Here is a 278,276-nt window from a genome sequence, read left to right as displayed (position 1 = left end):
AGAAGTCAATACAAGAGCACCACAATTAGAAATACTTTCTTCTTTCTCCACTGATACTGGAGAAGAATTCAGCCTCAGAATGTTCAGCCTACATGCAATGAAAGTTACCTAATCATCACCTTTCAGGCTACATTGGACAGCATTCCTTCTCTGCTTCATGATGAAACAGTTACTTACATAGGGAAAACAAACAAACAGCCACAAACAAACACCACGATGAGAGGTTTATGTTCCAGTCCCTAAAAATTAAACCCTTCTATGTGTTCCAGGGACTGGAATTCCAGTATTCATGTGCAAGCTATGAGCACCAGACTTTCTAATGATTTTCTATTTTCTGAAAGAGTAGATCTCTGCTCTTTTTTCCTTCACAGGTTAGATTTTCTTTACAGTAGCCTACTAACTAAAACATATACTACCACATTAACTTCCTCAGACTGAGAAGGAAAATCAAGCTCTGCTTTCCACATCCTGCAAACATGATGTAATACCAGTTTAACCATTTTCTCTTTGTCTAGTCATGTTCTAAAAAAATGCAAGGAAAACCCCACCAGTGTCTTTGGTACAGAATCTGAATATACAGCCTTGTATGAGGCATTCTGTGAGACCATGTAGGTAATGAAACTTCTTTTGTAGGTTAAGGACCAGAAGTATCTACTCACTTGGTCCCAGATGGGGTAGGATTGTAGATCAATATAAATTTAGGGTGAATGTGCCAGCCCATGAGTGAGGGCAGAACTTGCTGTTGTACCCTTTGAAGTACCATGAGGCAAACAGGAAGTTTCCACCCAAGATGCTTTCAGAGTTCAAGTTGCTCCATAGTTGGGCAGCAGCTGAGCAATAATGTTCTTGGATTGTGAATTTGAATGCAGGCACCTATACTGTGTTTCAGTTGCCTTGTAAGCTTCTGTTCTTTTCCCTCTATGTCACCCATAATGATGATTTTCTATTGTTATTATATAAAACAGTCTTTTTTGGTGACTTGTGTCATGTAAATTTGTTTAGTGCATCATTAAGGGATGTTACTGTTTTGCAGTGGTTTGGCTTAGGGAGCTCTGGATGAAGTACTATGTAATTATCCAATGGCATTTTATCTCCAGATGCTATTCATGTATAGTCTCAATTCATAAACAAAATTTGCATAACTGCTATTACAGCACATTTACCTACTGCATATGCTGTAGGAATACATGACAATGACATTAATTAGTGATTATCTTAATAGACAAGAGACTTTCTATTATTACTGATGAGTAGTCAAGAGGGAGTTGAGCTACTGTTACAGATCCTGTCTGCTGCTGTCTGTATTTTTGAGCATTTCAGATGTCATGATTAATCCCCTTCTCTCTTTCATTCCCATACATACACTTGAAAATTACTTACAAGTGTTTATGTGAGTATTTTAAGCTTTTCCTTTTGTTTGGAAGCTGCTGTTTCAATGCAATCATCTATATTACAGTTCATTTAGGTGGGTGTCATCCCATTATTCACAATGTTCTGATGGTGCATGACCTCATTTCAGTTACCTGGCAATTGCTATACAGCAGAGTGATGTTGGTTTCTACTTGGAAGTTGATCAGAAATACTAACCTTGATGAATGTGTAACTTATATAGTGCAAAAATGTACTGGGAAGGAAAGCAATTCAACATAATTACCTCTGATTAGTTTTGTACTTAGAAAACTTTTATTGGTGATTATTTTTATTTACAATTAATTAGATATACGTATGGCATCCATACATATGGCATCTTCAGCCTCAGAATCCTAAAAATTCCCAAGCTTGTTAAATACTTATGCTGGTGGTTAACTACTGTTAATTTAATATCATTTTAATGTTGCTAATGATTGTTAATCAAGGACATAGGATTTGCTTGTTGGTGGTGCGTGAAAAACCCATGGGTTAAAAGGATTAGCAAGGAGAAAAAATTTACAGAAAATTTGTAGGTGAATCAATTATACATTTAAGCACGCACTTGTACAATATGAAAAATTGCTTAAATATAATAAATCTGATTTTAGAATGAATTCCAGTTATCCTTGTATGATTTGTTGTATACAGCAAAATTATCAAATAAATCCTTCTGCAACTCAGGTACAATACTTGAGTATCATAACAATACTTTTACATAACATGCTGTGGACTAAGTTCATAGCCTATAAGGAAGATGAAATGTATTTACTTCCTTCCAGTCAAACTGTTTCAATCAATCCCTGAATTTTAATTTATTCAGTAAATCTTATGAAACTGGGATTTGTAAAAAACCTTAATAACCTTCAAGTGAAGTCCACTGGTCTACTCTTAAAGCATTTCTGTTTTGGGGCTTTATTTTGGCAGAGTTTTGAATACTATGCTAATTCTTCTCAGTCTTTCCCTCTAGCCCCATAGGCCTGGTCCCCTACTGGATCAATGTTTACAACTGTCACTGGAATTGTGTTTTCATCTGTTATAAAAAGCAGGCTCATTATACATGGTTTTGGTAATATAGGGATGTGTCTTTCTCTAGAAATAGCCAAGAATTCCCTTACACCTGAGTTCAGCCCGGGCTGCGAGCACTCTATATTCCAGTCATGGCAAAGAGTGCTTGCAGCAATTCCCATTTCTGGATAAAATGCTAATGCACCTGCTCCCAGTTCAAGGCTGCTTTTTTACAAATTACATTTGTCTGTGTCTTAATGTCTATCTTGGGATTAATAGGGCCTAAGTAGGCTTCATTATCTTACACAACACTTCAGTGGAAGAATTAGACCAGCTCAGAAGAAAGTGTAGCTTAACACCCATTCTTGCATTCTTAACATCCCACTTGCAATACTAACTTCTCTCTTTGCTATACTGTTGCTGCCTTTGTTTTGATTATTTATTTCAGTTCCAGATCCTCTTTCTCTGATGCAAGACAAGGTTAGTACAGACTTTAGCAATAACAAGTTTTTTCTTGTAATTTTGTAGTTAGTTGTAAATGCTTAAGCAACTTGATAAATCACTGTTGGTTTGGCTTTTTTTTTTTCCTTTTTTTTTTCTTCTTTTCTTTTTTCTTCTTTTTTTTTTCCTGGGCTCCCCCCACTAAATTGTGAACTTCGGTCTCCAACAGAGAAAGGAATGGAGCAAGTAAATTCCTTGACCTTAGGAAGACAGAATGATAAAGATTAGGTCATTACCCTATGTCTGTACTGTTTCTGAGGATGCTCCAAAACCATCCTAAGGATGTTTTAGTATACATGAGTGCATTGCAGGTCTCACTTTCAGAATTTTAACATTAGCAAAATCCAAATCCAGGTTTGGCACATAAAGGCACATGTAAAATATGCTCTCTAGTCTATGGAGATGTTAGGATAAATACAAAAAATAATTCAGGACCTGTAATCCTGTCCTCAGGCCTTCCCCATGAATTCAGTAAAGCATCCTTTATCATATTCTGTACCCAAAGAAATGCAAGCCCTCTCAATAAAAATGAAAGCAAAAGGACTGATGGAATGGTTTTGGTCTGAAGGTCCCCTTTAAAAATCACCTAGTTCAACTTCCCTACATGAAGCAGGGACAGTTTCCACCACATCAGACTGCTCAAAGCTGCAGCCAACCTGGCCTTGAACACTTTCAGGTATCCAACGGCTTTGCTGGGCAACTTGTTCCCGTGTCTCACCCCCCTCAGTATAAAAAAAAAAATCTTTCCTTGTATCCAGTTTAAAACTGTTTCCTCTTGTCCTGTCACTACAGTCTCTGGTAAAAAATTGTGTTTCTTATATGCCCTTTATATATTGAAAAGTCTCAGCCTCTTCTACAGGCTGAGCAACTCCAGCTCTCTCAGCCTTTTTTCCCAGCACAGGTATTCTAACCCTCTGACTGTTTTCATGACCTTCATCTGGACCTACTCTAACGGGTTCATGTCATTCTTCTGCTGGGATGCAGTACTCCACGTGGGGTTTCACAAGAGCAGTGGAGGGAGAGAATCACCCCCCCTGTCAAAGCCCAAGGCTGCAGGCTTGCAGGGACCCACAAAGCTTCTCCAGCCCTGGGTGTAGCTCATCAATGTCCAAACTGAAGGCACTGCCCCAGCCTCCCTCCTGAAGAACCATTCCTCTGTCTGTGCCTTCAAGCAAGGAGGAAGCCACTAAGAAGCAGATCCTGCCTGGTGGGACAGTGCTTTTTATCATGCCACTGTCCCCCCTTACACAACCGGCTCAGGCATGAAAGCTCTTCTCCAGAAAAGGGACATTCACATGGAGGCTTGAAGGTATTCATCCCTTCTGATGGGCCATAACTCACAAAACTAGGCTGACTAGAGAGGCAGCTGTCATGTCTTAGAAGGTGTCATAAACCACCAAGTATCCTTGAAGCACTCCCAGGCTCATTTGTGAGGCCTCTCACCACAGGACTACACATGATCTGCAGTGGTACATCAGACTGTGTAAAACTTCCTCTCCTCCCACTCCCCCCAGGGCTGCCTCCCTGCACCCAGCTGCACAACTGCTGCAATCTTCAAGTTGCACTGAAAATAATAAGCACAGAGGACTTGAATTCTGGGAGGATAATCAAGCTGAGAAGTTTTGCAGTTATAAGAGGTATGTAGCTATGGTTGTGACTATTACGGCTGATATCCAAAGCAAGTACTGAAAATGCAGAAAAGCCCCATATTAAGGTCAACTGGCAACCTCCAAAAAACCCTCTCAGGCTTTGCAAGCACAGACAAGAACACGCAATGAAATGGAAACTTCTGCTCTGAATTAGACATGCAGAGTTATGCACCAAGGCATGGCAGCAAACAGTGTGAGAGGCTCTAAAACAGGGCTATGCATTGAACTAATCATGCTTAGTTGAGTGGGGCAACAAAAAGGTGCTGTATGTAAATATACCATCAGAATGGATTCATGGTGTTCAAAGACAGTTTAGAACATTTTGTATCTCCAGCCCAGAATATGAAACATAGTCCCACAGCAAATAGATATTCAGGAAATTTGCTGTGAGTTTCTTGTTTATTATTTCTTAGGCCAAAATTCCTAAGAAAGATCACTAGTTCTGAATCATCTGCCTCAAGTTTGTCAAAGTCTCACTACAGGCTTTAAATACTTCCTGTTAAGAGAAGAACTTGCTTTGCAAATCAAAACCTAGACAAAATTGCACAGTGTTATCAGATTATATCCACACAAAAGAAATAAGTCACCACAAAACAGGCTGTTTCAGATATCAGAATATTACTTATATTTAATTAAAACAAGTTTTGATTTAAATATATTTGCAGTCAATTTTTGGTTCATAAAGCCTTTAGTTTAGCTGATTGGATTTTTTTGGTTGATTAAGGGTAAAGGTACTTTCCTTCCAAAATAAGATACTAGAGCCAAGAGTACCCAAAATAACTCTTAAAAGCTGAAGTGTTTGTAGTCAGAGTTCTCAGATGTTTGGTCCAAAAAACCTCAACTTTTTAAATAATGCACTTCTAATGCTGCAAAAGCCAATCAAGGTAGTAATTTTGCTATTTTACTCAGTCTTCCGTTGAAGTTTGTTTTTTTCTGGTTGAAAGAAGTGTTTTTCAAGAGCGTTGACCAACTCATCTAGCTCCTTTTTCAGCTGTTCAACATCACTGGAAAACAAAAATCACACAAATACAGAAAACAGTGAAACAATGGAAAAGCTAAAATGTATATTTTTAGTATGAGGAATTTTAAAATCTGTTGCATTGCTTTAGACAAGCATTTTCTATTAATGCTAAAAGTATACATATTTGATTTCTTATCGCAATGCACTGATGTTCACTTTCAACTGGTACACATGAAGACTATGAAGAAACATAACCCCACAATATCATCTGAAGCAGAATGGCCAATCTGAGTTCAGAAGACCTTCTATTACTCAACGTGATTAGAAGTATATTTATACTTGTAACAGTATTCTTAGATGACTTTTCAGCTGTGAAAAAGTTTATTTCATTATATAAGTTAATAATTATTTATCTTTAAGACTGTATGGCTTCCAAAGGTACTACTTAAGGATACAATTACTAAATATAAAAAGTTTGAAATATATTAGAACACTTTATATTTGATTTAATAACTTTAAAGCAACTAAGTATGCAAAAAAAGAGGTGAAAATATTTGCATTTATTTAAGGCAGAATGTTTTTCCTGATATTGTTTACATTGAATGCAAAACTGAGTTTGAAGAAATTTCAGTGACAAGAATGTGTCAACAAATTTTGCAGAGTTGAAGCTTTACACAAATATATTCACTAAAATGACTTCAGTAATATTGACTGTGGAGAGATCTTATTTCACTAAAACAATACCAAAAAGCCACAGAGAGTCTGTTACACCAAATGTACTGCTGTAAGTGACAATACCTCTTTCCAGGGGGTGCACAAAGTTCAGAATAGTATTTGATCTTTGGTTCCGTCCCACTGGTTCTCATTGTGGCCACTCCTCCATTAGCAAAAGTGAACGTTATCATTTGGCTGCTTTTACTAGTAGGAAGTATCTAGAAATATTCAGAATATTAAAAAAAAAAAACAAAACCTGAAAAGAGACTATATATAAACCCATCACTTGATGTTAGATAATATGATAAAAGAATCAGCTAGAATCATAGTTTAGTTCTGTTTTCTTCAACACTGTGGTCTTGAGACCACAAGGACCACCTTGCCCTCAGCCTGGAATCTGGCTGAACTGCATCACTGCTAGGTAGCTCATTTCCAATCTAGACAATTCTTTTACTGCTAGAAGTTGAGTTGTCATGGCATTTCCCAGGAGGAAAGGAAATGGAGATTGTGGAAAAATATAGAATCCAAAGCCACATCTTAACAGAGAGTTGAACTTGCACTCACAAGAAAACAATGCAGATTGCTGCAGCAAGGCTGCAAGATCCTCCTACCACCCTCTACAAACTCTCATCCTGGAGAGAAAAATACACCACAAAACCCAAAAAAACCCCTTGCATCCCCTTGGCTTCCCTTCCTCTCACCAAGGCAAAACAATCATCACCAATCTAACTTATTTTATGAATCAGTACGTAAGTATGTTTGCTGTTTCTCCATAGAACGTTTTATGTATGTGTATATGCATCACACATGATTTACACGTAATTTAGAAAGATACTTACAGCCTTTTGATCTGGCTGGCTGCTGTCATACCCAGTAGTTAGATCCCTTATTCCAGAAACTTTAAATCTACCACAAGACTTTGGGTATGTGTTTTTTCCATCAAAATTTCTAAGGTTGTCAAAAAGCTGTTGAATAACTTTAGGATCATGGCAGATGAAATAGGAAGCTTTGGTAATATGGAAGCCATATCTGTGAAGACACAATATTAGTGAATCCAAGAAGCAATATTCTAAAAGTTGTACACCAGACACATTATACAACCTTCCAAAAAGCAACACTCTGTACTCATGCTCACCCAACTGAAGCATCAGTTCATGCCTTTACAATTTTACAAATGTCTAAACAGCTTAATTATCCCATTTTACATACTTTAAAGCAACTTCTGTGGAGATGCCTTTTATTTTTAATGATGAAAACTGAGAAAGTTTACAGCAAAACCAGAAGAAAAAAAAGATACCATTATTGGCTTGAAGAGCCACCATACGAAGGGAAGAGACTACATCTAATAGCTTCTTCGAGTGGATTCCAGCTGATCTTTTCTAAGTAAAACAAATTCTAAACTGCTCTCTCCAATCACACTTCATAAAGTGTTTCTACTCTCCCAATAAAGTGTTTTTACTAAACCAGTCTGTTCTGAATGTCGTCTCTCTACCTCCCCTGTTTGCCAGGGAATGTGATGCATCAAAGATAAATGACCTGGTAACACTGACTTTTCAAAATAGCATGTTGCTGGAAAGCATACAAGCCTTGACTGGTTGTTCAAGTGAACTCTTGCTATAAATCAAGATTTGACAAATATCCTTGATGGCAGTGAAAATCTGAGGGGCTGAATCTTCATTAGTACGAGGATGTTCACGCTAGAAATCTGAATGTCTTCTTAAATAGGGTCATGTTTATACTTAAATGGACATCTTGAAGGTTAATAGTAGTTTAATTAGTCTTAAGAATTCAGTAAGGGAATTAACAAAACCAATCCTGTGTCTGAAAGAAGTGAAAGCCTATTAGGACCATGTCCTTTTCCTGATCTGCATTTACTTCAAGACAGATTCCACTTCTACATTTCCAAAGTACAAAATAGAGTTTCTTCTGCTTCAAGTGTAACTCACAAGGCAAATCTGACAAAAAAGTGAAGTACTAAGAAGTAGAAAGCAGCAACTCTATATTAGCCACAAACAAAAATCAAACACATACAAACCAGCTCCCCAAAACAAGAACCCTCCTTCCAGCTCGTTATCCAACAATAGGGCAATTTAGTGGGGCAGATTTGTATCCTTCTTTCTAGCTGTAGCTTTGCCACAAAGAGGGACTATGTGCAGTGACATCTTATAGACTGCTTTCATGCTAAAGCAGCTCTGAGTCCTCTGCAGTGGCTATATACACAGCAGCACTGTGGCACAGCTCAATTCCATCCAGTCAAATATTTTCAGGTCAATCTAAAGCAGGTGTTTACTGCATTAGTATTTAAAAAATAATAAAAAACCCTCAAGCCAGAGGTTGAATATTCAATTCTTGAATATGCACTTCCAGCTAGGAGCATTTAAGGGAATTCTCCCATCAGATGCTGTATTTGCCACTCTAGGTATGAATTCCTCTTTCATGCTTTTATATCACACAATTTATCTATGCAGTGTAAGCAAGTCTTTGCCACTTGATTCCTTCCTAAAGAGACAATGCAACAAGCATGGCCAGTGCTGCACACAAATGAGAACTCAGGACTGGCAAAACAAGCAGCACAAAGGCTGGAGTTTACCATGAGTTTCTTTGCACGTTCCCACTCCCTTGTTAGTGTCTATGAGACATGAAGAGCTGGAGAGAATCAAACAGCCAGTGCTGCTCCCTCCCTTAAAACAAACAACCAAAAACCTCCACAAAGACCACTCCCTGCCCCATGAAGTCCAATCTTCATCTTTGCTATTGATTTCTTTGAACACATTAAAAAAGAACAAAAGAAAAAGTAGTGCCTCATATTAAAAGCACTCAGGGGGATACCCAGCTCCATACAGCCAAGAGTAATGGGCAGTCACAGCACTTCTGCATAATCAGCTCAAATCTCATTAATCAGGAGCAGAAAGAGAAAAGGACAACCAAAACTCAACAACAATAATCTATTAAAAAAAAAAAAAAAGAATAATACAATATAAGCCTATCTTTAGAGCCAACTAGAATGAATTTAATCATAAGTAGCTCTGCAAGGACAGAAGCAAGCTGGCTTCTATGCATAACATAAATAAGGCAGAGCTACTTAGACCCATTCTGTCATCAACATTTTTGTGTGTCTGCCTCATTTAAGCAGTAAGATGCACTATAATCTCTACAGCTCAGCAATACAGCTAGACAAAAACCTGCCCAATCTTCTGTAAAAGGATCTGTAAAAGGAGAACTTCCCAAAAGGAAAAAAACCTTTCAGACAAGTGAAGAAAAACATCACAAAGATCTCATTAATTAACAGAGAATTAGTAAGGTAGTTATTACTATATTTAAAATACCTTAAAACAACACAAAGTCATAAATATATTCATGTCTACAAGGCAGGAACACTTTCTGGAAGATTACTATTAGCACAGAATTGTCTTAATAGTACAACAATCCACATTTTATTTCTTTATAAACTATAGGTTGCTATTGAGCCCCTATTAATCCCAATATGTGAAATTGAGAAAATCTGAAAAATAAAAAATTAAAATTGAACTCACTCATCATAGACAGCTTTCAGCTGCTGAGACAAAGACAAATTCCTGGTTGCCAAAAAGCTGGCCATCTCTGCAGTTATAACAGCAGCACTGACACCATCTTTGTCCAGAACAGCAGGACAACACATATATCCTAAACAACGAACATTAGATATAATTTGACACATTTTTAACAGGAAATAGGATGAGGAGGGAAGGTTAGCCAACATCTTTGAAAGGAGAAACGCACACTACCAAAAGTAGAAAAATTGTATCTTTTAATCAGTGTTAATTTTGATAGCAAGGTATTTAACAGGATTTCAAGACAGATTTGCATCATATCAGTGCCATATGCTCCCAGGTCCTTATGAGCTTTCTAGAAAGAGAAATGCCACACAATGCAAGTATAGCATTGTCCCAAACGTGATTACCTTATACGGTTGTGTAAGGTAACACTGATAATCATCTGTGAAATTAGTCACATTTTCTCTGTTTTGCAGGTACTAAGATAATTAAATAGCATTATAGTTTTACAATTTTCTCTGCATTCTTAACTTTCATTTGTGGCTTTCAACCATGGCTTTCCAGTTTACAAATGTAATTTGGAGTAGTTTTTACTTTATTTTATTCCCATTTACACTGACTTTAAACCTGTCAGGTAAAAAACCCTCAACTTCAAGGCTGAAAAATGTGTTTGTTTCCTTTTTTTTTAATAGTTTATGCAGAATTTGCAATCCAAATCTGCATAGCCACGCTACTGTATTTGTCCTAGCTCACACCCTTTGTGCTGAGCAGAGATACAAAGGTTTTAACAACTAGAATCAATTAGCCAAATAGATAATTTTCTGTTACTCACAGGAAATATACCCATTATATTGAGGACACCCTTATGTTGCCATTTTTACATTTTCCTTCATTACTGAGACACTAACAGAGTGCTGGCAGAGGTTGCCCAGAGAAACTGTAGAACTCCTTCCTAGGAGATATTCAAGAACCATCTGGGCCCAGTCCTGTGTGATGTGCCCCAGGATGCCCTGCTTGAGCAGGAAGGTTGGACCAAATAACCTCCAGCAGTCCCTTCCAACCCTACCCATTCTGTGATTCTCTGCAATTCTGTCACTTTTTGCAGTGGTTCTATTTTCACTATTTTGCAAGACATGAAAACATAACATTCTGCCTTTTACCTATAGCTTCTTCAAATGCAAAAAGAACAGCTTTCCCTTGGTCCATGAGCTGCTTGGCACGGTTGCCCATCCACTTGAAACCTGTTAGTGTTTCCTACAGCAGTGAGGAGAAATCAAAGGCATTAAAAAGAAAAGCAGTGTTTTACTAATACAAGAACATAGAATAATGTGTAACATGTTGCTTACCTCAAAGTGAAAACCTTCCTTTAGTGCAATTGCTCTCAGGATTTTGGAAGAAACAGTACTGGATAACATGTAGACATCTTTAATGGCACGCGTATCCCTACTGTTATTTTTCCAGCAAGTGAAGATCCACCAGCCTAAAAGAGCTCCCAGTTCATTTCCAGAAAACACTTTCCATTCACCACTAGAGGCAAAAAAATATTAGAAAATACATGAATTCAAAGAATAATACAGGGGGCAAAAAAAATCTATTGGTTCTTCTATAAATGAATATTAACAAATAAAGTACTGCCAAGTAACAGTAACAAGGTATCATGTGCTCATAATGAACAAACAAAAAAATTCCTCCCCCAAAGCATTCTGAAATTGTTACCTTTCTTCTCCATCATATACTTAAGTTTTTGCAGTTATCTAAAGATGAAACAGTGATATTTCCAACATATTTTAAGTAAAACAAAAATGTTCATCATACAAATTATAAACTCGGTGTTTAAGACAAGCACAAAGACACAAAAATACAGTTCTCAAGTGATCAGTATTTTTAGTTGACCTAGTGACAAATACTTTTAATTTAATCACAAATACATCCATTAGTCATTGGGAAGATTGGAAAAAAAAATCTTAAGTGGGTAAAAAAGATTAATATTGATGTGTTGCTAGAACAGGGAAAAAAAGGAAGAAAAAAGGAAGGACAAATGTCAAAATTGTCAAAAAAATTCCCAGTCACAAAAGGGGACAGAGACACTTCCAAACTGACAAAACCAAGACCTACAGAAACAGTACCTGTTGTGAAAGAGAAGCAGACTCAGTCTCCTGCATTTATTGATGCCAACAGGCACAAAGCAATGCACAGCAGCAACTTAGTGTAAGAGTGCTGAGAGAGTGTGCTCTAGCAGGAGGTTCTGTCAAAGAAGAAGTACAGAGACTGTAGAAGCCTATATTAATAACTGATTAGTTATGAAAAGCTACGGCAGAAGTCTGAGAAGAGGCAGGACTGAAGTTAGGAGACAGCTAAGACTGGCCAAACAACGAGCACAGAGGCAGCAGAATGAGAGCACCATGCTCTCACTGGTAATGGACACAATAAAATAACACCCCTCCTCAAGTTTCTGGTAGCTCAAAGTTTTCAGACAAAAAGCACGAGTGATTTTGCATTCTTGTTTTAACCCATCATAACTAGCATAATCTGAAACTTTTTATACCTTCTCCTCAATGCTGTATTGCCAACTGGCACAGGCTGGCACAGACCAAAACCACTGAAATATGAACCTTCCAACTAACACTGTCCGAGACAGCAGTGTCCACATAAAATCATTTTCTTCCAAAGGCAGAGAAACCTCCTTAGTTCATGCTGTGAGGATAATGAGCCTTTAAAAGCACCCCAAATCCCCACTTTTAAAGCTACTACTTTAGCTTTTTTCGTTATCTGTTGAGCAAAACGGGTATTTGCACTGTCACCTTTTACTGAACTTTTGAAATTTGTCTGACTGATACAGATTCAACTATTTAATTCATCCACAACAGCTGAGGATACCCATCATATCCCCATATCATCCCTTAGGTACCAAAGACTGTTGCCATAAATTTACATCCCTCTTCTGGCTCTCATGCATAGGAAATTCATATATGCTAGCCCAGGAGCAGATTTTTTTTTTCTGCTCTTCTCTAAACTGAAAACCTTGAAGGATTGACAGTTTCTAACTGCTCAGATTAGTTTCTGCTTTATCAAGGTAGATCAAGGAGAAACACTACTCTTTGTAGATATGATACCAAGTGCTTGAACTTCAGCTTTCTTTTATTCATCAGATAAAACCACAATACAGAAATAGAAACAATTGGAGAAGTGCAGAATATCAGAGAGCATGAAATAAGGGGATAGCCATATTGAGTCAGAACTATAGGTTACATTTCACAAATATGAACAATTCATGGTAAGCCCCTGACTGAGCAAGTTTATCTTTTGTGATCCCTTTCTTTGACTGGGTATGCAAAGATAAATAATGCACATATAGGTGGTTCTTGAAGGGGAGAGTACCAATGACTACACCAAGAAGTACCAAACTGTGAAAAACCTTAAAGTGAAATGCAATTATGTAACATTACGTAAATAAGTGGGAAACTGAGCAAGAGAAGCACAAATCATCTAATGATGAGTAAAATGTTTGGTTTAACAGGATTTGAGAAAGAATACACTCATACTAAAAGAGATTATCAGGGAACTATACAGATTCTCCCGAATCCAAGTTATTGTTTAATAAACCTAGAATGAAAAATATTTGTCATTCTTATGTGAAAAAAATCCAACTGAAAACCTACCTTTGAAAAGGTAACAACACAGCAGAGCACAGTAACAACAACTGACATGCTTCTATGCATGCCTAAACGACAAGAAGTGTCAGCTATTTATTCAGGCTTCTGTACACTGTCTAATATTGATCATTATTTTATATCCTACCCCTCCTGTGGTCTGCTTCATACAGTCTTCTCATATTTCTGTGTGTTTTCAATCCAAAAATTACTACTGTGACTATTCTTTCTCTGCAACACAAGTAGCAAGAGTTTCCCAAATGAGCCTAACCTTGGGAGTAAAAGATGTCAATGGTTCTCATTACTTTATTACCATACCTCTCTTGTTTTTCTGCCACTGCCAGTCGATCAGCATCAGGATCATTTGCTAAAATGATTCTTGCCCCATCTTTTTCAGCCAAAGCAAAAGACAATGTCTGGAAAAGTGGCAAGCAGGACCAGATGAGCATTAATATTCCCAAATACTATTTTCACGTTCTTTATAGGTTTCAAGTAATTTTCCCAATTTATTTAACCTCAAACACCCAAAATCATTATGTGTCTCTCAAAAACCCCAAAAATTTCTAGCCTGGCAGCAGAAGAATATAGTCAGGACATTTAACTTTACCTACATCATTCCACTTTTGTAGCCCAACTTAAAATCTACCTAGATTTACTGGAATCCTTCAGTAACAAAGTCTAACAGAAATAGTAGCAGAAACTCTAACTACCTGTCAGGACTTCTGCCCCCTCCTGGTGTTGTGTCGGAACAAAAGAGTAGAAGCCTTCCTAAAACAACTTAGAAGATTTTTATTATTATTTTATTTTTTAAGCTAACTATCACTTTATCCCATGAGCAGATCCTGCCCATTCTGTTAGAGCACAAAGTAGTAAAAAGTTATAGCTAACTCAGTTGAACCTGACTGCTTCAAAGAGGGTTATGTCAATGAAAGGACACCAGCTAACTCTTCACTAAATGTAAGGCTATGAAACAGATTAAAAATAGACCTCCAAACAATATCTGTAGCTGTGACTTCTGGCAAAAAGAACACTGAAAGACATTACAACTATTAAAAAAAAATCTATTTACCAGAACACCTTTGCCTTCTTCAGGATTTGGATACTTCACTGTAGGAAAGTCTGGATCAGGATCTTTCTGCTCCAGAACAGCAAAAGGAGGGCTAAGGTCAAATGCCTTGAATGCCAACTGCACAAATTTATGTCCTACGCCATGCACAGAAGTATGAACAAATTTCAGGTTTGTTTCCTTGTTTATATTCCTGAAATAAAACAGGTTAACAGTAAACTTGGACATGAAAGATGTTCTGCACAAAACTGACTATGTTTGGAAACAGATACAACTCAGTATTCTATATCGCTGTTAAAATTATCAATTAAAGGAGGTCAGATTTTAAAAGCAATGACTTGAAAATCAGCTTAGCCTAATTTTTTAACAATATGAGTCACTCTTGGCATCCAATATCCTGCTATGTGCAAACCACCGGAGTAAGAAAGACAGTACACTCTACACACCCCAAAGAAGGTGAGTGAAAAACAAATACAACTGACTAAAGAGACGACTCATCCCCAACTCTAGCATTTACACCACCCCCAAAGACTCTGAACACAGAGAGTCAACAGCAGTCTGCCCAATTTCAGCACACTCATTTTTAGGAAGTAAAAGGTGTTGGGCATACCTAAAATCATGCAAACTCCTAAGGAGACATTTAATTCCAGTTCTGAAAAAGCAGTTTAATAGCCCCAGCTTTCCAGTAACTCCTGACTGTTTTTAGCAAGAGTAAGAACATGGTTATTGGTGGTTAAATTTTTTACATAAAATAAGCAGATATAAAAGATTGATATTCATTTACTATATAAATCAATTCTAACTGTTAATCACTAAGAGAAACATCTACTTAATTTTGCTGAGTAAAGATTTTACTGAGCAAGTGATAGAAATAGGCTGTTGTAAGGCACTCAAGGCTACCAGGAGCAAAAGCAAGGCTGGAACAACAGAGCAAGAACTTCTTTGTCCAGAATTGACTTAACAACCTGGTTCACTGTCTTTTTCAGAATCTTGTTTTAAGGCTGGTGGTTGTCCAAGCCAGTTCACCTCCAGCAGCCCCAATCTTGCTATGACACTTGGCCGATGCATGGCCATGAAAACACAGGGAAGATGGTATCCCCAGAAATTTGCTCACTTTACTGGGTCAGACTTCTGCCAGGACAGCCTTATGAACTGACTTACTACACCTCCACACAGCTGCCAGTGCTACCACAGAAGGTGACAAAAAGGCACAGGCAGAACTGGGTCATGGCAGGACTGTGGCCACTCACTTCCATCAATTTAAACTGCCCTGCTAACACACTACATGGGATATCCTGTATTCTTAAAGGAATTAACACCAGTCACCTGTAAAAGCACTGTTTCTGTATGTCTTTGAAATACTCCTTATTGACCATGGCATATGGATCATGAAGTAGTGGGCTGCTGTCAATCACTTTGTCATCCCAAGCCTGAGGCCACGGTTCTTGGTTCTCCTCAATTGCCTGAGAAATTCCTTTGTCATGAGGGGAAATGATCTGAGCACCGTTTTCCCAGTAAACCTAAATCAAAATAGGAAAGTGAGTATTTGATCATTAATCTTGTAAGATAGTTTTGGTTTTTGTTGGTTAAAGTGCAGTACATTCACTACAGTATTACAGTAAATTAGGCCTAGGTATACCCAAAATAATCTGTTCATATTCTCAGTGTTTCTTCTCACACCCCATTTTTTATTCTATTAAAAAAAAAAAGCAGTTTAATTTTATCAAAAGATATCAAGATCCATAATGAAACACAAAAAAGGCCCAGTCATTTACTAACAAAATTCCATTTTTGTGTGTTGGAAACAGTCGGTATATGACTGCCCAGCTACTGAATGACCGGTGCACAGGCAGTTCATCTGTGTTTTTTTAAATGGACAGTAGATCACAATGGCATCCTGCTTTCTAGAGCAAAGATTTTAATTATATTATCAGTTTAACATGATACTAGCTTTAAATACATAGAAGAGATAAGAGAGATAGAGACTAGTAATTTAGTCTATACCATGATAGGTATTCGTTTATCTACATGGAAAAAAAAAAGCCAGAAAATAGATTACATTGGAATACCTTGTAACCATTGTCTTGTTTTGGATTATGAGAAGCAGTAACCATAATTCCAGCACAAAGCTTCAGATGAGTTACTGTGTATGGCTGCAACAAGAGAAAGTTACTCAAAGCAGAATGTGCAACATATTATATATTATTTCTTCTCAGGCATACATAATACTTCCATAGTGCTGAATGAAAAGTCAGGATGTGATTCCTACACACCGACTCCCTAAAGCAAAAGCTAAATAGTACTTGCTCCACTAGACTCCATGTGGCACAACTTTAGCCTTGTTTTTTCTCGTGCATTTTTCCATTTATATGTTATTAATGTTGTTCCAGATGCTTTGTGAGTCCCTAGGGCAGGGTATTTCTAGAAGGAAGCCAGATGCACGTGTTGCCTACTGTAGAATGACTTGAGGTACACAAGGCCTTAGAGGGTGCCAAGACTTCTGCAATGACAGAAGTCAGCACGGGGCAGAGAAACGCAGCTCAAGCAGTCTCATCCATTCTGGCTTTTGGGAGCAACCACTCAACTGGGGTTCAGAAGAGAGTTCTTATAAATCAGCTCAAAACAGATGGAATGCATTAAAATAAATTATTCATGAATACAGGTCCTATTTGTGTTTACCCCTGGTTCTTTATTTAATAGTGAAATGCAATCAACTGCAGTTCGTGCAACAACACTTTAAGATGCACTATGAAGAATCTGACCCTAAATCTACAAAAATTGTATAAGAATGCTATGCAGAAAGTCTTTATACCACTGTGTTCTGTTTGCAATGCTCACTGGAGCAACTGGTATAGGAGAAATTACTGCTTTTAGTACAAGGACCAAGAGCAGGGCTTTTCTGCATTGCTCTGGAGACACCTGGTGTTCTGATGGGAGCACAATCCAACATTGTGGACACAATCCAACAACCCTGCTGGCAAAACATCACTGCACTCCAACAGCTTGCTATTTTGGATTCAATACCTGCCCTTGCACCTCCTCCCCTCCAAAAAAACCCAAAACAGAACAAAACAAAAACAAACCAAAAAAACCACCACCACCAACAAAAAAAACCCCAAACAAACCAGGTAAAATTCTTTCGCTATGAATGTTGTAAACTATACATAGCTAAGTAAGTACCCGACTAACTGCAGGAAGAGCTTAATAAGCAAGAACTGGTTTGTGTAGTTATCCTTAATATAAATAATGCAAGATATCTGACAGAAGTTGTGTGTATATAAAGATATAGTACATAAAAAGATATAATAGAAAAACCTACCACAAAGGGAGTTGGTATTATATCAGAGAACAGATAAACCGGAACTCCCTGACTGATGAAGGTATTGGCAGCAAGTCTTGCAAACCTAAACAAGAAGAAAAGATACCTAAGGAATATATTCATTTTCTTACCAATTCTTTCCTAGAAGTCATACCTTTCCCTCCTACCCTAACACAATTACAAAATCCTGACAGCAAACACCACCACTTATCAATATATCTCAATTATTATATACAGACTAAATTTAAATGTGTTCCCTCACTATTCCCAACAAAGCACAGCTCTAACAACTGTCTTGGCATTACCAGTACATAAGAATACTGTAAATCCCACTATTAATTCACTTTACACAAAGAAAATACAGTTGAAGTAGAGACAAATCTATCACAGATCACACAAGGCATCTACAAAATACTAAATACAAAACCTAAGAAGTACCTTTTGCTACTACCTCCACTGGAAAGATCAGCACGAGCATCAAACCCAATCACAACTCCTCTCTTTTTCAGGTCACTGAAATTCTTCTCAAGGTATCTGCAAAATCCCTAAAGACAACAACAATTAACCCAATCTTGATGTTTGATTTATCACAGCATTAAGGTAATTGCTAAGATGCTGATGTCTTAGGAAGCTGAGCACACATAGCATCTCACTGCTGCTCTGGGATTCAGCTTGTCCAGGACCAATAAACACCAAGACATACCAGAAACCTTCAACTCAACATTGCAAACCTGGACAGCATTTAAGTATTTTTTAAAATATCAGAACCAAGTCCAAAAATGAACAGGTAACACAATTAGTCCAAACTGCAGGTTTTGAGAAATGATTCAGCTTATGTGTCACATGAAGAAGAGAACAGCTGGCCAGCATTTCAGGTTTTTAACCAAATCTCCCCCTTAATAATGACATCTCTTTAGCACATGATAGACCACCACTCCAGGCTGCAGTTATTCCAGGTTGTGGATTTTTTCCTCAAGCAGATCTACTTTAGGATCCATGTATTTATACATACCTTCACTGCCTTTATGTAAATCCATGTCCAACACACACCAAGCTTATCCAAACGTTGGCTACCTTTGGGGTCTTTTTGTAGATGTTACAACAGCACTAACTCTAACACTTGAGCTTCACTGCAGCTGTGTATAAATTAAATTGCAAATCAAACACAGAAAGTAACTTCTTTTAATGGTTTATTAGCTTCTCTCTGCTTGTTTTCAGAGATCAGCACTCAGCTAGTAATTATAATTTAAATTACTTCTAAAAACTGGAAGAATAGGAGACAACTTGTACTTCCACAGAATACTCATTTGCTTGCCGTAAATGAGGCCCTTCCATTCATACACACAACTAGTTAAGTGAGATAAAGTGCTGAACACAATACCTGGGTTGTCTGGATAATAGTCAAGTCATTCATGTGGGAAATCCCTGCTCCCATGGCAGCTCTGAGCCCTGCTGTGCCAAACTCCATCCGCGAGCCAAAGTATTTCTGCAGTTCTCCGGCATTTCCTTCCGCAAGCACTTGTTTGACGATTGTGTAAGTTTTTGGATTCTGTTGATACAAAATTCAGATACTCTAAATGAGGTTTTGTTTGTTTTAACAGAACTGACCTTCTGTCTCAATCTCTGGGTTTCAGTAACAAAACATGGCACACAACTTCAAGAACACCAGAACTCCTGCTGTCTTCTTAATTTTAAATCAGTACAACCTCAAGTATTACTTACTTTAGCTTTATCTCCTTAAGTGAACATGCTACCTGGACAGCAATGTGTGTGTATATATATGCATCTCAAAACTTGGGACATTCAATGTTTTCTGTTTTTAAAAACAAAACAAACAAAAAGCAGCACTTCCACAGTTCAGAGATTTTTTCCTTCATCACAACACAAGAACTACACTGAACCTTTAAGCAAGTAAGTTAAGCTAATTATTAACAAATATTTGTTATTTCTATAGCACTATATGTAGAGTTTAAAACAAATTAAATCATAACCTTGTCCCAAGACTGGCTAGCACCAGAGGTAGCAGCAAAACTAAGCAGACTGGGCAAAAGCTAATTTTCAACATATTTGCAGGTAATGCTTGTAAAAATAAGCACAACCTTAGGATGAAAACCTAGAAACTACAGCCAAATTCCTAAATAAAATTATTTGAGAGTGGCAACAAAAAGGCCATGTCAGACCACTTGAAAACAGTGAGGAGTTTCTAACTTTCATTGCTTTTCTTGGTATATTGCTTGCACAGATTCTCTATTGTTAATTACTCTTTTTGTTTCCAGACTTAGAGAATTAGCAAAGTCCTATATGCTGAGCAAAGCCTCAACTTTTCAATACAGTAACATGAGACTTGTGAAGTTCAGTATTTGATTTCTTGAGAACTAATGAGCCAAGAGGACAGGTGGCAGACTCCTGACAACAGCATTCTCTGGAGAGGCAGCAGGTTATTCACTGCACAAGTACACACACTTTACTCTGAGTACAAAGATTATCATTTCCAAAAGGACACAAACTTTGATTTCTAGGCAATCAAATGACCTCATAAAAGTCACAGACTTTACTATTTCCTGGATGACTTAGGTATGCTTATAGCAAGGGAAAGCATATCCTTCTAGGCAAAAAGGAAAACAAAATTTAAATGTAAAGCTAAAGAGCCTTTGGTACTAATGAGCAAACTGCATAATGCAGAATAAACTAAAGAATTAAAAAAAGGAAATCCAGCTTCTTGAGTCAAATATACAATTAGGCACCTCAGAATTACTGATTTCCAGTGCAAAAATTACCAATTTACCAGTCCAAGAATGTTATAACTAACACTTCCTTGTAGGTGGCTTGACAGAATTATCCATTATTATTGAGTAATTACATTCTGTAAGAATACATATAATTCTATGTTGTTGTAGAATATATAGGGCAGCATAACTGAGTTTAGGCTGTTTACAAGTTGACATCAAGTTTTTGCTTTAACATCAGGCCTACATCTCAAAGGTAAAGCCTGAATGACACTGTTTGCATCCAGTTTTGTACACTGCCTAGTCACCTTTTAATTGCTCTGTGTGAGCTTCGTGCACGAGTCATCTCTTAATACTGAAATGAGCATGTTTATAGGCAGATACTACACACATTTCCACAGGTGTTTGACACACTAGAGGCTGTAATGCCAATGCAGAAGGACATCCTGCAGCTCTCACAGCCAAGGAGTTTTTTGTTTGTTGTTGTTGGAGGAATTTCCCAGGTTTGGTACGTGCTGTGAATCTAGAGGGATCCTCCAGTTTTTTAAGGCTGGTTAAATGTACATGTCCAGGTGGCTGCTCACATCTTAAGAGTTTCAGTCCATACAATTTTCTAAAGAAACTTGGTTGCATTAATTTAGTTGTTCCCCACTGCCTGCCTCCACCCCACACCAAGTAATAGTAAAAGCCAGCCCAAGTCTGTTCAATATGGCAGAATGATTTTTCCAGAACTATTGTTATAACTCCTTATGGCTATATTCTCCTAAGAATCTTCCCATTTTTTTTTTGTGGAGAATGTTATGATGCCATTGTACACAGCTAAATAAAAAACTAATCTTGGTTTTGGCTTTTTCTTCTGCTTAAATCAACTCTTCACAGCATCTCTACCAAAGAAGGACCAAATTGTGTCAGGAGGAGGAAGTGCTGGCTTTTGCCTTTCTGACTGGTTCTCTCAGGTTATGCTTTTTCTGCTCTCAAATTAAACCAGATGTGAGTATGGGAGTACCATTTTCTGTGAATACAGTGGCAGCTGATTTAATGCCAACTTAATATCCACTAGCGCAATTAGCTTGAACATCACCTGGTAACACTCGAGTTATTTACTTTAATCTACACTACAGGAAGGCCCAAAGAGTTATCATCAGTAGAGGAGTCCCCACAAGGCTTTAGAGGAGAGGAAAAACTTCTGACTAAGCAGATTTTATTTTTACTAAAACCAGAAGCTACCTTCCATTTTCCATTCATAATTCTATGACTGACAATAGAAAGAATGAAAAATATGTTATTACTGCAATGAGCAGAGTGATGAAAACACCCTGGTAACAAGCTCAAATAATTGTCATGTAGGTAAAGACTTCCAGTTACGTCAGCAGAACCGCCATCAGCCATAAGGGGCTGCTCTTGCAGACAATTATTTTGTAAGAAACATGGGGCTTATCATCATTAAATATTAACCTATCTCTGCATGTCAAAAAGGAACTTTTTTTTTCGTATCAGAGTAAATGGACAAGGGTTATATCTGATTCTTCTGTTGCTCAATAGAAACATGTAACAGCTCCCTGAGAAATTAGAATACCTCATCATTTTTGAGCAATCAGCAATGGGTATTGCACACTAGTCAATTATTACTGAGTCAAAGATGCAAGTGTTAACAGAGGGCTAAACTTTCAAAAGTACAGATGCTATAAATTTCCTGCATTAAATTTCCAGAGGGTTTTACAAAATAATCAGAATAACCAGCTGAAAAGCAAATTATTACACAGAAGACAGGAACATAACTAATGCTGGTCAGGGATGTTATGCAAATAAGAGGCTCTAAAGACAAACTATTTTCTCAAAATTTTTTTTCTTAAACTGTGAAAAAAAGGCACAAAAGCTTATTGTAATTTGACGTGATGCATTAGCATTTCTGAAAAGAGGACTAGTTTGGCACTGCTCTATCATTAATAAAACCAGAACTGGGTAACTGGTCAGTTAAACAGCTGACTGATCTTTAATGAAGAATCACAAGCTCCAGGTACTTCTAATGATGTCCTTTAGAACCCGGAAAGAATATTAAAAACAGAATTATTATTTGTTTCCACTGATATTTTTGAAATAAGCAGAAGATGCCTAACCAAACAGGTATGTGTGCTGCACGAAACTCAGAGGCATTGTTGAGTGCTCAGCCCAGGGGAGTCACGTTAGTGACTGAAGAGGGGTCACAGCCAGTGTGTTCCAATACAGCCAGATGAACAAATTATATGAAGGACAGAAAAAAATGCAAATCAATTGTGCCAAGAGAGGTCTGCATCTCAGTGGGACCTGCAGCAGCAAGCAACTGCATGACTATTTCCAGAACACCATGACTGAAAGATGTTTCTTTTAGGTATGTGGGAAACAGAAACACACAGAAGATTTTACTTCTGCATATAGTGCTGTCAAAACCAATGACAAAGGTAAGTCTCAACAGGAAGGGAAAGAACACCTGAAAAAACCAGGACTGGCAGCTTCTGCCTTCCCAAGTGTTTTTTAAGTGAGCCCACACGTCTTTTGGGATCAATATTTTACTAAGCAAAATTCTGAAGGTACCAGGAGGTTTTTAATACCGAGAGACAAGAAACACGGCAATGTATGCTGGTCTTTAATAATTTAAAGTCCATCAACTGCCCTGCGACTGAAGCGGTTCGGAACAATACAGGCCCTTTTGAAAACGACGTTCAGTGCAGCTGAAAGCCGCACTGAGACACCATCCAAACCTGGGGGTTTCCAAAGGAAAGCGGCGGCTGCTGCTGCAGGTGACCGAGCCGCGGCAGCGAGCGGCAGCGGACCCGCAGCCCACCGCGGGGCGGGAGGGGATGGACGGAGAGGTGGAGGGAGAGCACCCTGTGTCAGAGAGCTCTGAAAGCAGAGCTTTTACCGCACCCCAAACCGGCACAATGCAACAGTCCGGCGCCGCCCCGCGCCTCCTGAGCCGTCTCCAGCCTGCGCCCCCATCGCCGCCCACCCCGCCCTGCCTGGCCCCTCACCTTATCCCAGAGCAGCCACTGCTCGGCCGCCCGGCGGAGCGCGGCATCCCCCGCGGAGCCCCGCGCTGCCATCCCGCCGCCGCTCCCTCCTTCCCTCTTCCGGAGCGCCCGCTGCGCCCCGCCCGCCCGCCGGCCCGCCCCACCTCCGCCCCGCCGCTGCCGGGCCGGGTCAGGGTCGGGGCCGCGGCCGAGGCCACGGCCGGGCAGGGCGGCCCCGCCTCCGTCCTGCTCGCCGGGCCGGGTCGGGGCCCTCGCGTACAGCGGGGTTTTGATAATGTTTCCCCGGGACGCTGAACGCTGTCGGAGCCCCCAGTTCACAGCCCCCGTGGGGCTGCAGCAGCCGGCGCGGGGAGCCCCGGGCAGCCCCCGGCCCCCGCCCCGCGCCCAGCGGAGGAGGAGGAGCGTTCCCAATAACAGCAGGAAAATGAGCTGAACAGCCGCCGCCTCCGCAGCATGGCTGGGCGAGGAAAGGAGCGCTGGCGTTACAAGTCACTTTCCACAGGCATCGGACTAAGACTGAGATTCCTTTGTGTAGTCAAGTTAAATGAGAGATAAGCTCGGGAGCACTCTAATTTGGGATAAAGATGATCTCTAAGGTCCTTTCTGACTGAAAACGTTCTGTGATTCTACGATAAATTTTCATAGAAATAATGACTTGTAGAGATATTTGAAAACCTTTCAAAGTTTATTAGTACATTACATGCATTAGAATGCATGTGAACAAGAGATATGCTACACATCACTTGCAAGATTGTTCATGCACATCCTTCTGATACTCACTACTGATCAGTAAAATAATTGTTATTATACCCTTATGGAAAAACTGTTAAGATGAAACATCAGAGGAACCGAAGAATAAGAAAATCAGACAAAAATATGTTGTTTGGCTGCTTTTCTAGTAATCTGTTTTCTCTGTTTTGGTAATGGTCATTTAACTCAGCTCCTCTGGCCTCTGCACCTCTCTGGTTGAACACAAATCTGACCTCAGCTGCAATATTAAAAAAAAAAAAAAAAAAACAAAAAAAACCAACCAAAAGTAACTGAATTTCCCTCAGGAAAATGGAATGTGTTCCTTCTGCCAGAATTAAAGAAAAGTTTAATGTGGCTTTGATTGAATAATTATTACAGCTTTGAGACAACCCTGAGCTGTTGCTCTGTCTAAACAGTTCTATAACTTAGCCTGCATTTTGACTGGCATCCCCTGAAGATGGCATGATAAGCCCCTCCAGCCAGGTTGATTTCCAATAATTTTTTTGGGGCAAGCATATAGTCCAGAGAACACTGAACTCTCTTTCTTGCCTAACAAGATTTTTGGCATCAACTTCCCAAAGTACTAAGGGGAACAGCAGTCTGAGTGCTCTGGAGCTTCCAGACAAGATGTTCTGGAGGTTTTCCCTACATTTTATCAGTCTCTGTCTTAAGCTCGGCTAGAGAACCATGAGGAGTGACTAGGATTTTCCTGTTTAACTCTGCAATGCAGGCCAAGGTAGGAGAAGATCCCCGAGAGTGGTACAGATGCAGAGCATGTGCTGCAAGTGTTCTGAGGCTGCTGAGAAATCTGAGGTCACTGTGAAAGTGCCATTCAGGAGGAGCAGAGTAATTTGCCAGTGGTGCCAAGTCCTGAATCTGAACTCTCTTCAGGGATATCCTATCCAGGTTCTTTCCAACAGTGCTTCAATGGAACCAATGGGAGCATCCCTTTTTCCCCAAGTTTAGAAGATGGGGCAAAAGAGGCTGGCCTTTCACTGAACTTCTCCATACTGCTCAAAGGCCGGAGAGAAGTAACCACAGGAAAAAAAGCCAGATTTGCTTATGTGAAGAATGATACAACCACTACAACACTGACTTCGTAAAGTACCATAAAAAAGCATTTCCACTGACTCAACTGAAGGAGGTGACAGATTCACAGAACACGTTCTCTCTCTCTTGAATGCCCGAGGTTGGCTATAAATCAAGCAGGTTTTCTTCAGGATGGATCAAAATGGTTATCAGGATCTATTACAGTGGAGACTCTGCTGTGTCACAGAAAAATGCTTTCAAAATTTTTGTCTAATACCTTGTGGGACTGCTCTGAAAAGAGTGGCCAGAACCATGCAACTTGCAAAGTGCCACAGTCCTGAAAACTTCATGATCTAAAAGAGGCTGAGAAGAGGTTGAAAACAAAAGAATAAGCAACTGCTGCAAAGAACACAGTTTTTCATGAAAACAATACAATGTAATTTATTTCAAAATACCACATAACAATTAGATCCTTCATAGTGATTCTTTCAAAATTGAATTTCCAATAAATAATTCAAAACTCAACAGTATTTCATGAGAAGCCCTAGATACTGAGTTGGAGAAAAGCTGGTTGACTACATGTTAAGAATCAGATAAAACTGAAACATAAAAGAATGAAGGGTTTTTCCTTTTTTCTTTTCTCTGTTACCAAACCCAGCTGAAATTGACAAAATAAAACTTAAAAAATCCATTCAATAAACCAAGTAAGTATGCTGACCTTATACTCTTTTTGTGGGAACCTAAAATACTGTGCCTAATTTAATTTAATCTGCTTCAAAGCATGTGGATTCATTACTAAATTTCAATTAATGTAGAATTTCAGAGTGGAGTACTTTGTGGGGTACCTAAAACATCTCTCTCAACCTACCCTTAACTGAAGTGAAAAGTTTCAGATGAATATTGAATGTTATAACTTGGCTCAGTGTGGCTGCAGCTGCACAGGCATTTCACACCAAGTATGAGCTAAATGGCATTTGTCTTTTAACTGAGTTAGACTTTAGCCATAATGCCACAGCATCAAGTTGCTTAAATAAAGATGCAGATAGGAAGAGCAAGGAATGCATCACCAATATCTTCAGTCAAGTTTTGAATTTTATGTTGTCTACAACCATATGTTGTACCAGAGGGATTTTACCAAAGTATATAAATATCTGAAGGGAGGATGCAAACGGGATGGAGCCAGGCTCTTTTCAGTGGTGCTCAGTGACAGGACAAGAGGCACAAACTGAAACAGAGGAGGTTCCAGGTGAACATTAGGAAATACTTTTTCACTGTTACAGTGACTGAGCACTGACACAGGTTGCTTGAGGAGGTTTTAGAGTCTTCATCCTTGGAAATATGTAAAAGCCATTGGACGTGGTTTTGGGCAACAGGGTCTTGAGCAGGGAAGTTTGACCAAATGACCTCCAGAGGTCTTCTTCAACCTCAACCATTCTGTGAATCCGAGATGTGGATATATTCTGTAACATATGAGATGTTGTATGTTCTGGCAAGGAACCTAAATTTTTCTTTGCTGACTTCTGCAGTATTGTGATACAGCTGTAGAGAAAATTTGTGAAATGCTAACAGAAAGTGAATGTCACAACCAGTGATATTTTCTTGTTGTATGTACAGATATTACATTTAAACTCTTCTACCCAGTTCTCCCATTTTCAGTATGCTTTTAGTGCATGATCATTCTCCCTTTGCAGCCAGCTGGGACATAACAATTGCTATTTGTGTCACCTACAGAAATAAAAGGACTAAGGATTATAGGATATTACTTATGACAAGTTAAAGTTAGCTTTAGGTTCTCAGAGTTTAGAGTGCCTACTTGTCTTAGCTCCACTACTTTAAGCAGTCTAAAATTTAAAGCTATTTTATTAGTTTTAGCTTTCATTTCTAGCTTGAAATACTAGTAGGGGACAGGAGAAAAACAAGCTTTGATTCCACAGCACTGATTGACTGGGAAACTGTGGTGCACATTGCACATTTCAAAAAGCACATGTAGCCCTCAGAAGAGGATGTTCTCTTAAATAAAGCACTGTTCCTGTAATATGGTGAGAGGGGAGGGGGAAGCAGGGGAAGAAAAGGAAGGATGTGGTGAGTATTGTATTCCTGGCTTGAATTTTAATACCCAAGGATGTGTCAGATTATTTTACATTTCCTCTAGAAAATTTTTTCTCCATTGTCTATTGTAAGCTTCACAACTGAAAGTCTTCTATAATTTCCACTGTTTGGCATAGACTCATGGTCTCTGATAGTCAGGCAAATCCTGTATCCTGTGGGAGCAGAACTACTAAAACATGCTTTTTCTGTCTTGTTCTAGACTGCATTCAGTTTCTAGGTTCGAGGACAAATTAACTTATGTTTGCTCAACAGACAGGACAAAATCAGAACTAATGCCAGTTCTTTTCTGGACTGCTGCCCTTCTCTTACATGTAAAGACCAAAAATACAAGCAAAAGTGAAAAATAAAATTAGTCTGACTAATGATTACATGATCTTGAACTCACTCCTTGTGGAAATAACTCAAACTATGCTGTGACAAAAAAGAAACATTTGATGTTATGGTTTCATGGAATTCAAAAGTAATATGCACAGTTTATTGTGACCCAATTCCTTTATGAAAGAAGTGAGTAGGGTGCATTATTTTTATATATGTCCTTCAGTTTGATTGTGATTAAACTTTATTCCCTCCCTAGACAATTTTCTGGATAGCCAGGTAGAATTACCAGGCCTACAACTCGATTTGAGTAACACTGTCTGTTACAGAAATTGGGTTGAGAGGGATTCTGACAGTTCTCTCACCCTAAGTTAAGGAAAGCTTTCCTTAACCAGGATGAGTTATCCAGAGCAGAAGTAAAAAAATCTAAACTTGTTACAGCATAGATATACTGCATAGATATTTGTCTTAACAACAATTAAGTTATGAGGATTTTCATAACTTGTTATGAAAACATTACAAGTTTCCCAAAAATGTTAAGCTTCTAAATCCAACTTTAGACTTCTAAGTAAGCTGTTTCTCAAAAGTGCTGAAGCTGCAGCAGTTCCCATTGAATGCTCAGGCTTGTAAATGCACGGCTGAGAGGCACGATGGCAATATCAAAGGGGAAAGGCGCTTGCTTAAAAAAAACTGGCACAGTATGCTTTCATAATATACAGCTACACTCCACAGTTTACACCACTAACTTTGAAATATTTGTTTTACAGACAGCAAAACTGAACTTACATGCAAAGGATTTATCTGATGTCTTCTTGATGAAGGAAATATTATCTAAAATTTGGAAAGTTTGTAGCAGCATATTTCTGTTAAAAAGCTGCTCTAAAAAGGTAACACTAAATGCCCTACCTTGTTTATTCTGAATAATAAAAAAAAAATCTGCAAGTAAGGAACTGACTGAAAAGACAGCATGTTATTAATGCAGATTTTTTCTCTTGGTAGAGGAGATAAGCATATCCTACTGAAACCATACAAGAACTAAATAAAAGGCTGTACTGAGAAATTTGTACACAGTAGATCTTAAAATGGCCTCAAACAACTTGGACATTGCACTACAGTACGCCTATGAAACAGCTTCATTTTCAATCTCCGCAAAGTTTTAACTAAAACGAAGCAGAATAGTTAACCCCCCCCAACCCCAAGTTCTTCCGCAGCCGAGTTCAGGCTTCATGCAGGGATTTAATGGGCACAGGCTGCCCTCCCGCGGTCCTAGCAGGGATAACTCCCGAGGTCACCTGCTGCTCCAAGCTGAGCTGGAGCTGCATCCACGGGTCCCGCCTTACAAAAAAATCATGTTTCTAACAGATAATCATGGTTTGATAATGTAGTGTTAGACTTCCTGTAATTTGAGGCAGGAGCTTCCTCTCCTTGTCTTTAGATTTAAACAATCGAAATGTCAGTGAATAAAAAACATCTGCACTCTTCCTTACACTGCTTCAATATTCCTATTTCCAGAGTGTTCCAGTATCAACAAATGAAAAGAAATACTGGGAACATAACAGGAGTGCCATGCATCGAGAAGAGTAGCATCTTTCCCATATATAATTTTGCATAAAACTTTAAGTTGCATTCAACTACATTTTACTTTCCGAAGTCTTATTGTTAATATACAGAAAATTTAAATAAATTATCATAGTATAGTATATGTTAGTGAAGACTGTGAAACTTCACTACAGGCCTAAGGGGTTTGTTTTCTTTCTATGTTCCCTGACCAAACTGTTGAAAGGAATTAATGTTGCTACCTCTGAGAACAATTTGCTTTTGTAACCATTCCTGTATTAATAAATTTTTCTGGTGTCATGTGCTTGCTTGGTAAATGCAAATATTACTCTAGGCATTTGGCTTGATGCCTTCACTGCTTTAGAAATTGTTTTGAGATTGGCTTTCTGATTAGCATAATTATGCTCATTTTTATTCTTAGTTTACTTGCCAAATACTCAGACTCAAAGTTACTTCCTGCTTGTTCATACTTTGTACTAGGTGATCGTTTAGTCATAGGATGCCGGTTTTTCATGGCAAGATGGCAATGATACATGATTAAAAGAAGTAGAAATGTAATGCCCTGCAATTCTACCCCATCTTCTAGAAACAAAATGCACTGAACTGTTTGAACATGTTTGATTTCAAATAGTTTCTTTCTTACAATAATAACAGCTTCATAACACCACCAGGAGTAATCATCTCTTTGCCAACAAGCAATTAATAATATTTGCCCCCTCCAGCACAATTACCTGATACTCGTACCAGACTTTGTCCAGGGATGTATGAGCACCATATAATTAGAGCTATATTAGGAATTGATAGTTCATAGTGTGTGCTTTGGATCATATGGTAACCAAACCTTAAAAGAAAGATGAGTTAAGAAAAAAAAGTGTACAAAAGCTTTACTCTTGAGGAAGGAAAACACTCAATATACAGAAAGGTTCTTGCAGATGGAGATGGATATCACACACAGTTGATATTTATTTAGAAGTAAAATTTAAAGCTTTCATTAATTCTAGGTGACTCAAGCTGTCTCTACTTGAGAAGGCATTTATTGCCACTTTGGTAGTCAGCTAAGAGGCCAGGATGGCTTGGTGGCACTACAGCCTGTTCATTCAGTGCCACAGCAGAGCCCAGACCTGGTGACTTGTAGCCAGACTACCAGTGCCATTCAAACCCTCTTTGGTGAGTGACCTCTAGGTATTGTGCAGCAATGACAAGAGAAAGAACAAAGTTTCTGTAAGTGCCAGCTAATGAAAGGACTACAGTGAGTGAGAAAGCTGTAAAATACAATCTGAACCCTGGTATTGCAGTACTCTAGTGTTGCTGATGTTGGAGAGAGCCACACAACACAACACACCGAAGGTCATGCGACAACAGCAAAGTTTATTGTTGGGTGCCTCCTTTTACAGGGGCTTCAAATTGCCTGTGCTTACACAGATGATTGGCTGGCTCTTCACTCTGCCCTGCTCACTGGCCAATGAAATGTCTGTGTCCATGATTGAATGGGATTGGCTGGGGTCCCCTGTTTGAGTTTGAATCCAACCAATCATTGCCCCTCCCAGGCACTTGTTTACTGCTAACGAACCAGGCTGGCCCAGTTGGGCTCTGTGATGGCCAATTCATCTGTGCAGCTTACAGACCAGCTGGCGCTGGCACACTCTAGCATTACTTTATTAGTATATACTGCCTCTGTATTGTAATGCAATATCATTGTAGAGGAAACTGTACAATTTCCTCTGTAGACATAAATATTTGCTGGAACAAAGTTTTCCTGAGAAAAACACCATTAAAGAATTCTCAAACAATTCAGTGTCAATAAGACAAGATAATACTTTTCTATAAAGAGTTGCTTTAAAGCAATATCCTATCTTATAAATTAAAAGATTAATAAGTATGAATTTAACGGGAAGAATAAATCCTGTTAAATATAAATATATAGCTAATACATATTGGCTCATTGCCACTTCGGGCAAGCATGCTGTACAGGCACAGACAGTCATTTACATCTTTCTGTAAGATCTCTCTGTACAACTTTATCATACTACTGACACAGTAATGTGTGAGCTCAGCCACGTGCCAGATAAAATGTCAGCAAAAAGATTTATTGAATACACTAACTTACTAGTTTAAAAGATTAAACAGACCATTCAGCTCAAGCTTTATAATGGAAGTACATAAATACACAGACAGACACAAGTCACTCAGTTTCCCATGCTACAAATTTTGAATCATGCCATAGCTGAAGTTTTCATAGCACATCTCCAAATGTGTGGGACATAAATTTTGGGAGCACATATGCTCTTATTTACCTCCTTGCCCCTCGTATTGTATGAGGAACTTTTAATACTGTTAGTAGCATTTTACACAGCAAATAACAGCCAATTTATACAGCATTAGAAGTGTTACTTAGAGCAATCTAACAGCAAAAAGATTGTGTGTTTTGCTATATTTTAAAATTAGGTTTTTAGGTTTTTATAGCAATCTTCTAAACAAGAAGCCTAAGGAACAGAAATTCAGCAAGTGTTCTTGAATATGTAAACATCACTTCTAGCCATGTGTGCAAGGGTACAGATTGTTGAAGGCTGTTCAGAGAGTCAGTTGCCTTGTCCCATAGTCTGTTTGGTCTGGTTGAACACCTATGGGCCTCAGCTGTCAACCACCTCAGCTGTCCATCACTTCATAAACAGAAATGTATTTAATGGCAAACCTTGCTTATTTGTAGAGGAAAGTTCCCCCCCCCCCAAAAATATTAAGTAACATAATTAGACATTGGATAGCAGCAGCTGTTCTAACTACAGCAAGACCAATGCCTCACTTTTCTTCCCAACTATTTCTTCCCTCTCTAGAGAGCTGCATTTTCTGATTTACTGTGCTGCCTGTTATCTCTTAAAGTAAATATATTTAAAAATAGCACTTCAAAAGGGATTCTGATTCTGAGGTAAAGCTCTCCCTCATATTGCTCACTTTCATCCAGGAGCCTAAATATTAGCAGATCTGATGTACATATGTCTCTTTATTATGTCTGAGAATGCTTCTTGCTGAGACTTTCCTCTGTGCTACTCTGCCAAAAGCAGAAATTTACACCTAAGCATTCTTTAGGGCATAGTTTTAGCAAAACCAGATTGTAATTACTAGTATTATCACTTAATTCTTTCCATTTTTTATGTTATTTTATTTTAAACAGCAAACTGCACTCTGCCTCTCCCCTTACCGAAGAAAGATATTTTGGTACAGTGGCAATATGAAGATGCTGCCTTGTTACTGGTAATAAAGATAACACACCATCAGGCTATACACAGGTCTGAAGAGGTAAAATATAATGACAATATGCACTGGTCAGTACCAATGTGTAGCGATTTTTCTCAAGGTGCTGTAGTACAGGACTTTAACAATAAGCATAAAGGAGCATAAGTAAGTTTGCAACACAGCTAACATTTTGTAATAATCTAGATATATAAAGATTCATCACAATGTACAAGTTTCATCCAGTACTCCAGGTCTACAGTTTTGACTTCCAGGACTTCTGAGCCATTTAAAATTTTAGCATAATATTGCAAGTTATCATATTTCTCATTCTCTATGCTTTTATGTGCCGAAGTAGTTTTACGGGTATAAATTCTCTAAAGGTCTTACAACATTTTAGTATCTAAATAGAGTAATTTATTTATACAAAAGCACATATCTGAAGGAACAAGGGTTCTGAGAGCGGCCTTATTCTATGATCAATTATAAACATAAACAAGCAAAGTCCAAATAAAACAATAACCAAAGCATAGAAAACTTAACACACAAAGTTCTAATGAAACAGCAAGCAAAGCATAGAATTCCTAACAAGTAAAACTCTAGTAAGACTATAAGCAAAGCATAAATCTGACATTACAGCCTCTAGGTAAATCAGCCTCCCATCTCCTGACCCCAAGCAGGGTTTTCCAACTGTGGGGTCACAATAACAGAAAGGGAACACAAGATCCCAGATCCCAGACAGGGATCCCGGCCGCAGGGATCACAGTGGCAATGGGGGGGTCCCGAACTTGGCCTTGTTTACTGCTTCCCGAGTTCCCGAACGCAGGGCCGCAGGGACAAGGAGGGGTCCCGGGGTCCCAAACCCTTGCAGTTCCCAGTTGCAGAGACAGGAAGGAGGTCCCGGGGTCCCAAACCCTCGCAGACTCCCCAGCAGCCCCGAACAGAGTTCCGGGGCAAACGCCGCAGGGGGAAAGGGAAGGGACGGGATCGCAGGGACAAGGAGGGGTCCCGGGGTCCCGAACCCTCGCAGGGGGAAGGGACGGGACCCCAGGGCCCAGACCCCAGGCAACAATAGATGGTACCTTTAGAATCCCATCCGGCTCCCTGGCAGAGCTCCTTCCTCAGGCTGCAGGAGGTGGAGGTTGGATCGATTGATCAGATTGATCAATCAATCTACCGACCAACTGACCCAGAGGCTTTTTATGCCAAATTGCAAAAGGCATATTCATATTTTTTATCTACACACTAGCCAATCTAGATACAATTCTAAAGTTCGTAAAACTACGAAAATCAGCGTCAAAACCTATGCACATAGCATATTTATTAACGTAAAACTCTATCTTACTAGCATAAGGTTCTACCTTGTTGTACATAAAATTCATACTAAAAATTATAAACAGTACTCTACTCTATTTTTGTTATGTCTATACTCTATCACTAGGCCTGAAGCTGTGTCCTTCTACACTGACAACTAGGACTTAGGGCATGTAAAACTTAAAGCTAAGGGTTAGATTTCTACTTTATGCATTTAAAGCTTTTATATATTCTAATTTTTCTAAAGGTTTTAATTCAATCTCTGTACTTCTCACTCTCGGTGGAGTCTATGTTTCCATGGACTCCAACATCTATGTACTGAAGAAAAGAATCATGTAACATTTTTTGATCATGTATTTTTGGAGTAAAGGTGGAGATTCTTCTTGATTGGTTAAGATTTACATTGAAGACAGAGTCCAATCTTGTATTACCTGAAAGCCATCACACTTCTGAAGATACATAAATATCTTCATTTTGTTGCCTATTAATGACAGTAAAAGCACAATCGGTGCTCTAGACAAGCCAATTTAAAGTGGCAGCTTTTGGCTTAGAAGCTTATTCTAATGTGAAGGTGATGCAAACACAGAAGATAGCAAAGTACATGTATATCAAGTCCTGTGAGAACTGCAATGAAAATTGACTAAGTTTGCAGGGTAATGGATAAAAGAGAGGCGTCTAAACAAAAAGGTTTTCTTTCCTCTGTGACTCACAAGTTATCTGAAATTAAATCTTGCCTGATGTTGCTTATGCTTCCAGGAAATTAAAGTTTACTAGCTAAATTCTAGAAAAGTAACTAATTTATCTGACAGAGGCTCCCCAGGGAAACAAGAAGCCATGTCTTGCATTTTGCATTTACTGTAAGACTTTGGAGCTCTTTAGGATTCTCCCATATTGCTGTGATGGCTTAGAGGCTCTCAGTAGGTCAGCCAGGCCTGAAGTACCAAATGCAATGTCAACATCATTGTTAAACACATGGAGAACTGTTAACTGTTAAAGAAAAGAGAATATATTGACCATAAAAAAACTAGCAAACAAAGAAACCCTTCTGCATCATTATTTAGAATATTTCCAGTTACAGACATTTGACCAGACAGACTGACCTACAAAAGAGAGAAGATGAAAAAAAAAGGTTGAGAGAAAGTGAGGACTGAAAACCACAAAATCCCAGATGTCAGTAGGGCAGTTCTCCATTGAATTATTTACTCTACATAGGTTTTCTGTTATTGATCCACTGGAAATATTACAGCCCTCAGAAGACAGAAGCAACCAGAAATGTAAGCTTTACTTCTAAAACAGGGGAGGGATAACTCAGCAATGCACAAAGGAGCAGAAGTAACCCCTCTTCCCACCATATCCACCATCCTAAATTAACCTGAAATTAACAGGCAAGGATCACATGCCCATGTTTCCTTCAGAGGATTAAACCACAAGCTCTTAGTGTGACTATGTTTGAGCTGGTAACCTTTGCAGCTGTTAAAATGGATCTGTGCTCCTATTTTAAGGTACAGAGCTGTTTGCCCTGCAATGCTCAGCTGAACTGATCTAGATACCAAACCTTATTTATGTGCTGTTTAACTCCAGAAGCAGCTGTGGACTTTGTGACTAGAAAGTAGATCAGTTAGATGTCCTCTAAAAAAGTCAAAGCTTTGGCTGATCCTTTCAAAAGTCACAAAGCTAAACCAGTTAAGGATTTAATGAAGAGACAAACATGCAATCAGCATGGTCCCTCCTTTGCTGAAGCAGAATATTGTGCTTCAGAAACCCCCTGATTCCACTCAAACACTCCCAAGTTTTGTTCTCATCTATTCTCATGGGTGCCCTCAAACATGCTGTAATGTTGCTTTCACACCAGTTTTTGCAATGATGACACTGACAATGTGCTGGTTAACCAGCTCTTGCTCCTCTTCCTGTTGTTCTCATCACATCTCTGGTTTTCTTCCAGCTCTATCACAGGTCCCACATGATCAGTGAAATGTATAGGTATAATTTATTTCCTAAGAGCAAATTGTTATTCAGACTACTGCTTATTTTTCTGCTAGACTTCTGCTGCTTTTCAATTATAAATTGCATGAAAGGCAGAGTAAAAAGCTGCACTGTCTTTAACCACAAATGTGAATCTGTGGCAAATGCCAAACCACTAGCATCACCTCCTCTGATACAGCAGTTACTCTGAGCTGTCCAAGGGGCTGCTCTTCCTCCTGCATCCTTCTGACAACCATTCTGGCAGAAAGGCAGAAGGAACAGCTGAGAGGGAAGCAGCATGAAGTACCTACACTAAGTGTAGAGACTGTTAGTATGTGATGGATTTTTTTTTCTCAGTAGAACTTTCAATACTATTTGCGTTGGATTTGTATTTTGAAAAAGGATATTTTAAAGGGGAGGAAGATCGTCTTGCCAGAGTTCCTTGCAGTAGAGGATTAACTGAAGGATCTCACTTTATACAGCAGCACTGTTTTGATCTGGGTTGCACTCTGTTGTTAGAGTGGTGCAGAGATAAACACCACTGGAAAAAAAACCTTTGCATTTTTTTCAGTCAAAATATTTTGAACTCAAGGAATGTGAAAATATTCAGCAAGACCTTACTTTTATCAGAGGACTTCAATTGCTGAGACAAGGTTACATTTTATAAATATCAGGTGGAATTCCTGATTATGGCTACTATCTGTACTGTGCTATCATACCAGAAGCAAATATTTGGAGATACAAAGCCTTTTGTTGATTTAACAGTCTGGAGCAATGCTGTGGAATAATTTAGGTGTTTACTTTAGGAGGTTCAATAAAGGTCAAATGAATCCTTAGGAAAAAATCTCTTGACCAGTATATTGCCTATATATTCCCTGTGAAGAGACTGAATTATCTTTTTACCTAGCATCATTCCAGTTGAAAATATCTCTCTATAATATATTATACATTACCCATATGATAGAAATATATACCATACAGATAATATAGGGAGATGTATTATCTCAATCTAGGCTCTAATACAACTTTAGGCAATGACTTTCCTGGGTTACACACTATTCCTGGAATAATGATTATTAAGGTCATGATTATTGCAGGTTAGTGTTTGGTGTACATAGTGACTCATACAAAAATATCTTTCATAAGGCTGTCCTCATCTTAATGTATAATATTATTTGCCTTATTGTGAGATAATGCTTTTAATTTAGGTTGGTTATAATGCAGTTACGTTTGCACATTTTCATTCCTGCCCGCATTTCCATTAGAAAATACTCTGGCAGGAAACAGCTGATTTGTTTATATCCTATATATATATATTGGATTTTTTCCTGAAAATATTAAGCAAAAGCACTTTATAGGAAACATTTAACTTAGCATAAAGTTAAATATTTTATTGAAACTATTAGTAAGGAAAAATGAATGACAAACTACGAAGGAGTTTCTTACCTTCTTTCCCTGTAGTTCGGCATTTGCTACGTTCTCTCAGAACACTGACACTACATATTCTGGCAATGTGTTAAATCATCAAACTACATAATGTTTGGAGACTTAGACACTGTTTGAAGTATTAATAATTTTCAAATATTCATTGTGATAGCAGCAAAAATAAAGATGACTACATCCTAGTGATTAGGACACAAGGTACTATAGTCTCTGTTGCTCTAAAAATTTGTCTGATTGTACAAAACAGGACAGCATCCACAGCTGAGAAATGCTCAGCTTTCACAACCCTTTGATTAAGACTCTGTTTAGTAAAGGAGGACCTATGGACTTATGTCCTTTTAGTTCCAAAAGGAAATCAAACAACTTATGAACATCTGAAAAGAAGGCTAACACTGGGCTTTTTGATTAAAACCTGTCTCCTCCCTCTGCAAACATGGGAGCCTGTTGCCACCTCCTGCAGAATGTTTTTCTGTTATTATACAGCAACAAGTTTGACTGCATTTAATATACTGTTTTGGAATATCTGAAATCATATAATTTAATCAATTTACAATTTACTCTTACCTTCCCTCCCATCACCCTAGGCAAGAAAACCTAACTTGCCAAAACTTGATATGTATGGGCACATCCTAACCAAAATAATCTATTCATCTACAAGATTACTTTCATATTAATTAAATTATCAAACACCTATTAAAATTCTGTGAAAAATATTTGTCTCAAATCCTACAGCAAGAGTAGGTAATACAGCCGGGTAACCAGGACAATTAACCAGACCATATGCTCCACACAAAACATGGAAGATCAGCAGCTCCTTTATCTCCTATTGTTTGAGGACACAACCTGCTTGTTTCTTTTTAAAAAAAGCACACTGCCTTCTGGTAACTAAATTGTTTAAGTGCAGTTTGTATCAAAGCTACCTACTGCAGTTTTGAAAGTATGGCACTAAAGATAGGTGAATTCTAGAATAGTATTAATTTAACCAAGGTAGGACCATATTTGTGAGAGACATTCAGTGAGAATCGCCAGGATTTTTTAATGCCAGAAGATCCTCTTTAAAAAAACCACAGTCCATTCTGGAGTCCATTCTGCTTGTGGAGCCTTCCTCCTCAGAGTGACTCTCAGCATTCCTGCCAGCCTTTGGCATTACTTTGTCTCCTGATTATAGTTTTTTCTATCCTCAGTGAAAACTCTAATCAAGTAAAAATAAACAAAATAGAATATTAATCTAGAGATAATACATTCATTGGAAAACTGGGACTTCTCAGAATTATATATGTTACCTTTTTAAAGCTGTCACAAACACTCACTGTTAATGAGCTGTTAAAGCAAAAAGTATTCTGATTTAGTCATACTTCAGATCTCAGCTTTGTCTTTAAATGAAAAAGAAAAATCTGTCCAAATCTTGTAAGTTCTCACCATTAGGGGTTATTATTTCCTGATCAGCTTTAAGAAGCTTCTCTTTCCATTGACTTTCCCCTAGACTCTCATCCACCTGCCTCTCCTGCTTTCAGCTATTTCTTGATTCTCTCTGAGGCTTCAAAATGGAATCAACTTCAGATCCACATTCCAGGTAGTTTAACCAACAAAGCATGGTCAGTACAATGAAAACACCGTGTGTGAGAAATCAACGATGATTTCACTATCTCTTCAAATTTCAATTCTTGTCAATAAACTGTTTTCTGTCTTTCAGAGGAAAAGAGCTACTGCAAGATGCTACTTTGGTGTGAAGATTACTGTACCATTAGGCTCAGAGCAGGCAATATAAGAAGCAGCAGAAATAACCAATACTCACATTATTTTAGGAAATCCCCAAATAATATTTAGCATGTTACATTTAATAAGCATACATGCAGCCATGTCCACTTTATACCTTACTGAACTCAAGCTTTTATATTTTTCTACATTTATTTGTGTACAACTGCTTTTAAGTATTCTCTGTCTCTAAACAATTGGTGACCTGACCTAACAGGGATTATAGATATAAATAGAAACACTGTTGTGAAAACAGTAAACTGGAATTCAAATCAAACCTCTTCCCTCTCCCTACAGCTTTTCAGTCAGTTTATGGCTTCTTACCTAGAAAATTTCATATCAAAAGCAGTGGAAATAAACAGGTCTAACAAGATTTGAGGTTTATCTTGATAGATCTGTTCTTCACTGAGTTTTAAACCAAACTCCTTGCATGCAAAATTGGTGAGTCATATTTGCATAAAGCAGAGTGTGCTTGTGAAATCTCAGAGGAAATAAAGGCTGTTCTTACCAAGACTTTAAATTGCAATTTAGTGATTATGTACTTGGCTCTGGGCTTTTATCAACATTATGTATTCTTAAGGAGATTAAACCTTTTAAGTAATAGTTTGGTCCACCAGCATGAGAAGTTTAACTGTATCAGGCTAACAGATCACTTTCCTGACCTTCTCTGCAAATGTATGAGGAACTGTTACTGCAGTAGTGTGTCTTTTATTTTACTGTAATAGTTTCAGCCTCAGAATTATTTTCAAGGAATATGATATTCCACCTGCACAGCCAGCATGCTCAAATTAAAGCAAAGCTTGTTATGAGTAAGTGAGCCTCTGACCTAATAACTGAGGCACTTAAGTCCTCTGCTAGAGGTCTCTTGGAGGTATACATCCTTTTTTTCCCCCCAGTTCATAATTCCTAGAAGTAGATTCTAAATTTTCTGGAGAATATTACTTATGAGTGATGAAGAATCAGAAAGTAGCTTCTGAAATGAGGATTGAGAAAGTGGTTAGGCGGTGTAGAGCTAAATGTAAATGCTGCTGACAGACTAGGACCATAAATCTTGAGATGGGAAGGCCAAACAGATGTATTTATGCCATATCTCCTTGCTAGTTTACTGTCATTGCATTCTCCTAGCCAAGTCTTTGTTATAAATACAATCTTCATCAGGTTATTTAATAAAACTGGATGTGGCATAATCTGCACAAGTTACTGCTGTTTGGATACCTTTTTCACTCTCATGTCAGACCCAGTATGAAAAAATAATCAAAATACAATTGGTTTAACATTAGCATTTTATACATTAAAAACCCCACCTCCCAGACAAACAATTTCATGAAATCATAAGGGAGCAAAAGCAGTACAAAGCTAATTTTTAAAGAGTCCATAGTAAGCATATTTGCCATGACTAATCACTTCTTATAATGATTTAACTGCTATCTCTCATATGGCGCTAGAGACAGCTGGAGACAGAGGACTTCTTTATAAGGTTTGATCTATTAAAAAAGCAAGAAAAGGCTGCCAAGCAGTCCATTTTTAGGAAAGAGCAAATGTCTTTGTTGCATTTGGATAGAGTCACTCCAGAATTATTACATGGAAATTTAATTAGTATTTATATTTTACAAACTACTTTGATACTCTTCTTTTCAAATAAATTTACTATCTTCTTGCAGAATAGACAGTTTGTTATTGATGATCAAATTTCAGAAACTAAGAAGATTTACTTCAAATTTTATCTGAAGTTTTGAGCATTAAAAATAATTTAACTTGAAATTCTACTTTCAATTATTCTGTTTTCCTTAATAGGGACCAGGATAGAGGAGGAAAATAGATATCTTCAAACTGGATAGATAAAACAAATCAATAGGATTTGGTTAATTAGAATATCCAAGATTTTTAATTTGTACTGATCTTTTTGCTAGCTCTGGGAAGTGGAAAACGTGTAATGCAACACACACTGCCAGTCTGCCCTGGGCAGAAGATGGGGAGTGACTCCACTCAGAAGTATTTCTACCCAGCTTTACATAGCCACACAAAGTCACTGAAGAACCAAGAAATGGTTCCAGGTTCCCACACGTCTCCATGCATCTCTCCTGCTTCCCTCTTAGCTGAAATACAAAAGCAATCTTCCCCAGTTATTTTCATACTCCCATTTATGAATGTTGCCAAAAATATTAGAGTTGAATCAAAATATTAATAGAATACTTCCAGATTTCCTTTTGTATGTACACTTACTGCTTTAGGCATGCAGAGTTGTGAATGTACTCTTTGTAATGAGGCCACTAATGAAGCCAATCCCTTCATGCTATGTCACTGCACACAATACCCACTGAGCTTCCTTCAGTTTTCCAACCCCATTAATGTCATTGAATTCCTCAGTGAGTGTCCAGCAATGACAAATTTAAACTCCATCAGATTAATTCATAATAATAGGAACCAGTGGATTTTGGTTTCATTATTGTAGACTTTTGCTTCACTTTTAATTTACTTAAGCATCACAATATAAAATATTAATATAGTATTTGCATGCTAATTTTTACTTGCTAACTGTTGTGTGATGAATTTCTTAATAAATGCACCAGGAGAAAGCTGCCCTCTGTAGGGACTAGATCTACTTTGTGCTACTTCAGTTTCTGCCTCTATCCCACCCCAAGCAAGCCATTGTGTACATTGTTTATTCATAATATGGTTCTCCACAAAACCCCTAATCTTCTTTCACAACTCCTTTCAGCCTAGGATGGACTTTGTTGTTTTCTTGTGATCCCCTTGTCAAATTTAGAAGCTGCTCAATATCCTCTGTCTCCTCTATGTTCCAAAGAACTGATCTAATAACATGCAGCTCCTTATATTCCACTAAAGCCCAAAGCTGTAGATTAATTTAGAAAGCACCTGAGTTTCCTAAGAGCCACAGCATAAAGTCTCCCAAGGCATTAAAGACATGTTTGGTTTGAAGCTTAGGACCAGTTAATCACATATCATGCCTAAACCTGGTTGACATCCAGAATATCAAAATTCTTCTTCAGTCCCCTGAGGAAAGCTCTCTCTGCCAGGCGTTCCTGGGGAGCACCTACTGAGTACCAACAGGAACTGGCGTCTCAGGAGATGCAATGGCAACCACAGCAGTTTTAAGAATTAAAATTGCTAATTGCTCCACTTCCCTCTTTCTACCCTTCCACAACTGCTATACCGTTAAGGGCTGGCATCCTAGAGTGGTCTCCAGTTCTGATTTCCAATAGGTTTTTTCAATCCACATGCAAATGATGGTAAAGTATTGGCTCTGTCCTTGGGACAGCATCAATAACCTTACTCTCTTCTTCTCTGGCAAGTAGAACCAAGTCCATATTTTCTATTGTCTGTGGACCAGAGAAACAGATTTTATCCACATCAGTGGAACTCATTACAAACAAAAGGAATGGAGCTTTTGAATCTTATAATTTATGTAGCTTTTTAATTTGTACTTATCTTTTTACTAGCTCTGGGAAGTGGAAAACGTGTAATGCAACACACACTACCAGTCTGCCCTGGGCAGAAGATGGGGAGTGACTCCACTCAGAAGTACTTTCTGCCCTGCTTTACATAGCCACACAAAGTCACTGAAGAAGCAAGAAGTAGTTCCAGGTTTCCACACATCTCCATGCATCTCTCCTGCTTCCTTCTTAGCTGAAATACAAAAGCAATACAAAAGAATGTAGCTTTTTAATCTTACATCCAGGATTCCAACAAGGGAAGGCTGTCCCTCTCAAACCAAAAATCTAGTGTTTAAACTATTTCCCTGAAAGATGGCAGCCACCTGATCCCTGACCTTACACATGTACAGACAGAACTGTAACTGAATTCCTGCTTACAAAGTGCTGTAACAAAACTGATTACTGCATTAGAAGTGTCATGAAAGATACACAGAGTAAGCAGGAGAGAGATTTTTTCTAGAAATATACTACCCTTACAGCTTAGTTTCTCTATTGATATTTTCTCAACCTGGAGGCTGAAGTATTGTACAACTGGGCAATTTTTCAAGTATAAAGTTCAGAATTTCAGTGAAGAACTGTATCTTCTTTACAGCTTTTTTAGATTTAGGGATTTGTTTTTCTGTGTAAGAATCATAGAATCACAAAATGGCTTGGGCTGTAAGGGACCATAAAGATCTTATAGTTATAACCTCCTGTGCCATGGGCAGGGAATACACACCTTCCACTAGACCAGGCTGCCCATTAGCAATACCTTTCAGCAATGCTTTTACTTTCATCATCAAAAACAGCTGCTTGCTGGGAAAAGTGGAAAGAACAAATTAGAAATTAGCTTTTATATTGTTTGCTGTGAGTGTTCCTTACTACTTTTCCATCACTAATGGTTTGATAATGTAGCTACTTTGAGTCAGAGATACCAAGTGTTTCCAAGTGTTGTGGTTTAATTCCACTGGCAGCTAAGCACACACGGCCAAACCTGGAACACCAAGGTGGGTTATACTGTCTGGGTCTGGGAATTCTTACTTTTAATATAGAATTTTCCATAAACAAATACACAAGGTGTAAAGTAACCACTGTCAGGTAGGTTACCACTCCCAAGGAGTGCTTCTGTGATGTATATAAGTGTTTTAAATACTGTTGGCATTTGGATACAGCTTTAAAACATTTTGGAAGTATTTTTGCCTTGAATATATAGATAATACATACCAAGAATGCTTGAAAAAGGATGCATATAAAACAGAGACAGTCTTAACTGCGACTCTAGCAATAAAACTGAGCAATTAAGTTATGTGGGAATATGTATAATATGATTTTCAAAGAGAATTTCAATTATTCATGTTTTACTAGCACTAGCATTGATTAGTTTTACACTGAGGTATTTGTGCATACTTGAAGCAGATGGATTTTAATATGTAATTACATCTATATGTAATTAATTATGAAATTAGCATCCTGCTAGTTCAGTATAAAATATCTCATTAAGTCACATAAAAGGGCTTGATGACATGAGATTTCCAGAGCCACTTTGTTTTGATGTTTAAGGCCACACTACTTAAGATGTGCAAACAATGGTTCCTGTCTTCTACTTACCTCTGCCAATGTTTATTCCTTCTGTAACTTTTATAAATGAGGACAGTTAGTTAGTTGTTCAGGTAATAATGCCTGAACATTACCAATGCCTGAATTATTACCAATAAAAATGAAATCCTGAAAATATTTTCCAATAAAGAAGGCCAACTAGAATTTCATTTGGAAATGAAGTTTCATGAATTAGTAGTGGGTAGAACCAAATACTACTTAAAGAAAATTTCTCAACTACTTTGCATTAAAAAAAACTGCTTGCATTTTTCCCAGCTGATTGCATTTTCTAGTAATAGGAACAAACCAAAGATACATCCTAGAAATCATGAGGAAATAACTGACATAGATTAGGCCAATTAAACCTCTTTGAAACTTAGTTTTTGAGACTGTTAAGGAAACTTAATAATGTTTTGAGTGAGATTTATTATTTTTCATAAAAGCTGACAGGTGGTTTCACAGATCTTCTAGTGGCAAAACTAATTTCCCCATGCCCAGAGGTGTTTGTTCCAGTGGATGAAGAAGGGCAGGAAGGTACTGCCTTAGAAATGGTGCCAATTCCCTGCTTGTAAACTCAGATAAGTTCTCTAATCTTAAAAGGAAAAAATAAATATATAAAAAAATCAACAGTCTTTCTTTTTGAAGTCAGAGGGAGATTGAGTTAAAGCCTACCTCTGGAGAGCTTGTTTCACGGCGGCAGACAGGGTTCAGTAATCACGCTGCATTTTGCCATTTCCTTTGAGCTGGGATCTGCAGTGCTGCACTTTACCCAAAAGAAAAGGAAGATTGTATCTCTCTCCAAGTCTGTCACCTTTGTGACACTGAGAACGGTTGACAGAGAATCACACTGTCAAAAAAAGTGTAAATAAAAATTTAAGACACAGAGCAGAGGCAACTCAGGTGAGCAGCAGTACTTTCTGTAGAAAACCCAAGAGGAAGAAATAATTGTTTTTAAAAGTGCAAAGAACTCTGTGTCCTGCTGCGTGACTTCCTATTCTGTTGAAAAGGGCAGTTCTGCTAGTTCCTCATTGCTTTGGTTAAAAAGATAAGTCTCACACCAAGTATGAAAAAAAATCTGAGTTTTCATGTTCTTGGTTATCTACTGACTGAGAAGAGGTACTTCCAACTATAAACATCTCAGATACTGAACTACCCTAATCTTTTAGTACTTGTATCTCTGCAAAAAATAATTGCATAAAAAATAGTGGCTACAGTTAGTACCATGAATAGAGCTGTCAAACACAGAGGAAAAGAGTTCAAACTTCCATTATTTCCAGAGCACTTCTTTTTTGTCTGCTGCAGAAATGGTACTGATGTACTATTTTTGAGAACATAATTTTATAAATTTTTTTTTTACTAGAAAAGGAGACTGGAAGGTAGTGAGGGGAGGCGAGATCAGTTGAGGTGACTGTCCCAAACAGGAAGCTGGCAGTCTGGTATTCTAAATCTACCTGTGGATGGGTCTAGTTAGGGGCTGATAAGGGTATGCCTGCACACCATGTTGTTACCAGATGAAAAAACCTATTCAAAAAGTCTATCGGTCTTTATAATGATTGCAATATTATACTTTAAATGAGTGGTGTTTACCTTAGGTATTCAAAATCAGTAATGGCACGTAAATAAATTATTTAGATTAGAATAAGTTAGAGTATTGTATTTGAAGTACTGGGAAGCTATAGCTGCCTTTGCCTTGGTACAAGAATAAGTCTTTAGCTTTGTGCCATGTCAAGAGGAAAGTCCAGCTGTGGTTGCTGAAATGCAAAGTGGGCCAAGCTCTAAGCATGGGAGTTGGTTTACCAGAGTATAAAACTCAGCTGGAGTTTAGCAGTGAAGATTTAAGGAATAAAGCATGAATTTGAGGCCTAGTGCATGGGAAGAAGTAACAGAGTGAGCAGAAGCAATGCCCAGCATGCTAAGGGACAGTAAATACAGGGCCACATTTCGTTTCTGAACGTTTGTGTGTCCTGGTGATAAAGCTGCAGTGGTGGCAACCCTTCCACAAGGCCCTGTGGCTCCTCGGGGCAGGAGCACTGCCGTGCCCCTACAGTAATCATCTTCCGCGCAGCTCCGATAACAGGCTCCGAGCTGGTGCACACAATTGCTGCTGACACACCTCCTCAGCCCTTGGGCCATGCTATGCCCTGGCAGCGAAGAAGCTGCCGGCACAGCGAGCACGGCGCCTGGGGCGGCAGTGGCAGAGAAGCCTTTCCTCGCCACAGCTTGAATCCATCGGGAGACACACCCAAACCTGCCTGGGGAGAGCCTCCCCCGTGGGCAACTCCATGACGGTGGCACTGCACCCCAGGCACTCGGGAACCATTGCGGCACACGACCAGTGCCAAGCAAACGAGTCCAGGAGTCACCTCGGACCCTTCAGGAGACGATGCCCCGCGCCCATCTTGCCCCCTCGCCGCACCCCAGCGTTGCAGTTGCGAGGCTCAGGAAACCACATCTGGGAGTTATGATACTAATGTGTGGGTGCCTTCGGGGTAAGCCCCACAGGAGTGTATAAAGATCACCCCCGTTAACGCTGGACACTAGCACCGCGCCTCGCAGCTTCCCCACGGCAACTCCGGCAGGGCGGGCGCTGCGGGGCAGCACCGCCCCGGGCCGGCGGGCCCGCGCAGGCGCTGTGCGGGCAGGGCGCGCCCCGCCGCCGCTGGGCCGGGCCGGGCAGCGCGGCAGCGGCCCCGCTGCCAACGCGGAGCAGCGCGGGCGAGGCGGCGGGAATGGCTCCGGCGGCCACCGGCGGGGTCCCGCCGACTGCGCCATCGCTGGTCCCGGTGACTCACTGGCCACGCAACAGCTCCGCTCTCGGTGGGTCGCTGCGGCCTCGGTCCCTCGCCGCGGTGGGCACTTCAGTCCGCGACTCCCTCGTTCCCCGCCGGCGGCCCTTGTACGGCTCCGCGGCTGTGACCTCGCTGGCAGCACGGCCTCACTCGCCGCTCGGATGCCTAGGCTGACCCCGCTGCCGCTACTTCTGCCGGGGGCCGACGCGGTTTCCTCGGGGTCCCTGGCATTCGAGTCCCTGCGGGGGGCGAGGGAGGAGAGCGGCAGGGCAGGGCGCGTCCCCCTCCGGGGAGCGGGCTGGGAAGCGGTCGAGGCTCCGCAGGGCTGAAGTTTGTCCCGCCTGTCAGCGGAGCGCGGCGGGGCCGCTCGGGCGGGCTGCGAGTGCCCTCGGCGATCACCCGGTGCTCACTGTCGGGACACCCCGGCCTGTGGTGTAGTAGCTGTTGGGCAGGGGTGGCGAGGGGAGCAAAAACCCCAGAACTATAATGAGCTGTACGAGCTCGAGTCTGGAAACTCCCTCGTAGCTGATTAACTGGAATCGGATGGCTCTTAAGATAGAAGTGCATTAAAGAATTGTTTCTATTTTACCCTCACTTGTGAGGTTAAGCTTGGCTTAGCGTTTAGGTTTTGGAAATGAAAAGTTGACTGTGACGCTTGAGAACTCTGAAGAGCCCTTGCACACATACAATATCACCAGAGGAAGTTAGTTTAAAATGACATTTTCTTTGTTTATGTCTAACCACAGCTGTTAGGGTACTAATAATCTCAAAATGAAACTGAATTTGTTGCCTGTGCAGTCTGCAGTGCTCTTTTTTTGTGCATTGTCCGTGATACTCAAACACTTGGAATAAAAATTGATGCTCATTTCCACTTTCACCTTGATCAGCTGTATTAGTTTGGGGGAGGTGTGACATAAGTAGGAGTGTACCAGCTTGTTTGAGAGTAAACTTTCAACTTAGTGGAAACAGTTAAGATGGCCATACTTACTAGCAAAGAATAAATCCAGAAATATTTCTTTTCTGGCGTTCCTTTTGTGTATGTGTATATTACTTGGTGCAGGCAAGCTTAGTCAGAAGAGTTTGACATATCTACTATCTGCTGTTTATTTTCCAAAAAGCAAGACGAATGGAAGACTTGCCATCCAGTGCTTCGGGAGAGTGGAAAGAAATAAGTGTAACTAGGCACCTTGAATTTCAGATTTATGTTGACTGATAGGTGCTATCTGAGGACCTGAGGTTTCCTATGCAAAGGCAGGAGGAGGAGAGAAATTGTGCATTTTTCTTCTCTTCTTGATCATGACCAAATATATATTTTTAAAGTATATATATATATATATATAAAAACAGAGAAATAAAAACCAATTTGTTCTTTGGCTGTTACTTCAGCATATTACTGCATGTTTATACATGCTGTGGTTACTATGCAGATTACGTACTAGTGGTATCTTGAGGAGGCTGTTAACAGATATTTCAGTAAATGAAGGGATGAGTATAGGTAGGTTTATACAGGCTTTTTACAAATATTTATATTCAGGATTGCTTTTATATTCAGGATTGAGCTTGAAGTTGGGTGGAGAACTCTTGGTATGCTATGTGCATTTATAGGATTTAATAACTAAAGCAGCAATTTAGTCGCATACCTATGTGAATAGGACTGTACTTATGCAGGCTAAAAGTTGGGGAGTCTAGCAAGAGATGGAAAAGCTATGAAAGAATTTTCTCATGGGTTTGCAAATGCTTTCTGTCAATGTATGTGCTGTATCTCAAGATTGCAGTATACCTCTTCACACAAGAGATACTTTGGTTTGGGTTAAATTTGATTTTTGACTCCTGTAAACTAGTGAGGATTGTAGTTAGCATGCATAAATTCATTGATGTAATGTGTTTAATGGCACTGATTTAGTGCTACTCACTAGATGCCAGTTGTACTTGTAATTTTAACCAATGATATGCAATAGTACTAAATAACTGATGTGTCCAGGAAGGATTTTATTTCATTGCTTTTTAATGGCCATACTGGTGAAATGTCTATTTAATGTACTGTAGCTGTTTACAGGGTGTGTTTTATTTGAAAACTGAAATTTGAGGAACAATTTTCTGGCAGAAATGCAAATGTAAGGCATCAGCTCTGTGTATTTTTGCCGTAGGAGCTATATGCTGCTCAAGTAGAGACCAAAGGAATTACACCGTCAGCACTGCAATTTAGTACTGGTAAACAGTGAATCATAAGCTTTTTGTCTCTCTATATGTTAATGCAGCATTATCAAACACATTATGTTGCACAAAGAGCATACTAAATCTTCCTTCCCTTTATATTTAATTTTTTCTTTTTCTCAACAGGACAAAACTGCTCCATGTACTGTTAGGTTTTTTTTCTCATTGAATTCTAAATAATGTCAGATGCCTAATGTCAGATCTGGTGTGGTGAGTGATGATGGATTAGGCTCGGTCTTCACTGTTGGTTCTTAACAAGCTCTGTCTGGCTGTGAGGGAATTGCAGTGCTCATTGCAATTATTTCAGCACTCAGAGTTGTTGAGTCTTATATGCATTATACAGTAATACTTCGAGCTATATTTTTTTTGTTGTGAGTAGGACCTGCCTTACATAGCAGATATCTCCTTTCTGAATCCCCACCCTACCCTCAGGCGTTCAGAGAAGCGAGTCTAAAACTTTCTGCAGAAAATCTACTGAATGTATTGATAGGGTGTGTAATTCAGAAAAAAATGATATTAATAACGAACTTGTCAGGGTGGAAACTTACCTCTCAGAGTAGAAAGCTCTCTTTCCAGACCTGCGAAATTCGCCTACAGTCAAAACTTCTGTAGTGACTTCCATGAGCCAGAGATTTTTGTCTCTAATGTAAGGACTCTTAGCAGGCTCCAGCCTGAGTTACTCTGAAAAGCTTGGTGGTTTATGGTTGTGAACACAGTGTTGGGTACCATGGATGCTGTTTGGTGTTAAGTTCAGGTGGGTCCTGCCTAAGACTTGCTGCCTGGGTCCTGCTGTTGCTGTTCACAAAGTAGGTGCAGAAATTCTTAATCTTAACTAAGCCCTGCTTAACCTCTGAGGCAGTTGGCACTGTGTTTAGTTGTCAGTATGTTCCTTCATCATGGGGCTTCCTTTTTGTCGTCTCACTTCCTGCTTATTTCACTTCTGGTTGTAGGTTCTGATTACTACAAGGAAGCTAGAAGAAATTAAGCGGAATTCACAAATGTGTTGAATGTTCTTCTTCGATGATAGATGTTTTTCCTTTGTTATTCACTTCAAGCATATTCCCTGAAGTACAATTTCCTTGAACAATAGACAAAGCAAGTGGTAGGGAATAGGTTTTCTTCACTTAAGAGGTTTTTCCCTTTAAAAAATAAACTTTTTTAAATCGCTTCTTTACTGACTTTTCTGATTTGTTTGCTCTCTTCTGTAGCTACCACTTGACTAGTAAGGCAGAGAAGCCCTAACGTTTCCTAATTATTTTGTGTGTGCTTTGGACAGTGGTATATTTTGTCTTGTGATTGAAATTACTAGTAGTTTAATCTGCTTATTTTTGCAAACGCGATTTGGCTGTAGTGTCCACAATAGATAAATACTATTTGAATCAAATAACTCGTGAAAAGTGTATTTGTTTTGAAGTTGCATCCAACTGTTCTTGTTAATTTTACTATTAGTAAAATAATTAAATATGTGTATTAAATGAATACATGATTACCATCAGAGTAGATGATTTACCTAAATGATTTCCTTGCTAAGAACCTGAATTAAGAATCTAAAAAATATTAATTCAACTTGATTATAGAAACCTCTACTGCAGCTCTCATAGAATGCTTTATCTCTGAGTAAGTTGAAGATACTGAATGAAAATACACAACTGATTTAGAATTTATTTACTTTTGAGGAAATATCCACCACTTCTGAAATGCTAGGAGATACAAACTGGCATTGAATTAACTTCACTACAGCTCAAATTTTTAAAAGTAAATTAGTTTCTTACATTCTTGAGATTGAGGTATTTAGTGTGTATTTAGGAAATTGAGCTAATAAACAAGGAGTTGTTATTTTTATGCCTGAATTTAAAAGCATGTAATTTAATATGAAACAAGTTTTACGCTAAATGGTACTTAAAATGAACGCTATAAATGAAAGAACACATCCAGATTGAGCAATCTGATCTAGTGGAGGTGTCCTAGCCAATGGTGGTGGTGTTGGGATTACACAGTCCTTAAAGCCCTTTCCAGTCCAAATCTCTGTGATCCATCTGCCTTTGCTATCTGGAGGGAGGAAGTGTCGTTAGTGTTTAATGTGGTTCAAAACGCACTTCCTCTAGAGCCAGGAGCGGATGAAGCACAAGCATCATCATCAGGTGTCTTTTCCTTGCAGGGGGAGCTGGAGCCACAGGCTGCCTGGCCATTTCTCCTCGTGGCATTGCCACAGAAAGCTTAAGCAATGCTTTTGACAGCAGTGGTGAATTGAACCACAAGTGATCCTGGTACGAAAGAAAGAAAAAAGCAAAGAACCAGAAAAGCCCCCAAAAGAACCAAAACCCACCCATACAAACAATGTTCTGTCTTATTGTCTTGAACCTTAAGTGATGGCCCTTTTTTCTGCAGATGGGTAGACTGGCACATTAATGGTGAGGAGGGGGAGAAATGCCTGAGCCGATGTTGCTATGAGGCCAGTTTTGCAGCTGTACTTAGCTGAGATGTTTGAGGAGATTGTGTGCCATACCATAATATTTCATTTCTTTTTTACTTAAATAGGTTATATGTGATTGTATTTAATTTGTTTAAATATTAATTAAAATGAAGGCCAACAAATATTAATTAAAATGAAGGCCAATTGTTTCTGTATACTGTGAGATTGATATCTGTTTCATTTTCATGCCTAAAAGCACGGAATATGATTTTGTAACTCCCTAAACTTCACAGACAAGATAGTGAATATATATGTACTTTTTTCTAGCAGGTAGGTTGCTCAAATAATCAAATTCATAACATGTAAATAAACCTTTTTGAAAGGCATGCCATAAAAGCTAACTGGCATGGGCATAATGGGCAAAATCCAAAGTAACTAAATAGGATTCTTTACTAGTAGAGCAGGGAGAAGATTACATTGTTGTTTATGGGCCACTTTCTGTAAATTAAACAATACAAAAATAAGTGGAATGTGCTTGAAGTAATCAGATGGGTGTAGCTCGTACTTAGATTTAGTACAGGAGATTTAGAAAAACAGTGCATTATTTTAATGCTGAGTTGTATATTGCTAATAAAAGAACTAAACTGTTTTGATCTTGGTTATTAAAACAATTTGTTTTTCACAAATCTGAGTTGTACTTTAAGCAAGATAGGATTAAGATTAAATACTTCTAGAAATTTGTCATGTACTTTATGAAAAGTTTGACTATGCCATGTAAAAATTGGAATTTAATGAAGCGTGAAGTATTTTTCCATTTATGTATTAACTTTTTTGTTCTTATATTCTGTTTCCTGAAGGTGCTGTAAATTGCCTTGAGCAATTGCTGAGGTGGAAGAACACTACCTTTGTATCTGAATAGCAGTGATTAGAACCAAAAGACTTGTCTGAGGTTGACTATATTTTAATTCTTAGGTAAGGATTAAGTCAGGGCAGGCAATATTCAACTTTAGTACTTGGCATATATTTTTAAGCCAATGAGTACATGGGATCTGATTTAGTAGCATGAGTGCAATTTATTATTTACAGCTTAAGCGTCACTAAATGTGCTGAATATCACTCGCGAATAATTTCATTTAGATGACATCTTCAAGTAATTTTCATATCTAGACTGGTATACAATGACTGGTTTATAAAAATGCCAGGACAGCAAAGCACTGAAATAAATCAGTTCCTTTATGAACTGACTCAAGTCAAGGAAGGTTGCTCTGGCCTGATTAAAACCATTGAGAAGCAGCATCATACATCACAGGAATGAGGTAAACTGTCAACAGTCTGATATAAGCATAATGTGCCTCTGGGGAGAGGGAATAGGGAATGTGCAGTCGGGGATGATGTAGCTGTGACTTGGGACAGAAAATTTATTGCCCATTTAGCTACTCAAGGCTTGGCTTTGCATTATGTCATAATTGCTCAGGGTTTTGAGGGCAGACTGTGTAGGGTGTTTGATAATGAAAGCTGAGTGCTCTGCTTGTACACAGCACCAAGTATTTGATTCAGCTAAGTTAGTTTCTTCTAGGATATTTTTGCTTTGCTTCTGGTGAATTTTTGTGTCTGAAAAAAAAATGAATGGTATCAAGCAGTTTCTGGACTTTATGTAAATTATGTGTTTTTATAGAAATGTTGTTGATAAAATGTTTTACTAGTTATGTTTGCTTCTTGTTGAATTTTAATGAGAGGATTGAATTTTTAGGTATCTAATTACAACCAAAGTCCCATAGGCCTATGTAAATAAATTAGTATGTTGACGTATACATGTTAATTTAGTGGATTTTTAAATGAAAAAGTACTTCTATGTTTTCCTTCCTAATTCAAGACCTCTATATACCTTAACCCAATTAATGGACTGTATGTTATGGAGTGTTCAGTTGATAAATTATGGTTTTTCAGCATTCTTCTGTCAGTTAAAAAAGTGCCAGTACAGGCACAATTCTCCTTTCCACTTGCCTGGGCTGTGCCTGTTTGAGCATTTGTCTAGGTTATCATTGCCTGTTGACTGCAGATGAGATTTTAGTTAATGAGATTTTTTTCATTGGTGTATCATGTGGCAGTATACAAGCAGAAGGACCAAATCATAAAACTGATTATGTAGGAAGAAAGAGAAACAGAAAACAAAGAAATTGAAACCATGGTTCTTGACATGCAGACTTTTACAGGTGTCACTTGTTAATGAGGCTGGGAATCTCAACCTGAGGGGTTCTTGAGGGTTTACTCTTTTGGAGGGTGATGATTAAATTGTGTTTATGTTTTCAGCAGTTATGTTAAGCTGGTGGGGTTTCAAGTTGATGATTTTAAAATAATTATGCTTGACATTATACTTTTTTTTAATAGAATCATAGAATGCTGAGGATTGGAGGGGACCTTAAAGATTGTTCAGTCCCAATTCTCCTTGCACCACCTCCCACTAGACCAGGTTGCTCAAGGCCTTATCCAACCTGGTCTTGAGCTGCCCGCACAGTTAAAATTTTTTTGCACATAATTAATGCTGCTGCCTTTATTTTTTGAACATACTCTGAGACTGTGGTTCCATGTTACTAACATGACTCTGGGAAACTTTGTTCTAGATGTACTTGGGTATTCCTGCTCATCGTTATTTCCCCACTTCAGCATGCTCAGTCAGTGGATTGTCTTAATAGAGAAGTCTGCCAAACCTCAGGCTATACTGATTCAGTAAAATGACTGCTTAAAAATGAAAGATTTTTTTGTGGCATTTTTTTCTTAAAACCTGGTTATCTCAGTAATCCAGTTTAAACCTGTTTTCAGGGCTACAGTCTGTCAGGAGCACAGCAAGTGGGGTAGCAGAGAACTGAATGGGAGGGTACCTCCTAAAGCCACTTGGCTATTTGGAGGAATTGCAGTGAACCACGACTTGGAAGGCCTGAGGCATGGACCTCTAGCCATGGGATAAGGCCCCCTTGCTCTCTCGGTTTGGTGAGAGTTCCCTGCCATGGTTCTGTGGAACATAGATATGTGTTTGGGTAATGCATGCCACTCTTGCCACAAAGAGAGGCAGAAAACCTAAAAAGTTGAGTTGAAAATTTTGTGACCCTTCCACAAAACAGCGCAACTAGCAAGTGGCTGTTGATAGTAGGGAGGCGTTTCCCATTCTTTCTTAAAATGGATACAGTGCAACAAAATCCAAAGTATCTGCCAGTTGTTGTCTTACATTTGAACATGAAAGGTGCTTATTTATTAATACCCTTAAGAGCTTGTGATGTATACTGTTTCAGTTGGATTTATTAGATTCTGAGATGTTGAGTCATCCAAGTAATACTTCTCTGGTAAGATGGCTTTTCTCCTGCTTCGAAAGTAAATGAAACTACTTTGTTGATCAACTGGCATACTTAGTGGCCACTGCTACCTGATGAGATAGAAAAAAAAAAGAAATTCTATTTTGGTATATTAAAGCATGAATTATAAAATCTTAGAACACAAATAAACTGCATTCAAGATCAGCCTTCTCAGTTACATGATTGTATCCCTTACCCTTTCCTGTCTTTTGTTTCCTTGCAGTATAAAACAGTTGCAATCTTAAAGGGGTTTACATCTGTGAAATTCAGGACTTAAATAAAACAAAAGTGCTTAATTGTGGATATAGTGTGTCACAGTGCTTCAACTTTAATTCTTTGCAAGAAAAAAGAATTCTTTCATGTCCTGTTTCAAGTTTAAATACAAAATGATTTCCATATCTCAGACAAACAAAGAATAAGCCCACCTTATTCTGATGAATAAAGGTTAGATGCTCTTTCTTTTGAGAATTCTCACTGTCAAAAGAAAAATAAAAAACAAATCTATTTCTTTCACACCTGATAGTTTTTCTAAGCAAGGGTCAATATTAAATCCTGTATTTACTCTTGTATTAGGTAAGGATCCACATTTTATTGGTAATTTTACATGAACGAGGAGCAGTGGTGGTGTTACTCAGCTGTGAAATATGTGAGCCCTCTATTTGAGATTTCAGGCCTGTCAGGCTACGATATGGTTGGTTCCTCACTGTTACCTTGAAGAAATATCACACAGGCTTTTTGGATGTTAAATGTTTGTAGTTGTTTGGTGAAGAGGGAATATCTGCTGTTTCTGGTGTAAGTTTTCAGCCAACAGAGTATGTGTTGTCCTCATCGTTGCAGAAGGTACTGTGGGGATTTGGTCATGCTTGCAATTTTCTGAATTCTCTCAAGTGATTTACAGTGTATAGTGATACATGTGTTTATTGATTTACATAGATCAAGAGGTTCCGTGGGTTTTGTCAAGCCATGGCTTACAGACAACTACTTTGACAACTAAAGTGGATGGCAATGATGGCAAGGCTGAACACCTAGAGTATATTGCCTTTGCTTTGGTTCCTGTTTTCTTCATCATGGGTCTCTTGGGGATTCTTATCTGCCATATCCTTAAGAAAAAAGGATATCGTTGTACAACAGAAGCTGAAGAAGTAGAAGAAGAAAAAATTGATGAAAAAATAGGTAATCCAGTCTAATAAACAAACTCCTATTTCTGTACATTGCAACTACTATGAAATAATTTTTTGTGAGACTTCTGTCATTTCTGTGTCTATATTTGACTTCAAAGCAGTATTAAGAATAATATTTTTTTATTGTATGTCATTTGGGGCTTGATCTTTGCCAGTCAAATCTAGTTCCGCTTTCCCATGCAAGTCTGCTAACATCAAGTAAGAGCTTACATAGGGATCAAAGTATCAGTATTATTTGTTTGCAACTCCACAGATGGAGTCACCAGATCATTTTTCTGCATTCTACATACTGTTAACAACAAAGTATTAATGTACTATTAGGTGCTAGTTGAGAAGTGGCAAAAAGCTGCCATTTAAAGCCTAAAAGCTTAGTTTCTGTGTTTTAGAATCTTAATTTTTTCCTGTTGTGCTGTCATTCTCATCTCCCCTCTCTTTATAAAACCAAGCCTTTGGACTGAATATCTTCATTCTATTTTATGTAATGCTACTTATAACTTTACCTGAACGATGCCATTGTTTTTATCCTAAGGTTTGTTCATTTGTGCCCTTGTTTTTATTGTTCCTTATTCCCATCTATTCTTACTTGGGGGAAAAAACAGATGTTACCATGTGGGAAGGGCTATAGTAACATGGTGTATATAGCATTTGTAAAATGTAAGTAAAAACAAAAGTCAAGTCACTTGTAAATGAAGTCAATAAAATGTAAGTAAAGGCAGCAGTTAAGTCACTCCTCTTCCTTCCTTCCAGTTAATTTCTTTCAGTGGGTTCCTAATGAGTGCAAATTGCAGTGGCTCTGTGGTAAGGGTAGACCCATGTGGTGCAGTGATGATGTGTCAGTGTGTTCCTGAGCATGCAGTGCCCGGGGCAGCCGTGCAGGGAGTGAGTGGCACTAGCTGATCGTTCCCCTGAGTGGGACAGGGGACGGGTGATGGAACGGGGACATCCCCCATGTCTCAGTGGCAGGAACTAGCTGCCTTTAAGTTACATTGCAAAGCTGCAGGTGTTAAAATGAAGCCTGGGTACAGAGGTGGGGAAACCCCTAATTTACTCCCTAAGAGAAGAATTTAGAGTCTAGCCTTTCAAACTTACCTCAACCCCATTTTTTAAAAAAATAAAGCATTGTAATAATTATTAGGGGAGGGCACAGTTTTGCATCTTCACTGCTTTAGTTCCCCAACTGATGATCTTCAGTCTTTGCAGGTTATTCTAGGGAAGCTTTTAATATTGTTAATGAGTGCATTCTATTCCAAAAGTTTTCATTTTTTTTTAATTATTCAGTTGTTATGTCCTTGTAGATGTGGTGAAAATCTTAAATTGAATCCACCCCATACTGAAAGCCGATATTACCTGTTTTAGAATAGTCATAGGAGACAGTTTAATGTTTTGGTTTGGGTTGGGTTTTTTCCTCCCTGTTGTTAGGATTCCTCCCTGCTCTCTTGTTTGTCTCCTCCTTACTAACTAGAGAAGGAATTTTGAAGTATGTGCAAATACTGAGCTTAATTGATTCTTAGCTGAATTTGTTTGGGCTGATGTACAGATGACAAACCTGTGTTTATGGTTTTTACTGATTAAGGATAATAAAGTCTTATCTAAGCTTTCCCTCCATAGTGACAGGAGATCTTGCCTCTTTTTTTAAAATGTAGTTTCTTTTGGTGTGTGTTTGGTTTTGGTTGTGACTTTTTTATCATTATTTGTTTTTAAAACAATCCAGTTCTTGATTCATAAGGCCAAGATACTGACAACATATCTATTTCTTTGCACAGAAATGAATGAAACTATACATGAGAATAGTGACACTGTGGGACAAATTGTTAACTACATCATGAAAAATGAAGGTATAGTATTGTGACATTGAAGTTAGCAGCCCTTGTGATGGTGTTCTATAGCAAATATTTTTTTTTGGATAGTCTGATGTATGGTATGTTCATGTGCTTTCATTTAATAACCAATTTGTTCATTCTTAGCTCTTTGAAATTGTCTTTACAAGGCAGTAACTTCAAGGACAATAGGGAATTTTTGTGCTCACTTGAAATTTGTTTTGTATGGTAAATTCTGGTCATGTATATTTCCAGATATTTTAACTGTTTAGGTATTTGGGGTTTTTTGCTTCAGCTTTTTGCTTTGTTTGTGAAGTAAAAGCTCAGTGTTGCTTTCTTAGTGGCAGTGCTTAAAGCCTGTAGAAACTTTTATGTTTTGACTAGATGAAGCTTCTTGTCCTGAAGTGATTCTTGCAGCTTTTGTCTGATGAGAGGCTTGTGCATAACTGAGACAATTGAGTATATAGCACTGGTGTTGAATTTTGTACATGTTGTCTACATGTGTGTGCAAAGTAAAGTATAAAGAGGAGGATGTGACTGAGCAAACAAAATCATAAACAAAATCAAAACCAAAATAAACACCCCCTGGAAGGCTTGGTTAGTTCAGAATGTATTTTCCCAGTAGAAGAAATATTTAGGAGACTGGATTTTTTTATAAGACCAGAGTCTTCAACCTTTTAATTTTTGATTTGTATAAATCAAGAGTTCTAACCATTGAACTGGCTGTGAGTTGCCTCTGAATGAAGATTAGTCCTCTGGAAAAGTGGTGGTTTTGGGTTTGCATGTGGAGATTTTTGGGTTTTGCTGTTTGGGGATTTTTTCTCATGTTTTCTTTTTTTAGACTGTTAGCGCTTTGAGTTTGTGTATTTTTTCTTAAGATTGGGATTAGGTAATTCTTTGATAAGAACTGAGCAATTGAAAGTTCTTGGCTGATAAGGAATTTGCATTTTGTAGGCCTCACTTAAACTGATGTTTTTAATCTGAAGTTGGGTTAAAGGTGTGAGGTGATTCAGAGATCTTATTGGAGAGTTTGTTGTAGGTGGCTGTGTTTCATGGCTTGCAGTGGGGTGGAGCTTTGAGGGCAATATGAACTGAAATTTTAGTAGCTCATGTTAAGACTACTCATAGAATTATTATTTTTTTCTGCAGCTTTCTCTTATGAAGTTTTTGGAGATACATAATGCAGTCATCTTTCTTCTAAATGAAATTTCTTTGAGGAACTTTAATTTTGGTTTTGTTTTTTTCTAAAGTTAGAACCGTTCACTTTTGAAGAGTTCTGTTTATTCTCATTGCAGCAAATGCTGATGTGTTAAAGGCAATGGTAGCAGATAGCAGTGTCTTTGAACCTGAAAGGTAATTACTCCTCATTTTAATGCATGTTTCCTGAGGCAACTAAAAGCATGTGCTTTCAAAGGACTTTGTTTCCTGAACACTTCTAAGACTACATTGCATGCTTGAGTTACCAGCTCAGAGGATAATACTTTGATTTTCTGTTGTGTCTGAGTCCTTCATTTTAACATATACCCTGGATTAGTGACTGACTGTTCTGGTTATGTGTTCTAGGTACATGATGCAGTTTGACTGCATTTTGGGGTAAAGATTTACAGATGCTGCAAATACTGGTTTACTTTGGGGTGACGTTACGTACGAGGTTGTTTAGTCCAAAGCTACTCCGGCTTCAAAGAACAGAACAGCACTCATTTCATTTGTATAGGTGCTAACTTAGAAGAGATATCTTTTTCTGTGCCTCCTTTGGTTTACTTTTTCATTATAGTTGTGGCAGTAGACATTGGTTGACCTACCTCTTAGGATTTTTCACTGCACACCTGTTTAGATGTAGAGAAAGCAGCTTTGCCTTAGATGCATTGTATGCGTAAAAAAACTTGTTGATGCATCATATGTGTAAAAGTGCTTGTATCTGTACGAGTGGTTTTAGCTATATCTAGACTACTCTCAGTACACTTTAAATACAACCCTGTGTTCATATTTAAGGCAGAGGAGATGAAAGTGCAAGTATTATTGTGTTACCTATAAAAGAAGTAGGAGTATATAGTTTCAGCAAAACAAAGAGTTGAGTATGCAACCATTAAACACCTCTTCTAATGGTGAGAGGCTTGATTATTGAAAAAAAACCCTGAATATCCAAAGGGGTTTCTTCTCAAGTATAGATATTTTTAAACTTTTATGGTTGTGTAGAAATATTTATTTGAATTTTGTGCATAGCCATGTGTAATGCTATCTTGAGTGTTTTAGACTATAGTTTCAGTAGTGTATTAAAATATGAATAGTGAGGAAGAGGAAAAATGATTGCTCTTACAGAATCTGACAGATATTCCTGAAGCTTTTGTAATCAAGTAGAAATCCTCTGTATTTCTTTGCAAGTTCAGGGTGCTGTGAAACTTCCTAATTATAGAAATAGTTATGGCTGAGTAAAATCTGCACTTCTCTCAGTTGAATCCATTCATTCTGTCTTTGCTTCAGGTATTGAATAACTTTATTTTCCGTAATAGCATTTTCTTGTTTTTTTGAAGACTATTAAATATTTCTTGTCATTATTTTTATTTTGAAGATAAACATCCAAGTAACTCCCAGTCTTCTCTGGCACATTTTATGTCTTTAATTTGTTCTTTCTGTTCACCTTTGGAGCCTCTGCAGTTTGTTTGTATCTTTCTTGAAATGAGATTTCTAAACCTGCGTGGTAGGATCAGATGTGGCATGATTAATGCTGAGAAATGTAAATTTAGGTTCACTTAGGCTGTACTTCTGTTATTTCTGCTGTTTGTCCTTTTAAAGCAAGAATGTTGTTAATGATTCATGTTCATCTCATGATCCTCTTTTTCTGGTCAAGAATGGTCATCTGTCTTGTTGCTTTTTAATCCTGGTTTGTGTAAAGGCTTTCTGCTAAAACACAGAGAATTTGTGTTGTCCTTATGCAGTACATCCAGTATTTTTGGTATTGTGTATGTGTGTCTTTCCTATGCATGTTCTCCTCTCATCATTCTAATTTCTTATGTTTGGTGTTGCTATGGGTGACCTAAAGTCTGTGGATATTTTAACTATTCTATTCTGTTATCCAGTGACAGATTTAAAGCACTTGATGTCACCAGGACCAAAACCCCCACATTTAGTATGTCTTTGCAGTTTCACAGCAACTACAGATATATTACTTTCTGTATTTGTTTTTAGTATTTTTTACAATGTGTGTTACTCTACAGTTATTTCACTTTTCATGAGCTCTGGCCTGCTGTGTTACCAGACAGTGTTAAAATTGATGCTAAAATCCAAAAAAAGTACATCTGGTTTCTATCTATGCTGTTTGCTTTTCTGTTTTAGAGGAAAATCAGATTGATTTGACTAGATAATCTCAAATGCTTTTTGGAGGTTGTACTGCTTTTTCTTTCTTTCTAGGTGCTTAAAACTTAATTATTTTCCCCTGAAATTGAATGATACTGTTTCTTTTTGTCTTGTGGTACACATTTTAGTTTTGCCTCCTTTCAATATTGTGGGACTGTGCTCTTCTTCTGGGAGTTCCTTGAGATCCTGTAACAATTCTGAAATACTTTGCATAGTTTTTCAAGCTAGTTCTTTTGTGAGTGTAATCAGCTTATTAAATGTCTTCATCAGTATAAGTTCATGTAACCTGTTCTCTTCTACTTTGGCCTGATTCCTCACCCCCCCACACCCCCCCCCCGCCTCCTTATTTCCTTGTCTTTTGTGTTAGTTACCTTAACCACATGACTGCAGCTGAATTAATTTGTGAAAGTGATTCTAACTGCAAAAATACACTATTGGAGGGAGCTGTAATCCAGACAGCCTCGCAAATAAATGTTTCCTGTAAAAACTGGTTATTCACTAGCCATAACTGAACATCATACTTTTTCCTGTTTAAGAAACAGTATTTTATAGTAAGCATGAGATTTTCTTTATTTCTTCTTCCTACAGCCCATTATCTCCTACCTCTCCTGAGAGTCCCGTGAGTCTGGGGACTCCTTTGTCGCCAGGCGTTGTTCCCTTCAGACACAGCTGCAAAGCCCATCACTTCCACACTGTCGGAGGAGTGGTGGAAAAGGATGTTTGTACTCGCTGCAGTCACAAACGATGGCACCTCATAAAGCCAGCTCAGAAATCTAAAGAGAACAGAAGAAGTCGTATCGGAGAAGTTACAGTCCTTTCTGTGGGAAGGTAAGGCTTAGGTCATTTTGTTGTATCCTTCTCTTAGAATGCTACAGTGGCCAGTGTTGGATCAGATATCCTCTGATTCTGCTCTGATTATAAAGTCAGTGATTTTTTTTTAATAACCCTGTTACTGTTAGACTGATGTTATTTCTTGAAGTAGTAAATGTGCTTTTTTTTAAGAACTATATAAAAAGATGGAGATGTACTGTGGGTATAAATCTAAGGCTCTTGCTTGTTTGATACAGGCTAAAAAGAAACGAGAATTGCACACTAATAAATCTCTCTGTTTCTGAATTTGGTATTTCTTAAGTAAGTCTGAGGCTATAGAAACCACTTCATTCTCTTTGTTATTTTTAATTCTTACCTTATATTGTAGTTGTCTTTGAAAATTACTATTCTAAGAAGTGATATGCAATCTGTGGATTCTGCTTCAAAACACAGTTCTCCAAGAAAGTGTGATTCAGCAGTAGTGAGTACTAGAAATACCTGTAGGTGATAGAAGGAAGATGCTCTGAAGTGAAGCAGGGTACATGTAGGTGTGTGCTCTGACATTTTATTCTTGGGACCTGGAAATTTGTTTCTACTCATGCTGTTGCTCCTGAGAATGATCTAAGTCATCTGTGAGGAAATACAAGTGAACTTTCTTTTGCTCCCCTCAGATTTCGAGTCACAAAAGTGGATCACAAATCAAACTCCAAAGAACGGAAAAGCTTGATGTCTGTTACTGGTGTGGAGAGTGTGAATGGTGAGATGCCTGCCACGCCTGTGAAACAGGATGTCAGTGAGGCACCTGCCACACCTGTGAAACAGGAAATGCAGGAGAGGAGAAGCTCAGAGTAAATGCAGGTATCAAACATTTGAACGTTTGGAATTCATGCTGAAGGTGTTATGTTGTGAAATATGTAAAAGTAATCAGTACAGTTGAAAATGCATCAGTTCGGTGTGAAAACTCATCTTTCAGTTTCAAAATTCTCTACACAAGTCTGCAAGAATGACATGTGGTCACTCAGTTAATGTTAAATTTGGAAAGGCTTTTTTATCCACCAAATTCGTATGTAACTGTTTATTCAGACTTTGTAACTAGAGTAGGTGTTGAAATAACTTTTGTGGGTGTGGCATCACTAGTCTAACAGATAAAATGTCTGCATATTAATTTTTTGGCAGTAAACAATGGCTCAGATTTAGTGGCAGTGTGCTTATTGTCCAAAACAAACAAGTGCTGCTGGCAGTTGTATCACTGGAATAACTATAGTTATTCGATAACTACAACTGATTTGTTATGCCTGCTGCTTTGTACTGCATGCTTGTGTCAGATGATTGCTTACCAGATACTTCTCTGATAGATCTGTGGAGCTTTGACTAATAGCAATGGAGTCACATGAAACTGCTGATCTCATGGGGAACTAACTAAGCCAGGAGGTTGGGGTTTTCTTGTGAGTCACTCAACTTCAGTCAATTGCTTGAATTGCTCTGTTAAGCATGTGAAAAACATGCCTGGCATGGTTTTGAAATGCAGTCCTTATTGTGGTGGTTTTTTTTTTAACAGTTTAAAATGTTGGGGGGAAGAAAAACCCTGGAGGTTAATACGGTTTACCTCTATTTGATGACATGCTGATGGATAATGTGAAGGGGAAAGGTGATTTTACACACCTGTGGTTCAAAATTCACACTTGACCCTTGAGGAAGAAAGGTTCTGGGGTGGCACAGTAAAGGTACTGGACTTGAAGAAAGTGAACAAATTGCACAGTGCCAAACTCTGTGTATGCTGAGAGAGAGGATAAAATTATGTTGTGTGAAACTATTGGTAGCCTCAAATGGAAGACGGAAATGCACAAGAGGAAATTGGGTCTGTTTAGAAAAGCAACAAGCCTCAAATGCCTTTGAGTATCTTGAGGTTAGAGAGCTGGTATGCAGTGGGATACTTCCTCCCAACCCTTACTGACAGCAGGGTTTGACTGTTGAACTAAGCAGAGTGTATTTGTCTGGCCTGTGTGCCGCATCACGAAATTATACCAAATAATTACAAATTACTGCTTTTGAGGAAGAGAGAGTTGGAGATGTGGTATGCTTCCAAATAAGAAAAAAGTTATGGAGGGTAATGGAGTATTGACTTTTTTTTTTTTTCTCAGTAAATAAGAAGACAGTGATAGGCCAAATTGTAAGGAGGTGGAGCTCATGTTTCAAAAACTAAGAAATTGGAATAAGTGTCTTTATTGCTGGACATTTATAAGATCAGACTGGATAAATGCTTGTCTATGCCAGTGTTTCACAGTTTTTGATCTGTAGCCCATTTTGGTGAATCACAGGTGCCTAGTGGCTGCTGTTTCACTGCTGCACTGAAATCTGTGTAGGATCTACAGATGTCAGCAAAAGGCAAACAGTACTCTTATTCTCTGATTCAGAATAATGTCCTTGTGCTCAAGGTGTTTTTATGTTGGTGTGGTTTCTATGTCTTCCCTTTTAAAAAAACAATATTAGCTAAATGCAATAGAAGATAACATCTTCCTTCACTAGATTGGCATTTCCATGCCCGGCTAATTGTTTTGTTATTTCTGTGACTATTTTTATTTCTTTTCTGTATCTCTAGTGGGAAATACAGAAATCTCATCAGATTATTCATAAGGATTTTTTTCTACTTAAAGGCCAGCTAGTTATCTTCTCATTAAGCATGAGAAATAGAAAGAATAGAGCATACATAAAAATAAATTACAGTGCAATTTACTTTAAAAAGCCCCATCATTTTGAAATCACTCAAAATATTTTGTAGTCCAGTTTTCTGTCTAATTTGCTCTTTCTGCTCCTAAATAGGAAAGCTATTCCCTGTAATTACCTAAAAGTTCTATGAATTTAAACCATTACTACTTTAATTTAAAAATAAGCTGTTCTCTAGAGAGATATGATAGTAAAGCTATAAAAAAATTGTCCATCTATGGCAGCTTTTTATTGTAGAACCTCCCTTACGATTAAAGTTTTGCCCTTTCTGAAAACAAATGTTCTAATAGCAGAGAAATGGCTCAGCAGAATATTTTAATGGTCTCTTTAGTCCAACAGAGCTATTTTGTAAATCATCTGGGAAACCAGCCAGGTCTGTTTGATTTGCACTACAAAAAATAAACAGCTCTTGCTTGAAAAAGGGTATGATACTGTTTCCTAGCATGGTTCTAGATCAGTTTTTGTGTGCTATCGTGAGAAGCTGTTCACGTGTAAGCAGGTGTTAGTTAGACCTTTTCTTCAGCTACTTATTTCAGCTACTTATTTCTTCTCATAAATTACTGTAGCCCAGTTTACTGAAACTGAATAGATAAAGACCATTTAAGACTTTTGTGCCTCTAGTCAATACATTTCTGATTAAAGCTTATGGTTTGGGGGAATTTCACTCAGATTTTCAGATGCATAAGAAGAAGGCAGACATAAATGTGTGTTTAACTGCTGCTAGAAAAAGGTTTTTCTGTCATTCAGAGGCAGTAGATTTGTGCCTTGTGGCTGACTTTAACCACTGTTAATGGGATTTCCTGTATGAGGTGGAATTCCTGAGTTGGACGGTACCTGAATGAATTAGCATTCCTGATTTCCTGTATTCACTGCTACTCTCAAGTCCAGAGTTTTTTTTCCCCCTCAACTGATATGTTCTGAAGCAACCTCTGCAGTGTTTCATCTTACCTAGTGTCTGGCTGGCTGCATCGTTGGAAGTTGTAGCATGTCTTCTCTATGTCTTCAAGGTCCATGTTCCCAGCAGACTTCATTTCATCAGTTAATTTTATTTTATATATGCTTCATGGCACATAAAAAAAGAATAGGAGATAATTGAAGTCAAAACTTTGAGTTGAGCTCTTGCACATCCATTTTAAGCTACTGGGTAAACAGAAACTGGTACTGGTACACTGAAGCTGTGTAACATTTTCCATTGGTAGTGCTTCTCACTGTGGTGTGATTTGTCACTTTGTCCATGTGTTTGTCCATGCATTTCAAGAGTTCAACTAGCTCAATTTTTAGTTCCTCTTTATGATTTCACATGCTAAACTTGGAATGCATGGCAAGTACTTCATGTAATTGTGGCTTGTTTTTTTCCATTTCGGAGCACCTGATAACTTTTTATTTGGTGTGCCCATCCTAAAACTGATTTTGCTATTTAATTTATTTTTAGAATTGTTTTCTTCTCTTACAGGTGGAACTTTCAGAAGACGATTGTCTGCAAGCACTTTGGAGAAAACTGAAAATTCCCAAGAGATGCATACTATTTAAGGAAATGTATTTATGGCAGTGTAGCATTTTACAAGTTCTGTGATGTCATTCCTGCAAGGTTAAACACTTAATGGTTTTTGAACAGTAAAATAGTAACATTTAGACACTTAAATACTGTTGATCTGTGGGGACATCATAAGGAATGGCTTCATCTTGAAAAGAAAACATTCGTACAAGTTTTTGGACAGGAAAGATAAAAGCTTTATCAAGTCTTAAACTCTTTTTGTACTTAGACAAGCATTTATGAGCTCAATATTAAGAGTAATACAATTACCTCGTGGATAAACTGCATTCACCCCAGTGGCTCATCTGGATTTTTCTTCTCCTGTTCTGCCCACTTCAGAATTGACAAGTGTTTGATGAAGATAAAAGCCAGCCTTTGAAAGTTGAAAATATTCTTTTAATCTAACTGCTTGTAGCCAAGTAAAACATACAGGGAAATAATTGTGCCAGCCAAATCTGCATGTGTGCCTTTATTACATAAGCCCTCAAACTCTGTGCAGGGTACCTCACAGTAAAGACTGGTTCAGTTTTATGTGGATGTTAAATTAAATTGTTGTTCCCCAGACCCATACCCCTCCCTTAACTACTTAACATAGGCTGAAGAACATCTTTTCCTATGCAGTTGGATGAGTTCTTGGTGAGGTCACTTTCCTCAAGGCCTTGTGTTCTCCTGTTTTCTTGTAACTTCTCACTCATATTTCAACTCTTAGATAAGGATATGGAATATTGGGTATTAAAAATTTTATGGAATATATACTAAAGTGCTTCAGAATGTCTTTATTGGACTAAGGGTAGTTGTATTCATTGGCACCAAAATCTTAAGTGCTACTCTATCACCGTGGAGGCCCAACCAGGAAAACAGACTGGGGACACAGATCTGGGTGCAACAACAGCAGCAGGGCAGAAGACCTGCCCTTAGTTTATTTTTCCATTTTATATCTGTGTCAAGGTGACCATGGATTGGAGAAGGGTATCGCCACCTCTCCTGTCACATTGGTCCAGGAGGCTGTCATTCAGCCTCCCCTTCTCTTGGAGAAAGTATTCATAACATTGCCAATATTTACAAAACATGGTCCTGTGTTTACAATTCACCAGCGTGAGAAACTGCACGTTTCTCCTTTAATATGAACGCTCAGCAAACCAGGAAAATTCATGGCAACACTACTCCATTCATATTTTAAGTGTGACTTAATGCTAAAATTACCATGGTATTGTGATGTTAATTCTCTGTATCTATTTATGATCTCAGCTTTGTCCTTTTATTTGTTTTGGGGAGGCAAATCTCTGTAACACTTCAGCAAGCTTTTCTGTGTAATAGAAAATCATATAGTTTGAGTGCCTAAGAATATAAGCTGTAATGTAAGGCATTTTAGTAGAGATCGTACTATATTCTGAGAACTAAAAACTAATCTGCTTTGTGAACTCAGTGAAAATCAGTGTACGTTTTTGAAATGCATTTATTTTAAATTGATACCTTCAATTTTTTAAATACAAATGCTCTAAATTGTGTTTCTCCTTCATATCTGAGAATTGTGTTTCTTCATTGATTCATGTATGCAGTGTTAACAGTCAGTGTGTACAAAATTACTCTTCCTGCTTGTGTATTAGTTACTCTCATGTCTTGTCAGGAAACATCAAGTTTTTTCACTTTTGCTGCAAGTATGTGTTGTTGGTGGTCTTCCTTCTATGTGTATCCACAAGATACTGACTGCTCCTATGATTATGTACTTTTCAGTGATGCTAGAGCTGCCAAAAAAACTCTACCACTACCCACCCAAACTTTGAAAATAATAACTGTTTTATTGTTCTTTTTAAAATTGATATTTTTAGAGATAATTGTCTGTCCTTGAGTATCCAAAATAACTGTTTGGCCAGGACTCTAACTTCAGTGTTTAGCCCTGCTTCCTGCACCCATAAATTTAAAATCAGCTCATGAAATCTCTTCAATATTTAAGTACAGCATAAACACAAAGCACATCTTACAGGCATATATTAAGCTTCACATGATTATTTGTGTGAAGAATATTTCTAGAATATTTAATTAGTATTGGTTGTAGTAATAAGCTTTCAGTTTCCAAGAGCTTGATATCTATGAGTATAAAATGTTACTGGAAAAAGGGAGCATTGGAGAAAACAGCAGTTTTCAAATAGTTTTCAGAAAGAAGATACACAGTTACTGACTGTTCCCAAAGCTTCTCCTAAAAAAAGGGCAGTTTGTCTTGGTATTGCATCTTGATACATGATGGGTTAGTACTGCGAATAAATGGCAAAAGGATGGAAGAAAGTATAAACAGTAATATGTATTTTTTTACTTATTTTAAAAATACTTTGTATTTCGATTCCATTGAAAATGTGTAGAATAAAAGGGATGGAAAGATGTTGGATACGTAAAACATTGTTTACCTGTATAAAGTAATTATGTAAGGTATTATAAGACCTGATATGTGCAAGAATTGAATTTGTGTGTTGCTACCTAAGTAAGAGAGGATTTAGAAACTGTGCCTATTTTATTGCCTTTAACATTTTAACACTACACTGCTGTTTTGTAAGGGTATGGATTTTGCCATATTAGTCTGCTTTTCTTAAATTTGATTAAATGTATTTTTAACAAAATAGTTTATATACAACTTTTATACTACCAAGCAGTAAATAAAAAATATTGATTCTTAAGCTTGCTTCTGACTTCCTTAAGCCGACACCCTTTAAGTGAAACTTAGTTTTTGCACTGTCTAAATGTAAAATGCAATCTTTTTGCCTCTTAAGTTTTTGTTTATGGATGTAGTGAGAAGGTTAGGTTATAGTGTGTTGTACTTCCAAGCAGTTTTATTTTCTTCAGAAAAGACAAAGACTACTTTGGTTTCGTATTTAAATGGGAAAGGCAGAAATCTGTGCTTTAATACACCAAGCTGGTATTTTAGATTAAAAGTATCAAGACTTTTAACTTTTTATTATATTTGATAATGGAGCTTTTAAAAAATGATCAGCATTATTTTTAATTTTTCATAAGGTAGGGAACAAAAAATCACAAATGACAGGACTCTACAGTTATTTTCTCTCAGCCTGTGTCTGTCTGTGATACTACAATGCTTGTTACATCATGTTCTCACAAATGACTGTGATCTGTAAAGGGCACTAAAAATGGGTTTTGCTCTCTGAATAGTGTGAAGGAGTCTTTAAGCAAGTTGTGGCTATCTGAGATGGGATTATAAGTGTACTGTCCTGTTTACAGGTTTGGGTTTTTTTATTTTTTCAGTGATCCTAGCAGCATCATATAGGGTCTGTTTTGAGCTCTGTATTTGAGCTACAACCTATTTCAGAGGTTGATATACAGGTGTGATTTATATTCAGAATGTTAAAAAAAGATTTTTTTTTTTTAAAAAGTCTTTCCAGGTCTTAATCTTCAGACAGAATTGAGACGCTGCTGCTGAAGCTTCTGGAAATTCAACACACTATGTGAGTCTCATTTTCAGCCTTTTTTTTTGTTGTTCCTTTTTTCTTCTACAGACAAATTGTGTACTACATGTAGTACACAGTTTTTATTAAATAATATGTACTTAGATTGAAATACAAGAGGATCGATACATTAAAGTTTGAGAAATTCTATTATAACTGGATTGAAATAGACAAGTCCTCAAAAGAAACACAGAGAATTTTTTTCAAATGGATTTTGGTTTTTTTTACATGGATTAATTCTTGTGTTACTTTTCCTGAATGCAGGCACATAAAGCATTATTCCAAAATTCAAGATCTTACCTTATGCTGCTGTAGCAAAACAGTCCAGGGAGCTACTTCCATGTTTAATAAAACCTGATTTTACAAGTAAAGAACACAGAGCCCATATGTAATGTATTTTTGAAACATTTCTTTTGCTTCTGAATCTCTTTATAAAACAGCCTCAGCTGAAAGCATGCCATAGTGTACCTAGTTTCTCATTGCCATTTTCTTACTGAACTCTATCCCTGTTTTTCACATGTACAGAAACTTTGGCAAAATTGGTACCTTACACAGTCCCTGTACTCCCACGTGTGTTATGTGTCACTTGGTGAAAGTGTTAATTCAGCCAGCTGGTCTCGTTCTGGGGGAATGCTAAAGCACAGCTGTTTTCCTGTGAACTTTGGTCTGCAGATGTTGCAGCTGTGCACTGTCTGCAGAAATGACCCCACTCCAGTATTCCTGCAGAGAGTGTGTGTACAGCTTGCAGTGGGGAGCTCTTTTGAGGCTGCTGGAGTTATGGGGCTGCCAGTAGCAGAGCCAAACTGAAAGACACACAAGAGGGAACTAGGCACTAAAATCATGATAAGAAATTAACAGGAGAAAAGGGTGCCAGATAAATTTGTTGTCTGGTTGTTTTCTTACTGTTTTTTTTCCCCTACAAATGAATTGAGCTTGTACTTAACTGCATACTAATACAAAATCATGTGGGTTAAAAAGATCCTTTTTATGAGATTAGCCCTGTCTGAAAGAGAGGAGACATATGGTCTGTTCTGGCTTGGTAATGCTGAAAGTGCCTACTGGATTGGAATGTGAGACTGTCTCTCCTAAGGAATTACATTTCCTGGCTGTTCAGTGGTTGTTGAGGACTCCCACCTGTGACCTGTAGTTTGAAGTGTGAATCAATTAGTATCTATTAATTTAGGGTTTCTGGGCACTTTAGGCTTTTTCTTTTTTCCCTGCTAAGTGACTAATGCTAATGAGTAAACAAGAAAAGAGTGGTTAAGTCTTGGTTATCTAATATTAATGAACAGTATGTAAGACTTGGACAAATAAAGATGGATTCAGATCTAATTTTTTTCTCAGTGTTTTGTGGAATACTGTCTTTTGGGATTTTGTTTGAGGGAGGTTAGGCTCAAAGTACTGGCATCTGAAATTTCCATTTCTTGCTGATTTCTTTTTTTAATTTTGATATTTTTTTGCAGTGGTAAGGGGCCTGCACTAAGGTGCTGCTGGTCTTTTTACTCAAGCCATGATTTGATGTTGTCTCTTGTTCTGGATGCTCCCTTTTGCATCTCTGAAGGGGCTGGCTGATTCTGGAGCTCCCACTGTGCAGAGCTGGAAGGCACCCTGTAAGCGCTGGAGCTTCCCTCCTGGCAGGTTAAGGTCATCTGCTGAGGCAAAACTAGTAAAAGGATATGTAGGGCTGAAGCAGGATAAGGAAAAGGAAGCTGAACAGTTTGGGAAGGTAGAAGTCTGTTCCTCTAACTTCCATAAAAAAGTTAGGAGAGATGCCAGGCTTGTAATGCTGGAAGCAAGAAGGTGGCAGAAGCCTTCAAACAGGCATTGGTGGCAAGATCTGAAACCTCTGTGCTGTTACAGTAAGCAGCCTCCAAATTATCTGTGGCTCCCAAATTATCTGGAGGAAAAGAGTGGGTTGGTGGTGTATTTTGCTACTAAGTTTAGATAAGTGAAGCCATGTCCCCTGTGCCATGGACTCAGTGCAGAGCCAGTTACATGGGTAACTTGTCCATCTGTTTGTGCATGCCAGGCCTTGTGTGGCACTGTGTCAGTCTAGCTCAGTTCACCTGTTGTAACTGAAACTGCTCTTAAATGATATCTGGGCAGCCTCTAGTGCTGTAGAAGTGCAATGGCATTGAGTGTAGCTGCAGTTGTAACACAAAGAAAGATGTATTAAGCAAATGCATTTTTCTAGCAGTGTAACCCCTCAGTTTTATATGTGTAAACCCTCTGATGCTCCCTTCCCTTGTCTATTTTCAGTCAGTCATCCCAGTCCTCTCTCATCTGGGCTGCAGAGTTGTTAGAAGTGCAGCAGAGGCAGAAGGGAGGCACTTGTGCTGGTATGTCACAATTGTGGTGGTGGTGGTCTTGAAATTGTCCTGGGGAATAGAGAGCATTGTGTTCAGTACACATTTCATAGGTATCAGCATGGAGCAGCAAGACAACAAACAAACCTAGCTGGTACCTGCTGCAGAGGGGCAGGTTTGGAGAGGACTGCTGGGGAGGGCAGGTTCAGAGAAGAGGCAGTAATGGCAGTGTGAAAGGCTTGGGAAGATTGAAAAATAGTAGGGCAGAAGCATTTTGAGATGAACTCTTGTCTCTGAAGTGTTCTGAAAAATTGACTTTTGTTTTGTGGGTGTCATTAGGTATCCAGCTAAATACTGAGGTGATAATATGGTTTGATTTTCATACTGAATGAGAGTATTTTCAAAATGTCATATTAAAGTAGTGTTTAACTATTGGTCTTCAATATTGATTTACAGTAAGAATAATTTTCTAATAAAAACAGCAATCTTTAGGAGAGCCTTAAAATAAAATACCCATAACATTTCTCAAATCTTATTTTCAAAGGAATCTACACACATATATGCATAGAATATATGTATAAACAGGAATGCAATGTTTTCTGTCAGGTACAAGCACATTTTGTGTAAAGTAACTGAATTTCATATTTGCTGGCAGCAGAGGGAGCTATGAAGCTTTTATTGATAATTCAAAAAGGTCAGAGTGGGTCAGTGTAAAAAAAGAATTAAACCAAAAAATTTGAAAAAGTCCTAATTTAAAGGGAGATCTGAGGTGCCTCATGGGGCTGGGGCAGAGCTGTGGCTAGTCAGGACCCAGCAACTCAGCCCCTCTCATGCCCTGAAGTGGCCTGGAAGTAGCTGCTGCAGTTATTAAAAGGAACAATGTAAACTTCTCTCCCAGCCAAACTTTTAATCAAAGCAACGAGGAAGAACAGGATCTGTGTGTCGTATGTCAAAACAATAGCAGCATGCATCGCCTGGTAATTAACACTCATGTGTGAATCTGGAAAAGTAATTCCCAGTCAGGGTGGAGTGTGCGTATTCTTTTGCAAGGCTTTTGATAATTTGTCTTGATTTTGATTAATGCTAGACCTCTATATGGTTGTTTTTTTGCAGATGCTAATTGGATGAGTTTTTTATGTAAGTCTACGTAACTGGCAGATTAATGAGTAAAAGGTAACCAAAATCAGACTGGCGTTATTCTGGCAAAGGATGATGTTAGATACTTGTTAGATAACCCGTGTCACTTTTACCTACCAAACTGAAACTGTGGCATTAAAAATCTGTAATATTTCATCTGTTCTGGAGACCGATTCTGGAGAAGCTCACACCACTTCTGGCCACAGCAAAATCTCTTTCTGCAGTGCATTTTGTGTTGATGCCATGGTTCAACCCCAGCTAGCAGCCACGTCCCAGGCAGCCACATGCTCACCCCTGCACCAATGTGATTGGAGAAAGAATTGCAAGGGTGAACACTGGAAAACTCGTGAGTCAAGATGAGGACAGCTTAGTAGGGAAGGCAGAAGCCATGCACGCAAGCAAAGCAAACCAGAATTATTCACTGCTTCCCCTAGGCACATGGGTGTTCAGCATCCCCAGGTGAGCAGGGCCCCATCATGTATAACAGAGATTTGGGAAGACAAACACCATCATCCCAAATGTCTCTCCAGTGGGCATAATGTTCTGTGGTGTGGAATCTCCCTTTGGTCAGTTCAGGGCACCTGTCCCAGCTCTGCTCCCTCCCAGTTTCTTTTGTGCACCTCCTAACTGGCAGAGCATGAAACAAAACAAAACAAAGTCCTTGATTTCGGATAAACACGACTTCTCAAAAAACCAAAACATCAATGTGTTGTCAATGCCATTCTTATTCTGAATCCAAAACAGCACTATAACAGCTACTGAGAAGGAATTAACTCTATCCCAGCTGAAACCAGGACAATTGAAATTAAGGATATTGGCATGGATCTTTTTTTTTCCCCTGAGGATTTTATGAAAAAGCTAATCTGAGGAATGCCCCTAAATTATTTAATACATTATTTTTGGAGGAGGATCTCAAATAAGAACTAAAGCAGTGTGAGATAGAAACAACCTAAGTTATTTATTCTTGGCCAGATCCCTATGGTTTGTCCTCAGATATCTAAAGTTTTAATTTTGTCCTCAAATACCAGAGTTTTAATCTCTCATACATTTGTTTTGTTCTGTCGTTACCTTGCCTTTGTCACTTACCTTCCTTTCATTTTGCATAAGTGTAGGTAGATTACTTGGTACTGGCTCCAGGTATTAAGAGCAGGGAGGGGATAGAATATGTGATCACAGATTACTGAAAATCTGGTCATGCTCGAGGTTAAGGTGCATAGCTGAGAGTGTTGCCTTTCTCACTGCTTCTGCACCCTCATAATAATCAACCTAATCTCTAGCTCAGAGTAAACAGAAGGGAGCTTAATGAGCAAATAAATGACTTAAACTGCTGACTTCATGTGACATGGTTTTATTGTGGCATAGGTTGAGTACTTAATTTGTCTTCAACCTCAAATAATATTGGGATGCAGTATTTCCTGAAAGACTTCTGAGGTTTTTTGTTTTGTTAATGAATGAAAGGTTTCTTAGTTGTTAGTGTACAGTAATTCAGCCATGAATTAAAGCAAAAACCTGTTAAATCCTGTTTATAATAATTTCAGTCAAGATTCAGAGCATAGAATGATGTAACTTTGATAGCTTTGATCACAGTCTTTGTGAGGTGACTGCTTGGGGTGTGTACTTGAACAATTGGATTAGGAGCAAAATCAAGAGAGGCAATGTTTTTCCTGCTTCTTCGAGAGAATCCTATTTTCCAAACTAAGTTGTACAAGGGAATATTTATTTTCTCTGACTAAAGGAGAAAGAGGTAGGGAGTGGGAGAGTAGCTACATGTAATAAATTCTGTTGTGAAACTGGACTAAACCATTTTTAAAAAGTTAAAATGGCATTTAACAAAAAAAAAAAACCCACTTAAAAAGTTATTACTGCTTATGTTAAGGCATTAGTTTGCTATAATTTATTTAAATTTTTATTATAGAGTCCAAGGTGTACATTTAGATTCTTCAACACTTTCAACAGTTCATAGTTTAAAATGGAAAAAGTCCCAAAGGGACAGAATTTGCAGAAGTGGTCAGCAGTAGTACCATTGTAGGGGCAGGCAGTTTTTCCTGCTTTCTGTTTACTCAACGAGTTCAGTTCAAGGGTTGTGTGACCTGAAGTTTAGGATTGTGAAGGTTCAAGATGAAGGAATACATAAAAACAAACCTCCCTGAAATGCCAAGTAAAATTGGTAATGGAGAGGAGAATCCTAAGACTAATGTCTAGCAGTGTGTGTGAATGCATGAAATTTGAAAAGCTCAACCAAAAGAATAAACGGGAGTTTCTGTTTTGACACCATGATGGTAAGGAAAAAAGTCTCTGCCAAGGGCTTTTCATGTTGAACAGACCAATGAAAATATTTTAATCTGCTTCTAACAATTACTCCTAAACATTTTGTGATATCTGTGTTCTAAAATGTAGGACACATTGTCTGAAAGGAAGTTTTATTAACAGAATTGTTTAAAAATAAATTAGTTTTTAATGTAGAATGACTTTCATAATTTAACTTCCTTGTGTATCCAGCATGTTAAAGAAGTTTTACTACATTTAATTTTGAAGTGATGCTTTTGTGCAATTCAGTGGATTACAATTTCCATCTACATGCAAGGAGAGATACCAAAACTCTAGAGAAATAATCTATTAAGACTCATTGTTTCAATGTAATTAAAATGTATAATAAAGGCATTTGAATAAAAACATGAAATGCCATATACACAGACCTTAATAAATGTTGAGATATTGTATTCTCTTTTAGCAAAATGAGATACATTCGTAAGAATTCATCTTTTGGAAAACTAAACCCCATTTAGGAAATTGAAACTACGAATACAGCGTGAGATCAAGATGAATTTTAAAAATTTTATTTCCAAGCTGGTGTTTCTTGTTTCACCCTTCAAATGATTAAAATGATATTTTACTTAAACAATCAAATCTGGAATATCTTTTAAAAAATGGGATTTTCTATTTCTGAATTTCAGTTTTTAATGGGAAGTCTCCATAGCAACACTGGCCCAAACAATTATCTTTGTTCTTTGAAAGGGAAGGAAAAACCTCCATCTTTGTGGAATTTATCTATTTCCAGGTTCCTGCTTACTTGTTAGAACTTTGTTTGGTGAGCTGAATTCTGCAGTGTCACGTTTTGGGTTCTACACTTGCTGTGTTTTTCTCTAGGAAATAATTAACTTCCTTGAGGGTGGACTGGGCTGTTTTCCACTCCTGTTGTCATATGTGAAATCCCTGCAGTGATCTTAATTTTTTGAATAATCCAGGGTTGATCTACTGCTAAATGCGAAGGTGCTAAACTTAGTCTTCTTCAATGTCGCTTTGCTTATACATGAAAGATTATAAACTCCCTTTAAACTGTTACTGACTTTGAAGAATAACAAATAAATCATGAGCTTCCAAGATGCAAAAGCTTTCACAGAAATACCAACTCTTAGAATAATTTTCCATCCTATTGCCTATTCTTTATTGCTGCATATGTCTTCATACTTACCTGTAAAGGATTACATCAAGTACAGAAATATTACTAATAATAGATACTGGCCAACCAGTGTTGCCATGAATTTTCCTGGTTTGCTAAGCGTTCATATTAAAGGAGAAACGTGCAGTTTCTCACGCTGGTGAATTGTAAACACAGGACCATGTTTTGTAAATATTGGCAATGTTATGAATACTTTCTCCAAGAGAAGGGGAGGCTGAATGACAGCCTCCTGGACCAATGTGACAGGAGAGGTGGCAATACCCTTCTCCAATCCATGGTCACCTTGACACAGATATAAAATGGAAAAATAAACTAAGGGCAGGGCTTCTGCCCTGCTGCTCTGATGCACCCAGATCTGTGTCCCCAGTCTGTGTTCCTGGTTGGGCCTCCACGGTGATAACTGGCGCCTATACGTGGTCAAGTTGCAAGCTAGTGAGGAAAGAAAAAAGAAGAAAAAAAAAAAAAAAAAATTCTGCCTTCTACAGCTGCAAAAAGAAGAAACCCACGATGTTCTCAGAGGAACGATTGATGATGGAACTGCTCCATTCCTTTTTGTTGTCCTGTGACGCTGACTTAACCAGGAAACACGTGAGAGAACTGCTTAGCTGGGGAAAGAAACTTGGAATTTTTTATACTGCTGAAAAGGCACTTTATATTGGCCCATGGAGAACCCTGGGAAAAAGCCTTTTCTCTGCCGTCCTTGACGGAAACTCTAAGGCAGGCACTCTTTTACGGGCATGGACAACAGTCTTCCCACTTTTAAAAGAGGCTGGGGAGGACTTTGAAGTTGATTCTGGGCTTTCGACAGGAAGCAGGACTGGCTCCCCTGTGAGCTCCGTCGCTTCTGACGAGGATTGCTCTGATGCAGGGTTAGAGCCGATGCAGGAGACCCCCACCCCCATGTCGGGGGTTGGGCGCGCCCAGCGGGGTTTTTGGAAGGGCGGGGAAGCTTTTTTCGGTCCGCTCCCCGCGCGGTTTGCCGGGCGGGGAGCTGGGGTGCCGAGGGGGCGGAGCGCTCGGCCTCGGGTCCCACGCCGAGCGCGGGGGATCGCCCGCGCCGCCCCGGGCCGCCGTGCCGCGGCGACCCCCCCGCTGCCCGCCACCGCTGCGGGGTCCGCCCTGCAGCTGCCGCGCGGAGCCGCGCCGCCTCGGGCCCCCTGCGGGGAGCCGGGGGGGCCGCCGTGCACGCCGCCCCCGGCGCTGCCGGCGCCGCCCCCTGCCGCCGCCTCCCCGGCCCGCCCCGCCCCGCCGCGACCTGCTCCGCGCAGGATTCGGCAGGCGAGCCCGGCGGGGACGGCCCCTCCTTGCCCCGTCCCCCCGCCGCGCCAAATGCTGTGCGCGGGGTCGCCGCCGCCGGCGGTCTGTGCGGTGCCCGCAGCGGAGCCGCCGCCGCCGCCCACCGCGCCGCGCCCCGCCCCACGCGTCCGGTGCCGGTCCGGCGCCGCGGGGGGAGGGCTGGGCGCAACGCTGCCCGCTGCTGCGGGGCCACCCGCGATGGACAGCCCCCCCGCGCCGCCGCGCGGCCGCGCCGCATGCCCCCTCCGCTCAGAGGGGACAGGGCCGAGCGCTGGAGCCGCAGAGCTGCTGCCGGCTCTGGCCCCGGCCACTGACCCATCGGCTGATGGAACAGGAGCTGAAAGCTGTGGCCGATCGGCCACGCCTCCCTGCCCAGCGCGACAATCGCCCCCCCGCTCAGAGAGGAGTCTGAGCGAGTCACTGTCCCCCGCCCGCCCCCCCTACGGGGCCGGGTCGGCTGTGGGAGATGATAACGGGGAAAAAGCGTTGTCTGATATGCACGCTTTTCCTGTCATGAAATCGGATGAGAATTTTAGTCCTGTGTCCCAGCCAAACCAGGCTGCTGAGATAACGGAGCTGCTGCCTGAAGATGCAGCTTTGCCCGAGCCAGTTCAGGGACCTGTGGACGTGGGTCCACAGCATCATAGCCATGATGACCCATCATGGGCAGTCCCGCTTCCCTTATCAAGGGACGTGGCAGAAGATAATACAAGCTTCACTGAGGCAATTCAATGGATCAGTGCAGAATTTGAGAATCTGATCTTTCCTTATGTAATAAGAGGTCTTGCAACAATGATGCTTGAACCTCAACAGGTTTTTACCTTTGAAAGAAATTGGAAATTCCTAGCTGGACAGATGGCTGTCAAAAATAGCCACCTGCCTCGAGATGATCCCTTGTTTGGGGTCGGAGTTGACCTACTTATGGGGAGGAGTCAATATGCTTGCCCTGATGTGCAAGCTGGCCTTTCTTTCAGGGTTTTAGATTCGTGCAGATACATAGGGATATCTGCACTGATAAAAACCAAGTTATCCTTCTCCCCAAAGGAAGACTTCTTAGACATAGCACAGAAGCCAGAGGAAGCTTTTAATGAATTTATATCGCGTCTGATGCATTTTTTAAAGACGAGAGTCGAGGATATAACTTTGACAATGATAATTTTGGAGCAATTAGCAAGAAGCCATGCTAATTCTGCTTGCCAGAGGCTCCTGGAAACCATTCCGGAGACTTCTAATATCCTGGAGATGGTCCAGACCTGTGCAGTTCTAAACACCTGTGATTCTATGGTGATGACCCCAACGGCTGCTTCACAGCCGGCAGAAAAGAGGCAGAATGATGGACATGAGACACAGGCAGATATTCAGCCTAGTGGAGAACAGGAAAAGGAGGCACAGAAAGTGACTCCCTTGTTTTTCTGCGCACAAGGTGTGGGTCCAGACCATACTGCAGAAACATGCGAGGCAGTGGGTCATGCTGAGCCCACGCCAAGCCCGAAAATTCGGAGGCGAAGAAAAAGACGAAGACGTCAGGGGGACGAAACAGTTTCCCAAGCTCTAGAACAAGAGCAAAATTCTCTGGCTGGTGTACAGCCAGCATCTCAAGTGTAGGAAGTGTTGATGTTGCCACATAGCTATGGTCAGTTTTCCTTGGACCTTGCAGTGGGTTTCTACGTCCACATCCTATGTTGCATGCATTCTTTGAGAAAAAGTCAATTGCTCAATTTGTGTTTTCTAAGTTCTCTATCCTCAGGTTCTGGGATCTTTGCCATGGAGGTGGCCGCTGAAAGTCTGCTGAGCTGCCTCAGGTGCATTGGACTGATCCTGTTTGATCCTGAAACCTTGTGCATCCTGTGCCACCCTAGTGCCACCCATCACAGAAGCCTCTTCGAGATCCGATTAACATGGACACGGACTGGCATCCTCTCTCTTCCTATATGGCCTCCATAGAGACTTTGGATCCTGTGGAGCTGCTGGACAAGGACTGACTGAAGCAGTGTGATGCTGAGAGCCAGCGGACTGTTAATCATGGACTCAGAGGAATTGTTTGCTATGGCTCAGTTTTATGTATGGTAGCCATTGTGACCTCTGTGGGGAAAGGGCACGTTGTTTGGGGGTTGTGGTTTTGGGACAGAATTTTGAGGTTCAGAATTTTCAATTGAGTAGAAAAATTTTTCTTGGAATGCTCCTGCCTTTTGCACCGTATATTCCCTTGTATCTTATAAAAATTTAAAAATATGAGGGTGTTGGTTGAATTATGTTAGACTATGCTCGAGATATTTTGAGCAGGTTATTGCAAGGGGTTCAGGGTGAAACCCTGGGTAGCAAAGGCAGAATCAGACCAACATGTAGCCCTCACACCGTCACCTAAATGAAGGTCGGTGAACTTTATACAGGTTTTTTTTTTCTTTCTTTTTTTCTGTCATAGAATTGTTCATTTTTCTTTTTTTGTTTTCTTTTTAATATACTTAAAAGGGTGAGATGTTGCCATGAATTTTCCTGGTTTGCTAAGCGTTCATATTAAAGGAGAAACGTGCAGTTTCTCACGCTGGTGAATTGTAAACACAGGACCATGTTTTGTAAATATTGGCAATGTTATGAATACTTTCTCCAAGAGAAGGGGAGGCTGAATGACAGCCTCCTGGACCAATGTGACAGGAGAGGTGGCAATACCCTTCTCCAATCCATGGTCACCTTGACACAGATATAAAATGGAAAAATAAACTAAGGGCAGGGCTTCTGCCCTGCTGCTCTGATGCACCCAGATCTGTGTCCCCAGTCTGTGTTCCTGGTTGGGCCTCCACGGTGATAAACCAGCTCCCATATTAATTTTTTTTGTATCAAAATAAAACTGGAAGATTTAATTTAATACTTCATAAGTGATCCCTCTGAATATAGGAAACATAGTTGATTGGAGGTGAAGTTACAGTGTCTGGGTGTCTTTAAAAAATGTGTCGTTTTTGAGAGAACTCTTTAAATACAGTTTACTCTTGCTTCTATTAGCTTTTTTTTCTCTGTGATTTTCTGTTTTCTCAAGTTACTGAATTTTACTTTCATAATTGCCTGAGCAAAATGGATTCTTCTGGCAATGTTTGTGTTTATTTGAATCAACGTCTGATGGACTGAGTAAGATTTGGTTCTCATATAATTATTTTAAATCCAATTTTTATGGAGAAAATTGTGTGACATTTAAAAATTATTTCTTAAATAAGTGATTCTTTCACATTTATTGTGAAAATTGTACTGTAGTCTGAAAAATGGCTAAGAATTCCTGACACTCAGTGGTGTCACGGTAGAGTTGAAGGTATATAAACACATATGTAAATATAAACTGCATACAAATGTTTTTTGTTTTTATTTAAAAAAAAATTTCAAAACTGTACTTGACTTTTTTATGTAGAGGATAAAAGAAGTCTGAATGTTGACGTTACCTCATAGGTTTATTTTATGGAAGCTTTCCATGTGATGTAGGTTTGAGATATGCAGGTGCCTGACTTTTTTTTCTGTGAGAGAACACTGACCAGTTATTTCCAATGCAGTGAACAGACTTGCTTTAGCCTGGGTTTTGCCTCTGACATTTATGACAATGAGAACTTGGGCTGCAAGACATGCGCTGCCTGTGGCTCAGCTGCTCTCGTGCAGAGGGTTTTGGCCTGGTGGCGCGTGGTTGCAGGCAGTTGCCCATGGAAGACTTGCTTGGTTGGAGTCGTCTGGGCTGTGTCTGACCAATGGCTCTCCTCTAATATGTTTTAGTGCTTGGGGAGCAAGGTGAGAAACTTGCTGTGATTTGCACTTGAAGTTTGAGCTGGAGCTCAGGTTAGAAAAATCGAATTGAGTAGATACTGACAAAATCAGGTCAGTTTTCTGGGGTGTTTGTTGCATTTCTTCCTTTGAGATTTTTTACTTGAATTGTTTTTCATGGTTCATGTCATGGCACAGCAAGAGGCTGCTGGCTCCCTGGGGCTGGGATGTGGGGAGCAGTAGGGCCTCCCTGGGGATAGCAAGGCTGGATCCCACAGCTGGAGTCTGTCCTGCTGCCCCAGCCAACAGCACCAGCACAGCCCCAGCACAGGCATCTCTGGCAGGGCCCCTGGCTGGGCTGGCAGGTTTGCCCCACTGGGGGTGAATGGGGTCCCAGGCAGGGCTGGGGGAGCCCTGGGGAGGCGGACAGGGACAGTCAGGACTGGTGACACTCTCAGCATAGCTCATTACTGGCAATGTGCAGACACCTTCACCGACTTCCAGTATTCTAGTAATCTTCAAAAGACAAATGTCTGTGTAAACCTTGTATGCACTTATGAGAAGGCTTAGAAGGACCTATTAAAATAGAAAAGGGGTAGAGAAATCAACAGTACTACAATTCTTTAAAACCATATAAAGCTTTTTTATTTTACACATACAATGTTGTGACTCTTGCCTGTAGCTGAATATAGTTCTCTAGAAGCTGAGACTTTAGGTTGTTTTAATTGCTCCAGGAGTATCATTAATGTTTTGAGAAATCGAAATCATCATATACATTGTTGGTGTTTGCATACATCTGATGAGAGCTATATCTTATTGAACTTCTTTAATGTAACTTTCATATTCAGAAATTGCATAAAGTACAAAAGTCACCAGATTATTTTTTATATGGTTAAAAAATTTATTAGGAGTTTATAACAAAAACTTGGAAACCACAAAATTTCAGTATAGAATGTCAAGCACTTTCTATTTCAACCATACTTTCATTGAATTTGGCAGCACCAAATTGGTCTCTACCTCCTTTTTTTTTCTCCCATTAAAAATGCAGCCTCTCCAAGAATGCAACTATTTTCAAATCTTACATTTAATCCAGTTTGGAATTTCAGTCCCTTTCCTGATGTAAATTTAGGGACTAGAGCAGAGCTAAGGAGAGGTCTAGTTGACTCTTGCTGTTTTTGTATAAACAAAGCACATCTTGCTGGGGATGTTTGAGACACAACATATTTGAAAACTGTATTGTTAAGACAGGTGACACGTACCTGGAAAATTCAGTGGAGTTCAGACTTTTCAGGTTGTAATTTTACAAGAGTTTTAATCTATCCAAACCAGTAGGGACTGAGTTTTGCTCTCTCTCTCTTGCCTCTCTGATAGTGTGTGTGCAATTCTTACACGAGCTACTTCAGCACATGAAACCAGCAGAAAGTTACCCACTCTCTTGGATTTAGCTGGGCTTCTGTTCTTTTAAGAAACTGAAGCACCAATACTTGGGGTATCAAACACAGTCAAGTGAGAGGTGTGTGGGGAGAAATGATGTTATTCTAATGTCAGGTGCACACGCACAGATTTAGAGTTAATCCATAATGGAACCATAGCCACAGCAAAGTTCAGTCCAAGCTGCCTTCCCTGTTTTATGTTTCAGTAGATTGCAGAACTTTGGCTCACTTATGTAGTTTTTTTCTGCTAATGATGAGAATCTGTGGTTTCTAACTCCATGGCTTCAATAGTCCTGTTTTAAATAATGGGAGTTTTGTGAACCTGGAACACACATTGTGCACAGACCCTCATGAGGAAGAAAAGGAAACACTTGTGTGAGTCCAGACAAAGTGGGTGTACAACTGAATATTCTATATGGAAGAAATGATGCTTTGCCCTCCTGCTTGGGCTCCTAGAGAAGAGTATTACCATTAGTCAAGGGAGCACTTCTGTACCTCAGGCAGTAGAAATTAAAAGCCTGTTTGAAACAGCTCAAGGGACTGACGTTTAGTCCCAACTCCTTTTGTATATGCTGTTCATAACAGCTCTCCATGTGTGCTGTATATCTGTTCATATCAATCCAGAAATAATGTCTGGATCTTATCCAGTGTATTAGAAGCAAACCATCTAGTACTCGTCATCGTCTTCTAGGTCTGCTCCTGCTGTTGCAGCTTCCAGTGCAGCCAGAGCTGCTGCAACTTCTGCATCTTCCTCCTCAATTCCTCCATTGGCATCTTTATGGTTGGTGTATGTGGGTGCCTGTGTGACTTTGGTAACAGCAGTGATACCACCAGTAAGGCTCTCACTCAAACTTGCAGAGTCAGTTTTAAAAGGTTCAGTACCGCTCTCTTTCACTGGTGAAGGTGGGATTGCGCAAAGGTCCTGGTCTTGTATGGCTGAAGCACTAGTGTTTTGGTCTGAATGTGCGGAGTTCACTGAAAAGCTGTCTTTTTCAACATAGTTCCCAGTTTGATCACCATTTTGGGGACAATCAATATCTGGCAGTCTTATGGCATTGTTTTCTGTCTCCAGTATTGAGTTTCCTTTGAGAAAGATGCTGTCTTCTGCAGACTGGGAGTCTGGAATACTGTTAGGCACATTGCTGGCTGCCTTACTCTGACTGCCTGTCTCTAGGTCAAGTTCTTGTCCAGACCTATTTGATTTGGTGTAAAAGTCTGTATTGCTGGCTGAAGAAGCCTGTGACTGGCTGGAGGTTCCCTTTTCACTGGTTTCTTTCACTGGGCTCGTGTTGGGGTTGAGCATGGAGTCCTGAGCACAGGAGTTGCCACCATTGACTTCAACATGAAGCTTTGCACTGCACTTCACAAGGCCATCCTCTTGAGAATCATTGCCTCTGTGATTCCAGAGAGTTTCTGTTGTACTGTTTACTGGATTTTTATTTTCTGTTTTGTTTACCTCATCCTTCTGGAGTTCATTTTTGGGTTCTTCATTTTCACTATTCTCTTTGAATTTGGATTTATTGCTGCCTTGTTCATTGTATTTATAGCTGTTTACTTCATGAATGCATCCAGATGATTGTACTTCTTCTGGATCAAAGATATAGCTGGAGTAAGGAAAATTTATAAAGGAAATGTTACTTATGATGTTAATCAATATAATTCGTAAAAAAGATTAAGCTTCCCTTTTAAGCTGAAGGTCTTGAAGAAGGAGTGTCACTGAACTTTACCTTGGGTCCTGAGAATGAGTTAAATGGAATGGAAACTCTGAATATGCTATCGGCTGCTGTTTCCTGGGACTGATCATAGCTAACCCCTGTAGTGAGATTCACCAGGAGCATAAGGAGGATGTTGGAGAATCACGTGCTAGTCATTGCTTGTTTCCAGCCCTATTTTTTATTTTTTCTGGGGAGCTGATTAGCCAATGAGTAGTCATAACATGGATTGCTAATTAATATGTCCTCATATAGTTGCTAAAATATCTTCAATTTTTTTCCTGGTGTTCTTTCCAGTCTTTTGTCCCTCACCCCGCCTTGATTAATTTCCTTCTTCTTGCTCTATAATTTCCTTGACTTGTTTCTCCCAGGGCAGAAGAATTCTTTTCATTATCTTTCTTTTTTTCTCTCATAGCATCTTTTTGTCCCCAGTTCCTTACCTGTTCTACAGCAGTGGCCAAGGGAAGTACTAACCCTCAAGTGGAGCTGAAATGTGATCTTTATAAAACTACTAGTCCGTCTCTCTAGGGAGGCTTTTAATATGGGAATTCTTCCCCTAACTAACTAGATTTAACAGCTATGATGGAAGCAAGGAACTGTTCATTTCCATTGCTTGGGAGAGAGGGAGGATCTGACAGTGTGTGTGCACCTTGTTCTGCTGAATTGAGGGAAGCTCATGCTACCTAAATTAGAAAAAACTTTACTAATGAAGAGTTTTCAGTGCAACACAATTCCTTTTGTGGGATAGGAAGTATAGAAGTGGACTTTAATTACAGTAAATTAAAAGAGCTTTCATAGGAAGTCTGTATGCCTATGCTTAAAGATGCTGTAAACTTTGAGAAAACTCCAACCTTTTTACAGTGGCTAATTAAAGCAACAGGTGTGGGGGAGCACAGACACATGGTTTAATGCTTTTATTTTGTTCTATTGTACCTTCGTATCATTTTGCAGCATCTGCACCCCATCTGGATTTTCCTTAATCTGAAAAGAGAGAAAGGGAAGGAAAGGAAGAGATAGAGTGAGTGAAGCATTATGAAATTAATATATGAGCAATTGTATTGAAAACTATGCTCATATTTAGATGGGTTTTGTTAGCTAAAAAGAAAGATGTCTATGCAAGAATGGATCAAGGTCTTTGTAGGTTGTTGTCTTGCATTGGCAATGGTCTTTAATTGGGGAAAAATCTGGGGAAGAATTGACCAATTCTTAGATAGTGATGTTCTCTCAGAATAGTTTCCTAAGCAATTTTATGATTTGGAATATTGTAAGTCAGTGTATTGGGTGTGGGTTGTTGGTTTTTTGTTTGGTTGGGCTTTTTTTTCCACTTGACACCTGTTGGTAAAGTTCTCTACCATGAATTTGCCCAGCTGTTTCTTGAAACAGTAAACTGCTAGCATCTATCATATCCTTTACTTAGTACTTTCACAGACCAGCCTTGCCTGTGTGAAGAATCACCTGCTTTTATTTGACTTGAACCTGTTTTTTACTAGTAGTATTTGTTGCCTCATAGTTTCTTGTATTAGAAATAGTGACCATCATGTCCAATTGTCATAGGATAGGTCCTGTACTGTCTTTTCAGTGCTCATCTATTTAAATGTTACCCATAGTGACATTGTTTTGTGCCTATGAACTGTCCTTCTGGCGTTCTCTGAGTCTTCTTGCATTTTAACATCCTATCCAAATGAAGTGTGGAAACTATAAATGCAGAGTTCTCAAGATGTTTGAAACCTGAGAGAAGCAGGTTTATTTTTTTCTAACTTCTTGTTTCCATTTGCTTTACCCCATGACAGCTACTGAGCACTACTGAGGTGACTTTTTTGTGGAACTATCTCTTAGTGAGGCACAGACAAATTCCTGGAATGGGTATTTTGTTATAAGCAGTATGTTGCTCCTCCATTTTACTCCAGTAAAATTCCAGAGTTTCGCTAGAACTAGCAGTCTGTGTTTTGCTACACCATTGCCTGACCCACTAAGTTGACACAGTTTGGTTTTTAGTTAAAGTGGAAACAGTTCCCTGTCAGGACCCTAGAACTGTTTTGAGACAGGCACCTATCAGAGTTCATTTTTAAATATTGACATATTGTTGGACCATTGGGGAAGCTAGATGCGACTTTGAGAAATGCCCGTATAGAATTCTGAGTGAGTCCAAGTCACCCCTTTCACCCTTCTGGCCGCAGAACAGGTAACATGGGCCAGCCCGTTCTGTTAGAACAGCGCAGGCCGCCGGGCCCCTTGGGGGCAGTCGGCTCAGGCCCGGCCCTGCCTCCGGCCCCGGCCGGGCCCTGCCGCTGCCCCTGTCGGGCGGAGCAGGGGAAGTTCCTTATCCCCCTGGAGCCCCAGAGCCAGCCCAGCCTGGAGGGAGCTGGCGGAGCTGAGCCCCTGATAACACCCATGAGCCCGGCTGGGCAGAGCCCACCCCGATTTGCCACTGAGGGGTGGGCAGGGCCCCCTCCTCCCTCTGCTCCAGTGACTCCCCGGCAAAAAGGAAAAGGCGGGGGAAGCCTGGCAGCGGCTGGAGAAGCTACTGCTAGGCAGAGATCACATAAGCACCGCAGGCCTGGGCAGATTTAAGCCTTTCTTGACAACATAAAGCTTCCGAAGCTTTACTGTTCCTTGAGAGAGAGGAGAGATGGGCAGAGTGACCGTAGAGAAGACCCAGCATGAAGTCAGTGAGAGAGTGACAGTGAAAGACTAACTGGAGGAAGGATAGAGGAGTTGCCTGCTGGCTGGACTTCAATTAGAGCCATGGAAATGAACTCTGTATGTAGATTATCTCTTCAGATCATGAGAGAGATATGCATTTAGGGAGATGATTTCTTATTTGTAGATTTTTGAACAAAGGTGTTGTGATAGACTGAGAAATATTGCATTAGAATCTGTGATTCTTGTAGTCCCATGAGATGCTTGAGCAGAGAGAGATGAGAAGCCCTTTGTGCCAGTGAAGAAGTGAAGAGACATCTCTGTTCCCTGTGATGAAGGATCCTTTGCCTCTGGAGTTGTGAATCTTTAAAAGGTGACACCCCAATATGCCTGAGTTCACATGACCCATGAGCAGCCTGGGAAACTGTCAATGGGAGGAAGGGTCAAAGGGGTCACGGAAGCAGGTTCTCCCTGGGCGGAAGTTTCTGTGACAGTTAAAACCCACAAGAGAACTGTTCTGATTCTGAGTGGGATCCATGATTCTAAGAGAGAATCCTTCTCCTAAAGAAGTAATTAAAGACTATTTTTCAAGGAGTAGAACTGACTGAAAATCACAGGTTGTCTCTCTATGTTCCCTGTAGGAAGGTGAACAGTTTGTGAGGAGAAAAGTTTCATTTTTTTCCTTTTTTTCTTCCTTTAGTGTGTGTTAATAAAAAAAACTATCTTTGTAACCTTTAAGTTGAGCCTGTTTTTACTTTTTCCTCCCTAAGTCTGTCTCACAGAAAGAAAAGAGAAGGCACAAAAACCGTCACAAATTTGGTGCGTTGACCAAGAAAGGTTAAACTTGGTGAACGTGAAACTGCGACACCCAGTGAGATGCTAAGAACAATCCATTATATGGTTCTTATGCCAAAGTCTTTTATTATGAGAAGAAATGGTTTGCTAATTTGGACCCTTGAAAACATTCCCGTTCTGAACCTAAACTGAAGTCCCAAATCTGAACATCCACACCCCCTAAATCCCTCAATATTCTTTATGGATAGTGGCTATCTTATTTCAAGTCAATAAGTCAGGGCAAGTTGTTTAATGTGTTTTGTCCATTGTTATTCAGGCTCTTCCTTTTTCTCTTGAGATACTCTACAAACTCACATACTTTTGCCAATGCCTAAGTGGCTCACTTCCCATAAAACAGAAACTGATGAAGCAAAATCAGGGTATTTTTTGGAGTAATTTATTTACAGAACATCCAAGGAAAGTAATATTGATTTATTCTTCTCAGGCATGGCCTGAACTGCACACTGACAATTATGCTAGTAGAAATGTAAGTCAAAACAGTTCCCCTCTAAAATCTGAGCACTTCTGGTGTTAGTACTGAACTAAATACCTGATGTTCAGACGTCTCATTCTTGGTGCCTCTAAGGGCCTACAGTCATTCAGCAGCTGGTTTTACCCTAGGGTATAGCTGCTCCTACCTATGCTTTCTGTTTTTGTGTCCACATGAATTGTTGTGGAGCAGAAATTTCTATCAGGAGTAGCCACCCTGATGTGGCTGAGTGCTTGTTGGAATGGCTTTCAAGCCAGCTGCTTTGCTTCCTTTCTCTTGATTCTGTTTCTCTCCCCGATTGCAGTTTCTCTTCCACATCTCTGCTGACCATGTACTGTGTGTTTTCACCCCACATAACTCAGGAACATCGTAGCAGGAATTCTGATACAGGGTTTTTTGTCTGAAGAGGATTGCCCCCTGAAATGCCCACACAGCGTTTGGCTCGGCTTTAAAGTTTGTAGGTTTGATGAACCCAGTTGTGATTTGTATATAGACCAGCTCTAACAACAGATGTTGCTTCTAGCTGAGAGTGAGCACTTCAAGTCAGGGTGCTTCTGCTTTGAGTTTTATCTGGCAGATTTCCTACTCAGGGATTTTATTTGCAAATTTTGTGATTTTTTTAAAGAGAAAAAAGTACTCCTTATAGGTTTTAAGCATTGCGAAGTCCTAATTGCTGGCCTTTATTCTGTTGTAAAGACATTTGTGATCATCATAGAAGGCAATTATAAATTGAAATTACTGTTGTAGTTTTCAGAAAGCCCTTTCCTGTTTTTTGGTGTGTATTTTTTTTTGTTTGGCGTTTTTTGATTATTTTTTTTTAACTAGAGCTGCTGATGGAATTATCTCTGCAGCTACTGCATTACAGTTTTCCACTGATTAGTTACAACTGGATCTGTCCTGTGCCATGAATAAACTATTACATATGGAAAATAGTGTATATTGTATTATCTTATGAATTATTTCACATCCCTGAAACAGGAATATAGTTTTACAATGTCACTGTCTGAACACTGGCTTTTTTTCCCTTGCCTTCCATTTATGACAATCTTTCAAGTAATGTGGGAAATAATTCTGGGGAACAAATTGCTTTTATGGTATGAAAAAGCATGCTTTGATCCCACTTATCTCGTTTTAGATACTGAGCTCTAAAGACTTGTGAATTGTGTGATGTTCATAGTTGCATTAATGGATAAATAATATTAATAAGCTGCTGTCTGGTGCAGTTTGAGTCAAGCAAGTGCTATGGGCTTGAAACAAAAGAGCATTAGAAACTTCAAGCAATGGATGGTATGTTAACTGATACTGAATTTAGAAACATTGCATCCTTATTAAATATCTGTTCTTTCAGATATGCCGTGCTGCTAAATTGATGACATAATTTCAGATAAACATGACATGATGTGGAATGCTGTCTTGTAGAACACTTTGGGGGCTATTTCCCCCCGAAAAAAGGCTGCCTGTCTAAAGTGGTGCAGTAAAATCCTTGTGAAAAAGGCATATTGTGTGTGTGGCTCTACGCAGATATTTACTATATGTAATATGCTAGGTAAAAAAAAGTTATGCAATATTAACATTTTAAATAATATAGTAAATGTAGTTTTTAACATTGAATCTAAGTAAGAATTGTGTGTAAGGTATTGTCCTTAGCTCAAGAGCCAAGAGAAGATAACCCAGAGGTTTCTACACAGAGAGAACAATTACAACAAGCCTGACTAAAACCCCTCTTGGATGTTTCAGAGGGAAAGATGCATATCTCCTTGAAACCACCCTGGCCAATCCAAACCATGCATATCTCCTTGAATCCACAAAGCTACCTAGTTAAGCCAGACTCCAGGACGCCAGCGGTTTTGCAAAAGGCTCGTGGCAAACGGGCTTTTCTTAGATAAAGTATGCATATTCATTAAAGTTAGTCCTCAAAAATAGAGAGGCTTCTCTCTAACGGGGCCCTTCTCCTTCTCAGCCTTTGTCTGGGAGGGAGGGGGGACGGTAGACCCGGGCTACCTACTTTGCTCTTATTTGCCTCATTATTTGTCCTGTCTCTGAAAACTTTTTAAACTTTTATTATTGTATTATATTTTGTGTAACCAATTTTTATTCTTTATTAAATTTTCATAAATTTCAAGAAGCGAGTTATTGGCATTTATCACAATTTGGTAGCAGAGGGATGGTTTAAAATACCCCCACTGTGAGTACTGTGAGAGGATTGGGAGCGGGGAGACGCGTCCCGCCTGCATTAGGCGGCCTCGGCTCTGTTCCTCGCAGAGTACCCAGAAAGGGGTAAGATCCAAGGACAAAAGGAGGCAATAAGGCAAAGAGAAGGGAAAGAATTCCCTAAAAACCGCGGTAACCAGCTCCTAACATCAAAGTGTACACGAAGAATAAAGACCCAAGGACAACGGAGTGGTCAGAATTGCTGGGATTGGGGGTGGCAGCGTTTGGCGCGGAACGGGGGCTGAAAGTGTGTGTCTGAGAGGCGGGCTGGGGTAACACCCGGACCTTCCAAGCGAGAGCGGAGTCCCCTACGCTGCGGTTCCGTTGTCCCGCGAGGGAGGCGGCCAGTACGGGGACGAAAGTGAATGGTAAAAAGGAGTGAGAGAAACCCCCCAGGGAAAAGGTAAAGTGTGTGAAAAAGGGGACCCTAAAAAAACTTTTGCTGGGATTAAAGAATTATTCCAAGAGCACCCAGGGTTGATAACCAGCTGGATTGGAGGAAGCAATTCTGAGACATCCAGGGTTAAATTCTGCAGAATCTATGAAATAAACCCAAGAGCACCTGGGGTTGGGAAGGGAGAACCCCCAACACTGCCAGATTGAGGGTTTGTGAAGGGCATTGTCTGGCCAGGAAAAACTTTTTGCTGGGATTGAGGAAATTATTCCAAGAGCACCCAGGGTTGATAACCAGCTGGATTGGAGGAAGCAATTCCGAGACATCCAGGGTTATGTTAAATTCTGCAGAATCTATGAAATAAACCCAAGAGCACCTGGGGTTGGGAAGGGAGAACCCCCCAACACTGCCAGATTGAGGGTTTATAAAGGGCATTTTCTGGCCAGGTACTCTTAAAGAGTGTAAAAGTGTGTGGAAAGTAAAAAGTACCTTGTAGTTGTGATTGTTTTGTTGTGTGTGAGATTAAGTGAAAAATAGAGTGGAGTGAATGTGGACGAATGAAAGTATAGAAAGTGTAGATTTTTATTTTATTTTAAGCTTTATTATAGTTCCTCAGAGAAGGTAAATTGTATTAAGAAATAGTGTGGGAGAAAGGAGAAAAGTAGTTTTTGTGGGGGTAAAGGGAAGGTAAACAGAGACAGGGATGGGTAGAAAAGAGAAAATTTTGAAAGAAAAGGGATAGAAGTCCAGTGGGGAGAGACCATCGACAGAGATACCACCCTAAGATCGTCCCTTGGGAGTTGCATTGCCGGCTCCGGTGTTGGTGCCTGTCTCAGTCCCTGTGCTTGCCCCAGGTTCTGACTTGTCGCTTGCTTCTGCCCCAGTTTCTGTCCCAGGCACGAGTCCGCTGTTCGCAGCGGCAGCCCAGCCAGTTTCCCCCCTGTCCCCCCCTCGCTGTTCGCAGCGGCGGCTCAGTCAGGACCGGCACCCCCCCGCTCCCTCCGCCCGCCGCTTCGGGACCGGCTGACGCTTCTCTGCAGCGACGGTACCCGGCCCCCACCCGGTCCCTCTCGCTATTTTCCCGCAATGGCTTTTTCAACCTCATTCCCAGTATTTGTTTGTTAGTTTGTTTTAGCAGCGCTGAGCGTTGCCGCGGCGAGTACAGTCGCCATGAGCCGCGTGGGGGGTGACCGCGTAGTGGCTTAGCCGACCCTGGAAAAGCCCCCCCCAGCAGCAGCAGCAGCGGCAGGGCGGCCAGTTCCCCTCCCCTCCCCCAGCCGTAGTGGCGAGTCCCCCTCCGCTTGCAGAGCGGGGGTGGGGGCGGCTGGTTCCTTCACCCTTCCTCCCAGCGGCGGCGGCGGGTTCCCTCACCCCTCCTCCCGTTCGCGGCGGCGGCGGGGCAGCGGGCTCCCCCTCCCCCCCTTCCCCCCTTCCCGGCGGCAGTTCCTCCGCTGTCGGCGTGTGGCAGGTTGGTCCGGTCCCTAGCTGCCTCAGTAGTGATTCCAGCTTCGGAGGTGCTAGGCGACTGCCGGAGGCAGCTGGAGCTGCCAGCATGGGCCATGCAGAAACGCTGCCGCATAGAGGAGACCGGAAATTACTTCCCCTTCGGGAATTCCGGTGGCAGACCCCGCTCATGCCCCGTCCTTGGAGGACCAAAAGTCAGTGATCAGTCCTCCAAAGCTTCCCACTTCCTGTTGGGAAAGCCGTTCCCTTGGAAACCGCAGTCAATGCAGATCTTCTCAGGAAGAAAGGGAGTGGGCAGAGAAGGACGGTGGGCCGAGCGCCTCTCCTGCCGGGAGTAGAAGGACGAGCGAGGCTCTCGTCCCCAGTGGCAGCGGCGGAGAGGGGCGGCCGCCGCATTCCTGCACAGCCGTGCCATAGCAGAGGGGCTGCCCGGTGGAGGCGGCGGCGCCGAGCCGCGCGTGGGACACGCTGCTCCCTGCCCGCCCCTCCTCCAGCTCACTTATCAGCGCCCACCGCAGCTGCCCTTTTCCTTATGACCGAGTGACTCGAGTCATAGAAGTTTTAAAGATTTTTTCAGTGTTTCTCATGCGCTGGCCTTCAGTTTCTCTCAAATCGGTAGCCTGTAAACTCAGACAGTGTGCACACATGTTCTGGGATGTTTTAGGAAAGACTTGTGGTTTTTTTTGAGAGGAAAGGAGACAGTGTCTGAAGCTGTGCTTTTTAAATAAATGACTGCTGCTTGATGTGCTAACATTTTTCAAGCGTTTTTCACTTGATGAGAGAGAGCTTGGCCATGTGAAGTCAGTGTTTAGTGCTTTTTAAGTGTCTCTTCTACAGTTGATGAATGGATGTGGAAGGAGGAAGAATGAAGAAAGGGAAGTATTAGTGTTCACTAGATTATTTGCTTAGTCTATGTTATAAAATGAGATGTGTAGAAAATATTTTGGAAGATGCAGACAGGAGGAAGAGTTGGAACTTGTAGAAGGTGCAATAGCAAGAAAAATTTGGTAGATATTTCAGGAAGGCATGGTGTAAGTAAAGATGCAGTGGAGTAGTGGGAGCAAGAAAAGAGTTTTGCCTGTCATCAGGGATGCGGTGATATAGAGAGATACCAGAATTTAGATAAGAGATGTTTTGTTAGTCCCAGGAACAAGGAGTAATTTGTTAAGACGAGAATTTCAAGTGAAATTAGGAATAGGAGTGGTTCCAAAAGATGAAATAATTTGGCAGACCAGGAAGCTAAGGTGCAGCAGAGAATGAAGCTAAAAGGGTCATGTTAATATTAACACCAAATAAGGAAAATTGAAAATTCCAGAATTTAGTGAAAGAGAGGAAAGAGAATTGAAAGAGATAGGGGGTGAACCAGATGAATCAAAGAAATGGAAACTTCTTGATAGAAGGCAATTACTTAATAAAGTACTTACTAGAAAAATATTAGAAGACATGCATCAGAAAACTCACTGAGGTACCCAAGCTTTGTGTGATTATTTCTTAAGAAACTATAGGTGCATTGGGATTTATGGGGTAGCAAAAAGAGTAACTGAAAGATGTATAACTTGTCAAAAGATAAAATAAAAAGATAATGAAGAGAACTACACTGGAAGGTAAGGAATTAGCCCTTAGACCATTTCAAAGTATCCAAGCAGATTTTACAGAACTTCCTCAAGTTCAACGATAGAAATATATATTAGTAATAACAGACCATTTAACTCATTGGGTGGAGGCAGTTCCCACTGCCAAGGCTACTGCTAATGTAGTAAGTAAAACCCTTTTGAAAAAAAAAAAAAAAAATTAGTCCAAGATATAGAATAGTTAATAAGAAAGACCTGGGCAGAGGAACACATTTTATGCCAAAAAGTGTTACAACAATTAATTCAAGCTTTGGGGACCCCAGGCCCAGCAGCTCTGGCTCTGTAAGAAAACCCTAGCAGAAGCTGTGAGGCAGCTGCACCAGGACCCCCCTGACCTTGGGCCCCTTTGGGCATTGAGGTCTAGGAAGAGAATGAATGTCTTTGTCCCCAGGAGGGAAATCCCAGAAGTCCCAAGGTGTCCTTAGGGAAGTGTTCCTGAGTTCTGCTTCTGTTTATTATTAATGCTAAGGTTAGTGTTGTTTGTTAACCTGTGTATACACACCAGAAAGCAACTATTATTATAGTCCCATATCTTCACCTGAGAGCTCCCTAATTTTCAAAATTACAATAATTCAGAGGGAGAGAGTTAGAATCCTTCATTCCAAGGGTGGCTCCAGCCTTCCCTGGCAGACACCTGTCTTTCAGACAAAGACAGGACCATTTTTTTGTTATCATTTAGAACTTAGTTATAATATAAAATTTAGGTGTAATACTTATAACCGCATTTTAACATTGTGCAGCTTGTATTCCAAGATTTTGTTAAAACCTATGATCAATTTAATATGCTGCCATTTCTGTCGGCTATATGATGCACACACAGATAGATTATGTTGTGCCAAAATACAATTCAAAGGAATTATAAATTGTACCATATCAAAATTGTTGTGATTAATATCTCTAACTCCAAAATGAGAAAGTCCTTTTGCTGACGACCGAGGCTGCGATCCGGACCAGGGAACGAGGGTGGATCCACGCCAGCAGAATCAAAGGACCTGTGGAAAAGCCTAAGGAGTGGACAATATCATCGGAACCGGGTGATACGAAATTAACCCTAAAACGGGAATGAGAGGTGATGAACTGGGGAGATCCGCATGATCCAGAAAACATACACAGGATCACACCAGACTGGGAAGCTAGACCGAGTTTGCACCATTGGTTTCAAATACCACCTGGGAAAACTTTGAGACACCTCCGGTACCCTCCCTGAGGAGGAATACTTCCACCACAGACAGGAGGATCAGGATTGTTTCGGACAGAAAACCCCTGTGTTTTTGCCTTAGCCTGTGATTTATATAAAGAGGAGGGGGAATGACAACCTCATACATTGCCAAGCCAAATACCCTGTTTGATTCACCCAAATACTGGACATGCTGGTTGGTGTAAATATAAGTGTTTGAGCTGTGAGAAAAATTGGTACTGTAGTTCACACAAACGACGCTCTCGTTGCATGAAGTGTAGAGTGTCACCTGAGCCCCCTATCCAAGAAGAATTTGAAACAACTAAAATAATAACTTTGATGTGTGGATGGGAATTATTAGTGCCTGTTGAACGAGAAGTGGCTGAGGAAAAGTGGGAGACCACGGTTAAAGAGTGTCAAGAACGATTTACCTGGAAATTAGCTACGAGAAAGTGACAATAGAGGAGAGGGCAAGACCAGATTGGCCTCTATAATCGCCACCGAGAAGATCACATACACCTGCTGTGGGCTGCAACCCCATAGGCATGGGAGGTGGGAGTATAAGCCATACTGGACCTCTCCTGGTTCTGTCACTCATTTTCTGGCTCTTCCCTTTTGGGATGCCGACCAGGCCATGCTACAGGTGTTACCAAAAACTGTATATGGAAAAGACACCGAGGCTCCTTCTTTGTTTCTCACACTCATATCAACAGTCACTGTTATAACCCTTCCAGATTAGGAAACTGCATGTACAATTGGAAAAGTATTGGATTACAGAGAATTTAAGGAGAAGTGAATATACAAAAGGGGAGAAATGGATGTGTTTCACCCACATTACTGAGAGTAAAGCAAAGGTTTTAGTAAAGGAGGAACTGATAAGCAAAAAGCTAGGCCTGCACCACCACCAAAGCCTGTACCAATCTCGCTGGATGGTTTGTATAAGAAATTGGAACAACAACTAGAGAAAGAAATAGATATTTCACGGATGGGTAAAAATCTGTTTGTGGAATTAAGAGAAAGAATAAGTAAGGAACTTAACGTAACCAATTGTTGGGTCTGTAGAAGGGCTTTGATGTCAGAAGAATGGCCATGGAAAGGCAGCAGCTTAAGCCCAATCGAGCTCCTTAAGTGGAACCAAACAAGTATAAGGGGAAAAAATCGGCCAGGGGGATGGATTTTAAGTTCAGTAGTCATAGGGGAGGAATGTCTTTGGCATGAAGGAAAAAAGTTCCTCCATGAAGTAAGAAAAACTCCCTGTAAAAGATACAAGGTTAGTAATGGAACCTCTGTATGGTAGATCCCAGAAGAACCTACCATGTACTGGACCCAGAAAAAAAAGAAAAAAATAGAAATTGTGAATATAATAATAAAATCAGACTTTTTCAATGTAATGATACAGGAAAAAATCCTTATGTTGGCATCCCAGAGGTTTCTAAATTTTAGGAGAATATAGATAAGCAAAAATTGGACTATAGGAAAGCTCCAGACGGTTTGTTCTGGATATGTGGGAAAAGAGCATATCCAAAACTTCCCTCTCAGTGGAAAGAGAGCTGTATTCTAAGAATCATACAGCCAAGAATTTTTCTTTTTTTGCCTAGACCTGAAGGGGATCAGTTTATGAATATTTCCCCCTTGTTTGATCCCTTGTTTTATCAGATTAATCACTAGTGTAGTTCAAGGTATGCAATTAGTGACCTTAGATCAAAAGATAGATACAACAAAAACGGTACAAAAGATTATGGTATTAAAGAAACAAAACAGAGTAGAAGACCCCCTCCAGGAAGCTAGACTGATTTATGAAGAAAATGAACATAGAAAGGATGCAAGAGAGCAGTAAATATCGCTCGAGCCAATTTTATTATAAAAAGAAAGAGGAGGGATTGTGAAAAAGGCATATTGTGTGTGTGGCTCTACGCAGATATTTACTATATGTAATATGCTAGGTAAAAAAAAGTTATGCAATATTAACATTTTAAATAATATAGTAAATGTAGTTTTTAACATTGAATCTAAGTAAGAATTGTGTGTAAGGTATTGTCCTTAGCTCAAGAGCCAAGAGAAGATAACCCAGAGGTTTCTACACAGAGAGAACAATTACAACAAGCCTGACTAAAACCCCTCTTGGATGTTTCAGAGGGAAAGATGCATATCTCCTTGAAACCACCCTGGCCAATCCAAACCATGCATATCTCCTTGAATCCACAAAGCTACCTAGTTAAGCCAGACTCCAGGACGCCAGCAGTTTTGCAAAAGGCTCGTGGCAAACAGGCTTTTCTTAGATAAAGTATGCATATTCATTAAAGTTAGTCCTCAAAAATAGAGAGGCTTCTCTCTAACGGGGCCCTTCTCCTTCTCAGCCTTTGTCTGGGAAGGAAGGGGGACGGTAGACCCGGGCTACCTACTTTGCTCTTATTTGCCTCATTATTTGTCCTGTCTCTGAAAACTTTTTAAACTTTTATTATTGTATTATATTTTGTGTAACCAATTTTTATTCTTTATTAAATTTTCATAAATTTCAAGAAGCGAGTTATTGGCATTTATCACATCCTTGGCTTTAACATTCATATTCTCAGAATTCCGATCAAACTGCCATTAATCCTTGATATTATTCTTTCTTGACCATGAAATTTCTGAAGGCCTGTAAAAGTCTGTCACTAGTTATTACTCATTATTTAATCCTGGACACTAATACAGGACCTGGCATTAAAGCTCTGCAAAAATGTTAAGTAGAGATTTTTTTAGAAGTTTTTTAGATGTGGACTGGACCACTTGGAGCATTTGGAGAAATGAGACAGAGCTGCAGAGATAAAAGGAATGAAGGAGACCAAGAATTTTTTTTTTTGTTCTCCCAAATTTTGAACTTGAAATTTCCAGCTTTTAGTAGCTCCTGAATCCCCTAAAGTGTGTCTCTGTGGATGAGCTTGTACCAGTTTCTACAGAATAATCAGATTCTTGCAGTGTGGCAGTGTAGAATAGCCTTGTGGTTTGCATATTCAGTATCAGCACGTGTCATTTAAATTTATGATCCTTTTTTTCAGTGAAAGAGATGAAAGAGGCCCAGCTTTGTGTGTTTACCCCAGCCATCCCAGCAGACCTTTAGCTGACTGTGTCAAAAGATAGTCCAGATATAATGTGCTTGCAATGTGTTAAATAAGTGTTCACAGAGAGACAAGGAAGAGCTGATGATATGAAAGACTGATTTTCTTCCTTTAAAAAGCAAAATGATACAGAAGAGTAACTTCTTTAAAAAAAGTTGGAAAAAAATTGGTAGTAATTAGTCTTAGTTTGAGGAGAGTAGGACACAAATTTCGTCAGTAAAACAAATGTTGAAAAAGGGGATGTGGTTAAAAACTTTTATGGTGGTGCCTGCTAAGAGAATGAGGCAGGACTTCCTTTTCAAGTGTGAGACCTTGGTGAAGATAACAAGAATAATGTCTGACTCCAAACCAACAACCTTGTGTTTCAAGCCACAGTGTGCTTTAAGAGAAGTCTGCTTTTCTTTATCAGATTTGAGAAACACAAGGTATCTGACTTTAAATTATGTAATAACATATCTCATATTGTCTATTTAAGCTGTGGCTGTGTTATGAGTAAATAAAAGGCAAACAAGACATAATGTCATGAAAAGGGAAGAAGAAATAGTTTTGAGTCATAAAATTGGTTTGGCACCTTTCTCAATATTCTTGGAAGTTTACATGGAAACAGAAAAAGGTCAGTGTTATTTTTGTTCATGGTGTATTTATTCTTCTGTCTTGAGTTTTATTTTTAAATTCCTTTTAGACACCTCCAGGAGCAGAGGCAGAAAGCTGAGGGAGACAGTATTAAAATAACTTGTCTAGTAGATCTCAAACAGATAAACTCTGACTTTGGATCATTATTTTTAATCCAGTCTTTTTTTTAGTTTGTTTGGAGTTTTCATCCCACACACCCTCATGCTTCTGTTGTTTGGTGTTTTACTCTCCTCCATCCTTCCCCACTCTAGATTACCTTAGGAAGTAAGGAGGTTTTTCCTGCATGGGTATTATCTGGGCTGATGAGCCTGAACGATGTATCTCCCAGGAGCCTGAGGCACCCCCTTCTGATGACTTTTTCCAGTAGAGGCATCTTTCAGACTCGATCCTGCAATTGTCTTCCCCATCAGTTTGCTGTGCTTTGCACTCCTCAGTGAAATCTGTCCATTCTGAGGATATTGCCCGGAGCCACCAGTCTCTTTGCAATGGGCAGGAATCCTTGTTCATCAAAATTATGTCTGTCTGCCTCACTAGTAACACAAACACAATTTACTTTGTTGGTAATTTTTGGTAACATATATGCCAAATTCTAACCAGCTAGGAGACATATGCACAGAGGCAAGTGTGGGAAGAGAACATGTTTGTGTAGAAATACATGCAGAGGAAATATAGAGAATGTAGGGTGGGAATAACCTTAGAGAGCTCTAGCACTTGACAAGCTTCTCCTAACAGGAGGTTCAATTTGATTTCGGAGCTCAGCAGGCATTCACACCTCTCAGAAGATTTCAGACACTGTCCTCAGCATGTGCTAGGTCTGGCAAAGGCTCAGATGTGCCTAGGCTGGAGGAAGGAAGTGCAGTGTCCATACTCATTGAAGGGCGGGTGGAGGAGATGACCTTTAAAGTCCCTTTGAACACAAACCACTCTATGAGTCTTTGCCTTACTGAGGCATGGAGGCAGAGGAATAATTGATCTAGATGACAGATAATATAAAAGAGGCACAGAAAAACTGTAGGAGGAGTGGTAGAGTTGAGAGGAACTATATTTAGAAATTTAGAAAGCTAGTAAACATACAGTAGAAAACATTACCAGCCTGTGCTTGAGGGGGAGAGAGAATAACAGGGAAAACCATGTAAAGGAAGAAAGATGAGGAACATAACTTAGCCACACACTGTGCAGGATAATCAACACTATTGAATGAATATAGTCTGTAAGAACTCTCTTACTTAAAATACAGAGAACACTTCAAATCCTGTGGGTATTTCCCTGACCTTAGTCACTGTTTTGAGACCAGAGGGCCTCAGAACAAGTGCAGGTTTAGGGAGCAGGAGAACTCAAAACATCCTGGGCCCAGAATTATCTGAACAACCTGATCTACTTGAAGATGTCCCTGCCCATTGCAGAGGGCATGGGCTAGGTGACCTCTTTTAACCCAAACTATTCTATTATTCTATCATGGTTTGTGGAGAGCACAGTCTGTGCTCAAATCTTCACTGAGGCCAATACTTAGAGCTGGACTGAAATCTAATTTCATTTTTCCTGACTGAATCTTAATCTGGAAATTTATTTTAAATGTGCTTCAGGGAATAACTCATTTGACATATATAACTTAAAATAAATGACCTAAACTGAGGAACTGTAATATGATCCCTTATAGAAAGCATGGGCTATTTTGGTTTGGCTGTTTTTTGCTAGCTGAATTGACTTCAGTCTTTTTGTTCACACTTCCTTAAAATGCAGCAGTGAGGTGTTATTCCTGTGCTTCAGCCATCTTTCAGTCCAGCCCTAGTGAGACACCTGGCTGTGCCATCCTGCTGACAGAGTATGACCTGCGGATTGACTTTGAGTCACCCTGCAGTCCTTCCTATCTGTGCTGCTATGCAAGAAAAGAAAACTGTAGAAGTGCTTTTTCTGCTGCAGCTTACTCTCCTGCTTTGAAGGAGGCAGGCTCTATATTTGGGAATAAGGAGTGTCAGTGTCTGTCAGAAAGAGCCTTATGCTATCTAACCAGCACAAGGTTATTGCCAAAATTATTGTTGATTGCCTTTTTTTTTTTTTAGTTTTAGTTTTATGGCACTGAGGAGCTGCACAGGTCTGTCAGCTACTTTTATTCTCCACTGAGAATATTATTTGCCCACTGAACAGCTTGTATGTCTTTCTAATACAGCTACCAGTGAAGACAGGAGAAGTTGACACATCGAGACTCCTCAAAAACTTGTGTAAGACTTCTTGAGGCACAGCCTAACTTCATTGGTGACTTTCAGCTGTCAGTTTTGGATGTTTGGGTCCTATTGCCACCCTCTACTTGCACATTTTCAAATTGAACCTCCTGTTTTTACAGATAAATATGATAATTGCTTGAATGCAAATAATCCATACACTGTCATCAGTTGTTAAGACTGATAAGGTATTTTTAAGGTGATTTTTTTTCCCTTTCTTCCTGGCCTGGGTGAATCAAACCCACAGATTGTACATTGTACAAGGTGGCCTGATACTTTGCATTTTCATGACTAAAGTGCCAACTTCTGGGTGATATTACACACAGATGCTGTGTACAGACAATGGCTATTTATTTCAGTGAGGGAAGAATTTGATGTGTTCTGTATGCTGTTCAAGATATAAAAGTTGATGTTGGTTTTGTGCATGGGATTTAGTGATATAATTTAGGCTTCTTCCCTGTAAAGCCATGAAACTGATTTAGACTTGTGGTTTTTTCAAGGGAGAAAAGTGGTTTTAGTCAGTCCAGTTATCAAAATCTGGCTCTCACTGATCAGAAGCATGTGTTGCTTGTTGTCTGGAAAATTAAAGAAATCTCACAGTTACAGCCTCATAAATTTGGATGCTTTGTATTCTGCCACAGAGTAGTTTTTTCATGACCGAAAATGTAGGTCTGATACCACAAAACGTTTTTGCTTCATCAAGGTAATCCATAGCAGAATAACTGAATCCTTAAATGACAAAGGTATGTGAGCAATCATAGCAAGGGGCAAAAGCAAACCAAGTGACACTTAAATGGAATTGTTTCTAATTAGCAGAATCCCACACTTTTCAGAAGATTAAAAATCAAAGTGATTTAAAGGTTCAGAAGGCTGGAGGACCTCTCCTCTGAAGACACGCTATGAAAGCTGGAGTTGTTCAGCCTGGAAAAGAGAAGGCTCTGGGGAGACCCTGTTGTGGCCTTCCAGTACTTAAAGGAGGCTTATAAAAATGAAGAATAGCAACTTTTGACATGCGTAGATAGTGATGGAACAAGGCAGAATGGTTTAACACTGAAAAAGGAGAAATTTAGATGAGATGTTGGGAAGAAATTCTTTACCCAGAGGGTAAAGGGAGGCACTGGAACAGGTTGCCCACAGAAGCTGTGGATGCCCCATTCCTCAAAGTGCTCAAGGCCAGCCAGGTCGGATGGAGTCCTGAGCAATCTGATCTAGTGGGTGGCATCCCTGCCCATGGCAGGGGAATTTGAACTACATAGTCCTTAAGTCCCTTCCAAAAGAAGCCTTTCTATGAGTCTATGAATATCAAATACTCAAATAACAAATACTAGACTTTTTTGTCTGGATTGTCCTGGGGTGACTTTATGGTGCTTGTATCCCCACTTGTCTGGTGTGTTTACGCTGGATATTAAGTTCTGCACCTTTAAGTCTGGTTCCAAGAGCGAAGGAGGAGAAAAGCGGCGCGCGGTTTGTTTGCAGAAATGCACTTGCTGCCCTGCATCCTTCACACGGACAGTGTTGTCTGCAGTGGACAGCAGGAGAGAACTCTCCTTTGTTTTAGTTAGTTTTTCGGCTAGCTGAGGCAGAGAAGCTCCCCGGGTCTGTGGCTTTCCTTTTTCTTGGAGCTGTTCGAGGCTGCTCTGGACTGAGGGCCCAGAAGAGCCCCGGGAGCTCCGGGCTGCGCCCCCCGGGGCCGGGCCGGGCCGCGGCAGCCAGCGCCGGAGGGGCTGAGGGAGCCGAGCTGCACCTCCTCACCAGGGGGACCTTCGGAGCTTGTCATCTCTTCAGAACGGCAAAAGGGTTTGTTGTTCAATATTGTTCATCTGTGTGCTGGTGAATGCTTTGCCTGTTAAACAGGTTTTTTCCACTTTTCTCCAAGGAAATCTTTCCCCGAATTTGGGGGAGGGGCCGCTTGAATTTGCTTTCTGGAGGGACCCCAGTCGGAGGTTTCTTCCCAAATTTGGCCTAAGCCAGGACACGGATGAACCATCAATATGGCATGGCTAATCACCAAACTATGGCCTACTCACCGAATAACCAGTGGGAATGTGCTACCACGATTTTAACCTTTATTTGTGCTGTGTCATCTGGAAAGGTATACACGTATTAAGTGTTTATCCAGGAAATTTGCAATAGTAATAGTTGACAAAAATGTGCAGTTACTATGATCCTTGTTCCAGGATCACAACAGTAGCAGTCAACCCTAACTACCATGTACGTGAAATAGTACCATAATATAACAAATTTTTTATTATATCTTTGGATTGTTCATAACAGCATCCAAACTACAATAAAATCTCCTAGCTGAGAGGTGTGTCTACTGTGCAGGGGTCAATTATGCCCCCTAATTGTGGGTGCAGGCTGTGACATAGATGAAGAGCATCCTGCTAGCGTGGTGTCTGGCTAGGAGCTGATGAGAAGCTACTTTGGCAGCCGGGATGGTCAGAGTAATGGAAATATCTGCCTACATTTGTTTTCTCAAAATGCAGAGAAAAGATCAGATTTAGTGTGTTCTGCCTATATTGGAAAAATATGTTCTAATCATCTTACATATGTATAATTGTACTGCCAAGAAACTATACCAGTATAATTGGCAATGGCAGTACCTGCTAATTGTTATGTGCCAGTGTAAATACTTCAGCTGGAATGGGGAGAACCTGGATTGATGCAAATGCAACATGAGGAACTGCTCCACTTCTTTACATCTGCTCTCTTCCCATACCCCCGGGCATCTAGCTGTGTTTTTTATCAGATCCTGAGGCGTTTTCTGCTCCCACATTGCCCCTTCGCATTATTGCTTTTTCATGCAGCTGTTTTGCACCAAACTAAGAAGCAGCAGTGGGCAGTCTCAAGGCAGGGAAGTTTGGGTGTTACCCGTACTGCCTGAGCACACCTGCTCTTGTTTGTGGGTGTGTTGGCAGAAGGGAAAGGTAATGAAAAGTAGATGCTATCAGTTTTACAAAAGGTGTTCTATTTTGATTTGTAACTGTTGCTCATTGCCTAAGCTGATAATAATATGCATAGCTATGTTAAGTCCTGCTAGGCTCCTCCTCAAGATGTCCTTCATTTCAAACCAGTAATGTCAGCCAGATCTTCCACTTACTCCTGGTGGCTTCCTGACCGTATTAGTCAGCATATGAAGTACCATGTTTTATTCTCATCATAGATTTCTATTTCCACCTTGACAGTTTCGGGGTTTGTTAGTGTTATTGTTGTTGTTGCTCTTGTTTTGTTTTCGGTTAGTTAGTTTTTTCTTTGTTTTGTTTTTAAGAAGTCGTTCTTGTACTATTTCATTCACTGCTGTCCCTGGTAGCTCTTGACTGTTTCATAAACAGTTGAGAGAGTAAGGCCAGCTCACATGCAAGGTGGACCTTTTTGTGAGGCATTATTGCTGCAGCAGAGTGCCCTAGAGGGCACAAGGGCTACAACTTGGAGGTGATCTGAACATATGATTTTTTTCCTGTTATGCTCTTTGCAATTTATTTTAAATATTTATAAGATACTTTAAAGTAAATACATTCTCTCTGACTAGTTCCTCATCATTCACAGCACTAGGTCACAGAACATTTCCCTACTCACATTATTTACCATACAAAATGACTGTTTTATTTTTAAAGAGTAAAAGGAAGAGTGGGGAAAAGGGTAAAACTCTCACAATCATTAGCCAGTTTGCATAAAGGAAAACCAAATATAGCTGGTAGCATAAACTCATTCATTTCCTCTTCAGCTAAGTTTGTTTTCTACATTTGGTTTTACCAAAATTATATAATGTAGTATTTAAATTATTGAAGTTTACATTTCCTGTCTTTTAAAATTATCAATCCCATAAAATATCATAGCTTGTTTGATAGTGGGGCTGAGTCCTGTTTAGTCCCATATTGTATTAAGGCAAACAGAAATGTCCTCCTTCCCAAGGGATTCATGGTCTAAATGTGTGACAAGGCAAAAACGGGGGAAGCTGATGGTCATGTACATGTGAAGGAAACAATCAGCAGAGAAACTGTATTTGAGTCAGTAATTGTGTTAGGCTGGACCTAAGTGGGGATCTGTTTGGCAACACAAGCAAATTAGTTATAGCCAATTTTTATGTAACAGAGAGACTGGGTCTGGAATGTCATTTCTCTTGAGAGGTTAAAGTGTGTCTGTGTGATCTTGTGCAACTGTACACCATGGAGGATGGATTCTTGAGTTCCAGCCCTTCACCTGAAAATCCGTGGTTGTATCCAATGTCTTTTTTTAAAACATCTAACGTGGAAAGAGCTCTAGAATCTGATCTTGATCATGGTGTTGCTGTGGGGCTTCAATTCACAAAGTTCCCTTGCTTATACTTTGCTCCTTTCCCAGTGGCAGGCTTGAGCAGCCTGCCTCACAGCGTGCCATCAAAGATGTGATTTTGATAGCTGTGAGATATGTCCTAGAGACTGAGGGTCAAACTGAGCTGGGGATCCTAATTCATGATGGAATTCTCTAACTCTTTAAATACTGTGTAAAACAATCACTGCCTCCTCTGTGGTTTTGACTGGGGGTTGATATTGGTGCTGTCTTCTGGCCTAGAAGTCACTTTCTTAGCTTTCCATTTACAGAATCAACTGACTTAAACCTGCTTAAATACAAAAGTACTTGCCAGATGTGGATTGTTTCCCAACTGCATATATATATATATATATATATATATATATATAAAGGCTAATATTTTTAGCCTCCTGGAATAATTCCATTTTTATTGTATCAGTTTTATGGATGCTGTTATCAATGAAAAATCCTACTTGGGACATTGGAAAAATTGAAAATGTCAGGCAGTGAGCATGAAAGCTACAGCAAACTGCTATAGGATTTAGTCTCTGAGAAAAACTTGACAAGCCAGAGTGCTTCCTAAGTATATTCTGAGGTCATCTGTTCTGTTCAGCCTGGAGGAGACTGAGGGGAGACCTTACTGCAGTCTACAACTTCCTCATGAGGGGAAGAAGAGGAGACACTGGTTTTTTTTCTGTGGTGACCAGTTACAGAACCCATGCAAATGATCTGAAGTTGTTTCAGGGGAGGTTTAGGTTGGATGTCAGGAAAAGGTTCTTCACTCAGAGGGTAGTTGGGCACTGGAACAGCTCCCCAGGGAAGTGGTCACAGCACCAAGCCTGACAGAGTTCCAGAAGCATTTGGACAAAGCTCTCAGGCAAATGGTGTGACTCTTGGGGATGGTGCTGTGCAGGGTCAGGAGTTGGACTCGATGGTCCTTGTGGGGCCCTTCCTACTCAGCTTATTCTGTGATTCTGTGGTTGTGCCATGTACATTAGCAGACAGTACCACTCTCTTGCAGCATAGTAGCACTCTGTATACTATGAAAACAAGGCCTTTGTTGGCCCATCTGCTAGAAGCTGTTTGCTCTTGTATTTGCCTGTGAGTTCTGTGCAAAAATAATTTATTAGCCTGCAGAAATTCGGGGCCAAAGATAACAGAACCTTTCAAATATGCTGTTGAAAGGCTTTGAATCTTTAGGTGACCTTGGTGAACAGGAAAGGGAGAGAGGTGGAGATCTCCTGTGTTTCAGATATTGTGAAATTCTTGTAAGTTAAAATAAGAAAATAAAACTTAGGGAATCAGCAATGAAGTCTAAGCAGCTTAACTCTGTAATTCTGTCATTCCAGCTTATCGAAAACTCTTGGTTGCACATCAGTTCTGTGGAAAGGCTCAGTGCTTCTTTGATTGTTTGTTTTTTCCCTGTTGAGTCTTTGGAAGTGGGTATGAAGAGGCACTGCTGGAGTTTAGCAGGCCTTTATCCTTTAAGTATGCCATACATTTTTACTTCAGGGAGCAATATTCTGAAAATAGACTTGGATGTCCATGGAGATTGCTTCAACTACAGGATTGGAGTGTTTTGTGTATATGCTTTTGGGCAGGATTTAGGCCAGGCAGGATATGTGATCTCAGCTCTGGTATTCAACTGTGGCTTAGTGTGCCCAAAAATCATCTTGTCCTGAATATTTCAGATGCTTCTGATTTGTTTGTATTATATGAAATATTGCTAGTGGCAGTTATTGTGGTGGTATTGTAGTGCTCAGAACATCAGCATCTCTTAATACCAAGAAAATTGGATAAAGCCATAAGCAGTTAGAATGAGTCAATGATTCTCTTTTGTAAAAAAAAAAGTAAAAAAAACCTAACCCAGCAAAACCTTGCCCTCCACAACAAAGAAACCAGCACCAGAAAAAAACCCAAACAAAACAAACTCCCCCCCAGTCCAACACAGTGACCAAGGAAATTTCTTAAAATTGTCAGGATGTTGTGCTTTAGTGTTTGACCATTTAATGGTATAACCTGCAGCTTTTTATAGGGAAACTGTTAGAAGTCAGTGTGCTCTCCCTCTCAAATTAATCCTTATGTTTTCCAATTAGTTCTCTTTTCCCAAATCCCCTTATTTCCCCTGCTTGCCTTCCATTGTTCTTGTTCTTTGATTTGCCTGCATTTTCACATTTTCTTGTGCCATTTTTCACCTGTGTTAACTGTCTTAGATTGATTCAGTTTTGTATTCCTGTATTTCTTCTGTACCGTGTCTTTTTCTAAACTTCAGAGCTGAGATTGGAAAGCTTTTATTTGCTACATCAGGGAATTTATGGGCTGGAAAGAAGCACAGTTCTGTTCTGTCACTAGTGCTTATCACAGCTGAGCATTGTCATTAGAAAATATTGTGGAGTACTGTAGAGAGAGGTGGTTTATGGTGTGGAATGCTGAAGTTACAATAGTGAATGGCCAGTAACTTTCAAACTTACACAAGGAGAAAAAAAAATAATCCTACCTTTCCGATTATACTCCATCAACTGCTTGAAAGATTTGTTTTAAATATCTTGGTCCTGCAATAATAAAACACTTTGCAAGTGGTCTCTTCACGCGTACAGATAAATAAGAAGGATACTGTGAGACATTAATTGTCTACAGCAAACAGTGTGGAAATAGAACAACCTCCTCTTGGTACCATTGTGAGTTGTAAATTTAGACAGTGATCAAAGAAATCACTTGAGCAGTATGCTCATCCCCTTGAGCTGAACTGGAATGCTAACCTGCTTAAAGTGAGCATAAGCTTTGCTACAGTGGATTAGGACTCATGTGAAGTGTTTAAACAACAACAGTAAAATTAGAAAACTTTCAAATATGCAGTATTATGGGACTTTTCTTCTTGTGTGTTTTCTTTTTTCTTTTTCTTTCTGGGACCCAGGATATTTATAGTATTATTTAAAACTTCATGTGTGCTTGTCAGAACTTCAGCAACTTTGAAACTTAAGAAATGCCTGTGGCATTGTAATAATATTCTAGATATTGGTAAAGTTGTTGTTCTTTCAGACGTGCTTCAGCTAAATGGAAAGCTCAGCAAAATGTTTTGTATTAAGAATTTCTAAAGAGACAAATAAATTAATAAGATAATTGTAGAATTAGAGTATAACAATACTGCAATGCAAATGTTCTTCCTCCTTTAAAAATACAGATATTTTCAATGTTACTTGAAATGTGGGCCCATGCGGATTTGTGTGTGCATGCAAACCTATAATGACCATTAATCACTAAGTTGAGATGATTTCTGTGAAATGGGCAACATATTTTGCTGTGGGTTTTAGAAATTGAGCCATGTGCTTTCTTTCATTCTCAGCATCTCTCTGTGTGAGTGATAACTTGAAAAATCTCAGTGTAGCTTACATTATAAACCACAAATCCACACAGAGTTCTGCTTGCACCATTCTTGAAACCTGCAAGGCTTTTCTTGTAAGAGAGTGAAGTTTTTATTGTCCTTGAGATCCCTTTCAGCAGAACACTCCTAGGATCTAAGCCAGGGTAGTTCATTCCTGAATTCAGCATCCATAGGTAATGGGGCTGGGGAGGGAATGTGCAAGGCAACAAGGACAGTACAAGCAACATGGTCATGGCTGCTGCTGCTCTTTTTGCTATGCTCTCATAGCATACATATTCTTTGCAGTTATAATTTTCAGAATTTATGGGTAAGCTCTGACAAGTTCTTATAAAATTTCACTATCCAGCTTCCAGGTTTGAAAGTATCCCTGGCCTTGTGCTGTTTGCCTACAAATTCAAGAGGACAGCACTGCATAGTGTCTGACCCATGGGTGACATTTAGAAGACTTTCTATTAAAAGCCTGAAATATGATTGAAAACTAAATGCAAATTTAAGTGGCTTGGATATCTGATGTGACTCATTGCTAAGGAGAACCTGGGATTCATTAAGCCTTAATTCACTGTGTTGCTTTGTTACCCTTAGAGCAAATCACTTAAGTAGTCCTGTATGTCACCATTTCATATCCTTCTCAGAGCTTAATGTTTGTGCTGCACTTTGAAGATTTATAGCCCTATTCAATCTTACTATACTGTTGCAAAGGGCTGAATGTTTTTGTGCATCTGTTAAAGATGTGATCAGTACTTTATGTGAAGTGAATAATTAAATTTATGAAGAATGAGTCATGGTGTGTTCCTGGTTTTATGCAACCTTTTACTGGGGTAATTTTATGTCCTTTTTGCATTCTATTTTTTTAAATATAGCTATCATTATTAATTAGTTAGAAGATTCCTCCTTTTAATTTTTGTTCAGATCTCTAATAATCTTACTTGCAGTATAATTCTGTCTTGTTGTCCTTATTTGTTTTGTGTAAGCCATGGTCTAAACGTTTATGCATACAGTGAAAATAAAATGAAAAATAAAAACCATGGTCCAGTTATGAAAGGATGCAGATTTCATTTAACAAATTCAAAAGAGCTTCTTTAACTAAACTTTCAAATGCATTCTTAACTGGTCTAAATTTCTTTTGTCTGTTTAACAAATTCTGAAATAGTAAGGTAGCTATAGGATTTTTCCTTTAATTTATTATTGAGTTTTGTTTGTTTATTTTTAATCCTCTAGGAAATTCCTGTAATTCTGTAGAAATGTAAAATGAAGATGCGAGGAGGGAGAGCTGCTGGGAGTCACAGCTGTTGGTAAGTTGTCAGCATACTCCTTATATCATATCCAGTGATAACTGGTTTGGTTGTCAACTTCTGTCTGATGGCTTTTGACCCTAAGGTAGACAAACTGTTCTATATTTATTCTTAAACTTGAGTTAAAACTATCCTTTTTTTTATTGTATTTGGAGCTTTTTTCTTTTCTGCTTGCTGGTGATAGTTTGGAGCATGGCTGTTAGTCCTATAAATTGCATTCAGACATCTTAATTAAATATTCTTTTAAACATCATCTTTGCATAGCAACATCCTTTCTAAGATATTCTGGGAAACTTAATACTTGTCTAGGGTGTAAAACAGTGTTCCTAAATCAAGCTATGTGGCCATATCCTGCTTGCTTCTTGCTTATGTTGTTTAATAGTTTTTATATTACTCTCTCTGAGACAGAAACATGAAGCTTTATACACCTAGTCACTCCAGCTTATTGCACAACAGTTACCAGTGAGACTCAGTCTCTGGAATATGGCTTACCATGCTGGTGCAGATTGTTAAAGAGAGTAGTGTCTACATGGTTGTCATGGATCCAAGCAGCAAGTGGCTTTCACATTCCAAAATAACCTGGAATTTAAACAAAATCTTTAGGCTCTCAGAAGCTCGTATTAACATTTTCCATTTCATTTAGTTGCTGAAAACATTATATCTCAAAGTCATGAAACCAAAATGAAAATGAAATTATCTAAACCTGTGTTGGCATAGACCATAGTAATGTTTCAGATCCTGGGTGTGTTTCCTGCTGAGCAAAATTAACCTTTTTTCTGCTTCAAAGTCTGTTGTCCAATAGCTTTTTGGGGGGGTCCTTTTGATGAGTTCAATTCTTCATTGCAATTTAATTTTCAGTGGAACAAACCTCTGATTTCCATGCATTCTTTGTGATTGTGCCCATGTGTTTCACTATTATTTTTTACATATGCTTGTATTAATGGGCTCTCACAGCATTTTGATGGTAAAACTCTGATTAACCTTGCTGGGAGTGTATTCAAAGCCTTTAAGGTTCTGTTCTAAGTTGAAGAAAAGGAGCAGTTTTTTGAAATCAAAGCTGAATTTGAAATTCCTGAATTGTTTCTATGAATGCTTGGAGTGAAGAAATAATCTTCCAACTGTCAAATCTTCCAACTCTCTTAGACTCTACAGGGATGAGAAGAAGGAAATGTAGGTAACTATACTTGTCTTGGGTCTTGGTTCACTGAAGGAATTGAGGAGGGAGATAAATGAATAGTCAGTTTTCTTTACAAAAAGTACATAGGAATAATAATCATGTTGAGGTTATTCTAGCAACCTTTCTTGAATTTAATTTGTTTATATATATCAATATGTCAGCTCTTGAATTCTGTCATCACATTGTTCCTTGTAAATAGCAAACTTGTCACCAAAACATGAAGAATGTAAGCAGGTAAGATGCGATGCACCAATTAACATTTAATGAGGATTGTTTAACAGTTCTTTGAAATCTGACCAATCTCCGATTCGTGAAGCACCTCATCAGTAACTGAAAAGGCTCAGGTTATTTCCTGAGTGGTAAAAACAAGCTAAAAAAGGAGAGATCTTGATTCACAGATGAAAATAGGCTTTTTGAAAGAGATGTGTGGTCTTGCCAGTTGTACAAGAGTTTTCTGGAGAAAACTATCTTTCTATTAGCCGGGGCACCTTGTGATAGTGTTGTCTGTTTAGCTGATTCTGCTACCCATTATCATGCCTAGACAGAGGTTCTTAGTCACAGTCACCTGTTAGTGACGCCCCTTCGGGTCACTGGGAGAAAGAGTTTTATATTCTGTTTGCTCCACCACTTTTATAGACCATGCTGGATACTTTTTATTCCTTCCTGGTAACTGGTGATCATGAGCTGTTTTAGATGGCAGTATCTTTGTTCCTGGCAGGCTTTCTGCTGTCTGGACTATGAATCACAACAAAATAAATTTGCCTTCTGTTTTACAAAGTGTTGTACAGAATCATAAGATGATTGATTGGAAGGGAGATCCTTCTGGCCCAGCCTTTCACTCGGTCAGTATAGGTCTACAGCATGGTATGAAACATACAACACCCAGATTTAGCTCCTTAACAAATGGAAAGCTTTGGTCTTTTTGGCTGCAGAAGCAGCATATGGCTCTGCTGGGCAGGTAATGCAATGTCAGTATAATCTGTCTATGTTTATATAGTTCTTTATTAGTAAAAATCTCGCAGGAGCTGAGGGTGAAAGTTCAGTACCCCAAATTTTCCACTTCTGTAACAATTTTCTGTTCCTAGCTTGTGTGTTAAATGCCTTCTGATCGTTTACCTCCAGCTTTCAGCCCGAAATGCTAACAATCTGCCTCCTGTTTAAAGAACCTAGAAGAAGAAATAAACACACTGGTGTATTGCTGTATATTTATATTTGCATATATCATTATCCATGTGCAATATAGACACATTGATATTCCTTCTAGAAGGAAGTGTTTGTGGCAATTTCCCCAGGTCTGTTATTAGAGAAATTTTTTCTTACTGTAGATTACATTGTTCTACAGGTGCCACTTTCTCATTTTAGAGTTTTTGTTGTTAGGACAAGTAAAATAATTACTGGGTAAGAAATGCTTTATGGTTGGGACCTCTTACAGCTTTATCCTACGAGTTGCCTGGGCAGGCACAAAGATGTTGAGGCTCACAATTTCTGTAGACACTATTCAGCCAGCACTGAGAAACCATGACAGATCATTCTCTTCATGGAACAGGTTATTTTTCTTCCTTTGTAGAAACTGAGGTTGTGCAGCCTTTTGTATGTTTAGAAAATGAGAAATCAACCTATCCAGATGCTTCAAAATTAATTAATGAGAGGGACTGAGCAAAACCGGTTCCTGCAGCTGTCAGTGCCCATAAATCATCTCTGTTTTTACTTTTGAAGCAGGACAAGAGCATGAATTTAATTAATGGGTTTGACTTGCTCTGGAAACACACAGTAGAGAAATCACCCTGCCCACACTTTTCACAGATGCTGTAAACATACAAATGTTATTGTATTTACTCCTGAATGCTTTCCCCCGTCATTGTGCTAGATACAGTTGAATGCTTCAGGCAGGTGGCAAAGCAATGACTGCAACAAATCCTTGTTCTTTGGACACCCAGATCAGAGGAGCAGCAGGTTAGCTTCTGGTTTTGTGGTTCCAGCCAACTTCTGCTTAACAAAGGCATTACTAACGACTGCTACAGAAAACTCCAGGGGTAAACAAAAGGAGTGGGTTTGTCTGTTTTCCATGATTGGGAATTTAGTTATAATACGAAAAAAATACCAAGTACATTTTTTTCTGCCACTCTGGTTAAAAAAAAAGGGAAAATCTATTTTTTTTTTTTTAAATGTCTCTGTAATGGATCACCAGGAATGTGTCTGCACTGTCTGATTTTTATTGTATTTTTAGTTCTACCTTATTAAGTGCAAAGAGACACAGAAACTGTCAGGCTAGATCAGACCCCAGTTCGGTGCTGTAGTCAGCACCAGGTACCTCAGAAGGAATTGTGCAAACACCCTTGATATTGTCGGGAGCTGGAATTACACAACATTTACATCACATCAGTCATGGCTTTAAGTCTCTTCTGTCTGAAGACTTACATTCTCCTAGAACATTTAACTCGTTAAAAGTTAAATTTGATTTTGTCATGTTCACAGTTGTGATGCTGGATAATGTTTATATTTTTTCTATGGAAACTCATTATACTCTTTTCTTTGGTAACAAATTTATAGATGGCAATTGCCCAGACTTGTTATGCTGAAGGAGGAATTTTGTTTGCTCCTGGGCTTGTTCTTTTTTTGACCTGACTTAATGTTCCCCCTTACTTACGTTGTTATGTAACAAATGGCTACACTCACCCTTTAGTCTGCAAAGTGTAGGATTGCACTGTCTAGACAGCTAGAGGACTTGAAAAAATGTGTACTAAGAAATGTTGGGTTTTTGGGGTTTTTTAAATTTTTTTTATTTTTTGGGTTTTTTTGTATAAGAAGGAGTTATTCAGAACAACTTTATTTGAGCTCCTCTATATGGATGGGACTTGAGGTTTGTGTGGATGTCTGAGTTGTGGAGATAATCTCCAAGTAAATTGAAAGATAGTGGTTCTTTATTCAAATACTGAAAAATAAACTTGAAAATACTGAAAAAATGGTTGAATGTTGCTTTATATGCCCTATGCCCCATATTGCTTACAAGTGAGAGAGTATTCTGAAAACTGTAGGTGCCCTCCTATAATTGCTTGAATCATGTGACTTTGTAGTAAAACTATCAGTTCTTGCTATTTTCTTGTTTTTGTTGTTGCTTAGAGAGTCTTCTAGGAAAGGATGTTTCTGGGGCTTCAAAGAGAACTGGGCCGTTAAAATTCAGAACAACATTGTCAGACCTGTGGTGAATGCATTTATGAATATTTACCTGGAAGTTAAGATTTGTAGTAAGTGTTAGGAATTCAAGCCATTGAACATTTGAATCCTCAGATCTCTCTTCCTTTCCCTATGATGCTCATATCCTGACAAGATCCATGATCCTTGTTTTTTAAAAATTCATGCCAAAAACATCCATGACAAATTTAGATTAAAAAATGCTTCTTCTTTTCTGCATTTCAGTATTGAAGCACACCTATAGCTGCACTGGCCAGACACTGACACCAGTAATTCCAGGAAATATTCACAAAGAATGCCAGGCGCTGAGCTACTAGCCTTTATGTTTGTTATGAGAGAACATTTCTTCATCTAACTATAGAGTAGATATTTTACCCTTCTCTTCCATATATCACATGGTCAATTGAAGATTCTGATATTTTAAAAAATTATTATTACAGCTATATCTGACAGCATTTTATAGCGTAAAAGATTTATCATCCTGATTTCATCAAACACAACTTTATGTAAAGGCCATTTTGCATATTCTGAGGCCTTATGTAGGGGGGATTGGAAAAATAAATCATCATCCAATCTGTTTTACTGCATAAGGCTGTTTTCAATATAGGGAATATAGAAGGGGCTGCATTTCTTCTACTCCTTTTTACCTAGGTTTGCAGCATGTATTAATAGGAACTGTAATTTACTGCTCTTTAGCCATCATTGCTGAGTGTTCTACTATGCCATCTCTGTGGCAGTGGACCCTCCTTCAAGGGGAAGAAACTTCTTTGGTCCTTAAGCTTGGTGAAGTGGGAGTGTGAATCAATTGTTACTTGAGTGTTAAACTTGGCTCTGTATTGTTTCATTGCTTGATTGCTGAAGCCTCTGACAAATTAAAGGCAAGGCCTTATCCACAATCATATACTGAGTTTAGATGTTCACAGAATCATGGAATATTCTGAGTTGAAAGGGATCCACAAGGTTCATGGAGTCCAACCTTTAAGTGAATGGCCCATATAGGGATTGAACCTGGAACCCGGCAGTATTAGCACCATGCTCCATCTAACTGAGCCCGTCTCACCTGTCTCTACATCGTGCCAGGAGCTTCGTGGGGATGCACTGGGGGAAAGGCATGTTTTCAGCCTTTGTGCTGTAGCGGAAAACACTGAGGATCAGTGCCAGACTGTAATGCTCTGGTGTCACCAAGCAGCACAAGGTGACTTACAGCTGGGCAGATCCAAGGGTGTGCTGTAAGCCTGACCTCGTGTTTCCCTGATGCTCTGCTCCCTGCAGGCCCTCTCAGTAGACCTGCTGTGAATCTTCTCTTTGCTTGCCCTTACTGAGGAGCTTGTGTTGTCTATATTCTTACAACAAATCATGTATTTACTGGTGGAGAGGAAGGGGAGATGTGTGTGCTGTAGATATCTCTTTTCACTGCCTTTTTCATTAAAAGGCAGTCTGATATGGCATGTACTACCTGATGCAAATATAGCCATATGATTAGCTAGTCTTGCCAGCTAATCTGTGTTGCATGTATCTTGCTTAGAGCCTATTTCTTTAAACAGGATCTCCCAGTCTCTGACTTTTCAGTCAGTGGTGCCGAAAAACACCTAATTTAGCTTAAAAAATTAGTATAGTTTCTGAAGAGTATAATGCACTGTCAAAAGCACTTTTGTTGGCAAAGAGCCATAGGGAGCCACCTCTAGAAATAGGGTCTCCCTCCCATGTTTTTGAAGATGTGGAAATGTATGACATTAAATCATGGGCTATGATTTAGACAGTGAGAAGTTTGCAGACTGATTCTGTAAGTGGAAAAATCCCTTGAGGAAATACGTTATGTCTATAATCCTGTCAGTCAGAAGATTAGAGAGTCAGTCAAAAAATAACTTACACAAATGGCTCAATAGTAAAGATTGTGCTAACAGAGGAAAGAAATTTAGCTGAAGTCTTTTGCTTAAGGCTATGAAAATTGGATGACTCTGAAAAATGATATTTTTTTTCCAGAAGATGTAGTAGAAAAATGTTCTGAGCTATAATTAGTTGGACATGATGCTTCTATTGCAACATTAGAAATAATTGTAATTACTTAAATTTGTGGTTGAAAGAATCCCAACGTGCTTAGCATTTGGTTATATGTTTGGATAACATATGTAGCCTTTAGGGCTCAGATTTCAGAGTGAGACTTGTTCATTATAACTTGTAATTGTGTGAATACTATATTGACACAATTAAAAAATGAGCCAATGTGAAACAGAGGTGCTTCAGATGACATTTTGAATCCTCAGAGCATGGAGTTGGGAGCAGGTTCTCCTCATCATTTTTGTTATATGCATATATATATATGTATATAATCCTACTCCCTGTAGTTAGAGTGTGGAAAGTCCTACACTACCAAATTTAGTTTTTAATAATGTACATTCCTCTAGAAAGATAAGTGAATTTCAGTGGCTGATGCTTCTTCCTCCTGCTTTTGGTAGAGTGCATCCTTCTTTTGAGAATGAGTTTTTCTTGAGAGGGTGGAACCATGTTACTCTTGCTCCAGAATTATGATACTGTTCCACTGATGAAGAGTGGAACAAATGGATGGGCCCTTATTCTATAGTTGACATTGTGGTAGCTCATCTTACATCAGTAATCGGTGTAATCAACCCTTGCTAAAAGTGACACCTACATTTGTTTTACTGTTTGTTATGAAATACTTGCACCCACAGTGTGAACACTCCTGTCAAGTCTGTGGGGTGGGGTTTGCAATCCAGGGGACTTTGGCTGACAACTTTCTGGTGTCTGCATCAGAGCAGCAGGAGCACTTAGTCCTGGAGAGCCAGCACTGGAGCAGATGTCAGTGAGGTGAGGTGTTAATAGGAGGCTTACTCCATGCTTACTGCTTTTCCTGAAGTTCCCCAACTTGTGTGTGGGCGGTGTAAAACTGTACCCAAAGGCCAGAAAACCCCATTGCCAAAGTAGTCAATAGCTCTACCCTTTTCTCCTTCTGCTTTCTGTGTGTGCAGAGACCAGACTGTGATGGGGCACCTGCTCTGGCTGAGAAACAGAGGAGTTTTTGTTAAAATTTAATGTTCACATAGGGGCCTAAAAGGCACATAAAATCCTGCTGAAGCTAGCTTATCCTCATCCATTTGAAATTTCTAGCTTTAATGTTGGCATTATTTTCATCCTCCAGACAAATTAAAGCTCAGGAGGAGGCATCAGCAGTGAGTCCTCTAAGCAAAGCAGGAGTAGCAAAGATGAAGATTTTGGAAGTCATTTCAGCAAAGCAGGCAGTAATGAAGAAGATTTTCAAAATGAAAATAGTTCCCTAATGTGGTCTCTAATGCCTTTTCAAAGTGGGTAGCAAAGGTGTTTTTCAGACAAGCTACTGCAATTCAATTAGACTGACCTAATTTTTATTTCTTCTCTTTCTCCTGCAGATTTCCACACTGATACAATTTAGCTTTCTTAAAATCATGTTATGGCTTGGAAGGGATTTGGGTACAGCACTGTTAATTGACAGAGTTTAAATACAGGAAATGTTCCCTAAAGCTTGCCTAGTCTGTATGCTCATTTGAGCTAAAAAAACTTAAAAAGGACTTTTTTGCTTTGGGCAGATGAAACTTTTTAGAAGGAAAATAAGCATTGTTACAGCCCAGGGCAAATGCTGCTGGGTGTGACTTATATTATATATATAGTTTTTCAATTAGGAATAGAGATTATAGGCCCACTCTTCTGTCTTTATATCATTCTCTTTGTGCTGACTGCTCACAGTGACATGTAAGGTGGCACAAACTCTCACTAAACACCTATAAACTCAGTCGTATGCATCACATCCCACAGTTGGCACAATTGGTTATGCATTTAAAGCAGCTTTATCTAGAAATAGAAATTCTTACTGATTTTCTTCAGCAGCTTCTGTTTTCTTTATTTAACCTAATTAAATGCTGATTTAAAATGCACTGACAACATAAAGATTTGAATAAGATTATGGAGTGATGTTTCTAGGATCCAAGCATTTGAAATAAATAAAAGTTCTTTTCAAGGCATGAAATTATTTTTTCTTGCAACCCATTCCTTAATTTAAAATTGCTAATCGTATGAGACTGACAATCCAAGCAACTGTTCAAACCTGAAGCCTAATTTGGCAGCTGTGAAGCAAAAATAAACTAGTAAATAATCTATATTTAAATCAGTGCATCATTCTTTTGTACAGAATTGCTTCAGTTTAATTATGCTAGTGCAACACCACCTTTTTCTTTTAGAGCTGGGAGTAGTACACATTACTGGTCTTTCCACAAGGTGCTTTGGCAATGGTTTTGCAGCTGAAGCAGTGCTACTGTGGCATTTAATACAGGCTGGGTTGTCACATTTCCAGTGCCAAGAGACCCCTGCCATGTCCTGCTGTGAGACTGCCTTCCTTGGCAGGTGTTGGTGTGTACTTGCAATATGCAGATGCAGGAAACCAAAGGGATAGTTTTAAGTGGTGAGAGACATCCTCCCTGTTTGCAGTCTTTGTTCACTTCATATGTAAAGAAGATCTGAAATTCAGGTATTTATGTCTTTGTTGTAGTTTTAACTGACTAACGGGCGTGATTTGTAGGTAGTCCAGGGATTTTTAGCAGATAACGCAAGGCAAAAGTTATTATTACTCAATATTGCTTTTGATTTTACATTCAAAAATGTTATGTATCACATCGTGAATGAGCTTTATTGAAATTTGGAAGTTGCTGAAGATAGATGAGTCTAGAAAAGACTTTCTTTTTCTGCACTGCAGCCACAGATGACTGATACCAGTCCTTCAGTCATGTGATTTCATTCTTTCAATGGATGTTTCCTCAGCTTTGATGAAACCTATTTTTTAATGTTAAGATCAGTTAAAATCCTGGAGTTAAATTATGCATCCCAAAGCAAATCATGTTGTAGTGCTTTTCTTTTACAAATCACATTTAACTGCGGGCCTAAGTGATTTGTAGGAACTAAGAATAAATAATACCTCCAGAAAGAACTTTTTTGCTCTCAGCTATTTAAACTCTTTCTCAGGTTCTATTGACAGGGATGCTTGTGTGGACCAGGGATTAGAGCCTGTAAAGGCCCATGCAGTGTTCTACATCTTTTATTGTGCTGATTCACCATATACGCTTTCCAGGTTTTGACATCTAGAGGCATTCCTATTTATTATATATATTTGTTTCAAATGTCATGGGTTAATAAGGAGTAGGGAAAGGTAAGTCTGATTTACAGAAGCCACAAAGATGTAGCTTTGTTCTGGTTGAGAAAATGTAATTTTCTTGTGGTTTCTTTTAAAAATTCTTTCTGGAAAGACTATTTTGTCTTTAGCTTTATAGCATGATCCTTGTGATGGTCTTCACCTATTTGAGAGAGCCTTGAGGTTCTTGGGCCCCTGGGAAAAATATTAGGGCCTAGTTTTTGTGCTCCTTCCCAGTTTGATATCCAAAGAACTTGGCTGCTGTTCCAGCTTGGATCACAGTGCTGGAAAAGATGAGATGGTGAAGAGACAGGAAAGTGGTTGAGTTACTGATGGAGACCCAGATAGCTGCTAGATTCTATCGAATCCTGCCTTGTTCATGTCAAAAAGACATCAGAATTCATTTCAGCTAGGATGGACAGGCAAATCTGCATAAAAATTTGCTCTCCTAACCCTTCTTCTATCTGATCAAGTTTCAGTCTGCATATCTCATGAGGTGAGGAAGGGGTCTGAAGGAATAAGATATTTTTGTCCTTTATAGGAAAAAAAGACATTTTCACACTGTGCTGTCTGGCATATTACCTTCTGAAATCCTTTAATTGTATCAAGGTGTATGTTTTTATTTTTTCTGTAGCAAAATGTTCATGCAAAAGTGACTTATGAGTGACTTGCTGTGAAGTTTCCTGTCACAATTAAATTTCTCTGATGCTGAACTGCTGTTAAGAGTTGGCCCTCTTTTCATCTATTCCTTGTGCTGTACATATTCAATAGAAAAAAGGGAATTTGAAGCTTTGCAATGAATAAAAGTGCTGAAAAACCCACTAATCTGCTGTGGCTAGAGTTTAACCCAAGTTCATAAGGTGAGAGCCTGTGGTTAGAGGCCTCTACAGCTGCAGAAACCATTGCATTGCCCTAAGGCAGCTGGAGCTGAGGGTGACTGAGGTGTCCCCCTGGCTCTGAGTGCAGCACTGAAGTGTCCCCTGGCAATAGGGAGGAGTGGTGTTCCCCAGAGGTGAGACAGAGAGACAGCTCTCTGCTGATTTCCTCCTTTCTTCCTTTAACAAAATTGTGTTAATCCGTTCCTTATTCAGGCAGTGTTTAATAGCCAAGAACCAACGTGGGAGTTTGAAAACAAGCCTGTGGCTTAATCTGCAATACCTGTGCTTATGACATGATGTTAAACCACCAGCACTGCTAAAGCCTGAGAGGAGAGAGAAAACCCTTCACTGTTGTTACCTCTGGAAAGCAGCACTCTGCATGTGATGCTGTACAAAAGGAACCAAACTTGGCTAGGTCAAGCTGTATTGAAAGATCTGTTTTCTGGTTGGTGGTTGTTTTTTTTGTTTTGTTTTGTTTTGTTTTGTTTTTGTTTTCTTTTTTTACCTTTTCAGATAGTAGAAAGTTTTTCAAATGTGAAAGAAGTGTGGACACTTGAGAAATGATGTCTCCATAGGCAAAGCCTAAGAAGATGGAAGCAGGTGGAAAACATTAATATAAGGGCAATTAGCTGTGTGTTTTGGGTGGAGCAATGATTGGGGAGAACAGCTTTGTGATTAACAGGCCTGACTAACTCCCAGCAGTCTGCTTGTGCTTCCTACTGGCACTGCCTGCCTGTGCTCTCTGTTGTTCTAGATATGGGTGCACTGCAGGAGTGGTCCATGGGACACAGCTCTGGTCCAGCTCCAGCTGCAGTCAAGTGCCATTCCATAGCAGAACAATTCACAATTCCCTGCCTAGCTGTGTGACATGTTAGCTTTTTTATGCACAAGACACTGCCTAGCAAAATCTGTTTAGCTGTCTTAAGTCCTGTTGCTGGGCTTGACAGTGGCATGCTACTGGTAGATCCCTTCTGTCTGAGCAAGGCAGCTTGACAGCTACACTATCCGAAGCAACTTAAAGTTCACAAACCTGGTGTTTCCTTGCTCTGAGTGAGCTCTGAGCCACCTCGTGCCCAGTGTAGACCCTGGAACCCACTGCTGCCAAAGACACATGAGGCAGTGGTCACCGCAGGTTGTGCAGTAACCTCCTGATGATACCCACCATTTGGAATTTCAGGTACTCTGAAATACCAGAGCATTTATTTTTCAGGGATAATGTATTTAATAATAAGCAAGATGGGATTAGGTTCCAATTCTTATTTTCCCTAAAATAAGAATGTTCTGGAAGCCTGGATCCAGTCTGGAACAGTTTAGGTAATCTAGAAATGTTTAAATATGGTATATGTTATTAGGTGTCTCTGGGACAGCCAAAGCAGTGAGACCTTTATCCATTTTGGTGCTTGTAGATGCTGCTGTAACACAAGCAAGGAACTGCTGCAAACCCCTGAGGGTACTCAGAGACAAGGCAACTGTAACCTCCTTGCATGCGGAAATCCTGCAGGAAGGGAGGCGGCAAAACTCTGAAGTTTAATGGGAGCTGGGTAATTGTCACTGTGAGTAACAAACACCTTGGAATCTTCCAAGTGTCTCACCTGGATGCCTCAAAAAGGCCATTCATGGAAAGCTTTGTGGCAATCAATTGCAGTCTTGCTCCCATAAGGAGATTTTCAGGCCTCCTGGAAGTCAAAGGAAGTACCTGGAAAAAGTAGGGTAGAGCTCAGGCTCTGTTTCAGGAAATCCTTTCTCACCAGGTCTTTCAAAAAGATTTATTGACATTGAGGCTAAATCATATTTGTGTTGTATTTTGCTGGGCTAGAAATACATTCTCAGTGGGAGAAAAGCAAATTGGCTCAGTAAGGAGAAGATTTTCTCAAATCAGGCATTTCTAGCTTTTGTTTTCCACATAGGTGTGGTATTTTTCCCATGGGAGGAAAGTACCAAAAGATCTCTCTGTGTAGGAAGGTGGCATGAGAGGAGGGTGAATCTAGTTCTGCAAACATACTTGTTTCAAATACCACCCTAGAGAGAGGCTGCAGATTTTTGGAGACTGGGCTCCATGTGGTAGGTAGGAGGGGGTTTCTGTGCTATTGATTAATTTCAAATTGTGTGGGATTTTCCTGGCATAAATGCATAGGGTCTTTGCCAATTTAAACTTAATTTTCCTTCTGTCAAAGGAGCTGCAAAAGCTGTATGAAGAGGGTATTTTTGGGATGAAGGACTCCAGTATCTGCAGGCCTCGATGGAGTTAACCTTTCCATTTTGTTTGGGAGAAGGAGCATGACTTTTCCTGGGCAGTAGTGTATTTACTCATGTAGTTTCTTTTGTTAGAAACTTTCTTTTCCAGAGCCTTACTCAGGAAACCCTTTACAGAGCACAAAAGGCTTTTTTTTATTGTATCTTTGAATATAATGCTCCTTACTGGGAATGCCATGGAGATGAGAAAAACCAAAACAACCTGAATAAAGAACAAATCCTGCAGGGTTGCAATAGACATGTACAAGTTGGGAAACAGAAGGGAAATCTAGAAAACAGGAGGCTCTTGAGGGACTCAGTCCTTGGGTCAGAGAATTTGTGCCAGTACCTAGGTAAGCTGTTCATCCGTGTTAGCTCTGCACTGTACTCTGAGTTCTGTGGACAGAGCAGTATTGCAGGCTGTAGGAATGTGAGATAAACTAGACTTGCACTGGCCAAAGAAAATGTCTGTTGTACTGAACAAAGAAATCTCAGTCTATGATTAACTTTATTTCATGTCAAGAGCAGAACATACAAATCTAGGCTCTTTGATGGCATGATACGGAACAATACAAGCCCTGTAGCATGAGCATTCCACTGCTGGATTATTTGTCCTAAATGTACTTTAGAGAAATTCAGTCAGGTTTAGTTTATGCTAAAAAATACTCATTTAATGCAGCTGTTACAGCAGTACAAACCACAATTTTGCCATGCTCCTCAGGCTCATCTCAAATACTGGCCTTATGAAGCAATTTTTTTGCACATTTGCCTTTTCTGCATCAAGCTAGAATGATATAGAGAATGGAAAAGAATTCCAGAAAATAAGAGTCAGTGGTTTACAAACATCATAATTGTTTGATAAAGGCAATTTTAACATATGTGGCAGCTTAACAGGCTAAAGAATCAACAGATTTCGGGGGAAATATGAAACTTTAACTTCTTGAAGGGCAGATAGAACCTACAGGGAAAAGGGATGATGTTGGTTTCACTATTTCAAAGAAAATTTATTGAAGAATAGAGGATAGTGGAAAATATTGTATTTTCTGTAAACGTGGCTGTAAGATTTCAAGTATAACTGGATTTTAAAAATGGAATGCAAACAGAAGGAAAGGATACTGAAACCTGTTTATAAATAGCTTTAGTTTGCAGAGCTACACCCTTGGTTTGTTCCTGCTAGCCCAAAGTGAGTCCTACACAAAGGAGTAGGTATGACCTGCAAAGCACATGCTATAAATTCATTGCTCAGACAAAATCTATATTTTCCTGGCAAGACTGAAACAGAAGATGATGAATTAACAGCTTGGCCACGCTTGGCCACCTGTCCAAATTCATAGCTCCTAGAAGGTCTGAGAATCAGTCAGCTGTGCACAGGGCACAATGTTTGGGCTAAGGCATACACAGAAGAATGGATTTTGAGAAGTGAAAGTAAAACCTGGAGAACAGTATACTTGGTGCAGAAGAGTCAGGTTTGAAAGAAAATTTTGATTTTGCTAATTTTAAAAAACAAACCTCACTAAGTTGTCCTGTATGGAAACAGTGATAAAATAATTTTATCACTTTCTTCATTATTTCTTACCCTTATTGCTTTTTAATTGGATCATAACATGAGATAAGTAATACAGCTGGCATTGTGACACCTGGAGAAGATGCTTTTCTCATCAGAAGAATTTTACATGTTGTGGGAGCAAATTTATTTTATTCTGTGAGCAAAGTAATAGTATTGTTAATTATATCAGGTATTGGTGGTCCAGAGTTCACATAAATGCCTGGCATATTAGGGGCACCAATTGTTTATAATCAGGTATTTCAGTGAATGGTAAGGCTGGGGTGTGCCTGGCTCAGGCAGTTATTTCTGAGACAGTCTTGCAGCCTGTAATCTAGAGCTGCTTAGGCCTAGACACCTGTGGGGATGTTTGAGAAGGATCAAATAATATGCACTAAAATTAGGAATCCTTCTAAAACAGTATAAGCCATATAAGTCAGCTTTCTTATCAGATTTTATCTGTGTCTTCTCTCATATCAGACATGATATGAGAGAAGATACTAAAACACCTGAAAGATACTAAAACACCTTATGTGTTTATTTTTCCTTCACCTTATTTGGGGGGTAGTGGTGGAGAGGAGTGTGTCTTTTCCCCCAGTTTCACTGTTCAAGATGCTTTTCCTACACAATGCTGTTTTTACATAAGAAGTGTGGGAAGCATAGCAGGATGCTTTTTTTCACCTTGTTGTTCCTGAACATTTCACATAAAGGTTGGTCAGCAAAGAGTAGAAAAGCATAGTTATAGAAGACTGTGAAAATGGATAACAAACCTTTTAAAACAGAAAAATACTCAAAACTATTATAAATCACAGTCAAAAGTTTTCAAGTAAGGACTCTGATACACAAGTTTATTAAAGGCCCTTTTATGTAATATGACTTTTTCATCTTACATGAGTTCTTTTTGATTCAAAGGGTTTTTCTTTCTTTTAAATACAGCACTTAGATTAAAGTGTAAAGCACAGAGATAATTTAATCTAGAGCTCTTTGGAGTGCAGGTTAAGTTTTCCATTTGGTTATTTTAAATCAATTTCCTTCACCGACATTGAGTGATGATGAGCGGCTAAGGAAATGATTTGGCACAACAATTTCATGAACAAGAGCAAAGAGCTTTTATGTTATAAATACAATAACTATTTCTCAGAACAAGGCAGATCCAAAGTATTGACCACTGGGTCAAAAAGGTCCAAATGTTGCTAAAATGTGATAATGGTGAGATAGCAGTGAAATACAGCTGCATTTCTGTAGTATTATTGAGTTGCTGATCTTGACTGCATTTGCAACCTTTTTTAGTCTTCTCAGTAAAACAATACTTGAAAACTATAGGAAAGGATTCATTGCCTTAAAATACTTAGTTTGTCTGGCATCAAGACAGCTTAGTAATTTTTTTTCTTCCTTTAATCCTGTGCAAAAGAATGGGCTATATTCACCAAAATTATCAATGAAGATTGCACTATCTGGTCTAATTTACTGGAATGTGTTTTGCCTGTGGATTTGTTCATGTTGCTGTAATGCTGTATGCTAACACCAGGGTGACATTTCCAGCAGAACTCCTTGTTCCAGGGACTATAAATGGTGTGCCTCAGGTCACAATGTCATAAAACAAATATCTGCTGCTTGTGTTGGAACTTTATTTATTGGTCAATCTGACATACTGCCCTGTGACGAGAAAGCCACCGGGTTGGATTTCTAAAGAGTGTTAGTCTCTAGAGGCAGATTTGGCTCTTAGGGCATTTGGGAGACTTGGATTCAAATTGTGCCTCCTACCCAGAGACAGGGGCTGATTTACCTCCTTACTTCTCAAACCTGGCTTTCCCCCACATGAAAAATCTGGGTAGCCGTATGCTCTGGGACAAATAATTTCTCTCACTCTCCAGGAGGAAAGTCCAGCCACACTGATTTCTGTGGTGCCACTGTAAAGCTTTATTGTGGAAGGCTGGAAGGGAAATGAAAGAAAGCTGAGGCTGTAGTTTGATGGAGACTGGATGCTGGTAATTGGCTGTGAAAACAGCAAGCTGACCTTTCCTTAGCATCTAGCTTTTTGCCCTTGGCTTTCCTCTGTTTTCTTAAACTGTCTTTGAAGTTTTTTTGATCATCTGTACCCTAGCAAATCCCCATGTTTTTGCTCTATATAAACAAAAAGTGAATGGAAATATCTCTGTAGAAGGTAATTAATGGGATAATTGCACTGAGCATTAGTTTTTAATGTATATTGGTAAATATGACCTAACTTTTTAGCAATCTGTGTGCATTCATCCAAAGCAATGGAAAATGCTCCAAAGTGATTTTAATTTAAAAAGAGATGTTAAAGACAAAAATTGGACAAGGTACATGGTGGTGGCTCCTCAGGCCCCTGGTAGCCTTCCATTCAGGGCTGATGGCTGTATTTTTTGTTTCATTTACACTGAAAATGAAATCTTATTGTATTCTTGTGTTTATCCCTTTATCTACATTTGCCCCTGAAATGGTGCCTGGCAGCTGAATCTGTATTATCTTTTCTGAGCAGACATTGCCTATTCTCTACTGATACTCAGTGGAGACATGCACGTACTCTGACAACAGAATTCAGGGCTGATACCAAGCCATGCAACATCTGCTAAATTCACATGGGGAGAGGGAATATAAAAACAAATACACAAAGGGCACAGCTACTGAGATGGTAAATATTGTTTTTTCCATGCCACACCCAAACTAGAAATAGAGACAGAGGAGGCCTTAACAAAGCTCAATTCAGGTTCCTGACAGCTGACAGTAACTGCTTGTTTTCCACTGAGCTGTAAGTGAACAAGACTGCCAGCTTACTTCAAAGGCATGAATTAACCTGAGACTTAGGCTTCTTTTACTATGAGTAGATCAGAAGATGAGAAGAGCAGCTCCATGGAAATGTGTCGTGTTAAAGTCACGTTAATGCGATTGCTATCAAGCTTGCTTGCCGTAAGAGAGGGAGAGTGGATAACACCTTTTTTGGAGGTAATAAAGTGCTGTACTGTAGTGGGACACCATGGATTCACTGGCTGGGCAAGTGGAGCAGCTGGCAGGGAGCAGTCCCAGGACTGGGAGCTGCCCCTGCACAGTGGGCCTGGGTGCTGGTGGGGGAGGTTCTGCCCCAGCTGGGCTGTGGAAAGGAGCACACAGCCCAGAATGGAGAGGAGGAAATTGTTGGGTGGCTGTGCCAGGGCATAGGTAGTGCTTCTGCGTTGCACAAAGCTCAGGTGTTTAATAAGGTAGATAAAACTGGGCACTCCCAAATCTGCTGCTGATAAAACAGGGTTTCAAAGTGTCTGTGGGTTGAAGGGGGAAGTGAGTGTAAGAAATACAGTTCAGTCAACATGTACAGTCATTGCAATAAACTTCGTGGGGAGGGTAGGTAGTCAGGGGAGGAACAGACCTGCAGTCTGGTGGGCCCTCAGGACTGTGGACATGTGGCCCCACATGGCTCATTTGGGTCACTCCCTGCCTCTCCTCCCTGAAAACTGCTGTCAGATACCCTGCATCATAAGAGTGTATCATAGGAGGACATCAAGGCTAGCCTGCCTGGGAAAGTGCCTTAACATCCAGATGCACCTGCTCTGAGCATGGCAGATTGGGCAGATGTGAAATAATCTGTTTTGTTATGGTCTGGAGAGCTTCTGTCCAGCACAGGCATACCCGTGCTGCTGCCATGCTGTTTCTGCTGGCAGCGCTGTGCTGGGTAGCACCTGCACCGCTTGCATCAGGTAATTTCTGTTCTCCTGTCCTCTGTTGGCTACATGAGGCTTTGATACAGTTGCCACTGGAACCAGTGAGAAGAGTTCCCAGGGTGGGCTTCATACTTGAAAGAGTTTTCAGTCATTTGGGTGTGTGTTACTCTTGACGTGGGGTACACTTGTGCATGTTATTCAGCTCCTTCAGAAAAGCAGATTGCCTCCAATAGTAGGACATTGGACCTCGTACACATAAAATCATACAACTAACTGCTCTTAAATAGAAAAACATAAATAAAAAGCTGGAAGTGATGCAAAGTTGAGCTAGGTCAAGCTGGTAACATTATAAAGAGTAAGCCTCAAGGAAAAGTCTTACTCTTCCTTGCTATCCTAAATGGAAAAGTAACTTGTGTGAATTAGTAATAGAATATTCAACCACAAGTATTTTTCTAACCAGAAAGCATCTGTGCCTTTGCAACAAACATCTGTGATAAAAGTGAAAAAAAGGGAGTTAAATAAACTTGTATAAAAATGGCAGACAGAGAAAAAGTCACACAGGAAAAAAACCAACTTGGGCCTTTTTTCCCCCTGCCTCATGCTGTAAGTGATTAAATGTTTGGTCTCCATGCAACGTATTCGGTTCTTAATAAAATTTTCAAGTTCCTCTGTATGTCTAAGTGAAAGTGACCCAGAGGAGAACTTACAGGAAAATTGCTGCTTTTTTTCCCCCTTTACAGCAATCCCTTTTGACCTTTCTACCATAACTCATTTTTTTGTCCATTTTGATATCAAACTTTCAATAACTAAAACTGCATTGTGTTTTATACCTATTCTCCTTAGCAGTAAATCCTGCTTGCTAGCACTCTTCTGTTGGTCAGCAGAAAACAATTTTTCATTCCCATTGCTTGGGCATGAAGTTTTGATACTGATTCTCCAGCATGATCAGGTACAAAATGAGGTGCTCCTGGTTAAAGAGCAGTGGGATTTGGCCACCTGCTCTGGCTAGCCATGCCCTCCCCGCCATGCCCTCCCCACCATGACTGTTGTGTGGAAGGCATGGGCATACTCTGCTGACAGGTGATCAGATATAATCCTTAGAAAGACAGGGTCTGAAGGAAAAATTACAAGTTCCAAAAAAATATTTATTGCCTGACTACATTTCATCACATTTCAGTGGGTTGAGTGTTTCCCCCACCCCTGTCCTTTGTGAAACATTATCAGTGGAAGATGTAGACAATGCTGAGGCCACGTTTAACTGGATATAGTGCAAACACAGCAAATAGGACCATCCCTTCCTGAAAGATGTGAAGAAGGTTTTTCTTAGCTTTCATTCAGTAAAGTCTGAGAGCAAATACTTTCAGCAAGTTTGTTTCCTTGAGGTCAGGTACAAACAATAATGTGATTAGAGAAGGGCCTCAGCACTCAAAAACGTTTACTTTGCATGGTGAACCACTTTTAACCAGGCTTTCCAAGGAAGGAAGTCACGATTCCCCTCACTTGAAGATTTGGTCTACCCACATAACTAGAGCTGTGCAAAACTCATCAGGTTGACTTTCAGTATTAGCCACAAATGTGGTACAAGTTCCCTGAGATCTGCAAACTGGAAGATCTGGATTGCCTTTTGATCAGTGCTTGTCTTAGCTTTGGGGTAAGAGAAAATTATTCTAAACTTCTGGTAGTATTTTGATTTTTATACTTGCTTGGCTTTCCCAAAAATTCTAGAGAAAAAATCTCCCTTACATTTCCAATTATCTCATTTTCCAAGAACCTCTCTCTTCTTTTGGTTGTGAGCAGGAAATATTTTGTGTGTCTCCCCTGTGAAGCAACACTACATTTGGTTCTATATTGATGTAGTTAAGCAAGAAAATAGGTTAGTTTGTTTCATCAGAAAAAAATACAAGGTAATAATTAGAGTAGTACAAATTTCTGCACTAAGAGTAAAATTGTAAGCATAAAAAATATCTGAACTAGATATGCACTAGAGTGCTTGACAGCAAGTGCCTCATATATATTCCTCTCTTTAGGAAAGGAGTTAAGGAAGGCTCCCTCTCATTCAATGGCCTCTCTGTCTTTTTGGTCACAGAGTTAACTTCAGTGTGCATTGTACCCTCCATCCTACAAAGACACTTTGTGTAATTAATATTCAACAAATTTAACCACTGAGCCACTAATCTGGTTTACCATGACACACGCAACTTGTACAAACATTTCTTAGAAGAGACTGGCCATGGCAGGCTGCTTTTCATGATGCGGGTGCAATGTTCCTCTCTGTGAAACCTGTGGCTGGCAGTTTGTCTGGGAGCTGCGCTGTTCCTCTCACTCCCCTGAGATATAAATGTAGCTTAGCAAATAAGCTCCTTATCTACAACAGTTTCTAAATAGATTTTTGTAAATAAAGTGTAGTGGTTTATTGCTACACTCTCATCGACTCAGTTGGGAGCTACTCTGTCAGGACGTTGGTGCAATGAGTTTGATAACGAGAGACTTCCTGGCTCAGGCTGATCTAGGCTGTGCTTGGGTCTCAGCCCTCCTCAGCATGAGACCTACCATGGTTTCAAGATGGGCACCCTGAAAGTGAATCACAATTTTTGAAGTGCCACTGATAAACTTGTTTGGACTAAAATTTATTTTAAATATTGGTAATGACAACTGCCTTTTCCACCCCCCCCAAAAGCTGAGAGCTTATCTGAAGCAAGTTGCTTCAGGTATTATTGTTATCCACTTCTTTTAGTGCCTCCTAGCATTATGTGGAAACAAGAAAAAGAGGTATTTTGTAGAATGCACTCTGGAAAAATTACACTGCTGGCAATCAACACCCAACCATTGTAGGAGCAAAACAATAAACACTGCTTGCTTCTTTTGAGCAGTGGGAATCCTCAGGATGTGGCAATCCTATGATGCATTAAAGATTTGTTAGTAAATTTGTATTCTGTAATGCTCTAGAATCCTGTAAAGGTATTAAAAACCCGAGTATTTAGAACACTGTCTGAAAATAATTACAGTTTAACAAAAATTGTGATGAGAAAATATCTCTGTGATAAAAATGCTAGCTCTATAGCCTGGAAAACTCCTTCAGTGCAAGTAAAAAAATTAACTCCTGCAATATAGCCAGTAATTGTCAGGGAAACTTTATCGCTTCATGTGATAACTGATATGCTTTAATGCAATTTAAATTCTCAATTTAAAATCAACTGGTTTTAACTGACTTTCCTCTTGGTATTTTGCAATTTTATCCTCCTTTTATGGAACACTGTAGTACGCCTAATCTGTCTTTCATTTGCTTTTGTAAGATTTTATTTTTAAATGTACCAAATTCTAGGAGGGGAATTTAGAAATCATGTAAGTTCATTGTGGAAAGCCAAATCTGTTAAAACACACCTAGATTAGTGCGACTGAAACAATGTTCAATTCACGATGTAAGGAAGTTAGAAGAGTTCTCAATCCCCTCATTTCAGACATCAAAGACATATTAACTCCTCCTTCACCCCACATACTCCAACTCAGCCATTTCAACAACTAAGAGATCTTTAAAAACATTGCTTTTTAAATAGGTTTGGCTTAAAAATTGTTTTCTTAGGATTTCCACTGAGCCAGCTCTGAGTATTTCTAAGTGTAAAAACAATCCTGACTCTACAACAGGTGGAACAAGTGAGATCAGATATTTTCAGGATAATGTGCTTAGACTATTTTGAAAGGTAGAAAAGAGAGTACAAAACATGCCTTGTAAACAGTTTCTCTAGAAAGTACAATGTTACAAGTTTAAAAGAACTTTTCCTACCTGTAGCTTTTGTGTGGATCAGGAAGTGCAGCTTTTCCTGATTACAATCTTCCATGGCTTAGCTTGGCTTCTGCATTTGAATGTTAAATATGTAAGAATGCCTTGTTTAGCTTGGGAGTTTGCATGACCTCTTAATGAGACACTGTAGTTAGTGTCATTGGGTATTAAGGCATCATGTGACTGTAGATGAAAATAAAATCCTTTAAAGTTTGCATTTAATACTTCCTAGAATCTGTAACCCTTTACCTGCAAGCTGGATAGAAAACTGACAGAACTCACTGTTTTCTGGCCAGGGTTGAAAAAAGGAGAAGTGGAAGAACACGTGCCAAATAATTCCTCCGGGACAGTCACAACGACCACAACAAAGCCTGAGCCTGCCAGTGTATTCGTACTGCCATTTGCATATCCTTAAAATTAAATCTCCCCATATCACACACCGTGATGGAGGGATTAGGCAGGAAGTTCCTCTGTTGCATGTTGCCTGGCTATGACATTTATTCCCCACTGTTTTGTGTGATTCTCTAAAGAGAAATTCAGTTCTGAGGTGCATTTGCAGGCATCATATCACATTTACCTGTGAAAGCTGCCGACTTTCCTGGAGTCATTTTGGTTCGAGTGGTGTTTCCAAAAGTGATATGACAAATATTCTGTTGCCACAACTAGCGGAGAGAGTTTTCCCTGTGCAGAAGGAGAGGTTTAAGCTAGGCAAGCACCTGGGTCATGTGGTCTTTAACATATGTCGATGTATCTGTAAACTGTAAAACAAGCCTCCTGGAGAGAACTGGCTGGCACTAAGATTGCATCACCTAGCTGCCTGTGTCGCAGCTGGGGAGTGCAAAGCCGAGCTAACAAAGCTTCTCGATAGTACAATTTTTTTTTTTTTTTTTTGTGGTGTTAAGCCTCACGGAAGCACTTACATGAAGTTTGGCTGCTGTATTGAGTAGGTGTGCTGCCCTCACTCTAAATAATGCCGGATTTACAGTTGCCTCGCTGCTTTGCAGGGATTGCATCCGCATCCTCACCTTCCCTGTGGAAGGAGGTAAAATCACCAGGGGCTTGGTTTGCCCTGCTGTACTTCCCCACCTATCCTCTGCAGTGAACTGAAGCCGAGAGTGTCAAACTCATGTCAGCAGTGGGCTGGGGCAGGCAGGTCCCGTGCCCGGGAGCAGGGACTCAGGTGCGCCTCCTGCTGCAGGAGCCAGCACACATTTCAGGCGAAACGTCATGTGCCAGCAGACAAATTAATAAAAGCTGCTTTAGATATTTTAAGATATTTTTAGATATTCATAACGTGACGACCAAGCATCATTTGCAGGCTATGGCTATGAGCTAGCATGCTGCAAAGTTCTGCATCAGGTCTTTGGCACTTATAAATATTTTTCTCCTGCAGATGATTAGTTTTACCTGAAAATGGACTTCAAGAGCCAGGAAGTTTCTTAGTACAAAACCTTCACTAAACTCTCCAAAGGTCAGTAAATAAAGAATTGCCAGCCTAACATATCCCCAAGATGTGAGAATGAGAGGGAGGTGGGAGATGAAGACAGTTTAGAGCATGGATCTGCAGCTATGAGGAGCCCTGTGCACAGAACCGGGCTTATTGCCCTGCCCAGCTGGAGGTCACCCCATGGCCAGTTCTGCGGTATTTTGGCAGTGTAATTGTGGCTGCTGGGCTAATGAGGTGGGCCAACAGGCTAACATGTCCCAGTCCAGAAGCTCCTTCTCTTGATGCTTGGCAGCCTTTTCAGACCCCTTCCATGGCTGCTGTACTTTTTTTTGTTCCACAGACCGTTCATTCTTGAGATTTCTCGAGCCAACACCCAGTATTTCTGGTGTAGCAGAGGAGTTCTGCCCCAGCCCCTGCAATCCCAACCGTGCTGTGCTTCTGAAACCTTTTCTGTGAGTGTGTGTGAACTGCGGGATCTTTTTGGCTTGATTGCCTGACAGGTTTTCACAGATGTGTCCTGCAGGAAATGATCACTTGTCTCACCAATCCACAGTGCTTGTTCAAAAACATGAGTGTGACACTTCTTCAAAGGGAAAGTAGTTGAGACATTCAGCCTTCAGAAATCCTCTTTTCCTTCTAATCTCATTCTTGTACCTTAGTCGACTGTTTTGGCTAAGGTTTTCTGGAGAATGTTCCTGCTGAGATAGAAGGCTGCCTCGATAAATTGCAGCCTAAAAGGCTAAGTTTATGACTTCATATGTGATTCTCAGTGTGATAATTCAGTGGGAAGTGCTGGGCAATTTACTAGCAAGAAGTGGGATAATGTAGACAAATGGCAGCAAACTATCCAGTTGCTTTGGGGATGTTCTGTTTTCATTTGTGCTACAGCATGTCTGGATTTTTGCTTCATCTCTCACCTTGCAATTCTGTGTATTGCATTTTAAATATGCTAAGTAGATCTATTTTAGTCTAGAAGCTTTCTTACATGCACTGAAATGCATGTGTAATCAGAGATGTAGTAGGAGAGCAGGCAGATGATTTTATTTATACAGTATTACGTGGTGCAAGCTCTGACAGTGGGAACATGTGAACATACCTTAAATCCATTTTTGTATATTCCCTGCTGAGGCTGGAGAGGAGACCAGTGAGCTACCACCAAAAGAGCAGGTGCTGCAAATGGGGAGTCTACCACGGCTGGGAACACATCAGGGGAAATGGGAACCCATTTGCTGAGTCAGGATGGGAGCTTCAGCCACCCTGGCAAGCAGGGGCAGCACAGGTCTGGGATGACAGGACAGCAGAGGCAGGGAGAATAGCTTGGTAGGGGCAGATTTTAACAGTCATTTGGGGAAACGTGTGATTTTACAAGCATGTTATATTGGACTGGAAACACTCCCTCACAGTCTTCTGCTTACTGCCCTAAGTCTTCAAGTGAATTGAGCACTGTATAGCTTGTCCTTGATAGTGAAAGACCCTTTTTCACAGAAGGGTGATGGTTCAAACTGCCCCTTCTGGAAAAAGACGTGATAAAATGCCTCATCCTGCCTTGGGAAGGATCATGATGACTATTCCTGCAGTCTTTGACCTCCCTGTTGAAACTGAGATTATGAATTAGACCCACACTAAGAGCATCAGTTCACGTCATAAAAGTCAGGAGACTACCTCCAAAATGCAAGGAATGGTGCTCTGTAACCAGGTGGTAAATCACAGGAAAAAATGTAGCTCACTGGTCTCCCTGCAGCCTTGCGGTGATCTAGGAAGAAATACTGAGTAATGTCTATAACAGGTTACAAGAACCTGAAGTAGGTTATATTTGTAGCATAACTACTTTATAATGATTCTTAGTAACAAACCATTGTTAATGAAACCTATCCAGAGGCCCATCCACGCTTGGATGACTACATAATTAGTTTTATGACTATATTAAACAAGTGCATTAAAAAAAGTATGAAGAAGAAATAAAAATAGATCAGAAATAGAAAAATTAGAAGAAATAGATTTCAGAAGTCTGTCCTTTTGCAGTGCAGTAGTAATATTTATATTAAAATAGCTATTTTTAAATCTTTAATCAACACAATGAAACAATGCAGACTGTTGTTAAAAGCTCCATGGAGGTGCCCCAAGAGGACCCATTTTATGATGTATCATAAAGACAAATGTACAGTTTTTGTCAAAGAGCAAACTCTCAGGATTTTAAACTGAAACAGTGCCCTCTGCATACAAACACCATTTCAGCAATGAATATTTGCTTTAAATTCTCATTGCAAAATGGCTAAAACTTCTGTTTCTGCAGGTAAAGGGCTTGAGTGTGCATCGTGGAGAAATCAAGGCTGGGGAGCCACTGAAACCTGAATGCCTTTTTGAGTGCAAACTTTTCCAGGCTACACGTTAACCCACATTGTGATGTTATCTGATAATAATGTGAAAAAAAGTCAAATGGCCACAGGCTGTTTGAAATGAAGTCACGGGCCTTGCATTCCCCAGCTGTGGTGCAAAGGAAATGACTGATAAAAATATTTTTTCTAGCTGACCTCTGGCTTACCTTTGTCTGCCAAAGAATTTCCGGCTAATTCCCTGTTAAAGCTTTCTTGCAGCTACAAGAAGCTATTCCTAGAATCTTCTGTGTCAGAAAATACAGACCCCATCTGAGTTTGTTTATAGATGCACTTCATCTAAAAGATAAATGAAAGCTTTGTTCTAGAGATGCAAATAGTGCTTCTTAACAAAAAGTAAATTGCACTATTCCTATGTAGGAGTAGAAAGCACTTGGTATTTGATGGCTCATTATTGGAGAAAATACTTTGTCTCATTACCACTGGGTACACATACTTGGGGACAGATTCGTGAAGGGGTGTGGAGTAAGTCACTCTGTACAGGGCTGTATCAGCAGTCTGAAGCCATTCAGAACCCTGGGTCTGCTGTATTGGCTCAACATGAGGAGTCTGACCCCTAAGAAATTGATTCAGAAAGCTGGCAAGCTGAATGAGATAGGTTAGGCACAAGGTGTGACTCTTAGGGGTGTTTTGTGCAAGGCTAAGGGTTGCACTTGATGATCCATGGGGTCCCTTCCAACTCAGAATATTCTGTGGTTCTGTGATTACATTATACACCATTACTACCCAAAAACAGCCACTCTCCTGGCAGACAGAGGATGTATTCTACTCTTCCAAGATAATGAAAGTACTAACTTTCCAATATTACACATGTTATGGACAGGGAGTTCAAAGCCAAAATGCACAAGTCATGCACTGTGTTTGAAAGAAGGTGGAAGTTGCCTACCTTAGGGACAGGATCCTGGGAACTGTGGTTCCCACAGCCTTTCTACCATAACTATGGCAAGCCCCATAGCTTCACAGGTCTGAATGGGAATGGGGTTTCAAGTCCTCTCTTTTTGTGCTTTTTCCTGGGTTGGTTACAACAGCCGTCATGTCTGTTGATTTGCACAGTCAGTATGAAATCTAGTCATAAACATTGTCTAAGCATGGTGGAGTGATTTTTTTTTTCAAATCTCATTGTGTTTTGAATGCTTGATTTATTGTTAGCTGCAATGGGAAAAAAATACTGGAATTTTTCCTTATCAATACTGTCCTTAAAAATTATTTATGTGCAGGCCAAAGGAAGGCCACATGTCCCTCTGCCAGAGTGGAATTTCCATGAAATTAAGGGATAAAGGGATACACACAAGTCTGCTTCCATAGTTTATTAGTACAAACAATGCATACACAAGACTGTATATTTGTTTGAAGACTGCAATAGATTTCTAATTTAACAACTCTGTAACAAAATTTAACTAAATTTGACATTTATGAAAATATAAATCTCTGATTGGGTAGGTTTTCCCAACAATACAAAGTTTACATAAAAACATTCAATATGATCTATTGTTGCAAACCAGTTAGGAAAAAATCATTCAAGTCACTTAATATACTATATTGGCTTGTACATTGAACATTCACACACTACATTAAGTTCTAGCTTAGCATCCATTTCTTGGAAATTTGTGACATGGAATTCTGATTTTAAAAATAAGATTATTCTGTTTAAATAATTTGAAAATATTTCCATGGGTGTGCCATCTTTAAGATACACAGGTAGGGGAAAATTTTCATATCTTTTCAGATGTTGTCCGGTATATATTTTTACTTAGGAAAATGTAATTTTTTTTTTACAGCATATTTCATTTTTTCAACAATTTCTGCCTTGAAACTGGTAAAACTGTACAAAAGGCTCATAACAGTTTCTAAAGCAGAAAGTGAAGCTTGTATGTATGTGAAAGTAAGAAAAACCTGTTACAAACTTGACTAGGAAAGGACCTCTGGACGGCCTTTAAATTTAGGGAAATATTTCAGCAGATACACAAACAGTCCCAGAGTGGTCATTTGATCTGTATTTATAATGGGAAAGAACAGAAACAATACTAAGGCAAATGTTATAAGGACTAATACATGGCATGTCTGAAAACTACCAGGATTACTTTGGAGACATAGGAGATACTTTAGACTTTCTTACAACAAAATGGACAGCAACCTTTTAACATAAATAAATGAATGTCTTTAAGTGTTCATCAGTAACGCCCCTTCTCTTTCAAAAATTCTCATTACGATCTGTACTAATACACACTATGCAGACGAAACATTTCCCCAAACTAAAAATAAAACCCCAATCCCTATACTTCCTTTAAAACTCAGGAGTTTTATATTTTTTATCACAATACAGAAACCTGAAATCCCTGCATGCAATTTAAAAAAAAAGCTTTCATTCTGTTCATTAAGGCGAACAAATACTTGTTGCCTCACATGATGACATGTTAGCAGCTGACTGGCACCTACTCTTTCAGCCCAAAGATTAATCCAAATTAAAAAGAAAAATAAAAGTAGGTATTTTTAAAATTATGATGGAATGTATCAAGTGTTCCAGGTTGGCAGGTGACATCTTGTCATTGCACCATCAAGCAGAAAAACACATTTTTGCAAGTGGGTATAAAGTTGACTGCTAGCTATAGACCCATCTGGGTGATATGGAATATAAAATAGTGGTCTGACTTCTCACCAATCACTTAGAGCTTTAGTTGTAGTTAAAACAGTCTGTCAACCACAGATACGATTACCTAACTTCTGTAATAGCATAACAATTTTGATAGTATTGCTAGAAAATTTTAATCAAGGCCCTGGTGAAATTCTGGACTAAACCTTGTATTCCGAAATTAAAAAAACCCCTGCAGCCCATTTGCTTTATGTTTGCTTTTACGTTTACAGAAATGTAAGACAGGAAAAAACAGCTGGTCTGCCCTCTGCTGTTTTTATCTGTCTTCCAAGAAACTCACTGATTTTTACGTGAATTCAGAAGACATACCTAAGCAAGTATACTATTCAGATAAGCTTGCCCAGATGGTTAGTCAGTTGTCAGACGCAAAACTGTGTCCTCTGCAATCTATGGCTGAGCACACTTTCTCATAGCAGTAGCTGTGTCTTTTGGTTGGTGTTGATTCACTCACCTCAGCCTCTGTAACTGTAATGGGGCTATCCCTTGCAAATACTTCTGTTGATTCCCTCCAAATGCAGTCTGCAGTCACTTTGAAACTGTAATTGTGACACTTTGGCCTAATCACTTGTGTCGTGTTGTTGAAAATCTGACGGCTGTTTGAAGTAGCAATTTTGATTTTCAGTGCAGCATCAACTCGATCCACTACAGTGTAAGTACCTATACTTCCGTCATCAAATCCAATAATAATGTTTAAATGTCTCTGTGAGAGTGTAAGAAAAGTGGGAGTTTTATAAAGAGAACAGGCACCGATGTTTTTGCCATCTGCTAGTCTCATTACAATTAAACTAGAGACTGCACCATTGTCATCGTCTTCTTCCCCGCGACAACAAATGTACACCAGGTAGCGGCCATCACGGGACAGTCTCTGCCGCCAGATGACACCCGGAGCGTGAACCACACGAAGTTTTCCGCTGTATAAATCAAGCACATTGATGTTCTCATCACCACGGGTTATAATTCCTAGCTTCCCATTTGGAGATATTTCAAAGTCTTCCAATTTTTTTAAGAAATTGGTAGGCAATTGTACACGTCTGCAGATGACTTCCTCTGTTAGGCTCCAGATGTTCACAGTTTCAGTAGAAGTTATAAATACTATAATATCTGGGCAGTCTGGTATCAACTTAATATCCACAATGCTTGCACCATCATCACAGCAAAACTTCTTTGTTATACTGCCTGTCCAGAGACTCACTGCCAACACTTTGTTCTTTGCCATTCCAACTACAAACGTATTTGCAGTTGTTATAAATGCATTCTCTAAGGCAACTAAAATATTGCAAACTCTATGTCCTGTAGCCAGTCGCCAAACTCTGGATGCATTCTGCTCGCAGAGGGAGACTACAAACTGGTCATTATGAGTAATCATTAGCTCTGAGATTTTTTGTCCGTTAATGCGAAAGATATTTTCACCGCTAACTGTGTGCCATACATACTGGCTGCATTTATCATCTGATGTAACCATTATCTCTCCAGAAGAGGTCAGCACACAGTTTTCAACAATACCTTCATGCTTGAACACAGCTTCAATAAATCCAGTGCTGAAGTTCCACTTATGGACAGAATCTGATCCATCCAATGTGTATATTAATTCACCTCTGGCTGGCAACACCAGTCTTTGGATGGGTTTGCCAGATTTGTCAATATTTGACATAGCAGTTATGATGTCTATATCCCAGATAGAAAGGACACCACTGGTGGATAAGGATAGCAGCATGTTGTGATGATTTGATTTAATTAGCCTGACGATAGTTCCTGAGATTTCTTGTAAGCTTGCCATACACTGTCCAGTATCTCTTCTCCAAACAAAAATGGCTGAGGTATTTTCCATTGAAGCAATTATACAGTTGCCATTTTTGGACAACACGGCAGATATAAAGCGCTCATTGTGTTTAGCTCTAAACTTTTCAGCCACCTTCCACACACGAGTGTCCAGAAGTTCAATGCTGAGAGCCTTACAAATTAAAATTGCACTTTGGTCTTCGGAAAGCTCTATGCTGACAACTTCGCTGTCTTCTCTTCTGCAGTCAAAGTCATCTGTAAGCTGGGGTTTTGCAATTTCCTCTGTGTTCCAAACAGAGAGGCTACCCTCACTGTCCACCATCACCATTTCTTGGGCTGTGTCCAAAATGAGAAGGAATTTCACAAATCCACTTGAAAATTCAGAGGTCACAGTGGTCAGCTTCTCTCCACTGCCCAAGTGGAAAATGGTCGCAGTGTTCAAATACTGCCCGCAGAATGCATAAACTCCATCTGGAGAACACTGCACACAGGTCACTTCGTACCAGCAGTGGAAGTGATAGAGAGGCCAGCCGTAAATCAGATCTATTACAGTAACATCTTTACTGGCCTCCAGCCAAGCAAGTGCATGGTTGACTGATAATGTAAATCCATTGATAAAACTGGAGTCCCCTACAATTCCACAGTGTTTTGACCCCTTAATTTCCACTTCAGAGAGAAGACAGGAATTTATGTTATCATATATCAAAAGAGTGTTGTTTGTTGTAGCTACTACAAGATACTTTTCATCACTAGAAAGCTTCATCCCTAAGATAACAGATGGAGCTGTTGTAATTTGCCTTAGTAACTGGCGGGTTTCTACATCCCAAGTGCTAATGGAGCCATTTTCTAAAGCAGCAATAATTGTGCTGGGATTAAACGTAGGCAAAATCTCAGTGACATGCATGCAGCTAGATGACAGTGGCAGGCGCTCAGGGCTGTAAGTCACATCCATGGAGGAATGCAAAGGGACGATAGAGCAGTACTTGGGTCCATCCTTGTCACATTCTAGGAGGAGATGTCTGAGTTTGGGCAATGAACTTACTACTGGGAGAAGTCTCTGCTGCAACTCAGCGGAGAGTGAACCTGGGTATTTTACTACTTTGCACTTTATGCTGCGAAGGGTACTGGCCAGAAATTTCAGCTCCTTTTCTTGAGAGTAAGTATAAGCCAGTTCTATGTCAGAAAGTGCTTTATCAAACTGCCCTATTCTAATCATGGTGTACAGCCAGCTGAAGTTCATGATGACTCCATACAGAAGATCATCAGTTCTTCCACATCTTGTTAAGTGATGAATAAGCTCTGTCATTTTTCTGTGATTAATAAAAAAGATATCAGGTTCCAATGGGTTACACTGAAAGACCCATGGCTGATCTGGCGCCTGCCTGTCAAAAGCAGCCTGATCCATGCAGTGCTTTTCCTCCTGGTTCAAGCCTCTACTGTCACGGTCAGGACAACCACTCAGATACTGGTCATTGCTGTAAAAAGGTTTTCTTCGTCCACCTGACCAAACACCAAGGAAATATTCTGCCATGACTGTGTGCATTTCACGCAAGTCTTCTTCATTGTGCAGGTACAATTTCTGGGCAATTAGTTGCAAGTGCCTGTTTGCCCAAAGAAGCAGCGTTACATTTTTCACCTGTCGCTCTATTAAATACCCGTGTAAGCCCTCCTTAAGTCTTGCAATGTATATATATGGAATTCTCAGTGGGTTACTCTCTCTGACTCTCTCATTCAGTTCATACATAACACTGTTGTCAAGGGCTAAAATATCCTCCAGTTCCATTTCACTCAGGCCAGATTTGGACATAGTGATGTAACCAAGTGCCCTTGACAATAGTCTTGACCCACACTTGTTTTCTAGTGACCAAAACAACTGCTCTATGCTTTCATGAACAGTAACACAGAGGGAGGACTCATCCACATCCTTATGAGATCTCCAGTGCCTGACCTCTCTGAAGGTTAAGTTCACAAACATAGGCAGTGTGCACTTGGAGAATGCCTCATTGACATAGATTTGTTGCCCTGATGTTACTTTCCTTTTAACTCGCAGCAGCTGATGTTTCAGTACTTGACTACACATCTTTCTATCCCTTGCAGTCAATTCAATATAGTTGCTTTCTTCATGAATAAGGCACCTCAATTTTTGCAGGATCCCATGCTTGTTTGGCAGTGTTGACAAAATTATCCGTACTGAACGTGGAAGGTGAATGGGAAGCCACCAGAGCTTCCTACCATCATCACTATCTGTTAGCTGTTCTAAAGCATCGAATATAATCACCAGTGGCCTGTGAAATGAAGACTCATTCAAGAGATTTATGAACAAGTCCCGAAGGTCATGAATCTTTTTTGGGTAATTTTGTACAAGGCAACGATAGTTGACTGCTAGTTGTTCACAAATGCTTTGAAGTATATTCTTCAGATCTGTACTTGTTTCAGTGGATCCCAAAAATCTTATAACCACTACAGGGTCAGAATCTGGTCCCATCTCTTCTTGCAACCAGGAATAGGCCTAGAATGCAGAGCATAATTTAGTTTACATCTCAATTAAGCACAGTAACGAAGTTTATAAATACTGATAATCTATATATGAATAAACATTTAAAAATATTGCTGGCTGAATAGAAATGCTGTCACTGGCAGAGTTCAAAGTGGGTACACTGAATGAAATTCAAATTATATATCATCTTTGTTTAGCACAAAAAAGCTTACATTGGAGGGGACATGACTAGAATGTACTCCATAGATCCCAGGGTACTCTTCGCAAAATCTGAGTCTCACCTCTGCAAGTAAGGAGATAGAGTCGCCTATAAATAAACTTCCTTAGACTCTATACAATGTTGTTCTTGGTCAGCCACACCAGCCTACCACCTAAACTGTTTAGCATTGATTCTGACTAAGTATAAAGACCTGTCTCTAGAGGACATGGGTCAGTGTACAGGTTGCCCTTAACTGGCTGGTTACTTTAATCCCTGGCCCACAGAACTACACTTTGCCTTGGTGTACCCGCGACTTCTACTCTAAAATACTGCCACAAAAAGGAAAAAGTATGTATCTCTTGAAGTTTTCTTGGTTAGAGTACTCCAAGCCAGTGAGGATGTAACTTCTTTAAATCTTCCCAGAGTGTGCAGGCTAACACATCTCTTCACGTCACTTTATGTTATTACAGGATTTCAAAAGAAAAGCAGAATCAGAATGTCTAGGCTGACTTATGTACTCAGATAGGAAATGAGATCTTGGGTTCAAATCCCCATTTCATATATGCAGCTAATATGACTCCACAGGAAGTAGATACAGGGATTTTAAACAGTATTTTTCCCTTCTTCATTTCCTTCTGGCTCATACAGCTGTTTCCCAGCTCACTATGCTAAATTCTCTGACCACCCTGCTGGGAACTCAAAGGTTGTGACTGTCATCTGCAGAATTAGGTGTAGTGATGCCAGCCTGGTCTTTTTATGCATCTTGGCCTGCCTTGTACAAAGTGTTTCATTCATTTCCCTGTAGTACTCAGCTCAATGACTTAAACAGCATATGCCAGATAAGTAAGTATGGGTATTTTTGCAGCTTATTACATATCGATTTGTAGCCAGTGTACTAGAATAATTCTGGAATAATTTCCAATGAGAACATGAGATGGCATGACTTGGAAAGACATACTGCATTTGAGTTTAAGACTAAAACCAGAATAAGATATTTAGGTGGTTGTGGATTCATAGGGCCTCAGAGGAACAAGATGGAAAGAAATCATTCTAAAATATACATTGTTAATTCCAAATATATGGATTCCTATTGGACTTCTAGGAACTTTGATAAACTATATTTGTTTTGGCTAGGCACATGACAGAGATAAGTTATTATTGAAAGGTAATACTTTTCTTCAAATGTGTATAATAATATGCTGAATACACATGTTATTATTTTTATTTTATATATTGAGGGCAGATAGATCTGTTGAGAAAAGAAATAATTAATCTAAGTGGGCCTTTACACACATTAATGCTGTCAACATGACCTCAGTATGTAAGATACTTATTTACCTTCTTCGCTGCTTCAGCTAACAAAAGAGTCTTCCCTGTGCACGGTCCTCCATATATGATAAGAGGGTTAATGTGCCCTATTTTTCTAGGTAAAACATATTTGTGAACTATGCTTAATGCCTCACATCTATATTCATAAAAAGTAGAGTACGTTTTACATAGCGATGAGTGTTGAAGGACTTCATCGTACAGCATGTCTGTCTCTGTATCAAAATTCTGCTGCACTGTAGCTTGGATTATATCAATCATGTCTTCATAGAACTGTTTACCAAGTCCTTCAATGTAATGGCTCTCCACTTCTTGGGAGTAACCAAGTTTCATGTCACAGTGGGTGACAGATGTGTACACTCTCAGATTGGATGATGCAACGATGGTAGGAATGAATTCATCCCTGAGCTTGATCAGTTTCTCATGTGCTTCAGGATCTCGTAGAAACTTCCCAGCTTTGTGTACCACATCCATGTATTTTCCCATCTCTGGAATTTTAACGAAACGCTCAATGTTGGCAATTTTCCGGATGTAGCAAACACACTTCTTTAGGAAAGCTGGTGTTTGTTTACCCAAGGCAAAATCAAGTTCATCTTCAATAGCTGGGGATGAAAAGAGAACACAAGAGTCTCTGTCAACTTTTCTTTATAAACAGTTCAAGAACATGCCCTACCCCCAACAGGCAGACTTGATTGCATTTGTTCTCTGTAAAAAACAGAAAAAAACAAACTCAGAGAATTTTGCTGGGTGCTTTTGTATCGGTTTTAGTCTCAAGCAAGCACAACAAACCCTTTCCCCTCTTTAGTTATATGAGAAATGCAAACAAATATATTTTCATGTTTGTGGAAAGGTTGACAGAAAAGACAATAAATGAATACATAGAAATTGTTAGTGTGAACTTTACCAGAGGAAAGATATCTCTTTGCTTGGCTGTGTTTCATTTTTCCTTTCTCATACAGCAATTTCACAGCAGTCTTAAAAATCTTCTTAATCTCTTCTGATATATCCTGCCATTTGTTCTCATTCATAGAATTTGAAGAAGATTCCATCTTTTAAAAAATATCCATAGTTAAAAAGTAGGTGTAATACATACGTATACAACTTCAGAAAGTAGAAGTCTAATATTCAAGGCCAAAAATAACATGGTAACAGAGAAACACATGCACTAACAAAAATAAATAAACATTTTATACTGCAGATGATCATATTGTATTCCATTTTAGAATTTTAAGTTATCTCCTTGGAGTATTTTCTAAATCGCTAGTGTAGGCAGCTAAGGTAATATTTTTCCAGAATAAGGCCAATAACACCTTTATAAAAAGAGATTTTGAGAAACAAGCCTGAAATAATGATAATAAAGCAGCAGCAATTCTGCTAAAATTATCACTCCTTTAATGAGACGTAATAATGATAATAATTTAAACTTGGATCTCAAAACTGCAAATGAGGTTCCTGGTACCTGTAATTAAGTGCCTTATATTAGCTACCATATTTTAAAAATACAGGATTATATGTGACATTCCATTCATTCATTCATTGCTATAGCAACAATAATCTTAGCTATCATCAGAGAGCAACTCTAACATAAATTCACTAATCCTTTCTGATGGTATCTTGCAAATGCCATGCTGGTGCTTTCTCTAAAGCAGCTAGGTTTTATTTACTGCCCTGAAATACTTCAGGGGTTTCCAGTTTTCTTGGAGTTTATCTCCAGGATAAATTCCCTAGCAGCTCTTTCTTGACAGAGCTGAGTATCTTTTATTACTTTCTATAAGTTTATGAGATGTAACTCTGTGTTACATCTTTAGGTTACGTTACATCTACATTACAGCTTTAAATTATTAACACCTTTCAAAGTTATTTTAAGTTATGAACATTAAGTCATTTAAGTTATGAACATCTTTTACTTAGTTCCATGTTAGCCAGTAGCTTCAGGAAAAGTACAAAGATTTAATAACAAAAAACCCTAGGAATACAATATGCACTCAAAATGAAGCGTAAACTCTTTTAAGGACTTCATTTTTTGTACACTAAAATATGTCCTTAGGTATATATGGGATGTGTGGGAGGGTAGAACTGAGCCCCGAAAAATAAAAACAGTTTTTATCATCATCAACTAAAGAAAAATGCCTGCTTTAAAAATCACGATTAAATGTTACATCAGAATACAGTTAACAAGTTATAAGTATGATATCTGACTCAGCACTTGTTTGACTGTTAGTTTTCTTCTGTGGGGATAGAAAGGAAAATGTGTATTTCCTCTGCAAGTCCTGTTCATTAAAATCTAGCAAATGAACAGTACAAAGCAGAAGAGCCTGAGTTCTCTATGTTCCAACATCAGGGAAGGGAAATCTGTACAACTCTCCCACTAACCCCTAAGCTGGGTTAGGGTTAGACCCGAGTTCACTTGCTCTAGATAGCAGAGAGCGCATCAACACAGGAGTTGTGTTCCTTGGTGTTTTGCAGCTGCCCCTTCACCATGCACAGGAAGGGAGCACCACAGCAGCAGTTGTTCATGTGTGGACAGGGCTGTGGAACTTAATTCAAAGACAACACTAACTGCCTGGTCTTGGGGACTGCCTGCCACTGTAAAGAACAGAGAAAAAAATTTGTGAGCAGGTGACTATGACTTACCGTATTCTGGTAGTTCTTCAGCATTTCTGATTTTGGTCTGAGGTAATATGTTGGCGGCACTGCATTCTCATCCCTGCAGTACCACTCTTCTAAAATCCTTGTCTCTAGCTTGGCCTCTACTGCAGCATCCAGGATCATTTCAAATTCTGCTGACTCAACTTCCCCTGGTATTCGGATGTTCCCATACTTCTCTCCCAACAGGCCCTATGTATTTACAGAAAAGTAGGGATGAAATTTTTCTTTTTCATTATGCATAAACCATCCTCAGGGCATGAATTTCCTAAAAGTAAGTCTGGTAGTAGTGTAATGACTTTGAAATTCCTAGGAAGGGAAACAGATACTGTGTGACAGGAATGACTGTTAAGGGTACTGTACTGAGCTATATTTTACTATCATGACTTAGAAAATTTCAAGTAGATGTATTATCTCTCATAGTACTAACTAGTAGTAAAAATACAAAGGCATTCAAAAGAAATAATTAAAAAATAACCTGCATACTTAGCACAGTATTGACTCATGTATTATTGAGTCCATTAGTCACCGGTTGAGATTATCCTCACATGCAAAAGCAAATTGAAATTGTGGCTTATACCAGCAAGAATCAGTGTTGCAGAACCACAAGCTGCTTTGCTATCTTCTGTTCTTGTTGTCTTAGCCCCAGCAGCTGTCCACTGAATGAACAGTGGGGCAAGGAAGGTACAAATTCAGAGTAGAACCCTATTTTAGTACCTCTGCATAAAGGTAAAGGTTTGTGTAAGTCAGTTCTTAAATTGGGGCACAGGAGACATTTCCCTTTAAAAAATGAGGATTAAAATATTGGCTGTGGTGCTCTAAATATACTCTTTTAAAATAAATTTATTTCTGTAGTTTACTGTATGTAAACATTTTGTAAAAATACGATTTTAATGTCCTACAACTTCATGGACAGTGATATTACAGGAAATTGCTGCAATCTGTTGACAATTTTTTTTCAGATTTGTGATCATCAGATCAATTCTACATTAAATACTTGGTCCACAGAAGTCAGTGAGAATTCTTACTTAATTTAAAATGTGATTTTTAAAAATTCTTTCCTCATTTTAAATGTATTCAGCAAAGATCTTGCGTTAATGAGAAAGAATACTTAACGTGGAGAGGAACCAACAGTATCAGAATCTTGATTTGAATCAAAAAGATCTCTTAGTAATGCTAATGCAAATATAGTAGTGCCCTAGAAATGTAAATGAGCATGTTTGTAAATAATACCTAAATATTCTTTATTTTTAAACCACTCATCATAATGAGAAGCTGTTTTAAACTCTTCTAGCAGAAGAACACCCTGAAAATTATCAACGGATGATGATGAAGCCTGCTTCACCATCAAAAAGCATGAAGCAGCAAGACACTGCTGAACCCAGCTATGTTGGCACATGGTACTCCAGTGGCTCACCATGCCAGGTGCTGCAGCCCCAGAGCACACATGAGAGCAGTGCACAAACACTTACTAATCCTTCCAGGGAAAATTAGTTAGCTCAGACCCCACTTGACATTGTGTAAACTAACCTGGGTGATTTTTGCCAGGAGCAAGCTAGGGAGAACTCATGAACTACCATCCTGGCTCTGATGGCAAGCAGTTGGCATCCTCCACAGAGGTGCACTGACAAAAGAACTGGTGGACAGGAACAAGTCAATGTCTGTCCACTGCTCAGGAGAAGTGAAGGAAGGTAGGAATTGTTGTAGTTCATGTAGCCCAGGATCCAGTTTCTGACAAGTCACAGCATCCAAGTCCTTCAAGAAGCTTCTCCAATAGAGAGGCTTTAGGGGAAAGTTGCCTAGCTGCCCTTTCAGATCCTACCACAGCTCCATTCAGGGTACACATCAGTGAGTCAGGAGAATGCAATGAATGTATTCAGCAACTAGAATTATATAATAATAAATTTAATGGAATAAAATGATCCAGTACTTCTATAATCCAAATTTAGTTTTGATTTGTGATTGCTCCAGCTAGTAGCTCCCCTCAGAGAGGGCTATGTTGCTTCAAATAATGAGATAGCTGGGGAAAATTTTGAAGCTTTTACTGCTCTGATCTATTCATAGAGCCCTGTAATTTTGGAGTTCTGAAGCTGCAGAGGTTAAACAAAATACAGTATTATTTTCCTTCTTCATTCAAGTGAGGTTAATAACTTATATCAATACTGAATTGGAAAGCCTCTTCACATTCAGGTTGACATAGAAATCTCATAAATTTCTCTCAGAGAAACTTCTACCTTGTATAGAAATTAAATTCATTAGGCTACACTTTTTCTGAATGTAAGTCCAGTGGATTCAATAGACAGTTGTCTGAGCAAAGATCAATAGCTGGGCCCTTCATTAACCATACTAAAATGTCAACATTATTATGTCTGATTTTAATGTACTGCATTTAATCAACGAGATTTGTTTTGGGACTATTCTGTGTACTTTTCCGCTTCTCTGGTACAGGTTATGCTGTTCTCTCTCCACTGTATTATAGTTAAATAATGATGGGTTTTACTTTAAAATAAAAAGACATTTTTATACCTCTCATCTCACGTCATTGCAAAAGACATTATGTAAATAATCTTGTATTAGGGATTATCCTCCTGACTACTTGAGCAAAACACAATAAAAAGGAATTCTGACATGATCCAGCAAACCCTAAATACAGTGCTAAGCAGGTGGATCATTTAGAGTAGCACTGCAGCTGTGTTCCTGTTAGAGCCCTAACAGAAGTTACCTGAGGTTCTGGTATTAATACCAGACTCAGTGTAGTCATTTGAAGAATATTCTGGTAGAAAATGTTATAAGGTAGAAAACTCTTCATGGAGTCACTCTTGTGCTTTCTCGTAACTTCAGACAAGCCACAAAATACAGTCCAGTTTTACTGGCCTTTTAATGGAGGCATTGAAACAGAACTCTTCATTTTTCTGGAGAGTACAAAAGTGAATAACACTGGTTTTCTGAAGGACTGGGGTATCACACCCCAAGCTGGGAGGAGGAGGCATGCTGAGTAACTGCAGCTGTTTTCTACTGAGAAACTAATGCTCAAATGCTGGGTTACACCACATAGACACACCAGGTTCCTGGGGAACAGTTCTCTACCCAAATGCACCTTCCTCTAGATGCACTGCATGTTTCCATCAGTAGTGGCACTAGTAAATTAAAAAAAAAAAGACTAAGTGGTATAAACAGACTATATGTATTTGCTGGAATTTTAATACACTGTTTCTAAGGCTGCTTGACAGCCTTAGGATGGGTGCATTTGCAGGCACAGGCTGTGAAAACTGCATCTTCCCACGTTAGAGGTGAGGCTTGAAAGTACCTCCTTCCCTTCACTCTTCTGGTGTTATTCTGGTTAAATTCTGGTTAAATCTGTATAAGGGTAATCCATGATAGTACCACAAAACAACTCAAACCTTAGAGGCTTTAATGAGAAGCTGCGAACTGCACTTTTCCTTCAGGAGCTTCAGTGTTTGAACTGCATCTCTGTCAGAGGCTTGCAGCGTATCTGCAAGCCTCTGGGAATATCTGCTCCCTCTCTGTTTTCCTATACATTCAAGTAAATGTAGATTTCCTCTTAGAAAAATAAAGAAAAATGAAGCAACAGGATTGAAAGTAAATATAATTTCTCATGATCTTCATGTTGTTTCATACTTAGTCTGTAAATAAGAATTACCTTTATTTCAGATCATTTTGAAATATAATACAGTACTCTACAGTGAGAACCTAAAACTTCAGTTTGTGATAACAATATTGCAGCATTTTGACGATTATTATTGGGCATTATTTCTAAAGGGAACAGTAATGTTTACACTGTGTTCATTATCAAGAGACAGTTTCATATGCAGACTCGTGAACCAAAATCTCCTACCTGATGAGTCATTTTCCTTTCATAGTAAAACAACACATTTAACTCTCATTAGATAGAAGGTGATTGAACTAAATAAAACGACCTGGCTGACAAACATATAAAACCCTCAGCAACCGTTTGTGTCTAACAAAACTTTACAGAATTAACACAGAGCAACCTCAGCAGTAGCCTTATTAGCTTTCACAAAATCACAGAAATGGGTTGGGTTGGGAGAGACCTCAGAGATCATTTACTTCCAAGCCCCAGCCTTGGGCAGGGACACTTTCCAACAGACAGAGCTGCTCAGAGCCTCATCCATTGGGGTTTCCATCAGAGATGCTTTGTTCAGCCTGAGGCTGAAATCACTATTAAATGAAGGTTAAAAACTACTGTCTGTAATATTGGAAATATTTTTCATTCTAATATTCTTGGTGTGGAAAGAAATTAAAATTGTAGGTGCAGTCACAGTAATGACCAAGAAGAGGACACAAAGAAGATTTAGATTTGATCTTGAGATATGAGAGATTCATATTGCATGTCATATTAGTTCAGACATCACTAAAATATTCATGAATTCTGATTCCATACATTATATTAAACCAGAACATGCTGAAATTTTAGATACATTTAATTGCAGCTAAGATATTTGGTGGTAATTTTAATAAAAAACAGCTGTCAAATAACAGCAAATTATATTAATTACTGATTGGTTTAATTATTCTTTTTTAAAGAAATTCTCTATTGACATCTGCAAATGAAGCCATTTGAGAAGTCAGATTTGTAATGTTTTATGGAGTAGTTTCAGGTACTTGTCAACTTAAGAGCAACACATTTTTTTTGCCATTTTGCCAGCAGAGATCTGATCCAATGATCTTTGCTGGGCTAATTGGAATCAGTCCTATTTCTTGGTCTTTGTGAAGACGTGTGACACTGAAACGCATACATATGTACTCTCTGCCTCTTCTCAGAGCAGTCCTGGATTGCCAGATTTTTGAAGAATAAGCCTTCAAGAAATCATCTTTGAAGGAATTAAATCTAACCACAGTTATTTTTTTAACTTAATATACTTCATTGTGTACAGGACTAAGCACTCCTTAAACAATTTGGTTTTTACAAGATCCACGAGGAATTAGGAAGCATTACTGTCCCCATATGCCACAGGAATTAAGAGCAGGGCATTAAGCCTGGGCCAGGACTCAGAGCTGGGACAGGCATGCAATGGTTAGTCATAACCACATAGTGGAAGCTGTTTTTCCTAATTCTCAGCTCTGTCCTTCTTACAAAAAAACTGCTCACTACTGAAGGAGGAAAGCCTTGCTTGACCCCTTGTGATGAGGTCCTGAGTGAGTCACATTTCAGCCTGCTAAATTAATATAAACTTAAACTAAGATTGCTTCTTCAAAGTAGAACAGCTCCATCAGGAGAATGAGTATCTCACATTATTGAAGAGGTGCTCAATGCTTCACACTGTGGGCTGGAAATTGGAGGAATTTAGGTGCTTTTAGAACACCGTGGGGTATTAAGTTCCTCTGTTGTCAGGGGTTGGGAAAGGCTGGTGTTACTGATGTCCCAGAGGTGTCCTTCTACCATTCCCATGAGAGCTGTGGATTGCAGTCTGGATCATGCCGTGCCCCTCAGCAGGAGGACTCACACAGAAATCTGGTGTAGCTCATGGGCAACCACCTGGAGTAAAGCACGTAATAACCAAGCACACCCATGGCGCAAAAACCCTCTTCCAAAACCTCCCCTGAACTGGAAGAAGGACAAATCTGTGGTCACCAGGTATAAACCCTACTCATCAGGCTTCACAGTGTGCATGGTGGGGTAACAGTCACACATCAAAGACCCTGCTACTGCAGCTTCTTTCACTGCAGGCAATCTCATAGCATTGTATAAGCAACGGAACATTACTGCAACAGAAACATTAATGTTATCTTCCCACGGCTTGCATAACTAACAAGGGCTACAAAGTCCTCTGGATCCCTCTCTCCCCTATGGTCACTTACTATTCATTGCCTTCTCTTTATCCTGGGGTTAGAGATCTAGCGCCCTGCTTCCACAGCCTTTGTTTGTAGGCTTCCTGCCTTTTGTAGTAAAATCTTTCTTGTGAAATAAAACCTTTTTTCCTCTTTGAAGCCATATGTTTCAGTCAAGTAGCCATTTTTTCTCAAATACATTTTTTTCTCTACTGCTTAATGGGATGTTCACATATGCATCAGCTGAAAAAAACATGTTACTATGTAGAGGATCAGACTTCTATAGACAAGAGAGACACAAAAAGAAAAGTGAAATATTGATTTATAAATTAAAAAAATAAAAATTTTATAAATAAAATTGATATTTAGCAACAGGCTTAAAAGACCTCAGATTTCATCCAAATATTTTTTTCTAGAAAGCATACTTACAGTAATCAGATTCCAATATCCATCAGTTTCTTTCAGTTACCATATTTGTATGTATGGAGACAAAATCACTTCAGTGTAACTACAAGAAATACTCCATTGTTTACAAATCTTATTTTTATGTGCATGCTGGCTACATTCTATGTCTTGTCTTTCATATTGAATTTGGAGGTTGTAAGACAGGGCACATACAAACCTGCCTAGGAAGCCATTCAAGTTAAGGAAGGCACACAATTGTAACATGTCAGCATGTTTGCCTTCCTTGTCTGCAGAAATGCGGGCTTAAATGATATAACCAAATATACAGTAAACCACATCTTGAAAACCTGAAACAAATCGTCAGGATACCACTTTTTAAGGGCCTTTTATTTAACATTCCATCCTAAGAAATTTAGTACAACTATAGATCTTTCTGATTTCTTGCAACTATATGATAACTCTTAACAGTATCCTGTAGAAATCACTTATGTGATATAAAATGTGCAGGTGCAGCCAGACATATTTCCATAGAAAAAAAGAAAACTAAAATAACAGGATTAGGTGGGTCCCTGCCTGCCAGCCCTTGAAACCAAGAATTTACTACCAAAAAACAAACAGAAAAGAATGTCCTATTTTATTATTTTTTCATAACTTAAGGGAACAATAGCCAACTCATTTCAAATTCAAAGCAAAAATGCTAATGGCTAAACAAGAGTGAATCATCAGAACTAAAACCAGAAGACTATGTTCACTTCAATTTATCTCAATGGAATATACATGTTAATTGCTTGTTAGGGCAAACTCCAAGCCATTGTACTGAAATCAAGGTGAAGAAAGATGCAATACTATGCTTAAACTAAGCCATGGTTCAGGAAGCTGGAGTTCCAGAGTAGCTGGTGCCCAGGAGATGTCCTGAAAATAGCTGCCTCTACTTCTTTTTATTGTACTTCTAGCTGCAGTGAGGTACAGTGTAAAGACCTCATGACAGAAACACAGGGAGACTGTCCTCCCAATAAATAAATACATTTGATGACTTTTCTTCCCTATCAAAGGAAAAAAGTTATATTGCATTGTTATTAAGTCTCATAAAAATACTACCATTAGAAAGTAAAAATATGAAAAAAGCACAAAAATGTCATTATCTGTGATTTCTGGGATGTATAGGTCAAAGTGTCTTTTAGAGCAGCATTATTCCTCTGTGCCAAGAGTTTTAAGGGAGTGTAGCTTATCAGACAGAACATTAGAGCTGCTGCAGATCTCTTAAATCTTCTTTCCACTTTTACTACATCTCAGTATGTAAACTTGTATATTCCTGATACTTTTGCCACTGACTCAGAGTGCCTGTCTGTAAAATGAGACTAATGATAGCTTGCAAAATAACCATTTTATTTTGACTATTTCTATTTTGATATACAAAGGATGTGTATTTATGTATCAGCAGGGATGGAACTGTTATTTTACACTGTGTCCTTTTTAATTTTTAAGGGAAAAAGGATAACATAGAGCAGTATCAAACATTTTCACTTACTTTTTCTCCATAAGTTGAAGCTGTAAATAAATAAAATTACTTTTTGAACTTCAGCTGACTGTAGAAAACACAAGAAATACAATTTTTAATTGAAGTTGCTGGAGCGAATAGGAAACTGGAAGCATCATAAAGACATTTCTGTACTGAGAATTGTTTTTCCACCTGCCCGGATATATATTTATGTTCCTTGGCTTGAGAAATATTGCAGGGTGTTGTTTCACAGAGCCATGCCCTAATTTCTCTCTTCCCTGGAGGCACTGCAGAAGTACCCTGGGGGGACTATATGAGTTTCAGAAACTTGAAACTTCAGGTCTTGGTTTCAGTTCCATGAAAAACAAAAAGGACTGTTGAACTACCTTGTAAGAAAACTGACTGCAGTTGGAACTGGAAGGATGAGGTGCAAGTGCTGAAGTGTTTTGCTGTGAGTACAGTTCTTGACATAAAAGGTATAGAAAAGAAGAAAATGATGGTGGAGTTTCTTGATGCTTGACCTGTCTTTCAGAAAATTAAAGAGATCAGCCAAATCTGGTTGTAAATGAGCCAATTCTCTCAACTCTGAACTTCACCCACAGTGTGGTATTTTTAAATCTCAAAGCTTTTCCCTAGTGGTAGGGAGATATGAAACAAGGATGAGTAATTTCTCAGGACACAGTGTGTAGGAGCTACCAGTCTATCATACAGAGTGAACGTGCTTCCTCAGAAGAAATTCATGACCTACTTCCCTGATACAGTTTGCTTCATCAGAACTCTCCTTTCTCCTGGCTGAGAAAGGATCAATGGTCTTCCTCCACAATATCCCTGCCTTCTACATGATCATGCAGCAGCACCAATTTCATTTTGTTGCCTTTTCCTTCATTGCTTATCATTGCTCAGCCCGAGCCCAGGTTTTTGATCATCCCGAGCATAGATGCAGGTGAGAAAATCAGTTGAAAAAGATATAATTAGGGAAGAGGTCAGCGAATAAAGATAGCATAGAGGAAGGACTGGAGATTTTGCCTACCTCTGCCTAAAGATCTGAGGTGCTCACTCACTCTGATTCACCTCCAAACAAATGTGTATTTCTCACTTCTCTATTTTTGAAGTTGCAGGGGAGATTTCTTGACAGGCATGTACATTTTTCATTTCACATAAAGCTTAGGACCTTGCAGGTAATTCCTACTGCAGTCCAGATTTCTGTCAACTCCCTGACAGGTCCTGTAACATTTGACAAGAGTGGAACTGGGTAGAAAAACAAACCAAAAGGGTTAGGTTTAATAGAAGACTGTAGCACATAGCCCAGACTGAAGTCAGTAACCTTGTCTGTGGAAATCACTACCTGTCTTACAGAGAATGAGGAATGCAACTTTCTTGGAAACAGCGAGGAGATCAATATCGTCTTTTAGAGGAAGGCATGGTGGTGTAACCTTCCCTGCTTTGTAGAATAATCAAAACACTCATCCAAGCTGGAAAGAACTGTGATCTGAAACCCTGTCTTGCATCTCACAGGTGAAGTGTGGCTAATGGGGAAAAGCTTCTTCTACTACCGGTGTTTAATGTGCCTTCCTGAGTATCCAGGGACACAGGTATCATGGAGTCAGAAAGGAAGAAGGTACTCTGAGCCTATCAGTGTAGCCAGCTGGGAGGACAGGGCACTCTGACTTCTGGACACCAAACCCTGGAGTTAAAAGCTGGCATTCCACTGTATTCTTACTGTCCTCTGCGGTATACTTTGTATGCAACAAGAGGCCATATCTTTATTTCCAGTGAAATATTCTCTTTCTTATGTTTATCAGAAAGGCAGCTTAGTTTCTATATTCCTATTCTGGGATGGTATTTATGTGTTAAATGGTGAGGCAAAGAGCTTAGATTGAGCTAAATTTGGGCAAGGCAAAAAGGGCTGAATAAGACACTTAAGGGATTGACAGAGGCATCTAGTCTGTAGTAACCTCCAAAGTTGCAGCAGCTGAGAAGGGGTTATTAGAACTGCAAAACCTGTCCAAATCCCACTGTACACACATACACACACCTTACTGGAAACAGACTTATATATTTGTGCCTATAAATATATATATGCTTTTTTTGTAACACAGTTATGCTGTGTGTTCTTAGTAACATACCCAGCCACTATGAAGGTATTAGAAAGTGTTCATTAATGAGTATTATCATAGGCAGAGATAGCTGATGGTGTAATGGAATTTTCAATACCTTTCCTGACTGGAACTAGGGTTACTGAAGCTATTTGTGGTGGTCCTTGGACCATCCACAGAGGACAATTCACTCCCTTGCAGAGTGCACAACCCCTAGGCTGCTTGAGTTAGTAGTGACTTTCCTTTGGGAAGTCCCTTTGAAAGACTTCCTGGTACCTCAAGGTGAGCAAAAGTACTTCAACCCATGAGCCTTTGCAGTTCTGTGTGAATATTTTGTACCCTATTGGTTATTTCCCTTGTTCTTGGTTTTGGATCCTTTCTCTGATTGGTCTTTTTCCCAATTCCTTTCCCCACTGGCCAAATTGTGAAACCACACCCCTGGCTACTCTATATAGTCCCTCTCCCCCAGCACCAACTCATTTTTTCCTCTCTGGACTGTGTGGAATGAAAAAGCTCTCCTGGAGGTTAGAAAGACCCCGTCCCTCTGCTTTTACTGCAGCGTTGCCCAGGGTGGCAAACGTGGCTCTGCTGCTCAGGCAGCTTCACAAGAACAGATGACTCTATATCTGAGAGTGCACCAGAGCTGATCACTCTGCACCTGAGAGTGCACCAGAGCTAAGCTCTCTGCACCTGAGAGTGCCTGTACCTCCGTTGATGTAGGTGTGTTTTTATAGACACTTCTAGCGAGGAAGGTCATGGCACTTTCACCTCTGGACCAGACCACAACAGCTAGTTGTAATGTGACCTGACATTTAACTGCAAATTTCTTTTTTTATTTTTCCCCCCCCTTCTTATTAGAGCTAAACAGATTGGTAATTGTTGAATCTGCAAATGAAAGCCTAATTATGTAATTAAATGTCAAAAAAATGATTTCACAACTTTCATAGAGTAATGCAATCATTACCTGATATGACCCGTAACTGTGTAGTGTGGAATGAAGCCCCAAAAATACTATTAATAAACATGTTTTATATAAAACATAAGTGAACACCCTCAGAAATTTTTTTTAGTATAAGTGACATTAGTTCTAACACATTTTAATGCACCTATAATTTAGACTTCAGCACAGCATGCCAAACAAGTACCAGAACATAAGATCAGTTCTGCTTTGCACGTACATGTGGAATGGCCTATATTATTTATTTTGACTAGTTCCTTGATTTTGATAACTTTAATTTAGGATTTTTGTATCCTTATGTGCTAATTGCAACAAATAATTCTTTTTTTTCCAAGCCAGCTGGCATTGGCTTTTGTTGTTTGGGACAATTGGTGGCTGGTACTCTCTGAGCAGGTATTTTATCAGTCTAGTCCTTCAAAGATGAAAATAAATAATTAGAAAATTTCTTTCAGTATGATGGCCCAGTGAACTCCACACTGATGCAGAGGTGTTGGTCCCTTTTTAATGTTCTTACATGATTAGCATGGATTCCCTGCTTTTCTCATTATTGGAGGGAGAGAATCCTTTTTACCGTTTATTAAATTATAAATTCAGAGGAGGACAGAAAGCACAGTAGCATAGCTGCAGGATGGAAAGAACTATTTCTTATGAAACAAGAGCAGTGATCTAAACAGTTAAGGAGAGAATCCAAAAATGCAAAAAGTATCTTTAAAGAAGCTGAACTGAAGGAAAAAAACACGACAAGCACCAATCCCTTCAGGCACTTGACAAATGTTATGGATTATCAAACCCAGCATCACTTAAGGTGTTCAGAGTGTCAAAAATCTTTACGGCAAATTCACATCACCAAATATCACTATGAGATTGCTCTTTCTGATCATCTAAATAGTATTAAATATAAATCCATCTTTTCATAAAGTCATTTTTACAACTGCCGTATTTCAAACCCTATTCTTCTTCAAAACTACTCAATATTAGTTTTCCATTTATTATACAGATGAAAAAAATCAAGTTTATGAATTTTCTTAGCTTTACCTGCCATGCTTCTTCAAGGATGGGATAAAACAAAATAGTGCCTCTCTATTGGGACATCTTCATGACTTCTCTCACACTAATTTTTACATAATAGGTTATTTGACTTACAATTGATGGTAAGCATACAAACACTGAATGTTAAATACTGCCTGCAGGTAATAGGTCAAATAATTGGCCAAAAGTTTAAAAATTCTGTAAAATTCTGTAGCAGATGTCCATGGAAATCGAAAAAAAATACAGAAAAAAATATATGCCACTTGCCTGAAAACACTATCTTTCTTGCCTGTGCCATGCAATTGTATGTCTGAGAGGCAGAGTACATGGTCTGCCAAAAGCATGTGACCAGCTCATGAACTGTTTTTCTAGCCATGAGTAGCACTAGTATACTAAAGCATTTTAAAAGAGTTTCAAGCATTAATTTCTATAATGTGCAAAAGAGCTAACAAGAAAAGAACATGTAATTTACTCACAACAATTGCAGTCTCCCTCATTTTCTAAGCAAATATTCTATGCTTCATTTTTTCAAGGTGGAATAAAATTAAAAATTACTCTGTGAGGGTCTCAGTTACGGAAGAAAGAAGCTTATTACATTGCATATTAACTGGACACAAACTCCAAAAAAGCACCTTGCAAGGAATGCAAATAAGAGAGAAGAACACATACTTTTTCTCTTTTTACTTCTTAAATTAACATCGGTCATTGAAGAAAGAGGGATCCTGTGAAATTATACACACTGATTATTAAAATAAAGAAAAAAAAAGAAAAAAAGACCCAGCTACTGCTAGCTGGATTTAACAATAATCAGACTGAAAAGTGAACTTGTTATTCTTTGGGTGGATGTTTCTTTCTGATTCTGTTATTGGAGAACCAAAGAATCTCTGAACTGGATGTCTGTATTTGAGAAAAGGGAAGGTATATATGCTAGGTGCAAGCAGCATTATTAATATCCCTCTTTGAACTTACCAGCTGCCTGCTTAATATTGTAAAGTATGCTGCTTCTTTACACAGAAGTAGCATTGCAAGGTTTAGAATCCACTCCATCCCTCTCATTCCTGCAGAATAGCTGATGCTGGATTTTTGATCTACAGATTCATTCATAGGGCAGATCATGACATTTAACTGATTACAGTACTACCTCAGAACATGGTTTGGTAAAGCACTTGAGGGTCATGAGAAAATAAGTTGCATAAATCTCATGCAGCCTATTTCTTCCTCTACACATTACATAGAATGATGGAAATATGACTTCATGTTAATCTTATTCTTGCTAATATGGTCATTCATATTAAATATAATACTTAACCTTTCTGGAACACAGCACCAGAAATTGTATTTCTGTCAAGAAAAAGAAGTACAGTGACATAGCAGAAAATATGGGCAGTCTTCTGACTGAAAATGCAAGTTATTTTTAGACTACATAAAAACCCATGCAGTTTCTGTGTTACATAGAAGAGCTGATGAATCTTATACTCGTTTCCAATGGGCTAAGTATAAAAAAAGCGTAAGTATTTAAGATTTAGAGAATCAGAGATGATTCACAGGAAAATACATTCCCATCCCAAAAGCAGATAAAGTAATTCACTTACAATAGCTTAATCATGTAATATCCCCCCATGCTTGATTTCACTTTCTGTGTATATCTGTTGTTCAGAACCAAACTATATGGAAAGGGACAGATATCCTTTGCCTCTTAGTCTGGAGGCTGTGAAAGAAGACCAAAGCTTGCTGGGGGCAAAGTTGCATATCTTGTCTTGAAGATGGATCACTTTGTTTTGAAGGGTTTTAAAATATACAAAGCTCTGCTTTGATATTTACAGAAGAATCTTCCCTGTTGGCCAAGTCCATCTAAAACAGGATTAATATCTGCAGACATATAATTTAATCCAGATCAATGCCAAGAACTCCTACGGAGCCATTCCTGATATGTCCCACTTATTTTAGAGGGAGTTCTTTTTTGAATGGGTTTTAAATCAGATGCACAGTGAGAATAAAAGAATAATTTGATATTTTGTCTTGGAATTTACTTTACTGCAAGAAGTGGACTGTTCTGCCATGTCTGGCTCCAGGTATTTCTCTTCATTCACGTAAAAACTATAAATAGTAGCTGTGTCCTTGGGGAAAATTAAATATTGAAATACCCAAGCACAGATAACATCTATTGAATTCCCCAAAAGCACTGGGTACTCAGCATTCCTCCTGAACTGGTTGTTTTAGTATAGACACGTTTGACTGACTTTTGCCTCCCTAACTTAAAGCGTATGGCGATTTTCCCAGGAAAGCAAAAACAAAATATAACTCAGGCATTCCAGAACCTGTATTTAGTGTTTACATTAGGAACAAATCTTAAAGTAACACCAGAATTGAAACTGCAGTTGAGGAGATTCAGCAGAGCAGGAATAATATAATTTGGAATTTTCTCTGAGCTGGAATGCAGTCAAAATTAATTATCAACCATTTGTACTATGCAGAGAGAGTGCAGTAATCTACTTCATGGAACAATTAAAGCCTGCATTATACTGAAGAACACAAAGATACAAACAGTAGAAACATTCTGCTCCATAATTTACCCTACTTCCTCTTCAATTTCAGTGTGATTTAAGGACATGCCAAATATTGTAAATTGCTAATACTCTTTTAAAATCCTACTAGAATTCCAAATTTATAATCCTAGGTTCTTTAGGTCTATGGAAGTTGAAAGAGTTTCATGCTTCCCTAGGAACTGTTTAGGAAGTAATGCCTGTGATGCTCCTGAATTAAGGGCTGTCAGTCATTTACTCCTGCCCTTGCCCTGGACTGAAAGTGCAGAAAAGAACTTTTGTACATGCCCAGTAGGTCTGTGGAAAGAGGAGCTTCAGAAATACTCTGTGGGGTACCTCAGCAGACCGATGAAAACACAAGGGATGATGCAAGAGCTCAGGTAACATTTGTTTAGATGTGGCAACTCTTGTTATAATTTGCAGGATGTATGTAAAGGTTCTAGTGATGCACTGAATGCATTTTTTTCTTTGGTATTGTTGTGCAATGTGGAGTTTAAGCAGTTCATAATTTAATAAATATACTGCATTTGAGTCTTCCTGTGTAGATTCCAAAGTCAAAATTTCTGCATAAATTTTGTATTTTCCTCTCATAAATGAGTCTTCATAAGTTATTCTGTAGATCAAAAATAGCATGGTATGTATTTACCTATAGTGAAAGCTGAGAGTATTTAAGTCATTTAAATGATAATAAAATAGGCACTGATTTTATACAGCAGAAAAAACCCCAAACAAAAACCACAACCTAACAAAATACCTAGCCTAACCAAAGTCCAAACAACTTTCCTCTCCTGTAACTGAAACAAGTATTAATAGAGGCAGCAGTTAAGAGAAGAACTGTATGTTCCAAGAGTCAGTGTTCACAGGAAATTAGTTATGCTTTTTTTTTTTTCAGAACTGTCTCCTCCTTTTGCTTGTGAATATGTGTTAATTTTGATTTTGTTGTTTCGTATTTGAAAATAAACCTTGGGACTTCCAACCTATTCACTGCACTAATTTAAGGACTGAATTTAATTTTCTTTCCATCCAATATTACAATGCAGGCAAAAATTGCCATAAAGAATCAATTCTAGAATCAATATGTATCTAGTAGCTAATTCTGAATAGTTCCATTTAATCCCAGATCTGTGTCTCAATTCAAAAAGTGGAAATTGATAACTAGAAAAAAACAAAAAAATCACCCCAAAAAACCCCACAAAAAACCAACAAAAAACCCCACAAAAAACACAAAAGCACCAGCTGAAAAGAAGTAGCACATTTTGTAGAACTTTCTCAAGAAATGGCAAGTTGCCCAAAGCCTGCAGTGCCAAAGTCAATTTTTCATTATTTTACTATAAATTAAAAATAACTATGCTTGTCGGAGTAGAATCATCTTCAGTTTCTGTTGTAAATGAAATAAACCCCATCTCACTATGGTACAGCACAGCAAAAACCAAATATGCATAAACAGATTTTGTGGTTTTGCCAGTCTAGTCACTGGGAGAGCTACTACTTTAGCCCATACATGGAAAACCTGAAATAAATATTGAAGTAATTGGCTCACTGCAACCTCTTTGCTAACTGTTTCATTCTGTTTTAAAATCCTGATTTGGCTTGATTTCTTTAGTAACAATATCAGGCAGTTCTTAAAGCTTCAAGATTCTGAGCTGCTAAAATATGCAGCAATAGTACTGACAAGGTTTTCTTCACTATCAGAGACTTTACAAATCCATGTCTAAGGACACTGGTTGTTGCTACATGAAAAACTCCATGCCTTTCTGTTCCAGCTCTGGTTTTTCCACCAAAGGGAAGATAGAAAGTAGAAAAATAAACCCAGAAAACTAAATATAGTCACACAAGATGAAAGCTACCCAAACTCTCTAGAGATCTGGGCCAGTGTGTGCTTGTGAAAAACAGTGTCATGACAGCATCAAACCCAGCCCAGACTCTGTACTCCAGCTGCTGGGTTCTTATGGTAAAGTTTTTATTCTCCAGGGCTCTGAAGCTAAATAAGAAAGTGAAGGAAACAGGTGAATGAATAACAGCCAGAAAGATGGTTGTAAGTGTGTCATAGAAGTACAGAATCACACATGCTACACATTGCTCCTTGTATAATCTTTGGCATGGAGAGACATGACCTCCAGCCTTCACAGCAGGCAGTGTTCTGTAGCCCTTCCATCCCACTGGATTCTGTGGTTTCAGTTCACAAAACCTTTTGCATTCTTCCCTTAAAAAAAAAATCAAGGATTTGCAGTTTTTTCTGTCTTATTATGACAAGACTAAGAATTAGAGTTGACTTAGCTATGTTTAGGTACAAAGGAGAAAAACTTAGTACCTTTTGTAAAATGTTTTCCTGGCAAATATATTACAGAAAAGAAAATTTGGGATAGTGAAGGTGTAGTCTTAAGACCAGTCTTTTCACTCCCTAATGCCTGGTGTCCTAAACTGTCCTGGGTTTATGACACAAAACAGCAAATGCTGATCAGAGCAGGTAGTTCTTTGCTGCTGCTTTTTTTTTAAGTCTTTCTAGGCGAGATGATAATGCATGTGTGAGAAGTATCACAAATTAATTAACCGTGGCCTCCTTAAACAAGTTGTCAATAATTCTGTTGCGATAGTAGTACAGTCATACCTATCTTGCTATGAGGACTGATCACTAGAGATCCTTCTTTCCTCTCCACTAATACTAAGTAATCACTGTTAACCTACAGAGCTGCATAGGGAAACATTTGTATAGCAAATGCAGAGCAATGAATATAAAATATTTTAGAAATAAGAAAATCATACATTTGTTACTGAATCATGCATGTTAGGATAAATAACAATAATCTTTTCTTGTAAAGTAAAACATTATTTTTATACCCACAACAAAACATGGACCTGCAGAACTTTTCAAGCAATCTTCAAGCAGCTTCATGCGAGTCTTTTGCAGCTCAGGACTGTCCCATTCATCTGCTTCAACTCCCCAGTATAAGTCTATAACCTGGAAAACAGTATACAATATAGTGACTTATCATAAGCCTTTTCTACTAATCAAATTAAAAATTAGTTTTGCCAACATCCTGTGCACTAAGCTTTGCTCTTCAGCGCGGTAAAAAGCAATGAGGTCTACATTCAGTCCTTACACAGACTGACAGGGTTTCCTCATACAAATGAGATTTCCAGCCTCTTACTTTCCGTCCCAGATAGTCCCTCCTGGGACAGTCTCTCATTTCATAGTCATATGGAGATTAGCATGATGAGATCTTGATTTGATGTAATCTTTCATTTGCTACTAGATTGCATATAATGGATTGTTGCAGCAGCCCTCTTGTTAGAGGTTAGAAATGAGCTGAGACACAGATTTCTTGTTTATCACAGCATGAAAAAGATCCTAGCTTATTCCTCTCTACAGCTCAGCCATCCTGACCCCAACTATTCACTGACTCTGGCTGCAGCAAGCTCCTGCAGTAGGCTTCCCTTGCAGCCTCTGACTGCTGGTTATTTCCTGCTAGACTCTGACTGCAGGCTTTTACCCAGCTAGACTGTGACTGCAGGTTCCAACAACAGGCTCTGACTGCACACCCAGACTGACCTCACAGAAGTGATTCTCTCTCTCTCTCTCCCCAGGATCCTTCTTCTTCATGATTCCTCCTCACTAGCTAACCCACTCCCTTTTATCACACTTATCTTTATTGGCTATAGCTGTGAGTAATCAGGGGCGAGGCTGTATTGGGTAATTAACGCAGCTGCTACTTATCAGAGACAAGGTAACCTGTATTCCCTTCTCCTACAATGGGTAGGTAAGAATAATGACAAAGGAATTGAAAGAAATTCTGGCTCCATGAAAGTTAATGGGAATCTCACTGTGGATCACAGTCAAGACCATGATTTGACACCCAGTGTCATGTGTATCCGGGATATAAATTTGTCCTTCACACATGGCTCAAAAGAAAGAATAGGAATGGTTTTACATTATCATACTTCTTTTGTTAGCTGATCTCTGTGCTTTGGAAGGAGAGATTGCAGAGATATGCAGCGGCAGAGAATTTGCTGTCCGGCCTTTCATATATAGCTACAGACTCAGTTTTGTGACCCTAATTAGTTGCAAACAAACTCCTGGAAGAAACTATTCATGTTATATTTACTTGAACAAATTAAGTGATGACCTGTAATTTCACTACACATTTTAACTAAAAGGCTGAATTCCTACAGTGGGAAATCAATTCTATAAAGATAGCGATCATATGAATGAATTACTTTTGGAACAAAACTTATAGTACAGGCTATTACTCTCTCATTTACTACTGATTCTTAAAATCTTGTATGTAACTTTAACAGAAAAAAAAAGTCCAAATGGATAGTTTAAAAAACCAATCCAAATTGTATTAATGCATGACTATTACAAAATTACAAAGTTTATTTTAAAATTGTTTGTTCTGTGGAAGCACTCTGCAAGCAACAATCATAAAATCAGCTGTTGTCCAAACAAATTATAAAATTAGCCTGAAGAGTAAACATAAAAACTAATAATGAGTTGACGTAAAACTCAATTTCAGCAGTTTACAGCTGGTTAAACTTCTTGGGAAATTTCTCCAACCAATACCAAAGTCTAAGACCAAATCCTAGAGCTATCAATGCCTATGTATAAGTGCACTACCAATAGTCTCTTGATAATTTCTGCCTTAAAAGTTTGTGACTCGTATCAGTGTTTGCTGGAGCAGGCAAATTGTTAGTAAACGTGACAGATAGGATCCTGTGTGACTCCTGATGAGTGAAAAAAAATAGGTATGGAATGCACTGAGTGTGAATAAAGATACTGAGTGTATTTTCTTGGCAATGTAAGTGTAGCTTCTTTATTTTTTACAGAAACTGGTGTAAAATGTTGCTGGAACATACATTTCCTGTTGTACAAAACTACATTTCAAATAACCTTCCTATTTCTCTCACTTGCACAGAATTCTATTGTGCCCTTTCTCTTTTAGTTTCATTAGGAAAAAAGCATTCCCTTCTTCGGCTCTACTTTCTGTTATTAACACAACTTTATTATCTCACTTCACATAGTATTCATCTGTCTGATTACTTGCATGATGTATGATAAAACTTAAATACTCTCATAATAAAATCCTTCAAATACAGATCTTCGCATACAGTGAAAAATGTTTTAATTACTTGTTGAATAAATTTATTGTGCTGCTGAGGTTCTTCTGAAATGTGAAAGCAATTTCTATTTTAATTAACTGTTCAGAAATCACATTAATTCTGTAAACCTGAAGAGGAAACTCCCTGGAGTTCCAGATAATCTTAGGGACTCAGTGGCTGGCTGTTATTTTATGGAGTAACAATTTTGGTACATAGTATCTTACCATGATACAATTTTGTCCTGCAAGAGGAAATATTTTAGGGAAGACACCTCTGAAGACACCAAGAACTTGAAAGTAATGTCTCATAAGTTGCTCACTATGCTAACTAAAATAAATAGGATTTACAAAATTAAAGAAATGGAACAAGGAGACAATTATAGCTGATTTTGAAGCATATTCTTACTTATGCTTGGAAAAACTGTGACAAAACACTCAAACTTTCACTAAGGCTGCCAAGGTCATACGACAACTAGTGCCCTCTGCAAGAGCTCCTTACCCATACTGTACTTACACTGGTCTAGTTTAATTCCACACTAGTCACCTAACAAGAGACTTTTCATTCATAATTCAGTGTTTCATTTTGCTTACTTTAGCTTTTGTCCTACCAATCCTACACAGATTTTGCTTAGGAGATAAAATGATTTTATTTTTATGACTTCCAAGAGTTTAAAAAAGAACTAAAAATTTAATCCATGCAAAATTCTACTTTCCTTCTTCTCAGGGTTGCTTTTCCCTGAGATTCTCCTTGGGGTTGCTATTCCCTGAGGTATGTAGGGTTTTTGAGCTTTTCTTGCTCGAAAGGTCCAGTGCCAGAGCCAGAGAAGACAAACAGAGTCTGCTCAATCCATGTTTCCAAGGTTGTTGATTCTTTCATTATCTCTCAGTTCTTTCTCAGCTCTGCAAGGCGTCCCCAGCAGAGCAGGACACGTGGCAGACTGGGACGGATCAGAGGATCCTTTGTACTGTTTCCCTGGTCCAACCACCATCCACAATGTGCTTTTTATTTACAGAATCTTACCAATACTTACTACCTATGTTAACATGTCATTTCTACTCTGAACCAGTCCTTGTGATCCAACTCAGCAGAAAATGGGGGACGAGAGCAAGAACAAGGAGGACAGGACCACTCCCCAATTCCTCCATCTTGCCTCTTCAAACCCATATACTACAAATCCTAGATTCTACATTTACACTCTGTGAATAACTAACTGCTACTTATTTCGAATTCTCTTGGCTTGTGATTCTTCGTACAATGTGGGCATTCACTCCCATGGACAGGGATCAGAGGCAGTGTCCTCCTGGGCTCTGTGTGAGGCTGGCTGACCCCCTTGTACAGATCCCAGACCTTCCTGTCCAGTCTCCAAACCCTCCAGGGCGACCAGAAGGATGTCTTGGACTCTGTCACCTTCTAGCAAATATATTCTGTTGAAAATTATTTAAAATAGTTGATTGTTTTGAAGAAGAAAAACGTACGCAGCTAATTCACTATTCTCCCAAAATTTTCAATCAACTACTTTCTTTAACTTCTCCATCCTCTCCTGTAAAAGTACTGTATTTCAGGTCAAAACCACCATGTGCTCTGGAAGTCTTTTCCTCAGCTTATTTGCTTTTTTAGTCAATAAGTGTGTTTTCATCTGAAATATTTTCTGGTACAATGAAAAAAAAGGCCATCAAGCTGAAAAATTCATAGTGTGATTGAATTTAGTCAGTTCTGCTTCCACGTATATAGTGATTATGTTCCGTAACAGCTCCTACCGGATTGATGATACCTCACAGATCTCATGCTTTGCAACAACTGAAACAATTTTGAGTGCAGCCAGGTGACTCAGTGAAACTTGAAGTAATGCATGTACTCAAATTCTTTTCATTTAGGTCATGATTTGTTAGGTAGAGGGTGTCCTGAATAGCACATTTGAAATAGTCATGTATGAGGTAGTTCTTCTTTGGTCAGTAGAAGACTGCATATCAGGATGAAAAGTTGTGTGCTCTGCTCTGTACAGAGAAATATAAAATTACCCCTGTATCTGAAAATTACATAATACTTTAACACTGCCTTAAAAATTGTAGTTTTGATTTTGCATGCTAACCTAAGAAATTTAGTGTATCAGGACTGGAATATGAAAAAAAAGGTGTTGCTAAAGTCTACCTCAGAATCTCTTTGAAAAGGCTTTACTACATTTCCTTAGTTATTTTTGTACATTTTCCTACTTTGCTTCCACAGAAATGTGATAGCTTTCTAGCAGTTTTCCGAACTGTGTTAGTAGAGCTGTCTTTCAAACCTCATATCACATAAAGATGCTCTTGGTGTTGAAACTATATAATAAAATAATTTGCTTCCATGAATATCAACTAGAGTAAACTTAATTCTTCCTCCCCTAGAGACTACATTACAATCTGTTTGAAGAAAGACAAGTGTCCTCTCACAAAGAATTTGGTGGATTATGATCTACTTGGAAGAGACATTCCCATCACCAAAATGTCTCTTCAAAGATAATAGAAATAAGGGGTTGGTATTTTTGATGAATATCACATGGTAGTAATACAAGAAAAATATTATTTAAATATCTTTTGCTATTCTTTTTCTGTACCACTGCAGCTGGAACTTCCCAAACAGCTGATGAGCTAGGACCTTCACATGAAATTCTTTTATAGCCATAATCAAAAATCACTGGAATTTACTACCATGCAGATTCAGCAACTCCACTGTGACTCAGGGAATTAAAACCAAATACCCTAATTTAAGAACTTGTTATTTTGATTAAAATCCAGCTGCATGTGCATCAAGAATAATACATTGGGAGGAACAGGATGCTGTATTAAAGGGATTAGCTGTTTGCAACTAAGCTACACTCTGGAGAGATGAATTTTTGGGGTCACTAAGTATGCAAAGAAAACTTTTGGATGCAGAGCCAGAATTTTTGCAAAACTGAACAACATTTTTACAACTTTACAAGCTGTATTTGTTTCTCTTAGCAGAGAACCAGTTCCAGGCCTGCTGACATATAAGGGACTATGAATTAGGATATACCTCATTTAAAGTGAGTTTAACAGTGATGCCAAAAACACTTGTTTTAAATTACTTTATTACTTTATGTTTTTAAATTACTTTAAACAATTACTTGTTTTAAATCAAATGCAACTTTATCTGAGCAAACAAATAAGCTAAAGGTGGGTGTCCAGAGGAAGTAGCCAGGCTCTTCGTGGTAGTGCCAAGCAATAGGACAAGAGGCAAGGGGTAGAAACTGGTGCACCACCTAGTTCCACCTAAATATGAGGAACAGCTTCTTTATTATGTGGGTGACAGCACACTGGAACAGACTGGCCAGAGAGGGTGTGGAGTCCTCTTCTCTGGAGATATTCAAAATGTATTTGGATGCAATCCCATGCAACTTGCTGCAGGTGAACCTGCTTTAGCAGGGGAATGGACTAGAGGACCTCCAGTGGTCCCTTCCAACCCCAACAATTTTGCATGTGATTCTATGAAATAAAGTTTTTGTAAATTTATATTGTACCAATAATATTTTAAAATGTTATCTGTTCTAAATAAAGTTAATTTCAAGATAAAGAAATGCAATACAATGAAACCTACCTGAAATTCCAGGCCGTAGTTTTCTCTGCAGAATTCTCTCAGCTTAGGATACACATGTTCTCTTAGGGCCCTCCTTTCTGCTATTGTATCTGTGTTGTGGAAAAAGATGCTGTTAATAATACTTATATAAACTCTTCTTTTAGTCAGGAATACAGATTTTTCACTTAAAAATGAATCCTTAACCCACACAGAGCACTAATGAAAATCAAGTGCTGAGATCTAATCCTCAAATTTTAAGTTGTACAAACACATGGAAGTGTTAGCATGTGTAATAATACATGTAAAATCACATAAATGTGTTTGTATGTGTCAGAATTATGCTTCATACACCTTTCATTGTTGCAGCATATTACAGTTCAGTGGAGCTAAATTAATTTTGTAATTCAGCAGTCATAATTTCTTTATTGTTTTGACTTCTATTTAGTTTCCAGACAGCTGAATTTTACAAATAAGAAACACCATGGAAAAAAGAGATATTTGAAAGAGAACTCAATACTTAGAAACAAATCAGTAACATGAACTAACAATATTGTCTCAAATGTATCACGTTCTTCACCATCTTTAATCTAATAGTATCTTAAACCATTATGTGTCATTAACAGCATTATTTATCTTTTGCCAAGGTGATTCCTCCTATATACCAAATACCATATACCCAGTTCTGATATTATGTTATTCTTATCATGCAAAATGACATGTTTTGGTAATGAAGTACAATATGGCAATGACACCAAAATTATTATTAAGTTCAGTATGTCCAAGTTAATCTGAACTCATTTATATAAAATATCCCACTTGCACATACGGTCAAATATGAAGTGAATTTGGTTAGTAGTGAAATCTTGTGTAGATAATAGATTTTATTCTCTTTCACAAGACTAGGAGATGTGATGGATTTTGCTATATTGTAACTGAGTTAAGGCCACACAGAGATAGCACTGTTGCTAAGTTATTTCCAAAATAGAACGTAACTGTTGTAAACCACTAGCTCTGAGTGCCATGTGATGATAAATGAAGTGTTAACTTATGAATGATGGAAAACATCTACTGCAGGTAACACATTATTTGTGTAACTGCACTGAAACAAAACAACAGATTACAACTGATTTGATGTTTCCCATATTGTTGCAAATAAGAGACATATATGCAAATCTAACAATGCTTTAGAGCCACAGAGGCACAGCTGATATACCCAAGTCAGATGTCCGTTCATAGACTCATGGTCACAGACTTATAGTGCTTTTTATCTAAAAAAATCTAAGAGTGTGAAATCTATAACCTAATTTATTACACCGAACTAATAATATCCTTCTCACTATTTAAGTGTCTATTTTAAATATTATACAGATGTGTGGTATAATTACCACTTATTTTGATGAACAGAAAACAACCCAGAAATGTCCAGAGAATTATTTCTCCTGAAATCTTCATCGAGGTAAAAAAAGTCTATATGAAAAGGCTCAAAAGTGCAGTCAGGTTTAAGTCAATTTATCTGAATTACCACAGCTCTTCCATCACAAAATTTTTATGCGGAAAAAAAGTCAGAGATGCTTTCAGAAAACATCCCCCTGTAAGTGGAATAATGTAATACAATGTATTTATGCTTTAATATTTTAAAATATGCTATGAGTACATGTTCTAACAATGGTCCAAGAAGCATTAAAGTCCTTGCTACATCACAAGGTTTCCATTTGACTGTCCACATGCCACACAAGGCAAGCTCCTAAATCTAAAGTGTAGAGTTCTTACATATCTAATCTGAACACTATTAATTAGAGACCCTGCTCTGGGCTGCATTTGGATGAGTGTAGCCTCAGTTTCTTTCGGGCAGTCATTACACTCCTCTACCTGACACTAAAGAGGCTGCACCAGGAGTGCTGCACCCAGCTCTGGGCATCCCAGATCAGGAGGATGGGGAGAAAACTGCAGAGCCTACTGAGATAGAGGCCAAAAGCACATGGCCTACACAGAGAGAGAGAGAGGGATCTGGGCACGTTTAGTGTAAGAGGGAGCCAGCGCAGCCTACAGTTACTTCTAAGGCATTTACAAAAATGAGGGAGCCAATCTCTTCATGCCAGAGAGTACAGCAAAGATAACGATAACATATTGCATCTTGGAAGTTCAGGCTGGACACCAGCAGAAGCTCCTCCATCCTTGGAGCTCTTCAAGACTCAACAAGTTCATGGTTGACCAAGTTTCTGTTGACTGTTCAGCACTTCAGGAGGGAGGTCAGCCCAAGCAACCTGACCTGAGTACCCCTTGCAATTTGCAGTGATCCTCAGGAGAACTTGCAGGTTTGGCTTACTTATCCAGGCTGCTTGTACACTGCCTGGGAAGACTTCTGCTCCTGTCTGTGCTGGTGAGAGCAAAGCTGTAGAGTAAAACACCAGTGCTAAGGATCCAGTGTCCATGCTGTACGTTCTTCAGGGCATTTTACTTTACACTGAGCAACCTTCAATCCTCACAAACATTTGGAATGCATTTGTTGAGAACCTGGAGTTGTCTTCCTGTTTTTATCCAAAAGGAATCCAATTCACATGCACCAAGACCCCCCATATGATGTGAGTCAAAGTGTATTAGATAGTGATGATCAAGAGCTTCACTTGCAGATCTTGCTGAATACAGACACATCCTACAAATATTTAGGAATGGAGTGAAGAAACCAGCACTCTCAGCTCAGAGCTGCCTGTTAGTACATAAAAGGGATGGATGAGTTGCTCCCTACCTAGGATTCACAGTCATTAATTTTCTCTCATACTTTACTGTCTAAGTCATCCTTTCCTTGCAGAATGTAGTACACAGCTAACAAGGCTAATTAGTCAGATGCCAAGACAGCAATATTATTTTGGCTCCAAAGCAATGGTGTTTCTGTACCTTGTGATAAAAGCTAAATGTGTAGTTTGCTTTATTTGAAATACTTCATTTTTTTTTCCTTCACAGTAACGGAGATCCTTAGGTCAGTCAGTGATAGAACACTATTTATTCTATTTTCTTTGCCTTAACATAGGTTAATTTTGGCATGCAAGTTTATGAAAACACAGAGCATGCTATTTTCATGATCAAGTAGAATAAACTGTTGAAAACTGACTTACTACTCAGGTACTGAGATAAACCAAAATGATTCTTGCCTTTTTAAATGAAAATCAATCATGACTACAGCTTGGTTATTAAGGAAGCAACATTCCACAGTTATTGTTTGCAGTTACTTAAACATGACAGCAGACAGAATGGTCTTACTAGGGATGTAAAATAGGCTAAGTTGCAGGAATAACAACAAAAAAGAGGAACTATTGGAAAAAATTTAGGAATAAACATCTTTAAATGATAAATGGAAAATATTTTGCCTGATATTTACAACAGATAAAGCCATGTTCTCCTACTTTTTGTTTATGCCCATAGGATTTATACTGCAGAACCCTGCTGGCTCTAGTTTTAGAACATGGTGCTGTTCCCTGCAGCTTAACGTGTAGAGTCTTGTTCAGAAAATGAAACAACACACTGCAGGAAAAGTGCTACTTTGTAATATCTTAAAAATAAAATAGATAAAACAGTCCTTCAACTAGAACTTGGTCACCTGGCATATTGTCATGGGTTAGCACTGGCCAGATGTTAGTGCACCCATGAATATATGTTTTTTTCTCTAACAACTCCTGTGGGATGTGATCAGGAACAGAGCAGAGCAGGCTTAAATCTTGAAAACAAAAAAAACCCACCAAAACTTTATTAATTACATAAGAACAGGGACAGAAATACTCTTAAACACACACAGAGACAGAAATAAAAACTTCTTAGAACATTTCTTCTCCCAGTTTCTACCTCCCCACCCATCACTTTTCACAGACCAACCTTTGGGTTTTAGATCAAACAATCACCACTCAAAAAAACTAATCTTCAATTCAGCAAGGGAGAGAGGAGTCTCTCTCGCACCACAAACTGTTCTTTAGAAAACACGGGTCCACCCCTTATGTGTTTCCATGTCACCCATAGCACCGCCCGGAGAAGTCTGCTATGGTGACACTCTCTTTTTCCTATGTCCAGTGCTCTCACCGCTGTCTCATAGGCCACAACTACATACAGGGCTTTTTAAGGATGCTGCATGCCGAGCTCTCCCCTTTTCACCCAGGGGCCGGGGTTCCAGGAGCAGGTCTGCCCTGAGGGCAGAGGGCACCACCTCACCCTCCCCCTCTCTTCTCTGCTCGTTCCAACTCTTCAAGTGCCAGTCACTGTAGCAAAAGCAAGGGGCAGCTGCATCCACCCAAAAATGCAGTTTATGTTCAAAAGAGACTCAAGTTCAGTCCATAGCTGACATTATGCAAGAGAAGTCCGGCTCAAAAAGCTACTCCTCTCATTCTTCCATCGAGTTCCTTCCAATCATGCTTTATCATCTCGGTCCCAGGCCGCTTCCCTCTCTCCGAAAACCACCAGTCATGAGAATCAATGTCTAAGAAAAGTTTCTTTCTGCCAAGCAAGGGTTAACAGTTTCTTCTCAGCAGGGTGCAGGCTCAGGCACTCCCAGGATCCGCAAACCCCCACGTGGTTGGGCACCTTCTCCCGGAGTTTGGGGGGGGAGGAGGGGGTGAGCACACACACAGCAGGCACTTCCACAGTTTTCCACCCCTCCATCCTGGACGGGGCAGCTCAGTTCCAGTCCTGTCCCCTCTCTTCTTCCCCCCCCCGGGGGCTCCGGCTTACCTGAGCCGACCACGTGTTTCCCCTCCCCCACCCAGCCTCGTGGCCGGGCAGGGGAAGGAGACTGGAGACGTCTCTCTGCTGAAAACCCGGATCCGAAAAGAGGCCGAGCTCCCCGGACTCCTGCTTTTAACTCTTTGTGTCCTCAGAGGCGTGTCCAAACCTCCGAGTGACCAACCCAGGTGCCAGCAGAAAAGCTGATCACTGATTGGACTGCCCACATCCCCCTGGAAGAATTCACCTCCCCCCCCCAACCACGACACATATCCATTCTGTGTTTTTATTCCTACCTCCATAACTAATGAAGTGTGCTTATCTAATTGGAATTTGAGTCTGGTGCTTATATTAGTTAATTTAAAGAATTCGTATATATGAAATAAGCTTTGAAACTTTAAGGAAACAGAAGCATATATAGTTAAGATGAACTCTGGTAATTAGTATGGATGGCAGATAAGCTGGTTTAATTAAATATAACCTAACTTGATTTAAAGTGACAGCAAATCTGTGAAGCTGGCAGTTCCTAATAATGTCACACAGGCAAATTCCACCTTCCAGGCTGCTGCTGCAGATGAACAGATTAACTAAATTACATTCTTCTAGCAGCCAAAATGAGACAGTAGTTGTGAGATAAGTTTTCTACATCTTTTAATGTTAATTCTGAAATTACAAATCATTTCAGAAATACAAATAATACAAATAATATAGAAATACAAAATAATAGTTGACAATAAAGTGTGGGAATAGAACTACATCTGAAAAAAGAGAAAACTTAACCTCCCCCAACCCTGAACTTCTCTCTTTTATTTAAACAAACCCAAACCCACAAGAGAGTGACTTGCTGAGTGCATATCTTTCATATAAGAGCTGTCTCTTGCAGCTGGCTGCCTCCTAAACCATTCCATAACCACTCTGTCCTGCCCACCCTACACTTTGAACTGACCAAGAATGTCAGTGCACCCTCCTTCTCCTCGTGCTCCCCAGGATCATCATGAGGACTGAATTTGTCACATATCCTTTTACATCTTTTCTCCTTCCAATAAACACCACTGTTTGTGTGGAGTGTGATTTCTGAAGGCTTGTAGCTCAATCAAATCACTGCCAGTTTTCATTAGAGTATGCCAAGGTGCTGCTTCTCAGCGTGAACTATTCCCATGCCAAAGTCTGACCTTCAAACACAAGCTGTTCTGCTATTAAAGTCACTTATTTTATTTTTAATACAGCAAGTATGTTTTTCACTCTTGTATTAGTAAATAGATGATGTGTATTTACAAAGAGTTGCCAAACATTAATCTCTGGGATAAAATAAGTCATGGGACACAGCCCCATTGAAGAAAATTTCAAAATGTATATGCAAGCGAATAGAAAGATTTAACATGGACCTGATGGAAAGTGTCAATTTCCAATCACCAATTATTCTGTCCTAGGACCCAGTAGTTTATCTTCTTGCTGGTGCTGTACAGGTCTGAGTTTAGCCACAGTGATGTGAATGGCTGTTTTCATGTATGTGGGTTGCAGTCACACATTGACTACTGAGTCAAGGCTTTATGCAGCTGAACAAGGAGATTGCTCAGCCTCATTCTCCTATCATGTGTTGCAAAGGAGATGCCAATGTGGGGACAGTGAGCCCCACTCCACCATGCTCAAAGGAGCAACACATTCATTTCCATGACAATCTGTTCATGGAAAAGTAACCTGTGAGTAACCGTACTCATGCATGATGCAAGCTAAGACCCTCAAGCAGAGGAAAATCCTAAACAGGGAGGGTGTTTGCCTTGCCACTCTGTGACTGACAGAGGAACATTGCAATTCCAAGCTTGAGAGAGCCAGCAGGAAAATTGTTGACTGACATAACAAGTTGAGGCAGACAGCAGAACCTAGAAGAACCCAGGCAGAAAAAAAAGGAAAAAAAAAAAAAAAGAAAAAAGCTGCTCTTGCAGCTGTTCAAGGCACCACAGAAATGCATGTCATATGGGGTCACAGAGCTGTCTACAGGTGTCATCTCCAGGCAGTCACCCAAGAACGAGCAGCTCCTTGTACACATAGAAGAAACGATTTCTGTATCACCTCCTCTATTCTTGGTGTTCTCGTGCTTTGCAGTGGGCCAGGACAGACTTGCTGGAGGTTTTCACCTCATGTCTTTCAGCCCACTTTTCTGCTGCCATAGTCTCCTGCCCAGTTCACACTGTTGCATTTATTAGCATCTAATGTTGGAGTCTCTTGTGCAACTGTGGAAGCCCTGGATGGCCAGTAAACTTCTGATTTTGTCCTGAATGCATATCCACAAAGACACCCAGATGTTTGCTTTTTCTTAGTTTTCTGAATGCTTAGATTTGATTGAAGGGTAGAACAGATTCTTGCCATAGCATTTTTTTAAAATGCACTGCAATACTAAAAGAAAGTGCATATAACTGTTGTCTATTAACTGCAGTGAGAATTTCTGCACTAGAGTTATCTAAGGTTAAAAATTACTTTGCAGCAGTGCCAAGAAAGAAGTGTCTGCCAAGCCTCTTAATGATAGTATGTTCTTGACTTCCATGACTGTTCAACAGAATTATTCCTTTTAAATGTCCCGTTTCACTGATAATGCACAACAGCATTGTGTATTACCTGTGCTACTAAAACCTTTGAATACTAGGAGGTAACACATCCCTAAATATGATGGCAAACTTGTCTCTGAAAATAATACTATAATAATAATTAATTTGCATTTCTCTAGTGCCTTTCAGAGCATTTTGCAAGCAATAAGTGAGTTTGAATCATGTAGCAGGTAAGAGAAGGGAAAAAGACTTGAGTTCCCGACTACCCTTGCCTTCCTAGAAAATGAACTTCATAGACACTGTTGTCATTTTTTCCCTTGGAATTTCTGTGAGGAGAAAGCATTAGAATGGCATTAGAATAGGCATCCAAAGCTTCCCAAGATTACGTAGACCAGGTATGGGAACAGGTATGGGTCAATTCTCCCAGTGTCCCTTCCCCAAACAACAATGCCAACCTTGAGGTCTCTACTGGTTCTCTGGAAGACAAATCAGAAACTGGACAGACTGAAGACCATTCATTAATTCAACTACATCCCACAACTAACTAACCATCAAAATAAATTCTGATTAGCAAAACATGGCAACGTTACTGTGATGTAACACAGCTGCATGTCCTCACTCCACCTGATGGTCAGAGCTCTCTCACAAGATGTGCATGAAGTCTGTGTGACTCAACCTTCTCAGTTCTTGAAAAAACAAATACAAGACTGGACTAAGCATTTCAGCCCAAAGGAATGGGCTTGTCATGAAAGCCCAAAGTCTGCTTGTCATGAAAGTCAGAAGAAATAATGAACAATAACATAAGGATGCTAAGTAATTCTGAAATGTGTCTCTCAAGCAGGAAGAAATAATAGAATGTGATTACAAATTTGTGATCTACACCAGACCACTGAAACAAACACACTTTCAAAACAGAAGACCTAACTAGGCAATTCAAAATGTAGGGTGTAATTATAAGCCTAAAACTTTGAATTGCAGCAATTACCTCTTCTTTTTTAGCCCCAAATCAAACAATACCTGATTTTAAATGAGGCATAGTTTTCTCTGAAATGTTCCATGTTATCATTTCAGTAAGATGACAAATGTTAAAAAAACCACATGTACGGTAAGGGAACATATGAAATATGCATTTTTAAAAATTACAATAGCCAGATTTCAGTGTCATTTTATAAAATACCCTGCATCTTGACTAATAATATGTTTAACCAGTGCCACCTATTGGTTTAACAATAACACCCAAACAATTGAAAAAAAAGGCAGTAAGTAAAATCAGCTAGTAAAATCAGAGCAGTGCAGATCCATGTTAAAATACAAAACTTAGGGGAAACAGTATTAAACTGATATAACAGAAGGGAAAAAGTGGTTCCATCAAGATCCAAATTTTCATTATTCACTTGACTGTCTTCCCAATTTGAAAAAAATGTTAGTTTCTGGTAGTTCTATTTTGTGTGCAGCATGTTTACATGAAACAAATTTGGAATTGGATGCAGAAGTTGGTGAAGTTAATGGAAAGATCTGAAAATCTCAGCAGTTTTTAAATAAAATTCTACATTTGGCATGTATTGAAAGCCTGTGTCTTTTGATACCTTACTGACTTCCACAGAGTCTGCACAAAATCTCTCAGTCCATAAATAAATCAAGCAGTAAATAAACAGTACATACTCTTGTGTCACTCTAGTGGTGATGATATGGATGAGGACTCTGAAGCAGAATTCTATCTCATAATGTGTCCTAATTAACTAACCTCACATTACCCCCTGGGAACACAGCACCCTTATATATAGGTGTTCTTAAATAAAAGAAGAGTTAGGTTGACCTGGAATCCTTTCCCTAGCCTGCATATTCTCCCTAGCCTGCTGCTTGGGTGCATAGGTGTCCTCGTATCCCCTGACTGTGATTTGTGACAAACATGGAAATGCAAATGCGTCTGCACACAAATGCCTCAAATAGCAGGAGCTTCAGTGACACTGCAGGTCGAAGGCAGAATCTCTACAGGGGGAGAGCTTTTTGCACTCTGCAAACTGCACAAGTGGAAGCATTCAGAAAAGTCGAATTCTTTCATTTAATAAAGCAAGTTAGGAAAAGCTCCTGAAAACATGACAATTTGCAAACCATTATTGTCATATAATTAAATAATGTGACAGGAGAAACTGAAGACACAGCACATTTAGAAACACCAAAATTAAGTCTGAAAATTATCTCTGCAGAACACCAAGGTTATAAAAAATAAGCACCAGAAAACAAGGTATGTTAGGACAAATATTTGCTACTATGATCAAAATAATGTGAAAGAAAAACTTCTTATGAAATCTAAAGGAGTCTGAATGAGTTGTGGGAAAATGATTAACAGAGGACAGAAATAAGGGCCAGGGTAGTAACAAAGTTATGGGCAGAAATCCCGTTGATTCACTGAGAGGTGTCAATTCACACTTCAAAAGAATTATGAAATTTCCCAGAGAGCAGAAAAAAAGGCTTACAACACAAAAATAGTTTTAACAATTAAGTTAGGTGTACTATGATAGCTTTGCTATTTTTTTTTTTCTCCTCACATCACTAGACCAAAGAGGAAGCCATTAGGGTGTGTTACTAGGGCGCTTCAGGTGATGAGGCTGTGGCAGTTAATAAAGCAAAGGGATGTCACAGACATTCTTCCTCATAATTGTAGGTTCAGGTGCTGGAAGAGAATGAAGTAGTACGTTGTAGGCTTTGAGAAAGCATAAAGCAGAGCAGAGCCCTAAAAAAAACCCACAAGAAAGCCAGTCTCATAAAACCACACACTTATTTCACAGTACAGTCTGGTACAGGACCATTAAATATACCTCACTCTGAAAATAATTCCAGTAAGCACTCCTGTGTGACTTTGCATCTGGCAGTACGGCAAAACAATGGAAGAGCTCTACAAGCAGTGTTGGCTCACAAGTAAAATTGCCCTTCTCTTATCTAAATTTTCTACTTTAGGTGCACAACTCATGGAGTTCCAATCCAGCTTGCATTCTTCCTTAAGTCTGATGCAATAGAGCCACAGTTTGGGTCACTACAAAACTGGTGATGTTGCTGGGCCAACTGGAAAAGCACAACTGATAAATGTAGCCTACTGTGTGGGCTTCAAGTGAAGGATGTGAAGACTGTTATGCCAGAAGATGAAAAAGTCTTGAACCTGACACTTTTGAGTGTGCAGAAACACCCACATAAGAATAAGAGTTGCTACTTGCTATCAGTGCAGTAGATTTGCATCAATACAGTAGGAGTTTCCTTTGCAACAGATGTTTTTTTCTTGATGCTAAATGGAGAGGATTAAATAACATCACCGAACAGTCAGAATAGCTCATGGCTGTTGTAGAAACTGTTATAAAGATGAATAAACGAAACGACAACCCCAGCAAAGGAAAGCCAGCTGCAAGAGGGCATTAAGCTCAGGACAACGGGACTACATGAGGGAGGGATGCCAGAAACTCAACTACAGCTTGCCTGAAGGAGAGGACCTCAACTATTTTAAAGGACTACTTCATTTATTGACAGACAATTTCAACCTAGGTATTAACATCCACTTAGAGGCTCTGTTTTAAAACTGAGAATTCCAGGTAGGGTCTGCACTGAAACTCATTGAACATGGCCAAGAAATTTACAAAACTGGTTTGTTTTGATGGATTATGTAATATCTGAGAGGCAAACAGTGATTGACATGTAGAAGAAGAATGATTTATCAGAACTTGTTCTCCTTACGCTTCAAATTCTAATGATTCATCTAAGCATTATTTTTAGTGAAGATTATATAATCCAGTCGAAAAGGCCATTTTTATTAAATTCTAAAATGTACCTGTTTTTATCAGTCAATTATTCTTCTGATGCCTTGATTTTCCTAGCTATTGTTTTCTTGCTCTAGGTCTTATTAATTCCTTCTGCTTGCTAACAACATTTTCTTGATTATATGTAAAGGTATCAGTAAATTTGCAGTTTAACCATTTTGAGCAGTTAGTAGTTGAAAAAGGACAACTCGTGTTCTAGTCACTTCAAGAAGCAGAGGTAGTTTAAACAAGTAAGTTTAATTTCTCACAAATAGCTTATACAAGTATGATACAGAAAATAATTTTAAAAGAAAAATTCCAAATGGCATACCAATTTAATTAATTGGTGACTGAACTATGGAATGTTTTCCATATTAGCACTTTAAAATTTCTTTAGCCATCCTCCTCAGTTCTTTGCTCTTATTTTCCTGATAATAATACCCAATGAGTTATAATTACCTTTAGAGGAGGATAAAGACCTTCTTGGATGCTGTGGTCTCAATGGCAGTGTAGAATCTGGCTGGAAGGGTGGACTTGACTTTATTTCCTGTTCTTGCACTGCCAGACACTATCAGTCTTTATCAGTGCCTGCAAAGGTATTTGTCCCTTTGCCACAAAATAGAGAAAAATTAATCTTTTATCTACCACACCTACATACAGTTAAAGGCAACTGAATCTATAACTGGAGATTTTGTTTGAAACTATTTTGAATTTACATAATGACTGGAAGGAGCTGACTGTGGCATTAACATTGGAAAATATACCAGCAATGGAATTGCTTAATAGAATTATATAATATTATACATGGTTGATTATAGGATGTGTGAAATAGAACATTTTTAATTAAAACAGGTAGAGTGTGAAGAGATTACTTGCATTTTAACCTCTATTTTCAAAAAAAAAAGGAATGATCTACTATGTTTTCTACATGTCTTCTGTTCTCTTTTGAAAAGTACTCTTAACTCATTGACTGACATGAAACAAATCAGTCAAAAAAAATGACCACATAAATAAGAGAAATCCCGTAAATGAGTCTCCTCCTCCCATTCATAAGTAAACCACCAAAGTAAAAACTGTAACATGAGCCATAACATTATAGACACTTCATAAATGCTTCATTTTCAGAAAAGCTTCACCTTAAACAAGCACACCACTGCAGGACATATATACATGATAAAATTGTCATTATGGGATTTTATGGATTTATATTATCTATCTTTTGTAGGGATGCTCAGATTGAGTTCCTAACATGGTAAAAGAATGAGGAGGAAGAAACTGGATTTGAGAAATTTGTGAATATTTGTTGCAGCAGCCCTCTTGTTGGAAGGTAGAAATTAGTCAAGACACAGTCATGTTTATCACAGCATAAAAAGGGTCCTGCTTTATTCCTCTCTACGGCTCAGCCATCCTGAGCCCAACTATTCACTGACTCTGGCTTCAGCTGTAGGTTTCCCCTGCAGCCTCTGACTGCTGGTTATTTCCTGCTAAACTCTGACTGCAGGTATTGGTTTGCAGACTCTGACTGCAGGCTTTTACCCAGCTAGACTGTGACTGCAGGTTCCAACAACAGGCTCTGACTGCAGACCCAGACTGATCTCACTGCACTGATTCTCTCTCCCCAAGATCCTTCTTCTTCATGACCCTCTCCTTCCCTCCTCCTCAAGGTTCATCCTCCTTCATGAGCCCTCTCACCAGCTAGCCCACTCCCTTTTATCATACTTAGCTTTACTGGATTTAGATGTGACTCATCAGGGGTGAGGCTGTATTGGGTTATCAACACAGCTGTTACTTATCAGGGACGAGGTCACATGTATTCCCTTCTCCTACAAATAATTACAAATGCCAGTTACTGAAAGTTCCTGAAACTCATTATTAAGAAATTTTTTACTTTTGGTAATTTTATTGACTAATGAGCTTACTTTGTGTCTGTATGTTGTTTGTAAACATGACCATAGTGCTATTGAATGCATACCACTGCAGTATGCTGTACATTGTGCTTTTCTGTGTATTTTCTTAACTGGTTTGGAGACAGCTCATGAAGAGTGAGATAATCTGTCAGGAATGGCACAGGTATGTTTGCTCCTGCTTCAAACAGGAGAACAGATCTGAAAGCTTCAAAAGGTCCCTTGTAGCCCCGTAGTCTGTGATTTGCACAACAAAAATGACTAATGACACAGCTGTCTAAGGTCCCTTGGACCTGTGTTACAGCCACACACACCTGCTTTTGATGGCATCTCACAGAACTCAATGGCAGTAACTTTGCTCACCCCAGATGGCTTAGATCTTTATAATCCCATGTTTGAAATGACTTGCATTTCAAAGTAAATCATGATCCAAATTTTGCTAGTGTTTTGATGTACCAAATTAGGGATCACACAAAAAGAAATACTTCAATAACTTGTTTCAAGAGCACTGCATAATTCTTCATCACTTTAAAATCTAATACAATACATATATAGATAAGCAAGACCATTATCAAATAATAATATGATTCTATAATTTTCTTAGTATTTTGTAGCAACTAGTCCTAAAAAGATCAACACTTACTCTTCACTGATATCTGAGCTATCAGAAATATTGCAGAGTGAAAAATAGAAATTTTCTTCAGAACTCACTACTTTGTCTTGCTAGAACAGTACAGGCTGTGAATCTAGCCACCAGGACTATTATCAAGGAAGGAAATATTTTTCTTTTGATCTCCTTTCCTAGAATTTGTGGGGCCTTTATTACACAGCAGTAGGTATGGAAAAATGTATTAACTCCTGAATTTCAAGAAAATCACTTGTGAAGTGGTCATACAAGATTTATGTTTAATTATGACAGTAAAGCAAGATCCTCTAGATGTGCCATGTTGGCACAGTGCAGAAAATTCTTGATAATAAGGTAACCCTTAGATTAGAGTCCTGCGTAACATTCCTTTGGTATAAACAGACTTTATACCTTATGCTCCTTAGATTGTTGAATGCTGTCATTTCCTTATTTGTTTCGTACTAGGGCTCCATTTTAATAACTCAGTAGGAATAAGGACATTTGGATACCTAAGTCTCCACAGTTAACCTCTTTTTCTATATACAGATAGAGAAAAATGGATCATTACAATGATGGTTTTGGATAAAGTTACTCTTTTAGGGAGATGTGCTTCTAGGTACCCTTTCTCCACAGATATTACTTCTTTTTTTTTTTTTTTTTTTTTTTTTTTTTTTTTTTTTTTTTAAGATCTCTTTTTTGGGTAAATATGTATGGTCTTGTTCATAAAAAAATCCCAATAAAGTTAGCAGGACTGGGCATTTTACTGGGCAATAATCCATCTCAATATTTGGAAAGGTACTAAGTTACAAGTACCAAGACTGTTGACTAATTATTAAGGCAACTAGACAAATTCATGGAAGCAAAGGGTCTCACACATTATTAAGCACAAAGACATAACCTTCATTATTTGTCCCTGTTGTGATTTATTATTCTTTCATCATACATCTGAAATTGCCTGGGTCAGAGAGGAGTATTGGGCTCTTTCGGTGTAACTCACTAAGCCTGACCTTACTGCATTTGCTTCTTGTTTACCTTGTATGTAACAGCTGATAACTCTGGAAGTATGGATAACTCATCTAAAAGTATTTAACCCACATGGTTACTCATTGGTTCTCAATCATTTAAAAGTAATCTTAAACTCATATTTTAAATTTAACTTAAACTCTGAAACTAAAGCTGTCCGGATAGGACTCTAGTCATCAATTCTCCTTTCATCTTAATGTTTTGTAAAACATTACTAGTTAGAGACTAAATAAGATTTTCACAAATAACATTGCTATGTATCATACATATACTATAATAACTATTTATCTCAACACCTGTTTCAGTTTGGAAATTCATAAAGCCTAGATGAGACTGTGAAGGTACTCAATTGCTGGTAGGGTGAAATGGGCTCTATTAATAAATATTTACAAGGGTTTAATCATACCACAGAGGAGTATTACTATACTGAAGACTGCAGCTCTGCCACCCCAGTAAATACTAGGAGTAGGCTGAACAAGAGCATCTGACAGGCTCTGACAGTTTGAAATTTGACCTGTTTAGCTATTTGATCAGTCCCAATGATTGATACTTAGAACAGCATGAATCTGGATTAATTTCAGTGTGTAAGTCCTGCCATTGCTGGTCTTGCCATTTGCTTTCCATTTTCTGGAAGGAAGTGTGTTTTGAACACTCTGATAAATCTAGTCTCTAAAGGTGACGTTTTCTCTAGATGCATATTCTGCACAAGAATGACTGTAGCTGCTCAGGCCTAAGGTCTGTCTGGCACAGTGTCCCATCTTCAACAGAGGGCAGTAACAGGTGGTGATAGAGAGAGTTCACAGCAGGTCAAAGATAGATGGAGCCATTTAATTATGGTGGTGATGAGGCAGCTTGCAAAAGTTGCATTTAGTGCATGTCCTCCTTACCCAGCACAGCAGCATGCACATGGTAGGCTGCACGGATTTGGGCCTTCTTACTATTTACTCTGCTACACTGTTTGTTTTCAGGTACCTGTGATTTAGCCCTGCTCCCCTTTTGACTACAGATTTTTTTTAAAGTAAAAACTCTCTGATACAAACCCTATATTAATATGAGTACTGTCAGGCCTTATTTTAGAGAAGCACTGACACAACAATGATTGTGTTCTCTAATTCTATCTATTATTATCCTTCTTTAATTAAAATTCCAGTAAAGGGATAAAGTAGTTCTCTTGAACAGTGCTGCCTATATTAAAATCTGCCAGATTTCTTTGTAATCCATGCACATGACTATTTATGATATTATATTTATATCTACCACCTTCAATATATTAAAACCATAAATTACTGTAGGTGGATACTACTAATGTATTATTACTGCAGCCTGAAAGGATATCACATCACAAGATACTCCTTCAGCTGCTAAACTCAAAGAAATTTCCATTGTTTTAGATGAAAAAATTACCACTTAGGCACTGCTCTCATATCTTGAATTAGAAGTTTAGTAACTCCTTGAATTTTTCTTTATGTGACATCTATTTTAAAATTCTCCAAACAAAAAATTAAAGTCTAATGTAGGCTTTTCTCTTGCGTATTCACAAATCTGTGGACACATGCCCACACAGTCATGTGTGCAAGTTTCTTAAGTGGAATTATTTTGCTGCATAAGCTTAGAGATAGGATGCCAAGTTACGCAGTTATGTTCCTTTTGTACTACACTGCTCTTATGTGATTACACAAATCCTACCACAGAATACACGTGGCCTCCTTCAAACACAGCCTTGGAAATCCTCTTCAGCTTGCTGCCCAGCAGACTGTTGCTCAGCTGAGACGTCATCCAACTGCCCTTGAGCAGGCAGAAAAGAAGCTCCCCTCTCTTGATCAGGGAAGGCACTGGGGCACTGCCTGCTTAGTGCTGTCTCTCATTTAAAGGTCTCATACCTTGCTGAGGGAGCAATTCACAATAAGGACCTGATTCAACACCACTGCTGTTCATCATCTAATACATTATTTGAGCAATTAATATCATGTGGAATTTGTATGCTTGTTTCATTGTTCCTCACTGTACTTAGAAACTGTGTCAAGGGTCCAGAAGCTCCCCTTCATCACTGAAAGAAAGCCACTGTCCCCAAGAACAAGGCATGGTCTAGCGTGCAAATATATCTGAAGAAGTAAAGCAAAAATTTCCAAGTTAGAAAGAAAAAAAAAAATTGTAGGTTCTGCTTTGTTTTAATATTATTTCTTCAACACTGTGAAAAGCAGTCATACTCCTCTGTAATAGTGTGAATAGCATTCAACAAAATCTAGGCAGCACTTCAGTATTGCTAGAAATACAACCTTGAGTGATACCCTTTGAACATACTCAGTTCTCACAAGAGAACTGAGCACTACCAGCAAGTTTGAATATAGTCTGACAGTGTGACTTGAATGTCACACATCCATTTATCATCCTACACAGTTGGGAGTATTTTGTATAATTTATGTATGTGTGTGCATATATGTGTACAGACAACTATACATACACAAAGTTACAGAAAATTACAATTTTTGTATTTCTATTATTAAAAATAATGGACAAGTGGTCAAAAATTTTAAGTAGCTAGTGTAAATACCTAATCTACTTGAAGGTGAAAACTCCAGGTGTTGCCACTAGGAAGATGACTGAGTTTCAGGTAATTTTGCTTATTTCTAAGTATCAAGAAGAAGCCACAAACCAAACAAATTACACAGCTTGCTCTTTTACTAAAACACCTCCACCCAACACCTGTTGATTATAGTATTGTTGCCAAATGCACATCCTACCTTTTGAGTACATGAATGAAAATTCTGTGGAAAATTAAACAAAAGTTCTCAGTATTGCCATTTGCATATTTGGTGCATTTAGAGCAAACCCTTAGCCCAGTCCACAGGCTACATAAGCAGATAACTCACATGAAGAGCAGGAGGACACGAAGAGCAGTTCTTTTCATACAGATTGTCAGATTATTACAGTTTTTCAAGTTTATCTGTGTGCAAGAACAACAGGATCAAAAGCTTCGGGATTTACTCAGCAAAAACCATCTTGTATTGGTTGGTCCTGTCTTGCAAAAAATATTAAAGCCTACATAAGACTTGGTCATACAGTCTCAAAAAAAGTCAGATCTTGCTTTTTGCTCAACCACACCAACAGTGAAGTTGTTTCATAGCTCAAGAGAAAAAAGAAAAGGGAAAATTATACATAGAAGTAGAAGTATTGAAAATGGCAGGTTTCTTTCCAACTTAATAAACTGTTGGTGTCTCTAACTTCTGAAATAAGCAGGACCTCCTAAAATAAGACATATTTCAAGTCAAGGTTCACACCAAACCTGGGTACTTGAATGATTTTTCTCCCCCCGACTCTGAGATACTTTATCTCTAAAACTATTGAACTCCTTTCCCCCCACCTCCCCAAAGCGGTAGCTTGGTTTTTGACTCTTAAACACTGCAGTGATGTGCGTCACACAAAACCATAAATAGGTACAAAATTAGGTAACCAGAACTAACATTTAGCACAAAAAAAGTCCTGGAGTTATTTGTCTCCACATCTCCGCAACACCTCCTTTGCAATTTCATACACTTGAACATCTGTGGTTTTCTTTAGCTAAGGAATAATTCCACTCAGATTATATAAAACTGTCTTTTTAAAAAGATCTTCATGTAGTGTATCGAAGTAGAGACACCATATGGTATTTGGGGACTGGTCAGAGCGGACCATCATTAACTAAGCATTATTCTGGCTTTTGAATATCTTTACACTTTAACATTTCTTCAATTATATCTTCCTTAAGGAAAATAGTATTTCAAGTAAAAATAATGTAACAGACCATGAACATGCTAAGAATGCCAGATTGTACCTTTCCCTCATCACATATGGCAATAACTTTGTACTTAAAGCAATCATAATGCTTCATCTGTTTTAACTATCATCATGTTCTAAACTAAATTCACATGACTTTCTTCTTCTTTCACATGTTCATCAACATAGATAAAAACACATGTAATTCCTGCAAAGCAGCATACAACAACAGGTCCAAATGAAAACATTGGTAAGACCTGTTTTTGCAGTCATTATTTTATTCTTCTCTAGTCAGCAAAACTAACTGCTGGTGGCAATTTTGCTTTACGTATCACAAGAATATAAATAAATTTGATATTGAACACTTATACTTCACTAGAATTGAGTGTTTTTCAAATTAATGCAATGTTCTGGATGATGCATGTCAACGGAAACAAACTAAGGTGAAAAACTGAATAATAAATCAAGAAAACTCAAAGTCATTCAATAGCATAAGACAAGGAAATATCACTCCAGCAATTCATGGAGAAGCTAGTGATGTTCCAACTGCACAGGTCAGTTTATACTGTGCTTGTACAATGGAATCATTGAAGTGGTGGTAATATCAGTAGTATCTTCTAATAGAATAAGATCTTCATTTTATATTTCTGCATGTATAAATAGGACTTCATACTTAAGATTGTTAATGTCAAAACTAGTAGTTAGTTTAACAGTTTAAAAATGGTACTAAAGGCACAGAAACCATGAGGAATTAAACAGGGCTGTTAAAACAAAGCTTGTTCATGATCTCATCAAAGTTGTTTGTTTGTACAACAGAGGGTGTTAATAGGCTAAAAACACCCTAAAAATACCTAACATACCAAGCTAAAACTGTCAAAATCCAGGAACAGCAATCCAGTGCTGGAACTTAGGAAGTATGCAAGGGTGCTGCTCAGAGGAGAGTGCAGTATGTAGCTGAAAGAGTGGCTGGGAAAAGGATCATCCTTACCATGTGAAGTGCTAGGTACAACCCTATTTACACTTTGAGATAAGGCTGCTAACACCACCTGTGTCAGGACACACTCAGGCTCTATATAAAGTATTATCATCCTGTCTGCAGTGGAACCACCTGTGTGTAGGATTTGGCTTTATACACATCCCTTGTCAGTGCATTCATTTGTTTCTACTGATTACTAAGGCATCTTCACAACTAAAACTCCAAGAGCTCAGTGTAAAAAAATTATCCATATCTTAACTAATTGAAGCAATAACAAGACTTTAAGTCAAACTAGCAAAGGGCTGATTTCCCCACTTTCAGAATAACCAATAGGATTCAAAATGTTCAGAGTTTTGACTGCTTGTTCCAATTCACTGGATTTGATTTTCAAGACAAATTCCTAACTCTATTTTAGGCACCAGTTTCAATGAGAGCTCGTAATATTTCCTTACACCACCACATAACTTCTTGAAACAGCCGACTTTGCAGCTCAAATAATTTTCTGTTTGAAGTAGTGACCAGAATCATTGGAACCTATGTTCTGAACTCATACAGGGATGATACCACAGTTCCATGTAATGGAACCATATGGGAGTGTATACCTGTTGTTTTTCACATTAAGTGTATTAATGGCAGGCATCTACACAGGCACTACTGAGTAGCAGAGAAACTGTCATTAACAAACTTGCTGTTAAGAGTTCACAGATTTCTCATGGAACAGTAAAGTACTTGTTACAATTAGATAAATATGACTTACATTCCTTATCACTTTGAAGTAATGAAAATACCTTGAGAAAACCAAAACCAATAAAAATCTTCAACCTCTCTTAGCCAAAATTCTTATTTAAATGCATATTCAAAATGTTGCTGATTGCTTATATCTACTGAAATGTGAAAACAGATTTTTTTGTATTCAAATAATAGAGCAACTTCCATGTTTCTAAAGATCTGGTCATTTTCAGTGGTACGAAGATGGAATAGTTGATAACAACAACTTGAGCAAGACAATACTGCTAACTACTAGGGGAAAATACAGTTTCATTTATCGACAAAAATTTCCTCTAGAAAATAAGACTACAAAATGAAGTCATCTTGCTCGTACTACCCATGCTCACTGTCCCCACTTGTTCTTTTTAGAGACTTCAAGTTAAGAAATTTTTCAAACAACCACTTGCCTAGTAGCATAATAAAAACACTGTATTTCAGTTATATTGATGTATGTTTATAAAGAACAGACCAAACACTGATTACAAGAGTTCTCCCCTACACACACTAAATATAATTAAAGAAAACTACTTTTAGATTTGTACACTTTCAGTGGTAGATAAATCTTTCTTGTGACTGCTGCAGGATTAATTCCTATGCTTTCCTGATATCACAGTTCAAGTCTAAATCTGTGAGTCTGGGGGCTCACTCCCCTTTTCAGGAATGCTCTGCATCAAGAAGAATGGGTATAAACTGTAGTGATATGCTGAAAACTAACAAGAGAGGCCTTATTCATGCAAATATAAATTGTAATCAGGGGCTTGAGTGTGTTAAAAGGTTTACTGAGTAGGAATGCTTCAATTTTTTCATCCAGAATTTTTGTACTGTGAACTTTTTCAAATGTATTACCAACAACAGTTCCATTTCAAAGTACTTTACTAGATGATGTCTAAACCTCATTATAGGCTAATTTCTTGTTTATCCACGTTTCCTTTTTCTAAAGTCACATTCAGTGCTTTCACCAATGAAGAGTAATGGTTGTTCCTTGAGAGTCCTTAAATGTTCGTAAACAAAACCTGTAACCACTCTGAAATTTTGGTCCCCTCCTATCATTTTTGAAAGCAGGAGCAATGTCACAGATAAAATATTTGGCAAGAGGAGTGTTAATCATTGTGACCATGTGAGACTACAAGAAAGATAATTGTAAACAGTCCTAAAATGTTTGAATTGTTTTCTTTCAGTACTGGGATTGTTTTAAAGCTGTTATTTTCAAATTACAATTCCAGGGTAAAATCCTGGAAATGGATATACATGGCTTTAAATCTCAACTTTTAGAATGAGTTTAGTGGGTTTTCTATTTTAGCAAATATCTAGCTAACATACCAAGCTGCACTAAACGCCATTCACATCAAATGCAGTGGCTTTAGCAGCTTCCCAGTTAAGGCAATGCTAGCAGAAATCCATTTCTAATGAGTAACGTATCTTCTAAAAATCCACAGTAATTTTCTTCCAGAGCCAAATAGATTTTTTTTTTAAATTATCACTATTTTTATATCTCTTTGCTCAGATTGCAGCAATAAACTCTAAACATCTTCATGCCCTCCTTAAAGAATGTCATCTTTTTAAACAAACATTGATGTTGAATATGAGAGCTGAGAGCTTCCTTGTGTTGAAAGCAAGTAAGAAGTGCTGGAGGTGTGGGATTTCTTCAAAGCAGCACTACGCCCAGGTTTTTTTTTTTGCTTGTGAGCACTATTTCTCATACTCCCGTAAGTATTCGTGCCAAGACAATTTTCACTTCAAAGTTCAAACTATTTTGTCATTTCAGGCATGATTTTCAGATCTGCGATGTTTGCATAGAAGGTGACAGTATTGTTGAATTAGAAGTGTTGGGGGGAAGGTGGTGGGTGGTGGTGTGAAAGATAATTGTGAATACAGTGGGCTCATTTTTTACAGACAAGTAACGTCATAAGTGTGAATGCCTAATTTATTATTTCCGTGCTTCAAGTGGGAATATGCTTCAGCAACTATCTTACAAGTGGGAATGACACCTCCTGAATGTATGCAAATTCCTCGAATCAAAGGGTAATTTTAAAAATAGGCTTTAAACAGCAGGATGCCTAATTAATTCAGATACTGGGTATACGACCCCGACTTTATTAAGCTAAAACTGCAGGTTTCAAGGCATGCTTCTTTGGAAGCAGAGTATAGCCGGGATCAAAGGATCACCTTAGCTGTAACCTCAGCCGGCTAAGACCTGCTTTCATTGTGCTATGAAATCTATCGGAAATTCTTATTAACCAGACCCTCCAGGAGGGCTCTTGAAAACATCCCCCCTCGAAAAGCCTCCCCTTCGCTAGAAGGCAGCCCGTGTCTCCAGACCCCCGTGTGCCCTGCAGCTCCGACAGCGCAAAAATGAGAGGATGCCCCGCGCCCCGGTGCCTTTTCAGGCGTGTCATTTACGGACATAAAACTTAAGGAGCGGAGTGCACCGGTGCCTCTGAGCCCCCTCCGAGCTCGTACACCCACACCCAGCAAAGCCCACCCCACAACCCCGCGGCCACCTGGCCCCGCGCCCCACGCCGCGCCCGGGCGGAGCGGGGCAGGAGCCGGGGCGGAGGGGGGCAGGAGCCGGTCTCGGCCGCGCCGCGGGCCCTGCGCGGAGCAGCGGCGGCGGAGCGGGGCCGGGGAGCGGCGCGGGCGCTGCGGGCGGCAGGGGGAGCTGCGGGGCGGGCGCGGCAGCCGCGGTTACCTTCGGGGTTGGCGCTGATGAAGACGCGGACGCTCCTGCCGCTCGGCACCAGGTGGGACGGCAGCGCGGAGAGGTTGCCGGAGAACGCGGCCCGCCGCAGCGCCGCGTCCCGCGGGCAGGGCAGCCTGCCGCCCGCCCCGGCCGGCCACATCCCGCAGGGCGACACGCCGGCTCAGAGCAGCCCCCGGAGCGCCGCGGCGGCGCCGGCAGCTCTTGCCACCGGCTGAAGGGAGGCGGCCATACGGACCCTCGGGCTGCCCGGGGCCGCTGCCTGCCTCCGCGGCGGCGGTGCGGCCGGGGCTGTGGCCGCCGCCCGGCGCCGGAGCGCGGGGGCAGCGAGGAGGCGATGCGCCGAGCGTCCCCCGCGCCGCTCCCTTGCGGCGGCCGGCGGCGAGGAGGGCGCGGGCAGAAAAGTTTGCGGCGGAGCGGTGCCGGGCGCGGCGGGGGCTGCGGCGCGACGGCGGCCCCGCGGCGGCGGCCGGACCCCCAGCGCCGCCCGGCCGGCCACGGCCGCCACCGAGAGCGGCGGGAGGCTGCGCCGGGAGCGCGGTCTGGCCGGCAAGTCGCTCTGGTTCTCCCTCCGCCAGCGACGGTTTGCGGTGTCCAAAGCGGGGACGCCTCCGGCGAGGCTGACGGCGCCTTCGCTCCTCCGAGTGTGTCACAGCTCCGGGATCGGATTTTTATAGGAAAACTGCTGCCGGCTCATCCTTTGGGCTCGGAAGAGTTCAGAGCCCTTCTTGTGTTCCGTAATCTCCTGCACAGAAGTCCCACCTGCTCAGATACAAAAGAGAGATGCTCTTGCTGCTTTTTTCTTTCCTTTGTTTTTAATCAGTTATTTATTTATCGGAATAAATGCAAAGCTGCGGTTTGAAGAATGAAAGGGACAGGAAGCAGCGAGACGCGCCGCCGGCGGGATGCGGTCCCTTTGCAGCAGTCAGTGGCGGGGCATCCCGTTGGGCAGCGCCGATGAAATATTCAGGAGGGCGGCGGGGTCGGGCCGCGGCTCCGCCGAGCGCGGGGGCGGGCGGGGGCGGCGGGCCGGTCCCCGCTGGAGGGCGGCGGGGCGGTGCGGAGCGGAGCGCAGCGGCGGCCCCAGCCCCAGCGGGCGGCGGGCCCTGGGCGAGCCGCGGAGTTTAGAAACCTCCCCGGGAGGGGCGGGCAGGCAGGGACATGGCAGCGCGGCGGAGAGGAGGGGCTGGGGGGCAGGGGAGGGGCTGGGGGGCAGGGGAGGGGCTGGGGGGCAGGGGAGGGGCTGGGGGGCAGGGGAGGGGCTGGGGGGCAGGGGAGGGGCTGGGGGGCAGGGGAGGGGCTGGGGGGCAGGGGAGGGGTGGGCACGGGGCTGCAGACAGCCTGATGGGTCTGTTGGCCGTGAGAATCCCTTCTGGGGAGGAGGATAGAGACTTCGACAGAGGGATTTGTCAAATACTCTGCAGGTGTTTGTCCGTGTTTGAAAGGATGGAGACAAAAGTCTTTAACGCGGGTGGTATTTATACATTTTATGTGCTGTAACCGATACAAAGCTGATTTGTGTTTTTCCATATATATAATACAGTATTTCCAGTGTACACGAAACAATCTTACTGTGTTTTGAAACGCAGACTTAAGACCTGTGCTCGGTTGCGTTACCCCCCGCGCTGCCGTGGTCCCAGCCGGACGAGTTGCCCGCTGTGGCAGCAGCAGGGGAGCCTGAGCTGGCTTTCGCAGAGGCAATGCTACTAAAGTAGGCGAAAGCAAACTGCTCAGCTCTGTCTCAGAAACGAAGGTGACAGCCAGATGGGTTCCTTCAGTACTGATGAGCAAATTTGTTAAAAAAATCCTGATTTCTTAAAGAAATATGGCTTATGCAGAATTGCATCCCGTATGTATTTGCATGTGAGTATAAGAGAGTACATTTGGTGCTGTTTGCCTGCTGTTGCTTTGTTAATTCTGCACCCCATAAATTTTTGGCTGATTTCAAACAAATGAAACCAAGGGTATATTTTGAGATACTAGTTCTCAAAGAAAGAACATTCTTCTAAGTTCTGTGAACACAGCTGGGCAGGGGAGAATGTGCTTATGTGCAAAAAGGAAAAATATGCAGCATATATTTTAACCATTAATATTGAAATGTCAGCATTGGACAGAAGAGATGTGGGACTGTTGGGAACTGAATGTCCAGGAACTGGAAAAATCGCACTCTTAATCCAAATGTATTCCTGTAGGATTCAGCAGTGTCCAATAAGGAGCTAATCTCGCTTGAAGCCTGTCATGGTAGACATGCATATTTATCTTCTCTCTGGATTCTCTGATGCTCTGTTTAAGAGAAGCCGGAAGCTTTGGTATAATTCGGTTTAAAAATCTGATAGTCATGAGATGCAATTCCTTAGGAAATGAGGCTTCATATATGTCACTGCCTACCAAACTGTTGGTCGTATCTGCACTTCCCTTAGCCTTTGTATAGCCAATATGCTTAGGCATGCCTTTTTCTGGCTGGTGTCATGAACAGGTAATTTCTCTAATACAGAGATGAAAAGCAGCTCCTTGAGGCTGCAGACAGTTAATGAGTGCACAAAGGAAATGATTTATAGTGTGGGCTGAGTTACATCTTACGTACTTTGCTGAGACTAACTCTCAGCTGGGCTATGTCCTTAGCTTCTCCCGCATAAACTACTAGGCAGTTCTGAAGTAGGAATTTGCTTGTGGAAGCAGCTCCTGGTAAGGATGCAGAGACTATCACTTCATATTGCTGCTGCCTTAGTGTTATCATCATTTTCTCAGACAGCTTCTTCGGAAGATGAGGCTCATTGATCTACCCCTTTACCATGCCAGCCATAATGTAATGTTTTTTTAAGACTCTTTTTGGCAGTCATCTTTACTAAGTTGAAAACCCAAGGTTACAAAATTTGGATTCTTTTGAAATTTTGTCTTTGACAGCATTGACAACGACATCAGCTTTTAACTGAATATATTGTTTCATGAACCCGGGTGAATGGAATGGGACCAGGCATATCACTTCCAGCTGTTCACCCTGTCTGTTTGTTGCCTGGCTGATGCTGTGCTGGTGGCAGGCATAGCTGTGTTGCATATGAAGCAGGTAGTCCGTGCAGCTTGCAGGCTGCCACTGTGCAGCTCAGAACTTGTGCTGATCTATATTACTATTTTGATCTGTGCACTGGATTGCCTTTATGCATGACTCAGCTTCCTGTCACGGTAGCTGCCACCTCTGTAAAAGCCGAAATGGACAGATGCCTCAGAGTGGTAATCTCTTCTGCTGCCCGGCTTCAATCTGTTTGTGTTTGGGGCTCAATGTGCTAAGCTTTAGCACCTGTGAATATAAAATGCTGGGAATGAAGTACAGTGAGGCTGAAATGGAGAGTATAAAGAAATCACTACAGAGAAATTAATTTATTGCTATACCTGAAACTTTATCAGTATGAAAGCACTCTGGGTGAACTCAGTTGGGAGATTAGTTGGTAGCTTTTCTCAAATTAAAAATAATTATTTTGTTAATTCAAAAAATTAAAACAATATCAAAAACCATTATGGAAACCAAAATAAAAATCATGTCTAGGGTTCTTCTGTGTTTGTTGTAAGCATACACCAAAATGACCCTGTTTCATATTGAATAACATGCTTTTAAAACTGTTCATTTAGAATTGTTATGTTAGGATCAGTGTCTGTATTTGAGTTCCCACACTGGTTATGTGGAAGCTGTCTGTGGAAGCAGAGGTTCTTGTCCTGTGGAAGATGGTAGAGCATTGCCTGAAGGCATAAACCCCAAACTTTCACCCTGACTTTATTGTACTTGCGGCAGATCTACAGTGTCTGTCATTAAAATTAGTGCAGGAAGTATCCTTGTGTCAAATAGGAGTAAAGCCAGATCTGTAATTCTGCAAGTCACTTCATATAAACATGGCTTGATCATGAAAAACAATAAATCTGCATAGTAGCAAGCAATCTTTGCACATATGCACTTGGTGTATATTTTTTCCCTTTCAACATAATGTTTCTTGGTTATCCTTCTGTCCTTATTTGCTCCAAGTTGAGTTATATTTAAATGAAGCTACGGAATTCATTCCTTGGTAAAACACATGAGTGAAGTCTAGTTATTCCTGATGGTCTGATCCTGCTGCAATTCAAATAGAGTAGTGCTTTTTTTTCTTGAGTAGTCCCACAGGAAATAGTAAGATACTGAAGGTAGGAAGAACAGTTCAGTAGTCCTGATTCACATCCATCATGATCAGAAAAAATGCACCAAGTTGTTTGGCTTAAACCCAGCATGATAAGGGTTTGCAAATTAAAACCAGATCTCTGAGTCAAGTTGTCTAAAAATGAGCATTACCACATCAGTTCTGCTATATTGAAGAGCTTGGGAAGTATCTGAGTGATATGCTACAGGTAGTGTGCTGCAAACATAACTATGAGAAACACTTCTTCTGTCTGCAAGCTAAATTTAGGTTCTTGTTCATATGTGTTCTAATACTTCAATATATATTGTGGGGTATGAAAAAGAACTTGGTTGTAGTTCAGTTTCAGTCTCACTGCTGTCAGTGGAGACAGGCTCAGTACTTGTGTTTGGAGGCATACCTGTAGCTGACACTTTGGGAAAACCTCTACCAAGAGGGGTAGACAGGGTCACAATAGTTGAGGGGTTTTATTTATGTCTTTCAAGTAAAGTGTTTTACTGTGCACTAAAATATGGGCACTGGTATATACCTGAAATACCCAATCAGTTCTCAGATATTTAGAGGCTGATTCTGACAGGGGCTGCATGTGCAACCTCGCTATTGTCTTCATTCCAAACCAGTAACTATTTGCAGGACTTGCAAAGCCAAAGTTTTAAAATCAGGTCAAAAATCAAGGTTTAAGGGTCAGCAAATTGACCAGCATCTCGCCTTTCGTGTAGAAATTAAAAGACTCCTGTGTAGAGTTACATCATCTGATGAAATAGTATCTCAAAGCTGGGTGTTACTTTGCTGCTCCCTAGCAAGCTGGCCCAGTTTTACGAGCAGGCGACAAAGGCAGTTGCCTAGAGCGACAGACAAAAAGAGGCAATAAAATCACATTCTAAGCAAGAACGAGACCCTGTGACTCTGTGCCTGTTTTTGGAGGCTTAATGAGGACTCAGTGCATTCCCCAGGCACCATTTGCCTCAAGGTGCTGATGTGCTGAGGCTGAGCAAGCTCCTTACTACAGGAGCATGGCCATGGTTGTCTGAACATCCCATCTATTTGTGCTTGTCTCTGCTTCAACTTGCTGCTGCTGAAACTAAGTGGAGAAACTTTATATGCTCCTCCTCTGCTCCTTTTTCTTGACAGTGCTGTATTACTTTTGCCAAAATGGTTGGATTGGCAGGAGAGCAGGGACAGCTGTGCTAGAGACTAGAGAGCTCACAAAATTCATGCTTCACTAAAAATCCCCTTGTTATTATTAGCCTTGCAAATTAGGAATGACAGGCTGCTGAGACTTACTGAGTTTATATTTATGTCAAGAAACTGATTGCAAGAAATAAGACATGTCTTAGTAAATCTTACATGGGTCGTGGATTGCCATACGGACCTTTTGCAGCCATCTCAGGCTTCAGTTAACACTACTTGATGTAGGCTTCCATTTTCTACCCAGTTTTGACTGCTAAAAATGTTTTCTTCCTTTGCTCCACTGCTTATGCCCTGGCACCTCTCGACTTCTGGGATGGAGCTCTTCCATGCTGTGAATAGGTTGCTGTTGAATAGGTTGATTAGCAAATCAGGCTTTGCTAACAGACTCGCAGAGACTTCAGTATCACTGACCACATGGGTAACAACTTGTAACAGAGAACCTGTCTGGAATGACAGTCATTCTGCCCTACTGCTTTTTAGAGGAGCTGCTTGGAGCAGCAGAGATTTGTGAGCTGACTTTGGGGACTGAGGTGCCACTGTATTGGTTTGCTTTAGGTTCACAGTTGGTTTGTCGTGCCATCCAAAGGCATGCACTGAAAGCGTTGCTAGGTCAGCCTTCACCACACATCAAGGTCTGTAATAGAAGCAAGGGAAACGTGTATGGATTACAGAAAAAGACAGTCTAGTCTCATCAGAAGTAATAAGAATTTGGAAAACATACTACATTTCTTTAGACTTTGCAACTTTAGTCAATCACTGTGTCATCAAAAGGAGATTTATGGGAGGCAGATTATCCCACGTTGGCCCACTGGAATGTTCTTACATTTTGTAATGCCTACATTACTTAGTCTAAAAGAGGATGCTAAACTTGGGTCTCATAAAACAAGGACAAGTTTGAGTTTCCGTATTTTTGATCCAGGAATACACTTTTCTTGTGGATGAGCCTGTAATAAAATTCGGCTGACTTCTCCATGTTCTTTGCACAATTTCATAAAGTTTTTTTTTTTTTTCCCTTTTGCTATTTTGCTTTTGAATATACAGTAATGGGGTATGTGTTAGGTTTTCAAATCACTTTCACAAATGCTAAAGAGAGGACTCCAGCCTAGAATATGATTTCCAAATATGGAGGGATGAGAACAGTCCCGGCTTTCAGGAGCTGTCAAGCAATATGATTATGCACCTGTACAATACACAGACTGTTCTGTATTTCAAGGAAAAGAGAGAGGTTAATACCTGATTTGGTTTGTACCTTTGTAAGCACAGCTGTACTTCATTTCCATCTCCAAGTTCCAGTAATTTTATTTTAAATCCTTCCTCCTGGGAATGTGCCTTGACCCCTAGCTTGACAACATACTGAAAATTCAAGACGTCTGCACCCTGGGTTATTTTGTTTGTTTGTTTAGGTTTTTTGTGTGGATTTTTTTTTTAATTTTTCTCCTTTAGCAATTTTCTCTTCCCTTTGAAAGTGAGCAAGGCAAACATAGCCTTTTCTCTAATGCTGTAAGTGGCTACAGCACATCTGTAATTTTATCTCATCTCACTTCATGCTTGATTAAAAAGGTTCTTCAGATCTAAAATAACATGATTAATTTTTTGTGTGTGTGTTAGTTTCTACTGGAAGATTAAAAGAAGCCCTTTTAATTGATGCAGCATTCTCTTGCACACATACGTAGATGTACACTCCCCAAGCATAGGTGCATACACATATGTACACACTCTAAAGACACACAAGAACGTATGGATAACTAAACTCACATGGAGTATGCAGTAATAAGATTTCCACTTTAGTAATTCTATTTTTCCCACAGGCCTTTAAATTTTACCGTGTTGCACATAAGCGTTAGAGCAACCTATAATTAACTGACCCAGTACTCTCTTTTGCAGTCCCTTTTCTTAACTCAGTGCAGAAAAGAGGGGTGTTCACTTAATGAAGAGTTTTGAGCTCTTTGTCAAGGTGTGTTTGGAGGCATGCTTGCAGGTCACCATGAAGACCCTGTTAGAAGCAGGTTTTTAACTTGTGAAGTGTCCCATATAATTTCCTAAGTTAGTAAGTATATAAGCATTTCCATAAGCTGAGGAACATCCAAGCCAGAGGAAGTTTCATGTTTCTTTATTGAAGCAAACTTGTTCCACTGAAGCACAGGAAAACTAACACTTAAAGTATCATTTAATTTTGGATGCCCTCTCTGAGGTAGCAAGGATGCATTTTTTCGGAGTAACTGGTATTAGATACTGAGTACAAGACATGATTCTTAATCAGCCTTGGTAGTAGCTGAGGGCGTTCATTTTTTTTTTTTTTTGTATATCAACCTTAGGACTTCCAAGTCAAGTCCCCAGAAAATGAAGAACCTAGAGTTAATGACCACCCCTGAAAATTTAAATTACTTAATTAACATCATAGAAAATCTGGGGTAGAAGCCAGGACGAAATGTCATTCCCTCCTCCTCTGCTATGTTAGCTTTCTTAGCTGTGAAAGTGGTTCTTTCCTGCAATTCCTTGCCTCATTCCTAACCTTAGCTAAAAATAAATTTGCAATCTGCTTTATTTTATGGTCCTGCACCAACCTTAAAGGTAGTTACAATAAAATAGGCAAAATATACTCCCAAGTGCTTTTAACTTAGTCATTAAGCCACATTTTCCCTCCTTAACCCACCCTCTGGGTCTTCTCACGTACCTGGTCTGCTTCCCTAGGGACTTTATCCTACTCTATTCTCCATTTCTTTATCCCATTCTGCTTGTCCTAACCATTTTTTTTCATACATTTCCCAGATTCCTGTCCAAAGTGTTTGTCTCTTTCCATTAACCAACACCTGTTTTTCCCCTTCCAGCTACAGGTCCTCTTTTTGTGCAGTGTGAGTGTCAGTCTGTTGTTCCTCCCTCTCCCTTCCTCACCTTGTCCTCATTTTTTTGGCCAACGACTCACTTTTAGTTCATCTCTCTCCATGTTTTTTACGGTTCATGATTTGAAACCTTGGTGGTTTTGAGCTTCTCTTCTCCCCAGTTCCCTATTTTACTTCATTCTTCCCTTTCCCCAAGGGCAGTGGGGTGTCCCCTGGTCCTCCCTGACAGACACTTCCAGGACAGTGAAAAGAAGCTTTAGCTTTGGAAGCTTTAGAAGCTTCCAAAATATATTCTGGTAGTGGTGACAATTGTTCCCATGTGATAAGAACATTTGAGATGGACCTAAAGGCTTCTGGGTCTAGAAGGTGCTTATGGCAACAAAGAGGATACACATTGGACTCTCTTGGAGGAAATGCATTCCAAATACAATCCAGAAAGTAAAGGAAGAGGAGGGACAGAAGGCTGACATGTTTCTCTGAGAGTCTGTCCAAGTTTCTGTGTCACTGCTTTTGCATAGATTGTTGTGGCAAGGAATCTTGGAATCATATCTGAAACAGAAATTAGGGAGAGGCTGAGCCTAGGGAGTATGTAGATATCTGCAGCTGAGTTAAGGGAGACCCATCTGCTGTGCAGGGTTCTAAGTGAACTATACCTACTGCACAAGTGGCAAGTCAATTATAGATGCATAAGTCAAAATATTCATGTTTCAAGGTTGCTGGTGAATAAAATTTAACTATCTGATTTTACATTTGTGTCTGTGTGTATATATTTATTTATTTGTTCACATTACATGGAAAATAAAATCTCTGTTCTCTGATGTGTTTGTGTGAATAGAAAATGATGCCATTTACACTCCATTCTTAATGTGATTTTATGAGGTTTATTGATATGGCAAGTTTATTTTAGATATGTGAAGACCTGGGGGAGTAGGATTATAATAACATTAATTTGTCTTCTTAGTGCTAAGAAAGAAAGAAAAAAAAAAGGAAAAAAACTTGCTAAGTTGTGTTTAACCTGCAGGGGTTCTGGAAAAGCAGCTGTCCCTTTTTAAAGTTTTATTTAGTATTTGCCATAATTTTTCATCTGGATCTTGAATTGATACTGCAGCTGTGTTGGAGGAAAAGGAAACTTCCACTTTTCCAAGTCCAGAACAATGTACTTAATCTTGGAGGCAAGCAGCAAGAACAAAAGGGAGTGTCTTAACATGAATCTGATTATTCTGGCACAGAAGTGGTGGCAGTGGATTTCTGTGTCTAGTCTACTGTTGCTAATAGTGATTTCTGTAAGTTGATGGAGCACAGAGTACCTTATTACCAAATGTCTTCACAGACATGTTTTGCAATCATTGCCATGACACAGTTGTACAGGGCTGTTCTCTCAAGTGTTGTGAAGACCCTTAAGCAGCCTCAATGTAAAAACATTTGCTGATGAACAATGAAGACAACTATCATCATCCAAGGGTGAATTTTAATTCAAAATAATCTTTATTCACAAACAGAACTGGTCATTTGGTACATTGCTTCAGTAAAATGATTTAATTTTTTTTTACAGAAGCAAGAATAGTTTAGTCTATTCTTGGCAGTTAATAATATTTGCTGAGCTATTTAAATAATTCAGTAACTCTCTTCCATGAGTTATGCATTGCTTATTGTAGGGAATTACATCAGTCTGTCCTTTCATCAATGTAGTTGTGTATAAATGAGCAGATACAAAAATAGAATTATAGAATCATCAAGGTTGGAAGAGACCTTTAAGGTAATCCACCCAGCACTGCCCCCTAAACCACATCACCCAGATGTTCTTGAACACCTCCAGGGATGTGACTCCACCACATCCGTGGGCAACCTCTTCCAATGTCTGACCACCCTAAGAGTGAAACATGTTTTTGAATATCTCATCTGAATCTCTCGTCTCAGCTTAAGGTCATTTCCCCTAGTTCTCTCACTGGAGGTATGTAGGAAGAGACCAGCCCCCACCTCACTTCAACCTCCTTTCCAGTGCTTGTAGAGAGCAGAGAGCTCCACTCTGAGCTTCCTCCAGGCCAGACAAACCCAGCTCCCTCAGCTGTTCCTTATAAGAAAAAACGAGTCCTATGAGGAACAGCAAAAATGTTTCAGGGCTCCTGGCTCTAAAGTCATTGCAGGGTGCTGTTAGGGTGAGTTGATGTACCAACCCCTTTTCTTCATTCCTTTTTTTTTTTTTTTTCTTTTTTTAAGAAAATCTGCCTGTTTGCACTGCATGGGAGCAGCAGCAGGCACCAGGCAGACACAAGTGCCTGGGCACTCACTAGGTGCTTAACTCCAGGCACCAAACTCTGACTCAATCTTTGCCAAGTTCTCTGTGAGCAGGTAAGTGTGCTGAGCATGCCATTTGAAATTTCCTATCAGCTGAGCTGCCTGATGGGTGCAGTCACTCAATTTTTAGTTTTCCTGTGTAAGAGAGTTGGCAGATGCTCTTCCAAGAGACATGGTTTTCTCTTGTTTGTCTGGATGCCAACTGAAACCAGTTGGACGGCTTTAAATCTTTTACAAAAAACAACTATGTAAAAGCTTTGCTTTAAGGTGTCCAACTACCCACAAAAAAGCTAAAAATAACAAATTGCCTCTTCTTCAGAATTAGAGCTTGTTCTCCCAGTAGGAATGTGTGAAATTGCTTTATTGGCTTTTTTGTAGCTGCCTTCTATTGACAGAAGTGAGGCCTGAAGATGTGAAGGGAGAGTTCAGGAATGTTTGGACCCCAAATTCTTGAGTCTCAGTTGAGGTGGTTGTTTTTACTCTTTTTCTGCTAAATAAATAAATAAAAAAAAGGCCTCAAAGCAGTTGAAAGCATTTTATCACTCCCCCCCCCCCAATTCATTTGTTCACGAATGCACATAAAAATGTGAAAGATGAGAACTATCTTCCCTAGAGGATGTAAGTACTCACACCTGGTGATTTCAGTAGGAGACTGAGCACAGCTAGAACTGGGATGAAACACATACAGCTAAACAAATTATTAAATCTGAGAAAGATGACTCCCTCCGGGGCAGTCAGGGCACTGAGTGTATTTACCCCGCAAATTCTCATGCTTACACTAATTTGTATCTTTGCACTACAAAGTATGCAGGCTTCAGTTTGTTACTGGGTGTTGAAAAACATGTTATGGTGTATTATAAATTGCTGCTAAGTAAAATGGTTTTCCTTTAGGTTTTCTTTGCTCCAAATATACGTTATGTATTGTCTTCAACATGCTGATGGAATTTTCTACTGAATGAGGTATGGTCAAGGTGTCAGGACTTAACTTGAAGACCTGTCAACATTTGCAATGACTAAACAAGTTAATTGGGACTAGCTCATCTGAGAAATTTAAGGATATAATTCCAGGTGATCATGATGCATCTTTGGCTGCTGCTGAATCCTTGGTTCCATAATTGCTAATTTAGATCATTCAGCCTTATGTTTTCTGAGAGCCTCCTTCCTTAGAAAATAATTCTTTCCGAGGATGTGCAGAAGCTAGGGAGTCAAAGCTGCAGCTGATGACTGCATAGGTTTAGCAATAAGTTTTATGCATCATTTCCTCATTAGTAAGCTGTGAGGGAGCTGAGGTACAAGATGTAGTACCTTCTCACCTCATGGGAATGATGGAAGCATTAGAAATCATGAGAAAAACATAAGCATAAGACCCTCCAGGTTGCACTGGATGTCTATTACAAATTATGGTAGTTTTGATACATAAAATGAAAATAAATACCAAAAATTTGAAATAATATAATTTACCAAATCAGGATTTGGACAATGGACTTGAGTCTATGAGTCATGAGAGGACTACTTTTGGTACTGTCATAACACAACTGCATGAGATGTCATTTAACTCTTCACCTGGAAAAAAAGCATTTTGATCCACATTCTCTGCTAAATTCAACTCATGGCATTGAATCACTGAGAGCAGATAGGTGTTACAAGTTACCATGGCACCTCCTTGGTGATTTCCACTTCATGGTTCTCTTGAGCAGCAGTATCTTTTGAATTTTTCACAGCACTGCATCCTGGAATGGTGTGTTTGTATTGTGCTCCTTTTTCAGTTTTGTTTTAAGGTATAACACCAAAACTGAGGTTTTAAGATTGGATGTTTCTTTTTGAAGACACAAACTTGAGGTGTGAAACATTAGCAGCTCAGAGCAGGTTCTGGGGCTATTTGCATTGCTGGGTCTGTCCACCTCTGCAGCACTGCTTGGCAAATAGTGTGCTTACAGTTTGGTAGTATTTTGGGACACCAGCAGCACACAGATTTCTTAACACAGGTGTGACCTGTATTTAGGAATGAATTAAAGTTTCATTCTTTATACTGAAGGTTTTATAGAGGTTGCTTGCTGCTCTCCAAAGGAGATGGGCAGCTGAGCTGTTCAGAAGATAAAAGCACAGTTCTGAATAGTCTGTGGAGCAAATGAGTGTCTGTGCCTTCAGAGTGCAGCAATATCATGATTGATGCACTGAAAATGTCTGACAATAGTAAAGTCTCATAAAGTTTAAGCTCATAAATCTATTACTCACAAACTTAATTATGTCTCACAGTGAAATGTATAAAGCTGTTTACTTTGTACTCTTAAGGGCTTTTGGGACATTTAGAAACAGTATGGAAACAGATGGCACCTTATAGCTGTTACATTTCAGAGTCTTGCTGTGTTTTCAGGACATACTAAGATGAACAATGACAACATTTTTTTTGGCCGTATAGATTCAGCTCTCTTCAGTCCTCACATCTGCCTCTCCAACTGGAGCTGACTTCTGTCTGTCAGGATGTGCTGCAACTCAAGGGGGATTTTCATTATGTACAGTCAAATGGCCATTTCTTCAATGGACATGTTATTTTCTGTGCAATCCCGTTTTCTTGGACCCTGTAGGAAAGCACTGGAATGAGAGATACAATGAATTATTTATTGGAGTGTCTGGGTCAGGTATGTGGCAGTAGTGTCTTTCAAAACAGTGAAAAACAGTGTACAGTGAATAGCAGCAGCTTGATGTGATTTTCTGCTTATAGTGCCTTTTCAGTCTCTAAGAACCAAAATTGAGAGTAGGTATTGAAGTGGATGTTGGAGAGTTTTCCTGTTTTCTGACATGACATGAGCGTTATGTGTTCCTAAAGCTCAAAGCTGGGGGAATGCTCTTGTTCTGTCTGGCCTGGTACAGGCAAGCATTCAGATCTGCATGCAGCCTCCAGAGTAGCACACAACTGAGGAGGAGGAAGAGCTGCTAGGAAAACAAGTTGTGGGAAATCCAAGCTCAGGGAAAGATTGTCTGGGCTTGGAATGTTATTGTGGACTTCTCAGTGAGAAGGCCACTCAGGAGGACATGCAGAGGAGGGTCCTGTCTATGGTCTGCCAGGGAATGATAGCACAGGAGGTGTTATGATCCAATTATTGTGATTATTAGAGATGCCTCTGCCTGAATTAAAATGCAAACAAGATCATATGCCAAAGCTAATACTGAGGATTTTATTTAACAGTATAAATATGATATAGAGAGAGATAGAAAGAAATAGGGGAAAGAGAGTGGGGAAGAGAAAGAAACTGACAGAAAGACAAATTAAGTAGAAAGATAGTCACCACTTCTAAAGATCCAGTAGTATCCCACTGGTCCTCTTCCTCTGGTCTTCTCACTGGTGAGGGTCCCACAAAACACAGAACTCAGTGAGTTAGGATATGTTCAGGTACAGGGGGGAATGCCCAAGCACCTTCCCTGCAGGGAGTTTTACGCTGCCTTTTGCAACACTGAATTTGTTGCAACATTTGCAGATTGTGTGCAGTCCACTGGTGGAAGGCCTCAGAAATGTGTCTGAGGGGCACTTCAGTGGTCTGATGGTTTGTTCACCCTTCTGAGACATGACAAATGCCTCTCATGTGAATGTCCCATGTGAATGTGGTCTTCCCTTGGGCTGGTGGGGAGATTCACAAGCAAGCTAGTTTATATAAGAGAAGACAACTGGGATGATAAGAAGCACCATCTGCAGGGTCTACTTCTTATCTGTCCCAAAACTCAGCTTGTAATCTCTAGTGGTGGATGTTCACTCCCTCTGCTTTATGCAGACCAGACATTTTGCCATCACCCCAGAAACTCTCCTGCTCCCTCTCAGTTTGCAGGAAAGAGTGTGAAAACCCAGACTCAGAAAATGAGTCTGTGGGCTATAGCTTTCCCCAGCCTTGTTTACCTCTCTTTAGGCCTGAGATAACTGGACTACAGAATCACCTTTGCTTTACCTCAAGTTCCCATCAAGTGGCTTAACTCACAGTCCAATTTCCCAGAATCCTGGAGGCTTACTGGATACATGCACCCCAAGAAGGGTGGGCTTTGGTGGTGCAGATGAGCAGTTGCTTCTTAGCACACTTGGTACAATGAGCGAAGTCCTCTGTTGAGGACAGTGTTTAAGAATTATGATTTTTAAGTCTGTTACTGGAAGCCAAAGAGCACACACTGTTGGGAGGGTTCCTGGGAAACAGTGAAGGGAATCCATGGGAAAAGACAGCTTTCCATTGATTTAATAGGCTAAGCCTTCAGTGCTACACAGAGAAAGTAGTCCTGTTGTCTTGATATTTTTCTGGAGCTGGTGGCAGAGGATGTCTTATAAGCTTTATCAAAGGCTACTGGACCTTGATATGACAGGAAAAAAGAAGCCCTAGAATATGTATTTACTTGGATCAGCCAATTTTCTTGTTTGTCCAGAGTGTTAATTATTCCTTGGGGGGGAAAAAAAGAGAAGAAAATAAAACATATTTGAAGACACTGTAAATCCAGGTAACACACAGCTCTCATTTATTTTTCATGAGAAATAAAGGTCTATTTTTGTTCTTAGGCAATCTTTTCACTTTCCTTCTTTTAAAGCACAATGACAGTTAATGATTAATAGACACAGTCCACAATGCTGCCAGCAGGAAGCCAGCGTAAGTGTGGAGGAAGTCTAAATAATCAAAGGGAAAAGGTGACAGAGGCAGCCATTAGTTCTTCTGGATAAGAAAGTCTTCATTGCCTGGCTATTTGCCCAAATAAAAGGAAAAATGAATCGTGTATGCAGCACAATCTGTAGACTTCATGATACACTTCTCTTAGGGACAGAAGAAGCAACAGGGCTCAGTCTTTTAAAATTAATAGAAGTTGGTGCAAAATCCCCTCATTTTTAGTTGTGTCACAACACATTATTGCAGCAAACCAGCCAGAATTAACTGGGCAGCATTCCAGAAACAAACACCCTCCAGCAGAATGAATGATATCACACTGGACACTTGCCTTTACACAGTGACTCCCCTCTTAGCCATCCTAGTGGTCACAGGGGACCCTGTGTACTTACAAAGAAGGGTGGTAATTTTTAGAATTGAGCAAAAGAAAGTGGCAAATGTTGAGCAGAAAACTAGTTTCTAGTAGTTTCACCAAACTGAGTGACAAAATGCAAAATTATTAAAAAAAAAATAATAAAGAAAATAAAAGACCAAGCTTTTGTTTGTTTGCTGAATTGTGCATTCTGGAACTCTGTGTCATGGTCTTAAGTGAAGAATATTATTTCATATTCTTATGGGGAGAATGAGGATTCTTTCCAGCATTTTTTGAACAAACTGTGGATTACTGTCTCATCTGACACTTTGCATAATTTAGTTTCCTTTAATTTCTAGTCATAATTTAACAAGTGTCATAACACAGGCTGTCCTATCTTCTATAGAAAATGTTTTCTAGAGGATCTGTTAAATGTGCTCATTTAACTTGTGATGTAAAAGGAGAGGGTGGTAGCAGCAGTTACATCCAGCTCTAGATAGCGTCACACCTTGGACAAAGCTCTCCAGGCCTTTGAGGTGACTGCAGCTGTAGCAATGGTGCCCTGTGCCATGAAAGGGCGTGTGTTGCTGCCTTTCCCTTCAGCGTGACAGCTGAGCTTTCTGTCAGCTCTGGTGTTCTGGGAAAAAGCTGTGGTAGGAGGTATAAAGAGAACCATTCAGCAAAGTAAATTTAAGGTCCTTGACTGTGGCATGTTTTCCTAAAGAGTTTGTGTCTGCTACTATCCTCCCTCTTGGTGAAGTCTTGATGCCTCTACTCAGCCCTGGTGAGTCCTCATGTGGAGTGCTGTATCCCGTTCTGGTCTCCTCAGTACAAGAGGGACGTGGATCTCCTGGAGTGAGTCTAAGAGGTAGTGAAGGTCTACAAAGATGATTAAGAAACAGGAGCATCTCTCTTGTGAGGAGAGGCTGAGGCAGTTGGCTGTGTTTAGTGTTTAGAGAAGAGATGACTGAGATGGGACCTCATCAATGCGTGTAAGTATCTGAAGAGAGGGTGGCAAGAGTCTGGAGCCCAGCTCAGAGGTGCCAAGCAACAGGGCAATAGGCAGTGGGCACAAAGTGATGCACAGGAAGTTCCACCTGAATTTAAGGAAGAGCTTTAAAGTTCAGGTGACTGAGCACAGGCACAGGTTGCCCAGATAGGTTGTGGAGTGTCCTCTGGAGACCTTCAAACCCCATTTGCCCACAATGCTGAGTAATGTAGTCTAGGATGACCCTGGCTGAGCAGGGAGGTTGCACCAAATGACTTCCAGTGACCCCTTCTAACCTTACCTGTTCTGTGATTCTGTGAACTAGAATTAATTTTTAACTCTTTTTCATCCAGGATCTCCTGACATTTAAAAAAAAAAAATCTATAAAAATACAAGGAGATCTGCCAAACATAAGCTTGCACTTAATATTGTGGTGAAGAGGATGTTTTCATTGCACAACTTTTTTCTGTACAGGCATTTAGGTATTTACACATGTTCACTAAGTGTTCATCAAATGGAAAGTCTCTGATTTTATATAGCATTAATGGCGCTTCACAATCAAAATTGTATGTCTGCTTGATGTATTCTAGAAAAGTGCTGAAACAACATAAAGGAAGGTAGTAGAGCTTACTGCCCTTTTAAAGGAGTTTTAAATGAAGGGGAATCACAAATGTATGCTTGATTCTTTTTGCAGAGGAGTCAAACTCATTGATAATAGTAGGAACAAAGGCTGAAGAGAAAAAGTGGAGTTAAAGAATTTTATTTGAGAGCGTATGATAGTACCAATTCCTTGGATGTTAATGAGAAGGCAAGTAACAAAAGGAGAGAAAAATAGAAGTAAAGTAGCAAGCAAAGTCAAGCTAAAGAAGGTTATGGAGAAGGAAAGAGGCTGTTGCAGGAGAAAGATGGTTGCACAGGAGCAGAAACAGCTCCACAGTCCAGACTTAGAAACATTTAGCTTATTTGCAGACAGCCCTTATGTTATGTCATGAATGAAAGTCAATGATATATTTTATTGCTTATTTAAATGTGAAAGATCTATAATAGTATTTCCTGGAGGTATTTTGCCTTCAGAAACTCAGGATGTAGCAGCCACCTTCCCACAGTGACAGTCAGTGTAGGAAACTACAGAGAGGCCGTGTCCTGATCCCACCACTATTTCCCATCTGGTAAGGTTGAAATAATTTTCCTTTCTCTGCTTAAAAATGTTGCAGCAAAAGGCAGTTGCAGGAAGATACCAGAGAAGTTCTCAAGGGAAGGGTCTCAGAGAGGGGTTATAGAAAGATGTGAAGCAAAAAAAGCACTTTGAAGGATGAAAGATGGAGGGGATCCTGAGGACCTAACCTGGGAACATCCAGGTGTTAAAGAGGGGCCACATCTAGTCTTGATGGAGAGTGAATTGAAGACTTTTGTTGGATTGAGCTTGCTGAAGCAAAACTCACGTGATTACTGTGATCTTCTAGAGGAGGTGGAATATACCTATTTCGAGAAATATTTTTTTATGCACATAGTTTGTGTATTTAAATTATTACAATAGTTATAATACTATTCCTAACAGAACTAAATTATAGAAGAGAGGCTTCATTTTTATTCATCAAATAACACATAGTAAGTCTTCAGAGATTCTCAGTGAGACTGAGGAAAAAGCAAAAAATCACAAGTGCTCTGTTTTGATTGCTACTTCCGTTATGTTTCTTTTCTAATCCTGCGGTTTTTTCCTACCATTTTTGTATCTTTGATTTTGATACATTATTTGTAAGTATAAAAAAGATGAAAACTGCCAGAACAATGAGTAAGGCTGCTTATATATTATAGTTTGTGAGGATAGTTTTGATTAAAACCCCACCATATTTACAAAAAACTCAGAAGCTGATTTAATAAGTTTCCTGGGCACTCCGCAGTTCTCAGTGGATATTTTTCTGAGCTCCTGTAATTTCTTTAAGTCTCTCCTCATTTTGCACAGGAGATATGGATGTATCAACCAGCTTGCTTAGCTGATGAGAAAGTCTGTAGAGGTAGATACTACCAGATTTCGAGTCCAAAACTAGTATTTTAAATGCACATTTTGAACAGGTCACTGCTCAGATGGCTCACCATGGTAATTGCAATTTGACTTCCTCACACAACTCTGGTTAAGGTAATATTTTCAGTGCATCAATATACTTATTCTATTATCTTATGTTTTTTGAGGTAGAAAAGTTGCTGCAGGTGCCTTCTACTTTCATTTTTTTTCAGTTGGCTTGCAAAAAGTTAAATCAGGTTTTATTCACTAAAGAGTATCTCCATCTAAAGAGTTCTCTTACTGAGAGAAAGATCAATGAAATCATAACAGAACCATCAATGGTTTCCATTCCGTATCCATCCTGTAAAGTTGAAAGCTGCTCCTGTTCTATTTGCTAGCAAGAACTTCCTCAACATTTCTCAGAAGCAAAGGAGAATATTTTTGTCTGTTTAGTGGGAAACATTTGTCTTTAAAGCTCTCATCTCTAGAATCAGGTAAGTAGGCATAGGTGTAGGCTTTTTCAAGATCCACTGCTCATGTGCAGATATGCAGGCATTAATATGTTGTTAGTAAGCAAGGTCACTGATGAAGGCTGGGTCCTTACCCTCTGTAAGTACATGATGATGGGGTTTTTTTTTGTTGGTTTTTTTTTTTTTCAGATAAGAACTGGACTGGAACCGTTTTGTTTTCAAAAGTTACTATGTAAAATTTTTTAAAATATTCGTGTTTTTTTCAAAATTAAAAATGGTTGCTACACTTTAACCTCTAACCCATGTCTAATTCATATTGGCCAGGTGCTGAATTCACTGAGGAGTGGTCTAAAATTCCAGAGTTTGTGTTGGATAGAGGTAGAGGGTTGTAGATTCCCAGCTCCACTGCAGAGCCAGAGTCTTGGGTTATTTATCAAAAGATTTACTCTGGAAATGTGGACCTTGAAAGAGATGTGCTCCTGTCTTTGGGAGGGTCCTGGGGACAGGCACACCACAGAGGGATTTTGATTCCCCTATAGGCTCCACGACCTGGAACACTCAGGCCCAGAACACTCAAGCATTTGGCAAAAGATTATCAAGTCCAAGACATTTTTAATAAAAGTTTTTGTTCCATAGATTGACATTTTCTGACAAATATTCATCAGAACATTTCCACTGAATTTAATTCCTAAGTAGACGAAGCCATAAAATTTCACCAAGCAGTCCTCAACAATAGGATGTATTTGGGTCAAACTACAGCATGCATCTCTAGTGCTAAATTAATATCCTCTCTGCTATTGTTAGTCCAGGCAGCTCATAGCTAGTCAAAGCTGAAGATAAGCTGATATTAAAAATTACTGAGCAGTGGCTAAGACGACCAGAGAAGTGTTGGTATATCATGTAATTATCTTGATACTTGAGGAGGCTCTGTTATTACTTATTCAACTTACATATTTTATATAGGGGAAGCCACTGTACTATGACTCTGGGCTCATTTACATGCCTTTGCCTATTCAGAATTAAATGCAAATTGTATGAGGAATGTCCAACAAAAAGTATTCAGATTATTCAGAGTAGAGCTTATCAATAAGGATGATTCTCTGTTGATTCAATTATAAATGGTGTGGGCAATAATTTAAACATGTTTCCTTGAAGAACCTAAAATCAGATTTTAAAAATATTCTTATAGTAGATAACTGTAGGTTTTCTTAGGATTTAATCTTAAGTTCCATATTGTATTATCACCACCATATGGATTATCTTTGACTCACCCACCTAGACACCACAAACTGTTGGTGACAACGTCTGGAGCTCCTGCTCTGATTCCATGCTAGATTATTTTAAAATAGAGATAGCAATGTTTCAGACATACCGTCCATAGATGTGACTCTGCTGTGGGAGCACAGTCTGACATAATAGTACAGCTACTTTACTGCATTGCTGGAGGGATAAGATTTTTAACACCTGTTCAGATATGAATGATACATTTACTCCTCCTATCTCTACACTGAAAACTCATTTTGCTCTGAAGATAAAAGTAGTTCCTTCTGTCAAATCACCAGACACCCCCATTTCCACCCAGAAACCTGCTGACCCCTCAGAAGCAACCCGTTCCTCCCAAACTCAAATCATCTGTTTCCAGATGGAACAGGTCTGTGCACTGGAGCAAAATTTTGAAGAAAGTGATTAGACTAAAACTGCATGCATGCCCTGGTTGCCACATTTTCAAACTGCCCCTAATATGTCAATCTGTTTAAAACAGATGCTTACAGGGTAGTTATAGCTCTCCTGTGGGAGGAAAAAGTGTTTGAGATTTTTATGAGAAGAATGTCAGCCTTATTAAGAGGTTACAGAATAGGATGGAAAAGTTTTATTTAGTATCCAGAGAGCAAGTGACAAATATGAAGGAGGCCAAATGCCAGGTGAAAAAACCCCTGGCTTGATCTCAACTTACTTTTAATCCTCTGTGTCATATTTTTCATTGTGTGCTTGGATGACTCCAAAACTAGTATGTGGTAACACTGCACGCTCTGATAGGTACATATGAATGTGGAGTTTGGATGTAGGTAATACACAGAGACCAGCCATAGGGAAGGACATATAATCACTACACGAAGGAAAATGTGTTTCTTGAACATATACTGGAGTATGTTCTGTGTGTAGCAGGCCACACCAAGCCATCCATACATAATTTGAAAATGCCTGCTAGGGAGATACTCAGTCTTCAGAAGTAATTCATACTTAGAAGTCCAGAAAGCAGAATTTAAGAGGCTACAAGAATATTTCATTCTCCTAGGAATTTATTTGCTATTATAAAATCAAATTCTTCATGTTAATACTCAAGTCTCTCATGATTTTTCTACTCCATAGAAAATTTTGGCAGAGGATTTTGTTTAGAAATCAGAAAGCTCTGCAGAAGATAGGAAAAAAAAGGCATTGGCAAACTAGATACAGTTAAGCTAAATCATACTGTGCAGATCTTCCGTAAAAAATTGGCTCTAGAACTTACTGTGCTCCTTAAATTAGGTCTGTAGTAGAAAGCAAAATTATTTGCACTGTGAGCAAATTAATGAATTTCTTGTTCTTTGTGATATGCCTTTTGTGGGAGTAATTCTTCAGTGTCAGTTTAGCCACAATATTTAGATGTGTCTGTACACCTCTTCAGAGACAGAGCTGATAATACATCCTGTTAAAGGCTTAAATATTTCTTTGATACTAAAATATTTTTCTTTATTCCATAAATATCTGGTGCCACTGAAGTGGGATATACTGCCTAATGTGACAGTGAGCAACAAACTTGAAGCCCATGGGGGATGTCAAAGTGAGCCTTTTGCAAAGTAATTAATGTGATAAAACTTTTAGAAACACATTCTGTAGGCTTATAAAAAGATGTGTCAGCATTGCAGATACCTGGCAAAAGTTTTCAATTCCTATAGTTGGCTTTAACAGCTGTAATGGGGTATTTTTAAAATGTTTCAGGAACTTTTAGCAGTGCTGATCCCAGCAGAACAGCGAATATGGTACTGGGTAGAACAAATACTTTTCTGAGCATTTATCCACCCACCATTTATGTCTTGACCCCAAACCCCAGCTGCACTGGCATCTGCAGGGATTGTGCCCTTTAGATTTACCTGAAACAGAATTATATACTAACTAGGAACATACAGTCCACTTAACCATGCCTCCTCTGAAGAGGAAGAAGGGGACCTTTTTTTGAGAGGCTCTCATTAAATTCAGTGGACATTGGTTCAAAGTCTAAAAGTACCTCATCTCTTCCCTTCATGCCCCCATCCTAACACCCAAAACCCAGGCTAAATACTGCAGATGTGTGCTGGTTTGAAAGCAAAACCAGTGAGAAACACCAAGTCAGAAATACTATTTAATAGGAGAGAGAAAAAAAGTAAAATAAAATAAAAGCAATAGTACAAAAGACCACTGACAGAGTCAGAATACAACCTGACACCCTGTTAGTTAGGGTGGTGGTAGCAGTCCAGATGAAGTGCACTTTTTGAAGCAGTGATCCTGTAGAAAAGGTCTGGTAGCTCTTGTCCTCTGGAAATCCAATGGGGAAGGCCTCCTGTGCTGTCCCAAATCCCAGACTGTATCCAGGTGGGAATGCTCCCTGGGTGGAGCATCTCACAATGGGCTGAAATCATTCCATGAGTCCTGCAGTGGGTCCTTGATTGCCCATTGAACAGAGAGAGCTCCCAGAAGGAGTTACCAATGAGTCATGGGCAAGGCCTTGATGGCCCATGAACAGAAGATAGTCCAGCGGGAGGGGCAAGGGAAACACTGCCTCACCTAGTTTCAACAGCTCTGAAGATGGTGATAGAATACATACTTTGGGCACATCTTACATTGTAACCTAGGACAAGATGGAAAAAATGGCCTCTCTGATTGTTCTTGCAATGGGTTTTGTAGAGTCAGGAGAAAGTACTTATATGTCACACTTTTTCAAATAAAACACAGTGTAAAGTAAAAGTAGCATCATTCTGGTAGTTGTATTCACATACTAATTAATGCATTGTGGACTCACTTCATACTAAAATAGGAGTATCATTTTAAATTTGTCTTCTCATTTAATTTTCCTCTTCTTAGTATTGGCCAGAGGAGTCAATATGTTCATTCTTCATCAAGCAGAAATTCAACAGAAGTAAACTTAAATGGCATTTGAATATGATGTATTTACCTTGTAGGGTTTTACATGAAGGAAAATATGTGCTTTATGGCACTGTCAGATTGCTGTCCCATGTAAGATGTGAGGACAAGTTGGATCAAGGTAATATTTGCAAAATACAAGACAAATGTTATTTCAAATGCATGCTGATATTTATTGACATCTTGTGGAGTCATCATCAGATTTAATTCAATATAAAGGTCTGTGATAAAAACAACAGCAACAGCAGCAACTCTTGCACTGCTGCTCTTGCTGCTTTGGGGATTTTAGCAATATTACAGAACAATTGCCAAAGAAGAGAAAAAGCTTGTAGTACTAAAATTGTGACATTGCACCAGAAGAAAATAAAAGAAATTGGCAACTTTTTACAAATCAATCTTACATTTCAGCTGGCGGGGAAAAAAGGGTGTTAACATGTTTCAGTATTTATTTGACATGCTTTGTATTTAAGGGGACATTTTAAGGCTATTCACCTTAGAATATGGCACCACCCCAACTGGTGTTTCTCTTTGACAGTCTAGGTGTATTTCTGAATTGAAACTCATGAAACTCACTTATTTTTTTTTTTAATTTTGTGATCTTGGCCTCTGTAGAAGACACTGTATAATTTAGGTTTCTTCTTTTTCTTTTTTTTTTTTTTTTTAATGGCACACCAACGTACATTAAAACATACACTGGTATGACATAAAGGATCTATTACTGACTTTTGAATGAATGAATTGGAACTCAATACCTATGGTGTGTCGTTTACCAGCAGATAAGCCAAACTTTGTGCTATTTAGTTCACCAAGAGGTGGCAGCCTTCACTCAAGTCCCTCCAGACTTGTTCCCTGCTACAAGTTGACCAGATGTGTACCTGGCATTGACAAACTGTTCAATGGTTGGTGAATATCTGAGATGGATCCTCAGACTCTCTCAATGCTATTGGTATTCTGTATTATTGATTGATAATAACTGGGAAAAAACAAAATGTGTGTCAGTATTGTTTGTTTGTTATAATTCTTTCTGAGCAGCTTGTATAGAAAATTGAAGTGGAAGAGTTTTAGGTAGGATTTCTGTGGTTTAGTTTTCTAAAAGTCAGATATCCAGTCTGAACAATCATTTGGGCTGTCATCATTCACAATGAGAGAAAAATCTCTGCATTGCATCCTGAGAGTCTTTAGGATATATGAACTGAATAGCTGGTTAAACATGCCCATCTCTGCCTGCCGGCTGTGGAGGGAACTGGGGTAACTAGTTTAGAGTAGGTTTGAAACTGAAGAATGAAAGTGAGATGACCTGAATATTTGTGTCTTTAAATTTCATCTGAAGGCAAACATTCATTTTCATATTTCTTCTAAGGTCTTGTGGACATTTGTATGAATGAAGGAAACTTAAAATATTGCTGCTGATCTTCATTGCCTCCCATTTACATTAGGAAGAGATGGTGAGAAAAAGCACATCTCATTTTTCTGGACATTTTGCACATTTGAGAAGACAAGCTTTTTATTCTTTTGTGATGATTCCATAAATTTATAGCTAAATAAAGTTTCTAAAACATTATTAAGGCCAAAGAGTATCTGAGGTAGGACTACATATTGTGAGAATTTGATTCCTTATGTTTTGTATTGTGAAATGTGCAACAGCTTTGATTTTAGATTTTCTAACCTATGAGGATGAATACTGATAGCAACCAGATTGAGATATGATGCTCTGTTTGTGACTTAATCTCCCATATGCCTTTTGAAAGCAGATAAGTAATTTCCATCATCATTTGCATTAATAAAATTCTGGAAAAACATGTTGGAGAGTGATTTCTGTCTTGGTCATAACAGTTCTTGACATTTGCAGAATTCCTTTGGTAGCTGAAACAGAAACATCACAGATGAAGCCATGGAAGAGCAGAAGAATTGGCACAGAAAATCCAGATGCAGTGACTGTAAGAATAATGCAGCTATGTGGGTATGCTGCCAGTATCTCATTAGATCACAACACTCTTCCCCTGTTTCTGCAACCGCCATGGACACTATGCTATCACACATTACTGGCTTTCATTTTGGAGGTCCTTGAAAAGGTGATTCAAAACACAGGGGGTAGTTGCCAGTTTTTAAACTGCTCTCCCATTCCCCAATTTTTACATTAGCAGTTTTGAGGAAAGTAGATGTATTTTATCTGTGATGGTGATATTCCTTGAAAATTTCTTATTTCTAGGAATAAAATCTGAACTGTACATTTGTAATAAGAAACTCTGAAATATGTTTATAATGGTCTTAGTATTATTTGTGCAATTCAGAGGCTTCTCATTCTGACTGGAGACAACATATGCATGTCTTAGGCTATTCAAATAAGTGAATGTCTGGGCTGAAATAGTCTGCGTAGGGATGAAAAGGAGAGGAAGGTTAAAAGCTAAATGAAATCATTCAGAAGATTTACAATCAGCTGTGAAAGCTGTTTCCCTGCACTAAAGCTAATCAAGACAATGAATTTTCATGTTTGTCTTGTACTGCAGAGGAAATTGAATCAGATGTCTCCTGGGGATTCCATTATTTGGTATTCACACGCTGGCACCCACACTTCTTCAGCTGCTGGCAGTGAGAGAACTTTGATGCACACACAGTAACTAGGCTCCGTGCAAGAAGGTGAAGAAACAACATTTCCCAACCACCTCCAGTCTATGTTACCTGCTGCAGAGAGATCCAGCACTTAGATAATAAATGTGTTCATTCCCACCTGTTGAGGGGTCCAGTTTCGTCAGCTGTATGGGACGGATTTGGGTTTTTGGATCCCTTGTGGGCTGTGTTTTGTTCTCACTGCTAGGAGCAGGGGAAATGGTTGTTGCCTGACACAAGGAGCTGGTTTGCACTGCTGGGCTGTGGATGGGGCGATGCTTGGGACTGGTGGCAAGAGGTGAAGAATTTGTACCTGTAGCAGCAGCCATAGTGGTCCCCCCTGGCAAAGCACAACTGGGGCAGATACAGGAGGAGACTTCAAAGCATCATGCTTTTAAATTTTCTTTTTAACATAAGCCTGCTATTCCATTGCTGTTTCAAATTTTTTTTTTCTTTTTGAGAGGGGCACCAAATAAAAAGTGACCCTTTTAGTGCCTTGGGTAAAGAGAGAAGTTATAAAGTAATAATTCATCTGAAACTATAATATGCATGCCCAGCTAAAGTTAAAGCTGGCTCAGGTCATCTGTTTTAGAAGATTAGTCTTGGTTGGGATTAACTCTCCCTGGTGCTAGCACATCATGTTTTGGTAGTTAAGACTTATTCAGTCAATTCCTTTCTGGTATCTCAAGATTCACAAACTATAAGCCAGTCTTTGGCTTTTCAGAACCTGCAAAAGGCTTAAATCAGTACAAGAAGAGTATTAAGCAGTTTCTGTGACATCAAAATGTCACAGAATAACTGTCTTGATTGTATTAGGTCTCGATGAAATAATGAAATTTTTTTTTTCAACAAAAGGAATGCGAGTTAGTATTTGATTTAAGAAAACGTTTTCCAGATTGCATAGAACTACAGTTTTCCACAGATCATTTGAGGAAAGCTAGAAAACCCCCTCTGAGCTGCTACTTCATAAAAGATAGTTAATACAAGGATTTTTTTGAAAAGCAATGCAAGTAGCTTTCTCTAAGTAAAAATGGAAATTGGGCGGGGTTTCATGAGAAAGAACTAAGTCACTGACATTCCAGATTTTTCTAAGCTATGAAATCCAGTTTAAACGTCTATAGACTTGTGGCATATATAATTTTAAAGAGTCAGCCCTCAGTGCTGCCCTATGGAGCAGGTGTTTCCCATCCAGCTCTAATGGGAAAGTGGGTAGGCCAGGTGACACCTGCACCTAGAAATAAGGAGAGGAAAGCTAGACTACACTTCATGGGTTTTCCTCTGCTTTGCTTGTGTTCTTTGTCTCCCTTGCAGTAGGAAAGGTAATAGGCGAATTGGTTTGCTGACACTGGTGGTTTTTTTTGTTTTTTGAGGAGAAATGCTGTAAGTGGACTATAAGTTTCTGTCTGCTTGTTGCCTCGACACTGAAGGAGAAAAGAGTAAGTAGAAATTTGGTTTTCCAGGAGCTAAGGAAGAAAGACAGAAAAAAGTTCTTAGGGAAGGGCTCTGGATTTCTTTTTGAGGAAAGCTCTAGGAAGTAGGGTTAGAAATAGAGGAATTTTGTAGGTGTGGTCATGTTTGTGGTGTTGTAGTACGCGTCAGCATATTTGGATTTTTTTTGCTGAACATAGGAGTGGTACTCTGTGAGTGTTCCTGGCTTTATGTAAATTGAGAGAGACTTTATGGCTCCATTAGAAGTTGGAGAGAAATGTAATTAGGTGTACAGCTTTGTGAGAAAGAAAGCTGTAGCTTATTGGTGATAAAGGAGGTGTGATCTACTGGCTTGTGATGAGGACTTTTCCATGGAAATAAAAGAATAAGGAGGAGAAAGAAAATGAAAAGCTTTTTGGGTAAAGTTTTTATGATTTTCTACTTGGGATGAGCTCCCTCCATAATGGTCTACTTCTACAGGCATACACAAGCTACATCAAAAAGGGAATATACAAAGGCTGAGGAAGTGCTTTCACCTGTTGTAAGGTTTTTGAGCTGGGTATTGATGAAGAGTCATTCAACAGCATATCTGATACTTTTGTCAGGTGATTGTGCTTAGAGGTTATTGCACTACTTCAGAAAAAGAAATCTATGCAAATGTGTGCAACTCAGTCTGAGCAATATTTCTGTTTTGTGTGGGTAGTTATTTTTTTATGTACAGCAGCTAGAGCACTAACAGTGAAGTCAAGTTTGAACAGGATTTCCTGTGGAGATGCTTTTTGCTAATGTGCAAAATGCTTTTCTTTAATGATTAAAAATATTTTTAAATCGTGAGGTATTAAAAAATCTCCTCCTTCTCTACATGCACACCTCATCCTGGTTTGCTGCTAGCATGGTGAGGTGAACTTGGATGTCTCTATCCTTCTTATGAGGGGTTTATGTGTAGGGAATTTGGCTATCCAGGATTCTTACAGTGCCCTTGCATGTGGCAGGAGAGAAAGAAGATCCTTTGTCAAGAGAAGATGAGGGGGAAACAGGGGCTTGCTTGGTTGTTAAGTTAGTAACCACTGAGTTGTGCTGATGGGCTAATGATCTCTACCTGATTGTAGCAGTAAAAATGCTATGTCCTTCTTTCTCGTTGTTCTCCCAAATCAGCATGTTTTCCTTTGTGTTGAAGTCTAGCTTTCCCCTGAGACAGCCAGGATATACCCCTTTGCAGTCTGAGTGCTGTTCTTGTCCTGCTTGGTCAGCCATACAGGCAAGTGAAGCTTATGTCTGGGGTCTGGGTGAGTGAGCAGAGATAGTGGTTTAAATTTTGCAGCAGCTTCTTGAAACTGGCCTCTGCTTTTGTGGAAGGTGCTTCCCCGTGTGGTACCTGTGAGCTTGGATGAAAGAGTTGCTCAAAATCCATGCAGTGAAAACTCTCTAAACCATCCCTTGATGGAAGGAGAATTGCTGAATATAGGCTGAAAGTTGCCTATATGAGTATAAGGGAAACACTAACATGCATAGTGGCAGTTGTGAGTTTTGGGAGATGCAAGCAGAACTTCCAGCTTCAGTAAACTGACTCAGAGTTGCTTGCGTTGTCTATGAATGCCCAGCCCTCTCCCATAGATGCAGAACAGCTCTGTGTGGCCTACAGGTGTTGGAGCAGAGGAATACTGGGCTCTCTTTCAGGTGTCAGATGTATCCTCTTGCTGTAAAGGGGTGTTTGGTGCTGTGATTTGCATTGAAATTAGCCAGGTGCTGGTGCAAAGAGGTGCTCTCCCCAAACGTTCTGGGTGTACTTGAGCTGAAAAAAAATACAGTTTCTTACTGAGAATGGGAGAGATGCCATTGTTTAGATGTCACCCTGTCTGTAAGGGTTAGATTATGCTGAAGCCTCGCATTAAATTATATTTGGCTGAATTACCCATAAAACTAATATTTGTTTCACCCTTTGTGCATCTCTTGCCCTGAAGTTGCCAAGGATTGAAATGCTTCTTTGGTATAAGCAGTACTAACATTGTTTTTAAAATAAGGGGTGAACCAAAATCAGTGCATCAGGAAATACAGTTGTTAGTACATTTATTTGCTTATATTAAAGTATCTAATTGTGATGTGTCATGATATTGATAATAAGGAACTTTACCTGTGAGTTTTCAGGGAAACTGTATACTTTTGGGAGGTAATAATGCAAATGTAGTAGTATCATGAGGTCTTCCAGTACCAAGGGGTATTAAACTCTTGCTTGTATGATTTTTAAACTTCAGAAAAAAGTAGAAATATTAGGTCTCTCAGGAGATACCTGCCATAGAAGTTGTTGCTGTTTCATTTTTTTGTTCTGTTTTATTTATTTATTTTTTTTTGGTGGGGGTTGGGGGTGTAGGAAAATATATGTTGCTATCTTATTAAGATTTGTTTATTTCTGCAACAGATGAAGTGAGAACGCTTTAACTTGTATGTTGCAATAGCTACTCCTGTGACTTAGTGTGCTTCCAAGACATGAAAATTGTTACAAACGCTGCCTGGTCTAGATCCCTTCCCAAACAGGGTCCATGCAAGGCGAAAATGTTAGGCCAAACTTTTGTTTGGGAAATTGGACACTTCATGCATGCTTGCTGTATCTTTGGACCTTTTCTGGTCTTTAATGCAACATATTTCAAGGAAAGCAATGACTCTCGCATACTTTTAATGCAGTCAGCAACTCCCATAAAAAGAGTTAGAGGATTCAACTATCATCAGGCAGGACCCCAAGATCTAAATAGGAAGCTGCAAAAACCTGAAATAGGAAAGAGCTTCATAGAGTCAGTTTGAGTAGGTCTTAAACTGGCAGAAATTTGAGTAAAACTGTCTTTTATATCTCCAAGTCTCATTTTTAAGAATGGTCCTATTTAGTACCTTTAGATGGTAGTTATGCATCTTACCTGCCATGCTGGTTGATGCAGCAGTCACATGAGACTTGAACAAAAAGGATATGTCATCTTCAGAGGATGCTGGGGGAAGTCTTCTGGAAGAAAGATCACAAGAAGGTATCATTTTGATCTCTCTCATGGGAGTGCTCTTATTACCATTGACTGGTATTCACCAGGAGTACAAAAATTGCTAACTTTTCTGAAACACAAGAAATCAAGTTCCTTGAAGTAAGGCTATGTGAAGAAGACGTATATTATATTTGAGACACTAGACTGACCACTTTGATACAGTGGTTTTTGCACCATTCCAAAACTGAAACTGCTTCTAAATTTTGATGTAACATGTGTGATATAGAGAAGCCCCGTAAATCACAAGAACTGACATGCTGAGCAGGTATTGTGCTGGTCATGCAGTGATAAATTTTTACCAACTTTTATGTTTTTCTCCAAATGCCTAGACCAATTGTATTTCAAAGTATTCTTGAATCCTTCTAGTGAAGAAAACTGAAATAGGTCACAGTGATATTGACCTTTGAATAAAACTCAAACTTGATTTGAAGAGGAGCCTTAAGGCTTCTTTCCAGCTGTCAAACTTGACCTTTCAACATAGTCTGTTTTGTTTTGAACAGAGGTTTTCGCATATCTACAATATTCATGTCAAACTGATGCTCCTGATGTCAGTTACTGAGTCAGGTATTCAAAGCAGAACAGCAAACAATTTTGGTAGCCAGCAAGCGTTCTGCACAGGATGCAATCACCTAATACAGAGTAAAATTTCATTTCAGCATAAAACCTGTTGGGTATCATACAAATGACAAGTAATGTGCATTTTGGGATAAGTAGTCTTAAAAATATCTTCAGGAGTAGAATAAGCAGTTTTTACTTTTATTCTTGCTGTGCAGATGAACTATGAAAGTTTGTTTTATTTCTGTCTCTGTAAGGCTGCTTTAACAGAACCAGATGGCAGCCCATGAATTGTGGTGTAGCTAGAGAGAAAATAGGCCCTCATCACAAGCAGCTAGTCATGAAAATTTAAGGGCTGTATTAGTCTTGATATAAATGTGCATATAAATCTTGAGTAAGTGTTGATGGATATAATTGTGCTGGCTTCGATACACTACCTTGTTTGCTAAACAGTGAATTAGCTGAGGATGAAACTGCTCCTTCAAAAATAAGTGATTTTGTGTGAGCTAGAATAAAGTAGGTGTGCTCACGCTTCTAGCAATTAAAATTTTAATTTTGTACATTTCATGTTGTGGCAAGTTCAGTGGTGGAAATTTCCTGATTTTTCAAGTTTGGCATATATTGTTAGAATTCTAGCTGGTAGAACAGAGTTTCTGTTTGTCTAAGTGGATTTTTATTGTAAATGTGAGTACTGAGGTTTAACTTGGGAGTGAAATGAATATGTTACATACAGCAGACTTAAGCACCAATAATCTGTAGTTACTATTCAATTTTTACTTAAATATTTTTGTGGTAAACCACTGAAAGAAATTTGCAAGGATGTAATATGCATTTCAGGTGGTCCTCAACCTTGTGTGTTCTTTTGCTCTTCTGTGTGAACTCTGTACTTCATTTCATCAGATTTCATGAATGTATTCAAATGTAAACACTTTTGCCCTTGCTGTGGCTTGGTATGCCATGTTCTGTGCAGCAAATCCAGAGTTTGTAATAACAAGGTTTGTTTTTCTGTCACTGGTAAGAGAAAAGGGAATTGTGACTTCTTTATACAGATCTTTTGGTGAATGCTCTTTCCTGATGGTTCTAACTGGTTTGGCTTCCAACTTAATTAAGTATTCTTCCTATGTCACGAAGGGGTGGTCCATGGAAATCCTCTGATAATTGGAGTTACCAAAGCCTCAAGTTGTCAGCCTAGTGTCTGAGGAAGGAGGGTGTGCAGAGAATTAGATTTTTACCTTTCTGCTGACTTCACTGAAACTGAAGGGACTTGAATTTTCTGAGGCAGGTGGTCTTTGTCAAGTTGAATTTGGCTTGAGTTCTATCTAGGGCCTTGTAATGCATATTGAGAGTAAGCTTTTAGGCATATTGGCTTAGTTTTATTCCCTTTTGAGAGATGTGCTGATTTTAGTCAAGGATGCATTTAGAATGAAATAGCCAGCTTCATGCTACACATATTCACTAACTCTCCCTTTAGGGAGGGTGAAATCTGAGTCTTAAGGCCATGCATGAAATGCTGCCTCAGTAGCTGACACTGCTGCCTGAAAGGTGTGCAGGTGGGTTATTTTCTTTAATGTTCTGAAGCCACTAGAAAATTAAAAAGGGTATTCCTGTCTGTAGGGAGACCTGTGGGATTAAACAAGACTGCTTTTGAACTGAAGGGTTACTGTACTTGATTTGCTTTTAAGATTAAGACCAAAGAGAGATGATTACCAAAGCATGTATGGTTTGTCAGTTGTGAACCGGCATCTCTGTGGAAATGAATTGGAAAGAACAACGGACTTGACAGAGCAGCTCTCATATGCACAGTACTGCCAGGGCCTCTGAATTAGTGTGAGATTCCTGTAGGTAGGATTTAAGAGGTTTTAGAGCCTTATAACTTTATTTTGTTAATCCAAGCTGGAGCTGAAGTAGTAGTCCTCCCTGACCTTGCATGGATTACATTGTAAGTACCTAGATTTATGGTGCTGGCTGGCACTGTGATGGGGTTGCACTTTTTGGCTGCTTGGTGGTGGGGGGCAAGTAACACTCCAGTTTTGTCACAAGCCAAACTAACTGGGTTTGGAAGCCATGCTGAGCTCTGTTTCTGACAGCTGGGTGAAAGCTACCTGCCATACTGACTGCTATATACTTTATAATTAATTTGGGTTATGCTTGTACTGTTTTGCCTGCATCTGTCTGGAAAAAGATGTGTCTTGCACATGGCTTGTGTGCACATAACATGTGAGGTTAATATAGTAACCTGCTGAGCTGAGGAGAAGAAAGGAAATAAAAAGAAATGAGAAACTAGTGCTCTACATACATTGGAAAGTAGCACATTTGGACAGGGACACTCTATATTTAACAGGGTATCAATCAAGAGGTCACTCATATGGAACTGTTTGTGGCTAAGACTGTCCATGAACAAGGTGTAAGGAAGAGAGCTATGGATGTAGTCATAAAAATGTCATAGCTGTGGAAATAAGTGCAGATTCTGTGAAAAAGAATGTGCTTGAGATCAAAATGGTCATGTGCTTATTTAACTGATGATATGAAAATCAATCCAATTTATTGGACAAGAAAGCATGTAAAATGGGAATAAACTTTGGAGATCAGTAGGAATAAATGGTTTTAAGCTCTATTGCATAATTCATGACTTCACTGACTTATTTTTGTTCAAGAGTTAGAATCTAGAAGGATTATTGCATACACCACTACATTGGCTTTCCAAGAAAAAACAAGTTCCGTATAAAGACAATATAGTGGAAAATTTAAATGCAGCTGTAGAAAAGGAGAATTATATTAATCCTTTTTTGTTGCAAGTAAACACTTATATAAACTGAAACACTTATTTAAAAAGTGCTAATTAACCTTTCAGTTCCTCTTCATGAAAAGCAATCACTTATCATTTCTAGTACATTATAAATAAACTGGTGAGAAGTGCTTATACTCTTATTTACAGTGAAATGCATATTTTTGACTTGTTTTCAGCTGGGAGCTACTGCATCACTACAGTCCAGCAGACTGTAAAATCAGCAAAACACAATATCTGGGTGAAAATATGTGTATCACAAGAGCTAATAATTATAAAAGGAAGTAGTCTGAGAACTAATTAATATTGCAACTAAATTTTTAGTGAGCATGTAATCATGAGAAGATCCAGTTGCCAGGCTAGTTCCTGTCCTTTTCAATGTACACCTAAAGTTAAACTTCCATATTAGTCTTCTGTCTTGCAATAAAAAAAACTTTGTGGACATTAAACAAGAGATGTAGGGGAAAAAAAATGTAGTGTCTTCTATTTCCACTTTTTTGTTATAGTAGCATTTGAATATCATGCAAGTTTAATCTTTAGGTTGTATGAAGCAGCTCTTATATTCTACATTTGAAATAGCTTCCAAGTGACTAAACCTCTTCCTGATATTTTCTGCTGTTTTTAAAAGGATAGAGGAATTAACATTTAAAAATAGGGAATGAAGCCATTTCTGGACTAACTATGAGGTACTGAATCAAACTCCAGGAAAGGTGTTTAAATAGATTTTGAATTGCTATATCCTATATATATATGTATATATATAATTTTTTGGTAACATAAATTCTTCTCCTCATAAACCTGTGAAGAGCTACATTTATGCTATATATACTCATGCTCATTTTTTCTTAAACTGTATCAAGGAATTAATTATATTCTTACAGGACTTGTTGTCAACTTTAACCTAAAAGCCATTCTATCATAGATAGATGATATCTATGGATTTGAGCATTCTCCAAACTGAATTGAAGGGAGAGCTGACTGAAGTTCTAACATGAGAAAGGGAGAACTTTAATATTGCTGAATAAGGAATGTATTACTAGACATCATACTGAGCCTGGTCCTTCATTTATTTGCACCTGGTAGTCTTTAAATCAGAAATTAAAGTGGGTATTTGCCACAGTTGTCCTGATTTGGTAAGTTTGCAGCCTGTCTTCACAGGTGGTAGTGATTACATGTGTTCATATAAAGTGATATACACAGCATGTAAGTAAATCTAAAGGAACTATTATGACAATTATGGCATTTTTCTAATCAAAGCTGAATGACACCTTCACCACAACTACTGTCAAGTCCCTCTTAACAGCTAGCAACTCTCTTTGCTGTAGATTGCCTGCTTTGGTGAATTTATTTAGTTGTGTCTGCACGATTCCTAACATGGTTGTGTCCTGAATCATGCTGAAATGAATAAAATTAAGTAGCAATGACTGACTGCTTTAGAACGAGCAATTAGTTCCCTTTGACTGCTGTACCCTTGACTATGTTCAATATTTTCCCATAAACTTATTTATGACTTGGTTGTGATGAGTTCATGACCTAATTTTAGATATGATCAGCTCTTGTAACATTATATCCTTAGTATAACTGCAGCTGCTATTATTTGTGTAAATGACAGTTTTCTGAAGAAGTTTCCTTCTTGCTGGATATACTATATGTACACTATATTCTTCGGAGGTTGCGGTCTTTATGAGAGCTAGAAAATCATACCAAGTGTGTGTCTGTAAAGAAAAGCAACAGAATTCTCCAAGATTCCCCCAGATTGCCCAATGGCGTTTGTATCAACTAAATTAAGTAGTAAAAAAAAAAAAAAAAAAGGCCAGTTAATTCAATAACAGTAGACATGGTGGCTTTGGTGTGTTTTGTTTTTTTGTTTGTTTTTTTTTTTTTTTAATGGTTGGAATATTCATCAAGTCAATGGAAGTGTGCCGTGGCAGCCCTGGAGCAAATGACAGTGGAAGAAGTATTCAGTAAGAAAAGCATAATGTGTTTTGACTGGGGTGGAGTTAATTTTCTTCTCAGTGACAAGTATTGTTGACTAGTATGGTGCTGTGTTTTGGATTTCCGCTGGAAACAGTGTTGGTAACACAGGGATGAAGGGTGCTTTTGTCCCAGATGAGCAGTGCAAAGCCTTTTCTGTTTCTCACCCACCCCACTGACAAAGAGCCCGGGGATGCATGAGATGCTGGGACCAACACTGCTGAGCCCAGCTTACGGAAGGGATACTCTGTGCCAGATGGAGACACACTCAGCCAGAAAGTGGGGAGGTGGAGAAGAGGATGTTTGGAGTGATGATGTACGTCTTTGCAAGTCACTGCTCTGTGTGAGGGAGCCCTGCCTTCCTGGAGATGGCTGAACATCTGTCTGCCCTTGGGAAGGGGTGAATTAATTACTTGAGTTGATTTGCCTTTACATTACCTGTTAAATTGTCTTTATCTAAACCCAGGTTTTGGGTTTTTTTCCCCTCAATTTTATCCTTCCAGTTTTCTTCTCCGTCCTACTGTGTGGGGCTTGGTTGTCAGCTGGGGTTAAACCATGGCTCCTAGTCAGTGAAATGATCAAATGTTGGTCATTTTATGTTCTATTTGGGATCTCAAAATGGGTTTTTATTTTATTTAGGTGTAATGTGTGTCTGCAAGCAAACTGAGTTTGCAGAAAATGTAAATAGCAAAGTTCCCATTTAAATGCAGGTTTCATGTCTCCTTGTGATTAGTTACAAGTTGTGATATGATAGAAATTTCCCATTAGAATTGGTTAACAAGAACCCTGCTTTTCAGAAGTATGTGAGCAACTGTTAAATGTTTATAGCCTAATGGTATTGTGGCTGGGACACCTCCAAAAGTACTTGCAAATACTACTTGACATGGAGTTAGAAGAAACGAGAAATCTTAGCTGTGTGGAAGTCAAGTAAGGGTCAAATGGATGAAAGGATTTTTAGATGAAATGAAAATAGAATTATCTAAAAGCAGCAGGCTTGCCTCTTCCTATTAGGATTTTTAATGTAGAAAATGCACCACTGCTCTGCTTGAGTCAGAGTGTGAAATGCTTTTAGATTCAACTTTTAGTATAATGGAGTGTTACTGTAAGACATAATTTAAAGAGGAGGAAACTTGCTTGATGCAGTTGTCTTTCAGATGTAAATGATAAAATCATAGTAAATGTATGAATAAAGAAGGGTGGTGGTGTGACATAGGGTGCTCTTTCTCCTAACTTGCTGTCATGTATCTGTGCTTTCACTTTTCTAACTTTTGTTTAGTGAATTAAAAAAAAAAAAGACAAGAACAGCAGAAAATAAAAATGCACAAAAGATTTTTACTGAAAGTGCTTTTTATCTTCTGTGAGTAGTTTTCTCCCTGGAATGGCTGGAACTGGAGGCAGAAATGGAAAGCACGTGCTATAGCAGAGACATCTTAGAGGGTGTCCTTTGATCTTGAGAGTTGCCCTTTTCTAAAGATGTAAAAATCCCTGGAGGTTTTTTCCCCTGCATTACAGCAGCTGCTGGCCAGCTGTCTCTCCTGCTTGGTGCGCATGTGCTCAGGTGAGATGTGCACAGGGGATGGTAGCTGCAGTTGCTGCTCTCTCTTCCTTCCACCTGTCTCCTTTCCAGTGGTGTCAGTAAAATTAGAGCTTCTCCAGAGGGCTGGAATTATTGCTATAAAATGGAGAGCAAAGATAGGAAAACCCTTTTGATCATGCTGAACTGGGGGAGGGCGTGTCCAAGGTTTATTCTTTGGATCTGTGGCTCTCTTATGTTGCTCCTGAACTAATTTTTTATTTTGTATGTTCATAAGCTTTTTTTCATCTCTACTGAATGAATTTTGCAGGGATCTTTATGCTTTGTCATTTCTTGACTGACTCTGTTTAAATAGGATAAAAATGTTGAAACCAAGTGGGGAAAAAAAATCCGAGTACTTAGGAGTTCTGGAATAAAACCATAAAAATGGTTTAAAGCCTTTACAACTGTCCTATCCTGAAGGTAAAAGTGTTATATAGAAATGCTAGATGTACCATCAGGTTAATTGAAATGTGAATGAAGGCATCAATGGAGTGTTTTAAAATATTTGTAAGGTGTCATTGCAATATGTTGCCGTGAATTTCCCTAGTTTGCTGAGCGTTCATACTAAAGCAGAAGTGTGCAGCTTCTCACACTCCTTACTATAAACACTGGCCATGTTTTGCTGTCTTTCATTGTTTACATAGTCTAAGTAAGAAGAGAAAAGTGATTGACAGTTAGCTTGACCAGTGTGGATTGAGAGGTGGAATTCCATCCTCCAATCCAAGGACCCCATAGGAAATGTATAAAACTGAGTTTTGTAAATCAACTTGGGCTCTCGCTCTCCTGCCTGCTGCTCTGTTTGAACCCAGACCTCTGAGTGTCCTTATCTAGCTAGGCTCGCGGTGATAGCAGTAGACTTGCTGTGAGGTGACAAAGATGGTTGTTGTGATGCTGACATGAGAAGACCTGTAGCAGAATTCTGAGGCACATATGAAAAACCTGTTTTCACTAACCAGAGGTATGTTTGTCTGAAAATCTAATTGATATCTGTACCTTGAAAGTGCAGCAGGATCAAAAAACTAGACTGCGTGTTGAATCTCAAATAAACCCCCACCAAAAACATCTTACTGCTCTTTCAGTTGTTTTTGTCTGGGTAGGTATCGCATAGGATAGTGTGATTGTAACACAATTTCATTCTGTGTTGTAACCATAATATACTGTTTATTGAGATCTGGCATTTTTGTATCACAGACTTTCTAGCTGTCTAACATATATGTGGTATACTGATATAAAAATGTGTATTTAATATATATATGTGAGTGTATTAGCATTTTTCCAACCAAAAAATCTCTATTTGGGCCTTTTTCTAATAGTGCAGTTATATTCCTGCTTAATACTGTTTTTCAAGGAAGTCAGGCTTTGAGGACTACATTTTTCTGCACAGCTAAGTATTTCAAAGGGGTTAATACAAATATGCAAACGTAATAAAACCTGTTAATTTAGAAACTTAACTGACAATTGTTTAGTGTTTTCCCTTTATGAGATACCATGTAGTTCTGAAACACCTGGTATGGGATGCTCTAATTTTTATTATTTTTGAATGAGGAAGTTTTCTCGGAAGAAATATGGAGCAGTTTATATTAAAAAACTGAGATTTAACTGAGAAATAACTTAATCCAAAATTTCCAATTCAGTTATACCAGCAGCCTGTTTGATTTGTAGAAAGAGCATATCTCTCTTTTGAAGAGAATATATTTCTTCCTCGTTTAGAGTTTTATCCTTAATGTCCATCGGGGAAAAAGACCCTAATAAATATAGGTTGGACAAGTGACCCTTTTTAAAATTCCTTTCCTTATTTGTGACTGCCATTAAAGAGTAGGCTTAGAAAAAATAATTTTTTGAAAGCAGATACAGAGAGGGGTGCTAGCAGTGATTGTATTGCAAAGCAAAGAGACCTCTCTGCAAAGCAGATTGTCTAATGAGGGAGAGAGAGTGTTAACTGCATGAGAAGAGGTGACATTTGGTTTCATGAAAGCACTCTAGGGTTCCTGATGACATTTGTTACTTCCTCAATAATTTAAAATCAGGTGGTGAGTAATGGTGCTGTAATGTACCCTATTTAGATTGCTAAACAACGAATTGCCTGAAGTTGAGGGAAGTCCTTCATGTTCACCAAAAGCTGTGCAAGGCCAGTTCAAATGTCAGCATAAATTGGTTTTCAATGTGAGTGTCTGGACTGATGAGCTAAGCCTCAAAATCCTTTCAAGGTGCAATTATGAAAAGAACTTGTAGATACTTGCTAAGTATCTATTTCCTTAAGTCCTAGACTGTAGCCATTGCCTTTCAGGATGTTAGTGGATTTTTATTTGGAGACAGGGTTGCTTTTACTGAATCTATAAAGTTCTAAATGCTCCTGGGCTGGTTTCTCTGATAGTCTTGCAATTCATAGCAAAAAGGAGAATTAGTCAAAGAGAGAAAGTGTAACAGTTGAGGTGTAATTAATTTGAATGCTGGAACTCATTCCAGCCTTGTATAAATCTGCGTTATTTGAATACTGACATGCTAATTCATCTTTCCAGGATTGCAGGCTGCATCTGGAAGGTTCCAGTTTTATCCAGTTTTAAGACACTTAGGTGTCTTAAACTGATGAAAACTAGAAGGCCTAAAGAAAAAAGCTCAAAGAGTGTCACTCTCTGAGCTTATTACAGATGTGTACAGTTTTGGCTTCACATCAGCAGGCTCACTTATAAGAGGAAGTAGATACACAAGTGATACTGATTCCCTAGGTCTTTTACATTCATGTTCTTCTTCACACTGTTGGCAAGGGATTCCTGAAAATTTCCTTTGCCACTAGCAGCAAGGGTAATACAGCCTTAAGAACACCTGTAGAACAACTGTATTGTTTTCCTGCCTATTTCTTCTAGACCACTGATATTCTATTCTCCATGTTCCTCTTGGCATGTAAGGTTTTTCTGTGTTGGAGCTGCTCTGTAACAGTAAAAGCTGATTTCTGAAAGAAAGGATTTATTTTATGTAATTAACACAGAATTGTTGACTTCTGTTTTATTTATGACTGCCTTTTTGAATAATGGTATCAACAAAATGAATGAATCCTGGTTTTAGTAGAAGCAAGTCTTAAATGTCGGCCAAATAAAGGGTAATTTAGAGATTAAAAAAATTACATTATTTGAGATGTGCTGGTATTTTTTTACAGTTATTAGGATTCAGGATTTCTTTACATGGAGGAGCTGAGTGCATGTATATTGAGTTATCAGTTTCTGGGCTTAAAATATGTGCTACAGGATATGTTGATTGTGGAGACTACGATGACCAAAGCTGAGGTTTGAAAGGGATTCATGACCTTTGTTTCAAAGAGCATAAATAATTTTTGGAAATGGTTTGTTGGAAAGCCTCCTTCAAATATTTTGCCAGTCAAAGTGGCATTTGAAAGTTAGCTGCCCATAGAAAAGTGTCAGACAGGCTTTTCAAGGCAACATTGCACACTTGACTAATTTTCCCTTAAGAGACCTATGTGCCTTCCCTTAGGAGTCCAGCGCACTTGAGGCTACTGAGACTCACACTACTGAACAACAAATTGAACAAATATCTTAGAGCTTTATGATTATTGCTAGGAGAAAACAGTTGACTGGAATAGTAAAAGATTATGGCTTGTATGCTCTTGAGAAGCTTGGAAACTAATGTGGGGGAACGGAATCTTGTACTGAAAGTGTGTACCCCATCAGAAATTAAAAATAAGAGTGGATCTTATTGGAATTTTTCATGGATAAAGTCCATCATAAAGTTTATGCATCAAATTCTTTATTGTGCATTTGTGGGATTGTGGAAGACTTGTTAAAAAGGACCTGGGTAGGTCTGAGCTCCATTTAGTCTGAGCTCATGCTCAGGGCAGGATTGTGGTCAGTGTTAGGTCAGCTCAGTTGCATGGTCTAATTAAATCTTGAGAGCCTTTGGGACTGGAAATTCCATGACAATCCTAATGAATCTGTTCCAGGGTTACATTAATGTCCAGAGGCTCCGTCTAATGTTCAGACTGAACCTTCAGAAGCTGATGACTGATCCAAGTGATTTACAGGAGTGCATCCAGTGAACTATTTGCTCACAAAATATGTCAGTAGAATCATGGAATGATTTGGGTTGGAAGGGACAAAATATCCTCTAGTTCTAGCACCCTTGACAAGGGCAAGGACACTTTCCACTAGTCAGGATTGCCCAGGGCCTCATCCAGCTTGGCCTTGAACACTTCTAAGGATGGGAAATCCTCAGCTTCTCTGGGAAATTAAAAAGGTTTTGGTTTATTTTTCTTAGCCAGATTTGTAAAGGTGTATACTAGAATTGAAAGATGATTCCAAATACTTGTTTCAGAAGCTAACACCAAGTGTGAATGTAGAGTTATGAAATAGCCTCTTGTCCCAGATAAAAAAATATTTTCTATTGAACAAGTACTAAGTTGTAAAGTCATTAGTTATTAACCTACAACTTCATGTTTGCTACATCATGCATAATTATAAAAAAGCCCTATGATAAATACTGTGATTTTTGGTGAGAACAAAGACTATAGCCATGCTTAGCCCTTGCAGCTTTCTTAAGAAGAAGTATTTTCCAGTCTAAACCTGGTGCAAGATCCTTTTGTTGGTTTACCAAAAGAAACACAGTGGATGAAGCTGCTGTTCTTTCTACAAATACCTGTAAAGTGTTATCTCTTTTCCAGATGCTGACATTTAGGCTGCATCTACATAACATGAGGCACTGTCCCTGTAGAGCTTTGAATGAGGGTGCTTAGATGATCAAACTGTTAGAGATGCATCACAGCACATAATCTTTGGGATAAATAGTCCTGTTGGGAAGCAGAAGGTATTATTCAGGGGAGTGCTGGGCTAATTTTGGCTTCTTGTTCTGCAGATATGCCCTAAACTCTTCTTTCTTCTGAACAACATGTAAAATATATATTTTTCCTTATCAACTATGCAGCTATGTATTTTTCTGAAAATTTCTCTGGCTCTTTCAATGAGAATCTGATCCAACAAAAGAATACTTAAGTAGAAGTACAGCTTAGCCCAGGAGATCACAAACTCTAAAAGCTACTTTGCTGTCACTTTTAAATACGAGATTTTTTTTCTCTTGTTGCGAATAAGGCCTTCTTGGATGTTGGAGTGGCATGGGTTTTAAAATTTTTTTTTTTTTTTTTTTTTTTTTTTTTTGTGGGAGAGTAGTGTTTGAGCAGAGTACTGTTCTGTTCTTTCTGATAGAGGCAGTGTGAGTGTATGGGCCAAGGATGTTCTTTCTGTTGAGTAAATCTTTACTGTCTTTATTTTACATAAATGATAAATTATTAGATAGTATGAGATCAATAGTAAATCAGTAAATCTTTACTTATATTAACTATAGTAAATGGATCAATTTTATATGCAAATAGGGCTGCTGAAAGTCATTTCTCTCTACCATCCCCAGATATATCAATTTAAAACACTTATTTCTGATGAAAAAAATCCCAGTGAAATCATAAAAAGAAGTATTTATTGTAGAAGTATTTATTTATATACTTGCAAGGTGATATGTTATTGTTAGCAGTGTTCTGGAAATGGTGTTGGTAACAATATGAGAATTAAAATAGACCTTTCTGATGGGTACAAAGAAAATTTTTAGTAAGATTTAATTCTTAAAAGCAAATGCATTTCTATAACCAAAGCTCCGCTGGCTTTACTTGACCTGGATCATACTAACATAGGTGTCCTATATTTGTATACAACTTCTTAATGCAGTGCTAATATTGATGAAAGAGACATGTACTCTTTGCATTTTCATACCTTAATAAATTCACAAGCAATGACATGGTCTTACAATTATAAACAATTCCATGTTATTTTCAAACTTAATTTGACTTTTATTTAATGGCAGTCACAAAATGAAGACAGCTTCAAGGAAAAGAGCTTTCAACTGGATTGTTGTGTAGAAAAATGTCATCTCTGAAAACAATTTCTGTTATCAGAGTGAAGTAGACTCCACTGTAAAGTCTTTCATGCACCATGTGAGAATGGATGTTGTGATTTATTTGAAATTGTCAGTAACTAAAAAGCAAAGTTAAGCTTTATTTTGCTAGTAAAACCTTTTGGGTGTGTTCATTCAAGGCTTGTCTTTGTTCTGAGAGTCTTGGACTTTGATACTCAAATGCATTTTTAACATCCTGAATCTTTCTGTCTGAAGCCTGTGGTTGAACCCACGTGAACCCGTGGCAGGTTTTGTCCAACAGGAAGCTGGAGGAATACAACATACTGTGGGTAGCTGTAGAGAATTCTCTTGTCTTTACAATCCAAAGTGACATGTCTTGACAGCTTAATATTTGTTAGGCAGCAGACTAGTGCTTCTCAAAATGCAAGCAAACTCTTTGGGTGGATACACAGTAATGTGTTTAGTGTAAGGCCACTGTACCCTGAGCACTTCTCTGCAGAGTTCTACGTAGATAGCAGCATCCAAATAATTTTCATTTGGTTTTCAGTGAAAAGTTTACAGATCTCTTTGTTAGGTGTCTGTTGAAGCACAGTCTTCAGCAATGGGGGTAGAATTAATTCATTGCTTCATGTGCTTGCTTGAATGAAGATTGTGACCTAATGAAGCATTTACATTGATTTAGAGCATGTGATTCTTGCCACAGTCTTTCACTTAAATATCTGTAAAAAACAAATCAGTGTGTGGTTGAAACATTTTCCTGAGTGGAGAGACATGCTTTTCTTCCCCTTAGGATGTTCTTGTAGGCTTGCTTGCACAGATGATGATTAAAAAGAAAAAAAAATGAAACTAGACAAAGACTTACTAGATACAGGTTGGTTTTGAACTTTATTAGTGGAGGTGAGGAATTGAGAGAACAAAACTTGAGCCTGAATAGAGCCTGAAAGTAATATTTCCTTTTTATGGTCTAGCTATGTAAGCAAATTTGGAGATGCTCAATAATCCCCCTAAAAAGATTAGGTTCTGTGTCATCAGGTTTATACTTGCATAATAATTATTTCATAAGAAAAACATATTCACCTCAAAATGAGAAATGAATTAATGTATTACTGAAGCTTCCTGAAATGGATGCCTGACTCCGTAAATTCATTTTATGTTTGAACGTATAATCTATATAAAGATTTTCTGATAGTATTCCAGAAGTTAGCAAGTAATAGAAAATGGATTCATTTATTTGTTCTTTTTTTTTGGCTTTAAGCTGATTTGCAATAAGTGATATTTGAAAAAATAAAAGAAATGCAAGTTTGTGTAACTTTTGCTGATTGCCACCATTACTATGATAACTTTCACATGCCTCTTCTGGAAATGCAGAATCACAACTTTAGTTGTTTGGAATAAAAAGCATGTCTCTAAGGACCTGCAATTGCCAGGCCTCCCAGGGGCAAAACAAGTGTGGTCTGTTGATGGGCTGTGTCTCTGCTCATCCAGCTGTGCCAGAGAGCAGGAACACTATGCTCAGAAAAAGAATCCAAAAACAGATGTGAGGTGAAGGGATTAAAATGTTGCATTTCCCTTGAACTCTTACCTTGGGGTCACTGTTGTTACCTCATGCTTTTATTGGTATGGTCTGCATGCTGACCCTCACTTAGAGCCAAAAGGCTGCCTTAGCAATATTGCAAAAGAAAGTGGGAAGACTGGTTGCTCTCACACACCATTCCTATGACAATATGAAAAACTGGCAGGTGCAGTTCAGAGAAAAAGGAACTTGGAAGTGAAATTGTGTGGAGTAATTCAGTAATAGCATTTATTTTTTTCCTGCTCTCTTAAATTCAGTTGGCTTCCAAAATATTCCTCAATGAATGCTGAGAAAATGTTTCTGTAACCTTTTGGAAATATGTTAACTTCTAGGATTTATCATCCAGCATTGGGGGATACTGAAATATTTTGTTTAAAAGAAAAAAATCCCCACACAATAACAAAACCTGTTGAGTATTCTTGAGTATTAGAGTAATTGGAAGAAATCCAGGTGACTTCTTGGAGTTACCAGTTGCTAACAGCAATCATAATTTTGTGTTTTTCTGTGCCAATTGAGTTTTCAGTCTCAGCATGGGTGGAGTTAATGATAATGTTCTCTTCTTTTTGCTTTCAGAGATTAGAAAATACAGATTAAACTGCTTTATGCTGTGCAACCCCTCATGACCCCATAATTGTGTCCCTGTTCTAGCAAAATATACAAACACAGTCTTGTGGAAAAAGAAATAAATTTGTTGCTGAGAAAGGCACAGAAAAACCCCAGGGTGCCAAGTTTGAATGCTCCAATGCTAATTAAGACAGTCATGCAGATCTGGAAACAGTTAAAGATAACATTGTGCCTTTCCATCACTGCCATTAAACAGAAGCTATTTTTGGGCATTATAATCAAGTCATCAAATCTATGTATCTAGAAGAGGACTGAAATTTGTGCTGTGAAAATAGAAATTCTGAAGAATTATGGTTTTTTTGAAGATGCAATTGTCTACTTAGTGTCAAGAGGATATTTCTGGTCTTTAATGAACATTGTGATTCCGAATATTCACGTGATTCTTCTATTTTAAATTTTGTATTATCCAAAAGAAGGGGACAAAGAGGATGAAGGAACTGAAACGTGTCTTATGAGGAAAGGCTGAAAGAGCTGGGCCTGTTCAGCCTCACAACTGAGAGGGGAGCCCATCAATGTCTGTCAGTATCTGAAGGGAGGGTGCCAGGAGGATGGAGCCAGGGTCTTGTGGTGCCAAGCAACAGGACAAGAGACAAGGGGCAGAAACTGATGCAAAAGAAGTTCCACCTGAATATGAGGAGGAACTTTTTTACTGTGGGGGTGACCAAGCACTGGAACAGATTGTCCAGGGAGAGTGTGGAGTCTCCTTCACTGGAGATACTCAAGAACCATCTGGACACAATCCTGTGCTGTGCACACTTGGATAACCCTGTTTGAGCAGGGGGATTGGATCAGATGACCCACTGTGACCCCTTCCAACCTGGCCCGTTCTGTGAACAGGAAAGGAAAAACAAAACAAGAATCAGAACTCCTATCTTAAACAAGTGTGGGATTTTTTTTGGTGTTTTTTTTTTCCACTTTTGTCTAACTCTGGAGAACATCCTAGAGGTGTATCTTATAGAAGGATCTGCTCAGAGAACTAAACGGGGATGATTTTTAGTACCTTCCAAGTGGCTGGAATATTGGTTAGGGATCACTATAGCACAGATGGCTTGATTCAATTGTATAAGGGAGCGAAGTGAGCATTTTTAAAATATTTGCTTCTTTTAACATGACTTAGCAGTGACATCTGTTCAAAGGCTCTATTGAAAAAGGCAGGTCAATGAATCACTGTGAAATTCCAAATTTAACTTTGCTATTTTGGTTTGTTACGATTGGCTCATGCTGCTTTTTTGGGCATAAATGGGCTATTCTCTTCAGTGTGAGAAGTGATTAGTACTCTGAACTACAACAACAGCATCTCATTAAAATCGTTAGATATCTTTGAATCTACTGGCAGTGCCTTCACTTCTGTCTTGCCAGTTGTGACTCAATTTTTGTCATACTATAGAAAATTTTGTGCTGGCAAGTTTTTGTTCCTTGTTCAACTCAAGAGAACTGAAGTATTATATGATTGCAGGAAAAGTTCTGTATGAAGACTGAGACTGAGCCAATGACCTTTTCAGCATCTGTATTTCCCTAGGCTGTTGTCTGATGTGTAGTGGCTGGTTGGGATGCATGGAGTACCAGCTGTTGAATTGCTGGAGTGAAGGTGCTTACCCGCTGCTCCCAACTGTGTGCTTGAGAGCCTGTTTCTAATTTCACTTCTTCTAGGGATCGTACTTAGGCAGCCTTGTCCAACTACTGAGAAAATTTTGATGTAACTAATTTTTTTGCAGCCAAAATAATTTGTTGTATAAACCACCTCACCATTTGCATAACAGCTTCACCATTAGGTATCAGGAAGTGACTGTGTAGGTGTTATGTAGTTTGGATCTTATATTTTTAGAGAGGATCATTGCTGCAAAGTACTGAGAAATTGTCAGCATCCATCTTGTGGAAAGCAAGCATGAGTAAAAATAATCACCACCTGCAAGGCCTTTTAAACTTGCTATTTAAAAGCCATAGGTTACTTATTTCAACATCAACAAGAATATAATGAAAGACTAAATGAAAGCTAACTTGTAAAGAAAGCAAGCCCTATGGTTTGGTTTCAGAGTGTGATGTCTCACATGTGCTGTTCTTTGAAGGATTATGAAAAAGGTGCTGTATGTTTTCAGGAAAGCCTAACTCAAAAATTTGAATTTGAGATGCTGTTCTTTACTTAGATTGCAGGTGTTTAATTTCTTTATGGACCGAAATGGTCTTTCAACTTACCTGTCAGTTGCAGAATCATAGAATAATTTAGTTTGAAAAGGAGCTGTGGAGGTTGCTTTAAACCCTGTTTAAACAACAGGAGGCTGGAGATGCTCAAAAATTATCTGGACAATCTGGGGTTTGTCCAAATGAATTTTGATTGTTTCCAGGCAGAGAGTTTCCACAATTTCTCTGGGCATCCTATCCCAATACTTGACTGCTGCCATGGTGAAATTCCTCTACCTGAACAGAATGTCCCTTTTTGCAACTTTCTTCTGTGCACTTTACAGAGGAGTCTGGGTCCGTCTTCTCTGTATGTGTGACTGCTATCTAATTTAATTTCAAAAATGAATAAATAAACCTGTGTGAGGCAGCTTACAGAAAGGAACCTGAAAATCCACATAGCACAAGATAGACCTAAGATAGACAGCATTTTAGCTTTTGGAATGGCCCTACTTATTCATGAGCAATATTTGCAACTAAAGGCAAGTGTTGGTTCTACTGCTACATTTACTCATGGGTAAAAAAAAAAAAAAAAAAGATATCTGGAAAACACAAACTTAACCTGAATATAAATTAATAAATAAATGCTAATGCTTACAGAAGACAGAACAGTCTTTAAGCCTTATTGAATAGAAGAATGTTCAAGTTTTTTTCCTTTTTGGTAAAAAATCCAGCACACTTAATTTTAGAATGTAGTTAAACCTCACTGCTGGCAAAAATCAGTTATCCGCTATATGCTGTAGAACTGACATGTATTGGAAGTGGAGCTCAAAGTAGGGATTTTATCATCTCTAAACACTTTGAAAATTGACTGTAATGTTCAAAACAGGAAGCTATATCCTTTCAGCTTTCTTTGAAAGTACAAGGTTTTTTTTTGTTTTCAGACTCTGTAAGAGATGTGAAAAAGGAAATCTAGGCTGTTTGAACTATTATGAAGACATAAATGTAGTGAACATGTACTGTTTCACTCTTTCAGTTTGCTCTTTAAATAATCTCATTTCACAGAAAAGATACTGTATGTCAAGCCAAATTTTATCATATCTTAGAGCCCTTAGGCCTTCTATGACTTCAGCTATTGTAATCTTTCTGTTCCTTATTCTTTACTTGGGTTCTTAATTCATGTTATGAATAAATCATGTTGCTCCTATATTTATTATAGATTGAATAGTCTGGGGGAGTCATGCTCAGCAATGTACACTATCCCTCTTAATTTTCTTAAATCAAACTTGCTTTGAGAACTATTTTGCTTACAAGTAGATGCTTTTTCTTTCATATTTGACTGATTTAGTCACTTACTAAAATGTAGTCAATGTGTCATAACCATTATAAAGAACAGTATGGCTTGTTTTGTTTTCTAAAGAATTTTGACTTAACTTTCATGACAGATTCCTCTGCCTGTTCTAGTTGAAACTTTTTTTCACAGTTGCTCTGTAAACTGTAAGCAAAATGTTGCTGAGAGTTGTCATTGTTTCTGCTGTAGCAAACTACATCTTCAGATTATATCATATTTAAAATACAAATACATACATAGACCTGTTATAGGTAGAACCTTTTGAACATGTCTGCTGTTAGTATCAGCACTGAAACTTGAAACAGTAAAATACCAACCTCTTGGATTAATAGTACTTCAACCTTGCTATGTGTTAGCCCATGTGTGGGTTCTTGTCCCCATGTGCTTGAGACCTTGTAATGACATTGGCAAGAACTACAAAAGATTTAATATGAGGTTTCTATAAAAGTTCTTTTGTGTTCCTAGAAAAAGTGCCTTTTGTGTCTGAAAACCTACCAAATATGCATCTTTTAGGCAGAACAAAATGTAAGGGATGGGGAGGGATTACTGCAGAAGAAAGAAAGAAAGATAGTTTCTTCTGAACCTGAAATTTTCCAATAGAGATGCCACAGATTTGAAAAACAAAAAGGAAGACTAATTTACAGGAGTGGAACAGGAAAACATGAAATATTAATTACTTGAAGCTTCATAGCTATGACCATGAATAAATGGTAATTAATAAGGATACTGGGAAGCGTCTGATGTGAAGGTCAGGCTGACTAATGCTATAATCAATGTATAAGTAATTATATTGCTCTTTTTAATTTCTGTAGAAAGGACTGATCTGTGAAAACAAAGGCTTGTAAAAATTTGTTGGAATATGCTATGTTGTTGAAAGTAAAAAGAGTAAGAGACCAGATAGAGGATACAGAACAGGAGATGGACAAAGACACAGATGCATCTATGAAACTCCTGCAACATGAAGTGCTACCAGGGGGATAGCTGTGAAATTGTAGATGACAGCAGAAGCTCTGTGGTAGGAAAAGCTGTATCATTAGTGCTCTGCAAACCTTTACAAAGTGAGGCACAAAGTAAGAGGGAAGCTGAGCTACTAATGCTGAGGCTGGGTGCTCTTAAAGAAATGGTGAATGGCCAATATAAAACTTTATGAGGTCCTGGTTATAACTGTACATGTAACAAAGCTAAAGAGAAGATGCTTCTTCCTTTTGAATTTCAGCCCAATGCACTGCTCTAGCAGATCAAAGCTGTTTGAGTTTACTGTAGGGATAATCCTTCTTTTACAAGCGATCTGCTGTGACATCAGGCAGCATTTGTTTGTGTGATGTGAGCTGTGGCAGTAGTTGTCTGACAACTTCTTGGGTTTTTGTGTTTTCTCATGTTTCAGTGGTTACAGGATGTGACTGTAGGCATGTGATGTAGATTTTGCTGTCTCTGTTGCCAGGAGCAATGTTACACAATGCCTTCGTACAAACTTGTGATCTGTAACATCGGCAATGTTGCCGTGGCACGTCAGTGCTGTCCTCCTGTGTCCATTGCTAATGCTCTAAAGCACTGTAGAGAAGAAAGCCCCAAATATGATTATTGCTACTAATAAATTGGAATATTTCAAATGTCAGCTTCTTTTGAAGGCTGGTCAATCTCTATTAATGAACTTGTCTCAAGCTCAAATTTCCTTTGCTAGAGAGTTGTTCATTCACAGTTCCTGGATATGCTCTTAGGTGCCCTCAGTAGAAGCAGGGGCACTCAGCCCCTCTCCTGTGTGTGGCTTGGGCACCAAGCAGTAGTCTCTTAGCCCATATAAAAGATCACAAATCCTAGCCCTGCCCTAAAAGACACTGATGTTTCATGTTACACCAATTTTTCCTGCTTTTTCTGTCCAGACCTGCCAGGCTGCATAAAGCCATGAGCTCCAAGGAATAACAATGGAAAAAGGGCTGTAGCTCTACTTTTTTTGGTCTCTTGTCAAAAGGCCCTGAGGTGAAAGTACCTGAAGAGCTGCAAAATCTCTCTTGTTTAAGTTGTCTGGCTTTCAGCACAGTAACAGATTATTTGTTCTAATGCTGTAAGCTCAAAATTACAATGTTTTTTCATTTAACATTACTGCATGCTGGGAGGAGAAAGAAGATCAGGTCTCCACACCTGCTACTTTCATGTCTTGTTAGGAGACAGTCACTTCATGGAAAACTTCATGCTGAGTACTTAAAATAAATAGCAACCAGCTGCTTGCATTTCTTTTAAAAAAGGTCAAGCATAATAAATGCCTGATCACTGTAAATTAATGTGAGAAGGAATGCCTATTTCTTTAAGTGAATTTTTGCTCTCTTACTTATTTTGTTTTGGAGTGACACTGTCTCCCTCTGAAGATAATTTATCTACTAGAAAATCTCATTAGGTTTATGGCCATTTCCCATGATTTTCAGAGGTGTCTAAGACCTTGAGTAAGAGGGTCAACAGGTAAATGAATTGTTCTAATGGTTTTACTGGCATTTCTTTCTTGCTAAGACCTGGTAGCCTCATGACATTACTGAAGGGGTTATGAGGTGGTGTGCTGGTTTCAGCTGCGGTAAAGTTAATTTTCTTCACAGGAGCTAGTACATGGATATGTGCTGAATGTGAGGTTGGTTTATATAGAGATTTTTGTTTTTGCTGATAATGACTTAGAGCCAAGACATTTTCTGCTTTTCATAATGACAAGTTGGGGATGTGTGGGAGGTTGGGGCAGACACAACCAGGACAGGTGACACAAATTGACAAAAGGGATATTCCAGACCATAGGGCATCATGCTCAGTGTATAAAGTGGGGAGAAACAAGCAGGAGCAGTGGGGGAATGTTTGGAGTGATGGTGTTGGTCTTCCCAAGTCACAGCTACCTGTGATGGGGCCCTACTGTCCTGAAGATGGCTGAACCCCTGCCTGCCCCTGGGAAGCAGTGAATTAATTCCTTGGTTTGTTTTCCTTGTGCAGGTTTTGCTTTCCCTATTAAACTTTCTTTATCTCAACCCATAAGTATTCTACCACTTACCTTTGGGTTCTCTCTCTGATCCTGCTGGTGGGAGAGTGAGCAGCTTTGTGGGGCTTGGTGGCCATTGGGGTTAAACCATGACAGGTGGGCAGCTTATGCATGGCAGACACTCATTTTGATGATGAAAGACTAACCATGAAAATATGTCTTGCAGATCTCCATAAGAAATAGTATGACTTACTCAAGCGTTTCAATGTGCCTAAGTTCCAGAATAAGCTGTGTTGGAGAGGAAGGATGCATAAGGATCATAGAGTCCAGCTCCTGGCCCTGCAGAGAACCATTTGCAAGGTTCACACCATGTGCCTGAGGGCATTGTGCAAGTGCTTCTGGAAGTCTGTCAGGCTGGTGCTGTGACCATTTCCCTAGGGAGCCTGTTCTTCACCCTGTCAGTGAAGAGCCTTCTCCTAATATCCAACTTGAACCTGCCCTGACACAACTTCAGGCCATTCACTCAGATCCTGTCCAGAGACAAACAGGATATATAGCTATAAATTAAAGCAAATCCCATATTTTATAAGTTTTGATTTTGAATAGCTCTGTTACTTGTTTTCCTGTGGAAACAAGGTTAGATATGTGCATTGAATCCATGTGTTCTTGATGAAGACATCTTTGAAAGTGGTCCAATGGCTGCAGAAAACTTATGCAAAAAAGGATTGCTTTCTTTTGTGTTGACTCTGCTCACAGCATCAATTTAGCTGCTGATTTGAGGTATCAATGACTTCTGAGTATAAACAGTTTTAAGGTATGTTGTGAGACTGTTCAAGTTGCAGTCTCACAAGTGAAGGAAAACATTCAGAAGCCATTTCTGTAAGGAGATGTGGTGTGCAGTCATGCCATTACAGTTGGTTTCATAGCAAAATCTTTATGGTATTTGAGAATAATTCCTTTAAATAAGGTCTCAGCAGCTCCTCTGATCCAAAAGCCAGTAGTAAAGCAATAGCATTTATATTTAGTCAAGAAGAGAAATAGAAAACTTTTCTGGATCAGAATGTGATTAAAGAGATAATGAAATCCTCTTTTTGGAGCATACTCTTTGGTTTGTATTGCATTTCAATGGGCTCTGTCCATCCAGGAAGGAGAACGAGCGCATCTGATGGGGCCCTCTGTACCTCTCTAGGGAACTTGTGGGAGCACTGAGGTAATTCACACTACTTATTTTTCCTGAGATTCAACAGAAAAATGGCTTCCAAATGTTAATTAGGAAATTAATAGAGAATTCATAGATCTGCAAAAACAATGGACTTAATTACAGGATTTTAATTGTAATATATAATAGGATAATTTCAAAATTGGTTCTAAGTTGTCAGTTGAGTAACACCTCAGAAAAGTCTGCTGCAGTGACAGCAGGCACTGAATTGGCTGTAGCAAGGAAATCTATTCTGAATTGCTCTACAGGTTTGCTCTTGGTATTGGCTGTGGGAGTAGCTGTGGCATTTACAATGCAAATGAGAAAGGACATCTTTCACTTCAGACTTAGTAGACATAAGCAGCTTTCATATTGGAAGACTGAAAAAATCCCATGATAGTCTATCCCATGATAGTCTATACATTGTAGTCCAAGACTGTATCTTCTCACTGATTACCTGATAGTTTACTGGGGTTTTTTTTTTCAGTAAAATGAAACATACAGTTACTTAATGTAAAGCCACTGCCTACCCTTTATTGAACGAACACTTGCTTGTTTCTCTTAATGTTTCTGGAACATTAGTCAGTCTGAGTTTTAAAAAGAATCTTCCTCTGCAGTTGGAAATGTAATTTGATTTATCTCTTGTTTTATTTCCCCCAACTATGTAATAGCTGTTTGGTTCTTAAAAAAAAAAATGTTTATCCCTATACAATGCAAGAAAAGGAGGGAAAAATGTAGACATGATGGGCTTGAAATGCATGTTGTATCTTGACAGAAGTGGGAATCTTCTCTGGTTTTGAGGACTTCAGTACCAATTATGGAAGTGATCTTTATAACAACTTAGCTGAAAAACAAATCAGTTTTGAGACAGGATAAGCAGCATTTCAGAAGTATGTCTTCTAAAGTGACTTATGTACTGGCAAAGAAGTGACTGCACAGAAAAGGTGAGAGCTGCATCATTTGCAGAGGACATGAGGATGGAGCAGAGATTTTATGAGAAGCTAGCTACAAGGAGAAGCTCTGGCAGAATGGAAAGAAAAGCCTATTTGTACCTAAATTTTCCCTTTAGATCTTCAGGATACTCTCAGGTCAACATTGGGGTTGAAGAACTGTAACTTTTATTAAGATTCACCAAAAGCAGATCTCAGGAGGATTTTGAATGAGAGTGCGTGTGTGGGGGAGGGGGATGGCATATTGGAGTGTGAAGGCTTTTCTTCTTTTTTAGCAGAGTGGGCAGCATGGAGGGAGTGTGAAAAAGTAGCAGGAGAAGGAGACAAATAGGCGTTTCTGACTAAGTTGTTGTGACAGGAGGCAAGGTCCAAGGGATAATTTAGGATGGTAAACCTTTAAGACCAGACCTGATCTGGTATGGTAATGTGGAGGAAAGTACTGTAGAGATTTGAAGGAAGAATATGATTTGAATAAAGAGAGATTGAACAGATGTTTATTAGAATTTACAGAAAGCAGTGCTGTGAGTACTGAGATAAAGTTTTAGTGTTTTGAGTGTGGGTGAGTTCTAAAAGCCATTGGACAGAGAAAACCTAGCTGTCCTTTATGCTGATAAAAGTTTAGTGAATGTGATGTGAATGAAAGCGTGAGGATTTTTTGTGTTGCAAAATTAAATAATTGTGCCAATAGAGGTTTTGTCAAAAGGAAGGGAAAAATGCTGATGTGAGAGGAAAAAGAGGTACATTTTGTCCATGTTAATCTTCGGCTTGTCACCACTCATTCTGGACACATTGACAAAAGAGAGACCAGATAAACTAATAGGTGCAAAGGCATTAAAAATCTAAGGACTAAAGCAGATGGGAGACTGTCAAATAAGAACACAATAGGTGAGAAGCAGCAGAGCTGCAAGTTTTTAGGAGAGAGGCACAATAAAAACTGAATTTCAAATATTTTGCTGCCCAGCAGCTATTGTCACCTACAAATTTGCTCATCACAGTCCAGGTTGGTTTTTCCTTGCCTTATGTTATATGTAGTATTGTGAATCCTTAACTCTCATGCACAGGAGAGATGAATATGTCTTGTGCTACATTAAGATAAAGACTTTGCTTGAAATGCAGTTTGATTAAACTAATTAAAACAAAACTGTTAAAACCCTGAAGACCGGAGAAAATGTATTTTGAGTTTTAAAAACCTGTGGGTAAACTCAGGCTAACCCTATGGCAATGGAAAATTGTCCTCCAACTTAATTTTTGCTAGGTCTGTATTTTCTTACCATGGATCAATACCCAGTCTGTTGAGACCCTTTGATCCACTGGAGTTGCACGGAGGGCCTATTTAGAGGTCTGGTTCTTCCTATGGCATCTGCACCAGAACTGTGTAGTTTTGGCTTCTTGTGGTACTTGTGACCAGGTACATGCTGTCAGTGGCCCTACTTCAGACCTGTTGGTATTTAACTGGGTCCTTTTTAAGGGGATCAGCTCAAGCTAGGGGGAAGACAGTGAGTACCATTGATATCTGGACTTCTTTCTGCACTTGTAAGATCCTGTCTATCAAGAGAGGGATTTGTATCAGAATTTGTATTATCACAATGTCAGCCAAGTGATTTCCTTCAGTCTCAAACTTTCAAGCAGTTCAGAAGCAGCTCTAAAGCCCTGAAGAGACGACAATATAACAGTGGTATTTAACACAACCGGTATCAATTATTACATAGCGCTTTCTTGAAGCAGAGCTGCCTCTCCCTTGCCCAGATGATTTGGCTTCAATATAAATAATCACTGAAGATTTCCTGGAAGAAAAATCATGTGTGAAGATGAAAGAGCCTGAGCATGCTCCAACTAAGACGATTATGAATTTAGATAATGTTAGAGTTTCCTTTTTTTCCTTATACTTAATTATGTTTATTTCACAATTCAAGTTTTACATCCTCTTTTCCCACTCATTTTCGTTGTTAAAGATCTACAAAGTTAAAAACAGTCTACCTTTTAAACTGTGTTCTTCAGTGAGGCACTTCTGCCATTTAATTTAAATACAAAAAGCTGTATGTTTGTCGTTCCATTTCTTGACATAAAGCTGATACAATTTTGAATATGCCTTAAGTGGAAAGGGACTGAAGGCAGTCAAACATATGTCTCCATTTTTTGTGGAAACAAAAACCTAACAAAGTCTTTTAGCAAGTCTCAAGCAATGCCTGTTATAAGATTATGCACCATAATGTTCTATTAAAAAACATTTAAAGTAAACCATTAAATCTCCTTAGACAGTTGCATTTTGACTTTTGTGTGTATGGGCTTTTAAAGTGGACTTAGAGAATGACAAAAAGTTTGCAAGGCAGTGTGAAGATTTGGTGCTGCCTTGATAATCCTGAGCCGTAGTGACACTTGCAGCTGGATAAGGGCCAGGAAAGGCCTGCAACTGTGTCCTGTGCAAATGATGGCTGCAACAATTCCCATGGCTCTTCATTGCTGGACAGTGTGCAGAGAGCAGTGATGAACCTGTGCCTTCTGCTTTATGCTCCAGTGAAATCAGTGAAAGTTTGACATCCTTAGTAACATCTCTGTACATGTAATTCACTCATATATACCCTATCTTATTTGTAAGAATTACTGGTGGAAAAGAGAGATCTAAAACATCTGTTCTGCCTGAGTCAGATGACAAGCTGCTTTGTCAAATGGCATCTGAGAGAGTGCTGTGGTACAGACACATCAGCTTTTGATTTTGGTAGGGATCACTGGCAGGCTGCAGAAAAGCCACTCAGCAGATGGCAAGTGAAAACAACTTCTGTCCCTAACAAGGTGGGATGACTTTAAATCATTGAACTGAATGCAGCAAAAAATATTTGTCAGCTCTCCAGTCTGACTTAATATTTGATGATACCTCAGTTTGCATTTTTGGGTAGAATTTGTGTATCTTGATTTTTTTGGTACTTTCTTTTTGTGCTGGTTCCCATGGTTTTGGTTAGTTGCAGAGAAGACTTAGAACAGGTTTATTTTTAATTAAATTTATTTTTAAAATATTTATTTGTTTGTTTATTTTGTAAACAATGGAAATGGATACGTTTTCATGGGGATTTGAATTACCCATGTAAATACCTGACAACAGACAGGAGGGAGACTATTCTTCCCTTTGCTTGCTGGAAGTCTTTTCTCTTATGCTTAATTTTATTTATTTATTTTTTTTAAATTGTTGTTTACCACAGTCAAGAGGTCATTTATATAACCACTGTTGTCAGTTTTAGAGGGCTGGTGTTTTTCATTTCTGTAGAAGTGCTTGAATGAAACGTAAACGTTTGGAAACTTAGGTATAGGTCTCCTACTCTTCTAGAAATCCACTGTCACTTTGCATGAAAAGGTAATGAGAACTCTTAGACAGTTGTGGGGGATCACCTCTGCATGCTTTAGGACAGCTGGAACAGGAGATGTGCGTTTTTGTTAGTGATTGTGTGTACTTTTATTCTCTTTGACAGTTGACCCTATAATAGCCCTTGTAAAATAATGTGTTAAAAGCCAGAAGTTGTCAGTCAATTCTATTTAAAGACCCTTGAAAAATTGGAACCTGTATTTTTAGAATAAGGGGTCCCAACTTTTTCCTTGTGTGGAAAATACTTCCAAATAGTACTGAAACTTCCCTACACTTACATAAATTTTTTTCTGAAATACTGAATCATGAATATCTGGGAAGAGAATCAATCACCTGGCAGTGGTAGGTGCTTAATTTATCTCCTTTTCTTAAAAATGACATTCAGCTATGGAGAAAAAACTTGGAAAGGGAGAAATCTTTCCTGTCTGGAGCACCAGCTCTCTTAGGCACAGCAGAACAGCTGTTGTGAGACTCTGCTGGAGGTGCTGAGTGGGCTGTGGTGCCATGCAGTAACCTATAAGAAGGGAAACATATTGTGACTAAAAAAAATATAAATGTCAATGATGATGATTTAGCGTTTGTTTGCAGACCACATGGGAGTGTTTATTTATATATTTTAAATACATATATATATATCAACACTTGCATATGGAGAGGCATGTTCCATGCAGAAGAGAATATGAAGAACAATCAAGTATTGTATAAAGACCTTTAAGTTACTAAGAAGGAAATAAGATTGAGAACTATAAAGGGTTTAGATTATTCAGTTAAAGAAAGAAGTCTTTTTTTATGCAGCCCAGGACACAATGGAATTTCTGGGCTGTGAGTGTGCATTGCTGGCTCACATCAATTTTCTTATAGAAGTAAAGGTAGATGACATGGTATCATCATCATCTCTTTCCCAGCAATGCAGTCACTCCAGTACCTGGAGTGAATTTCTTTGTTACTAACCAGCAACTCATTAGTTGGAAATAATAATGATATGCTAGTGAGGACTATAAGAATTAATATAATGTGAGCAAGACCAAAAGTCAGTCTAAATTTTAGTTGGCTATCTGCTACAAATAGCAGTAAGCGTATAAAGTGTGTAAATTAGTATTTCAACAAGAAATTATGCTCTATGAAGTTTTATGGTGGCCTCCTTTGTTACTCAAGAACCAGCAAAAGTGATCTACCTTGTGGATTCTCTGTCTGATAAGCACAGATCTTAAGAGTAATTTCAAATCCCAAATACACTGATCATATTTTCAACTGCTGGAAACTGACATAGCTCTGTCTTCAGTGAAATGATCTTCAATTAGAAGAGAAAAAAATTTTACCCTTTAGTCTGGAGTAACCTTTAGCACATATACTTCACTGCACTTTTGGGACAAAGGCCTTTATTTATGGTTGCAGGTTGTAACCAAGAGAATGAATGGAAGAATCATGCTTTATTTATACTTAGTTACTTATCCTAGTCATTTTCCATGAGATAAGTCAGCTGTGGAGACACAGAAAGTAGTGCAAAGTAGTGTTGAATGAAATAAATGAAATGAGATGTTTTGGCAGCAGATCAAATCAGTTTTCAGATGTGGTGAGGGATGATTGCTTTAGTGTGCTTCTCTGTGTACTACAGCTTCTTTTAAGTTTTAGTGAGTAATAAATGCAGATATAGTACTTGATAAAAAAATCTTTAATTCATAGGAGGGTTTTTTTTGTTAAAATGCTTTTTGAAATAGAGAGGAAAGACTGGTCGTGCAAACTGGTAAAAGTGACTTAGTTATAGATAAGTCTGTCTGAGATTATATCTTGGAGTCTTAATAGTTTCCAAGCTCTCATCTCATCATCCATGTTTATTTCAGTTATTGAAAGAGAAAAGGCTTTCATAAGATGAGCCTTTTTCTCTGAAAACATAATAATTTTTTTCTTGCTGAAATGGTAGCCTATTCCATCTGTTTGGACTCTGGTTTAGAAAGGTGTTTTATTTAGAAGCGCTAAAAGGTGTTTTTAAAATATGATTCTGTTTCTTTCTAGCTCCTCAATGATGTTTGCTTTGTCTACCACTGCAATGAGAAATTACTGAAGATAAAATGGAAAATTACCTCTGCTTGTTATTCTGAATACATGTTAATTATTCTCTGATACATGGTGTAAATCTTGGTCTCTGCTGTAGAGGCTTTACTTGCAGGGGGAAAGATAGGTGAGGAAAAAAAGAGGTTACACAAAAATGGGAGAGTCTCTTCTAAAAGTAAACAGATGTATGGATCTTTTTGTCCAGGCTTCTAGAATGTTGTGCTGATATTAATCTGAATATTCAATTTTTGAATTAAAACCAGACATTCTGTAACCTGATGTGTAGATGTCACTATTCTAGCAAGGCAAGTATATTAGTCATTCACTACATACACTTGATTTGGATAAACCCAAATTTTAAAGGATGAAAAAAGTGGAAATGCATCAGCTATCCTGACAGTGAGAGTTTCAGTAACAGAACTTTTAAACTACAAAACAAACAAACAATGAGAAATGAGTAGGATTTGGAGCTGGGCTGGAAAATATCTTGTCATGGGTTAGGCAAAGTAAATTTAGTGCAGATCTAGATGCTGGGGTGTGTTTATCTAGGAACAGATGAGCTTGAGAGCTTTTGCCCTGCTTGACTCTAGCTCACATGAGCTTCCTCACTATACACAGTGCTGCATTCTCCAGGTCTTGCCCTCTGTTCCTGGCAAAGGGATTGGTGCTAGTCCAGGGAGGTTGGGCAGAAGGTTGAGGTTGCTGCTGTGGGGATGCTCACAGTCCTTGCAGTCCCTGGTTCCTGTGCACCTCTGGTATTTGTCTCCATGCATCCTTCATCTCCAGGTTTTTCTCCAGCATGGATCAGTTTCTTTGTGTCTCCTAGCTCCCTTTGTGTCTCCTCTTGTTTTCTAGACAATCTTTGTGGGAACACTTCCATTTTCCCTCTTTACAGAATCGAGGTCCCTGGTTATTCTTGTCTAGATAGTCTCTGTGCAGAAACACAATCTGTGATGAACTTTCTAATCTGAAGTTATGGTGGGTTTTTTTTTTTGTTTGTTTGTTTGTGGTTTTTTTTGGTGAATTCAGGATGTGCTGCTTCTGTGTACATGTTATCAAAACATGCAATCAACACGTACTGGTTGCATGTAGCAGATAGGCTTTGGCTTGAGAGTTTAGAAATTGTGTTTTGGATATTCACTCCCTCCTTATACACCCCCATACCCTGTTCCCAGTTATGTGCCCTTGTGTTTGCATTCACACCTTAAACTATGTATTTCCTGTAATTGTATTTCCTGAATATTGAATCCTGTGATTCAATGGACTGTGAGTTCAAAAGTGCCTGTTTGGTTTTGTCTTGAGGCCAGGGCTGAATATGCAAATATCCACTGCTCTTTAGTTAAGCGAGCAAGACTTGTGACAGGCTTATTCCTATAATTATCTTTTTTAACTATAGATACAGAACCTTGTTTTAGAGCTGGTTTCAGCAGCATTAAGTTTACTGTGGTTTCTCAAGTGCACAAAATTATTTTCTAAATTAAGCTGGGTTTTGTCTCCTTGAAAGTAAAACATAGCTTTCAGATAAATATGTAATAAATTGCAAGTGAGGTGAACTTGTTAATTTTTAGCAGAATGGTTCTTCATGTTAGGCATCAGCTATCTTCATGTTAGGAATCAACTTAATATAGGCATCAGCCTATATTTACAGGTCAGTGTAAAAGCCTGGCTCAAGTTTAAAGGATCTCAAGCAGAGTGGGTCACATTTTTGCTTTGAAGCCAGATTTACTGGTAAAAAGTACTATCAGTTTTTTTTCTTAATGTATCTGGTTTTGCTTTCAAACATCTTGAGGTTGATATTCAACAGCTGTGAATTTTCAGGTAGTTAGCATAACTCTCTCAGCAGGAAAATTGTCCTTCCTGACAAAGATGTCACTCTCAGAGATATTTTCTCTTTGACTCACATCTGCTACAACTGCTGTGTTTTTTATTCTGACAAGTCAAACAGGTGGATACCAAACAAAAGCTCTGTCTCCCAAGGTGGTATCAGATGTGATTCTAGGAGCAAGTAAAATTGCCAGCATTTCCTTGCTTGTTTAATTTCTTTTTCTGGATATTGTGTGGAGAACCCAGAGAGCCACATTCTCCAGATATAGCACCTTTATGAAAATTATGGCTTCAGGAGCATTTTTTCATAACACGTACAACATATTCAAGGCCCATGAAAGAGTTAGGAAAATACATACTCCTTTTCTTTGTGAATTGACTGAGTAAAATCTGAAATGTTGACCACTTGTACAGAAACCACAGAACTTCCTGCTATCCTGATAGGGATTTGGAGTTGACAATCTGGATTCTGATTGACATTCTCCATGTCAATAGATCTGGGAAGATGGTGATCAAATTTCCATTATTTTCTTGCAGAGATCTCCCATTAGAATCCTTATGAGGGGAGGTTTGGTCATGAGCACTGAAGAAATTCGCTCCCTCTGTCAGACTGTTAGGATATGATAATTTTAATTAAAGACAGTGAAGAAGGGATCTAAATGTCAAAGGTTCTACAACCTCCAGAAGCTATTTCTGCCTTGAGGTGTTTGAGAAATGGGTCACTTATAAATGCTGTAAAGTTATCATTAGTACTCTGACTGCAGGTAGAAGAGAACAACAGGAGTTTATAAGAACCTCACAATCTCAGGAGGTAAAATTAGGACGCTAAATTGGTAGGAGGTAGCAGTAGACTACATTAGAGAAGTTTAAAAATTCCACATTACAGAAATAATTTCCATTTCACTTGCATTACATTTGGCAAAGTCTATTTCAATAATGTTTTTTTTTTGTTGTTGCATTTTAAAATTAACCTAAATCTCTATGTAAGGCTTTCAATTGCAATTGTGACCACTTGAGTAATTAGAGAATTAGAAACAGAAGGGAAGCTTTGTGAGCAAACCAAGACATTCTAAGTGCCTCTTGAAGATGGAATAGCTTCTTAGATACATATATAATTAGGAAGGCTTTTTAATGCTTAAGGAAAAATAGTATTTTATTTAGAATATTCTAGTCAGTTCTGCAGTTGTTTTCCTAGGATGCTACTACATACTTCTATCCTCTGCCAAAAAAAAAGAAAATCACCAAAACCCACAGCAAAACCCAAGCCTCGCAGTAAAAATGTACTGTATATACTGTGAAGGCAAGATTTAAACCAAAAAAATTTGGGTATTTTTCTCCTAAGAATAAGACTGCTAGTTCTTAGAATATATATAGTAGTTAAAATGTAGCTATTGATCATGCTTCATTCTTTTTAGGGCCAGTATCTGGCTGCCTAATTCAGTATCTGAATGAGAAGTAGGCCTTGAATTTCACTTTCTGATCTTAATATTTTTGGTCATTATTCCCTCTGGGTCTCTAAACTGGATTACTTCTGTCCTTTTTGAATGTATTTCTTTGAAAGCTTTCTTTTTACTGTCTTCATGTCTGTTGGAACGATACTGCCTGGTGTAATGCCCTGTGGCTGGAGATGTGTGACAGTCCCCCATTTTCCAGCTGTTGTGTCTGTTGGCTGGTTGGGCCTTGCCTGTTTCCTGCCCTGAATCAGACCAAAATCAGTGTAAATGAAGCAAAATTTTAGTCTTTCTTATACCATAAGAATGCTACAGAATCATAGAATGGTTGAGGTTGGAAGGGACTTCTGGAAGTTTCCTTGTCCAGTGCTCCTTCTCAAGGCACAGTCATCCAGAGCCTGTTGCCCAGGATGGTGTCCAGACAGTTTATCCAGACAGAATATCTCCAGAGATGGAGCATCCACAACCTCCGTGGGTGACCTGTGCCAGTGCTCAGCCCTCTTCACAATGAGAAATTTGTTCCTGATGTTCAATTTGTGTTTCAGTTTGTGTTCATTGCCTCTAGTCCTTTTACAGCCACTGAAACCCTGACTGTCCTCTACACACTCTCCCTTCAGACATATCTATACATCAATAAGAGGATCTCTCAGCCTTTTCTCATGTGAAAGATGCTCCAGTTGCTTCATCATTTTCATGGTCCTTCACAGGAGTCTCTCCAGTATGTCCCTCTCTCTTCTATAGTGGGGAACACAAAACTGAACACAGCACTTCAAGAGGTCACTGCTGAGCAGAGGGAAAGGGTCACCTCCCTTGACTTGCTGGCAGCATTCCTGCTAATGCAGCCCAGGACAGTGTTAGCCTTTCCTGCCACAAGGACACATCGCTAGCTTGTTTTCCACTTCCTTTATTTGTATGTGTCTTGGTTTGAAAGACAGATATCTGCTAGGAAGGGGCAGGACCTCCCTAGAGATGGAGAATTCAAATCCCCTCCCTCCAAATTATTCTAATTAAAAGGAAAATTAAAGGAGCTTTCAGACAGAGGTATGGGGGTAGGAATAACAGTTCTTTACTAGTATATATGACAAAACGACAAACAAACAACAACTACAGCATCAATAATAAACAGAATCAAGAACCTTGAGGGCTTTCTTTTACAAAAGCCCAGAGCAGTTTGATCTGGGTGCCCCTGCAGGACTCCGAGAGGCCGAACTGGAAGGAAGGAAAAGTCCCGGGCTGGTGGATGAGATGAGGAGCTCTGCGCTGGCAGCTGGAGCAGCAGGGGTGTCCCGGCAGGGCTGGGCAGTGCAGGGCTACAGAGTAGCAGGGGAACCTCCAAGCTCCGAAAAAGCAGCGGCGGTGGGGCGAGGCTGGAGAAAACGAGCTCAGGATTCCCGGGTACACAGCAGATGACGATAGATTTCCCAGCACGAGGCAGAGGTAGAGAGCAGCCTGACCGTCTTCCTCGGCGCTGAGAGCAAGAGTGCCTCCCCCTCCCCCAGATCTGTCTTTTTGCCTTTCCTAAAGCTCATCATCTCTCCCCTCTGAGGGACACTCCCAGGGACTCAGAAACAATAGGTGTAGCCTCCTGCTGCCATATCCCTCAAGTACTCCTTTTTGTTCTGACTAAGTAGTCATTAAGGCTTCTTGGAAACTTATGGGAAAAAATTCTGTGAGAAGAAAAAAAAAACCAAATCTAACCCCCAACATCATCTACCCCGAATTTTTTTTCATACCAACCTATTACATTGAATTTAAACTTTTAAAAACAAAATATATATATATATATATATATATACACATGCATGACCTAAATTATATACATCTATACATACAGATATGGGTACAGACACATGATGTGGGTAGTTCATCCTAAAACAAGGTCTCCTTGAGGTATGCAACGGGTCTCTCTATCCCTTTGCATCACCCACCAGGTGCATCCTGGTCCCTGAGCGAAGACAACCCCACGGATGGGATTGTCTTTGCTGGAGGCAGAATTAATCTAAATAGTTTTTCCCAGCATACCTCTCATGTGTACTACTGGAACTTTATCTCTGTCTGTTGTTCTTAGGGGCTCAGATTGGGCAGGGCCTGCTCGGTTGGTGGAACCTCGAGTGTTCACTAACCATGTGGCCTTTGCTAAATTAATCTCCCAGTTCTTGAAAGTCCCCCCACCCGGTGCCTTCAAGGTGGTTTTAAGCAGGCCATTGCACCGTTCAACTTTCCCGGCTGCTGGTGCATGATAAGGAATATGGTACACCCACTCAACGCCATGTTCTCTAGCCCAGGCTGCTATAAGGCTGTTCTTGAAATGGGTCCCATTGTCTGACTCGATTCTCTCAGGGGTGCCATGTCTCTACAGGACTTGCTTTTCCAGGCCCAGGATGGTGTTCCGGGCAGTAGCGTGAGGCACAGGGTAGGTTTCCAGCCATCCAGTGGTGGCTTCCACCATGGTCAGCACGTAGCGCTTGCCTTGGCGGGTTTGGGGAAGGGTGATGTAGTCAATTTGCCAGGCTTCCCCATACCTGTATTTGGACCACCGCCCGCCATACCATAGGGGCTTCACTCGCTTAGCCTGCTTGATTGCAGCACATGTCTCACAGTCATGGATAACCTGAGAAATGCTGTCCATGGTTAGATCCACCCCTCGGTCTCGTGCCCACTTATAGGTGGCATCTCTGCCCTGATGACCTGAGGCGTCGTGGGCCCATCGAGCTAGGAACAACTCTCCCTTGTGTTGCCAATCTAGGTCTATCTTTGACACTTCTATCTTGGCGGCTTGATCTACTTGCTCGTTGTTTCGGTGCTCCTCATTAGCCCGACTCTTGGGGACGTGGGCGTCTACATGGCGGACTCTTACAGGTATCTTGACTACTCAAGCAGCAATGTCTTTCCACTCATCAGCAGCCCAGATTGGTTTTCCCCCACGCTGCCAGTTGGCCTTTTTCTACCTTTCTAGCCAACCCCACAGAGCATTGGCTACCATCTATGAATCAGTGTAGAGGTAGAGCTTTGGCCACTTCTCTCTCTCAGCAATGTCTAGGGCTAATTGAACAGCCTTGAGTTCTGCAAGTTGACTTGATCTACCTTCTCTTTCAGTGGCTTGTGCAACCTGTCATGTGGGGCTCCATACGGCTGCTTTCTACTTACGGTTCATCCCTACGATGCGACAGGAACCGTCAGTGAAAAGAGCGTAGCACGTTTCTTCTGCTGGCAGCTGATTATACGGTGGAGCTTCTTCGGCACGTGTCACTTGCTCTTGTTCTTCTCCATCTGTGAGATCAAAGTTTTCACTTTCTGGCCAGTTTGTGATTATCTCCAAAATCCCAGGGCGATTTGGGTTTCCGATACGGGCACGCTGAGTGATGAGGGCAGTCCATTTGCTCCATGTGGCATCGGTGGCATGGTGGGTAGAGGGAACTTTTCTTTTGAACATCTACCCCAACACTGGTAGTCGGGGTGCCAGGAGGAGTTGGGCTTCTGTGCCAATCACTTCTGAGGCAGCCTGGACTCCTTCATAGGCAGCCAAGATTTCTCTCTCTGTTGGGGTGTAGTTGGCTTCAGACTCTCTGTAGCTCCGACTCCAGAATCCCAGTGGTCGACCCCGAGTCTCCCCAGGCACCTTCTGCCAAAGGCTCCAGGACAGGCCATGGTTCCCGGCTGCAGAGTAGAGCACGTTCTTCACTTTTGGTCCTGTCCTGACTGGGCCAAGGGCTACTGCATGAGCGATCTCCTGCTTGATCTGGGCAAAGGCTTGTTGCTGTTCAGGGCCCCAGTGGAAATCGTTCTTCTTGCGGGTAACCCGGTAGAGAGGGCTCACAATCTGGCTGTACTCGGGAATGTGCATTCTCCAAAAGCCTATGGCGCCTAGGAAAGCTTGCGTTTCCTTCTTGCTGGTCGGTGGAGACATCGCAGTGATCTTATTGATGACCTCAATGGGAATCTGACGCCGCCCATCTTCTCACTTTACTCCCAGGAACTGGATCTCCTTGGCAGGTCCCTTGACTTTGCTCTTTTTGATGGCAAAACTAGCTTCCAGGAGAATCTGGATGATCTTCTCTCCTTTCTTGAATACTTCCCTTGCTGTGTTCCCCCGCACAATGATGTCATCAATGTACTGTAGGTGTTCCGGAGCCTCACCCTTTTCTAGTGCAGCCTGGATCAGTCCATGGCAGATGGTGGGACTGTGCTTCCACCCCTGGGGCAGTCGGTTCTAGGTGTACTGCACGCCCCTCCAGGTGAAAGCAAACTGAGGCCTACATTCTGCAGCCAGAGGAATGGAGAAAAACGCATTAGCAATGTCGATTGTGGCGTACCACTTCGCTGCTTTGGACTCCAGCTCGTACTGAAGTTCCAGCATGTCTGGCACAGCGGCGCTCAGCGGTGGAGTCACTTCATTCAAGCCACGATAGTCTACAGTCAGTCTCTATTCTCTGTCAGACTTGCGTACAGGCCAAATGGGGCTGTTGAAGGGTGAGTGGGTTTTGCTGACCACCCCTTGGCTCTCCAGCTCTTGGTTCATCTTGTGGATGGGGATCACAGCATCTCGATTCGTCCGATACTGCCGGCGATGCACTGTCGAGGTGGCAACAGGTACTCGTTGCTCTTCTACCTTCAGGAGTCCTACTGCAGATGGGTTCTCTGATAATCTAGGCAAAGTGTTCAATTTCTTAATGCCCTCTGCCTCCACAGCAGCTATTCCAAAAGCCTATCTGAACCCCTTAGGGTCTTTGTAATAGCCATTCCTGAGATAGTCCATGCCCAGAATACTCGGAGCCTCTGGGCCAGTCACAACTGGATGTTTCTGCCACTCCTTCCCGGTCAGGCTCACCTTGGCTTCTAACTGAGTCAATTCTTGTGATCCCCCTGTCACCCCGGCAATGGAAATAGGTTTTGCTCCCTCATGTTCTGACGGCATTAGGGTACACTGAGAACCGGTGTCAACCAAAGCTTTATATTTCTGTGGCTCTGATGTGCCAGGCCATAGAACCCACACAGTCTAAAAGACTCTGTTTTCCCGTGCCTCTTCCTGGCTAGAGGCAGGGCCCCTCTAGCACTGGTTACTACTCTCTTCCTTTGTATACATAGTAGAGGTTCCTTCAAGGGGGTCTGACAGAGCATCCTCATTTCTGTAATACCTGACAGCCTGGTCATGAGAGGCTGAGGCTACTTTCATTCTAGTGGAACTCCCTCGGTTAGTGTTTCTCTCTTTGAGCTCACGCACCCGTGCTGCTAGGGCAGAAGTGGGTTTCCCATCTCACCTTCTCATGTCTTCCCCATGGTCACGCAGGAAGGACCACAGGTCAGCTCTTGGGATGTACTCTCTCTCTCTCTAGCTGAAGGACGTTGGGTTCTGACTCTGGGGCCTGTGGCTCGCACCGGTGCCACATGGGAACTGTTCCTCCTCATCTCCTCCCTCACCTCCCTTATCTCCTCTTGGAGTTCTTTAACCACGGCAGAGACCTGAGTCTGTATTGGGCCACTGATCATACTGTCAAAATTTCTAAGCTTGCTGGCTACAGAACCTACAGTCACTCGGCTGGTATCAGCATTAATCATTGACATGAATGTTTTGTATTCAGATGGCCCTTTAGTTGCTAGATTCTACAACATTTGTCCTGTGCACCTGACGTTGTCGGGGTCATTGTTATGCTGTCCATCCCTCCCAAAAACTACCTCTAGTATTGCCACTTCTCTCAGCTGTTGGATCCTTTCTTCAACAGTCTTCCAGCGCATGCTAAGGTGGTGCTCCTGCATTCTGTCTCTGTGGACAAACCTCTCCTTTACACTCATTAAAAGCCGGTCCCAAAGGTGAAGGGGTCCTTGCTCTTTTACAAATACCTGATTCACACCTGAGTCTTGGGTCAAGGGTCTTATATTCTTTGCCTCACCACCATCCAGTTGCACACCTCTACCCATAAGGTCCCAGACCCTAAGTAACCAGGCTGTATAAGGCTCACGTCCCCGTCGTGCAACATCTTTTTGCAGAGTATGGAGATTTTCATATGACAGGGACTCGGTGATGATCTCAACTTCTGGCTCCCCTGTGGGTTGTGAGGGCCTTCCTTTTTTATCCTTATCACTTGGGTGCTCTGATTTCACCTTGTATTTCTTCCTTTCCACAGGGACAACTGCTGCTGGCTGTGACTGCCCCTGTGGTTCAGCTGGAACCTGGACAGTTGTAACGTCTGTGGGTTCCACTGCTGCACCTTCAGACTCTTCCTCTTCAGGGCAGGGGGAGGGTTTGCCAGCAGCTGGGGCTAATGAGGCCACCACTAGGGAAGTGTGCTCTTTCAGCATCTTGCCCATCTCCTTCACCAGAACTCCCACCCAATCTGGGTGGCTCATTTCTGAGGTGGGCTTTATGTCAGGGTCAGGTGGTGGGGCAGCATCTCCAGTCTCTAGGGCAGTGTCAGGCTCTATGGCAGCACTGTCAGTCTCTAGGGTAGTATCTTTATTCTCTGGGGTAGGTATCAGGGTGGTTATCCAGGCCAATCTCCCCTTATCTTGGAATATTAAATAGAATAGGCCTGTGAGCAATACTAGCCATTGTATGATATCATTAGCATTCAGAGAAGATTTAAACCCTTCAAAAACTGGTGGAATAGACCCAAAGAGCTGAGTAAAGGGTTGGGAAAAAATTTCCCCTGGTGTCATTTCCTCACAATAGGTACCATTGTTAAAGTAACCCCACAAACAAACACTTAGAGTGTGATAGCCATGTATCCATGTGCCTGCCTTCCAGACGAAGTTAAAAATCCATGAATTCCTCACCTTATTAACCCATAGTGCAAACTGGATAACAGCCACAGTAGCCTTAGTTATAGGGCCCATGTTTAAATAAGGGCCTGCAAATGGGAGAAACACAGCCACAACCACATGCCACCCAAACCAAGGTAAGCTAGACCACATGATGCTATTTAGGGAGGTTTCTATACCCAGTGCACAAGGTCACTTAAGAACTGTTATTCCTTTTCCTCTCAATGCCCTCAAGCCCCACAGTGGGTGCCAATAATCTGTCTTGGTTTGAAAGACAGATATCTGCTAGGAAGGGGCAGGACCTCCCTAGAGATGGAGAATTCAAATCCCCTCCCTCCAAATTATTCTAATTAAAAGGAAAATTAAAGGAGCTTTCAGACAGAGGTATGGGGGTATGAATAACAGTTCTTTACTAGTATATATGACAAAACGACAAACAAACAACAACTACAGCATCAATAATAAACAGAATCAAGAACCTTGAGGGCTTTCTTTTACAAAAGCCCAGAGCAGTTTGATCTGGGTGCCCCTGCAGGACTCCGAGAGGCCGAACTGGAAGGAAGGAAAAGTCCCGGGCTGGTGGATGAGATGAGGAGCTCTGCGCTGGCAGCTGGAGCAGCAGGGGTGTCCCGGCAGGGCTGGGCAGTGCAGGGCTACAGAGTAGCAGTGGAACCTCCAAGCTCCGAAAAAGCAGCGGCGGTGGGGCGAGGCTGGAGAAAGCGAGCTCGGGATTCCCGGGTACACAGCAGATGACGGTAGATTTCCCAGCACGAGGCAGAGGCAGAGGGCAGCCTGACCGTCCTCCTCGGCGCTGAGAGCAAGAGTGCCTCCCCCTCCCCCAGATCCGTCTTTTTGCCTTTCCCAAAGCTCATCATCTCTCCCCTCTGAGGGACACTCCCAGGGACTCAGAAACAATAGGTGTAGCCTCCTGCTGCTATATCTCTCAAGTACCCCTTTTTGTTCTGACTAAGTAGTCATCAAGGCTTCTTGGAAACTTATGGGAAAAAATTCTGTGAGAAGAAAAAAAAAAACCAAATCTAACCCCCAACAGTATGCTGTGTGTTTTGTCACTCTTTTCCCTGTGTCTTGGTTGGGGAAATAGGTTATTGTCAGCAATTATTTCAGCCTTACTGGCATGGTAGTTCTCACAACTTGGACAGTTGTGTCCTTGTTTTCCTTCAGGAAGCTACCAAGGTGCAAAATCCCTCTTAATCCAGCTCTTCTAAGCTTGAAACACCAACGTTTTGCTTTGGTTCAAAACAAGAATGTTCCCTTGTAAATAAGACCTCTGTAACGCAATTGGTATATTTACTTGTCTTTACCCTTTTGGTTTGTATGGGCACCTTTTTGGTTAGTTTTTTTTTTGTTGTTGTTGTTGGGGTTTTTTTGGTTTGTTGTTATGGTTTTTCTGTTCTTGTTTTTTCTTTCTGGAAGTTTCAGATCCTTCTGGTTCTGTTTCTTGATTTTTGTGTAGGATTGTATCAATTAACTCAGATTACTGGAAAAATACTATTTGAATGTGCATTTATTGTTCTTCAAGGAGAACTGTTATAGAGCCTGTGGCTGTTTTCAGGATTTAATTAATAGGAGTAGAGGTTATTTATTGCCATTAACACTAACTGTAGGTAGGGGAACTGCATGAAGTCTGCAGTTTTGCAGATCTTCCCTTGAGAGGTAGACAGAAATATTGAAAGTCAATTCCTTTTTACTGTATTTTTTAAAGTCACAATTTTTAATTCATCCTTGTTTTCCAGCTCAGATAACCTTTTTGTTGTGGAGATGTCTTGTACAAGTAGGCACTGTATCTACCTCATTCACTATATCTTTATTGAGTGCTTAATCTGAACTCTTCTGTCTGTGCTTCAAAATTGCTGTGGGTTTAATTTTTAGTGTAAAGAAGTTCTTTAATAGTTACAGATTCACAGTTTAAATTTTACTTGTGTCTGTCTCAGGGAGAATGGGTGAAACATGCCAGAGAAAGGAACTGATGCAGCTGTGGGTGAAATATCTGGCTGTCCATAAATGGGGGGCATCTCACCTCTCTCATCACAATGGACAGTAAAAACAGCCAGTTCTGCATTTAAATCTTAGATGTTGCTTATTTCTTTCACCTTCCCTGCACTGCACTGAAGATGTTGGAATTTGTTCAGTTCACTGTTTTGTCCAAATTTTCATTTTCAGATGACTGATCATGTTATTAGTCTACTTGTTTTTGTCCTTAGGGAAGAGCTGAATAGAAAGGACTGAGGATTCCACACTTCTGAATTTTTAAGGGTGGTTCTGATTTACATTTAATTAAACTTTCTGGGTACTTACAGATACAACAAATGTGATCTACCTATCAACAAAACAAAAAGCAACACCACTGTGCTTTCAAAGTTTTGTTCTGTAACTTAAATGAAGATGGGAAATTTTAAATCATATTTAACTATAACAGGATTTTGCTAGTGCATCTTGAGTCTGCTTCTAATTGCAGAATAGTTGAGATAGGAAGGAGCCTCTGGAGGTTATCCAACTACCTGCTCAAGCAGGGCTACATAGATCCAGTTCCCCACGATTATGTTCAGAAGGGTTTTGACTGTCTCCAAAGAGGGAGACTCCACAACCTCCTTGGGCAACCTGTGCCAGTGCTCATTCACTCTTACAGTGAAAAAGGACTTCCTGATGTTCTTTTGGAGCCTTATCTGTTTCAATTGATGTTCTTTTCCTCTTGTGTTGTTACTTGAGCACTGCTGAAAAGAGCCTCATTTCATCCCCTTTGCACCCTCTCTTTCTGTAGATCTATACATAAATAAAATAAACCATGAACATTCGCTAGACTAAATATTGCAGATCTTCAAGGCTTTCCTCATGATCCCATCCCTTCATTATTCTCTTGGCTCTTGGCTCTTTACAGGACTTTTATTCAGTATGACTGTCTCTCACACTGAGGAACTCAGAACTGGACTTGGCCCAGGTTTGGGCTTATTAGCAGTGGCAACACTGTCCTGACACAACCCAGGACACTTAGCCTTTTTTGCAGCAAGGGCACGTTGCTCTGGTATATGATCAGCTTGATGTTCACCAGGACCCTTTCCAGCTGGTCAGTTGTCAACTGGGGGGACTGGGGTTGTTGTGCAAGACTTGGCACTTCCCTTTTGTGAACTTCAGGAGGTTCCTGTCAGTCTATTTTTCCAGCAGCCTTTTTTTTTTTTTTTCCACCTTGTAGAGTCTCTGAACTGCTGCACAAATGTCTTACGTAGTGCAGCAAACTGTCTATTCTGCCCAGTTTTGTTTAGTCAGTCAGTCACCTTCTGGTGGGCTTCCATTTTACTCAGTGTGTAAACTCCTGGCCCTCTTAAATGAAGGACCTGTCCTGCTTATATCAGTTGTAAAACAAAATGTGTAATAAAACATGCATTTTACTTTCTCGTACTAATATAAAAGCTAACACTTGCTTTATTTTTTCCTGTAGACTTAACAGCTATGATTATAAAGAAAAAATATATTATGAAAAGCGTTTATCAAATGAACCGCATTGACAGATATTGATTTAACAAAAGGCATTTAAAATTCTGAATGCTATTAAGAAGATATCTGTCTTCAGAGAGGGGAAGAAAAATTATAAAAGATGAAAACCTGTAGAGGTGTGACTTACGAAGCTGAAAAAAATCATTATTTACTTGTCAGCTGTATTAAATAATGTATGTCACCAAAAAAGTAGTCATGTTTGACAGTCACTTATGTGACTGTTCTCATAATCTGATTTCCCAAATTTGGATAGAAATATACTCTTCGGTGATTTAATGCGTGAAGTGCTGTTCCCTAAAAAAGGAAATGTATTTATTGGCAGCTGTAGATATCAGGAACTGCTGATCTACAATAATGAAAGTTTGCTTTAGTCTTCAGTCTATTCACACTCTGAAAAGCCTCTTTTTCCATATGGGAAGCAGATGCACATGTTGGTGCATTTTCCTCTCCATGAAAAGATATGAAGATATCTTCAGGCCAAAGGTCAGAAGACTTAGCCACCTATGTCTCCCAGTGAATCAAGAAATAATTTGGAAAAAAATGTTGCAGATGAGCATAACATGAATCAAAACTGATGCTCTTTTAATTTACATAAAAGAGAAAAAAACCCCCAGTGTGTTTGTTCTAAAACACAATTTGTAGTGTTTCCCACTTTCAGAAAGAAAAGCCTAATGTTATGTTTGTGAAATCATTGTCCCTAAAATGAACATGTCACCCTTCTCTTGTAAGATTCAACTTTTGGGAGGTTGCTGATTCCGTGGCTGAAAGTGATAGAGGGGGAATAAAACAGTGACACTTGTTGCAGATTTCCCTTCTGATACTGAAGTGTGGTGGCTACTGTGATGATGTTCAGAACATGGTATTCAGATGTTTGGTAAACCTTGACTTTTCTTGTCTGAAAAAGAAAAAAAATTATGAAGAATGATGATACTGCAGAAAACCCCTTACAACATCAGATTCAAGAGTCTTAATACATAATTCTGTAAGAATAATATTTTTAATTTATGATGATTTGTCGGATAAACCAAATCTTAATAGACCCAGGCAAGACATACATTGCTGAGCAACTGTTGGGTTTAAAGCTCCCAATACTTCAAGAATTAGTAATATGATTAGTGTTCCTGATACAAAAAGTGGCTAATAAAGGTTCCCTGAGATTCAGTACTCTTCCCCTCATCATTGTGTATTGAAGATTTCAGTTACTGCAAAAAATAGCTTTAGGATACCTTTATTTTTAACTAAATTTTGTTGTTGTGATCCTTGAAATAGCGTTCTTACATGCCTAGATCAGAATGCTTAACCTGTGTGGAAAGCAAAGCTGATTTTTTTTTCCAAGATCAAAGCAAAACACCCTAAAATATACGAAACTTTCTTTGAGTATCAGGAATCTATTGGGATATTGCCAGGCAGCCTAAGACAGGAGCATGCCGAGGATGTAATGCCTATATTAAGAACATGGATACGTCTCTAACAAAAGTGTATACAGCTCCTTGCTCTGCAGCCTGCCCCACTGCTTTGTGACCTGGTTTCTACCAGGAAGAGAGGGAGGGATCAGAGTGAACTGAAATGTATCCCAATTTACACAAAACGCTCCATGAATGACTGCCGTGTGGACAGACCTAGAGCCCAGGTGACATTCAGAGGCCATTGAACTTTAATGCAGTATCCTTGAACAGCAGCCTTTCACTGCAGTTTTCTGACAACTTGCATTGAGCCTCTGGTGTTCATGCACCAGAAAGGTGCCTCAAAGCAAAATTTTTGTTTTGCATGCTTGCTCTGCTTCTATGCAAGCAGGGTGTGCATGAGTGGGTATATTTGCGTGCATATGTATGCTCCCAAGACCAGGCATTTCAAAATTTGTCTGAATTCCAAGCATTTAAGGAAAACAATGTAGGTAAGAGACATGAAAAAATATTCTGCTGAGTAGCCATATTAGAGCAATGCAAAAGCAGTAAGCTTCTATTTCTTAAATAACAGGACTGCCTGTAGTCAAAGGAAAACAAGTAATAGCAGCTCTGCTGAAGTCAGGCAATGTCAGATTATGGTGATGTGCAGGATGCACCAGGATTCTGCTATTAATCATAAGTTGAACTTCTGTTTCCAATAGAATATAAAAAATTACAGATACAGACTTAATATTACTTCTTACTGCTATGACATGACTAAGTGCTTTCATGGTGGAATAAGGCGATGTGTCCTGGTTGTACTTTGAAACATCTTCACAAGAAGGTGTGTTGCTTGGTTCACATCTGTCTAACCAACTTGGTCTGCCATCTGTAATACTCTGTCTTTTGCTTTTTTGGAGATTCAGTTTTGACAATATTTTCTAATGTAAGTTCCAAACTCTGTGTTTAGTGGAGATCACTGCTTGCAGCATGGAGTGATGTTACTTTTAGGCTGTGAAGGTTTCAGCAGAAGTATTTAACTATTTTGCTTAGCGGAAATCTAATGCATATCCATGGGTTCAAAATGTTAGTGTTCTTGGAAAAAATGCATCATACATTTCATTATAACGTCTTCTGGAGATAAGATAAAAGCAAACTTTCTTTTTGTTTGAGCAGCTTAAGTAAATGGGATGCAATTGCTCACTTAGGTTCATGGACTCATCAAAATAAAGTGAAGGAATAAATTCTTCCTTGAAGAGGTATTTTTTGTGTAGGTTGAGAAGTTTCAGGTAACTCAATTGCTGTTATACAGAGATCTTTATTCCTTTTTTCTTTGGTTCTTTACCCTATGGCAATATCCTGGTTATGGTTTGGGTTGATATCAAGAATGTTCTGCCATTGAATATTTGAAAGTTTGCATTTTAACTTGGCCACATGAATAGTTTTTAATATTTTTGGGTAAACACACTTGCAAGAACCAGCGCTAACATTTCCAGAAGTGCTAATCTGTCCATGCTCTGAACTGTCTTGAAGGAAGTCTGTGAGCCAAAGGAAAGTCTGCTGTAACAGTGATCCTCAGTGAAAAAGCACCCCTTTTCATGATCAGCACACTGGTGATGAGGACACAGCTTCCCGCATAGAAACTGCACCCAGTCAATTGAAAGTGGGGGAAGCATGGACATGAGAACTCACACAGGTACACACCTTTCTGTTGTAGTATCAGGATGGCACTCCTGTGGCGAATGTTCAAATGCTTCGGGTGAATTATAACTCTATTGTGGCTACAACCTGTATTTTTCACATTGAAAATTGTATTGCAAATGATGCTTGTTGGGCCATTGTGCAAGTCAGGTATTATAATGTAGATGAACATTTTCCAGCCATGAGTAGCTGCAATGAGCTAGAAGAATAGAGCTGTTCTCTCAGGACTAGAGATTTCTGGTTGTTTTTCTATTGTACACAATTGCAATGCCTTACATGCATGTGCAGATTTGTGCAGGCCTCACATGTAAAATAACAAATACAAGGCCTCAAGTTCAGAGTTCTCAGTTACTGGAAAAAAAGTTTATTTATGGAAGAAAGGTGAGTTAGAACAGTCTTATAAGACAACATGAAGTGTACCTTGAATTGCAAAAGTGACCAAGTAATAGCTATTTTTGAATTATGAGTTCTGGTTTTGGCTGGAGTAGAGTTAATTTTCCTCCCAGTGGCTGGTGTGGGGCTATGTTCTGGATTTGTGCTAATTGCCAGGTTGATAATATAGAAATGTTTTTGCTGTTAGTGAGCAAGTCTTACATGGAGCCAAGGCCTTTTCTGCTTTTTGTACTGGCACACTTGACAAGGATTTTGGGGGTGCATGGGAGATTTGGAGGAGACAAAGCCAGGACAGGTGTTACAAATCGGCCAAAGAGATATTCCAGGCCATAGGGCAACATGCTCTGTGTATAAGGTGGGGAGAAGAAGAAGGAGCAATGCGGGGGTGGGGGTGGGACGTTTGGAGTGATGGTGTTGGTCTTCCCAAGTCACAGCTACCTGTGATGGGGCCCTACTGTCCTGGAGATGACTGCACTCCTGCCTGCCCATGAATTAATTCCTTGTTTTGATTTGCTTGTATGTGTGTCTTTTGCTTTCTGTGTTGAACTTTATCTCAATCCGTCAAACTTCCTGCTTTTATCTTTGGATTCTTTCCATGTTCCTAATGAAGGTAGGGGACTGAATGAGTGACTTTATGGGGCTTGGTGGCTGGCTGGGGTTAAACCATGGCATAGTGTTCCTAAACTTTTTCTGCTTAAGTGTTGTAGCTTATGATGGAGAGCTTTCAAGGATGTTTATTTCAAAGTTGCTTAGAATCTGCACCCTGGGGGCATGTGGAGGGAAAATGAATGAGTTCTGTATCTCCAGCACTGAGTAAAAGGTGTAGAATATTAAATTTTAGTTTTTGTCCCCAGGGTTTTATGAGATGTGAGCAGATGGGACTTTGATTTCAATCGTAAGCCCAATGATGAAAGATTGGAAATCACACCATTAAAAAATTATAAGCAGTAGGTTATAAATTTTTATCACTTCCTATTGTTAATTAACCTTTAAAAGCTGATCATGTAGAGAAAGCCTGGGGTTTGGTTTCTGTGGGAACACTTTTTAGTAGTAATGAGCACCTGAGGATTCTTTTCTCTCCCAGAGCGAACATGACATTTCAATTCTTGCAGATTTGTGCATGATGCCAGCACCTTACAGTCATTTAAGCATAGCAAGAAAGTTTGGTTATTTCTGTATAGATGCAGAAAGGGCAGTGATTTTTTCTGCTTAGGCTGGATGTGATTCCACTCTCACATTCAAGAATTAGGCTCCTGAATAGGACCCATTTTCAAAAGTGTTGCTGGGAACCTTTTGCTGACATTTTGCCATCAGCAGGAATAAAAATGAAAACCTGTAATGATGACTTCACCTTTACTTATACTTATCCAACTGGATATGATTGAATTTTTGTAGCCATTTAAAAGTATTCTTTTCTTTCAAACCACTTGAATTGCACCAAAATAGACATTTAAAATAATGGTGAAAAAACTCTATTTTAGGATCTTGAATAAAGCTGCTTGAGACGGTGCAGAAAGGATATAGGACTAGTCCAGTTGTATATCTAGCATGAGCTGGATCCTGCAAATGTTTTGCATGAACTTGGATTTTCTTAAATGTCTTCAGATGGTGGAAAATACAGTGAATAAAATGCATGAAAACTGTTTTGAAATACATTTTAGTTGTAAAGTGTGTGCAGTACAAGAAAGTTGTATATGTTTTTCGTGTGTTTCTGAGCATAGTGTTTAAAAAAAAAGTGTAAGGAAAAGTTGCAAATACTTTCACAGGTAAGATAGACCAAATTCTGTATCATGAAGTTATTGGTGTTTGACATTTCTTCATTATGATTAAACCAGACTGCAGAAAACCACAGTCTAGTATACCTACTGGGCTAAGAATTAGAATTTGTCTGTAGGTAAGTTGAATATCTTCTGAATCTATATGTTTACTTTGTGGTGTCTTTCCTTCTCTTTACTTTAGACTGGGAGAGTTCTCTGACATTTCCAAAGGGGCATGACTTTAATAAAAATAATCACTTTATAAGTAAAAATTGGAACCTTTTTTTTTTTTTTTTCTTTTTATTAGCTCTAACCAATATTGTATCGTTGCTATTTGGCATTAAAAATTTATTAGCTCTACCTGTCTCAGCATGAGACGAGATAGAAATAATGGCCTGTCCACTTGTTTTCATCTCTTTTATATTGAAAAACTTCTTTGGCTTTGGTTTGCTATATTTGTATTGACAGATACAGATGGCCAGATAAGTTTGGTACAGAGAAGGGTCCAAGTCTACCTGGCTGGGACACCTGACCTTTTTACAGATATAAGAGCAACATGAGGAAAAGGCATCCCCCAAGCAAACAATAATCTGCCAGCATATGGCCAGCAGTATATATCCCATGTAGGAGAAATGAATAAAATTTGTAATATCCAACTTGTGGGAAATTCTGATTTTCCATTGTTTGGTTTTCATACCAACACACTGAGAGTCTGAACCTTCGGATTTTTACAGGGTGGGAATTCTGTCAGTTTGACTAGAAAAAAATAAAAATCTTTTGACTTGCCTTTGGGAGGTCAGGAAATAGAAACTGAGGTGACCCCCTCCCAGGGAGGATCTCAAGGATCTGATGCCACTAGAAAGGTAGGACAGCAAAAGTTGGGACTGATGTGTGGTGAAAACACACAGTCTCCTAACGCAGTTTGCATCTGAGTTTTGCTGTTCTAGTGCTTTATGTTTCTCCTCTCTGTGCCAGTCTTTCTTTCAAAATGCTGAAGCCTAGCTGGAGCTAAAATAATTGAATTATGGTAGTAGCTTCTGAGTAGCAGCCAAAATATTCTCTGCAGTCAGAGGAGGCTTTTGATGCACTTGGCTTCTTTGCTGTTTAAAGACACCTACTCTTTCTCAGCTTTTAAATTAACAGTAACGAAATCTGAACATGAAGGAGACTGAGAGTTTGGAGAGGCTTCTTCTGGAGTCTAAATAAGCATCTCTAATCTTGGCAACTACTTCTTGTTTCTGATAACTTTTTGTAAGGAAGACTTGAAAAGAGGGAAACCTTGTGATAAATCACTGAGGAGTATCCCTCAAACAGATTTAGTCTGAAGTAAAAAACAAACAAAAGATATGGTAATGATGCTGGAAGGGTGTAAAGCTCTCTTCTCACTTGACTCCTGTAAACATTACCCAATGAAAGAATAGGAGAATGTGGCTACTGGATGTGCCTTAGGTAGCTGCAATAGGCACAAACTACTGGCAGGGCACTGTAAGAGCCCAGCCATGCTCTGCAAATGTCATTACTGGTGCCACCAGAGCTGAGCTAATGACAGGGCTAACGATACTGGCAGCAGCCCAGACAAATTTAGTATCTCAAGAATTGCTGCCTTCTGCTCTGATGATCCTGTAATAATACTCGCTTATTTTTAGATTGGTCATCATACAACTTCTTCACAGAATATGTTATCAAGTGAATAAAAAGAAAGAGGAAGTATGAACAGTTAAATCCTCTGGCTTTTTCTTACTTTTCTCAGATTTCTTTCCTGTGTAGATACTGTACTTTGAAAGTTTTATTTTTCACTGGATGTATACAATGACTTAGGTCCGAAGATAGCTGTTGAAGGCCTATTTTGGTTACAGAGTCAGCTTTTTGTCTTCAGCGTGTCTTCAGTGATACATGTGTCTGTGCAGCAATTTATTTAGGATGCTGGCAGGGACTTCTTGCATTTGGGAAACTGGATCACAGGATATAGAGGGTTTTTTTTAAACTTTTTGTAAAACAAAGTGTGTGTCTTGCCTCTGGTCGTGTGCTGTTTGCATACTGAATCACTTCCTTTAGATTTCCAAGGAAATTTCTACTTCTAAGTACAAGGCTATTTTCTCAGGTTAAAAAAATGCAGATGATAAACCTAATCTGGAAAGCTTTTTGGACAGCTCTGAAGTGAAAGATTCCAGAAAAGAAACACACCAGATGAGGAACCCATGAGGGAAGGGTACTTCAGAACCCTTGAGGACCTGTACAGCTATGAGGAGCATCACCATTTGTTGATTATCTGATGTTGATTTTATGAGGTACTGGCTGATAAATGACAGGGTGCCAATAAAAACACTAATCAGTTTCCCATCTGTATGTCTGTGCATCCATCCATGACTTGCAGAGTGTGAAAAATATGGGATGTTAATTCATGTTCTTATGGGTTATGACATATTAAAACTATGAAAAACACTGTATATATGTTATATGAGAATATAAGTTTCAGTCTGCCTTGAAAATTTGCTAAGACAAAAAGCAGGCACCACCCTGGAATTTAACATTCAGAAAAGAGACAAAGGATTTACGGGAAAACCTGCCGTCTCCTCAGCATCAGGAGAAGACACATTAAGATAAGCTATCAGTCTTCTCCTCTCTGGATGGCAGAGCTGTCAGATCATAATCTTCAGCCAACATCCTCATTCAAGCGTCGAACATGACCATTAGAGGAACATCATCATCCACATCTCCGGAGATGAACTTTTACCATTCATAAACTTGGGCGTCCATACACACACGGGAAACCAGAAATTGACACCTCGCAGCAGAGGAGGAACTCTTTTCAGCTAAGCCGGAGACAACTATGAATTTGAATAACTAGCTTGGACACAAAGGGACTATGAGGAAATTTTTGCCAGGGGCGGAATAAAGTGTATAAAAACTAAGCCCCAAACAAGGCCAATTTGTGAACCTAGGGGGGATGGCAGTTGGCCAGGTACTGCGTCCCGGTTCACCCTTGACATTTTCCCGGGTAAAAATAGTCAAATATCTCCGCTGTGGGTGGTTTTGCCGAAATTCTGTAATTCGATCTTTTTTTGTTAATAAACCAAAATGATAATTTTAATTGGAATATTGTATTGGCATTTATAACACAGAGTATGCATTTTCTCTGCTTATTGTGTTTGTGTCAGAATCTGTTTTATACTGTATTTCAGATCCTGCTTAAGAAATAAGCTGTTGACTGAAGTTGACTTGTATTATATGTTACAGAAAAAGGTGATGGTAATGAAGTGATTGTTTTTTTCCCTCATGGTCTATTATATTAACGTATCACCTCTAATCATATGGATGTTCATACTAGCAGACCATGCTTGCAAAACTACTGCAGTAGAGGGAGGATTTTGTGGTCCCTCTGTGGTTGCAGGGCTATACCTGACAAATGTTGGAAATGGTACCTTACTGGCTCACTCTTATAGGAAATGCCCTTTCCTTGTCTCTAACTTAGCACAGCCTTGGGTTATACACAGTAGTAGTTCCTACTACTGAACTGTGCCTTTCAGTTGAGTGGTGGATTACGTAAAAATCCTTTTGGTGGAGTGGAATTAGGTAAAAAACCAGGAATTCTGCAAGTCTGTTATTGCTTCAAGATTCTCTTAGGGTGAGTGTTCTCCATTCTGCCTCAGAAGTGATTAGATAGCTGGGATTTTCTAAACCTTTTTCTGTTCTAAATTTTGGTGCTTCTGTTTTCCCTGGCAGGATTCCCAGAAAATCTTCCTGTCTATAGAACAAGATGAAAAGACTGACCTCTGAAGCTGAGCAATATAGTTGTATGTGATCCAGTTTGGTGTGTTCTCCTGCTCACATCATCTGTGAAACTATTTGTCTCTACTCATTTTTGCCTAAGTTGGCATGTAATTCTGGAAACAGCAGAGGTGAATGACCTAAAGTTTAGCTCCAGGATATCTAGTGTCTGTTTTGGTGTGTTTTTAAAGCTGTTTTTAAAGTTATAATGGAAGAAGACAATCCCCTGCCACCACCTCCTTTTCTCTCCTGCTTCATGCAGAAAGCAAACTGCAGAGGGAGGGAATATTTCTAGAAACAAAAAGGAAAAGGAGGAGTTAATTCTCTTATAAATGACAGAAGGTAAAAATCTCACATTACTTCTCACCTCATGGTGAGAAAGAGGTTTTGGTTTCTTTCAAGTACGCCTCATGTCTGTCAACTAGTATTTGTCCTGATGGTACAAGGTTTTCTGGTTTGAGCTTCTTCTCAGTGGTCTTGTTTGATTTTAATTATGATGCTGTCATTTTTTTTTTTAGGTTTAGCTCTTTACATACAACATGATGCTTGTTATAAAATAGTTGTGTGAAAAACAGACTTTACTTTCCAAAAGTCTTCTTTTTCTATAGCTCAAGAATTCTTTTCTTGGTGTAGGAAGAATTTTAAGATAGTTAGATTTTTAGATAGTTAGATATTTGTTTCTTAAACCTTCATTCTGGATGTGCACTTGCTTCGTGCTAACCTTTGTTTTCATTCAACTGGCAAACAGAACTGTGTCTAAAACAGTTTTAGTTAAATACTGTTTTCTTTCTTGTAAACACTATTTTCTTTCTTTTAATTAGAGACTGCAGACATCTTAATTTGACTTATTTTACTGCCAGCTCTAAGAACATAAGCAGTCTTGTGATTCATGATGAATGTTTTACTCTAAGCCTATAGGCGAGGTCAGGGGAAAAACCCCAAACCAAAAGAGTCTCTTGCAAGCTCTGTACTCTTCAGCTGGGTAGGTGTAGCATGTCAAATATCAACATGGCTATCTAAAATTCAGTAAAATTTGGCTGATTATTTCCTGTTTCATCAATAATTTCACTGTGAGCAGGCACTGTTTGTATTTGTATTTTAGTTCAGAACAGACAGAGCGTGCATGTAAAAAGTCCAAGTGTAAATGAGCTACAGGTACATAATCTCCTCTGGGGTTTGGCATTATTTAACAAATTAGCAGGAAGCAGTTGTAGTGAAATTTACTTTTTCATCCTAGAGTTACGCCTAACACTGCTCACGTTCTGTCTCAGGAATATAGAACGTCTTCCAACAAAATGTACAGGTAAATTATCTATACTAAATACTCAGCTAGAGCTTCTTGAAATTGCATATTCCATTTGTAACTTTCCTTCTCCACTGGAGATCTGAGATTTCAGTGAGAGGACCTCTCCCCCTCTCCTACAGAAGCTCTGTCGACTGGGGCATCTGAGCACAGATTGCAGCCCTGCTCTTAGGCAGCCCTGTGGGAATCCAGCAAGCACTAAGGCCCTCATTCGAGGCAAAGAAGCAGTAAAAACTCCTGAAAAGATCTGATAGCTGTTGAAAGAACTGAATTTTAGTTGCTCTGTAATATTTCAAGCCAATTTTTAGAATAAATTTCCATAGAGCTTGGGATTCCTTTCTGTTACACCAAGGAGGCTCAGCTCGAGCCAACAGAATTGCAACAGTGCTGCAAGAAACCAGAAAGAACTGAGCTTTATGCTCATAAATTCCTATTCTGGGTTTTAAGGGCTATGTTTGAGTTGTGTAGATCTAGGCATTTCTACTGTAAACACAGCCCCTTTGGAAGATGATGATACTGCTTTAATCAAATTAATAGGAGAAATATTCTGACATTCAGTTTGAAAGTAATTGAAGATGATCAACCTCTTATTAGGCTGATTATCCTAAAAGCTATAAAATGGGTTTGGATATTGAATCGTTTTGATTGGCTTACAATAGTTTCAGTGACATTAATTTGATATAACTACCAGTTTTCATTTTTTACAATTTATTAGTCTAATCAGATTAGTGTAGCAAAGAGAAGGTAATAAAAAAAAGTTTTGCTTCCTGAATATTTGTGTGATTTTGAACACTTGTGTCAGGGAATCTACTGTGTCCCAAAATAAGGTGGAATTCTCCCCTGAACATACCCTAGAATTTACAAACTCCAGATAAATGTTGTTCTTTAACTTTTAATAAAATAATTGATAAGAAAGATTACAAAAGGGCAGAAGACAAAAGTGATAGAAGTCAAATGACCTAGAAATCAAGATGACTCACAGTTTTCACTCTGCTCTTCTAAATAATCAAGCAAGGTATATGTGCTCAGGATTTTTCTCTGAAGATTCACCTTATATTTTTGTCTGTTTTATGTGAATGACTTATAAGACTTTTCAATAATGACATCTTTCATCCCCATTTCAATGGAAATGGAAAAGATGTGTTCTGTGTTACATTAGGAAAGGAAGAGAATAATTACAACTGATTAGAGTAAGGCTTAAGGGATTCTGGAGATTCAATTAGTCAATAATCCTGTGGTCATCTGGCTTTAGGGGCAGGCCCCCCTGGCAAGGAGAGTACCAGTGCATGTCCTCACAATAAAGAATTGTGAAGCAAGTGCTAAGAGAGCCATCTCTACTGTATTTTATTCAAGATGCATAAAACTGAGGATGGCAAAATTATAGCCATATAGCCAAAGGCGTTGAAGACATAAACATGGTGATTGGTTTTCCTCAGAACATCCAAACAATTGATGTTCATTAAATGAGCCCTGAATAAAAGGGGTCGTTCCATTCTTAACCAGTTGATTTTTATAGTGGCTATTCAACACTCCCAATACAGATGTACTCAACTGTTCTATGGCACTGAAAGTTCAAAATATCTCTGCCTAAGCGAGACAGTAGCATGCAATAGCTTAAGTTGCCCAGTGGAGTTATTGTACAGTTAAAACAAATCTCTGAAAGACTCTTGTTTTGAGGTTTCATTGTTTCTAATTTTTGTTCAAGTATCCATGGAACTATTATAGGGGAACTCCAAGAATTTTTACCCTTTTAATCATGGTGAAGGTAAAAGTACAATGAGAGGTATATTTTTATTTGTATTCATATGACCTGTTTCAGTATTACAGCCTCTTTATTAGCCAAGTCCATTAAATGCTCTTTTCCCAATGGCAATAAAGCAGACTTTCCAATAAACCTGTGTAACCTAGTTTACTTTGTAGCTCAGAGTACAATGCTGAGATCTCATGAGGAGAGATGTGCCACTTCCTTGCTATTTTGGGAAGCAGTAACTGGAGCATTTACCAGTTTGCAACACAAACATGCTAACATTTATGGTCCTCTTTAAAATTGTTCACTTATCCATATTAACAGTGTGGGTGGCCTACTTAGATGGGGGTTTGCCTTTGGTTGTCTGGTCTTAATTTGTCTTCTTCCATTCTAATGCTTTGCTCTTTTTATCTGTTATGCTTGCTTTTAATTTTCTCTCTTAGGAAATGCATTTATATTCCATAGTCTGTTGTATGTCTCTGATTATGTGGGGAATCAAATGAAGAACAGAGAAACACTGTGTCAGTGAAAAGCCAGCATTAATAGGTCCCAAAGGATTACTAGGATTTATGACTACTTCCATTAACACTAGAATAAGTACTAAATATTGAGCAGTCAAATAAATGAGAATACTGTGACTTATCTAGGATGATTCATTGTTTGACTATAGTCTAAAACCATTTTTTCTGAAGATAAGT

At 39.4% G+C, this 278,276-nt stretch overlaps 4 protein-coding genes across 6 annotated transcripts; 1 reads left to right on the top strand and 3 right to left on the bottom strand.

Moving 5' to 3' along the window:
* Positions 1–5,166: 5,166 nt before the first annotated feature.
* PGM2 (phosphoglucomutase 2) lies at positions 5,167–23,701 on the bottom strand. Its single transcript, XM_063401755.1, has 14 exons — positions 23,543–23,701; positions 19,190–19,357; positions 18,247–18,353; positions 17,809–17,893; positions 16,559–16,642; positions 15,816–16,009; positions 14,493–14,682; positions 13,742–13,839; positions 11,120–11,300; positions 10,934–11,027; positions 9,774–9,903; positions 7,080–7,269; positions 6,325–6,458; positions 5,167–5,569 (listed from the first exon to the last, which is right to left on the bottom strand). Exons 1-14 carry the CDS (start codon positions 23,612–23,614, stop codon positions 5,467–5,469), a joined length of 1,830 nt encoding a protein of 609 aa, XP_063257825.1. The 5' UTR covers positions 23,615–23,701; the 3' UTR covers positions 5,167–5,466.
* Positions 23,702–46,663: 22,962 nt separating this feature from the next.
* Positions 46,664–68,886, top strand: RELL1 (RELT like 1). Its single transcript, XM_063401754.1, has 7 exons — positions 46,664–46,851; positions 55,731–55,970; positions 57,742–57,813; positions 59,091–59,148; positions 61,738–61,977; positions 62,631–62,817; positions 66,137–68,886. The coding sequence occupies exons 1-6, from the start codon at positions 46,764–46,766 to the stop codon at positions 62,809–62,811; spliced, it is 879 nt and encodes a 292-aa protein (XP_063257824.1). The 5' UTR covers positions 46,664–46,763; the 3' UTR covers positions 62,812–62,817; positions 66,137–68,886.
* Positions 68,887–83,382: 14,496 nt separating this feature from the next.
* On the bottom strand, positions 83,383–132,438 carry C7H4orf19 (chromosome 7 C4orf19 homolog). Of its 3 annotated transcripts, none has more exons than XM_063401753.1 (5): positions 132,157–132,438; positions 122,516–122,619; positions 110,996–111,082; positions 85,682–85,729; positions 83,383–84,640 (listed from the first exon to the last, which is right to left on the bottom strand). In XM_063401753.1, exons 4-5 carry the CDS (start codon positions 85,711–85,713, stop codon positions 83,704–83,706), a joined length of 969 nt encoding a protein of 322 aa, XP_063257823.1. In that variant the 5' UTR covers positions 85,714–85,729; positions 110,996–111,082; positions 122,516–122,619; positions 132,157–132,438; the 3' UTR covers positions 83,383–83,703. The 3 variants fall into 3 exon arrangements, with proteins under 3 accessions (XP_063257823.1, XP_063257821.1, XP_063257822.1); XM_063401751.1 differs by lacking the exon at positions 122,516–122,619 and adding an exon at positions 108,327–108,381 and having other exon boundaries at positions 132,157–132,437; XM_063401752.1 differs by lacking the exon at positions 122,516–122,619.
* A 4,889-nt stretch (positions 132,439–137,327) lies between these two features.
* On the bottom strand, positions 137,328–193,018 carry NWD2 (NACHT and WD repeat domain containing 2). The gene is made up of 7 exons (XM_063401749.1): positions 192,868–193,018; positions 170,119–170,207; positions 164,273–164,389; positions 147,079–147,282; positions 145,349–145,493; positions 144,457–145,046; positions 137,328–142,931 (listed from the first exon to the last, which is right to left on the bottom strand). Exons 1-7 carry the CDS (start codon positions 193,016–193,018, stop codon positions 138,996–138,998), a joined length of 5,232 nt encoding a protein of 1,743 aa, XP_063257819.1. The 3' UTR covers positions 137,328–138,995.
* Between the last annotated feature and the right edge of the window lie 85,258 nt (positions 193,019–278,276).

Source organism: Prinia subflava, chromosome 7, assembly GCF_021018805.1.
Source record: "Prinia subflava isolate CZ2003 ecotype Zambia chromosome 7, Cam_Psub_1.2, whole genome shotgun sequence".
Classification (NCBI taxonomy): Eukaryota; Metazoa; Chordata; class Aves; order Passeriformes; family Cisticolidae; genus Prinia; species Prinia subflava.
This window is presented reverse-complemented; position numbering and strand designations above follow the sequence as displayed.

Bases quoted from the DNA above. Each gene is read 5' to 3' on its own strand.
- PGM2 (XM_063401755.1), bottom strand. From the start codon at position 23,614: ATGGCAGCGCGGGGCTCCGCGGGGGATGCCGCGCTCCGCCGGGCGGCC. The intron at 14,683-15,815 runs GTGACTGGTGTT...GTTTTATTTCAG, and splicing joins CAGAAACAGTGCTTTTACAG to GAATATAAACAAGGAAACAA. The intron at 9,904-10,933 runs GTAAAAGGCAGA...TTCGTTGTTTAG, and splicing joins TGCATTTGAAGAAGCTATAG to GATATATGTGTTGTCCTGCT.
- RELL1 (XM_063401754.1), top strand. From the start codon at position 46,764: ATGGCTCCGGCGGCCACCGGCGGGGTCCCGCCGACTGCGCCATCGCTG. The intron at 46,852-55,730 runs GTGGGTCGCTGC...TGATTTACATAG, and splicing joins ACGCAACAGCTCCGCTCTCG to ATCAAGAGGTTCCGTGGGTT. The intron at 57,814-59,090 runs GTATAGTATTGT...TTCTCATTGCAG, and splicing joins CTACATCATGAAAAATGAAG to CAAATGCTGATGTGTTAAAG.
- C7H4orf19 (XM_063401753.1), bottom strand. From the start codon at position 85,713: ATGGGGTGCAGATGCTGCAAAATGATACGAAG. The intron at 84,641-85,681 runs GTACAATAGAAC...TCCTTACTCCAG, and splicing joins TGCTGCAAAATGATACGAAG to CTATATCTTTGATCCAGAAG.
- NWD2 (XM_063401749.1), bottom strand. From the start codon at position 193,018: ATGTGGCCGGCCGGGGCGGGCGGCAGGCTGCCCTGCCCGCGGGACGCG. The intron at 145,494-147,078 runs GTAAGTCATAGT...ATTTTTTAAAAG, and splicing joins TGAAGAACTACCAGAATACG to ATGGAATCTTCTTCAAATTC. The intron at 142,932-144,456 runs GTAAATAAGTAT...TCTGCATTCTAG, and splicing joins TAGCTGAAGCAGCGAAGAAG to GCCTATTCCTGGTTGCAAGA.